The sequence below is a fragment of the Nyctereutes procyonoides genome, unplaced genomic scaffold (assembly GCF_905146905.1).
Source record: "Nyctereutes procyonoides isolate TBG_1078 unplaced genomic scaffold, NYPRO_anot_genome, whole genome shotgun sequence".
In the NCBI taxonomy this organism is placed as follows: Eukaryota; Metazoa; Chordata; class Mammalia; order Carnivora; family Canidae; genus Nyctereutes; species Nyctereutes procyonoides.
In genome coordinates, this window is record NW_026575160.1 from 8,318,548 (window position 1) to 8,606,905 (window position 288,358).

At 36.9% G+C, this 288,358-nt stretch overlaps 2 protein-coding genes and 1 pseudogene across 2 annotated transcripts; 2 read left to right on the plus strand and 1 right to left on the minus strand.

Moving 5' to 3' along the window:
* Positions 1-17,613: 17,613 nt before the first annotated feature.
* LOC129502980 (alcohol dehydrogenase class-3-like) lies at positions 17,614-18,891 on the plus strand (annotated as a pseudogene).
* Positions 18,892-107,490: 88,599 nt separating this feature from the next.
* Positions 107,491-232,398, plus strand: ABCB5 (ATP binding cassette subfamily B member 5). Its single transcript, XM_055314751.1, has 27 exons — positions 107,491-107,543; positions 111,344-111,398; positions 113,225-113,375; positions 118,024-118,078; positions 123,226-123,417; positions 123,503-123,674; positions 126,314-126,438; positions 126,519-126,696; positions 127,988-128,101; positions 128,391-128,501; positions 130,787-130,912; positions 132,324-132,527; positions 139,540-139,710; positions 164,523-164,684; positions 169,890-170,030; positions 183,068-183,211; positions 184,126-184,234; positions 184,403-184,479; positions 190,628-190,711; positions 200,227-200,430; positions 203,662-203,762; positions 205,133-205,273; positions 217,689-217,845; positions 220,457-220,654; positions 224,445-224,651; positions 230,569-230,715; positions 232,201-232,398. The coding sequence occupies exons 1-27, from the start codon at positions 107,491-107,493 to the stop codon at positions 232,396-232,398; spliced, it is 3,777 nt and encodes a 1,258-aa protein (XP_055170726.1).
* A 28,999-nt stretch (positions 232,399-261,397) lies between these two features.
* SP8 (Sp8 transcription factor) lies at positions 261,398-263,931 on the minus strand. Its single transcript, XM_055314482.1, has 2 exons — positions 263,911-263,931; positions 261,398-262,900 (listed from the first exon to the last, which is right to left on the minus strand). Exons 1-2 carry the CDS (start codon positions 263,929-263,931, stop codon positions 261,398-261,400), a joined length of 1,524 nt encoding a protein of 507 aa, XP_055170457.1.
* Between the last annotated feature and the right edge of the window lie 24,427 nt (positions 263,932-288,358).

Consider the following 288,358-nt stretch of genomic DNA (forward strand, 5'->3'; position numbering starts at 1 on the left):
ATTAATTATTTATAAGGAATTTAACTCTTTTATTCTGAGTCTTAGCCTTTTTATTTTATCATTTAAATAAGGTATCTTGGGAAGGCATAAAACATACTAAACAGAAACCACCAATATATGAGCTATTCATGTATTCAAGTAAAAATAATCAAGGGCACTAGAACTTTTCAGAGCATAAACAGTAAAAAATATTAAAAAATCTTTCAACAATATATGCCATCTAAACTATTATACAACATCCCAGAATTTTCCTGGAGTAGTTCAGAATTGCTTCACTAATTCTAGCAAATGAAATTTCTCCTTCGAAGGGTTATGGGCTGAACTGTGCTCCCTCAAAATCCATATAATGAGGTCCCAACTCCCAGTAATTCAGAATTTGATAGGATCTTAAAAGAGGCAATTAAGGTTAAATGGGGTCATTTGGGTGAGCCATAATCTAGTCTGACTGGTGTCTTTATAAGAACAGGGTATTTGAACACACAAAGAGACACCAGCAGTACACATTCACAGAGGAAGGACCTTGTGAAAAACACAGCAAGCAGACAGTCTTCCGTAAGTTAAGGAGAAAGAACTCAGAAGAAACTACCATGCCAACACCTTAATCTTGGATTTTTAGCCTCCAGAACTGTGAGAAAATACAATTATGTTGTTTAAGCCACCCAGTCCATAGTATTTTGTTATGGCAGCCATAGAAAATTAAAACACAGTGTTTTCAGAGGTAACTCTCCAGTCATTTTATTTCTCCAAGAAAATAAAACATTTGGTACAACTGACTGCCTAGATCATCCCTTCCTCTGTCCAACTCAAGCAACTTAACATCCCCAATTCATTTCCAGGTGAAATTTTTAAATTTATGCCATGATGATAACCCCATATAGGATGCATAAATATATAAATACATCAAATAAAACCTAATGTATATCTAAAATGAAAGTAATTTTAGGCCTGCCCAGATACAATAATAACTTGGAGGATATAAGACATAGAGATATCCAGAAAATCTTTGTACTTAAAACATTAACCTAGTTTAATTATTTTATTCCATTAGAGATCTGTGTGCTGACATTTTAATAGAAGACAAAGCTAATTATAGACAATTCAGAAATATAACATTGAGAATACAGAAATACAAAGAAATAGCATAGAATATATTTTCATAAACAATTGGTTAGATCTTTGTCATTCAAAATTAATTTACTCAGATGCAGCCAATTTGAGATCACCTGTTTATTGATCATCTTTTATATGAATTATTTATAGACTCTCAAAAACACCCTCCACTCCCTCGTGTTACAATCAGGAATAAGTCCCAAGCCGGAAAATATCAGACCTCTTCAAGAAAAGGAATAGAGGGACACCTGGGTGGCTCAATGGTTGAGCATCTGCCTTTGGCTCAGGTCATGATCCTAGGGTCCTGGGATCAAGTCCTGCATCAGGCTCCTCAGAGGGAGCCTGCTTCTCCTTCTGCCTATGTCTCTACCTCTCTCTCTCTCTCTCTCTCTGCCTCTCATGAATAAATAAAATTAAAAAAAAAGGAATAGATGTGTGATTTTTACTAATTTCAAAATGTAGCTGTAAATGCTTTCATACTGCTTCATGCTAACTACTTCCTTATCCTCTCATTATTGCAGTTGACCTAAAGTTTATCATATAGACCAACCATGTATCAATCTAGGATATTTTGAGTATGAAAAAGTTCAAATAATAATTATGATAGAACTGCATGTAAAAATCAGATCTATCCTCAGAGAATTAGGATACACAGTCACATTTACATATATATATATATATAGAATATATAGTGCCATAATAACCATTTAACACTTAAGCAAGGGCTAAAAATTTGATTTTTTTGTTCAGGATAAGAATAGAATAAATTTGAGGACTGTGTTCTCAAAGTGGAAAGTGAACATATAGTGACCAAATGGCAGTCATCCCTCAACTTCATCAACAAAATAGATATGTATATATGTATGTATACATATAATCATCTACAGGTAAAGGAGTCATGGATAAAAAAACAAATGCTTTCATCTTTTGCCAGGAGTAAATATGAATTTCTCAAATCAAAAGGCTGCTTATGGACAATGCCACAACACAAATCAAGGTTTCATTTGTTTGTTTAAGTACACACGAAACTAAATTTGCAGTTCTTACTTGTATTATGCCTTTTTTTTTTACACTGCATAAACATACAAATTTCTTAAATATGGCATCAAGTCACTACAGGTGCTTCAACTGCTTTAGTAGCCTAAGGCCTCCATTGGCTACCCCTTTCTGAATGCTCACACTAACCTACTTAGCATTCCAGACTGCATTGCCTCCTTCCTAGGTCGTCCTAACCAGATGGCTAGCTCCTGCAGGTCAGAGCGTCCTTCTTGTTTAGCACTGCCCTTTTAACACCCAGAATACTGGCTTGGAATGAAATGCATGCTCAATAGATTTTTGCCAAATGAACTGGAAGGAAGAAGGCTGTTCTTCTTGACTTTGCTTCAGAGAAATATCTTCAGATTTTCTTTTAGTATTTTAAATTATGATGGAACTTAAAAGAGACCCCCCCCCCAAAAAAAAAGAAATAGGAAAACAGGTTCTATAAGATAAGTGTAGTAGAGAAGTGTTTGGTTTTGTTTTTTCCCTCTTTTTTTATTGTTGCAAAGAGAAGACCAAAAGGTTATATAAACGCTTTCAAGTTAATGAAAGATAGTGTGACCAATAAGCACCTACCAAAAACTAAAAAGAAATTTGGCTTAATTTTCAATGAAGGGGCCGAATAGTGTTCACACTCTAAGAAAGAACATCATATCCATTCTAAGGATGATTAAGCACTTCATTCAGGCAAGGCTGTGGCCCCTTTCTTCATAGGAGATTCAAGTAAGAATGTCAATTTAGGTAAGTTTGTCTCATGCGTGTCTAGGCAATAGTAGAAACAATGAACCCCATAAAGTCCCTTCAAGCTTTCTGATTCATAACTTACCCTTAGAGAATAAATTTGAAACCACAAACTAAACATTGAAAAATTACAGCAATTTTGAACTGGACAGTACATTTAGATTCTTACTTTATTGAAATCATGGCTCTAGTTAATGAAAGTATCTCAAAAAATTATTCACAAAAAGATATGTAACCCTACTAAGTGTCCAAAGCTGCCTATCCAAGTTGTAATCATAATGAAAAAATCTGGGGTATGAAAAGCAAATGGTTGTAGAAAGAATTTGTCAGTATTTTTAGATACTATTTCCAAGAGAATAAAATTCTCTTTTTTTAAGAAATAAGTTCTAATAGAACTCATTATTTCTATAAACATACAGAACATCTTGTGTATATACACTTGAATGTGCCAGTTAATTATACTACCCATAAACAAATTTATATTTATAATATATGATATATAATAAACAGTATATATTTATATTTAAATAGTATATATTTATATTTATGAGTGAACAAAGAATGTGTTGGTTCTTATTTATTTTAGTCAGGATTTCTTTTGAAGTATAGTTAACAAACAATGTTACATTAGTTTCAGGTATACAATACAGTAATTTGACAAGTTTATTTATTATGCTATCCTCACTACAAGTACAGCTACCAACTGTCATCATATGATGATATTACAATACCAATGTCCATATGCCCTATGTTGTACCTTTTGTTCCCCTGACTTATTCATTCCATAACTGGAAACCTGTATCTTCCACTCCCCTTCACCCATTTTGTCCATCCCTCCATCTCTTTTTTGTCTGGCATCCATGAGTTTGTTCTTTGCATTTATAGGTCTGTTTCTGCTTTTTGTTTTTTTGTTTATTCATTTTTTTTTTAGATTTCACATATAAGTGAAATCATACGGTATTTGCCTTTCTCAGTCTGACTTATTTCACTTAGCATAATACTCTTAGCTCCATCCATGTTGTCATAGATGGCAAGATCTCATCTTTTTTTTTTTTCTGGCTGAGTAAGATGCCATTGTATATATACACCACATCTTCTTTATTTCTTCATCTATCAGTGGACACAATGGATATGCTTTCATATCTTAACTATTGCAAATAATGCCGCAAGGAACATAGGTGTGCATGTATCTTTTCAAATTAGTGTTGCTTTTTTCTTTGGGTAAATACCCAGTAGTGAAATTATTGGAACATATGGTATTTCTATTTTTAATTTTTTGAGGAACCTTCATACTGTTTTCGACAGTGGCGGTATCAATTTATATTCCCACCAATAGTACACCAGGATGCCCTTCTCTCTACATCCTTGTTATTTCTTATCTTTTTGATACTAGTCATCCTGACAGGTGTAAGGTGATATCTCATTTTGTTTTGCATTTACATTTGATAAGTGATGCTGAGCATCTTTTCATGTGTCCGTTGGCCATCTGTGTGTCTTCTTTGGGAAAATGTCTATATATCTGCCCATGTTTTAATTGGATTATTTGGGGGTTTTTTTGGTGTTGAGTTGTCAGTCAGTATTTTAATTGTTCAGTATCACCTATGCCAGGGAACACTCAGGAAAAAAAATAAACTATAAAACTTAACATTTAATACATCTCACTTGCGATTTCTAAATTGTTTTTGAGAACTTCTAAGACTATAAACAAAAAAGTTGAAATTTTAAAACACATTTTGAAAATGTAAGGGCCTGGACCAAAAAGAAATTCTTGAAATAGGCTTTCTTTTAAATAATAATTTTTTAAGGGCTGAAAAATTAGCAGCCATTTATATATTACTTATGAGAAGTCAGCCCTACTCATTTGCCATACATTTACAAACACTGTATCTTAGATTCAAAATAGGGTGATATCAAACCTCTAATAATTACTTACATATTCATCTCTTCTACTAGACTGTGTTCCTTGACGAAAAGGTCTTTAACTCTACATTCAGTGCCTGGCACATAGTAGGTGTTCAACAAAAGTTTAATGAATAATTGAATAAATGGTTAAACAAATGCCTTATAAAGAAGGAGACCACAGTATGAGTAATTTCAGCATAATTCTCATTAACACTAGTTCTTGAAATACCAAATGGTGGATGGGATAAAATGGGGCCTGGAATATGCCAAGAATTAGCCATTAAGCTGCCTTGTAAATAAGCACAGAAATGCAAGCTTTCAAAGGACTTTCTAGCTCTTCCATCACTAAACAAAAGTTACAGAAAACACATGGCAACTAATGTCATCAAAATGTCAAACAGAATTCTTGGGTGAGATAGTAGATGGTAAGTGATAAGCTAGAATAGATAGAATGGTAGAGAGGATTCAAATGGTTCATACTTCAAAGAACTTTTTATGTCAAACTGAGGAGTAAGCAAAAAGCTTAAGGTATGATAAATACTTCTGAGCAATAGTAATATAAATCTTGTTTTTGTAGGTGGCTATCTCTCCCCAGAAGACAGATCATGATGAAGAGAAAAAATGGGGCAAGAAGACTACAGATAAATATTACACTAAAATAGTGAGAAAATGACCCAATGAAACAGCAATGGGGAGACAATGTAGAAACTAGGTTATAAGAACATTTTGGAGTTAGAATTGAAAGGACTTGGTATCTGTTTAGATATGGAAAGAGAAGTTAAAAAAAAATGAGCCTAAGAAACAAGGTTTGAGAAGCTATTCATGTAGTGATCCACTGAGACTGAAAATACAATAAGTTTAGCAGGTGTGGTGTTGGGAGAGAAAGGAAAAGGTCACCTGAAAATATGAATCTGGAACCAAAGAGAAGACTTGGGGCTGGGATAAACAGAAGTCATTATATATATGTAATATATATGTAACTATGGCAAACAAGAAGAGAAAACATCCAAGAAAAGAAGTCTGAGGAGCCCCAATATTCAAGGGATTTAACAGACTCATCCTTTAGCTATTTTTTATGCAGTGTACGGATATTAATACATTCACTTTGTGGTAACATTGAGAGAATTATTTCACTATCATGCTTTATTTAAATGGCTATCAAATGGGACAATTATAATCTACAACGTATTTTTTAAAGATTCACTTATTTATTCGTGAGAAACAGGGAGAGAGAGGCAGAGACAAAGGCAGAGGGAGAAGCAGGCTCCTCACAGGATCACAACCTGAGCCAAAGGCAAGCACCTAACCACTGAGCCACCCAGGCATCCCTCTACAACAGATTTCGCAGGAGAACAATAACCATGCTTACTCTTTGTTCACCATAAGATATTAAAACTTTCTTGAGGAAGTGTCTTTTGACACTCTGAAAGATGATTAAATTTTAATGAAGCGAAATTGGGCCAGAACTCATCAGTTAGAGGAAACAGTTTGTGTAAAGACATTGAGGTGGGAGTAAGCACAGTACATTCAAGAAAACAAAAAATTCCAATATGGCTGAATCTCAATGACACAAGGAAAGTGGTTAAGGATGAGTTTGATGAGGTAGGAAAGGGTCAGATCTTACAAGGTTCTGCAGTCAGATTAAGGATTTGGTGCTAAGGTGCACTGCTTATTCTTTATGGTATCTGCTCAGCTCTGTTCTCCTTTAGGCTGACACCTGTAAAGTAAATTATACAAGGTTCTTGCACTCTGGTTTCTAGTTAAATTGGCCAATTGACAAAAGAGCTGAGACTGGAGAAGAAATGAAGATCAAGTTAATTCCTTCTTGTTTCACAACAGTATCATTGGTAATAGCTTGTCTCTCCACAATTATAGTCCTAGCTCTCTGAACCTTCTCAGCGAGTTCCGATAATACAACCTCCTCCCCTTGCTCCCTCAACCTGAAGGGATAGTAAGCAACTTCCACATTTGTCTACCTTCATGTTCCTCGGGATCTTCTACTAATTAACCATGACCATAACGCAAAGTGAATCTTTCATTATAATCTCTTCATTTAAACTATTTGAACTGAAGTCTGTTTCTTGTCTGAATTATGATTGATGCTCAAGAGAACAGCCAAAATCCATTTGCATTTTTCAATTGATCACTGTTGCTACTGTGAGGAAAATCACCATACTGGGATAAGCAAGAGTGATATGAGAATCTATTAGGAGGTTACCACTGAGGTCCAAGGATGTGATTCTGGGCAGTTTTAACTGGGGTATTGACAATAGAGATGGAGAGACATGAGATTTGAGAGCTATTTGAAAGACAAAAAGCAAGATTTGGCCATTGATGGGATTTAGAAACAAGAAAGAAGAGGGGTTCAATGATAACTCTATTCAATAACCAAAAGAAATAAAACACTGGTTGAAAGAAATCAAGCAATGCTGCATTAGCAAGCATGCCAAAAACTGCTTATGATACTGATAAGGATAACTGGAAACATCTTGAAACCCATATCTACCCATATTTGTAAACTATCCAAATACTGAATCCTACAAAAAAAATTTTAAAGCAAGACAGAAGCAAAAAAGCCAAGAATACATCAATCAACATTTATAGAGTATCTATGTGCAAAGCACTATCAAAGGTGCTAGAAAAAGTCATCATAGAAGAACAGCTTGGAAACTGGGCTCTGAAATTAGACTACACATGGTTTAATTCATAATCATGAATTTACAGGTCAGAAAGAGGGAAAGGGGAATGGAGAAAAGAATAAGTAATGAGAACAGAGGTGGTCAGTACATGTAATATATTCCTCTTCCCTTCCTGGCAACCTAACCCCTTGGGATATATTTATATGTAAAGTTGTAGTCCAAATGGTAAATTATCTGAAAGTATTTTTTATGTGATAGGATAAGAAGAAAGAACTTTTTGGACTTGAGGCTTATGTAGTGTTCTGAAATGGTTTTCTAATGGCTAATATTAATTAACTTATTGAGTTCTCTTTTTGCACTAAGCACTATGCTAAGAGTTTTATAGCTTTACAGTTGCTTCCAGTAACTCCACTTCCTTTCCCAGAAAGGGAATTCTACAGAAATCAACATATCTGAAGTGTTTTTGGTTTAGTCTTAATGAAGGCAAGATTTTTGCTACACTTTTACATGGACAAAACACTTTAAGACTTCTGTTAATCTAATGTGCCTTTTAAACCTTTAAAGTTGGGATGCCTGGGTGGCTCAGCAGTTGAGCATCTGCCTTTAGCTCAGGGTAGAATCCCAGAGTCCCAGGATCGAGTCGCACTTTGGGCTTCCTGCAAGGAGCCCGCTCCTTCCTCTGCCTGTGTCTCTGCCTATCTCTCTCTGTGTCTCTCATTAATGAAAAAATAAAATCTTTTTTAAAAAAATTTTTAAAAATAAACCTTTGGAGTTATAAAAGGTTTTAGAAATTTATTATTCCAAATTTTCAACCCCCTTCATATTTCACAGATATGGAAACCGAGTCCTAGAATACTAGGTAACTTATTCAAGGCTAAACAACTAGAAAGTGCAAGGTAGCTCTTGAATATACCATCATTTTCTTAAACATTCAGTAATATATTTAATATCTGCTTAGTAGTGTTGTGTTTTTAACCAATTTGCCGGCATCAGGCTTTGAAATTTTAATTACCTCTCGATTTAAGTCTAATTATTATATTTTGTTAAATAATTTTTGCTTCCATCAACATTCTTTTTTTAGATTACTTAGTTATGCCATTTGAACATTTAATATAAAATGGCTTAAAAAATAACATCTTATAAGCCACTGACCTACATAATTTGCTATGTCAACAACTGATAATATTCCACTTGGAAAAGTAAATGCAACTAAAGCTGACATTAAGAAAACTGTTAGGAAAACCAATGCATTTATTTTATATCAGAGTGACCACAGATAAATTCATAATCTTTTATAAACTTCAGTTATAACTGTTGTTTTAACTTCATTAAAGTTGTTCATCTTTGCTCTGAGGGTAGATTTGAAATAAATCATTTTTTAACCATATGTTACTTGTTTCTGTGTGGCAGAGACAGCTGTGTATTAATTAAATCACCTTTCTTCTTCCTTGTGGGTAGAGTTCCCAAAAATTTGTCCCAGCCTCCCTTGCAGCTGGGCTAAGGCACAAGTAACTCAGTTTTAAATAAAACAATGTGGGAATTTTTCAAACTTGAATCTTTTTCCTGCCTCCAAAATACATTTAGGCCATGGATAGAGTGTCTACACATAGGTCTATAGGTAGAAGGTCCTATTTTTTTAGGATAATTTGCTTGTCTTCTTTTCTCTTGGCTGTTGTAAACAGCTCCAAACACTCCTCTTTATATTCTCTCACACTCCTTTCCTTTTCCTTTCTCATCTCTTCCTCTCTTTTATCTTTTCTACTGTTCTTGAGCAACTTCAAAACTCATCTCCATGGTAACAGGCCTTAAGGCTGGCCCAGACCAAAGGAAGGAAGGAATAGCTTTTATCTTTTATCTTCCACTTTCTTCATCTCATCTACCTAGGTTATACCACCTTACTCCTCTCTCAAGTTATCAAGACTACTCCACACCTTTTTCCCCTACTCCCAGAGATCCCAATGTAGATCTTCCTTCTTTCTCAAGGAGACTTGAAATTTGGACTAAACTTTTAAAATTAGATTGTTTTCAAAATAAAATTTTATTGTCTGGTGTTTGGTTTAAGATTTTGATATGTGGTTCTCAGAAAGACAATGAAGTAAAACTTACCTCTGCCATAGCTTTAATGTTCGCTTATGTTTTTCCTCTCCTTAGAGAGGTTACCCTCTAAGATTAAACTCTTAGATTTTAACCCTAATAATGAATTTGTAATAGTAGAACTCCAGTGTGGTTGGCTGAGATGAGAATTTGTGCGATTTAATCATACTTCTATCAAATTCTTTTGACTAAATGTATGACAAATAAGCAGTATTACTTTGCTTTAATTACTGCTTAATTTTTACTTTTGATATATCCTGTATCAGTGCTTCTTACCTTTAGTATGCATTAAAATTTCATGGAAAACTAGTCAAAACCCAGATTCCTGGGTCAACTCCACAGATTCTGATTCAGTAGCTCTGGGGTGAATAATGTCCATTAATATGTACAGTAGTTCCCCCCATCTGCTGGGGATAAGATCCCAGACACTCAGTGGGTTCCTGAGACTGCAGATAGTACCAAACCCTGTATATACTATGGTTTTTCCTATACATACATACTTACAATAAAGTTTAATTTATAAATGAGGCACAGTAAGAGATTAACAGTAACTAATAATAAAATAGAACAATTACAACAATATGCTAAAATAAAAGTTATGGTCTCTCTCTCTCAAAATATCTTACTATACTGTATTCACCCTTCTTGTTCTTCTTGTTCTTGTGATGATATAAGATGATAAAATGCCTACATGATAAGGTGAATGATGTAGGCATTGTGGTGTAGCATTAGACTACTACTGACCATCTGACCATCCTCTTCCTTCAGAAAGAGGATCATTTGCTTCTGGATCATAATTGACTGCAAGTAATTGAAACCATAAAAGCAAAACCAAGGATAAAGGAGGATTACTTTATTTCTTAAAAAAAGATTCCAGAATATATTAATAATGGTGGTGTGAAGACCACACTTTGAGTACCACTAGTCTGCAAAGCTTCATGAAGCTCACAAGATACTTAAAAAGAAAGGTCTGATTTCAGTTGAAATAAAGACATGATAAAATCTGGTTCCATTTTCAATAATGAACCTTTTTAACAAAAACATTATTCTGTCATTTAGTCCTACAGCTCCAAGGAAATTTAGTATTATCAAATCCATACTATTATCATAAAGATGGGAAAACTGAAACCTATAAAATGTTTCACATCTAAGGGGAGATAGAAATAAAATAAAGATGTAGCAGAGAGTGATTTCAAAGATGGCAGCAACAGTATTTCCTATCTCTATTACAATGCAACTTTATTACTATACACTTAAGAGGTGATACCTATTTACCTTCACCCTGAATCTGGGCTGACCAGGGACTTGTTTTGATCAGTAAAGGGCAGTGGAAGCATGGTTGCATAACTTCCAAGACAGGGTCTTAAGAGATCATCAGTGTTTACCATCATCTTTTGCCCAGCTAAAATCCAACACCAAATGACAGGCATGAGTAAAGTTATTTTGGGTCTTCCAGCTATTCTACAGGCTCAAACAATAACAATGAAATAAAGAAACTGCACATCAATCTACATAATTAGGAAAATAATCAACTGTTGCTTAAAGTCATTAAATTGTGGGGTGCCTGGGTGGCTCTATTAAGTATCTGCCTTTGGCTCAGGTCATGATCCCAGGGTCCTGAGATCAAGACCTGCATTAGGTTCTTTGCTCAGTGGGGAACCTGCTCCCCTCCCCTCTGCCTGCCACTTTGCCTACTTATGCTGTCTCTCTCTCTCTGTCAAATAAAGAAAATCTTTTAAAAAATAAAGTCATTAAAAAATAAACAAATAAAAATAAATAAAGTCATTAAATTGTGAGGTGGTTTGTTTTACAGTGATAGATAATTGCAACAATAGGTCTCCACACTCCTCATCCATTAATCTCTGTAGCTCCCTAATGCTGTCCTCTTCACATTTCTCTTCCCCTATTGCCTTATCTGTTCAGTTCAGCCAACACTTTTTAAATATCCACAATATTCTAGATACTATGGATTCAGAGATTACAATAAAGCCCTCAATGACCTCATTATTAAGAATGGAAGACTGAATAAATAAATGTCACAAACTTTGATCAAAGTACTAATACAAATTACATACAGAATTGGTATACAGGAATGGTATATGTGTGCATGTGTGTTCACTGGGTAGAGAGGCAAGCATGAGAGGAGCAGAGAAGGCTTTACAAAGGAATTGGCATCTGAACATCATCATAAATTACATACTAAACAGATAAAGGCAATAATGATGTGATATAAATTCACTACCATACCTTATTTAAATGTATAATTTTTGGATTTGCAGCATTAATTTTCCCTAATATTACAGATAATGCACGATTCTAAGAATGTATGTATGTTTACCTCTACTGCGTCACTGAATAAAGTTATTTTCTATAAAAAGAGCATTTAAAGAAAAGAACACACATTTTCCCCTCATATCCTCAATAATTCTGTTGTCAAAAAACCTATTAGAAAGCATAACCTTGGGGGTACCTGGGTGGCTCAGTGGTTGAGCATCCGCCTTTGGCTCAGGTCATGATGCTGAGGTCCTGGTATTGAGTCCCACACTGGGCTCCCCATTGGGAGCCTGCCTCTCCCTCTGCCTATGTCTCTGCCTCTCTCTGTGTCTCTCATGAGTAAATAAATAAAATCTTTTAAAAAGAAAGAAAGCAGAACCTTATTTGCTAGCAAATTTCACCTAAATCATAGGTTAAATAACAAATGGAAATATGGAGCATCTATTCATCCCATCATCAGAAATGGGCTATCAAAATTCCCTTGAATAGCTTAAAATTGGAAGGTTCTTCAGTGTTAAGGGGTCCCTTACAGAACTACAGAACCCTGCTATACAGAAGGGGACATATTACTAGATACTCTGGTTTAAAAATTGTTGAGTGAAAAGGAGAAGTTCTAGGTATGATGTCTAAGAAAGTTCCCAGACCCAAGGATTGTTCCATTGCTACTTACTGTGTTTGGGGATGCTGCACCTGCCACTAACAAAAGTGGCTGCATCAGGAAGCTGGTGGCTTGGACCCATGCTGCCACTACCATCATCTGAACAGAATAATTATGGTCCCTATCCAAATAACTTAGTTCTAAATTCAAGTCTCTTGTGTGTGTACCAGACTGGAGGAACCCAAATCACACCTGGAAACTTAGCCAAGGATATATGTGGCAGTGTTTTGTTTTGTTTATTTTATCCTCTAGTTACTGCAATACTGGAAGTCATAAAATTAAGAAGCTGGAATGCATGTTTAAGAAAACAATCCATAGGATCTACCACAAATGCTTACTGTGATTTTCACCAAATAAATAAAGAAGTCAAATTGCAAATGGAAGAAGTTATACTTTCTTCACTCAATCATAAACATTAAGGTCAGAATGATTTATCTGCTGTGTTCGTGAAGATCATATTGGGACCCATATTCAAAACTAGTGAAACCAAAGGAAATACACTTTTAATTTATTTAAGGCAAAATTGTTAAAAAAGTATAAACATAATTCATGAAAATATTTATACACACCCATATTATACTTCTTTAAAGCTAATAACAATCTTCAATCATTTCCTCATCCATTTTTAACCAAATTTCCCTTGTTTATAAAATTTGAGTTCACTGTCATATGTTTGCTAGAGAAATATTACAACTTTCGCTTGCTGATGTTAATTTACAGTCCCTAATTTTAATTAAAGTATACATATTACATATGTATTACATATTTTGATAACATAAGCTTATTATTTTAAGATAGAATATTTCAGAGATATTAATCAGAGTATTTTAGGTTCCTTACTTCTTGGTTTGAACCAATTGTCAATTTCATATCATGTTCACATAACATAACAGCAAACTGGGTAGATGCAAGATGAAATAATATCCATAAATACTCCTATAATGGCAAAAGTCAATTTTGGTTTATGTAGAGCAAAAATTCTAGAATATAACATATTGGGGAAGTTTCTATTCTGCATTAAAAAAAACTGTTTTAAACATGAACATTTCTTTGGAAATGTGAAAAAAATATTTTTCCAGTGAAAGTATATAGTATTTCCTAAATGTGAATCCTAGCAAACATTAAAAACAATTAATTTTCTCAGTCTAACCTGCCCTAAATAATGATTTCTTCAAGTCAATGAATTTCATTAACTTTCACATGTTCATCCAGAAAACTGAAAAGTTGAAATTTTATCAAAAGATTACTTGAGAGGAAAGGAAGCTCTGTGGTTCAATGAAAAGTCAGATGTTATTAACGAGCGTGGACTGCAGCTGTAACACATGAATCATTATAAGGAGCTGAAAGTCTCACTGTTCAGTGCACAAAACTATTAGTCTAATTCAGCCTCAGTTAAGTGGTAAAAAGTTGGCAATGAACCAGGTGGATTACTGGATGTAGTCATAGTGATAAAATGAATTTTTCTTTTATAAAACATAGGCAGCTAAGTCTCATTCCCACAAGGACAGACGAATCATACTTAAGACCAAAGATATAGGATTAGAAATGTCTAGATTAAGGTTTTGCAGACATTTTTTATGGTCTTCAAAAAAGAGATACAAAAATTCAGATTTAAAAAATCTCAAAAAAAAACCTCCATAACGTTTACATGTCAGCAACATAGAGAATATGTTTCAAAGACCACAACCCCAATTACTACTTTAAGTAGAATCATGAGGTATTTCTGAATAATGGGGCTATGAGTAATTTTTAATAAAATTTTTATCTCTATTTTCCACAATGAACATTCATTTCTTTTACAAAGAATAGCCTATAAGATTGTTATTTGCAATCCTCTTCAAAAAAAAAGCAAGTTTTAAAATATCTGATAACATAGAACAAAGTTGTTTAAGAAATATTTTTTGCTTAAATTGTAAAAAAATATTTATATATAAATTCAAAATATTTGCCCTTAGAAATAAGATATAACAATCTATGGAGTACTTTTACTCTCAAGTATGTCATTTGGCCATCACAAAAATCCTGTCAAGTAGATGGAGTGTTACTTTTTTCATTTTACAAAGGAGATCATAAAAACTCCTAGAGAAAAGATATTTTGTCCAATGTTAAAACAACTTGTAAATGGCAAAAACAGAATTCCAAAGCCCCTGCTCTATGTCATTTATGTGCTTTCTAAACCAACTCTAAATAAAGAGTAGTCTCAATCACCTCTCCTACATCACAGTAAATAAAAAACCAAAAAAAAATATTTTTTTTGAAATCACATAATATAATGGAAAATGTTTTATCTTCTACCTGAAACACTTAATTGTTTTTACTCCCAAAAGATGATTTGACAATCTAGGCAATGATAATGGATTACCTCCATTACCAGGTAAACAATGAATTTATTTTATCAGGATGTTGGATACACATCATCTCTACTTTGTGTTCTACCCAAAGCAGTAACTCTAATGTAGGAAATCTGGCCAAGTAAGAGAAGATCTGAAGAGGTAGGGGGTGAGGCATTTTGGCAGACTGGCCTCTTCAATCCTCCTTAGAGCTCTGACCAGCCCTGATTAATGTGAAAAAGCAACTAAACACAGTACCATATGTTGTCTTAACCCTACCTGGTTAATAAAATCCAAAATACTAAAACCCTCAGGGAATATTTAGAATGAACAGATATGATTTTATACCAGACTTCCTAGTATAATCTGTAACTCCCTGAAAAAAGAATTAAAGGAAAGCACAAGATAGATGAAGTATTTTATTTTAAAGATTTTACTTATTTATGAGAGAGAGAGAGAGAGAGAGAGAGAATGAGCAGGGAGAGGGGTAGAGGGAGACAGGCAGAGAAGAAAGAAGAATCTCAAGTAGACTCCACAATGAACCTGAGCCCAAAGTGGGGCTTGACCCTACAGCCCTGGGATCATGATCTGAGCCAAAACCAAGAGTAAGACACTCAACCTAGTGAGCCTTCCATGCATCTGTAGATGAAGTATTTTAATGCTGGAAATTACAATATACATCTAAGTGAAGAAGTTGAATACTTAGTAAAGTATTACTACTTTACTCTCAAAAAACAACTTGTTGAATTATGCCACAACCTGCATTATACGATCCTATGCTCAATTGAAATTATAGATGAACTCTTTTTAGAGTTCATTTCTTTTTAGGCTATAGCTGCTTCTAACCTCAAGAGAAAACTGACTTTAAATTTTAAAATGAAAAATCCATTTCTACAATGGTGAAAAGGCTTCATATAAATAAAATATATCTTCTACCAACAACTAAGTACTGCCAAAAAGCAGCATATATGTTAAGAAGGCAAATTAAACATTTATTCTAGGAAAGAGCATATTTTATTTAGCTGTGTTTTTAATTATAAGTAATTGAAAATTCCAAATAATGTGTATTATATGTAGCTTCTGAAAACAGTTTTCTTCTTAATAAAATGAACAAGAACAAACAAAAGTTATTTAAAATGATTAATGCAATGGAAATACAAAGTGCTATGGGCAGATTGAAGTGAGATTGTTTTTTAAGATTTTATTTATTTACTTATTTGACAGAGAGAGCACAAGTAGGGGGAGCAGCAGGCAGAGGAAGAGGGAAGCAGGCTCACTGTGGAGCAGGGAGCCCAATGTGGGGATCGATCATAGCACCCTGGGATCATGACCCAAACCAAAGGCAGACACTTAACTGACCAAGCCAGGCACCCCAAAGTGAGATATTTTTAACTTCAAATTAGCAACAACATCAACAAAAAACAGGTAATTTCCAATCCTAGTTACAACATGACAAAACAACTGTTCTCATGTATACTGATGAGAATTCAATTTGGTCCAATCGTTATGTAAAATGAAATTAACAATGTTTTATTATTCTAAAATTTTATTTATTTATTTATTTATTTATTTATTTATTTATTTACTTACTTACTTACTTACTTATTTACTTAAAGCATGAGTGGAGGGGCAGAGGGAGAGATAGAGAGAGAGTGAGAGACAGAGAATCTCAAGCAGACACTACACTGAGCACAGAGTCCAGTGTGGGAATCAATCTCATGATTCTGAGATCATGAAGTGAGCTGAAACCAAGAGTCAGACACTCATCTGAGTGAGCCACTGAGGCACCTGAAAAATGACAGTATTTACCAAGAGTCTAAATAAGATTTACATGCACTGACCTTGAATTCTCCAAATGAGAAATAAAAGTTGGACCTTTTTTATACATGAAGATAGTCATTGGAGAATTATAGGATAGAAAGAGAGAAAGAGAGAGAGAGAGAAAGAAAGAAGAAAAAAAAGAAAGAAAGAAAGAAAGAAAGAAAGAAAGAAAGAAGAAGAAAAAAAAAAGAAAGAAAGAAAGAAAGAAAGAAAGAAAGAAAGAAAAGAGAGAAAGAAAAGAGAGAAAAGGAAAAAGGAAAGAAAGAGAGAAAGAGGGAGGAAGGAAGGAAGGAAGGAAGGAAGGAAGGAAGGAAGGAAGGAAGGAAGGGAGGGAGGGAGGAAGGGAGGGAAGAAAGAAACTACTGAGAATACATGATATGTATCTATTAAGGATATAATGGGTATGAAAACTATGATATAATATTGGGGAAAAAACTTACCAACAAACAATAAAGTTAAACATCAGGATCCTAAGTTACACACACACCCACAATTACAATTTTACTTTAAAAATACAGAAAAAATATGTCAGAATCTTAACAATGATTGGGCTTCAATAGCGGTAAGGCTATAGATAATTTTTATTTTATTATTGCTGTTTGTATTTTCTGCATTTTGTATGAAACATGTTAAAACCTTGACTTTAAAAAAATAAGAAACAAAAATAACATAAAGGAAGTAGAATTTTGCAACCTAAATTTCAGTGTAACTATAAATTCCATTTCTTTTCTCTTACAGAAACAATATCACTTTTGACTCTTAAGTCTTACATACCATAATTAAAACTCTTAACATTTGATCCACTTTATCGATTGATCAGTAATTAAACAGAAAGACAATACAAAATAAAAAGTCACACAAGATCTAATTTTGTTTTGCATTTCATGCATTACCTTGACAAATAATGAACATTTGATAAATTCAGTTGTTAAAATCCAACTCTGAAGAAAGTCAGTATATGATATCTCTAATAAGAATGTTTACTTTTTGACCCAAATCAGAGGACATGGCGAACCAGGTTATCAAGTGCAAGGCTGCAGTTGCCTGGGAGGCAAGAAAGCCTCTCTCTATAGAAGAGGTAGAGGTGGGGATCCCTGGGTGGCGCAGCGGTTTGGCACCTGCCTTTGGCCCAGGGCGTGATCCTGGAGATCCTGGAGATCGAATCCCACGTCGGGCCCCGGGTGCATGGAGCCTGCTTCTCCCTCTGCCTATGTCTCTGCCTCTCTCTCTCTCTCTCTCTCTCTCTCTCTCTCTGTGATGACTATCATAAATAAATAAAATTTTTTTTAAAAAAAGAGGTAGAGCACCCTCAAAGGCTCATGAAGTTCGAATTAAGATTATTGTCACTGCAGTCTGCCACACCGATGCCTATACCCTGAGTGGGGCTGATCCCGAAGGGAGTTTTCCAGTGATCCTGGGACATGAAGGTGCTGAAATTGTGGAAAGTGTTGGCGAAGGAGTTACTAAGACAGGTGACACTGTCATCCCACTTTACATCCCACAATGTGGAGAATGCAAATTTTGTCTCAATCCTAAAACAAACCTTTGCCAAAAGATAAGAGTTACACAAGGAAAAAGGATTAATGCCATATGGTACTAGCAGATTTACTTGCAAAGGAGAGACAATTTTACATTACATGGGAACCAGCACATTTTCTGAATATACAGTTGTGGCTGATATCTCTGTTGCTAAACTTGATCCTTTAGCACCTCTTGATAAAGTCTGACTTCTAGGTTGTGGCATTTCAACTGGTTATGGTGCTTGCTCTGAACACTGCCAAGGTGGATGGAGCCTGGCTCTACTTGTGCCGTCTTTGGCCTAGGAGGAGTTGGATGGGCGACTATCATGAGCTGTAAGGTGGCTGGAGCCTCTGAATGTATTAATCCATAGGACTTCAGTAAACCCATCCAGGAAGTGCTCATTGAAATGACTGACAGGGGAGTGGACTATTCCTTTGAGTGTATTGGTAATGTGAAAGTCATGAGAGCAGCGCTAGAGGACTGCCACAAAGGCTAGGGTGTCAGTGTCATAGTTGGAGTAACTGCTTCACGTGAAGAAATCACCACTTGCCCATTTCAGCTGGTAACGGGCCCTGTATGAAAAGGCACTGCCTTTGGAGGATGGAAGAGTGTGGAAAGTGTCCCAAAGTTGGTGTCTGACTATATATCCAAAAAGATAAAAAATTGATGAATTTGTGACTCACGTCTGCCTTTTGACCAAATTAATGAAGCCTTTGACCTGTTGCATGCAGGAAAGAGCATTCAAACTGTTGTAAAGCTTTAAATTTCAACAGAGAAAACATGTCCATCCTTGTACCGAAGTCTTGTGGTCCAACTGGAACAGTCAGACAAGCAGGGAGATGCTCTTCCAAGTTCACAGCCTCTTAGACCTTCTCTACTACTACTTCTAGAGTAACCTTCTCTAGAGAAAAATATTTTTTGTAGAATTCATAAATCTCTAATCAAGGACAAGGCTAATACAGTCATAAATCTGATTTCTGAACTCTCCTTCAGATGAATAATTGCCAACCCATTAAGGAATACTTTAACATAATAAAAGTAATTTCTGCATTAAAAAAAAAAGAATGTTTACTTTTGGGGCTCCTGAGTGGCTCAATTGGTTAAGCATCTGCCTTCAGCTCAGGTAACCATGTCAGGGTCCTAGGATTGAGCCCCTAGTCAGGCTCCCTGCTCAGCACAGAGTCTGCTTCTCCTTCTCCCTCTGCCTCTCCTCCTGCTCTCATTCTCTCTCTCTCTCTCTCTCTCTCTCTCTCTCTCAAATAAATAAAATCTTTAAAAAAAAAAAGAATGTTTACTTCTTACTCTTCAAATAGTGACCATGCCCTGTTCCTTCAATACTCTGAGAGCCTGCTTCTCCCTCTGCTTGTGTCTCTGCCTCTCTCTCTCTCTCTCTCTCTGATCTCTCATGAATAAATAAATAACATTTTAAAAAAAGATTCTCTTTCCAGAATTTGCTTGCTTATTATTAAGCAATCAATCTAATGTACATAATTCTTTATTGCAATCTTTATCTCTACCTCTATAACTGCCTCATACCCTAGTTTGGACTTTTTGTCACATTTTAAGACTTTTTGTAAGGACATTTTAGTAATATTTTAAGGCTGAATTTTCCTTTGTATAAAAAGAATAATTTTATTATTTGATTTGATTAAATGTTTATACCTTCTTAAGGTATCAATAGATTCCTCTGCCAGGTGGCATTTTTAATGTTTTGTATATGTAACCAGCATTTGGGGCTTATTTAATGCAAATGAAATAGTTTTAAGGATTAACCAACCATGATAATGAGGTTGGCAAGAATGATATCCAACTCTTAAGCAAATCACTGAAATCCTAAAGCCCAAAGGAGGAATAAAACACAGCTCTGGGAACAGGGGTAAGTTCCAAGAGTCAGGTCATGTTGAAATGGTAAGGGATAAGGCAAAGCAGGGATACTAGCAGGAGAGAAACTTCTGTGGGTTTTGAGAGGATGTTTTAGTGTAGTGTTGAAGGAACATGCTAGACTTGACACACAGGGGCAGTTGTGACACAACTGAGTGAATACTCCATTACCTGTGGTATTTATACTTCAAAACATAGTCTATGAGGCCCATGAAAGGAGGGGCTGTGGTACTTTTCAAATAACTTGAATCTAAACACTTGAATCACAGTATAAACCTCTATAGTGGCTCAATAATATTGCTGAGCATTTAATTCCACTTCATCTTTAATATTCTGCCACTGAATTTGCTTTAATATAGAATATAGGGGCATGTGGACAGCTCAGTTGGTTAAGCATCAGACTTGATTTTTGGCTTGGGTCATGATTTCAAGAGTCATGAGATTGAGACCCATGTCAGGTTCTGTGCTTAGCAGGAAGTCTGCTTGAGATTTTCTCCCTCTCCTTCTGACCTTTGCACTCTCTCTCTCTTTCTCAAATAAATCTTAAAAATAAAATAATAAAATAAAATAAAATATATAGAATGTTTACAATGGTTCATATCTATTAATGCATTAACATTCCCAAGATGGCTATATGTGGCATTCATCTGTAAGTGGCACCTGGAAACAAATACATCTATCTACCTCATCACACATACCTCTAAAATAGCCCTCTCAAACTCTAAGACCAATAAAGCAAATAAAATTAAAAATCATTTTAAGGGGTGCCTGGGCAGCTCAGTCAGTCAAGTGCCAACTCTTGATTTCAGGTCAGGTCATGATTTTAGGGTCATGAGATCAAGCCCCACCTCAGGCTCCACACTCATTGTGAAGTATGCATGAGATTCTCCCTCTCTCCCCCCCTTACTCTGCCCCTCCCCTTGCTTCTGCTCTCTCTCTCTCTCTTTCTAAAATTAATAAATAAATAAAATTTTTTAAAAAATCATTTTAAAAACTGCTAAAGGAAAATAGAAGGAATCTTGTTTTCTCAGGTTACTCAATCCTCTCTGTATTACATGGTCATGTACTTATGCTTTAATTTTACTTTTTATATGTAATAGTGATTTTAGATTGGTATAAATTCTTGATGAGGAATAATTTTTACCTATTCTCAATTTTCATGTACTAAGGTTTAACTCTGAGTGTCTAGAGGCAGTGAGAATTCATCCAAAAGTTAAGATCCTGGGATTGCTAAGCAGAGTATGGGCAAAGGCAACTGCAGTTTGCTTTATAATCTTTCATATAACTACACTTACCTCTTTCCAATTTGAATGTTAAATTTCTAAATATATATATAATATATATTATATTTATATATTTTTTATATATTTATATATATAAATTAAAATTTTAAATAGGATAGTGACTGTAATATGCAAAGGAATGATGAGACTGAGCAACACACTTACTTCAATGTTACTTTTAATGTAGGTTCACAACCAAAAAAGTGGTTTCATAAAAAGTACTGACCTAAGGAAAATTTATTTAAGGATAAATAATAAAAAGAAGTGTCTAAACCTAAATGCAAGAAAAGATCATTGGAGGCTGAAATAGCTAAAGTCTTACAGAACTGATTACATTAGTTGGGGTAGGCTAATGGTTATAACAAACAGCACCAGTATCTCTGAGGCTTAATGTAAGATTTATTTCTTGCTAATGTTACATTCTTTTACAGTCACTCAAGAACCCAGATTTCTTCTAGTTAGTGACTCCACAATTTCCAATTGCTTCTCCCACTCCTAAATGATCAAAGAGAGCAAATACGGAATAAGAAATATATACTATATCTACATATAATATACTAATTAATATTATATAAATATAGTAATTAGTATTATAAATATTAGTATTATATATTGCTTAATATATAATGTATGTTTATGTATATTCATTTTATGTAAATTTATATATTTATAGGTTATAAATAGATGTGTACTTTTTAGGGTCAGAAAGTATTTTTAACATACTATATTTTTCTTCAAATTTGTATTTAAATTCTAGTTAGTTAACATATGGTGTAATATTGCTTTCAGGAGTAGAATTCAGTAATTCATCACTTATGTACAATACCCAGTGCTCATCATAACAAGTGCCCTCCTTAATACCTATCACACATATAGCCCATCCCCCACACACCTCCCTCCATCAACCCTCAGTTTGTTCCCTACTTTTAAGAGTCTGTTATAGTTTAAACATATTTTTAATTCTAACTCAAAATACTTTTGTTTCTTTTAAAAATATATATTTTATTTATTTATTTGACAGAGAGAGACAGCATGAGCAGGGGGGGGGGGAGGAACAAGGAGAGAGGGAAAAGGAGACTCCCCACTGAGCAGGAAGCCTGATGCAAAACTTCATTCCAGGACACTGGGATCATGATCTGAGCCAAAGGCAGATGCTTAACTGACTGAGCCACCCAGGCACCCCAAAATACTTTTTTTCTAAGATATGGTTTAATCTGAAGGTTTTTTATAAAGCAAGTCAATATAAAGAGACATTAAATAACTAACAATGCAAGCATTGTATTTCACTGATATGGTAAAAACAAATCAGAAGAAGGTTTGTGAATCACCTTTGTGATATCAAAGGTCCCTTCCAAGTTAAAATTCTATTACTTTATTACATGAATCTGATTTCCCCCAAGTTCCTCATTTTCAGGTAAGCCATTTATAGTTTAGTAATGGTGCATGACCCATGTTTCTGCTGAGGAAAATGTTATGGGCACATTGAGATAAAGATCCCCTCAGGTTTCAACAGTCACAAGCACCTGTTACATTGATCCAGTGTTAAGGACCAATGTTGCCATTTTCTACAGATGCTCTGACCTGAAAATAGTGAGAAATACGAAGATCAGTATACAAACAATCCTTGGACCTGATTTTTTTTTTTTACAGTATCTTACATTGCAGCTCACAGTTCCCTTTTTTACAGATCATACGGTTTGCAAAAATTCACAGAAAAGCAAAGTGAGGCTTAAACATGATTTATAAATATCCATGGGCCATAAAATTTTGCAATATTTTTGCCAAGAAGTTTGGCTTCTCTCTGAGATGTTAATATGTTTGACCTAATGGAATATACTCAGAAGGTTGCTGGTCAAGGGCTATTCATTGTTATGGGCTAAACTGTCTCTCCCAATTCAAATGTTGAATTTGAATGTGACCTCACAATGTGACTATATTCAGAGAGAGGGTCTTTAAAGAGGTTAAATTAACTAATTAAGATTAAGTGAGGTCATTAGGTGGGCTCTAATTTCATATGACTGGACTGGTGTCCATATAAAAGATTAGGACATAGAAATGCACAGAGGGAAGATCATGTGAAGATACAAAGAGAAGATGGCCATCTACAAGCTAAAGAGAGAGATCTCAGAAGAAATCAACCCTGCTAAAACACTGATCTCAGACTTTTAGCCTTCACAACTGTGAGAAAATAAATCTCTATTGTTTAAGCCATCCAGTCTATGCTACTTCATTATAGCAGCCTTAGCAAACTAATACACACCATGTTTCTTAAAATCTTGTTCCTCAAGAGTTTTCAAACACATGTTCTCCCAATTCCTGAGACAATTCTTGTTTTCTCTAAAATGGATTGAGGAAGGTAGGTGGCTCAGTCAGCTAAGCATCCAACTCTTGGTTTCGGTTCAGGTCACAATTTCATGGGTGTGGGATAAGCTCAGCATCAGGCTCTGTGCTCAGCAAAGAGTCTGCTTGAGGATTCTCTTCCTCTCCCTCTGCCTCTCTATCCACTATCTCACTCTAAAATAAACAAATAAAATATTTTTTAAAAGTGGATTGAGGAAATTTATTGTGAACCCAGACTGTCAGTCTATCCGAGAGACTCTTTTCCCCCCAGTGGTTCAGAGATCACTCAGGATTATAAATAATTTATGGTGGGGCCCATAGTCTCCTAATAAAGATGACACTCTTCTAGCATCAGTGCAGAATCAGTCCTCTATGGCAGACTCTAAAACACAAGATGAAATTCTCAGTTGGAAAGCCTTTATACCATTAGCTACTTCTCTTGATAAGAATACCTCTGAGGGACTTGATATCAGAGTATACTTCGGTCCATGTGGTCTTTAGGTAGGACCTCACCAATTTGTGGAATTCTCTGAAGCTAAGAGGCTGCTTCTCAGAGAGACAAAAAAATTCCAAAGTACAATTTGGTAAACCACACTGTTCACTATGAGAAGAGAAAGAGGAGAAGCAGGTGGCTGGGAAAGTATGAATCTGTGTCCCTTAAGAAGGATCATTTGTCTTATTGCTATCCAAATATCATAAAAAAGGAATACGTCTTGAATGGGAGACATTTTAATATGTTCTTGAAGACCACAGCAGTGTTTCCCAGAGTGATCCTCTTGGAAAACTAGCTTCAGGAGATGTTCTTCCTTATAAGAACTTCATGACCAAATGGATTTTTAAAATACTTCACTCTTTATCATATACTCAGGGATTCAAAATTTATATAAACATACAAAAGGCCCTAAGAAACTCTATAGATTAAAAAAACAAGCCCCAAAAAGCACAACTATTTAACTCTGTCAAATCCACCATTTCTCAAACCTATCTGATCAAGAAACTCTTATTAGAATTATTAGCAAGCAGGGGATCCCTGGGTGGGTGGCTCAGCTGTTAAGTGCCTACGTTTGGCCCAGGGCGTGATCCTAGAGTCCCAGGATCGAGTCCCACATCGGGCTCCCTGCATGTAGCCTGCTTCTCCCTCTGCCTGTGTCTCTGTCTCTCTCTCTCTCTCTCTCTCTCTCTCTCTCTCTCTCTCTCTCTCTCCTCTCTCTCTGTGTGTGTCTATCATGAATAAATAAAATCTTTAAAAAAAAAAGAATTATTAGCAAGCATGCTATGATATAGTTTGGGACTATAGTTTTGAAAAGGTAGTCATGAAGAAACCCTGCTAGATAGTGATGAAACAGATATATATATCACAATTAGAATATGAAAGAAACTGAAATTCCCATCTCTTAATAATAGTATTTAGTTGTTAAAAGGAAAGCAATAGACTTATCTTAGTCATTCTAATATACCTCCTCTCCCTTCTTAGAATTTATTTGATTATATATTTCTCTAACTGCATGCACCATACTAAATGCTACAACACATATACAAATGCACAATTCAGCTTTACTGTTTATTTCCAAAGAATGTTTGGCATTTATCTGTAGTGGAGTAACGGCCCTTCTGAACTATGTTAAGAGGCAGCATGAAAAACAAAAAAGGAACTTCTATAAGTATGACTTGACTCTAATTACTCCTCACTGAGAAAGCTGAGTAGTTCTATGTAATATCTGTCAAAAAGATGACTGACTCAGAGAGATTTGGCCCCAATCCCTTGGCAACCATTTTAACTTTGTGACTGTTTATGCCAAAAACAATCAGCCCCAACTGTACACATGTCAGACACACACAAAATTTATCCAAAATGATATGAAGTCAAGTGCAGAGTTAATCTTTTCAAATAAGTTGATAGTTTTACAGTTTTATGTGGTATATTTACCTACCACTCTAAAGTGTAGAAGATATGTCTGAGATAGGAAATTAATACTGGGTTGATTTTGTTTAATTTAAAAATATTTAGCCTGCATTGTTAAAGATTTTATTTATTTATTTATTTATTTATTTATTTATTTATTTATTTGAGAGAGAGACATAGCACGAATGGTGGGAGGGGCAGAGAGAGGGAGAGAGTTTCAAGCAGACTGATTGAGCATGGAGCCTCCTGACATGGGGCTCAGTCTCACAAGCCTGAGATCATGACCTGAGCCTAAACCAAGAGTCAGATACTTAACTGACTGAGCCACCCAGGCACACCTAGCCTATAGTTTTTTTTTTTTAATAAATTAATTTTTATTGGTGTTCAATTTACCAACATACAGAATAACACCCAGTGCTCATCCCGTCAAGTGTCCCCCTCAGTGCCCATCACCCATTCACCCCCACCCCCTGCCCTCCTCCCCCTCCACCACCCCTAGTTCGTTTCCCAGAGTTAGGAGTCTTTATGTTCTGTCTCCCTTTCTGATATTTCCCACACATTTCTTCTCCCTTCCCTTATATTCCCTTTCACTATTATTCATATTCCCCAAATGAATGAGAACATACACTGTTTGTCTTTCTCCGATTGACTTACTTCACTCAGCATAATACCCTCCGGTTCCATCCACGTTGAAGCAAATGGTGGGTATTTGTCATTTCTAATGGCTGAGTAATATTCCATTGTATACATAAGCCACATCTTCTTTATCCATTCATCTTTCGATGGACACCGAGGCTCCTTCCACAGTTTGGCTATTGTGGACATGGCTGCTAGAAACTTTGGGGTGCAGGTGTCCCGGCGTTTCATTGCATCTGAATCTTTGGGGTAAATCCCTAACAGTGCAATTGCTGGGTCATAGGGCAGGTCTATTTTTAACTCTTTGAGGAACCTCCACACAGTTTTCCAGAGTGGCTGCACCAGTTCACATTCCCACCAACAGTGTAAGAGGGTTCCCTTTTCTCCGCATCCTCTCCAACATTTGTGGTTTCCTGCCTTGTTAATTTTCCCCATTCTCACTAGTGTGAGGTGGTATCTCATTGTGGTTTTGATTTGTATTTCTCTGATGGCAAGTGATGCAGAGCATTTTCTCATGTGCATGTTGGCCATGTCTATGTCTTCCTCTGTGAGATTTCTCTTCATGTCCTTTGCCCATTTCATGATTGGATTGTTTGTTTCTTTGCTGTTGAGTTTAATAAGTTCTTTATAGATCTTGGAAACTAGCCCTTTATCTGATACGTTATTTGCAAATATCTTCTCCCATTCTGTAGGATGTCTTTTAGTTCTGTTGACTGTATCCTTTGCTGTGCAAAAGATTCTTATCTTGATGAAGTCCCAATAGTTCATTTTTGCTTTTGTTTCTTTTGCTTTCGTGGATGTATCTTGCAAGAAGTTACTGTGGCCAAGTTCAAAAAGGGTGTTGCCTGTGTTCTCCTCTAGGATTTTGATGGAATCTTGTCTCACATTTAGATCTTTCATCCATTTTGAGTTTATCTTTGTGTATGGTGCAAGAGAGTGGTCTAGTTTCATTCTTCTGCATGTGGATGTCCAATTTTCCCAGCACCATTTATTGAAGAGACTGTCTTTCTTCCAGTGGATAGTCTTTCCTCCTTTATCGAATATTAGTTGACCATAAAGTTCAGGGTCCACTTCTGGGTTCTCTATTCTGTTCCATTGATCTATGTGTCTGTTTTTGTGTCAGTACCACACTGTCTTGATGACCACAGCTTTGTAGTACAACCTGAAATCTGGCATTGTGATGCCCCCATATATGGTTTTCTTTTTTAAAATTCCCCTGGCTATTCGGGGTCTTTTCTGATTCCACACAAATCTTAAAATAATTTGTTCTAACTCTCTGAAGAAAGTCCATGGTATTTTGATAGGGATTGCATTAAACGTGTAGATTTCCCTGGGTAACATTGACATTTTCACAATATTAATTCTGCCAATCCATGAGCATGGAATATTTTTCCATCTCTTTGTGTCTTCCTCAATTTCTTTCAGAAGTGTTCTATAGTTTTTAGGGTATAGATCCTTTACCTCTTTGGTTAGGTTTATTCCTAGGTATCTTATGCTTTTGGGTGCAATTGTAAATGGGATTGACTCCTTAATTTCTCTTTCTTCAGTCTCATTATTAGTGTATAGAAATGCCACTGATTTCTGGACATTGATTTTGTATCCTGCCATGCTACCAAATTGCTGTATGAGTTCTAGCAATCTTGGGGTGGAGGCTTATGGGTTTTCTATGTACAGTATCATGTCATCGGCGAAGAGGGAGAGTTTGACTTCTTCTTTGCCAATTTGAAGGCCTTTAATGTCTTTTTGTTGTCTGATTGCTGAGGCTAGGACTTCCAATACTATGTTGAATAGCAGTTAGCCTGTAGTTTTTAAAAGAACCTGTCCTTCAAATATTTATTCACATTTGTCAAAAAAAAAAATAGGTATTGTCAAAGCTAGAAAATATACCCAGGGTGATTCATCACAGTGGAGTAGGTGAATGCTAAAGGTTTCTGCCTGTCAAAGACCAAATTGCTTCATTGGCTCAATTAGCTCCAAAGATTCATAGGTAAATGAGACATCTACCATTGTTGTTTACATGAAGTTTTCAAAGTGTTCAACAACACACTGAATCTGGACTATTTCTTGATAAACATGTCCCAATGCCATCCTACCAAAAACAACCAAATCAAAGGAAATTCTCCCATATTTATTACTGCTGAGAACAAGTAATGTGATTAAAGGTCCAATTAATTCTAACTATTAAATACAACAGTATTATTTTTTTTACTCTTTTTTATAAATTCTTTCATTTATAAAATAAACATGAATATTTAATATATATTCCTTTTCTTGACCAGCAAATCTTATGACTGATGACATCTTAAAATCAAAGAAATAGGGTTTCATTAATATATTTTTCTTCTCTTTAGAAATATTTTGAATAGAATTGGATTAATGCAGGTTCATGACACAACGTCACTAATCTATATATATGCACCTAATAACAAAGTACCAAAATACATGAGACAAAATTGATAGCAATGAAGAGCAAAAATGACAGTCAACAATAATAGTCAGAGACTTTAATATCTCACTATTAATACTGGATAGAACAGCTAGACAGAAGATCAACAAGGAAACAGGAGACTTGAATGGAGCTATAAAATGACTAGGCCTAACAGACATCTATAGAACATCCAACATAACAATAAAATATATATATTCTTCTCAAGTATACATGGAACATTCTCCAGGATAGACTGTATGCTAAGCCAAAAAGCAAATCTTAGCAAATCTGAAAAGATAAAAATATAAAACACATTCTTTGACTACAATGGAATGAAATTAGAACCTTTTAGCAGGTAAGTATTTGGGAAAGTCACAAATATGTGGAAATTAAACACAGCACTCTTGAATAACCCATAGGTCAAATTAGAAATCAAAAATAAAATCAGGAAATATACTGAGATAAAACACACAACACACGCACACCCCAAAACTTATGGGATGCAGCTAAAGCAGAATTTAGAGGAAAATTTCTGTTTATGCCTATATTAAGAAATAATAAATAATTCAAATGAAAATCTAGCTTTCCTCAAGACATAAACTAAAACTAAAGCAAGCAGAAGGAAGGAAATAATAAAGAGTACAGCAGAAAAAAATGGAATAGAAAACAGGAAAACAATAAAGAGCATCAATGAAACCAAAAGCTGGTTCTTTGAAAAGACTGACAAAATTGGAAAATGTTTAGCTTAGTAAACTTGGAAAAAAGAAATAATACTCAAATTAGCAGAATGAGTAATGAAAGAGGGTACATTACTGCTGGCATTAGACAAATAGAAAAATAAAGGAGTACTACAAAGGTAAAAAGAAAACAGTTACATACAAGAGAAATCTCACAAGAGTACCAGCTGATTTTTCAGCAGGAACTTTGCAGGCCAGGAGAGAGTGGCATAATATATTCAAAGTGCTGAAAGAAAGAAAGAAAGAAAAAACTTGTGGCCAATAATACTCTATACAGCAAGGCTACCACTGAGAATAGAAGAAAAGATAGTTAACCAGACCAAAAAAAAAAATTAAAGGACTTTATCACCACTAAAACCAGACTTACAAGAATACAGATTCTTTTCAACAAGTGCATATGGAACATTCTCCAGAATAGATTACATATTAGACCACAAAACCAGTCTTAACAAATTGAAAAAGATCAAAATCATATCATGCATCTTTTCCAATGACAATACCATGAAACTAGAAATCAACCAAAAGAAAAAAACCTGGAAAGAACACCTTTCTAATACCTGGGGGTTAGATAACAATATATTAATCAATGAATGGGTCAACCAAGAAATCAAAGAGGAATTTTTTTAAAATGAAGACAAATGAAAAAAAAAAATAACACAACAGTCAAAAATCTTTGGGATGCAGCAAAAGCTGTTCTAAGCATGAAGTTTAGTGCAATTCAGGCCTACTTCAAGAAGCAAGAAAAATCTCAAACAAACAACTGAACCTTACACCCAAGGAGCTATAGAAAAAGAACATAACAAACCCAAAGCCAGCAGAAGCAAGGAATAAAAAAGATTAGAAAAAAAAATGGTATAGAAACAAACAAAAAATAGATCAATGAAAGCAGGAACTGGTTCTTTGAAAAGATTAACAAAATTGATAAACCTCTAGTCAGACTCATCAAAAAATAGAACGGACTCCAACACAATCAACAAGTGAAAGAGGAAAAATAACAACCAATGTGACAGAAAGACAAACAATTGTAAGAGAATATTATGGAAAAATTATATGGCAACAAATTGGACAACCTAGAAGAAAATGATAAAAATTTGGAAACATATAACTTACCAAAACTGAAGCACAAAGAAATGGAAAATTTGAAGGACTGATTACCAGCAATGAAATTGAATCAATAATCAAAAAACTCCCAACAAACAAAAGTCCAGACCCAGATGACTTTACAGATTAATTCTACCAAACATTTAAAGAAGAGTTAATACCTATTATTCTCCAACAATCCCAAAAAATACAAGAGGAAGGACAACTCCCAAATTCAATCACCAGCATTACCCAGATACCAAAACCAGATAAAGACACCACAAAAAAAGACAACTACAGGCCAAAATGCAAAATATTGAACAATATGATGAAAAAGGATGCAAAAATACTGAACAAAACTAGCAAACTGAATCCAAAAGTACATTAAAAAATCATTTATCATAATGAAGTGGAATTTATTTTCAGGATGCAAGGTAGTTCAATATTTGCAAATCAATCAATGTGATACATCTATCAATAAAAGAAAGGATAAAAACCATAGGATCATTTCAGTAGATGCAGAAAAAAAAATTGACAAAGTACAACATCCATTCATTATTTTAAAAATTCTCAAAAAGGTATATTTAGAAGAAACATCTCAAATAATAAAGGCCTTACATGAAAAATCCACAGTGAACATAAACTCAATGGAGAAAAAACTGAGAGCTTTTCCCCTAAGGTCAGAAATAAGACAAGGATATAAAAAAATAATAATAATAAGACAAGGAGGTCCACTCTCACCACTCTTACTTAACATAGTACTGTAAATCCTAGTCACAGCCAGCAGACAACAAAAAGAAATAAAAGGCATACAAATTTGTAAGGAAGAAGTAAAATTTTAACTATTTGCAGATGACATGATACTATATATATATATATATATATATATATATAAAACCATAAAGACTCCACCAAAAAAACTACTAGAACTGATCAATGAATTCAGTAACGTCACAGAATACAAAATCATGTACAGAGATCTGTTGCATTTCTATACACTGATAATGAAGCAGCAGAAAGAGAAATTAAGAAAATAATGTAAATAGAAAATACATTTACAATTGCACCAAAAATAATAAAATGCCTAGGAATAAACTTAAAGAGGTGAAAACCCTGCACTCTGAAAACTATAAAATACTGATAAAAGAAACTGAAGAATACAAAGAAATGGAAAAACATTCCATGTTCATGGATTGGAAAAATAAATATTATTAAAATGTCTGTCCTTACCCAAAACAATCTACATATTTAATGAACCCTATCAAAATACTAACAGCATTTTACATAGAACTAGAACAACAATCTTAAAATCTGTATGGAATCACAAAAGACCACAAATAATTAAAGCAATTTGAAAAAGAAAAACAAAACTGAGGGTTGATGGAGGGGAGGTGGGTGGGGGGGAATGGGCTAAATGTGTGATGGATATTAAGGAGGGCACTTCTTGTCATGAATACCCAGTGTTATATATAAGTAATGAATCACTAAATTCTACCCTTGAAACTAACATTACATGTTATAATTTTTTTTATTTTTTTTACATGCTATAATTTATATATAGCATTTAGCAACTTGAGGAATGCCTGGATGACTCAGCAGTTGAGCTTTTGTCTTCAGTTCAGAGCCTGATCCTGGAGTCCTAGGATGGAATCCCAAATCGGACTCCCTACATGAAGCCTGCTTCTCCCTCTGCCTGTGTCTCTGCCTCTCTCTCTGTGTCTCTCATGAATAAATAAATTTTTTTAAATTAACAACTTGAAACATTAAACAAATCAGTGGCAGCCACCATTTTAGTGTCTACTATATACCAGGAATTTTACATAAATTAGTTGGTATTTAAAAACCCCCCAAAATGGCCAATAAGCACATGAAAAGATGCTCAGCATCATTACTCATCAGAAAAATGCAAATAAAAACCAAAATGAGGTATCACTTCATACCTGGCTAAAATCAAAGTCATAGAATAACAAGAGTTGGTGAAGATTTTTTAAAAATTGAAATCCCCATATACTGATAGAAGACATGTAAAATGGTGCAACTATTTTGAAAACAGTCTGGCATTTGGTCAACTGATTAAACAAAGAGGCACCATATGAGTTAGCAATTCTACTCCTACCCACGAAATGAAGACATATATCCACACACAAAAAATGTACATTAATGTTTAAAACAGCATTATTCATAATAGCTAAAAAGCAGAAACAATCCAAATCTTCATCAGTGAACAAATGGATAAACAAAATGTAGTAATTCCATACAATGGAATGTTATCAATCCTTAAAAGGAATGAATACTGATATACGCTACCACATGCATAATAAACCTTGAAAATATACTAAGTCAAAGAAAGTAGTCATAGAAGTCCACATATTATATAATCATTTACACAAAAGTTCAGAACAGAATATCCCACAGAAATAGAAAGCAAATTAATGACAGCTTAGGACAGGATAGGGTAATGGAAGACAGGCAGGTGATAGCTAAAAAGTATGGGGTTTCTTTTTGAGAAGAAATATTCTAAAATTGACAGAGTTAATGGTTGTATTTATTTGTAAATATACTAAAGACCACTGAATTGTATACTTTAAATGGGTGGATTGTATATGTGAATTTGTGATTGTATATGTGAATTATATTTCAAGAAAGCTATTTAAAAACTGATAATGTAGCAAGAAAAAGTTGATAATTTAGCAATAATAGAAACTTTTCATATAGAAAAAAGTACCAATAGAAGAATTAGACCATTTTGCCAGTATAATGAGAGATTTTAACATACCTAATAAGGTTCTAGTTATTATTTCATTTTATAGATAACAAATCTGAGGCTGCAAAATGTAAATTAGGTCATGCATCCAGTAATCATTGGATGGCCAAGTCTGTAATTCTTGAAAATCCAAGATCTTTATTCTATTCCATGATTTCATTTGCATCTCCTTAATGATCAGCCAGTTACAAAACAAAATCCAAATAGATATGTATATACCCCAGTGTGTGAAAAATAGTCTTTCAGACAACAGAAATTATGTTGACCTTTAGCAAAAGATTTCCTGTCTGGCTTTTGGCTAACTGTACCTATCACCAAATATCCATGTATTCCCCCAGGCTTCCTTTATGGCATTGGGGCTGTTAGTTTATTTTCAAATTGTTTCCCATTTGCAGGAACCTGTGTATTACGCTTGGTTTTGAATAACTTTAAAAGATAAAATAGTTTTCAAGTATCATTTTCAATTTATATTTTTCCAGTCCTCCATACCCTCCTCTAGAGCAGCAGCTATCAAATTTTAATGTGCATAATAAAGCACACCATAGGACTTGTTATAATTACCACATCACAGGCCCTTCTCCAAAAATTCTGATTCCATAGATCTAGAAGGAGCCTGAGGATTTCCAAATAATTTTGAAACAGGTGATATTCAGATGACACTCTGAGAAAATAGAATGGATTTTATCCTTCTCCTTGATAAACTGAATATAATCATATTCTTGAGAGCGGCAGGATGAGTTCCAGGTTTGGATTAACATAGAGTTTTAGTCTACTTCTGCTGCTTTCTAGTTCTGACCTAGGACAAATATCCTAACTTCTCTGAGTGCCAGTATTGTGAGGATTTAACAAGAAAAAAATGTAAACACCCTTAACTCAGGAACGATTGCACACCAAAGTCTTAAAAAAAACCAAACAAACGTATCTTTCTTTTCTCTCTCCCCTTTGAAAGCTCTGATCTTCAAATCCAGTTTACTTTCTCTTATACAACATTACTAAAAAAAAAAACAAAATGCTGTCTGCTAGCAATGCTTATAGCTCAAAAAATGCTGCCTGTCTTCTTAAAGCCCTATGCATTAAACCAAGGCTACTCATTTCCTCGATGATTAATCTTCTATTCATCACTAGTTGAATTTTCCATTGGCACCAGTTCATTTTGGCATTTTAAGCCTTCTTTGGGCAATAATGCCATTTGTTTAGAGAAAATAGAATAAAGATAGAAATTCAACACTTTACTAAACAATTTATAAAGTACTGTGCTCCAGGGCAGCAAGAATTCACCTGAACTTTGTTGTGGAGACTTACTGATTCTCTGATTTCTTTGAATGTGGCTGGCAGGTAGCTTAAGTCATCCTGGCCTGATCAGCTTTTATTCTGGCTTCAAATAGAAGTAAATTACCTTCTATTACTGGACACACTTCAGGAGACATAAGTTCTTTGGAAGAGGCTAAAAGAGTACATTTTCTACACTGGGTAATAGCTGTGCCATGGAAGAAGACAGGAAAGAAATGTAAAAAGTTGGTAATTTATACTTTAATCTTCATATGTATAGATCCTTGATTTGATATAGGTTCAGGTTGGTGAAATACAAAAGAATATTCTCTCATTTATTAACTTCTTACAGCCTATGGACCTTTAATCTTAAAGGTGCTCTTAATTTAAAATGATTTTCTAATGGAAAACAAATGGTAGTAAACTTTAAGAAAGGATAGAATGGTATAGTCATTAAAACATTGTTGAAGGACTATGAAATACTTATTTGAACTGACTACTGGCATAGCTGGAAGGAATCTTTAACCTTTAAGTCTCTTTACAGCTCTGATTCTTGTTTCCAAATTTAGATTTCATCACACCAAAAAAAAAAAAAAAAATATATATATATATATATATATATATATATATATATATATATATGAACAGTAGCCTCAATGTAGGTTTGGTATACATTTAGGATTTATTTTACCATCTTTCACTTGCAGTTTTCTTACAAAAATAACCCAAATATATGGAAACAAAAATGAGATAAAATGATATTTATCAGTATTTTATTTTGTAGTTTATTCCTTTCAGATAGTAGCCTACTCTCAAGAATATAATTTGTAGTATTTATTTCATCCAGAACTAAGTCTAAAACTTAGCTTTGCTATTTCTAAGCTGTGTGACATTGGTGATGTTACTCAAATTCTTTGACCCTCCATTTTCTTACGTGTTAAATAGGAATAACATTAATTCCCTCATAGAATTATTGTGAGGATTATATTAAATAAGCATCTAGGACTGATCCTGGAACACAGCATGGACTCAACAAATAAAAAATTTAAATATACTATGAATATTTTAAAATAAATAACAATAACAATCAAATAGTCTATAAAGAAAAACAGGTAGGGCATTTCATAGGATAAACAGTTGTCTGAGGCATAAAATCATAAAAACTTAGTTGCCACAGGAAACTTAGGAAATCATAATATTTGCATTTCTTCAGAACCAAATGTTTGAGCTTTTGCTATTTTGAGGTTGGGATAATCACATTAATCTTTGGTTTTAATAAATTTATTAGTGTTTCTTATAACCACTGTGAAGCTCTTCTCTACGGGTTTATCTATGGAAAAATGGAAAGTAACTACTACCTTATTAAAATAGAAGTATTCAGATTTGAAATATAGACTACTGCACAAGGATACCTAAGATTTGAAGGACATTTCTTTAAGAAGAATTTATTATAATTGTAATAAATTAAGAATACCATTTTCAAAATTTAAATTGTATACAGGCAAAATGACTGAAGCCCTAAAATATGCAACAGCTTGGAGTTTAATTACAACTGGAAAACTATCCTTTGGAAAGTGTATGTGGATGGAAATATTTATGAGTTGGCAGAGAGAGCTGGCACAGTACATTTGCTATGGAATAATTTTAACTGTTACCTTATTTTACAAGCTGGATTTTATCTGGTACCTTTATGGGAAGGCTGAACAAGTCTGTACACTCACTATACATGCTGAGGTTGCTGTTTTAGCTTCAATTCCAGATATGCTTCAGAAGGTTTTAATAAACTTTTTATAGGAAATGATCAAATGAAACAAACTAGAAACATTTTCCATGTTAAGAACAATACATTTTATATGCTTTATTGTTTCATATATCATCAATTTTGCACCAGATTTTGGCCAAAGAAAAAAGATCCTGCCTCAAAAAAAGTTTATTTTTTGGACCATAAACAAACAAAAATCCAAAAGTAAACAAAGACCAAATCAAAGAAGGCATAAAACAAAAATCAGATTATCTGCATTATGTGTTAAGTGGAAAAAGAAACCTTATAAATTTTCTGCTCATTCTGATTACAATCACACTGTCAAAATAGAGTGGTCTTCCCCATAAAAGGTTTAAAATTCCTAAATTAACTGTGAAATATGAAAATAGCTACACTTTGGACCTATTGTTAATACTATGTATCCACCTCTGAATACTTAAATCAGAAATATTCAATTTTAGGAATATATCTTAAAGAAATATCTCAGGCCTATTAAATCTCTATATATAAAGATGTTCACACAATATTATTAAAATAGAAAACATATTTAAATATCTAAATCTGTCCAAAGTAGGGAAATAATTAACAAGTTATATTCACAGTGGTTTATTCCACAGCCACTTAAAAATGATATCGTAGGAAAATAAAAGTACATGGGGAAGTGGACATTTGATCATAAGAAAAAAATAAAGAATGTCATCTGACTTTTGTTTAAAAATTTGTGCTTATGTGCTGAAAAGCTGGTTTTTAGTTCTATTCATCAGTGTTTCTCCATGTAATATAGATTTATAAGTGTTTTTGCTTTAAAATTTAATGTATTTTCTAAAATTTCTAGCGATGTATATCTATTGTTTTTGCAATAAAAAATATTTATTATAATAATAATAAAACATGGAAAAACTATAAATAAGTAGTAGCAACTGCCTTTTTTACAAAAGAGTAGAATAAACAACAAAAAAATAGGTAGACTACTTCTCTATTGACATTTCTGCTTCCTAACCCATGTCAGAATTTTTATGTATGTCTAACCCAACCAAATCAACCAAAGAAGCCAAGGAAGTCCTTTGAGTCCAGAAAGAAACCTCAGCAAAGGCCAAAAGTAAATTAAGAACTAGAGAACGGGAGCAAAGTCAGAATACTGTGGACCCAGAAAACATTACACAGGTTATTCCAGGGATCAAAGGGCCAAAAACTGAAACCCAAGCTGTGAAAGGCAATTGTTTTCTTGCCCAGCTCCACCATTCATGTTAAAGTGTGTATGTGTGTGTGTGTGTGCGCACGCACATGCATGTGTATTAGATTTTAACAGAGTTCTAGGGAAATCTAATTTTCCTGAAATTATATTAGGAAAGGCAACTTTAAAATAAATACCCTAAATTCTGGAGAAAACTGATGGCCTAAACCTGAACTCTAAACTCTAAAGCAAAACTTCAGTCTCTAATTCCAGGATGGTTTTGGTGTGCATATTATGAAGAGCAGATGAGATTGTACAATGCTCAGGAATGTCCTTGCTAATGTGTTCCACAAATTATGAAGATTCTTCCAATATTACTATGGCTATAGTAAGAGATGATTACTTAATTCATTTTAAATCTTTAACTCTAAATTAAATTAAATTTTCTACATTGTCTGGCAATTAAATTTTCTGCATCGGCTGGCAATGCAGGGGTTATTTTTTTACCTCTGACTTTGCCAATGTTTCTGAAAATCAGATGTCCAAAAGTGAACTTAGCACTAATATATTCAGTATCACAAGGATTCCATTCCTAGCACTTTCATAATAATTAATCTCAGATTATGAATAGGCAAAAACTTCGTTTTTTTTTTCAAAGATTTATTTATTTTTTGTTAGAGAGATTGAGCAAGAGTGGTTGGAGGAGCAAAGAGAGAGAAACTTCAAAGTAGACTCCCTGCTGAGTGTGGCACCCAATACAGGAGTTCAATCTCACAACCCATGAGATCATGCATGACCTGAGTGGAAACCAAGAGTCAAATACTTAACAGACTGAGCCATCCAGGTGCCCCTACCTACACAAAACTTTTAGAACAACCTGGGTTGTAGTTATAAAGAGAACAAAGAACATGCAAATCAGATTATAATTTCAACTAATAATAATGTTATTTACTAAGCTGGTAATAGTAATAACAGTTTTATTTCATTACATCTGTGATTAAGATATGACCCCAGGGCTAGCTCTTCAAACTTAAGTTTTCAGGTTGGATTCCCAGATATTTCCACATTTCCAGAGTCCCATCATCTCCTACCGACAATACCAAGGGTCAGAACTATTTCTTCAAGCACTTTACTTCCAATCCTGAGTCTTTTCTTGCACTTCTTATGGGACCACTCCTTCATAGATCATTTCAGCAGAGCTAACCAAAACAGCTACTTAAGAGTACAGAAGCCACTCTCTCCGTGTATGGAGATCTCAGGATACAAAATACCTAAGTACAGGCTGGCTACTCAATTTACCTTAGCACAGCTTAACATATAAATACAGGGTTTACAGCATCTCCAACTCTACTTAACTAGTTCACCTAGAGCACTAGGTGTGTGTGCCTAACCACACATCTAATGAGTCAACCTGACATTTCAATAGTCCACTGGGTGGCAGAGATGTTTACAAGGAAGTAAAGATGAACAATGCCCAAGTCTTCTTAAATAGTTCAAAAAGCAGGAAACAAAAAGAGAACCTAATTAGAGGAAATACGGCATTTATAAATCACATAATAAATATATATTAAACTGTGAAACCACACATACATAAAAAGAAATTCAGATTTTTTTCCCAAAGATTTTATCTATTTATTAATGACAGACACAGAGAAAGAGGCAGAGACAGGCAGAGAGAAGCAGGCTCCCCACGAGGAGTCTGATGAGGGACTTGATCCCATGACCCTGGATCACAATCTGAGCTGAACACAGATGCTCAATCACTGAGCCACCCAGGCATCCCAGAAATTTTAAATTTTAACAAGATATAAAAGTCCACCACAAATAGTAACAGCTACCTGGTTCAGCCAGCTCTATTTATTTTAAATAATTTTTTAAACAAAACTTGCCTCTTTTTTTTTTTTTTCATTTTTAAGGGAGCTTGAACTTTAAAGGAAATCCAAGATTACTGGTATTTCACTGTCACAAGTAATTTATTTCAGTCTGTACACTTGCAAGCTCTGGGTCTCCTCCTATTGTCCATTCACTGCTATATGTCAAAATTTATTATTTAATCAGAGTTAATATATCTTTTTTTAGCCATGCAACTCAACTCTTGAGTTGACTTGCTGGGCAAAGTTTTCAGGAAGCTGTTTCTCCATTCTCATTCTACAATCTTTATTTAATCTACTTTAGAAATTATCCTCCTGACTTGAAAATAACTTCATCTCTCTATATGTTCTATCTGATAAAAAGAAATAAGGCCTTGTGGAAGAAACTGAGATTTTTAAATCAAAGATCCAGGGATGCCTGGAAGGCTCAGGGGTTGAGCATCTGCCTTCAGCCCAGATCCTGATATCAGGGTCCTAGGATTGAGTCCCACATCAGGCTCCCTACAGGGAGCCTACTTCTCCCTCTGCCTATGTCTTTGCCTCTCTCTGTGTATCTCTCATGAATGAATAAATTAATTAATTTTAAAGAAATCAAAGACTCAGATTTGAATCCTGGTTTTGCCACTTACTAACTACCTGATCCTGGACACATTTCCTGACATCTTCAAGCCTTAGTTTCCTTTTTAACAAAATGGGAGAAAATAGCTAAACTCACAAGATCATCATGAGCATCAAATTAGAGTATGTGGAAATCATTTTAAAGTATTATGCAAATATAAATGATTAAATATATATACATATATGTAAATAAGTATTATCATCATTTAGTATTAACAGGTCAAATTTGAAAGAAACATAGGACTGAAAAATATCAATATTATAAACCTAAAAAGACTTGCTGTAAAAGATATTCAGGCCCCAACCTTCAAGTTTCTAGAGAATAAACAATTGTGTTAGCAGAAAGCCATGATTCTGACATGGGCACATGGATTTACCTGATGAAGAAATTTTATGAACCTTGGCAGAACATAAGCAAACGAATGATTCAGATTCTCTTCTTTAGAAGTTAAAACTATTTATTAATAGAATGTATGCTATTTCTGTTTCTCTTGATGGAAATATAGTGTCATATTCTCTAGTACTTCAAATCTAATTACTATCTTTTGGATTCTTGTCATCTTAATTGAATCCTTTAAAATGCATGCTTAATTGGTTGATTCTCCATTACACATCTTCCTTTCTTTTAATCTGCACACTAAATCAGAGTATATTTGAAATTATTTAAAAAGTTTTCATATAAGGTCTTCATGTAAAAGGTATGTTTCCATGCAAAAAGATTAGGGTATTCTAAAACCATGCTACTCAAAGTGTGCCCATGGTCTAGCAGCAACCAGTATCACTTTAGAGCTTGTTAGAAAAGCAGAATCTTAGGCTCCACTCTCAACCCATTGACTCAGAATCTGAATTTTTAATAAGATTCTCAGGCCTGAAAGCATCATCTAATATTTATGTTTAATTCAATTGACGTGTCATTTGATCTATCCAAAATATTAACTTTCTCTATAATTCCATTATACATTATGAGGCTTCTCCTTTTAGTGCTTATATTTTTTTTAAAATCTCCACAGAACATAACATGCGAGGCTCTTTGTGATTCAGCCCCCCATACCTCATCAAGCTTCTGTTCCCTCTCTCTTCATTTTTCTCCCTCTCAAGCTGTTTCAGAAGTGTTGCAATACTTGAAACTGACATTAAGAGACTAAATGTGTCCTGCGTAGATTCCTAGTTGGGCATTCAACTTTGACTACAATATTTCTTGAAAAAATAAATATGGGGATTCTAGAAAGATTATTAGCCAGGAAAAGGTTGAAGAGTAAGAATAAAGCTGAAAATATTGATGATTTCATTGAGATTGGCCTGAGTCACCATCTCTCTCTTTTTTTTTTAAGATTTTATTTATTTATGCATGAGTGATACAGAGAGAGAGAAGCAAAGACATAGGCAGATGGAGAAGCAGGCTCCATACAGGGAGCCTGATGTGGCTAGATCCCAGGATTCCGGGATCATATCCTGAGTCAAAGGCAGATGCTCAACTGCTCAGGTGTCCCTTGTCCTCTCTTTCTAAACATTTTTCATTATATATCCGATTATGAAATTTCTAATACTGTGTGACCTGCCATTAGGGAGAAATATCCACAGTGAGTTGGGTTTTGCTTATGAAGGTGAAGATGGAAACCTATTTTAAAACCTATTTTAAAAGAAAAAGGATGAAATAAGGAGAATGAAGAGAAATAGGGTTCCATACAACAGAACAGTCGCAACTCAGAGGATACATACAGTAGGGTAGAGAATAGAAACTAAAGATTTCAACACTCAGAAGAAGGTTTGGAGTAGCCAAGAGTAAGCAAATAGTCACAAATATATGGCAAGATTGAATCCTGAGGACCTGCATCCAAAGAAATATGAGGAATCAAATCCTTTCTTAGCACACCAAGTAGGACTTCCAGCATTTCTTGCAACATGAGACAAGAGTACCAGTATTGTGTGATGCTTTGATTTTAGAAATAAGTTGATATTCAAAGTGATGATTTTTTAAACCACCATTTCTAAATGAGAAGATACTCAGAACCATATTGCTAAAAACATAACAAAAGGTATCACAACAATCAAAATAACACATATTTAAGCTCTACAATTTGACTTCAAAATATTTTGCCATTGGTAATTACAAAGCAGTGTGCATTCTGTAGGTTTCAATTGCAAAAAATACTGGATCCTTTAAATTGCAACTAATTATAAATAAACAGAAAGAATGACCAAAGAAGGCTATATAATGTCTAATTATAAACTGATTAAAATTAAGAGAATTTGTAAGCCTTACAAAGAATTCTACTGTTTGACACCATAAATTACAGCATAAACTCAAGTACAAATTATTTTACTTTGAAAAAGTTATTTCATCCTCTGCACCTCATTTTTCCCCATTTGTCTAACGCTGATTACTAACCCTCACACTACCTGGCTTAATTCATAGGAGCTAATGACACAATGGTTCTATTTTACAACATATAGTCTGATGGGGATTTTTTTTCCTAATTTTTGAAAGTCCTGTAAAGATATAAATATTAAATATATTCATCAAAGCATGTAAGAAATTATAATTATTGAAAAGTATAAAACTATATGAAAAGGTTAGGAAAAACTGAGATAGTTAATCACATTTAATCTTTGAAGTCAAATAACTGTATAACTGGATAAAAGTGTTTGATATCATTATGTGCAAAACCCTAACTTAAATGCAAAGCTTTCATATTTTATTAGAAAAAAAAAGATTTCTGAGTACTCAGAGTATAGCATGTTTAAGGCATTCTACTTATTTATTCCCTAAAACTACAATTGTATATGAAGGAATTTGATTAGCACATTCACATAATTGATTTCTTACTAGAAGGAAGAAAGTAGAAAAAAATAAAACCCCTACCTTCCCCACAGTGCTGAGGTAGAGTCAGCACTCCAGGGCTTCCTGTTTTCAGTCCTGACAGGAAGGAAGCGCTCATAGAATCTATTTCCTGCAGCAACTATCAGCAGTCTCCACAGTCATAAGGAAGTCTCTCACCCTCTTTACTTTCAGATGTCCTAAAATATCATAGATATGGTTTCTCATTATTTTAAAATATGAAAATGTAATTAATACACTGATTAGAAAGGAGTATGGCTTTGGTGGCCAGAAACATTCATTTTTGCTTAAATCTAAATTTGAAAACACATTTTATCTTTTAGTTCCAAAGTAATTTCAAACTTACAGAAACGTTGCAAGAATTACACAAGGTACTAGTGTACCCTTTACTTTATCAATTGTTAATTTTTTTGCCATATTTGCCTCATCTTTCTATTTACATGGATGTGTATATATATGAAAATTTTTCCAGAACCATTTGAGAGTGAATCATAGACCTTGTACCTATTACCCCTTTAATACCTCAATGTGTATCTCTTCAGAAAAGGGCATTCTCTTTCATAGGTCCAGTATAATAATTAATTCTAGGAAAGCTAACTCACCTATTGCCATTTTTCAAAATTTAACAGTGTGAACATCTGCCAGTAGCATAGCAAAAGCTAAAAAACAAGTGTTTTCTCAAAGTTTGAGTACAGTACTTGGGAGAGAAGAAGTCTTCTTCCTCCTGAAGCTTTCTTAGAGTTTAACCTAAAACTTAGTCTTCATGGTCTTCATAGTTTACAACGATATCATCAATGAAGGAGAAACAATTCAGTCAAGGGACTGGCTGGGTGCAATCTTAAAAACCACAATATTCTCCGCATGGCTGTATATACTGTTTAGAAAACTTTGGAATATGTCCCAAGAGATAAAAGTACTAATGTTAAGGCTGATTCCTGGACAACTATACAAAATGCAAATATCATAGCCACTTCTCTAAAGACTGGTAGAACAGGAAATTTCAACAGCTTTAAGTAAGGAGGGCACATGATGTGATGAGCATTGGGTGTTATACATAACTGATGAATTATTGAACTCTACATCTGAAACTAATGATGTACTACACATTAACTAATTGAATTTAAATTAAAAAAGAAAAAGGAAAGGATAAATTATGAAACAATGATGCTGTAACTGATCTAGAACAAAATACTGTACAAAAATTATAATTAAGTTAATGTAACTACAGAAGCAATTTATGAAACATTAAAATTTATCTTAACCTAAAAAAAGATAGTTAATATTTGACTTTGTAAATGCATAAATACCACATTGATAAAGTTAGAGCATTCTAGTCAAATAAAAATAATACGCTTTAAATAGTACAGAGAAGGGTATAGGCCTGTGAGGGCCAAAATGTGAGGGAAAATATCAGTTCTCTTCTTAATCTGGACAAAATCTTTCATTTCTGATTAAGCTTTCAGAATTTCAGCCACTATAATACCAAATTTTTTCATATTTGCAATGGAGTGTCATACATGTTGATAAAGAAAAATAATTGAGTCTGTATCTACTGATTGCATCACAAATGTATTCTATAATATGTAGATTGTATAGCTTAATAAGCTTTATGTACAATGAGCTCCCAGATATTTCCAAGAAAAAAAATTTAAAGGATATATGCACAGTAGAGATTTATATCTGTCCAAGGAACTTTCACTGCAACTTCTACTGTACTTTAAAATGGTTTATGTATTTAAACACTTCTCTACAATTCAAAATTTAAGAGTAATTTTTAAAAATAGATGCCATGCCCTCCTCCTAAAAATGAGCTTATGTGTGTATTTCAGCCAGTTTAAAAAATTTAATTTAAAAAAAAAATGTGATCTATTTCTGACTCAATTTAAACAATTACTTCAGTTTTTAGGAGTTTTTTTGTTTTTGTTTTCATTTAGAGACCTCTTTTTAAAACTACAACTTGGGAATTACTCAAATAATATTTATAATCATTTTAATTCCCCCTTTCTGGATATGTAAAGAAGTTTTCTACTTATTTTGTAATTACATTATATATATTTTATTGAAAATATTTTTTAATTAAAGTACATTAGCTGAGTTACAGATAAAGATAACAATTTAAAGGGACTTGGTAAATAATTTAATTAGAATGTTCTTCTTGCAGAAGAACAAAAAAAGCAAGACAGCAAAATGTCCAAACCAAATCAAATGGTGATATCTCATTTGTGTATCATATTCATATAAAAAAATGTGAAAGAAAAAATTTAAACACAGATCATAAATTTTAATGCTTCTTTCATTCTTATTTCATTTTTAAGGATAATTAAGTCAGGTTTCAATTCAAAAAAATTCTTCTTTTAAAATATATTGTCTGCTGATGCTGTTACGAACAACCCTGTATTAAAATATTCCTGGAGCCATCCTATCTTCCAACAGCTGAATCTACACCCTCCCTGCCTCATTCATTCAACCAATCCATATCATTAAATTGTAATATTTAATCCTCAAGTCAAAAGTTTTAAAAAGAATGGTCACCTAGAAGAAAAAAAAAAAGCAACTTCAAAGCTCCTTAGAATGTGAAATGGTATAAGTTATGTGAGAGCACGGTAACAGCTGCTAGGCACTGATGAAGGTCTGGTTTCGATCCAGAGTAGAAAACCATTAAAGCTCTAAGAGTCAGAAAAGGAAAGAAGAAGAAGAAGAAGAAAAGAAGAAGAAGAAGAAGAAGAAAAAGAAGAAGAAGAAGAAGAAGAAGAAGAAGAAGAAGAAGAAGAAGAAAAGAAGAAGAAGAAAGAAGAAGAAGAAAGAAGAAAAAGAAGAAGAAGAAAGAAGAAGAAGAAGAAGAAGAAGAAGAAGAAGAAGAAGAAGAAGAAGAAGAAGAGACATCTTTGATTTTCAGTGCTGTTTAAAAGCTTTACTGCATCTCCCACAAAGGGAGCAGCTGCCCTTAACATTTATTTGGTGGCTAATTACTTGGAGAAGAAATGGAGGGGACCTAACAAGCAGAATGAATTGAAAGTGCTACATTCACTGAGTTTCTTCTCATATTTCAAATCACCAGTTCTTTCAGCTTTTCAATCCTGTACCAACAGATGTATCTGAGGTAGGAGTTGACTTCGCTATAAACTAGAGTGACTTAGGGGCAAACAACCTAAATAAAACAGCATGTTTCCTACATCCCAAGCTATTCAAGCTGCTCTAACCAATTACTTCTCCAAAATGTACCTGAAATTTTAAGTAAACTCGTTGTTTGTTTTCTGACTCTTACATAAATTCCTTTTTTTTTAAGATTTTATTTATTTATTCATAGAGACCGAGAGAGAGAAAGAGGCAGACACACAGGCAGAGGGAGAAGCAGGCACCATACAGAGAGCCCGACGTAGGACTTGATCCGGGGTCTCCAGGATCACACCCTGGGCTGCAGGCAGCCCTAAACCGCTGCACCACCAGGGCTGCCCCTTACATAAATTCCTAATCAAGATCATCACCCCTCTGCTGTGCACTTAACCTGAAGACTGAGAGTCTTTATAATGTTTTCAAAAGTATAAATTTCATAAATTTGGGTAACTTTGTCATGGGGACTTTCAGAGAAGAAAACGCCAATGATAAAGGTTCAATTGCATTTATGCTCTAAAACCAGGCATAACTTAGTGCAAACTCCATCAGAGTATTTATTGGCATTATGTGCTAGAATCTGACAACTTGATTTTGAATTCCAACTCTAATTCGGGAAAGATCATAGAAGAGCAAGTAAACCTTTCCCCGTCTCTTTTACCTCATGTATATTTAATACTTAGGTCACAATGTTGTAAAGATGAAATTTAGAATAATATGTGTAACTTTCATGACATTTAATAGTACTCAACCATGCTTTTAGCTGCAAGTACCAGAATTCTCTGAGTAATATCATCTTTAACACATATACCAAATTGCTAAAGATGGGGAGAGGCATACATGGTTCAGTGACTCTGCATTATCAGGATCGCATCACTATTAGACTCTTAGCATTTTTCTCATGTTTGTAAACTCATGGTTACAAGATGGCTTCCTTAGTTTTGATCATTACATGAGTGTTCTCTAGCCAATCCTCACCTCCCCATTCCCAGGTTTCATTAACTTGAAATATGGTTCATGCTTAGCTTCAAGAGAAGCTAGAGAAATTAGTATTTAGTTTTTGCAGCTTCTATAGTGAAAGTGCCCAAGGGAGAAAGGGGTGGGAGCGGGTGTTGGAAATAATAATCAAGAGGATCTAAAAAAAATAAAAAATAAAAATATAATCAACAGGATCTACCATATTTCCTTTGAAGAACTTTAAACAGTATTTTAGTAATGTTATTAAATTCTCCTATAACAAAATATTTTATTTTTACCTACACAGTATACATTTATTTTTGTTCTGAGGCTGCTTATTTTATCAGCTCTCTTAAGCCCCCTTCACTCTGATCTCAGCAGTAAGTGATTGCATGTGTTTTTTCACAAAAGCTGATAAATCTGCCTTCTGTAAAACCTAGCACAGCCATCAAAACAACAGAGGAGACATGTCCCAGGATCACCCTAAGGCAGAAAAAACCCAAATATATTCAATTATTTTATCTTATAAATAAAATAATTATTTTATTTAAAGCAATTTCTCAAAACTTTAATTTTATTAACTTAATTATTAAATGAAGTAATTTACATCCAGTGTTTCCTTTAAATAACTATTTTGTAATTAGTTGAATGTGCTAAGATGTGCTGCCCAAGGCTGCAAAACCTGACTCTCTGCCTTCTATGTTACAGAGCTAGCCCACACATACTTAATCCCTATTGCCAATTTCTGGAGGACTTGCTTTTATATACTAATAGGTACTAGCAGGCCAATACAGCTCCTTTCTTAAAGAGATCTAAAGCCATAGGCCCTTTTCAGTATCTCAGATTTAAAGAAAATAGGTCACATGCCATTACCAGAGAGTACCTTAACCTGGGCCTTGGAAGCAAATACCTCCAAATGCATTTCAGAAATAACTGAACGCCACCTGCCCAGAATAACAAGTCCTATTTACAAGCAGAGGGCTGTATTTCCACTATCACAGTTCCATCTTAATGGTAGAGGACTGAAACATGTCAAAAGCCAAGTACCACTGAAAATAGTCATCTTTTAAAATGATATCAACTCAACTTTAAATAAATTTGGAGTACTTTCTTTTTTTTTCTTAAAGATTTTACTTATTTATCTGACAGAGAGAGAGAGAGAGAGAGAGAGAGAGAGAGGCACAAGCAGGCAGAGCGGCAGGCAGAGGCAGAGGCAGAGGGAGAAGTAGACTCCCTGCTAAGTAAAGAGCCTGATGTGGGGCTTGATCTCAGGATTCTGGGATCATGACATAAATGGAAGGCAGAATTTAACTAACTGAGCCACAGAGGTATACCTGGAATGTTTTCTTATTATGACAGATCATGAATGGGGTACAGGTTGAAGCATACATACAATACACGAGTAACACGAACGTCATGTCTGAACATCAATCTGCACGGCCCTGCTGCCCAAAAGGTAGACACAAGCAAACCATAATTTGAAGGTGATACTATCTAGGGGAAGGAGAGACAAGCTGTGAATACAAATAGAATAACTTGGCAGCCAAGGCATAGCAGCCAAGCAGATATGGCAACCACATAAGCAGCTCACATTCAAGAATCTGACCTCAATTTATTGGCCATCCCCTAAGACAGAATGAGCAGTCATGGGAAATCCAGTGATAGCAGTGGTCAAGCTTCAGACAGAGGGGCTGACAGCTAGTATTTGAAAAGTCTATCAGCAGAAAGTAGCACCCCAGCCACCTAACCAGGGCTCAAGAGTAGATGCCAGTCTCTGAGTCAGACCCACAGAAAGTAGCACAAATGTTCAAACTTAGAGTTACTGAGGTTTTGAAAGTTTATTATGACAGGAAACAGACTTAAGACAGTGCATTTCAACCTTCTTGCCTCTTGGTTTACAAAGAAAATGGGTGCAGCTGCTCACAGACTTGGCCCTGGGCATTCAGCACATCCGTAACACTCCACCTCCACAAACCAGATGGGACGCTCCAACAGAGAGAAAAGACCAAAGCCGGGTTCTCTGAATGCGGCCCAAGGTCAGAGCCAGAGGGAAGGAAGTAAGAAGGACTTAAAGCCCAGATTCAGAGAGTTAGGGAGGGACCCAGGGTTATGGATGAGCTCTAAATATAAGGCAGATGGCTCCTGTAATGCAAATAGAAGGTCCAATAGCTACAGGATCCTTTTTTTTTTTTTGAAAGAATATAATCATATTGTTCAAGGCATTTGTTGTCATGCAACAAATATGTATTGAACCTGCACCATATGATAAGCATTGAGTTCAGCATTATAGATATACCCACAAACTAAATAGACATGGTCTGGTCTCTAAAACTATCAGCTCAAGTCTACAGAGGAAGCCTGGCATTAAGTAACAACTCCAAATCTTTTCTTATATATTGCAGTAGGTACTACAAGGGAAAAGAATAGTTATAAGAGAGAATCATAGGGCCAGATAGCCAGCTACATTAAGTTAGGAGACCAAAAATGACCTTTCTAAGGAAGGTATTTCAAGAACATGTAACAGGGATCCCCAGGTGGCTCAGCGGTTTAGCGCCTGCCTTTGGCCCAGGGCGTGATCCTGGCAAGACCCGGGATCAAGTCCCACATCAGGCTCCCTGCATGGAGCCTGCTTCTCCCTCTGCCTATGTCTCTGCCTCTCTCTCTCTCTCTCTCTCTCTCTCTCTCTCTCATGAATAAATAAATAAAATCTTTAAAAAAAGAACATGTAACAGAAAAACACAAGCAAGGTACCTGGGTGGCTCAGTCATTTAAGCATCTGACTCTTGATTTCTGCTCAGGTCATGATCTCAGGATCAAGACTGAGCCCCAGTCAGGCTCTGCCCTCGGCACTCTCCACCTCTCTCTGTCTCTTACCCTTTGTGCATGCATGCTCTCTCTTTCTGTATATATACATATATATAATATAAAAGAAAAACACAAGCAATTCTTTTTAAACTTTTTAAATACAAATTTAAACTTCAATACTATATATTATATATATAGTTATACATAAACATGCACTACTATAGAGGGATGATTGTCCAATGACTAATGGTAAAACACTAAAATCAATTTTTTTAACTGATTTTACTATGAAATACAACACACTATTGCTGAATTCATAATGACCTTTCCTCCCATGTGATATAACAGTTAACTTTTCACAAAACCAAAAGGACCCAGAAGAAATAAGAAGGAAGAGAAGATCCCAGATATTATTTACATATAGGTGTATGTACTTCTAAGAAAGCAACATTTAATCTTGTTTACTATTCATGTAATCCAAATATAACAGCTGAAAACTGGAAAGACAAGCTCAAATAGGCACCTATGTTTAAGAGCAGAGGTTTCCAAAATGATAGAAGAATTCTGAACATTACTAGGTGCAACTAGCTCTGATAAAAATCAAAGTAATTTCAAGTATTTAGAGAATAAGCAAACTCATTGGGGTTTAATGTATAATCGTATTTGAAATGTCAATTCCCAAAGGAGGGTGAAAATTCTAAACTGTGAAATGACCCAACTGGAGGTTCGTGGGCCCCAAATTTTGCTTTTGTATACAAAAGTTTATAAGAATATAGAAGGGAATATTAAGGGGTCTCTGGGGTGTAGGTTATATGGTGTGACCTATTGTGAAAATTTCAATAAGCATGTACTTGTGACTTGTACAAACTTTACTATTTATATATAATATGCAAATTAATATGGTTTGTTTGAGTTTTTTCAGTTTAACAGAAAAAAGTCAAGTCTAGAAAAATACAGAGACCTTTTAGGAGGGACACTAGAACAAAATCTTAAAAAGTATAGCTTAGAGCAGTTTTTACAAAATTTTAGACATACAGCACATCCATAACACTCCACCTAGTAAGATATCTCCATACATGTTACTTATTTTAAATGAGAGGGGAGCATTCAAGAGGTGCACAAAAGTTAATGAAATCAGAGATCTTTGTATTCACTTAAAACAAAATTTGACCTTAACTGTACATTTTAAAAATCAATGTCATTGTTTAATCTGTATTCTAATCATAGTTTATCTTCACATATGGTTTTCATTTACACACACCTGGAAAGTTTTATTTTGCTTTTTCACAATATCAGTAACTGATGCCTGAGGCTCAAAAAACTATAAACACTGCACTTGCCTCTTTCAACTATTAAGTAAAAATAAAATAGGATGCTTACTCTATAAGAACAATGGAGGAAAATGAAAAGTTGCCCTTACTCCATATTTTTTAAAGAATTTATTTATTTATTTATTTATTTATTTATTTATTTATTTATTTATTTGCCAGAGATAGAGAGAGAGAGAGAGAGAGTGCACAAGCAAGGGGAGCAGAAGGCAGAGGGAGAAGCAGACTCCCTGCTGAGCAAGGATCAGTTATAGGACTGGATTTCAGGACTCTGGCTGGGAACATGACCTGAGCCGAAGGCAGACACTTAACCGACTGAGCCACCCAGGTATCCCACAATTACTCAATATTTATGAAACAATCCAAGTTAAAGAGTAATTTTCTTTCTTAGGACTTAATTTGCTGTTCTTTTCTCTTAATTTGTATTTTACAGATATTTTGAGACATAAAACAAGTTCTACAAGTGTTCATCCGAAATTTTTTGGATATTTCCCATTTATTACTGCATTTTTTAATCCCCTTGAAATTTTGTATTTTCAAATCACAGGTAATTATATAAGAATAAGGCTCTTCTCCATTTGGTCTTCCACCACCATTTGATACCATGGATTTTTCTTAGATAAGATTGATGATGATCACTCCTTTTAAATGCATAATAGCTGTTAAGCTCTTGACAAGAATCAGATCAAATTTATCTCCTATGTGATATAAGTCTTAGAGAGCTACCAAACAGTAACCTAGGACATAAATAATACAGATGCACAACAGACATTTATTTGTGAATAAAAAATAAAAGTAAAGAGCAGAGTTTGTGTTATGGAAAATTATGGTTTCACTATCCATTATTTTCTTCATGAATGGAGCCTTAATTTCACTGGAAAAAAAAAAACCTAAGCATTTGCTAATGCTGTGGTTTATCCCAAAAGTTGCTTAGATAAGATCATACAATCCTTCATTCATTTTATGAAACCAGTTACTCATGGTTACTCAATTTCTTTCTTATTGGACCCTAACAAAGGAGTCCAATAAGACCCCTACCATTCACTAGGCTCACTTTTCTCAAAGGTTAAAATACTCCATGAACCACTACATAATTGTGAAAGTATGTCCTGGTCATATGAATAAACCCAGCAACATGACCAAAAATTCCCAGGGAGGGATTGGGATTTTAATCCTAAATTTTAATCCGTTCATTGCAACTAACTAGCTGAGAAAAATTCAGCCAATTGTTCCATCTCAGATCTCTATTCCAAATAGAGAGACATAGATTAGATAGATAGATGATAGATAGATAGATAGATAGATAGATAGATAGATAGATGATAGATTTTTTAAAATAAAAGAGCAGTTTTCTAATGCAACTGTTCTTAAGACATGTTTCAAAGCACTAAGTTGCTTCACAAAAAGTTTGGGCAATTCTGAGTCTGGCAGTCCTGTACAATCATCTTGGAGACTCACAAGGAACATTAACAGAGTAAAGGTTCTGAGAATTCCTGCAGTTCTGCCTAACTTTGTACAACCCACACAGAATGTTTTACATTTTTTTGTAACCTAACACCCCTAAACATCTGTAGAGCCTGCATTGAGAAATGCTGCACTAGTGATTTTCAAACTATGTTTTGCAAAATCATCTTAGGGTTTGCCAAAAAACCACAGTGAGGGAAAGCAAGGACACAAAGAGGAAGCAGTCAGCAGGGAAGACTTGGGTTCCCCTCCCTCACTTCAATCTTTTTCACTTTTGGGCCTCAACATACATCACTCTGAAGAAAGGAATCCATGACTTTAAAAAATATATGTTGTTTCTAAAATTATCTGACTTAAAAATAATTTATTCTAAAATAAAAATAAAAAATAAAAAAATAATAATAATTTATTCTAGTCTGAATTGACATGTTGAATTAATTTATCATGAGAGTGTCCAGAGAGGGTCCACAGTATTTTTAAGACAGGTTCTTACGGTAGGTTGAATTATAGTTTATGTCATTCCCTCCACTCTTGCTGTGCCTTCTTGGAAGCAAAATTCACTTCCTGCCCCACTGATTAGGGCTGAACCATCTAACCTGCTTTGATAAAGGGGATGTAAGGGTCTAATGTATTTGTGTGGTTTACTTATACGCCGTCTCCCCTTGACTTCTCATCACCATGAGAAGAGTATGCCCTAGAAAATGGTTGCTTACCAGCCAAAGCCCAGAAATTAGAAGACACATGAAGCTCAGTTGATACCAACAAAGCTATGGCCAACTCAAAGCCCTCATGCAACATGAGAAAGAAATTAATGTTTATTTTTGTAAACCTCTCAAATTGAGGGATTATTTGTTGACATTCAAAAGATAAAGTTCTAAATCAAATCTATGCTAATCTAATTCCAAATCAAATGTCCGCAAAATTACCCTTGAATAGCATTAGGCTAGATAATTGGGTTTAAGATAAGAGTTGCTGAATTCACTAACAGTTTTGCAATTACTTTGTATAACTTTAAGAAAGTACAATAATGCTATATTTCCTCTCTTTATACTCAGATCCCATTCTTTACCCTCCAAAACTAAACATTTTACCCTCCATGATTTATAGAGCAATCAATAGTTAACAACAAGGCCAATAAAACTAAACTGTATACAGTTTTCCATGAGGGAAATTCAAAGGACATTCCCTTTGTTCATAAAATCAAATACTGCTTTGGGGCTGGCATTTAATAAGAAAAATTTGTAAATGCATTATCCATGCCTATAATTGTTTTCAGACAGCTTAATCAGGTCAAAAATTAAAAGTCAACTATGTTTAATCAACCTGTAAATCAAACAAGAGCCTTCCCAACAAACACAGGAAAAGCAGTCCAGAAAGGTAAAAAAAAGCAATATTCACTTCTATCCTAAAAATTGAAACCACATCTACTAAAAACAGGTTCACTGGGAGTTAATAGGTTTTCACTTGACTCAAGTTATTTAAATTTACAGGACAATTAAATGAAATCAGTATCCCACAGTATTTGGAATGACCATGGAATTACTCTACTTACTAGAAAATACAGTTGGAAAAATACTTACCTCAGATTAAAATTCTACAAATAAGGTATCCAGCTATGGTCGTGTATAAGGAAATTAGTAATGAAAGACTTCTGGAAGTAATACATTCTTACTGAGTTAAACATGTGCATAGAAGGGCCATACAAGCAAAAGGAGAATTGTGTAAGAATAATAAGAGACAATATAGCAGCAAGATTTCAAATTCCTAAGAAATAAAAGTCAATAATATATGCAAAGCTTAGAGTTCATGATCCTTTTGAAAAGAAATGAGAAAAGGATTTGTGATCTACAGAGAGGAATTTCTCTTACTTAAATAATGAAAAATAATACTATTTATTAAGCACCAACAATGTGACAATAAAAAGTTGAATACAATAACATTTAAGTAGGGAACAGCATCTGGCAAAGTATATAATATGCCCATTTTACAGATGAACAGATGAGAACTCCAAGAGCATTAAGTAACATGTTCTCACAACTATTAAAAAGTGGATTTTTTTTTTAAGTGAAAGAGAGGATATACCACACAAATAAAAGAGAATCTATCAGGAATAATTACACACCAACAAAGTGGAAAACCTAGAAGAAATGGATAAATTTCTAAAAACATTCCCAACTAAGACTAAAGCATGAAGAAACAAAAAATACAAACTGACCTATAACTAGAAAGGAGAATTAATCAGTAATATAAAACCTCCCAATAAGGAAAAACCGAGGACCTGATGCTTCACTGGTGATTTCTACCAAACATTTTAAAAAGAATTAATATCAATTCTTCTTAAACTCAAAAAAAAAAATAAAAGAAGGAATACTTCCAAATGTATTTTATAAGGTCAATTTCACCCTGATACCAAAGCCAGAAAATACACACTACAGAGAAAGAAAAGGAAAAACCAGTATCTTGGAATACTATTGACATAAAAATCCTCAGCAAAATACTAGCAAACCAAATTCAACAATACATTAAAAAGATAATATATCATCATAACCAAGCAGGATTTATTCTTGCAATGAAAAGAGGGTTCAACATACAAAAACCAATCAATATAACATACCACATTAACAGAATAAAGGACAAAAACCACATGATCTCACCTGATGCAGAAAAAGCATTTGAGAACATTCAACAGCCATTCGTGATTAAAAACATTCAACAAACTAAAAACAGAAAACAACCCCAACATAGCAAAGGTCATATATGAAAAGTTCTTCATCAGATTCATTGCACAAAAATGTAAATACACTTAACATTACTGAACTGGACACTTAAAAATGGTAAAGATGGTACATTTTATATTAGGTCTTTTTTACCACAATTTTTAAAAGGTGGAGAGAGAATTCAAATTCAGTTGTTTTTTTTTTCACTGATGTTTTCCTGCAACATACACCTGGAAGTGGATGAAAGGAACAGCAAGCAATCCAAGTGGAATGATGGAAATGGCTAGGTGGGTAAGTGTCAATAGTTATATGTGTTTTGTTTTTTGTTTTTTGTTTTTTTTTAGTTATATGTGTTAAATGAGAGTAACATAATAGGAAATCAGAATTGTTACATAAGTACCAAAACATATAGGAACCTATAGTTCAAATGTCAGGATAAGTACCTTTATTTATAAGTGACTTAAATGACTCAATCCTTTTTCTTCAAAGATTTAGTACCTACTTGATTATCACTGTATTAGTTTGCTAGGATTGCTGTAACAAAATAACCACAAACTGGTCATTTTCTCACAATTCTGGAGACTGAAAGCCCAAGATCAAGATGTCAACAGGTTTGATTTCTCTTAAGGTCTCTTTCCTTGGCTTGCAGATAGCCTTTCTCTGTGAACATGCATCCCCGATTTCTCTTTCTAAATGTCCACATATCCTCTTCTTATAAAGACACCAATCAGACTGCATTAGGGCTCACCCTAACAGCCTCATTTAACTATAATTACCTCTTTAAAAGACCTATCTCCAAATATAGTCATATTCTGAGGTAATGGGCATTAGAACTTAAACACATGAATATAGGAGGAACACAATTCAGTCCATACCAATTACACATTCGTTTTAATTTCCTAGTTTGTTGCACATGTGGTTTTTACAAAGGAAAAATGTTAACACTATGGACAAATAGTTCAGGGTCATATGCTAAAGCAGGGAAAATAAAAGAATGTAATTCTTTTATGTTCTCAGTATCACCAGCCACTTATGCTTCAAACCATATTTTCTGAGGCATTGACTATAGACAATTTCACAAATTATACATTTCTCCAGATCCAGCCTTTTTTGTTTGTTTGTTTGGTTGGTTGGTTAGCTGTTCTGCATTTTACTCAGTAGTAGGAAAAAACATCAAAAATCAGGCTGTCGGGGCCAAGTGAAAGTTTGGAAGAATATCTCTATAATTCTACAAGTTTGTTCCCAAGAGATTTTACAACGTCCTTGGGGAAGTCTGAAAGCAAGACTTTTCCTCAAAAGGTTTTAATATTCTGGCCTGCAGACTTACTCTGGACTGGTAAGTCCCTAAGTATTTTTAAATCAAATTTAAAAGAAATCTACAATATCTCAAAAGTTTTCTGTAATATTCTAAGTGAAAATGTGATTTAATTTTGTCTCCTGGAAACCAGATATGCTTTTCCCAGGTTCATTTCATAGTCATTTCTGTAATATATTCAACAGCCATTAACTTTATCTTCTGAATTTTTACCTGATTTAAATATTTATGAAAATTCTGTGCTTGCACATACTAATTTTCTCAGTTGTCACTATCAGTAAACATTTATAAAAGACCAGCTGGATAAACGTCATTAGCTAAATACATACAAATATTATATTCTTCACATAAAAACAGCTCAGGAGCTATTTTTAATTCAAGGACCTAATCAGTGTGTTTAAGTGCGTGCGTGCGTGCGTGTGTGTGTGTATCAGCTTAGGTTCTCCGTGCGGAAATTGACAGAATTGAGGAAAACAATCCAACTCACAGCTTTCAAACTTTGAAGAGTTATGTACTAAATACATTCACTTTTAAATAATATAAGATCTGGTACATCTTTTAATCCATAAAATAGAAAAATATAGGTCAATTTAGAACTGTTTTCTAAATGGATAAGAAAATTAGCTTGTTCAAATTTAAATAACATTTGAGAGACTAGTTCACCATACTAATAGAACATCTTTATATATATTTAAAGTTTCTATTATGGTTTTTAAAACATAATCAAATTCATAAACTTTATACCCCAAATTTTTTCTTCCTTGATTATAGCTTACAAATACTGACCTACTTTAAAAAGTTACATATTTCTATTTGTAAGTCAAAGTGTTGATTAAATATTTCATTTAATTTCCCTACTCTACCAATAGTATTCTTAAATACAGCTTCCTACATTAAAGGAAAAAGTTACTCTAGTTCAATGGGAGCATCAGAAAATTGAGTAATAATAGTCATACAATATTCAGATGAGATTATGAAAATGTTATTTTTCAAGTACATTGATGTCATGCCAGATTTCCCCCTATCAACTTGAAGATTCTGACACATTAATACTTTTCTACTTCCCTGAAAAGTCCAGAAAACAAACATTACCATGTTAGGAATTTAAGAGGATACATCAAGGAAATACTGATGATGACCCATATGTTGCTCTTTAAAAAAAAAAAAAAAAAAACTTTCCTGAAAACACAGAGGGACCAATATTTTATGACTTCCAGATTAGTCTGGGACCCTTGTGTACATTAAAGTAGCATAAAATAGGACAGAGGGTAAGTTGAAGATAAATTGTATTTAAATGTCAACTTCCATCTAACATTTGAAACAACATCTTTTCATTGATAGGGTCTTCCTAACAAAGTACTAGAGTACTAATACCAGGAAATATTCCTGCCAGACAGCCTAAAAAACTAAGCGAAGCTCAGGACAGACATTAGAATAAGCTTTCATTCTCTACATAAGACAAACATTTTCACCTCCTAATTGCTTCTCAGCCACGCAAGGTATTTCTGGACTCTTATCGTCAATTCTATGACTTTATGAAATGTAAATTAATATTAGCATCAGATTAGGATGAAAATATCAGAATGAGATGAAAATATGGAGCCAAATACAAAGTTCATAAAAGACTCAAATAAAAGTGCTTTTAGTGGTTTTTGCCATTGCTTTCCTTCTTGAGTTAACTGTATTTTATAACTTATTTCTGTGCTTCTAATTCTCCATTAAAACATGAACAATTCTGCTTTTGGTCAGAAAGTCTCTCCTGCTGATACTCCTATCTAATCTTATAATGAAAAAAATGACATGTTTATGTATAAAAGCTGGTGTTCTGACTGCATTTGATGGCTGGCAGGACCTGGAAAGGAAACACGCTATCCAACAACCACATTACCAAAAAAGCAAACTCCTTTTGCAAGATTTATTCTTAATTCTTTTGAGCTTAGAGAGCAAAATGTGATAAGAAGGAGGATAGCTTCTTACACCAGTTATGTTCCGCCTGCCTGTCTCAAGGCTCTCCTGTTATTTCAGCAATCACATTTATGTGGATGACTCTAGCTGAATCCTCCCCTGCCCTCCAGACCAACATATCAGTCTAATGTTTGACACTTCCACCTGGATGTTCAACTAACATGTCTGGCTCCAACTGTATTCAAAATGGAGCCTCTCAGCTCTGCCCTCCATGTACCTCCCTTCTCCCTACTCTGATAAATCTCCCTTCTCACTTTTCTATTTCCTATTTGCCCCCACTATCTGTCACCCATCTTTGAAATCATGTGTGGGTCCTTCCTTTGTCTCCCACCCAGATTCCACATCAGCCCATCTTTTCCAAGCTAAGCTCCTTAGTGTCTACTATTGTCAAAGCCTCTAGTCTTTCCTTGGAGCAACTGGTCTATCTTCTGCTTAAAGATGTGCCTACCTGTGGCACAGCTGACACAAGCTATTGCTCACCCATAAGGTGCTTTTATACAAATCAGAAAAGGCTCCACAGCTTCAAGACACTTGATATCCATCTGTCAGGGAATCTGTCATAATATAATATAATTAAACATTATCACAGTAATAAATATAGAAATATAAAAACAATACATATAGAAATACAGAGTTACCATTGAGTGACAACCTGTAAGCTTTGTAGTGCACAATCTTCACACAACATTGGGCAGCCCTGTGACCCTGCCATCCTTCAACTCCACACATTTTAATGACCCCTCATCACCTATGAAAAGAAAAATGCACACCCATCAATCTAATACAGGATATTCACCATGCTTGGCTTCAGCCTGCCCTTCCAGTATTATCTCCTATCTCTGAACTCTTCACATACCTATGCTCAACTCTAGCTGGCACACTTACTCAGAACTGACTATACTTGCCTATTATCTTGCCTTTAATCATTTGTCTGCCTGGTACACCCTTTCTCCTTTTTCCCCTGTAAATATCCCATCCATTTTTCATGTCATTTTTTTCCAAGAAGCCGTATCTTTTCCCCACCCCAAATAAGTGAACACTCATTCCTTTGAATGCCACTATATTTTGTTTACACCCGTTCTAATATGTGCAATATATGGTCTTTTATTAGCATTATTGGCTCATTTGATTGATCCTATACCAGATGGTAAATTTCTTAAAGTGGATATTTTGTCTCATTTTATATCTTCTGCAAAGCCAAATCTAGGGTTAATACAGAATAATTTTTTTTATTTTTATTTTTTTTCAGAATAATTTTTTAATTCACTTAATTGAACTAAATCAGTCAGTCTCATTCTAAATAAGGATGCATTAAATTTTTGTGATTAAAAGCTTTCCTTATTCCTTAAGAACCTTATCAATAAGAAATTTTCTTTTTTTTATATTTTATTTATTTATGAGAGAGAGAGAGAGAGAGAGAGAGAGAGAGGCAGAGACACAGGCAGAGGGAGAAGCCGGCTCCATGCAGGGAGCCTGATGTGGGACTCAATCCCGGGACTCCAGGATCACACCCTGGACCAAAGGCAGGCACTAAACCGCTGAGCCACCCAGGGATCCCCAATTAGAAATTTTCTATTTTCTAGCTACTTGCCAAAAAATTAGAGTAATTATATTTCCAGACTGCATGATATTCCACTTGCGTTACTTCTCTAAGAGCTAAATAACAATCCATTGCTATTAGACACATAACCCATAAGACATAACATTCACTGTTTCATTTTGCTCAACCAAGCAAGGTTAAATACGATTCCTTCTGTTTTTTTTGTCTTATAAAGTTAGCCTACCCCTTACTGTATAAGTCTTAATTTCCCCAACATATGCAATGTAAATAATAAGAAAAGTCTTGTGGAGAAAGTAGGGAGTGTTTTCTTATTTGAAATGAAGTGGGGCACCTGGGTGGTTCAGTTAGTTAAGCACCTACCTTTGGCTCAGGTCATGATCCCAGAATCTTGGGATCAAGCCCCATCTCAGGCTCCCCGCTAGCAGGGAATCTGCTTTTCCCTCTCCCTCTGCCCCTTCTAGACACTAGTGCTCACTCTCTCCTCTCAAATAAATAAGAAATCTTAATTTAAAACAAACAAACAAAACAGAGCAGGTCCAGTTCACAAATAATTGTAAGACAGGAAGCATCTTCGGTCTTCCATCTGCTGGGACTATTAGGCCACTGTGGATTTTATCACTTTGCTGTTAAGACTGTACTTAAACAGTGCTAATGAAAAGTTGCTACCGTATTTGATTCAATTTAGATAACTTATAAATATGTGACAAATACATGATTTTTAAAGATTATCCATGTGCGCTTCTCAGGCCCAAGAATCAAAGACATGTGTCAAACACTGGGTTCTGGATGTCAATTACAGATGGTGATGATCAATGATACAAAGAAACATATGCAAATGACACTGACAATATTTATAATTTAAAATCATTTTAAACTCCCTGCTCCATTGACTGAACCTAATAATCAAATACAGACACTTGAATTTGTTTGCCCCTGAGATGAAAGCAAAGGTTTATCTCTCAACACACCCAAATAAATTAATTTTCTATTTTTTTATTGAAATGAGATTACATTTCCCTTTTTGTTTTCACTCCTAGAAAGATTAGTTACCTGAGAACTGAATTGCTACTTTCTAGGCCCCAAAATACATATGAATGATGTTAAAAAAAACTCACAGGGTGGTAATTTTCAATTACAGGGACTTAAGGTTTTGCTGGTCTCCAATTTCTACTAAAATCTGAAATTCCTCGATAGCTTCTCTAACATGTGGCCATCTAATCTGCACCTTAATGTGTTTAATATTAGGAAGCACACCATTTCACAAAGGAGTCCTTTTCCCTAGAATTAATTCAAATTTCAGAAAGCCCTTTCTTATGATGTACTGAAATTTACCCCTTCTTTTAACTTCTCATTCATTTCTACTTCTTCCCTCTAGAGCTACAAATGATTTTTTTAATTGCTCTTTCACATTATAGCCTCCTTTGAATATTTGATTAAAATTGCCTTGCCCATCCTTAGTTTTTAATTGTAGCTCTATTACTTGCCAGCTTTATGAATCATTCTGGCTTTATTTTTAAGATTTTATTTATTTATTTGAGAGAGAGAGATTAAGAGAAAGAAAAGGAGCAGAGGGACAAGCAGACTCCACACTGAACCCAGAGCCCAATGTAAGACTTGATCTCACATGACCTGAGCTGAAATCAAGAGTCAGACACTTAACTGACTACGCCCCCCACCCCAGGGTATCCCTTATTCTGGCTTTAAATGCCTTTTAAAACATTAAATATCCTGGGAGGGGGTAGCCCCGGTGGCTCAGCGGTTTAGCGCCACCTTCAGCCCAGGGTGTGATCCTGGAGACCTGGAATCAAGTCCCACATCAGGCTTCCTGCATGGAGCCTGCTTCTCCCCCTGCCTGTGTCTCTGCCTCTCTCTTTATATGTTTCTCGATTAAATAAACAAAATCATAAATAAAATCATAAATAAAATAAATAAATAAATAAATAAATAAATAAATAAATAAATAAAATCCATCCTGGGAAAGTTACTATCTTTAAGCCTCAGAGTTTTCCCCCTGTAGAAATATCAGAAAGGGACACAGAACATAAAGACTCCTAACTCTGGGAAATGAACTAGGGGTGGTGGAAGGGGAGGAGGGCGGGGGGTGGGGGTGAATGGGTGACGGGCACTGAGGGAGACACTTGATAGGATGAGCACTGGGTGTTATTCTGTATGTTGGTAAATTGAACACCAATAAAAATTAATTTATTAAAAAAAAACATGGAGATGAAAACAGAATCTATCTCGTAGGGTTTACCTTAAGGATTTCATGAGAAAAAAACTAACAGAAGTACTTAGCACATTGTCACTGCCCCCTTGACTATTCTAAAAATCCCCTTTATTCAAATATCCTCTCAGTATCTTCTATGAGAAGCTGTCTTTCTCTCAGTCCATCACCATCCCTCCATTTTTGTTTTTGTTCAAATTGTTCTTTCACAATACCTTCTCCACCTGCCTGACAAAGAGAAAACAGCAGTGATGCTGCTATGGCCCCAAATAGTTCTACAACTTGTGATACCACACTCAAGTCCTACTAATCCCTTTATTGAGGTCTACCTTCTCTACAGGCCAGAGCTCAGGACACTATTAAAGAAGAACACAATGCTAACGAGAACTGTCCACTCCTCTCTTGGAATTTCTTTTCCAGTGTCCTCATCCCAGCCTTTAATCCCCTCTCAGAACTGCAAAATGTAGATTATCACAGATACTCTTTTCTCTCCCAGCTTCCCCTAAGACCCAACAGAAAATAGATAAATAAATGTACTTATTCCAGGGTGCCTGGGTGTTTCAATTGGTTAAGCATCCAACTCTTGATTTTGGCTCAGGTCATGATCTTGGAATCCTGGGATCAAGCCCCACCCTGGGCCCCACACTCAGCAGGGAGTCTGCTTGAGGATTCTTTCCCTCTCCCCCTGACCCTTCTGCTCACATACTTTCTCTCTCTCTCTCTCTCTCTCTCTCTCTCTCTCTCTCTCCCTCTTCCCTTCCTCCCTCCCTCCTTCTCTCAAATAAATAAATATTTTTCAAAATAAATAAAAAATAAATGCATGTACTTTTTTTGTCAGTGTCCTTGTCTGATCAGGTATTGGATAGTTGATCTGACAAAGCACTTTTGCTGTTGAGCGAAGAGGAATTAATGGTATTTTTTACCCTTTCAAGCAACAAAAAAAAATACTATATCTGAGACCAACTTTAGACCCGACACATGCTTGGAATGACTTTAACACTTTGAAAACACATGATTTTTCCTTTCAAGTATCTTAATAACTATGCTTATAAGTTTATTTCTCTTAGTTCTTCCAATTTTTCTTTCTTTTTATTTTAGAGACAGAGAATGGAAGGGGTGTGACAGAGAAAGAGAAAGAGACAATCTCAAGCAGACTCGCTGATGAATGTGGAGCCCAATGAGGGGCTAGTTATCATGACCATGAGATCAGGACTTGAGCCAAAATCAAGAGTCAGACACTCAAATGAATGAGCCATTCAGGCGACCCCTTTAAATTTGTCTTTAGTGGTGTGTGTGTGTGTGTGTGTGTGTGTGTGTGTGTGTGTGTGTGCAGGACATCAAAGGCTTCCATATCTGTTAATCAGAAGTGGTAACCTCCTTAGAATGACAACAATGGCAATCTCAGACTAAAGGATGTTGGTATGATAGGGGCTTCTCAATAAGAAATCCTGTGACGTATCTTAAGTAAAGGTATTTTCTCCCAAAAGCTCACAACATCTGTGGCTTAGTCCAGTTCTAAATACAAATCTATTCATGATCTCATGCTTTGAGCATACTTATACATAACAGATACATTTCACAAATGCTGTTGCTGCTTTTGGGGGGTGAGTGTTCACTGTCAATAGATGATTATCTAAAGATTAAAAAACTAACTTTAAAAGAGAGAAAAATAAAGAGATGTCAAATGTCCTAGGGCTACATATAGCAAGCCTCTCTTTCCTCGATATTTTCCTAATGCTTTCTTAAATGCTAGACTTCAAAATGGATCATTCAAAAAACTGAAAAGACCCTTTTAATCAAATAGATTTTTCAACCAACAGCAACAAAAGCACAACTTTCCTGTGTATTTTATGTATCCTCAAAACAGGAAATTACTTAAATTCCTCTAAAAGTTAGGCTATTCTCTAAACAGCATTGATTTCCTCAACCATTTCCATTTAGAAGTTGTCCATGCTATGAGATCACTCTTCAAAACAAATTTAAAGCAGTATGTTCAGATTGATTTTGCTCACATTAGTGGCTGGCTTTACTGAGAAACACATTCTATTGGCTTGTTTTCTACTTTGAAAGATGTGGCAAATTGCAGAAACGTTCTTACAGAAATTGAAATGGAAAAAAAAATAAAATCAATCAGTGACTCAAAGGACTGTTTCAGCTACTAAACAAGACATTTTGAGTCTTCTGTGCCACTCGTCATAAAGCAACCATTTTAAGTGGATCAAGTTGATAAAGAAGCTGATAAAACTAAGACATCAATAAAAGCCATCTTTTATTTTCACAAACATCCAAAATTCTCACTTAGAAAATGAGGCACATGATTATTATTATACATAAAAATTATAGAAACTGGGGCTCCTGGGTGGCTTGGTAAGTTAAGCATTTGCCTCTTGATTTGGGCTCGGGTCATGATCTCAGGATTGTGAGATCAAGCCCCAAGTCAGGCTTCTCACTGGGCATGGAGCCTGCTTAAGATTCGCCTCTCCCATTCCCTCTGCCTGTTCCCCTTCCCCCTCTCCAAAAAATCATCATCATCATCATCATCATCGAAACAACACAGACACATCAAGAACAAAAGACATTAAAGAGTCCTCTTTTGTGGACCTTAGTGTGTGGTTAAGAGTTAAGAGAAATAAGAATATGTAACAGGGCTGATATCAGAGATGTTTCTAAAAATAATGTTAAAAGAAAACAATGATTTCACATTCTTAATTACTTTATGTTTAAGATTAAACCACTTTTTGAATCAATATTCTACATATTCTAAATGTGTCAATTTTTTGAGGCAAATAACAGTTTCCTATGTATTATCTTACTCTGTAGAAGCCTCTCTCAACCTGAAGATTCCTTTCCCTTTCCTTTCCCCTTTGTGACCCATATCACAGGTCTTTACACAGTTACACTCTATCCTCATGGTCAGTCCTGAGCTGCTGAGACTTTAAAAAGGGATCACACATTATCAGTGGCTTATTCTGCAGCTCCTCATTTTATCCCTGACATGTAATGTATTGAAAAAATTTTTGGACAGGTAGTCAGCAGCCTTGAGTGTCATATCAACTATACCACTTATTTACTGTTTGACTTTGGGCAAATCACTGAACTTCATATAACTTCAGGTTTCTTGACTGCTTAATGAGAATAATACTTCACTCATTTGCTCATTCAAGTATTTACTAAGGGTCTATAAGCTACGGCCAGATATGGCTTTAAACTAGACCTTGTCTCTGCCTTTGAAAAATTTATAGTTTAAAGGAGATTGACACATTTGAATTGACATGTAGAATACAGTGTAATAAATGTCAAGCAAAGGGGAGGACCCAATGACCTCTCTAAAAAGTAAACATTTCTCAGCATTACTGATAAAAGAATCCCTGGTACTTAAACTTGTAGCAAAACATATAGAAATATGAGTCAGCTAACATAGCAGTCAAAATGAATACAACCCAAAAAATGAATTGGAAATTATTTGTTTATGGCTGCAAGAAGGGTATCATGTGACTATATGGCTGCACTTCAGAAGATGACTAAAAATGCATGCAAAATTTGGTGGGTACATTCATTTTTAGAAATAGGGCCCTTAGTTTTTTAGATTCTCAAAGAGTTCAATGACTCCCAAATCCTAAGAACCAAGCTTTCTAAGGTAGATTCATTTTGAACAAGCTGCAAGTTAAATGCTTGGAATCAACAATAAATAATAAATAAATCCAATATATAAACATAAAATATGTGGAGATGTCTAGCAACTTTATCTCTTACAAGGACATGTGTAAAGAAAAGGTAGACTCATTTGCTATATAACTAATTTGATGTTCTCAAGCTATACACTGCTAGTTACCAAGAGAAAAAAAAAACATTAATCTTTCCAAATAAAAGTGTGAAATTCCTTCTGGCCTAAAGGAATAGTTATACAAGTTACACATGCACACACACACACACACACACAGCACACACTAACACAGAATTCACAAGGATTCTTTCATACCCCCCATTCCCTCCAAATCCCTTGCATGTCAGTGTAAATCATAAAGAACTAGGAGTTTTTAACTCAGTTCATATATCTAGAATCTCCTCCACTAATGTTGCATTTTAGTTCTGAATCAGGATATGTAACTCTGAGGTAAATGTGTAGAGTACCCTACAGGGGTACAGCAGGCTACCAGCCCAGATATCTTTCCAAATTTCATTATAGTCATCTGAATGTTACTATAGCATCCCTCATCCCCATGCCACTGCCACAATATTCCCCAAGAAAAGAAAAGGCAAAGACACTGCCCTTTGCTTCATTTCAAATCATTTTCTGAAAAAAAAATTATATTATCTAAATTAAATTCTAAATATGGAAATCACAGAATCAAACTGGCCCAACTACATGACTTTAAATAAGTCAGAATCATAACCTCGATGAAAAAGTAACATCAGGACTTTAGGTCTTCCACTTGCAAGTTCATCATTCTTTCTATGATGCTTCTTGTCTTCTTAATTATGTCTTTGACACTTCATGAATTAGATTGCAATCCATATTTTAAAAACACTGGAGTTGAAGGTTAGTCACAGAGTACTTTCCATATAATAGTCATACGCACAATAAATAATCCATACTACAGTCAAAATGATACTTTTAAAATATCTTAATTCACATAGTAAACATTTCCACATTTTGTATACATCAGGAACTACTCAAAGCATGTCACAAATATTAATTATTTTGATCCTTTCTCTAATCTCACATTCCAGATGCCATGATCATGCCATTTTATGGTAAGAGAGCACAGACAGACAGAGAGAAAAAATAATTTGCCCAAAGTCACCCAGCTAACAGGTCAGGGAGCCAAGATTCCTCTGAGGCAGTCTAGTTCCATGGTCCACAAGCTCATGCCTGAAAACATCCATTATCTTCCCATCTTACACAAAAGTCAAAGTCCCTACAATGTCTTACTATCCCACATATCTCTGGTTTACCTCAGACAAACCAAGCAGTCTCCCACCTCAGGGTCTTTGAGCTGTCCCTCCGTCTAGAGCACTCTTCCTCCATACACACCTTTAGCTTGCTCTCTTGCCTTCCCTATTTCATACCTTGATATTGCCCACCTTCCTTATTCTGTCTTTCCTCTGGAGCACTTATTATCGCCTAAATATGTATTTGTTTGCTTTTGTCTATTCTTCCTACCCCCATTTAAAATGTAAGCTCCATGAAGCAAAGGCTTCATGTATCTCCAATGCTGTATCTCCAGTGCCTGGACAGTTAGTTGCTGGCTTGCAGTGGGCATTCAATTACCATCTGTTGGACAACCAAATAATGATTTATGAATGTGTAGAAGATTCATACATATGTGAAACAAAAGGAAGTAAGAAATGTTGATTCTAGGGGCACCTGGGTAGCTCAGTTGGTTAAGTGTCGTCTTTGGCTCAGGTCATGATCTCAGGGTTCTGGGACTGAGCCCCACATTGGGTTCTCTGCTCAACAGGGAATCTGCTTCTCCCTTACATTCTCCCTCTGTGCTTTCTCTCTCCCAAGTAAATAAATAAAATCTTTAAAAAAATGTTGACTCTACTCTGTCTAGCCTGCCTTTTAAGCTTTAGTGCTATGTGTCCTGAAATTTTTACTCTGTTGTTTGCATTTTCTTCAAAAGGATCCAGACTACAAAGTGATTCAAAGTATATAGAAAATTATACTTGTAATACAATAGGCCAATGTTAGACATAAGATAATCCTAAAGTATTTGTGGAGAATTATTCAGCTTTCTCATAGTTTAGCTAAAACTTAAGTGTAACTTTAAATAATTTATGATAAATATTACTAGTAAAAATCATCAACATAAATATTCTATTGTCAGTGAATTATAGAATAAAAACTGACAAAAACTTATATGTTGCTGATAGAATTTATAGTCGCAAGAACAGAGCAAGAATTATATTTTGTACAAATAAAAAAAGTAACAAAATTGACAGTAGTTAAGTCTGTACATTTTTTTCACTTAAAGATATTTAGATAGCCTTTTAAGCTTAGCACCATTCTAAGAACTTTTTAAAAAGGAATTTATTAACCCTTATCAGAGAATTAATCATAGAATTATAATAGGATATTATAAGATGCCCTGTGAGTTATATGCTAATTTTTTATAGATGAGAGCAGTAATGCACAAGGAAGTTAAGTAATTTATCCCAAACAACACAGAAGGCAGTGGCAGAGGCAGGTTTGGAACCTATCAATTTAGTCCTAAAGTCCTTTCCATATACATCTCCCTTTCTAATAAGTCTTTATTATTAATTAGAAAATTATAGAATATTTACTTCTTCTTATTGGAATTTAGATCTGAAAATTCTGACACAAGCATATTGAGCTTGTTAAAAATAATAGCCACAAAACAAAACTCACAATGACCAAAGCTGAAATCAGTGCAATATAATATGAACGAAACAACTAAATTTGTATACATTTCTGGGAATTTATACAAAAAAGCAGTTGATTGTAGTAAAAATAATTTCTGAAAAATAAATCAAAGGATGCTGTACAAAATGATTACCAAAAATAAGTTTTATGAAATTTGCTCTTCTATACCAGCAAGGGTGGGTTAAGAAAAGGTATGGTAAGTTAATAGATGACAATTACAATCATTTCAGTTGTTTGATGCTGAAAAGTTTATTTTTCATTCATGTCTATCATATTCTGACAGAGCTTTGGGCACTAATTGTCCTCTCTCAGGACCTTCATCACCTAGAGTGCTATTGGTTGAGGTCATAAGCATCATCTCTCTTATTTCATTGGCTACAGCAAGTTACATGGCTGTATCCACCTTCAAGCAGGTGGGGAAGTGCCATTTCCTGGTGTGCCCAGAAATAGAGGGGAATCACTTGTTACTAAACAAGTTTTCAGTCAAGATTTAGTAGTTTGTAGCTCCCGGATAAATACACAAATCAATACTCAGTTTACAAGGAAACAGGCAGCAGGAAATGGCTGTAGGGTAGGCAACCAACATTTTCCATCACCATCAAGGCTGGAAATAATAATAAGCATGACAATTGTAGTTAATGTTCAATGAGAACTCACAAAATGCCCAGGACTGTGCTTTGTATTTATCATTTAATTCCAAATCACACAAGATAATTGGTTTTTTGTCTATCTTATAAAAGAAAAAACTGAAGAACAGGGAAATAAGATACCTTTCTGAGCTTTAGAGCTAGTAACTATTGGAGTTATATCAAGAACTTAGACAATCTGATAAATATTTTCTTTTAGAACTGCTCCTCCGTACTGTTTTTCCTACTGTGCCTCTCTTCTGAATAGCTCATGATTCAAGTTTAGAGCACTTTATCTCTGGATATTACAGGTTTTGCAACAGTATTCATCAGTGGATTTTGTGTGCAAAATAGAATTTGACCCTGGTGGTTTAGCTATAACTGGAAAAGACAACTTCCACAAAATTTTCTCATAAAGCCTGTTGCCAAGATTGTTGAGAACAGCATGTGCTTTTCCAGATTACAGTGATAAGAAGGTCGATGTTGCTGAGAGCTGCAAGTCTTGACGAGGCAGCACATCTCAAGGAGAGGGGATATTTTTGCTGGCCTCCACAAAAGCCTGTGCATCAGCTTCTTGGTGGGGGAAGCTGGCTGAGAGTACTAGGAAACCACACTGATGAGATTCATGATGTTGGAAGGGCCATCAACAGGAAATGGTCAATAGATGGCCCTAAATCCACTGAGTTTGCAGAGGGGTGCTGCTGCAATAGTCTGGACATCATCATGCTGTCAATTCACTTGAATGCCAAAGGGGGAATAACTGAAGGAAAAGGAGTCTCTGCCTAAATGAGCTGTATTCAAATTACCCACAGCTTGGAGTTTATACATCATACCAGGAAAAAAAATGTAACTATTACAGTGTCCGGTATCTGCTGAGCTATACATCTCTTTAACAGGTGCTTATTGTCACGGGCTGGTAGGCCCTGATGATAATGGCCTCCAGTCACTGTCCCCACCACACAGACTCTTTATCTTTCCTGTCTTGCATCAGGTTCCTTCAAGTCCACTTGATCTCTTTCAACACAGTGTATACTCATTGGATCCTTTCTCTCACTCATAGAGTGCAAAGAACTCTGTGAAGAGGTCCTCAGAAATATTTGCTCAGGTTATTCATCATGCAAAAGCTGGTCTGCTAATCATCCCCATGATAACCAAGGGGCTTCAAAAGGCTTCCTCACCTATCCTGGAAGCCTGGGCTAGGATGCACCAAATTCCCTTCTTCTTGGGAGGTGGGGGTGAAGGAATACAAAGCAGGATTTGGATCTCTGTCATTTTTATATAACCATACATTTTGGTGATTTTGGCAGGCCTGCAGGACTTTGGATTTTGATATCCAAAGCCAAGCTTTTGAATTTTAAAGTACCTTATTTGTTTCAAGAACTTGGTTTTCAAGACTTTTACTTCTGCACTGAGTTTCAAAAATCCATTTATCAGTCCAACTGACATCCCCTTTCTAAGCTATATACCATGCCCTCTCTCCATGAGCAGCCTATAAAGTTATATTGTAGAGAAAAGCTAATAGGTTCCAAGTTGCTCAGTGGAAAAGAAGAAAAGTGGGGTCAAGAACTCTCACTAATGTTTCTCAGAATATTATTTGTTGCATATGCTTTCTAGAATGCTGAGTGTTTCACCCTATTTTGAAGTTAGTCTAATAATTATAATAGCCATATTTATGTAGCACTTACTCAGTACTAGCACCTTAGATGACTTTATCTTCTAATGCCCAAAAAACTCTATGAGTTAGTTTTTATCTCCTTTCACAGATAATAAAAGGGAGTCTTGGATACATTTAATAACTTAGCCAAGTTCACACAGGTAGTAGATGGTGGAGCCAGGCACTATGTTAGACTCTGGATGTACAAAGATTAATGATGCAAGGATGAATAATACAAAGATGAATGTACCATCTAATGTAGACATAAGACTTTTCAACGGATCCTGACAGTCCATGTGGCCAGGACTGTTACTAAGGTTTACACACATAGAAGAGGTATTTGACCAAGGATTTTGGAAGACTTACTAAAAAAAAAATTACTAAAAAGAAAAATAAGTAGAAAGTTTAGAAAAGTGCAAGGAATGAGAGAGGAAGAAAAGGAAAGGGTATTTCAGTTACAAAAATAGCATCAACCAAAGTTCAGAGGCAAGCTGAAATAGAATGGTTTGCTCCTTGCTTAGGACTATTTCTCCACTTATCAACTATTGTGTAATAAGCCACCTGAAAACTTTGTGTCTTGTAACAGTAGTTATTTTGCTTATGAACTTGTATTGTGTACAGGGCTTTGTGGAGACACCTCATCCCTGCTCTGCATGGCATCATCTGGAACAGCTCAAAGGCTGGGCTAGAATCAGGTGAAAATTCACTCTTAGGTGAACTGATAATGGCAGTGAGCTGAGACCTTAGCTTGGTCCATGAACTGATAAACCTACCCCTGTTCTGTCCCTGTGGCTTGAGCTTTCTCACAACATGGTCACCAGGTTGCAAGGGTGGGCATCCTGAGAGACACTAAAGAAGGTGGAAGCCATATCACATTTTTTGACTGAGTCTGATAAATCAGGCAGTTGTCACTTCTACCACATGCTCTCTGTCAGAACAGCCACAAAATGCCACCCAATTTCTTTTTTTTATATATATATAAATTTTTATTGGTGTTCAATTTACCAACATACAGAATAACACCCAGTGCTCATCCCGTCAAGTGTCCCCCTCCGTGCCCGTCACCCATTCACCCCCACCCCCCGCCCTCCTCCCCTTCCACCACCCCTAGTTCATTTCCCAGAGTTAGAAGTCTTTATGTTCTGTCTCCCTTTCTGATATCTCCCACACATTTCTTCTCCCTTCCCTTATATTCCCCTTCACTATTATTCATATTCCCCAAATGAATGAGAACATACACTGTTTGTCCTTCTCCGATTGACTTACTTCACTCAGCATAATACCCTCCGGTTCCATCCACGTTGAAGCAAATGGTGGGTATTTGTCGTTTCTAATGGCTGAGTAATATTCCATTGTATACATAAACCACATCTTCTTTATCCATTCATCTTTCGATGGGCACCGAGGCTCCTTCCACAGTTTGGCTATTGTGGACATGGCTGCTAGAAACATCGGGGTGCAGGTGCCCTGGCGTTTCATTGCATCTGAATCTTCGGGGTAAATCCCTAACAGTGCAATTGCTGGGTCATAGGGCAGGTCTATTTTTAACTCTTTGAGGAACCTCCACACAGTTTTCCAGAGTGGCTGCACCAGTTCACATTCCCACCAACAGTGTAAGAGTGTTCCCTTTTCTCCGCATCCTCTCCAACATTTGTTGTTTCCTGCCTTATTAATTTTCCCCATTCTCACTGGTGTGAGGTGCCACCCAATTTCAAAGAGAGAAGCAAAGACCTCATCGTCCCTTGAGGGAGTATGGCAAGGTTTTGGAAAAGCACATGGAACCATAAATATGGTTGTAATCTTTTTTAAAATATACAATCCAACACAACTCTAAACATAAAACACTATAAAATGCAGATAGTCATCCCCTGTAACAGTGCTCTTTCCTGATCTAATCACACCATTAGCTGTATGAGGTCATCAATCTACTCATTGCTTACTAGGAAGGGATTATCGGCATAAAGTCAAGAAAATAATTTAAGTCATTCACAAGGCATCAACATGGCTTATCCATACAGTAGACTGGGCACAGGGAAACACTGTCTTCCTACACAAAATGTTTGTGTTACCTTGGCTACATGGCAAAAAATATATTCATGAACTCTGTGCAAAAAGGATTTAACTAAAACTTGTGTCCAAAGGTTTTTTCATTCTTGCAATTGAACAAAGATTTTGAGGTACTTTTCCTGGGTTGCTACAGATAACTCTACTTCTCTAGACGGTTATCTGTTAAGTCTTGACCAAGAATCCCTAATGATTTTTCAGAATCATTTCAGTAAAGGTTTTATTGTTTGTGGAAATGTTCTCAGAATGGCTTGAATGCTTTTAGCTTCATCTCACTTACTGGATACAACTATCACAGCTCCAGGCCATTGAATTTTAACAGTCACATGTTAAGACCATGTCCCATAGTGCCCCGAGTCCAGGTGGCTCAGCAATGAAAGGTAACTTGGGACAAAGATAAAAAGAATAGAGCCCTCTTATCTAGAAAAATGTAACTGCGTTTTCAGGTTCTTAACCACCTCCCCTCCCCTCCCCTCTCCATGGGATCATCGGAGACCCGAAACAGAGAAGCAATGATTTTTACTGTCTTCCACCGTGATGAGAATCAAGTAATGGTGAGCAAATCCAGACGCGGACTCTGTTACCAAGCAATTTACATCTTGGGAGGAAGGACAAAGGTTAATCAAGGAGTCACCGAAAAAAGGAATGTGACTGAGAAGACGAGAAGAGGAAAAGCACCTAGGAGCGCATATTATAAAGAAGCTGGTGCAGGAAGGCCTCCACCGTGGAAGTGACAAGTTGAGCCGCAGCTGAAGCATGGGTATGAGCTAACCTGCAGTCAGAGGTGAGAGGGGCAAAAGGAGGGAGGGAGGGAGGAGGGAGGGAGGGAGGGAGGGAGGGTTCCAGAAATAACAAACGGCCTCGTAGGATGGAGCACGGTGAGCTCAAGGGCTTGGAAGAGGGACAGAACGCCCGGGACACAGGATGCTTGGAGGTGTGGGACCAGGAGGGCCCTTTGTCCTGGGAACAAGGAGAAGCCATTCACAGGTTCTAAGCCTCCATATTTTTAAGCTCATCCCATTCAAAATCACCTGGTAATTGTCACCTGAGGGAAACCAAGCGAAAGTAATGCAGTTTTTGTGACGCCGTACGAGTTTGCTGCCACAGCTTGGCACTCGGACACGACCGCCGCCAATCACGTGTCTTAGCAATGTCTGTCTTCTCCTTACCGTCAACTCCTCTCCCAGGCGCCGCCAGCCTCCACGCCACCGCGCGGGAAGCCAGCTCCTCCCAGGCTGCGGCCGCCGCGTCCGCTGTGGCGGGAAAGCAGGCACCGCGGGAAATGACGAGACCCAGTGAGAGGACCCGGATGTAGAGGGCGCCAACCTCTGCGACCGGAACCGGATATGGCCAGGACCCTGTTTGTGGACCTCCGGAAGTGGCGGGGCGTCGTGGTCCTTGGCTTCTTCACGGTCTTGGTCCCTGGCAGCACCTTTCTGGCAGATCTGTTGGATGCAGGATGCAGGGGTGGGGCCCCCAGGAGGCTGAGAGTCTTGTGAGATACCGAGAGACCCGTGGCCTCCAGACTGTGGAATCTAACTGCTTGGACCCCAGGAAGATCCAGCTGCCAGACGGAGGACGTGGGGCCGACCCTCGAGAAGTGCCAGGCAGTATCCCCCAACCTCAGCCCGCCGTTCAGCCCTATTCAGATCATCTCATTAAAGGGACTGAAAATCTGAAAGGTTTGTTTCCCATGTGCTCAGGACTTTATAAAGTGGAGTCTGGGACAAAAGAGAAAAGCTGCGAAACAGTCAGCCACCTGTTTTAGGACAGTTGGAATAGAGCCCTTGCTTGGAGACGTGCTCTCACTGAGGTGAAGGCCTATGTTTGATGTTTTGAGTTGACTGGCTGAACGTCTCCAAGAGCAATTACAGATTATCTTGTAAGTGCTCAACCAGAGAAAGGTAAGTCTCTGGGGATAAGACCAGGCCTGAAGCAGAGCCCCTGCTCTATGTGAAGACAAGAAGGTGTCAGTTTTGTGTTGGGGGCCTGTCATGGGGGTGATATCTCCAATTCCCAGATCAAGATTTGGTGAGAGGGAACCACAACAAATGACAAAGGGACCCAGATGATGTAATTACACAGTGAGGACAATTCAAATAACCGTTTACAAGGAACTGAGATAATGATTCTCCCTGGCCCTAATTAATACTCAAACGGTTAATCTTCCTACTATGATACATTTTTTTCACATCACTCCTCTGTTCAGAAACTTGTAGAGGCAAATTCAGGAGGGAGGGTAAGTTACAATGTTCCTCCTTGTTATTTCTGGTCCTATACAATCTGTCTCCTCCACAACTGACTCCCACTCTTCCCCAATGAGTCTTCAACTTCAGCACAGCTCTATATTTATTTCCACCTCCGTGCTTGTGCTCATGTCATTCCTCCTCCTTGGAATGATCTTCTTACCTAGGCCCATCCGTTAGAACATCACGGAGGTCCCATCTGCAGAACCTTCCACGCCACCCCTGTTTACATTTATTTCTCTGAGATCTTACACCTCCTGCTGCTTCTACCCGGCATATGTGCAACTAGTCACAAATGAATGCCAGTTTTATAATACTCTAATCACATAGGTTTGTGTTGTCTCTTCCAAGGAAAACACAAGTTTCTTGTCTTGAGCCATGTGTTTGATCTTTTATGTCTCTAATAGCTTAGCTGAAGGGTAAACTTGGGGAAAGACAAAAGGAGGCATTCAACAAACTACTCTTAAAACTTGAATCCACACGAGTGGGAAATCTATTTCATAAGCAACAATGACATCTAGTGGTTAGAAGGTTGCATGGCTTCTTCTGACTTTTTAATAGTTGGACAAGGCATTTATAAAGAAAATGTTGCAGATTATTTAATGAATCCAGATTATTCCCATCACTTCTTGTTTATGAAGGGATTTCAAATTCATATTTATTTTTTCTGCCTTTCCGGTGCCTTCCCCCATCCTTCTGTGGCCCAGTGGTCACAAACTGCTGGTAAGGGGTCCCTGTTTGTGCTTCTTACAAACCACAACTTCCGTTTCCCGTAGGAAGAACCAGAAGCTTTTATGGCGGTTATGTGATTTTTAATTCTCTGCTTCCTGTTAGGATAAAGATTTATATGCATAAATATTTATTTTGGAAATAAGATATGTAATTGAGAAAGAAACTTGAGATGATAAATATGATAGCCAGAGTAGAAAGTCATTTCAAAGCCAAATGGGAGAAAGGCAGTGTGGTGTAAGAAAAGCTTGTGGACTTTGGCTTCGGAGAGACTTGGGATCAGATGCCAATTTTTCTCTCATTAAAGCTGCATAGTAGTTATGACAGACTAACATCCTTGGGACTCAATTTTCTCATCCCAAACAATGAGAGTGGCATGTATTTTGCCACACTGCTTTGGGGAGTATTAGAATCATGTACAGTAAATAATTCTGGTCCAGGGACACCTGAGTGGCTCAGTCAGTTAAGTTACGAGTCTTGATTTTGGTTCTTGTCATGATCTCAGGGTTGTGGAATTAAACCCTGTATCAGGCTCCCTGCTTAAGGAGTCTCTCTCCCTCAGCCCTTCCCCCAACTGGTGCTCATTTGCACATTTGTACATTCTCCCTCTCTCTCTCTCTCTCTCTCTCTCTCTCAAATAAATAAAAATTAATCTTAAAAAAATTCTAGCCCAAAGTATATAGTCAATAAATTATAGCTATTATTTTATTTACATTTTACTAAGAATAATTATCCTCCCATTTCCAACCCGATAATTTTAAAAATATATATTCTGGTTTTTAAATTTTGAATTGTCAATAATAACTTAGATTCTGACTAAAATTACCTCATCTCTCTTAGTTTCAGATGCTTAAATTGCAGAACAATGCATTTTGTGAAAATTCTTTAAGTCTCTGAAAATGAAATAGGAATTCTAATCTACATAGACATCAAAACTTGAATGGTAATGAAGGGTTTAAAAGAACTGAAACAGACTGAAATTATCTTTTTATAAAGAACTTGAAAATTTTTAATTCAAATTATAAATTGTAAAGAGAAAAAAAGCTCTAGGAATAAATATGTAAAACAATTTATCACAAAAATATTATGAGATACTGATTTGTATGGCCCTCCGGTGGGCAGAATGTGAATCACAATCACCCTGTTAAAATGTATATATTTAGTTAGAAAACATCATTTGAGTATTCTCAGTTTTATCTGAAGCCTGAAGTAAAAAACAAGAACTTGTTTCAAAAATTGGCCTTTTTTGCCTATTATTTGGAACTTGTACAAACTTTATTCAATAAAAGAATGTTATATACCATGTTTTATTTCTCAGTCAATCCCACAGATTAATGCCACAGTTAGGCCTCAACTATATAACTCCACAAATAGTACTAGTCCAAGTAACAACAGTGGGCATTGATGTTTCTTTGGAATGTCAAAGAACAATAGAATTTCTGGGTTGGAAGAAATTTGAGAGCTCTATTCTAAATTCTACTTGAATATACCAAAAACATACCTTTCCCCGTTTCAGCTCTAGCAATGAAAACAAATAATCCCCTCCCTATCTAGGACAGATACAGCTATTTTCTACTATGAGTATTATACAAATAGAAAGGCAAGAGCAGAAGACTTGGGTTCTAATCCTCACTCTTCCATCTGTTATGGAAGAGGGAATAGAAAGTGGAGGTTAGTCATTCCAGAACCTCAGGGGCATAAACAAGGCCTGTTATGTACTCAAATTAACAACCATTGCAGGGGGATCCCTGGGTGGTTCAGTGGTTTGGCACCTGCCTTTGGCCCAGGGCAAGATCCTGGAGTCCCGGATCGAGTCCCGCATCAGGCTCCCAGCTTGGAGCCTGCTTCTTCCTCCTCCTGTGTCTCTGCCTCTCTCTCTCTCTGTGTGTGTGTCTATCATAAATAAATAAATACATAAATAAATAAATCTTAAAAAAAAAAAACAACCATTGCAGGTTGGCCGCAACTCTGTTTCAAGTCTTTATTCTGTGATGCAGGCAAAAATAGCAGCCACTAACAGACATGCTAGTCTGATGGCAGAGGGAAAAAAATAAACTGGTAATTAAAATGGCTCAAAGTTTCCTCTTAGAAGAGACAAAGGCCTCTTCCACTCGTAATTCTCAGTCAAAGCAAATTTTAAGACGAAGGTTGACGTTGGTAGAACAGTACATATACTCTTCTGTATTTCTCTGGAGGGGTTCCAGAGAAAGACTTAGTATGGAGGGACAGCAAATATTTTGAACAAATAATGAAATATACCCCCTTTGCGAGCATGAATAAACCATTATGGTCTCAGAGTCCTAAAATTCAATCCAAAAATTGGAGATAATAATTTTCTCCAGACAAAGCTCAGGATTACAGTAGAAATAAAACAAGACTGTTATTATGTGTGTGTGTATGTGTATGTGTGTGCATATATAATATATACACATGTTAATATATACGTTAATATATATGTAATATATATGTATATGTGTAAATATATTTATGTTGTTATGTCTTTTTCCAGAGATCCTGTCCAGTAGATCTCATGTGAAATTCTGATGTCCATTTTTTTTAAATGCTCCAGTACTAGGGGATCCCTGGGTAAGTCAACAGTTTGGCGCCTGCCTTCAGCCCAGGGCATGATCCTGGGGTGTCCGGATCAAGTCCCACGTCAGGCTCTCTGCATGGAGCCTGCTTCTCCCTCGGCCTGTGTCTCTGCTTCTGTGTGTGTGTGTGCATGTGTGTGTGTGTGTGTGTGTGTGTGTGTGTCTCATGAATAAATAAATAAAATCTTAAAAAATAAACAAACAAATAAATAAATAAATAAATAACATGCTCCAGTACTGAGAGGAATTGTGGTAATAAAGTTCTGATCAGTCATCTCCAAACCCAGCCACACATCTTAAAACCTGGAGAGCTATTAGAAAATACATACTTCTGGGCCTTATGCCAAAGATTCTGATTCAGTAGAGCCAGATGGAGTTCCAGATTCTGTATTTTTAAAGCTCCCCAGGAAATACTCTGATGTAAAATTAGGCAGGGAACCCTTGAGCTATAGGATCCATTTTAGCATCAAAATTCTGCAAATTATAGTCAATAACTTGCCCTTTTATTGTAGGGAGAGGCAATTTTTGTTGTATTGTTTATGTAACTCTGTTTAAACTTTATTATTTGTATCTCAATCTAATACAGATTTAGTTGGCTGATTTTAACCTCTCAAGAAGAACAGGTACTGATTTGCTCATAAGAAAACAGAATGAAAGTTGCTCAGCTGGAGAAGAGATGTGTGACAGAAGAAAAGTAAAAGGAAAGATGTTTGAAGTGACCATTATAGCACTGAGGCAGAAAATAGTGATGATTAGGGCTCACATTTATTCTGTGATCATAGTCTCTGGCTTAACATACAGTATTCTTTTTGAAGCCTCAGGATTAGCCTTATGAAGTAGGAAATATACCCATCTTAATCTGGGTGCCAGAAAAGTGAAGTCACACAGACCAGAAATGGTAAAGTAGGATTCACACTCAAGTCTGTCAAACTTTCAAGTGCAGTATTTCAGCCACAATTACCCAGATGACAGTGTCCCAAAACCTTCCAGAAAATTACATCAGAGGCCGCAAAAGAAAGGGGGAAAGTCAATAGTAACAGCAAAGTCAAGGAAGCAGTTTTTTCTATTTTGTAACACCTTCCCAGATGGCAAAATTTCACTGATCTCCCTCATTATTGTGTCCCAGATACCTTTGCTCCACTTGCAGACCTCCCTCTCTGTTGTCACTGTGGAGGCAACACTCAGATTAATGACCATAATATAGCCACACTCTGTCGTTTACTGAGTGCCTTCACAACTATTTCATTTACAGTCATCAAAAAATAGTATTCAAGAAATGCAGACACCAAGGATCATAGGGATGCCTGGGTGGCTCAGTGGTTGAGCATCTGCCTGCAGCTCAGGGTGTAATCCCAGGGTCCTGGGATAAATCCCACATAGAGTTTCTGCAAGGGAGCCTGCTTCTCCCTCTGCCTATGTCTCTACCTCTCTCTCTCTCTCTCTCGCTCATGAATAAACAAAATCTTAAAAAAAAAAAAAAGAAAACTAAGGATCGTAAAGCTTGAGGTGATTTGTCTAAAACAGGGTTTCCAAACCTAAGTATTATTGGACTGGATAATTTTTGTTATGGGGCCCTCTCCTGTGCATTGCATGATAGTTAGCAACATTTGTGGATTCTACCCACTTGATGCACCACCACTCCCAATTCTAACAACCAAAAGTATCTTCAGACATTAGTAAATGTCCCCCCAGAGAGCAAAATCATTCCTGGTTCTGAATCACCGGCCCAAAGTAATGCAGCAAACAGGTAGAAGTACTCCCTGACCCACGTCTTGTGACTACATCCCTGAAGCCTCCCAAGAAACATAGAATTTTGGAGCCTAAATGTTTTAATGACATCTAGGAAACTCCTTTATTTTACTATAAGCAAGTGAAAGCATAAAGATGTGAGATGACTATCACAATTTTATGGCTTAAAACCATTTAATAATTATAAGCATTGCTGAAATTCCTGTGAAGTCAATTACTGATATACATCATATGATGAGGGTACATCTTGTCCTGTATCCACATCTATTAGCTATCACTTATCTCACGAGAGTGTTTGTCATGCCAATCTTTAGATCATGAACCTTCTTCACCCTCTATGCCAAACCTCCCACAGGGTCTAGCAGTGCTGATTGAATTATCAAATTAGAATAGTGACTAAACGGCATAGATTCCCATGGATGAGCAATTTTCCCCCCATGGATGAGCTTTTCTAAATGAAGATTTCTGTTTAATCAGCTGATAAGCAGACTATTTAATAGCAAACAAAACAAGAAAACTAGCTAAAGAATCTTTCTTTGCAAAATCAAGGCATCTCTATCAGGCACAAGAGCACTTTCACAATGGAGAGATCAAGGTCATTCCCAGAGAGAGACCATTTCTTTTTTTTTTTATTTATTTTTATTTTTTTTCCTTTTTTTTTCTATTTTATAATAATAAATTTATTTTTTATTGGTGTTCAATTTGCCAACATACAGAATAACACCCAGTGCTCATCCCGTCAAGTGCCCCCCTCAGTGCCCATCACCCATTCACCCTCACCCCCCGCCCTCCTCCCCTTCCACCACCCCTAGTTTGTTTCCCAGTGTTAGGAGTCTTCATTTTCTGTTTCCCTTTCTGATATTTCCTACCCATTTCTTCTCCCTTCCCCTCTATTCCCTTTCACTATTATTTTTTAACATAAAATATTTGGTTTTTTTAATAAGTTTATTTTTTATTGGTGTTCAATTTGCCAACATACAGAATAACACCCAGTGCTCATCCCATCAAGTGCCCCCCTCAGTGCCTGACACCCATTCACCCCCACCCCCTGCCCTCCTCCCCTTCCACCACCCCTAGTTCATTTCCCAGAGTTAGGAGTCTTTATGTTCTGTGTCCCTTTCTGATATCTCCCATACATTTCTTCTCCCTTCCCTTCTGTTCCCTTTCACTATTATTTATATTCCCCAAATGAATGAGAACATATAATGTTTGTCCTTCTCCGATTGACTTATTTCACTCAGCATAATACCCTCCAGTTCCATCCACGTTGAAGCAAATGGTGGGTATTTGTCATTTCTAATGGCTGAGTAATATTCCATTGTATACATAAACCACATCTTCTTGATCCATTCATCTTTCGATGGACACCGAGGCTCCTTCCACAGTTTGGCTATTGTGGACATTGCTGCTAGAAACATTGGGATGCAGGTGTCCCAGCGTTTCATTGCATCTGTATCTTTGGGGTAAATCCCCAGCAGTGCAATTGCTGGGTTGTAGGGCAGGTCTATTTTTAACTCTTTGAGGAACCTCCACACAGTTTTCCAGAGTGGCTGCGCCAGTTCACATTCCCACCAACAGCGTAAGAGGGTTCCCTTTTCTCCGCATCCTCTTCAACATTTGTGGTTTCCTGTCTTGTTAATTTTCACCATTCTCACTGGTGTGAGGTGGTATCTCATTGTGGTTTTGATTTGTATTTCCCTGATGGCAAGTGATGTGGAACATTTTCTCATGTGCATGTTGGCCATGTCTATATTTTCCTCTGTGAGATTTCTGTTCATGTCTTTTGCCCATTTCATGATTGGATTGTTTGTTTCTTTGCTGTTGAGTTTAATAAGTTCTTTATAGATCTTGGAAACTAGCCCTTTATCTGATAGGTCATTTGCAAATATCTTCTCCCATTCTGTAGGTTGTCTTTTAGTTTTGTTGACTGTATCCTTTGCTGTGCAAAAGCTTCTTATCTTAATGGAGTCCCAATAGTCCATTTTTGCTTTTGTTTCTCTTGCCTTCATGGATGTATCTTGCAAGAAGCTACTGTGGCCAAGTTCAAAAGGGTGTTGCCTGTGTTCTTCTCTAGGATTTTGATGGAATCTTGTCTCACATTTAGATCTTTCATCCATTTTGAGTTTATCTTTGTGTATGGTGAAAGAGAGTGGTCTAGTTTCATTCTTCTGCATGTGGCTGTCCAATATTCCCAACACCATTTATTGAAGAGACTGTCTTTCTTCCAGTGGATAGTCTTTCCTCCTTTATTGAATATTAGTTGACCATAAAGTTGAGGGTCCACTTCTGGATTCTCTATTCTGTTCCATTGATCTATGTGTCTGTTTTTGTGTCAGTACCACACTGTCTTGATGATTACAGCTTTGTAGTACAACCTGAAATCTGGCATTGTGATGCCCCCAGATATGGTTTTCTTTTTTAAAATTCCCCTGGCTATTTGGGGTCTTTTCATTGAAAGAGCAGACTCATTCAAGAGATGTTATCCTGTCCCCCACTGCCGTTGCATTGCGAGGCTCAGAGAAAGCCTCCAGCTAAAGGTCATCTAGCCACTCCATTTCCCGACAATCACTTTTGGCTCATTGCTAAGATCAAGGAGAATATTCATTCTTAACATATAAAACTAGCTTTAAAGCAACTTAAAGAAAAATTTTCTCCTTGATTTATTCTGTCCTCAGTAGGTAACACAAAGTAGGTGGCCAATAAATATTTATTAGACAACTTAAAAAGGAAAAATTAGAGCTTCCTGATTGACTTTCACCATCTCAGTGTCCACTTACTTCTCCAGTCCACTTTCAGAAGTCTGCCTCTCTGTCCTCACCCAGGAGAACCTACAAGAGAAATCATCCTAATCCAGGGAGTATTTTGAAGTTTCCAGCATAGGTGTGTTGGCTCACCAAAAGTTTTATCTTCTGGTAGGATGAGATTTGGGGGATGGGGGGGTATTTATTTATGAGAGACACACAGAGAGAGAGAGAGAGAGAGGCAGAAACACAGGCAGAGGGAGAAGCAGGCTCCATGCAGGGAGCCTGATGGTGGGACCTGATCCCGGGTCTCCAGGATCACGCCCTGGGCTGAAGGCAGCGCTAAACCGCTGAGCCACCCGGACTGGACTGCCTTAGGATGAGATTGAAGCATAATCTGTTCCCAGAGTCTGGCTGTGCCTGAAGCTGACAAACTCCCAGGGCTGTTTTTCATTTACCTATTTGGTGTTGGATTTCTGCCACTTGCAACCTAAAGAGTCCTAATTAATGTACTTCCCTCAGAAATAATCAATTTTGTTGTTATTATTGTTTGATACATAAAATTTGAGGAAAAAAAACAAGGAGGTAACCCAGTTCAGACTATCGTTGCTAAAGCAATTCATGCCATAACACTGTTGCTCCTCATGCTGACGCCTTTCAGTTACCTACAAAAGTTTCTGTGGACTAGAAGCCAGTCTTCCAAGAAACATAAAATCTGTCATAGGTATTCCAGTACAATAAAAGGAAAGCCACCTTTCTGGCCAGATGAGGACATTTGGAAAATAGGGTAATGCTGTAATCAAAGAGCCTTCCTTTCTAAACTTTCTCTAATTCCTCCCTTCTGTTTCTTTTGTCTACATTCTGATCACTTCTACTCCACATTTGGGCCCTTTACCCAGCTCTACTTTTCTCAAATGTTCTTCAGATAGAGTGAGTTCTGTATCCTTTTCATCAGAAAACCAATGGAATCTTAGCTAATGCCCTGCCTCCATGCCTATAGTAGCTACTGTTGAGATGTAGCAGTTCCTCAGATTTATAAGTTTTCTCAAGCCAACTCCATCCCTAATTATGATATTCAAGTGTTTGATGTTGCAAGGAAGAAATCCAATTAGTACTTCTCTTTGGCCACACACAAAATTTCAGAACAGATAGACTTAGATGCCAAATATTGCTGTAGAGTTTATTTTTTTTCTTGCTCTAAATTTAAAATGCCATTATAAAACTGTTTATTAAGAATTTAAAGCGGGATCCCTGGGTGGCGCAGTGGTTTAGCGCCTGCCTTCAGCCCAGGGCGCGATCCTGGAGACCCGGGATCGAGTCCCGCGTCGGGCTCCCTGCATGGAGCCTGCTTCTCCCTCTGCCTGTATCTCTGCCTCTCTCTCTCTCTCCCTCTCTCTGTGTGTGACTATCATGAATAAATAAATAAAAATCTTAAAAAGAATTTAAAGCTAAGTTTTAAAAAGTGTCTTTTCACTCTTTGAGAGTTGATAGAACATTAACACATGACCTCAGAATAAAGCTGGTATGTAGGAAACCACCTACCCACACACCTACAAGTACATCTAACATTTGAATTCAATAATTTGTCCTGTTTTATATCATATTTTCTGATGCTTTGACATCTTGGGGCCTTGCTGACCCTGGAGAGACTGCCCCTCCCAGAGTTAGCTAATTCCTAGAGATAGCAAACAATTCATCCTGTAGTGCACCTTTCATATATAAACCAATCCAGAGCCCATACCTTCAAACATCTCCTTTATTAGGCTTTCACATTCTGAGTAAGCCACTATCCCCCTGTCCTAATCACCTCAAGGCCACTACCAAACAACTAGAGAGAGCCCCTATACCCCAAAATCTGATGAAATTATTCAAACTAGCCAATTCTAAGCCTGCTTATCAACTGTATTGCTATGCCTTTCCTGTGAATACCACAGTAAAGGTATTCTTGTGCACAGTTTCCCCAGATTCTCTGCCTCCTGGCAAGTTTTGGTACCTCCCTGTGTGGCCCTGAGTAGAGTGGCATGCCTCATGTTTCTAGGATCTATGAGTTTACACTTTATTTATGACCAACATTTCCATATCTGGGCATTTTACCATACCTGATTAAAACAAATCCTGGATACATTTTAAACTGCACCCCCCCCCAATCTTATCAATTGTTTGGCAAAATAAGTTATGTTAGTAAATATATTACCAATCTACTAATTTTTTGACAGTATTCAGAGGTTTCCTTAAGATACATTTTCCTTTTAAGCAAAACTTTAGGAGAGAGGAAAATCCAGCTCCATTGAGACTGTTTGGGAATGAATCCCTTCTATATTTCTTAGAAAAAATTCAGTAAAAATCATAGTCCATTAAGTTGGATTTGTGGTATATAAAAGTCTCTATAATCTGTTTTTGAAATGAATAAAATACTGTGAATTATCTAAGGAAAAGTAATTTTCCCCCTGTGAACTAAAAATGATTTCAGAAACGTTTATAAAACTCAGAGGGGAAAGCGTTGCTTCTGACAACTTGTCTAATTGTTCATTTAGATCCTGTGATTTAATTTTGTAATTTATTTTCAGAAGGAACTATTAACAAGCAAGTGGCCCTCACATGTGACTAGCTGGTGTTTCTTTGCCTAGAGGAAATTAATCTCGTGGTCAATTATACCTTTTCTTTTATATAATGTTTAAATGAGAATGGAGTCGATGGCCTTGGTAGACAAAATACATTTATTTTTTATTTATAATTTATTTATAAAAAAATCATGAAAAATAATTACTGCATGACTCAAAAGACAGAAAACAATAGAAATGAAGTAGCATTATTCTTTTAATCTTTATAGAATTAGTGTATGCTGACATTTATTATAATATTAAACAATGTTATCATTATAAGACATTTAATTTTTAACCTTTAAACTGTATTTGAGATGTGAATTCTCTCAAGAAAAAGTCTACTGGAAGTTCTTGCAAATTATGAGCAAGAATTAAAAGCAGAATATTAGTTTGCCATCTCAAATATTCCTGAGGATGAAAGTTCCAAAATCACATACAGTTTTCTGACATAATAAATAACATAAAAACTATGGAGGAAAGACTATTATGAGAAAATATTTTTGTCTTTCACTTATCTCAGATAAATTTTTACTTAGTGAGACAAATATGCTATATGGTCATCGTAGGACCTATTAGCAGCTGACAGTGGAAAATTATGTTTTTTTCATGTCATGTTTTTTTCAGCATTTACTGTCATGACTTTAACATTTCCATTATCATTTTTTTAAAGATTTTATTCATTTATTCATGAGAGATACACTGAGAGAGAGAGAGTGAGAGAGAGGCAGAGACACAGGCAGAGGGAGAAGCGGGCTTCATGCAGGGAGCCTAACGTGGGACTCGATCCTGGATCTCCAGGATCACACCCTGGACCCAAGGCAGTGCTAAACTGCTGAGCCACCGGGGCTGCCCTCATTACCATTTTTAAAAAGATTTTATTAACTTATTCATGAGAGACACACAGAGAGAGGCAGAGACATATGCATGCAGAGGGAGAAGTAGGCTCCTTGCAGGGAGTCTGATATTGGACTTGATCCCAGTATTCCAGGATGATGACCTGAGCTGAAGACAGATGCTCAACCACTGAGCCACCCAGACATCCCTTCATTTCTATTTTTTAAAAAATTTTTACTTATTCTTTTATACTAGAAATTCATTTTATGATTTGATGATATTCAGCAAAGTTATAAATTTTTATCACTGAACTTTTGTTCAGTGATATTAGTGTAACAAATATATATGTCTTTAAGTATATATATATATATAGATTTTTTTTTCAAAACACTTCTAGTGTGATGGGACATAACTTAGTTGAAAGTAAAAAAAAAAAAAAAAAAAAGCCTTTGTGAGAAAGTTGCTTTTAATGACACCATGGTCTTGCTTCTGCTTTATAGTATCAACCCACAGTATCAACTAAATTCTCAGTAGTTTTGCTTACCACATTTTTCCCCTGAATTCTAACCCTTGTTCCTCTAAAATTCATGGGAATGGACTGGTCAGTTTACTTTGGTTTGAGCCTGAGTGAACAATTTAAAGCGACTCTTTAAACCCATTAAAAAATCCTCCTACTCTGGAAGTGTTCTGCCAAGACTAACTCAAAGCCACAAAAGATTTAGGGTTGGTGCCAAATTGGAACCTGTAAGAACTGTGTGGGCCTTTAACTCAGCAAAAATTCCATCTTTTACAGAAACTCAGAATATTAAATAGAAGAATACAAAGTAATTTTCCAGACCAAGAGCATTTAGGATAAAACCATGGAACTCTACAAGGGAATTCCCCAAGAGAAAAGTCTTTCCTTGGAGTAAAATGGAAGGATCACAGCGTTCTCTAGAGAAGAGACATGGTCTTGCACGGGGCAGAAATCCAACTTTGCCATGGAGTCATTTTGTAATCTGGGCTTATCAACATAGTCTCTTCATGTTTCCTAATAAAGTAAGTACTTATAATGGTAATTAATTATTTGTCCATTAGCTAGTACTGCACATTAAAATAAATTTATTGTTTTATTCTTTGAGTTGGCAATAGTAATAAGAGCTCCCAAACATCAGTAGTACTTGTATCATGCCTGAGTGGGTCGCTTATATACCAGCTCTATTTTGAGCATTACTCTGCTATGCACTGTGAAAAGTACTTTATGCAAGTTTCAATAAATATTATATATTATTACCATTATACAAATGATCTAATTTAGTCATTGCTTTATTAGCCTTATTTTTACAAGAGGAAATTGAAGCTTAGAAGACTTAAATAACATTGTTAACCACAGCTATTTTTTTAAAGATTTTTTTTTTTTTACTTATTTATGAGAGAGAGAGAGAGAGAGATAGAAAGACAGATTGAAGAGAGAGCCAATAGGGAGAGGGGCAGAGGGGAAGGAGGAAGAGAGAGAAAGACATGGGTTCCTTGCTGAGTGCAGAGCCTGATGTCAGGCTTAATCTCACAACCCTGAGATCATGACCTGACTGTAATCAAGAGTTGACCTTAGGTAGGGGAGGGGCAAGATGGCGGAAGACAGGTCCCCAATCGCCTGTACCCCCACCAAATTAACCTAAAACCTTCAAACCCTCCTTGAAAATTTTACGAATCGGCCTGAAAGATGGTAAAGAGAGACCATCTGGAAACGCTACAGTGAGAAATAGTCCGCGCTTCTATCAAGGTAGGAAGACGGGGAAAAAGAAATAAAGGAACAAAAGGCCCTCAAGGGGAGGGGCTGCGAGGAGAGCCGGGCTGAGGCCGGGCGAGTGTCCCCCAGGACATGATATCCCCGACCCGTAGGCGCAGGAGCTGCACCAACCTTCCCGGCGGAAAGGGGCTCGCAGGGAGTTGGAGCAGACCCAGGAGAGCGGGGATGCCCTCGGGCATCCCGGGACACAACAGACAACCTTCGAGCGCAGGAAGAGTGCTCCGAGCTCCCTAAGGCTGCAGCGCGCACTGGCGTGACCGACCGAGCAGCTCGAGGGCTCGGCGGCGGCTCCGCGGAGGGGCTGTCGGGCGGGAGCCGCGAATCCCACAGCGCAGGCCCCGGAGCACATGGGCGCCGGACACATCCCCCCCCAGGCTCCGGCCTCCCCCGGGACAGGCAGAGCCGGGAGGCCCAGACAGCAAGGAATCACCTGCCCCCGCGCTGAGCAGATCAGCGGCACCACCCCGGAGCCTCCAGGCCCTGCGGACAGAGAACCGAGAGCCCGAGCCCCGTAGTTCCAGCGGAGGCTAAATCCAGGCTTCCAGAGTTCCATAGCAACTGCTGCTGTTCCCATCCTGGGGCCCCCACGGGGTAAACAACCCCGCTGAGCCCTGCAGCAGGCCAGGTCTGAGCAGCTCCCCCCAAAGGCTAACCACCTGAAAATCAGCACAGCAGGCCTCCCCCAAAGACCAGCTGGACAGACCAGTGATACTCCCCCGGTTCCAATACAACTGTTTTGGCCACCAGCACTGAAGCAAAATACTAGAAGGTAAAACTTAACCTCAAAAGAAAGAAAGCAGAAACAGCCCTCTCTCCACAGAGTTACAAAATCTGGATTACACGTCAATGTCAGAAAGCCAATTCAGAAGCACTTATCCTTACAGCTACCTGGTGGCTCTAGAAAAAAGCATTAAGGAACTCACGAGACTTCATGACGGCAGAATTTAGATCCAATCAGGCAGAATTAAAAATCAATTGAATGAGATGCAATCCAAACTAGAATCCTACACGAGGGTTTTAACGAGTGAAGAACGAGTGAGTGACATAGAAGACAAGTTAACTGGCAAAGAGGGAAACTGAGGAAAAAAGAGACAGTCAATTAACGGACCCATGAAGACAGATTAAGGCAAATAAATGACAGTCCTAAGGAAGAAAACCGACTTTTAATTGGGGTTCCCGAGGGCGCCGAAGGCCAGAGGCCAGAATATGTATTTGAAACAAATCCTAGCTGAAAACTTACCCAATCTGGGAAGGGAAACAGGCATTCAGATCCAGGAAATAGAGAGATCCCCCCTAAAATCAATAAAAACCGTTCAACACTCGACATTTAAATGTGAACTTGCATATTCCAAACGATAAAGATAAGATCCTTAAAGCAGCTAGAGACAAGAAGTCCCTGGAACTTCATGGGGAGGAATATTAGGGTAACAGCAGACCACTCCACAGAGACCTGGCAGGCCAGAAAGGGCTGGCAGGATATATTCAGGTCCTAAATGAAAGAACATGCACCAAGAAATACTTTTATCCAGCAAGGCTCTCATTTCAAAAAGGAAGGAGAAGATAAATAGCTTCCGAGACAGGCAAGGCACTGAAAGAATATGTGACCTCCAAACCAAGCTCTGCAAGAAAATTTTAAGGTGGAATCCCTTAAAACTCCCTTTAAGAAGAAGTTCAGTGGAACAATCCACAAAACAAGGACAAAATAGATATCATGATGACACTAGACTCATATCTGTCAATAGTAACTCTGAAACGTGAAGGGCTTAATGACCCCATTCAAAAAGGCGCAGGTTTTCAACTGGATAAAAAAGCAGACCCTCTATTGGCTGTCTACAAGAACTCATTTTAGACAGAAGACACCTACAACCTGAAAATAAAAGGTGGAGAACCATCACCATTCAAATGGCTCTCAAAATATTACCCTAAAAACTACAGAACACTCTGAAGAAATTGAGGAAGACACAAAGAGATGGAAAAATATTCCTGCTCATGATGGCAGAATTAATATTGTAAAATGTCAATGTTTACCCGGGCAATTTACACTATAATGCAATCCCTATCAAAATACCATGGACTTTCTTCCAGAGACTTAAACGAAATTATTTTAAAAGATTTGTGTGAATCAGAAAAGACCCCAAACAGCCAGGGGAAAAATTAAAAAAAAGAAAACCATATCTGGGGCATCACAATGCAATTTCAGGTTGTACTACAAAGCTGTGTTCATCAAGACAGTGTGGTACTGGCACAAAAACAGACATACAGATCCAATGGAAACAGAACAGAGAACCCAGAAGTGGACCTGAACTTTAATGGTCAACTAATATACGATAAAGGATGAAAGACGATCCACTGGAAGAAAGACACTCTCTCAATAAATGGTGCTGGAAAAATTGGACATCCACATGCAGAAGAATGAAACTGGACCACTCTCTTGCACCATACACAACGATAAACTCAAAATAGATGAAAGATCTAATGTGTAGACAGATTCCATCAAAATCCCAGAGGAGATCACAGGCAACAACCCTTTTTGAACTTGCCACAGTAATCCGAGAAGGACAAAATGTATGTTCTCATTCATTTTGGAAGTTGAAATAATAGTGAAAGGAATATAAGGTAAGGAGAAGAAATGTGTGATAAAAAATCAGAAAGGGAGACGAACATAAAAGACTTTCTAACTCTGGGAAATGAACTAGGGTGGTGAGGGGGAGGAGGGCGGGGGTGGGTGAATGGAGACGGACACTGAGGGTACACTTAACGGGAATGAGCAACTGGAGTTATTCTGTAAGTTGGAAATGAACACCAATAAAAATTAATTATAAAATTAAAAAAAAAAAGAGTTGGACACTTAACTGACTGAGCTACCCAGGCACCCAAAACAATGATTAAAGTGGTGGAACCAAATTTGTCTACTCTAAAGCCTAAGTTCTTAACCACTGAGCTACTCTGCCATTCTATATATTTCAAACTCATTATCAGCTCTGAAGTTTACAGGGGCATTCTGGAGCACACTAATTTTTTGACTTCAAAAGGCAAACGAAATTCCTACCCTTTTCCTTTTCAGCTCCTTTGAGGATTATTTTTTTCCCACTAAATCTGTGAGGAAATGCTCATGGCAGCCTTCTGAATTTGAATCTCACTTGTAAATTGGAACAAAATCCTATACCCTCTATTTCACATACAGATTGTGAGAATATAATGACATGATGTGTGTCAAAGGGCTCTGGAAACCATAAAGCAATTTCTTTACAAATGTAAGGCATCACTGAGTTATCTTGTCTTTGCCCCTATGCTTTAATAGTAATACCTACTATTTACTGGACCCTTTACTCTTTGCTAGTTATTGTGCTAAATGGTTCTTGAGAGAATTCGCATCTCAAATACAGTTTAAAGGTTAAAAATTAAATGTCTTATAATGATAACATTGTTTAATATAATAAATGTCAGCATACACTAATTCTATAAAGATTAAAAGAATAATGCTACTTCATTTCTATTGTTTTCTGTCTTTTGAGTCATGTAGTAATTATTTTTCATAATCTCAAATCTAACTAGAGTATCTTTTCTACTGTTAACACTTCAATCAAATTTCTTATTTTGTTAACTATTTTTATTGAAATATAATTAACATATAGCATTGTGTAAATTTAAGGTGTTGATCTGATACATTTATATCCTGCAACATGATTACCCTATAGCATTAGCTAATACCTCCATCATATCACAAAACTATAATTTCAATTTTGTGTTGAGAACATTTAAGATCTAGTCCCAAGTTTAATAAGTATACCTTGTTATATTCACTTATTAAATATTTACTATAATTTTTTTTAAAAAAGCTAATTATCCCATCTGGACTTCAAATAAAGTGATTTTAGGGGGACCTGGGTGGCTCAGTTAGTTGAGTCTGTCTGTCTTTGGCTAAGGTCATGGTCCCAGGGTCCTAGGATCGAGACCTACATCAAGACCTGAGCAGGGAGCCTAATTCTCCCTCTTCCTCTATCTGTTTGTACTTTCTTGCATGCACTCTCTCCCTCACACACATTTTTTTATAATATTTTCACATTTATTTATAATACTAAAGATTTAAAAAATAAAAAATAAAGTGATTTTAGTAAGTAAAAAAAAATCGTTCAGCAACTTTAAAGTATATAATACAGTATTGTTGACTATAATCACATGCTGTGTTAAATCTCAAGAATTTATTCATCTTCTAACTGCAGGTTTATACCTTTTGACTAACATCTCCCTGATTCCTCCACCTCCCAGCCACTGGGAGCAACTATTCTATTGTGTTTCTATAAGTTTGGGTTTTTTAGGTTCCATATGTTAATGAGACCATGCAGTAGTTGTCTTTCTTTGTCTGACTTCTCTTTTTAGCATAATGCCCTCAAGGACCATCCATGTTGTCCCAAATGGCAGGATTTCCTTCTTTATCATGGTTGAATATTATTTTATTGTATACATTTACCATATCTTCTTTATGGAGACAGATTGTCTCCATTCTTGGCTCTTGTGAGTAATACTGCAATAAACATAAGAGCACAGATATCTTTTCAATATACTGGTTTTGCCTTTGGATATATACCCAGAACTGAATTGCTGGATCATATGGAAGTTCTGTTTTTAATATTTTGGGGAAATTTCATAATGTTTTCTATTCTGACTGAACCAGTTTACATCCCCACCCTTGTCTTTTTCCTGACTTTAGAGGAAAAGCTTTTAAATTGTGACCACGGAGTATATTAGCTGTGGGCTTAACATACATGGATTTTGCTATGTTGAAATAATTCCTCTATACCCATTTTGTTGAGTACTTTAATCAGGAAAAGGGTTGAATTTTGTTTTTTCTATTATGCATCTATTGAGCTAATCGTATTATTTTTATCATATGCTCTATTAATGTGATGTAGCACATTTATTGATTGGGATATACTGAACCATCATCCTTGCATCCCAGGGATGGATCCTACCTGACCATGGTGTATGATCCTTTTAATGTACTGTTGAATTTGGTTTGCTACTATTTTGTTGAGAATTTTTGCAACTCTATTCAAAAGAGATATTGAGGGCCACCCTGGTGGCCCAGCAGTTTAGTTCTGCCTTCAGCCCAGGGTGTGATCCTGAAGACCTGGGATCGAGTCCTGCGTCAGGCTCCCGGCATAGAGCCTGCTTCTCCCTCTGCCTTTGTCTCTGCCTCTCTCTCTCTGTGAGTTTCTCATGAATAAATAAATAAAATCTTAAAAAGAGAGAGAGAGAGAGATTGATGTGTAGTTTTCTTTCTTGTAGTATCCTCATCTAGCTTTGGTATCAGGGTAATGCTGTTCTATAAAATGAGTTAGGAAGAGTTCCCTCCTATTAAGTTTTTTGAAATAGTTTGAGAAGGGGTGCCATTAATTCTTCTTAAGTGTTTGGCAGAAGTTACAGTGAAACCATCGGATCCTAAGCCTGCCTTTGTTGAGAGGTTTTTGGTTATTGATTCAATCCCTTTGCTCATTATTGAATAGATTGTATTGTTTCCTAGGAATTTATTCATTTCTTCTAGGTTATCTAGTTTGTTGGTGTATAATTATTCATTATGTCATAATTGTCTCTTTTGATCTTTTATATTTCTGTGATAGCAGTTGTATATCTTCTTATGTATCTCATATATATTTGAGTCTTCTCTCTTTTTTTCTTAGTCTAGCTATTGGTTTGTCGATTTTGTTTACCTTTTAAAGAAACCAGCTCTTAGTTTCCTTTGTCTTTTTCTGTTGTCTTTATTGTCTCAATTTCACTTATTTTCTTTTTTTTAAGATTTTATTTATTTATTCATGAGACACAGAGAGAGAGAGAGTGGCAGAGACACAGGCAGAGGGAGAGGCAGGCTCCATGCAGGGAGCCCGATGTGGGACTCAATCCCAGGTCCCTGGGATCACTCAACCGCTGAGCCACCCAGGTGTCCCAATTTCACTTATTTTCATTCTGATCATTGTTATTTCCTTTTTCTGCTAACTTCAGGCTTAGTTCTTTTTCTAGTTGTAAAGGTATACAGTTAGGTGGTTCATTTGAGATCTTTCATTTTCTTAATATAGGCATTTATCACTTTAAACTTTTCTCATAAAACTGATTTTGCTGCATCCCATAAGTTTTGGTATATTGTGTTTGCATTTAATTTGTTTCAAGATATCCTCTGATTTCTCTTTTGATCTCTTCTTTGATCCATTTGTTGTTTAGAAGTATGTTTTTTAATTTCCACACATTCATGAATTTTCTAGTTTTTCCAAATTACTAATTTCTAGTTTTATACCACACTGTGGTCAGAAAATATAGTTGTTATCATTTCAGTCTTCTTAAATTTGATAAGATGTGTTTTGTGATCTAACATATGATGCATCTTAGAAAATATTTTATGTGCACTTGAGAAGATTATATATTCCACTGCTGTTGTGTGGAATGTAATGTAAATCTGTTAGGTCCATTAGGTTTAAAGTTCTAGTACAAAAACTAACTAAATAAACGAATATTTTATTATTTATTTTTTTGTATATATTTTTATTGGAATTCAATTTGCCAACATATAGCATAACACCCATTGTTCATCCCGTCAAGTGCCCCTCCAGTGCCTGTCACCCAGTCACCCCATCCCCCCTGCCCACTTCCCTTTCCACTACCCCTTGCTCGTTTCCCAGAGTTAGGTGTCTCTCATGTTGTCACCCTCACTGATATTTCCCACTCATTTTCTCTCCTTTCCCCTTTATTCCCTCTCACTATTTTTTATATTCCCCAAATGAATGAGAACATACACTGTTTGTCCTTCTCCGATTGACTTACTTCACTCAGCATAATACCCTCCAGTTCCATCCACATTGAAGCAAATGGTGGGTATTTGTCATTTCTGATGGCTGAGTAATATTCCATTGTATACATAGACCACATCTTCTTGATCCATTCATCTTTCGATGGATACCAAGGCTCCTTCTACAGTTTGGCTATTGTGGACATTGCTGCTAAAAACATTGGGATGCAGGTGTCCTGCCATTTCACTGCATTTATATCTTTGGGGTAAATCCCCAGCAGTGCAATTGCTGGGTTGTAGGGCAGGTCTATTTTTAACTCTTTGAGGAACCTCCACACAGTTTTCCAGAGTGGCTGTGCCAGTTCACATTCCCACCAACAGTGCAGGAGGGTTCCCCTTTCTCCACATCCTCTCCAACATTTGTGGTTTCCTGTCTTGTTAATTTTCACCATTCTCACTGGTGTGAGGTGGTATCTCATTGTGGTTTTGATTTGTATTTCCCTGATGGCAAGTGATGCAGAGCATTTTCTCATGTGCTTGTTGGCCATGTCTGTGTCTTCTTCTGTGAGATTTCTGTTCCTGTCTTTTGCCCATTTCATGATTGGATTGTTTGTTTCTTGGGTATTGACTTTAATAAGTTCCTTATAGATCTTGGATACTACCCCCTTTATCTGATAGGTCATTTGCAACTATCTTCTCTCATTCTGTAGGTTGTCTTTTAGTTTTGTTGGCTGTTTCTTTTGCTGTGCAGAAGCTTTTTATCTTGATAAAGTCCCAATAGTCCATTTTTGCTTTTTGTTTCTCTTGCCTTCGTGGATGTATCTTGCAAGAAGTTGCTGTGGCCAAGTTCAAAAAGGGTGTTGCCTGTGTTCTCCTCCAGGATTTTGATGGATTCTTGTCTCACATTTAGATCTTTCATCCATTTTGACTTTATCTTTGTGTATGGTGTAAGAGAATGGTCTAGTTTCATTCTTCTGCATGTTGCTGTCCAATTTTCCCAGCACCATTTATTGAAGAGACTTTCCTTTTTCCAGTGGATAGTCTTTCCTGCTTTGTCAAATATTAGTTGACCATAGAGTTGAGGGCCCATCTCTGGATTCTCTATTCTGTTCCATTGATCTATGTGTCTGTTTTTGTGCCAGTACCACACTGTCTTGATGATCACAGCTTTGTAGTACAACCTGAAATTGAGCATTGTGATGCCCCCGGCTCAGTTTTCTTTTTCAAAGTTCTAGTCCAGTGTTTCTTAATTGATTTTCTGTCTGAATAATGTATCCTTTGTTGAAAGTAGAGTATTAAAGCCTCCAATTATTATTGTGTCATTGTCTATTTTTCCCTTCATATCTATTGATACTTAGTATATTTAGGAGTTCAATGTTGGGTGCATATCTACATTTGTTATGCCTTCTTAATGAAGTGATCCTTTTATCATTATATAATGATCTTCTTTATCTCTTATTACAGTTTTTGACTTAAAGTTTCTTTTGTCTGATGCAAGTATAGCCACCTCTAATTTCCATATGCCTGGAGTATCTTTTTCCATCACTTCACTTTGAGCATATATGTGTCCTTAGGGGTAAAGTGAATCTCTTGTAGGCAACATGTAGTGAGGTCTTGTGTTTTTTGTTATTGTTTTTCATTCAGCAACTCTTGACCTTTTGGTTAGAGTTTACCCATTTACATTTTATTAATTATTGATAGGTACTGACTAATGCCATCTTTTTCAATGGAATTAAAAGTGTTGTAGTTGCTTTTTCCTTTCTTCCTCTCTGATGCCTTCCTTTGTGCATTAATGATTTTCTATAGTGGTATTCTTTCATTGCCTTCTTTTTATCTTTTTAGAAAATATTTATTTTTATCTATGTATTTTAGAGACAGAGTGTGCATACAAATGGGGAGAGGAGAAGAAAGAGAGGGAGAGAGAATCTGAAGCAGACTCTTTGCTATCACAGAGCCCACCATAGGGCTCAATTGCACCACCATAAGATTATGACCTAAATTATTACCAAGAGTCTGACACTAAACCAACTGATGCCCTACCTTCTCTTTATCTTTTGTAGGTTTTTGCTTTTGTGGGTTTTGCTTTGTTGTTACCATGTTTTTCAATTAGGCAAAATCAGTGTAAAACATCTTATGGATATAACAGTCTGTTTTAAACTGGTAACAGCTTTGACAACATACAGAAACTCCTTTCCTCGACGTTTTATGTTTTAATGTCATAATTTATCTCTTTTATATTGTATATCCAATTAATTGTTATAGCTATAATTATTTTTACTACTTCTGACCTTAAACTTTACACTACAGGTAAGTGATTAACACACCATCATATTACAGTATTGGAGTATTCTGAATTTGACTATATGCTTATTTTATCAGTGTGTTTCATATTTTTAAGTTACTTTTATATATTTGCATTCTTTAATTTCAACTTTAAGAACTCCTGTCAGCATTTCTTTTTTTTTTTTTAAAGATTTATTTATTCATGATAGACACAGAGAGAGAGAGAGAGGCAGAGACACAGGCAGAGGGAGAAGCAGACTCCATGCTGGGAGCCCGACACGGGACTCAATCCCGGGACTCCAGGATCACACCCTGGGCCAAAGGCAGGTGCTAAACTGCTGAGCCACCCAGGGATCCCCTTATCAGCATTTCTTGAAAGGCACATCTAGTACTGAAAAATTCCCTAAGCTTTTGCTTGTCTGAGAAAGGCTAACTCTCCTTAATTTCTGAAGAACACTTTTGCCAACTCAAGTATCCTTGTTTGGCAGATTATTTTTTCTTCCAGTACTTTGAACATATTATCCCACTATTCTGACCTACAAGATTTCTGCTGAGAATCCACTATGGATGTTATTTTGTATGTGAAGAATTTGAGCTTCCTCACTTCATGAACTTGGATGTCTAGATGTCTCCCTATGTGGGAAGTTCTCAGTCATTACTTCTTTAAGTTAGCTTTCTTCCCTTTTCTCCCTCTCTTCTCCTTCTAAAGCTCCAATAATGTATATACTATTGTTCTTAGTATTCTGTTGTTCATATAGGCTTTCTTCCTTCTTTTTATTTTTATTTTTTTCTTTGTTCTCCCCTGGCTGGTAATTTCAAATGACCTGTCTTCTAATTCATAGATTCTTTCTTCTGCTTCATCCAGTGGTCTATTGATGCTTTCTTTTGCATTTTTCATTATATTCACTGTATTCTGCAGAATTTCTATTCTTTTTTTATGATTTCTATCTCTGTTATACTTATCATTTTGTAAATGTATTGTTTTCATGATTTTATTGAATTGTCTACTTTCCAATAATTGCTTGCTGAGCTTTCTTAAAACAATTATTTTGAATTCTTTATCAGGCAAATTGCAGATCTCCATTTCGTTGGGAAATGGAAAATCATGTGTCCCTTTGGTGGTGTAATGTTTCCTTGCTTTTCCATGCAACTTAAAGTCTTACAATACTGTCTTTGCATTTAAAGAAACAATCACCTCCTCCTTTATACTGACTGGTTTAGGGATAAAAATACCTCAATGAGGAGTATTAGGGATTCTGAGGCATTTTCAGGCTTTTTATATGGATATACCTCACCCCACTTCTTGTTTCCTTGGAAATTCTTAAGATTATATGCCTTCTCTTGATCTTGCAAAGCCAAGCCAAGTGCTGACAGCTTGTTTGCTTTCTTTCCATAGAATGGTACTGTTTTGTGTGTTGTCTCCTAGTTCCACAGAGCAGGCTAGCTCTGTATGCATGTGTGTGCTCACTAACTAACTAGAGATGCTTGCTTCCACCACCCCCAGTGGTTGGATGTGGGGAGAGTGAAGCAAGCAGAATTTTGGAGTGTCCATGGGCCAACTTGAGGCAGGAGGATCTTTAGGCAAGATGTTCCCAGCAGCTCATGAGCTGGCTTCCTCCCATGCAGTTAATAGGGTCTGCATTCCTTTTATGTGTTCCATTCCAAACCCTGGCTGCTATCCTCCAAACCGTTCCCTGCCCTACAGTCAAATAGCATGCCTCAATATTGTAGATGGGGTGAGAAAAAAATAGGTATCTTTAGCAGCTTCCCACCCAGCTTGGAAAGTGAAACTGTTTCTCTTACTTCTTCAGTCTATCCTGTCGTATAATTTTTTGCTCTAACAGTATGCTGGAACTTTTCCACTGGACTTCTGGACCTCCACAAAGACACTCTTATCTATAAACAATTGTCTAAATTGTTGTACTTTGGGAAGAAGATGGTAGAAAGCTCCTATTTCATCATTTTGATCCCTGCCTAACCCTGACTTTGCTTTCTTTTTTTGTAATAGTGATGTTACAATCACATCTTGTATTAATTGATAAGGCTTGTTTGCCCAGAAGTGACAAATTGAAGTAGTTATGTAATTCAAAAAAAGGAGGACAAATATTGTTGAGATGTAGACACTTTTGCTGTTCAATAAGGATTGAATGGCTTACTCAAAATTACAGATGTAATGTGAGTGGGAATCCAGAATTTGAGTCTAGGCAGTTTGACTCTAGAACTGTGCTTTGTAGTATGATAGCCTTTGGTCACATGTAACTATTTAAATTAAATTATATAAAAATAGAAATTCAATTCCCTCGCTAGCTTCATTGAAAGTACTCAATAGCTACATATGTCTAATGGCATATTGGACAGTAAAGTGAATATTTCCATTATTACAGAAAGTTCTATTGGATGGTATCACTATAGAACCAAAATTCTTGGCCTCTATACTGTACCACTTCACCTGTGCTTTTTTATACCATTGTCCGATTATTAAAACAAATTATTCTCAAAGTTTTAATTATTCCTGCAGTGCAGATGACCATTACAAGCATATCTCTAGGTTGGCAATTTTCCTTATTGTCAATGCCACATTTCTATCTGTATTCCAGATATGTTCACTTGAACACTCTGATACCATTCCAGACATATTTTTTTTAAGATTTTATTTATTTATTCATGAGAGACACAGAGAGAGAGAGAGGCAGAGACACAGGCAGAGGAAGAACCAGGCTCCATGCAGGAAGCCCGACATGGGATTCGATCCTGGGTCTCCAGGATCACACCCTGGGCTGAAGGCGGCGCTAAACGGCTGAGCCACCTGGGCTGCCCTCCAGACATATTTTTAAATTGAATACCACCTTTTTCCTTAAACCAGCTCCCTCTCTCGACTTCCCCCAAGTCCATTTTTGTTACTCTTTTATTTCCAGATAGTGAAGGTAGTCGCCGAACTTTTATTTTTTGTCCCTTCTTTCTTGTTCTCTGAATCTATATCTTATAATCCTTCCCTTAAAAATGTCTCTCAAGGTGCACTTGGGTGGCTTACTCGGATAAGTGTTTGACTCTTGGTTTGGTCTCAGGTCATGATCTCAGAGTCGTGAGATCAAGCCCCACATTGGGCTCTGCACTGAGCATGAAACCGGCTTAAAAGTCTCTCCCTTTCTCTTTGCCCCTTTCCCCCACTCACATGCTTTGTCTCTCTAAAACTTTAAAGAAAAAATGTCTCTCAAATCTGACTTTTCTCCTGCTATGACGCTGGACCATAATGGGTATAGTTGAATCTTGTTTTCCCCAAGTTCTTCCAGTCTACCCAAGATATCAGGTTAATTCCAAATACCAGAGGCTTATCACTCTAATTATCAGGAAATTACAATATTTGCCCTTAAAAATTGGTTGAATGCTTTCTACAATCTTATCTACCTTATCTGGTTCTCCATTTCTACAGGAACTATTCATTCTAACCAGACTGGTCTCATTCCTCCATTGTGATATAATTCACTGTTGCATTCCCAAAATTATGTTCTTGTTCCTCCTCCACACATCTTCACTTATTCAAATCTTAACCATCCTCTAAGGACTAACCTCAGGGCCCCCCTCATCTGTGGAATGAAACCATTTTAGGTCATAATGTTCTTTTCAGTTGCTAGAGTAGTCACACTAGACTAGTCCTCACATAACTTCCTGTCTTGCTAAATTTATCCTATTGGGTTTATCTGTGTATTTATGCATCTGTGTAAGGGTATGTGTATATATGTGTGTGTGTGTGTGTGTGTGTGTGTGTGTGTGGAAAGAGAATGAGAAAGAACAGAGAGATTGATTTTAAGGAATTGGCTTACATGAGTATAGTAGCTGCCAAGTCTGAAATCCTCAGGACAAGCTAGAAGAATGGAAATTCTGGCAAGAAGCTACTGTCTTGTGTCTGAAGGCACTCTGGAGCCAGAATTCTTTCCTCTTGAGACCTCAGCCTTTTCTCTTAAGGCTTTCCACTGATTGGATGAGGCTTACCTACATTATGGAGAGTAATCTGCTTTACTCAGAATCTACTGATTTAAGTATTAATTACATCTAAAAAATAATACCTTCACAACAACATTTAGATGGGTATTTAATCAACTACTGGATGTCATTGACTAACCAAAATGATAGGTAAAATTAACCATCACTTTGAGTGGATATATTTTTAGAGCTCTTATATGTAATTCCTAATTCCATAATCCAACTACATATGTGGATAGGAGAAGGGAAAAGCATTAGAGGAATGCAGTAAGTCAAAGTGTAAATATTACAGGATACGAAAACAACTGGAACTTGTGAAGAGTATAAAACACTCCTCCCTTTCAGAAAGAATAGCTTTATGGAGAAAATGGAAACAAAAAATTTTGTGAAATGAGCCCATACATAACAATAATATTCCTACTACTAGTTTGTTCCTTTTGGAGCTTGTATAAAATTCGTATCTTATTTTATCTAATCAATCAGTCTTTCTATTGCTTTATATCAATCAGTCTCTTTTAGCTATGCATCAAATTATTCTTACCCAACACTCTTACTTGTCACTCAGAAAATTTCTTCCCACGGTGATATTTTGTCATGACTTTCCATTTTGCCATATGAAATTAGTTTTATTTTTTTTTTAAACAAGAGCCCTGGGGCACCTGGCTGCCACAGTCAGTTGAGCATCTGACTCTAGATCTCACTTCAAGCCCCACACTGGGCATGGTGTCTACTTTAAAAAAAAAAAAAGGCAAGAACCCTTGTAAACCAAATATTTCTTTCTAATTTTCTATTTCTTTGTATCCTTTCTATTACATACCATGATAACTTCTACATAGTTATTAATAACTAAGGATTGGCTGACAGGGTCTGCTTTGGCTAAATAAGATGTTCTGAGTTCTATTCCCACATTACCTACTGATTTTTGGATATTATTACCTGATTATCTCACCAGTATCTTACACTTGACATGTTTCAAACTAATCTTTATCTTCCTTTTGAAACATTGTATGATATGGAGGAACAAAAGAGCAGCTGTCATGGCCAACCTCTCTCTTTCCATATAATGATGACCTCATCACTATCCTGTGATTTCCTTCATCTTGTGTCTCTTTGCCTCAATGCACTTTTTATTTCTACCACATAAATCATACTCCCTCTGCCTGAGATACTCTTCTTAATTTCTGTATGGTAATATCTTGTAATTCACTTTCAGTGTTACCTTCTATAAGAGGTAGAAGAATTTCTCTGACTAGACAATTTAACTACCACATTACTCTTTATAATACTGTCCTATTTTAATTCTATGCCTAAAACTTAACATTATCTCCTTTTTTTTTAGTGCACTCCATGAGATTCTGATACCAGAAGTCCTTTGTTCACACTTTAAAACCATGCTGTAGACAGTAGATAAGAACAATATATTGCCATTACACTGTATTTTGAACTTTATTTTTATATTCTTAGTTTTAACAAAAAAATAAAACTTCCTCTAGAGAATTAGTGCCTTCTATTTGCCAAGACTTTGCATCAAATGCTGTAGAATTGTGCTTCTCAAAATTTGATGTGCATACAAAACACTGAGAATCTCATTAAAATGTGGATTCTATTCAGTAGTTTTAGAGCAGAACCCCAAATTCTACATTTCTGGAATGGATTTTAAAAAGCATGATTCAGGGACGCCGGGGTTCTCAGCAGTTGAGCGTCTGCCTTCAGCCCAGAGCGTGATCCTGAGGTCCAGAGATCAAGTCCCACATTGGGCTCCTTGCATAGAGCCTGCTTCTCTCTCTGCCTGTCTCTGCCTCTCTCTCTCTCTCTCTCTCTCTCTCATGAATACATAAATAAAATCTTTAAAATAAATAACTAAAAAACAAAATAAAAAGCATGATTCAGTACAACCACTCTGGAAAACAATATGGAGATTTCCCAAAATATTAAAAATAGAACTACCATATGATCCATCAATTACATTTCTGGGCATATATCTGAAAGAAACCAAATCACTATTTTGGAGACATATCTGCACCCTCATATTCATTACAGCATTATTTACAATAGCCAAGACATGGAAACAACCTCCAAGGATCCATCAACAGATGAATGAATAAAGAAAATGTGGCGTGTACACAGACACACATACACACACATAATGGAATATTATTCCCATAAGAAAGGAGATCCTACCATTTGTGATGAGTCTTGAGATCACTATGATAGGTGAAATAAGTCAGAGAAAGACAAGTGTCATATGATCTCACTTATATGTGGAATTCTTAAAAAATGCTTTTCTACAAACTAATAATGATCAGGAAAGGAAATTAAGAAAACTATCCCATTACAATAGCATCATGAGAAATAAAATACTTAGGAATAAATTTAGTCAAGGAGATGAAATATATGTACACTAAACACTACAAAGCATTGATGAAAGAAGACACAAGTGGAAAGGCATCCTATGTTCATGGACTAGAAGACTTAATATTGTTAAGATAACAGTATTACAGAAAATGATCTACAGATTCCATGCAATCCTTATCAAAATCCCAATATTTTTTTCATAAATAGGAAAAACCATCCTAACATTCCTATGGAGTTTAAATAGCAAATAACAAAAACAATCTTGAAAAAGATAGCAAATAGCAAAAGTAAAAAATAGCAAAATAATAGCAAAGACAATCTTGAAAATAGTAAAAACAATCTTGAAAAAGAAGAACAAATTTGGAACATTCACACTTTCAGTTTCAAAACATTACAAAGCTATAGTAATCAAAATAGTTAATACTAGCATAAAGACATATAGGTCAGTTGAATAGAATAGAGAGCCCAGAAATTAAACCCTCACATATATGATAAAATGATATTCAACAAGGATGTCAAGACCACTCATCGGGGAAAAGACAGTGTTTTCAACAAATGAAACTGGCAAAATGAACAAAAATATAGTGTTTTCAAAATAAAACTGGTGCTGGCAAAACTGACTACATATAAAACAATAAAGGCAGACCCTTCATTTTACATCATATGGAAATATTAATTCAAATGGATTAAAGATCTAAATGTAAGTGCTAAAACTATCAAGCTTTTAGAAGAAAACATAAGGGGAAAGCTTTATGACATTGGACTTGACAATAATTTCTTACTATGACACCAAAATCCCTGGCAACAAATAAAAAATAAAAAAATAAAAGGGATCCCTGGGTGGTGCAGCGGTTTGGCGCCTGTCTTTGGCCCGGGGCGCGATCCTGGAGACCCGGGATCGAATCCCACATCGGGCTCCCAGTGCATGGAGCCTGCTTCTCCCTCTGCCTGTGTCTCTGCCTCTCTTTCTCTCTCTCTGTGACTATCATAAGTAAATAAAAAAAAATCCCTGGCAACAACAACAAAAAAAATAGATTAATTTGACTTCACTAAAATAAAAAACTTCAGGCATCAAAGGATACAATCACAAGACTAAAAAAGACCACCCACAGAAGAGAGTATTTGCATATCCTATATCTGATAAAGATTTAATATCCAGAATACATAAAGAACTACAACTTCACTATTTCACTTGACATATTATTAATGGTCAACTGACTTAAATAGACATTTCTGCAAAGAAGACATAAAAATGGACAATGAATACATTAAAAAATGCTCAATTTCAGTAGTCATTAGGAAAATACAAATCAAAACCACAATGAGAGCCTCTTCATACCTATCAGGATTACTATTATCAATAAACCAGAAAATAAAAGTATTGGTAAGGATATGGAAAAATTGGAACTCTTGTACATTGCTGATGGGAATGTAAAATGGTATAGCCACTATCACAAACAATATGATAGTTACTGGAAAAGATAAACATAGAATTGCTCTATGATCCACAATTTCCACTTCAGTTCCAAAAGAATTGAAAGAAGTACTCTGATACTTATATACCAATGTTCATAGTAGCACTATTCACAGTCACCAAGATGTGGAAACAGTCCAAATTGTCCACCAACAGATGAATGGATAAACAAAATGTGGTATATATAAATGATAAAATACTATTAGCCTGAAAAAGGAATGAAACTTTGATACATGAAGTATCATGGATGAACCTTGAAAACATGCTGAGTGAAAAGAAGCCTGGCACAAAAGGACAAATATTGTACCATTATACTTATCTAAGATACCTAGAATAGGCCAGTTCATAGAGACAGAAGTAGAATGGTAGTCACTAGGGACTGGGGAGAGGAAGGAATGGGAATCTATTGTTTAATGGGTACAGAGTTTCAATTTGGCATGATGAAAAAGTTTTATACTGGTGCTGCTTACACTAAGTTGTGTATGCACTTAATGGCACTGAATGGGAACTTAAACATGGTTAAAATGTTAAATTTTATTTTTTGTATATTCTGCCACAATTAAAAAAAATAATTCTGCACATCTAGTAAAGTCCCAGCTGTTGCTGATTCTGCCTGTCTTGGGACCACACTGAGTAGCAAGGCTGTAGTACAGAGAAAAAGAGTGGGGGTGGGAGGATTTGTGTGAGTTTCTCAGGAGAAGCGACCATAATCTTTCTATTTTTATGAACTAGCAGCTGATACATAATACAAGTCAATACTTTTTCAGAGAACTTATGAAGTAATAGATAAATATAATCAATTAGGGTAACTAAGAATTGTAATACAAGACAGAATGTGTCAGTGAACATGATATACATATGAGAGAAGCCCAAAAGAAAATCAGAGACACTACAGGCCTCAAAGTGCATTTTTTTGGTTCAGTGAGGTTTTTTTGTTCACTTTGTTTCCCATGCAGTATGGCATGAAGAACAGAGTGTGCTTTACCTGGAAATTCACCATTGTTGTAATCTGATGTTACAGCATGGTCAGAAATTAAGCTTGGTAAAGCACAGCATGAAAGTACAGTTAGTTATTTGTTGAGGAGAGAAACCACACATTATTTTGGTGTAAATGAGCATATCATGCAGTGACTGAGGTAAGCCATAATTGTTTTGATTTCTTTTGTTGAATTTCTGAGTTTCATTTATATAATTGTTAATTTCTTTCTATCTTACTACTTTCCTTACACATATGTCAAATAACTAGAGATAATGTAAAGTTAGTATGGCAATTGTAGAGTTTTTTTTTAACTAAACATATGACCATTGATTTCTGAAATAGAAATAATATGCCAGTGTATTTGTATCATGCTTTATTTCTCAGCCACTAAAAACTAACCCATTGAGACTAGTTCCTTCATGGAGAAGCTTACTCTTTAAAAATGTACTGTTTTTTCTGGATGCTTGGGTAGTATTTCATTAATCAGTAATTCTACTCTAGAGTTCAAACCCATATTATTTATAATCATCTCAATATAGGTAATAGGTTATATTGCCTAACAAGTGAGATTGAGTCAAAATATCTTTACATTTGCAATGATATAAACATTTATATACATAAATGCAATCTTACAACAGAATAAAATTCTAAAGTGTCATCCAAAGGGAGAATACATTATTCTTAATATAATTTTAATGATGAATGAGGTTTTTTAAAAGATTTTATTTATCTATTTATGAGAGTAGAGAAAGGCAGAGACATAGGCAGAGGGAGAAGCAGGCTCCCTGCAAGGAGAGCCCAATGTGGGACTCGATCCCAGATCCTAGGATCATGCCCTGAGCCAAAGGCAGATGTTCAACAGCTGAGTCACCCAGGCGTCCCTAATTTTAATGATGAGTGAGTTTCAAACTATTTTTGAAATATTTCAAAATATTTCAAAATTCAAAATTATTTTCAAAATAATTTTTGACAGCTATTTATACATGATAGAAGCTCTAGTTTGCTTATATTTGATGAATTAGAAAGCCCTACTCCCTCACACCACTGGCTACAGAAATTGTTGCATCAACTGTTTATAGAAAAAACTAAGCATGACATAGTTTAAAAGTTTCCTTAATTACAATCAAATCAGTGGCAAAATAGGAATAAAATCCAGTGTCCTGAATAAAGATGCATTGTCTGTGGAATCTGGATTTCCTTTTATTTCATTTCTAGAATTTTTATTAGCTCCAAATCTAAGCCAAGAATGAAGCAACAAAATCATAAAATCAATAATATCTTAAAAAATGAGCTTCCTAACCAGAAACTTCAGTTGAAGTGCAGAGTGGTGAGGCAGGGTGAAACTCAGTAGCACACTTTTTCTAAAGGAATGTAAAGAATGCTTTATTTATATCAACTACATGATGACATTTTACACAGTCATGATATATTTATTAATATTTCAGAAGAATTGAATTGTAAATAAGATGGCAAATTCTGAAAGAGCTGAAGAGATGCAAGAAAATTATCAGAGAAATAGGTAAGTTTTGCCTAAGTTCTACAAAAAATGTCCTGCAACTTCAAATGTACTTTATCCTTTCAATACTATAGCAAAAATGTTTAATTTTTTTTCTAAAAATAGCAGTGCTATTTGCTTTTTTCTGGACCTCAACTTAATCAATGTTACAGTTGGCTTAATTGGGACTTTAGGAAGTGTTAATAACTATGAGATTTATTGATTTAGTACTTTTATTTCTTCAGTTCTCTCTTTTGAATTTATGTTACCAGTGTAAGAAAAAAAATACCTCAATATTTTCAATTAATTCTCTATGGAACCTTCATCCCATGTGGCACAGTTAATGAAAGAAAGTACTGGATTCAGATTATTTTTTTCACTACATGGACATCTGTGTGTGCATGTTATAAAAATTTCCTATACCTATAATTCACTAACTTATAGATTTAAAATTGAAATGGCTTAAAGTCTATTTTAGTTTCACTTTTACCATAATAATTGTGTTACATTGAGAGAGATAGTCTGTAAAATTCAAGAGGACCCCTTTTGGTAGCCTGTTTCATTAATACAGGGCTGCAAATAGCCAGAAAGGGAGTTCCCACTATATCTTCCGTGTACACTTCTCCACTCTCAACTCTGATAGGAAAGAGTCTTTCGAAAGACTACCTGAACCCTCCTTCAGAGCTTTTTCATGAAGGTCAATGGGAGACAAAAATGTTTCCCTGAAACAAAATTTATCAAAAGATTACTGAGTCTTACTCTTTAAAGTCAGTGTTTGAGGGATACATGGCTGGCACAGCAGGAGAAGCATGTGTCTCTTGATCTCAGGGGTTGTGAGTTCAAGTGCCACACCAGGTAGAGATTACATAAATAATAAAATTTAAAAATCTTAAAATCAGCATCTGGAATAATGGAAGGGCTTCACATTCTTAGAGCACTTGTTGTCATCTATGAAACATCTCAGAGCAGATTGGCCCAGTACTTAATTATTAACCTCAGAGGGAATAAAAGTAAGTGACTTGTCATTTATCAAAGCTGATAGAACAATATGTTATAAAGCTGGAAGAGAAGACTCAGAAGTTCATCCTTCTGTGTGTTTTTTTTAGAAAACGTAATCTGATGCCCTTCAGTCTTCCACTAATGTTTAAGGATCTTTTGTGTGTGTGCTGTTGGTGAGAATGCACACTGGTGCAGGCACTGTGGAAAAGAGTATGGAGGCTCCTTAAAAAGTTAAAAATAGAGCTACCCTATAGCCCAGCAATTGCACTACTAGGTATTAATACAAAGGATACGAAAGTGCTGATTCAAAGAGGCATGTGCACCCCAGCATTTATAGCAGTAATATCCACAATAGCCAAACTATGGAAACAGCCCAGATGTCCATCAAAAGATGAATGGATAATGAAGAGGTGGTATACTTATACAATGGAATATTACTCAGCCATCAAAAAGAATGAAATCCTGCCATTTGCAACAACATGGATGGAACTAGAGGGTATTATGCCAAATGAAATAAGACTGTCAGAGAACAATAAAATACCATATGATTTTACTCATATGTGGAATTTAAGAAACAACATAGATGAACATAGGGGAAGGCAAGGAAAAATAAAATAAGACAAAAAAGAGGGAGGCAAACCATAGAGACTTAACTATAGAGAAGACACAGGGTTGCTGGAGGAGGGGTGGGGTAGGGTACTTGGGTGATGAGCATTAAGGAGGCCATTTGATATAATGACTGCTGAATGTTATATACAACTGATGAATCACTAAATTCTTCCCCTGAAGCTAATGATACACTATATGTTAACTAAATTGAATTTAAATTAAAAAAATTTTAATGTACACCATAGGATATAGAGGTAGCAAAATACAAAATAAAAAGGTAAAGAATCTATGTGTATGTGTATTTCATTGACAAATTTCCCTGAAACCAATGAATACAATTTACAGTTTTCATCTGGACCTTCTTTGTTTTAAGATTTATTTATTTATTCATGAGAAACACAGAGAGAGAGGCAGAGACATAGGCAGAGGGAGAAGCAGCCTCCATACAGGGAGCCCGATGTGGGACTGGATCTTGGATCCCGGGATCACGCACTGAGCCAGAGGCAGATGCTCAACCGCTGAACCACCCAGGCATCCCTCATCTGGACTTTCTTGAAATATGATCCAGTTGCTCTTGTGCAGTTTGTTGCAGAAGCTTAAAAACTCTTATCCAGGGGTACCTGGGTGGCTCAGTTGGTTGAGTGTCTGCCTTCAGTTCAGGTCATGATCTCAGGGTCCTGGGATCAAGCAGCCCCGCATCAGACTCACTACTCAGCAAGGAGTCTGCTTCTCTCTCTTCCTCTGCCCCTCCCCCTGCTCATTCTCTCTCTCTCTCTCTCTCAAATAAATAAATAAAATCTTAAAAAAAAACACTCTGATCCACCACCTTATACCCATTAAGATAGATGCTATTAAAATAAAATAGAAAATACCAACTGTTGATGAGGATGTAGAGAAACCATGTGCATGGTTGATAGGAATGTGAAATGATGCTATGGAAAACAATATGATGGTTTCTCAAAAAAATAAAAATGGAATTATCATGTGATTCAGCAATTCTAATCTTGGTTATATACCCAAAATAATTGAAAGCAGGGACTTGACTTGAAAATATATTTGTACTCCTGTATTCATAGCAGCATTATTCACAGTAGCCAAAAAGTGGCAGCACTCTGAAGTGTTCATTGACTGATGAATAGTTGGAAAAATAAACAAAATGCAGTACATACATACAATGGAATAATAATCAGCTTTAAAAAGGAGAAAACTTCTGACATGCCCTGCAACATAGCTGAACATTGAAGATACTATGCTAAGTGAAATAAACCCAACAGAAAAGAACAAAATACTATATGGTTCCACTTACAAAATACTATATGGTTCCACTTACAAGAACAAAATACTATATGGTTCCACCTAAAGTAGTCAGATTCACAGAAATAGAAAATAGAAGGATAGTTGCCAGAAGACGGAGGCAAGAGAGAAAAGGGATTACAGTTTAATTGGTACAGAGCCAGTTTTTCAAGATGAAGAGTTCTGTGGATGGATGGTGGTGATGGTAGCACAATATGAATGTACTTAATATTAAGGAACTGCACACTTAAAATTAATTCAGATGGTGTATGTATTTTACTACAATTTAAAGAACTCTATTCCAAAGGTATGCCTTCAGTTATTACCCTAACTAATGTAGAGATAGCCAGTGACAACTTAACTTTCCCAGTGATTATAATAAAAATCTTTGTACCGTGTATAATTAAAGGTGTTTTTTTTAAGATTTTATTTATTTATTCATAGAGACAGAGAGAGAGAGGCAGAGACACAGGCAGAGGGAGAGGCAGGCACCATACGTGGGACTCGATCCCGGGTCTCCAGAATCACACCCTTGGCTGCAGGCGGTGCTAAACCGCTGCGCCACCAGGGCTGCCCTCATTAAATGTGTTTTGAAAGTTTCAGTGTTGATACAAATTTCCTATCAAGAGTCAAATTTGAGGGGGATCCCTGGGTGGCTCGGGGGTTTAGCGCCTGCCTTTGGCCCAGGGCGCGATCCTGGAGTCCCAGGATCGAGTCCCGCGTCGGGCTACCGGCATGGAGCCTGCTTGTCCCTCCTCCGGTGTTTCTGACCCTCTCTCTCTCTCTATGTCCATCATAAATAAATAAATCTTTAAAAAAGAAAAAAAAAGTGAAATTTGATACTTCAGAACAATTTCAATTGGAAAATTTTGCAAATTATATTCACATTGTAAACCTTTTCATCTGGAAATTTTGTTTTCCAGAAAACCACAAGAACTACCCAAAGTAAGAAAACAAGCTGTTGGACCTATTGAGATAGTAAGTGAAATCACCTAGCAAGTATGTATATCTGAAAATTTTAGGGAACTTTCTGTAGTGCATAAAATGATTGATTACATCCGTTGGAGGGTAAAAGGGAATTTAAAAAATAATTAATCAAAATATTGTCTCCAATAGGAAAAAAAATATAATTAACCCAATATTTCCATAATAAGGATAAGAAAATAAACACAATATTTTTACAATATACAATATTGCAAAATTGATCCCAATTTTTCAAAAAAAAAACAAAAAAAAATGAATGTGTATATGTGCAATGCATAAATGTTACAGAGGCTATTTCTGAGTGGTGGGGAATTAAATTGTGAGTGATTTTTGCTACTTTATGTTTATGTTTCAATATTTTCTAATGAAAATGCATCGTTATAAGTTGCTTGTTATGTTTAAACTATGAATTCTTTTGAAATAAAAAATAGGGATCCCTGGGTGGCACAGTGGTTTGGCGCCTGCCTTTGGCCCAGGGCGCAATCCTGGAGACCCGGGATTGAATCCCTCGTCGGGCTCCCGGTGCATGGAGCCTGCTTCTCCCTCTGCCTATGTCTCTGCCTCTCTCTCTCTCTGTGACTATCATAAATAAAAAAAAATAAAATAAAATAAAAATAATTTGAAATAAAAAATAATTATATAAATATTTTGTCAAACTTATACATAAAAAAGTATATGAGCACATTTCTTTAGGATTATGTTCAAGGAAGATTTTCAGGAATATGTTCCCAAAACAACTCCTCTACCTACTCTAATCTCTGTGTCATTCTGGCTGTCAATGTCATTAGTAATTCACATAAAACAGTACCTACTTTTTCAGAAGTCAAATTCTAAAAACCCTGGGATGTTGCAGAATATGATAAACTTTATCAAGAAAATAACACACTATTCTGGAGGAAGGTGGAGGAGCAGATACCCTCATATCATCTGAAGTACCACCATAATACTGTAGCAGTTACTCCATAAATATTTATAGATATTTATTATCTATCATACGAAAAAATTTTCAATTTTTTCAGCCACCACTCATAAAATATGTAAAAGTTCTTCTTGCTATTATATAAATCTAATTTAATTTTAATATCACTAAATTTTATCTTGACTTCTCAGTAAGATAAATAATCCATATTTTCAAGTTTTGTTCATGGTTTTTTTTTGGAATAGCATTGTTGGAATCTTGCATAGAATAGAATACAAAGTATTCAATATTTGGCTTTCAGTTATTTCTTTCTTATTCTAAATAGCATTGTAAATTACTATACATCCTTATTTAAAGAATAGATGTTGTCCTAAGTAGAAAAAAAAATCCAAGGAATTTAAAATAAGAATGAAAAATATAATTTATTACATTTGATGAACTAATTTTTACTGCACGGTTACTGTTCACTGCACTTAGTTGTATCATTGCTATGATGTTGATAAGCCTAAGGAATTGAGAGTTTGAAGTTCACCTGTCTATAAACCAAGATACTGTCTTGCAGTGTTTCAACATATATTACCTTACTTCAGAATCAACCAAATGGAAGGAAGTTTCTGATTCCTACCCACATCTGGTCTGACCTGTATGATAGTTATTATTACAGATGTATAATTTACACTTATTTTGCTGCTTTATATTTTTCAACACTTCTTCAAAATACATTGTAAATCCTTAAGCTCAGAGATTTTTTTTACTTTGTTTACAAATACTTTTCCATGATTTTATACATTTATTTAGTCTTTTAGTTTATAAAATAGCATTTACTTGATGACAAAAACTATAGGCTCATTTTGTTTTTGTTTTTTATAGCTATAATGCTACTATGTTTTGTTTTCCTAAGTTCCGCTTTGCAAATGGACTGGACATCACACTAATGATCCTGGGATTACTGGCATCACTAGTAAATGGAGCCTGTCTTCCTGTAATGTCACTGATTTTAGGAAAAATGAGTGATAACCTTATTAGTGGATGTCTAGTCAAAACCAATACAAGTGAGTACAACATGTATTTTCCTGTATTTCTGGGAACCCAAAAGCTTCAAATAAAACATCTCATAATACAGATTTTTGTATTGTCAAACAGTATCTACAAAATATGTATGTAAGTCATTTATTCTTTTATATTGCCAGGGACTAAAGAACCAAAATTTGTATTAACATGTGTCAAAGAAACAGAATCAATAAGATGTGAATTTATGTGTGTATATATATATATGGAGAGAGGGACAGAGAGAAGGAAATTTATTTTAAGGAATTGATTCATGCCATTGTGGAAGCTGACATGTCCAAAAATCAGTAAGCTGGAGACCCAGGAGCTAACCAGTCATGGTATATAAAAATCATCTGAGACTTAGTTTACCTCAACTTTTCTCTCTAGGAAATTAAAAAATTTTCTATCAGAAGTAGTGATCATACACCATGATTTAACCAAAGGCTTGGGCTATTCCAGGGCACTTCTCTATAATACACCCTTTAAAAAGGAGAAATCAAAAATGACAAAATCTCTCTGCTGATTAGGGTTTCATTAATAGCATATAGACATGCATGGCATTGTAGAACACAATGCAGCAAGGAAGCCAAAATGAACTTGCAGAAAATGATGGTGTTAGAGACAAAAACCCTGAATAAAGATAGGAGGGAAATCTAACAATCATGTGTGGGGAAGAAAGGGGGGTTGTAGTTCCCATAACTGTAGATGTCCTTCATGTCATCATGTAATGATGTAATGATGTAATGATGTCATCATTACCTTTGTATTAACCTATTTCAGGGTCATATCCTTGAAGTAACATTCTTTAGATGTAAGTCCAGCAATTCTATGCACAGACATGCTGAGTATCTATAGTCTTTTTTTAATCTGATAGATATTATAAATATTAGTAATTCCCTGATTTTGTGTTTTTCCCCAAAATTACAAAGTAGGAAGCATCCTTATAGCTATTTATTTTAGCTGAGTGTGTCATTAAAGTGTGTCATTAAAACCTGTACTATCTTGATATGGTCCACTCTCACCACTGTTATTCAACATAGTACTGGAAGTCCTAGCTTCAGCAATCAGACAAAAAAAATAAAAATAAAATCAAACTTTAGTCTTCACAGACTACATGATACTCTTTGTAGAAAACCTGAAAGACTCCACCAAAAAATTTCTAGAACTCATAAGGAATTCAGCAAAGTCACAGGATATAAAATCAATGCACAGAAATCTGTTGCATTTCTATACACTAACAATGAAGTAGCAGAAAAAGAAATTATGGAATCAATCCAATTTACAATTGTACCAAAAACCATAAGATATTAGGAATAAACCTAACCAAAGAGGTAAAAGATCTAACTCTGAAAACTATAGAACACTAAAGAAATTGAGGAAGACACAAAGAATTGGAAAAATATTCCATTCTCATGGATTGGAAGAACAAATATTATTAAAATGTCTATGCTACCCAAATTTATCCACACATTCAATTCAATCTCTATCGAAATACCACCAGCATTTTTCACAGAGCTGGAACAAACAATCCTAAAATTTGCATGGAACTAGAAAAGACCTCAAATAGCCAAAGTAATGTTAAAAAGAAAACCAAAGCTGGAGGCATCACAATTCCAGACTTTAAGCTCTATTACAAAACTGTAATCATCAAGGCAGTATGGTACCGGCACAGAAACAGACACATCGATCAATGGAACACAATAGAGAACCCAGAAATGGACCCTCAACTCTATGATTAACTAATCTTCAACAAAGCAGGAAAGAATACCCAATGGAAGAAAGATAGATAGTCTCTTCAACAATGGTGTTGCGAAAATTGGACAGCCACATGCAGAAGAATGAAACTGGACCACTTTTCTAATACCATACACAAAAATAAACTCAAAATAGATGAAAGACCTAAACGTGAGACAGGAATCCATCAAAATCCTAGAGGAGAATACAGGCAGCAACCTCTTTGACCTTGGCCACAGCAACTTCTTGCTAGACACATCTTCAGAGGCAATGGAAACAAAAGCAAAAATGAACTTTTGGGACTTCATCAGGATAAAAAGCTTTGTATGGCAAAGGAAACAATCAACAAAACTAAACGGCAACCTACAGAATGGAAGAAGATACTCATAAATGACATATCAGATAAGGGGCTAGTATCCAAAATCTGTAAAGAACTTACCAAACTCAACACCCCCCCCCCAAAAAAGAAAATGCAGTCAGGATATAGGCAGAAGACATGAACAGACATTTCTCCAAAGAAGACATACAAATGGCCAACAGATACATGAAAAGATCCTCAATATCACTCAGCATCAGGGAAATACAAATCAAAACCACAGTGAGATACCAACACACACTAGTCAGAATGGCTAAAATGAACAACTCAGGAAATATCAGATGTTGGTGAGGATGGGGAGAAAAATGGAACACTCTTAAAATTACTGGTGGGAATGCAAACTAGTGCAGGCACTGTGAAAAAGAGTATGGAGGTTCCTCAACATGTTAAAAATAGAGCTATCCTATGGCCCAGCAATTGCACTGCTAGGTATTCATACAAAGGATACAAAAGTGCTGATTCGAAGGGGTGCGTGTACTCCAGTGTTTATAGCAATAATGTCCACAATAGCCAATGGAAAGAGTCCAGATGTCTAGCAACAGATGAATGGATAAAGAAGAGGTGGTATAAATGGAATATTACCCAGCCATCAGAAAGGATGAATACCTACCACTTACATTGACAAGGATGGAACTGGAGGGTATTATGTTGAGTGAAATAAGTCAATTGGAGTAAGACAATTATCATATGGTATCACTCATATGTGGAATAGAAGTAGTAGTGAAAGGGATGATAAGGAAAGGAGGGAAATGAGTGGAGAAAAATTAGAGAGGAAGACAAACCATGAGAGACTCCTAACTCTGGGAAATAAAGAGCTGCAGAAGGGGAGGTGGGTGGGGGATGGGGTAACTGGGTGATGGGCATTAAGGAGGGCATGTGATGAAATGAGCATGACTGCTGGATGTTATACTGTATGTTGGCAAATTAAATTTAAATTAAATTAAATAAAGTCACCTGGGTAGTTCAGTGATGGAGTGTCTGCCTTCAACTCAAGGGGTGATCCCAGGGTCCTGAGATCAAATTCCACATCAGGCTATCTGCAGGGAGCCTGCTTCTCCCTCTGCCTGTGCCTCTGCCTCTCTCTCTCTCTCTCTCCCTCCCTCTCTCTCTCTCTCTCTCTCTCTTTCTGTGTCTCTCATGAATAAATAAATAAAATCTTTAAAAAAATAAAAAGTTTTAAAAAATAAATAAATGTATTTATATTATCGGTATATCATGACATATTAAAAAAGAGAAGTGAGGTCATGAAACAATATACCTTCAACTTAACATTGATTGTCTGGAGGAATGTAAAGGAGGATTATATTGCTCCTACACATATTACCTCTATTAATATAATCACCAAAATAATAATATGCCATTTTTATGTAATTTAGGTACCATTTTTAGAAATAATGTATATTCTATTTATTAGCTCAGTTAATCTCATCAAAACTTTCCACTACAGTTTAGTACTTCCATTAACTCTAATATATGGAATAAACTGCTTTAAATTTTTTCCCTACCATAATTCTATAAATGGAATAATGGGAAAATTATTTTTTGCATATAAGTAAAGATTGTAGACATTATCATATGTGATGTCATTGTGGTTATGTAAAAGAATAGACAAGGTGTCTGGAATGGTTTTCAAATATTCATTATGGAGGTTTTGAAGGTACCTGGGGAGCTCAGTCAGTTAAGCACCCAACTCTTGATTTTGGTTCAGGTGGTGATCTCAGAGTTGTGAGATCCAGCCCCATGTCAGGCTCCGCCCTGAGCACAGAGTCTGCTTGAGATTCTCTCTGCCCCTCCCCATGCTTGTACTCATGATCTCTATCTAAAATAAATAAATTAAAAAATCTAGGATAAAAAAGTTATTATAGAGGTTTAAGAAAGAAAATTATGATAGTGGATATTGTCCTGTGTTTTGTGCTGTTTGTGAAATCATGACCATATTATTCATGTGTGATATATTTTCTACTAGAGGATACATAGAAAAGTTTACATATACATATATATAAAACTTTATATATATATATGTAAAACTTATAACCCAAAGGTGATTTAAATACTGTTTTATTGTGTTGCATCCTTATTATACCCAACATATTTCAATGAGCTTCACTTAAATTTTTGCTATGACTATTACTTCTAGAACTTTCACATATGTTCTTGCTTTTCTTGGACTTTCTAAATTATTCCCTGTGGTATCTCAAACTGGATTCTAAATGCATAATCTCAGCAGGAAATGTGAGTTCTATTACTATTACTTATACAACTGTTATCTGAAATCAGAGATGTCCTAAAGAATTTTTTCCAGGTTGGAGCTACATGGTTAATATTTCATTATAATTTTTCACATTGCATGAGTCCTTTTTGGGACCAGAGATAATAGTTTAAATTTTAAGCTTAAAGAATAGGAAGTTAAAATGATTATAAATCTAAGATTATTAGTCTATTCTTGAGAATGCATTATTTTTGTTTTGGAGGGCTATGTATGAAACAGTATAGTCAATTATAAATTAATTGCCCTCATAATTTAAAATACTGTTTTACAGCAAATTACCAGAATTGTACTCAGTTTCAAGAGAAGCTGAATGAAGATATTATTATGTAAGTCCAAATAAAATGTTGATATTATGTTTATTATGTGCTACTTAAAAGGAAAAAACTGAGGTTTGATCATTAATATTACATGTAAGTAATTAAACAAACATGTCTTTTTCTTTCATTAGATACAGAAAATATAACTATCACATAATTTTTTCCCTGATATGTAAGTTCATGTGCTTTATTTGACAGAATTGCCATCAACAGAAAATTTATTTTTGTATTTTCATTTTTAGACTAATTTTGCCTCCTAGAATTGAAGGTACATATCCTAAAGGCTAAAGGACTTGTTTTTCCTTTTTTTTCAAATTATATTCCTTACATACCTTATAGAAAAATGTTACTTGTATAAGCTTTAAAAACTAGAAAGTCATGTGCAACAAATAATAAAAATAATAAAATAATTTGATAAACAGAAACAGTAAAGTTTTATTGACTAATTTTGAAGACTAATTATTCAGACTATTATGGCAATGTATTCAAACTAAAAATTGTAAAATCCGAAGTAAATAATTTATAAGGACATTCAGTTTGTGTAGTTTATGTATTAAATACTATCGCTTCCTTTGTCATGTGTTGGGTTTGTTAGGTGCTGCTTTATTAAGTATATTCACTGCACTTCAGTAGTGTCTCACTAAAATTATGAGAGTTTTTGCTACAGACCTAAGTGATGCCTCATTTTTCTCCCAAAACTGAAGCCTGCATTTGCACAACCCAAGAGACATCTATCATATTGCAGTGAAACTCTCTGGGCCATAATTCTTGATCTGCACTGTCTAGTATGTTAGTCACAGCTACATATGGCTATCTAAATTTGAATTAATTAAAATTGCATAAAATCTAAGTAGTTTCTCATTCTCAGTCACATTTTAAGTGTTCAGTAGCCACATTTGGCTGATGCCATCTTGTATATCACAGATAAGGAACATTTTCTTCGTCACAGAAAGTTCTATTGTACACTGCTATTCTATGCAATGTGAATAGCACCCCCTCTAGTTGTATTTTGCTGCAACCTCAACTTTGGGAAACAGGTCTGGGTTTTAGCAACTTTTTTTGTTGTTGTTTGTTTGTTTTAGCAACTTTTACATAAAATTCCTTTATATTGGTTCTTTTGAAAATTCCTGATTGAAATCCAGTGTATTGCCTTCTACTAAATTCTTTTCCTACAGTGTTAAACCGAGGTTCTGAAGTATAATCATGAAATTTGAATTTATTACAAAGAAGTTTGGAACTTTTAAAAATAGGAGCATCCTTTTAAAGAACAGATAATAATAAATGAGAATAAAATGAAAAGATATGTCTGTGTACAATTATTAAAAGGTTACAAAATTTACAAAAAATTATTAACATTTATACTATAGTATTATGTTATTGTTGCTTAAACTGGTGTTCTATTTTAGAGTGTTTGGGATACATGACAAAAAAAGGTTCCATTGTCAAACTGGTTTTGAAAATGCTATATATAATAGCCACCTTTTAGATACACAGGACAGATAAGTGTAGTAAAACTCCTTTTACAACAAGTTATTAAAACCTATTTGACTATAAAACCAATTTTTTCCCCAAACACCTGGTAACATCCTGTGGAACTAATATTTTGATGAACATATTTCTGGGAATCATTGCTTTGTATCTTCTTTCTTCATGAGGACAAGGTAATATAATCAGGAACCAAAGAATTTTATTCCACCTATGCTATTTTCGAAAGTTTTTGTGTGTACATATGTTTTTATTTCTCTTGGGTAGTTATCTAGGAGTAGAAGTGCTGGGTCATATGATAAGTTATGTTTGTCCTTTTAAGAAACTGCCACACTGTTTTCCAAAGTGGCTACACCATTTTGCTTTCTTACCAGCAGTGTATGAGGGTTCTAGTTTCTCCACATTCTTGTCAACATTTAATTATTATATGTCTTTTTTATTGTAGTCATGGTAGTAGGAGTGAAGTGGTATCATATTGTGTCTTTAACTTGCATTTCTCCAGTGACTAATAATGAGCACTTTTTAAATTACTTTTTAGACATTCATATATTTTTGGTTAAATAATTTGTTCAAATATTCTGCCTATTTTTTAATTATGCCATTTGTCTCACTGAATTATGAAAATTCTATTTTATAAATTCTAGATACAAATTCTTTGTTATATGTGTGATTGGCAAATACTTTCTTCTAGTCTGTAGCTAGTCTTTTCATTTTATTAAAGGTTTCTTTTGAAGCACAAAACTTTTAAGTTTCTGTTCTCTCAGTTTTGTTGCATTTATTGATATACCTATTCTTATGCTAGTATCATACTATCTTGATTAGTGCAGTTTTAGAAAATAAACAAACAAATAAATAAAATCAGGAAATATAAGTTCCCCAACTTTGTTCTTTTTAAAAATTACCTTGGTTCTTCAGAGTTCTGTTCATATCTGTGTACATTTTAGGATCATCTTTCCAATTTCTGCCAAAAAGCCTACTGGAATTTTTGACAGGGATTGCACTGAACCTATATATCAATTTGAGGATATTTTCATCTTAACAACATTGAGTCTTCCATCCATGAGCATGGATTACCTCTCTGTTTATTTAGATCTTCTTTAATTTCACCCAACAGTGTTTTGTAGTTCCCAGTGTACAGATCGTGCATTTCTTCTTTTGATTTGCTTTTATAATCCATTCCTCTTGCAATATTATAAACATTTTCCCTAAAACATTAAAATAAATTCAGTAAGATTACTTTTATTAAATCTATAGTGTTTCATGCTGTCCTTATATAGTCTCACTTACTAGAAAGTAGTCAATTCTTGTTATTTGCAATAGTCTTATTTTATTAAAGTTGTTATGAATACTGAATTAGCAAATGTTAAACCATTATTTGTAGAGTAAATGCAAAGTTAAGTTCCTGTGAGCCTCTGGTCACATTTTCATCACTCAAAGCATAACCTCATTTTATGTATATTTATATTTAAAGACAACTTATTTAATATATATTGTTGATTCATCAACATTGAATTCATAGTCAATAGCACTATATAACTCATGCCCACATGACACCTATCTAACACATATATTTTCTCCATAGGACACATCACAGCTCTCTTACACTTAAGAATACTAGACAGACAGCACTTAAGCATGGTGCTTAAGAGTCATTTTAAATAGTGAAATCATCAAAAATAAGACAAAAATACAAAAATTAGAAAAATGTGGCACTACATAGACTATAATGTGAAAGCTGAAGCAAGAAAGCAGAATGTTGCCTTGTTTAACCTCAGCTGTGAACATCTTTGCTGGGCAACTCAGATTTTTTACACTCTGTGCATGTCCATGAGTAACAATGAAGACATCTGAGTATTGATTTGGGTGTTAAAAATAAGCTTTAGTGAGCAAGCAGATTTGCCAACACAGAATCTGGGAATAATGGAGACCAATTGTATGTTCCTTTGTGTTTTCCTTGATACTTCACTTTCCTGGCTTTCCACTTACCATGATGGCTACTCCTCAGCTTTCTTTGCAGACTCTTTCTCTTCATCCCACACTCTACCTTAGCTCATTCCTTGGACCTCTGTCTTTTTTATCTGCACTTAATTCTCTCTCTCTCTCTCTCTCTCTCTCTCTCTCTCTGGGAAGTCTAAGTCAATCCTTTATTTTAATTACCTGTAAGCTGATGACTTTTCAATTTTGCATCTCTAGCCTAGACTGCTCCAACAATTTCAGGCTCTCATTATCAGCTTCTTACTTGATCTCCACTTTGATGTTTAATAGGCATCTCAGTGTTAAAATATCTAAATCAAAACACTTGATATCTCCTACAAATCTATTTCCATTCCCAGTTGCCTGTGGCTGTACATGACACACCATTCACCCAGTTGCTCAAATCGAAACCTAAGGAGTTATCCTTAATTTCTCCTCTTCCTGCATTCCTCACATCCAGTACATTGGCAATTCCAGTTTGTTGTATTTCCAAAATATAACTAGAATCTGCCCATTTCTTTGTACATCAGCTGACACCATCTTCATCTAAGTCCCTATCCTTCTCACACTGACCAGTACAATAGCTTCCTAACTAAACTGCCTACTTCCATTGCTTTCACTTCCATTCATTCTCCATAGAGGAGTCAGAGTGATCTTTTTAGAAGTTGAACTGGTAAGGTCATCCTGAGCTTAGATTCTCTACATTTTTTCTTAAAATAAAACCTGTGCAATGCACTGTGGCTACCCTACAATATTTGCTAAATTCTCTGACCTAATCATTTCATGCCACTTTGGAATTTTTGTTCTGGAACATGCTGACTTTTTCCTGCCTCAGACCTTATTTTTCTCTCTCCCTAGAATATACTTTTCTTGCTTTTTTTATATCTGGCTCCATTTTGCCTTTTGGATCCGAGATTTAATATCACTTCCTCAAAAACATTTTTCTTAACCACTCTATCTGCACTAGCTCTCCCAACCTACCTCTACCTACTGGTTATTCTGTGACTTATCACCCTGTTTACTTGCCTCATAGAACAACTTGAAATTCTTTTTCTATGTGTATTGTCTGTCTCCTCCCACCAGAATGTAAACTCTTCATGAATAGGACCTTATCTTGTTCATGATTTTATCTCTAAAACCCCACACATAGTGAGTATCAAGTATACATTTTTTAAATGATTCAATTTATCTGGTCTCCTACTAGATTGTTTTCAGCTTTTCTTTATTATTGTTAACTACCCTGACCATCCAACTAGGTTAATCCTTTTACTTATTTCTTTAGGGGAAATTCCTTAAGTTGAATTTTCTATTTAATAATATATATACCTAAGTATTTTGTGCAGTGCTTTTTGACTATTATCATTTCTTTATCCACCTGCTCTATGTACACCTATCTTAATTACTTCAGTGTAACTTTTCAAATGAAAGTATTAAAAATTATTTAAAGAAGATATAAATAGCAAATGTTTTAAAATTGAAATTTCTACTAGTAATGTAAGAGAGACATATTCTAGACTAGGGAAAACTAGATTTTTATGTTTGATGTACTTTACTTCTCAAAGAGGTTTATTTTTAGTTATTTAATAGGTTCTAGCACAAATTCTCTCTATCAAATACTATGATAGATTTCATTTTTTGATAACAAAGGGAAAAACTGCACTTGAGTCTCACTAACATTTCCAATAATCTTTTTACAGGTTGACTCTGTATTATATTGGAATAGGAGTTACTGCCTTGGTTTTTGGCTACATCCAGATTTCCTCTTGGGTTATGACAGCAGCACGACAGACCAAAAGAATTAGAAAACAGTTTTTCCATTCAGTTTTGGCACAGGACATCAGCTGGTTTGATAGTTGTGACATTGGTGAACTTAACACTCGCATGACTGAGTAAGAGGATGGATATGTAGTATATTAACTTTGTTTTAATATAAGATATATCAGTGACTTAACTGCATTTATTTTCTTGTTTCAGTGACATCAACAAAATCAGTGATGGTATTGGAGACAAGATTGCTCTGTTGTTTCAAAACATATCTACTTTTTCTGTTGGCTTGGCAGTTGGTTTGGTCAAGGGCTGGAAACTTACCCTGGTGACTCTCTCCACATCACCTCTTATAATTGCTTCAGCAGCCATGTTTTCTAGGGTAGGCAAGATGGCTAATACAGTGTTAACTGGAAGCAGGATTGTGAACTAGATCTTTTACTAAATTTGTTTAAAAAAAAGGCATTTCTATTCATTTCCTATGTCTAAAAATGGAAAGGGATATTAAGTATCACCAATACTTTTGATTTTGTTCCCTATTAGTCACTTTTTTTGTTTTCAAGTTATTTGGCTTCAATGAGGTTAATTTTAATATCTTACTAACAATAAAAAACATTTCCCTTCATTTAGTAGCCTAGTACAACTTCAAACAATAGCATAGATATTATATATTGGATGTTGGGAGAGCCTTGTGTGTTCTAAATTTCCAGATAAATGTGTGCAGTTCATTTCACTAGGACAAAGTAAGAAAATCCTAAAACTGTAAACACTTTTTCATGTCAGCCATTTCAAGTTTATATTTTTATAAGGCTCTTGAATTGCATTGAAAATGTCTCCTAGTGTCTATTTTTGTGTACTAGGTAAATCTGTTTCAATTTTTTAAACAAATTATGTATCTTCATTTTAAATTATATTTCTAGCACTCTTTTAAGTATACCACAATCTATTATAAATAGATTAATGTTATAACCTGGATTTGAAAACAATGCTCTTTGTTAAATCCAAAAACCACCAATATATCCCAATACCTCTCTCCAAATCAAACCTGGCAATTCTACCAATGTATATATCCATCTCCTAGATTGGAGGCATAGTACAATCTTAGAAATGGATGAGGTTTTTAATTTTGCAAAGTTAATTGTTCTTTATGGAAATCAAAGCCATAAAATTCACTGAGTTTATTTGCTAGCATTATACAAGTTCAACCAAAAAAGAATTTGCCACAATAAAAATATTATATGGCTGAATAATTTAACAGGCTTCAATATTTAGACAAGAAATCTTTATTTAATGAGGCTTCTAGCATTGACTTTACAACCCTTGTAAAAATCTTCATCCCCACCATATTTGAAATGAGGATCCCCTCAATAGGAAGATTTCCCACTATGTGTTACTGAGATTAAAGCCTAAACTAAACTGCCTAGGAAAGTAAAATGGATAAGAAGTTTACAAGGAACAACAGTGAGAAATCTAAATTCAGGGGATCCCTGGGTGGCGCAGCGGTTTGGCGCCTGCCTTTGGCCCAGGGCGCGATCCTGGAGACCCGGGATCGAATCCCACGTCGGGCTCTCGGTGCATGGAGCCTGCTTCTCCCTCTGCCTGTGTCTCTGCCTCTCTCTCTCTCTCACTGTGTGCCTATCATAAATAAATAAATAAAAAATTTAAAAAAAAAAGAAATCTAAATTCAGCTATTATATTAGCTGGTTGTGAAAAAGAAGCAAATAAATATCAAAATTGTCCAAATGACTAAAGAAGCCAGGGTGGGTGGTATCTAGCTTCCTTTCATTCATTTATTAAATATTTGCTATGTACAGGGCTTTTTAATAGGTGCTGCTTCCTCTCCAGTGATACAGGAATAGTAATTTTACATGAATTCAGAAAATAATATTTATTACTCAGTATTTATTACTCACTCTATACTACCTTCAGATTTTTTAAAAGATTTATTTATTTATTTATTTATTTACTTACTTACTTACTTATTCATGAGAGACACAGAGAGAGAGGCAGAGACACAGGCAGAGGGAGAAGGAGGCTCCATGCAGGGAGCCCAATGCGGGACTCCGTCGCGGGACCCTGGGATCACGCCCTGGGCGGAAGGCAGGCGCCAAACTGCTGTGCCACCCAGGCTACCCCTACCTTCTGATTTCAACAACTGTCCAAGCACGTCTTATGTAAAATCATCTCCAATTATGTAGAATGTGTTTTGAAAATGAAATTTATTATATGGATAGACAATAGTTAACCACTCATAGTTCAGAGAACAATTTTTCTTCTATTCCATTTCATTGAACCATTGTGCTAATTACTAAATGAAATCCCTTGCTAATTAAAGGAGTAGGAAATGGGATGTATAATAGAGAAAAAGGCACATTCTGATTTTAAAATTTTGAAACCAGGTATAACTGCCTAATATCAATAAGTGTGATGTTCTCCTTCCTCTCTGTCTCTGAAATTTCACCTCTTAGTGTTGGAGATACAGCATTTACTAGGTAGGCTGCATTGTGTAGTAATAGCTTCAGGGGTCACACTCCAGACATATGCAAGATCATCTTCTTCTTCCTGCTGCTGTGACCCATAGCCTCTGGAAGACTTGCTTTGACATAATAACAAATCAAGTCAAATCAGGCTTACCAGTTTCCATAGTGCATCCAAAAAGGACTGTGTCTCTAATACCCATCTCTAAATAAAGTCTTTCCTAATTTTATTAATTTAAGTACCCTATTCTAAGGTTTTAAAAATATAGGGAGGAAACAGTGAAGCTCTACTTGTAGAAGGCAGAGTACAGATTTTGACTGAAGATTACATTAGACTAAGCTCTTTCACTACTGTGAGACTTTAAAAAGTCATTTAATTATTTCTGGCCATTGCTTTCCTCATTTGCAAACTGAGAAAGTTAGATTAAATGATATTAACTACTTTTTCAATAATAAAATCTGATGTTCTTGAATCTACCTGATTTAAATTCTGTGCACATTGTTGCTGCCTCAGAGCCCTCTTTTTGGTCATGGTTTATTACAGATAATCATCTCATTGACTACTAAGGAATTAAATGCCTATTCCAAAGCAGGGGCTGTAGCAGAAGAAGTCTTGTCATCAATCCGAACAGTTGTAGCCTTTGGAGCCCAGGAAAAAGAAATCCAAAGGTCTGTTCCTTTAATTATGACAATATTTGCTTGATTTTATTTTTCCCAAAGTCTATTACATTGCATTTTGTCTTTTTCAGGTATACACAGAATCTAAAAGATGCAAAGGATGTTGGCATAAAAAAGGCTATAGCTTCAAAACTTTCTCTTGGTGCAGTTTACTTTTTTATGATTGGAACCTATGGACTTGCTTTTTGGTATGGAACCTCCTTGATTCTTAGTGGAGAACCTGGTTATACCATCGGAACTGTTCTTGCTGTAAGTCTTGTTTGAGAGCAAAGGTAACTGGCCTATATAGTCTCTTATCTAGAATTTACTAAAAATTTGTCTTTGAATGATGATGAATATCCAAAGATGAATGTTTTTAACAAATATTTGTTTCCATCAAATGCTTTATATATACCTTTAAATTATAATTTTGAATTGACAGGATTTATTCATCCAATGTATCTTTAAAAGCACCATGCTTTTACAAGACTCATAAATGAATTCTCCACTAGGATATTGAGTTTTCTTAATCCAACAGTCAAAAAGGCCAATCTCTAGTGAGACTATTCCCTTTAAAACTTGCTGAGGTAAGATGGTACTCTAGATTCACCTTGCTGACTGTCTTCCCTCTGGAAATATTCTGTAGATTAAACTCCTTCCCTTCCTCTGTCCTTTTAGCATATAGTAATGTTAAAGACATACTATCTACAGCTCTGCCCAACATCACAATTAGAGATTTAAAAAAAAACTCTTAGGGTTTATGCATTAAATTTGAATTTATTCAATTATTCCCTCAAGTTTCAACAATAAAGAGTTAAGTTCAGGATTAAGAACAATTTGTCTTGCTGAACTGAATTGATCTGGTCTATATATTTCAGTTTCATTTGGTCTTCCCATTCTATGTAGATTTCTTTTGTGTCAACTAAAGTTATCTTTTGCATTTGAGACTTTCATAATTAAGACTTTTATGTAAATGAAACTTCAGCATAAGGAATTTGGGGCACATCTTTTCTTCTCAATTTATGTGTGACTTTGGGCAAATTACTTGCTAAACCTAAGCTTCCTCATTTGTAAGATAGAGAAAAAGCATCTGGCTTATGGGGTTCTTTCCTTATTTCACTTTTTGCAGAGATCTGTCTGTCTGAAAATGAAAGATGTCCAATAATACAAGAATTTAGAAACTGTTGGACAGAAATAGTGTAAGGTCTCTATGCTAGTGAAATGTATCACATCCTTTGTACAGTTTAAGGAATTGACCAGCAAGGAGAGAGTGCAATTCACCTCCTCAGTCAAACAGTAAGCACTCCTCAGTAAGCAGATTTTCCTACTCAGACTTCCCAGCAGATGATAAGAAGACTATGGGACAATCAAAAGTTGTTCCACATTAAGAAAAAGCTATCATACTTAAATTAACTTGTTTCCTTTATGTTTGACAGGAGGTTCCATTTCTTTCTACCTAATTCTCCTAATATCTCTCTGAATCTCAACAACATATACACTTCATTCTGTTGTCTCTCTTATATAACTGGAGAGAGTAAATATTATTTTCTTGTTCCTATAGGTTTTTTTTAGTGTAATCCACAGTAGTTACTGCATTGGAACAGCAGCCCCTAACTTTGAAACCTTCACGATAGCCAGAGGAGCTGCCTTTAATATTTTCCAGGTTATTGATAAGGTAAGACTTCAAATTGCTTTGAAAGATAACTACCATTACTGCAAGAAAGAAACAAAAAAATTGACACACTCATTTCACTAAACAAAAAGATGGGCAAAATCTATGTTGGGAAATTGGCTGTGGAAATAGATTGTTTTAACTCTTCCACAAGGACATTGTGTTTTATTGAAATCTTTATGTCTAACTCAATATACTTCTGAAACAGAAAATATTGTAAAAGTAAACCTTCTTTATTTTTAGGAGATACAGTGTTGTTGAATTTTTATAACATTTTCTTTGTTTTTCCAAGAAACCTGCTATAGATAACTTTTCAACAACAGGATATAAACCAGAATGCATAGAAGGAACAGTGGAATTTAAAAATGTTTCTTTCAGTTATCCATCAAGACCATCCGTCAAGGTACCTTAATTTAATTATAGAATTGTGCAGTTTTCCGCCATTATCTTATACTGGCTAAGATCTCCTCTTAAGAGATTATTTAGGATCATTTTGACCAAGATTTTGCTACTTTTCTTTAAGACTTCAGGAGAGAAAGAAGAGAGAGAGAGAGAGAAAGGGAGAAGGAGGAAAAGTAGGAGGGAAGGAAAGATCAGTAATGGATAAAAAAACTCTGGAAGAGCTAAGTTACATTTTGCAGCCTCTTTTCTGCATTCAACTGAAACATTTTCAACTCCCTGGAATTCCTATCCCCTGCATTTGGGAGCACACTAAAATGTCTTGGATTGATGGTATCACCTATTGATGGTCCCTGGATATTATCCTACACAGCAGAGACACTCATTTTAACCATCTAGTCTCTAACCCTGAGAAATTATGCACATGTTATGACTTTCCCTTCTCCCTTTCCTAAGAGCTTTACTGCACCAGCATTTGTGTTTCAGGTACTTTCTTTCTCACTTTTAGATATATACAAATACTCACATGTGTGCACAAACACACATGCAACAAAAAGTTTATCACCCTCCATCATTTAGTCTTTGACAAGTTCTTGTGAAAATATTTATCTGTCTCTTTTGTCTTATTTTTTTTCATTTTATTAGTGTATTTATCTAAAAAGGTAGTTATAGCCAAAAATTGCAAAGAACAATTACTAATAGAACATCCATTTCATAGAAAAAGAAGACCATGGGGCTCCTGAGTGGCTCAGTCAGCTAAGCATTGACTCTTGGTTTTGACTCAGGTCATGATCTCAGGGTTCTGAGATTAAACCCCATTGAGCTGCATGCTCAGGATGAAGTCTGCTTGTCTTTCTCCCTCTGCTCCTCCCCCTAATCTCTTGCTCTCTCTTGAATAAATAAATAAAATCTTAAAGAAAAAGGAAACCATGGTTTTAAGTAAAATTGATAAAAATTAATAATGCCATCAACCTTTAATGCCTTTTAAAGTGCCCAAATGCTCCCTGCATAATTTCTGTCCAGAATAGATCTATCTACTCCTACTTCCTTATTTTTCTCTACTCCTACTTCCTTATTTTTCTCTAAGTCTTTAATTGAAATCTCTTTCAAAGCTCTTATTTTTTTTAATTTTTATTACTTAATTACCATTATTGGAATAGTGTTATCTTCTGCCATTTTTCTTAACATAAATGCAGCATTTGCAACTACACTTGGGTTGGTTCTTGGAGACTTACATACCAATTTGCCATCATATTGCATGGTAAAGTGTTCTCTAGGTGTTAAACAACTATTTTTAAGTGAACTTTTGAAAAATGGCCCTTTTTTTTAAACTAAAGAATGAATAATTTTAAACAAAGAAAAAGTTTGCTACTTTAAATAAACAAAATTGATTCTGCCAAGGAAAGTATAGAAACCAACTCCAGAGTAAAAGCACAGATGAGAGAGGAGGTATTCCCACCAGGAGTCCCCAGTTTCTAACCTCCTTAACAGAATTCTTCTCTGCTTGGCCCTTTGAAAATTTTATGTTTAGCATATTTGAAGGGTCTGTTTCTTTATCAATGGGGAAATCAAAGTAAGAGTCCAAGGAGAGATTCCCATGTTTTAAGCCTGAATACGTATAAATGCAAGCAAAAATAGGTGAAGGTTTGATTACCATTGTCATTTTGGTAGGGTAATTTTTTTTTGATAGGGTAATTATTTGTCAGGCTTCTCTCACATTGCATGTCTCTGGGACACTGAAATCTGATAGCAACTCTCAGTTATTGAGAAAAATTTTAAAGTGCTACCTCAAGTTGAAATATCCCCATGAGATCTAGCACTAGTAAAGCTGGGTTTCTAATGGTGGAATCCCATTCATGGGAGCACTAAAGAGTCTTGCTGGTTGCTTTACTTGGCAATATATTTTGCAATAATGTTAAATATGTTTTTTAAGAGAAAGAATTTCCTTAAATAGCTCATGAAGATATCTGGCAAGATAGTTACTTTCACTAACTTGGTAGTCATGAAATTGATGTAAATTCAAAATGTGGACAGTTTGCTATGGCTAGTTAATATTCTAGGAGTACTCTTAATCTAGATCTCCTCTTTATATAGAGAGATGGCAAGAGATTTTTTAAACATCATTTTCTAAAATTATGTAGATTTTTATTATACATGTACATGAAACAAAATAAGATCTAAATTTGTTTTTAAGTGTCACAGAAGAATTCATTATACATTAAATTTCTGAAAATATATGAATCATATTCTCACCTACTTTTATAATATTTTTCCCCTATATCCCAATAGATTCTGAAAGATCTGAATCTCAAAATTAAGTCTGGAGAGACAGTAGCCTTGGTTGGCCCCAGTGGCAGTGGGAAGAGTACTACAGTCCAACTTCTACAAAGGTTATATGATCCTGACAACGGCTTTGTAAGTGCACCTAGCAAAATCATTCATAGCCTGCATGCTGAAATTAGGAAATATCACCTATTATAGAGAGCTTACAGCTATATCAACTTCTAATTTTTAACAGTGGAGCTGATAAAAGACATTTCATTTTATTTTCTGCATATCCATTCATTCACCAAATATTTATTGAATACCTACTGTGTGCTAGGCACTATTCTGAGTCCTGGGGTACATTAAGGAGCAAAGCATGAAAACCTCTGCCCTTATCAAGTTTACACTGTAATAAATAGAGACCAACAAATAAGTAAGTTATATAGTATATTAGAAGGTGATGAAAGCTGTGGAGAATAATAACATAATTGTAGTACCTAGAATTTACAAGATTTTCAGTTTCTCAAAACATCCCAGAAGAATACCTGTAGAAAATATACTCTCTCATTTTTTTCTACTATCCCTAATGCTGCACTTGACTTTTTTACCCTTGAAAATAGCATGGAGAATAAGATTATGATAGTCACAGAAGCATAATTCTTAATGCTTCTATTCAGACTTCCAGCTATTTAGAAGAAAATCTACCCTGCTAGAGCTTGGTTTCATTTAAATTTGACTTCGTAAGTCCTCATTTGGAGTATATTAGTCATTTATTCATGCTGTTAAATAAATAAATTATTAGATGTATGAAATATGCATTTCATATATAAAGTAGTTGCATAGAATACCTGTGCCCAGAGAGAATACCAGAGTTGGTAAGGAAGAAAGGCTCTATGAGTTATAATTATCAAACCCTGACTCTGTCATTGGAATATCTGGAGTAATGAGTAATGGCACTATCTATGAAGAAGCCTTTGTTCATTTACTATTATTTATGCAAATGAATAGAAGATACCTGTGCCTTTTGCTGTGAAATGGGGTGTTGAGAAGAGAGAATGTTTCCTAGGATCACCTGGCTGGCTCAATCAGAAGAGCATGGGACTCTTGATCTCAGGGTTGTGAGCTTGAGCCCCAGGGAGGGTGTAGAAATTACTTAAATAAATAAAAATTTAAAAAAAAAAAACAAATTTCCTAGAAAAATACAAAGGTCACATCAGTCTTAAAATAACAAAACTGAAGTTTGTTACATGTGTTGACATGATAATATTTATGGCTCCTGTCACATGTATCTACATAGTAACTAATTTGTGGGTCTTAGAATAAAGATATTCAGGTAGTTTGACAAGATTTTAAGCTAGTTTTTTTTGACATTTTTTTGGTTCCCATCAATCAGAAGAAGTCTGTTGACAATATACATATTATAAATATTTTATCAAAATAAGTCAGTCTTTGATCCCTGAAATACTCTGCTTCTCAGCTTATGGTTTGAACTAGTAAAAAAGACTCTAAGCCTAATGCAGTGTAAGGCATCACAGTATGATTCATTCCTTTGAATTGGCAGATCATGGTGGATGAAAATGACATCAGAACTTTAAATGTGCAGCATTATCGAGAACATATTGGAGTGGTCAGCCAAGAGCCTGTTTTGTTTGGGACCACCATTAATAACAATATTAAATATGGACGAGATGGAGTGACTGATGAAGAGATTAAGAAAGCAGCAAAGGAAGCAAATGCTTATGATTTTATAATGGCATTTCCCAATGTAAGTACACTATGTAGCCTGTGTCTTTAGCTTAGAACTAAAGCAGTGCAATATTCCAAAATAAGATAACAAAACAATAACTTCTACAGAGTAGGGGGGGTGTGAATAATTATTGGATTATCCTAGATGAAATATCTATGAATGAGAAAGCATGGCAGCAACCAAAAGTAGAAGTGCACTATTGAAAGGTCAAGTTTTAAAAATCATATTTAGTTCTTACTGGTTCTCACTGTATCTAGAAAAGAAAAATAAGTGAAAGATGTATTAAACTATAACAAAGAAATATGAGACAAAATCATTAGTCCAAGCTGAGAATTTTGCTGTCTGCAAAATGTTGATTTGTAAGGCCATCTTGTGGCTAACAGTGGGAATGTCACAGTGTAACTGAGACCCCAAAAAAGCCACATCTTAAATTAAGAGTAAAGACCAAAAAAAAAAAAAAAAGTGTAAAGACCGTACCTTAGAGTAGGCTGACTGTAGACCTGCTCTAACAAATTCTAAAACCAAACCATGACAAGATTCCCCAGAGGAGATAGAACCTATAGGTTGAGCCTTGCCAAGTTTGAGATTTTCTACAGACTCACCCCAACAAAGCATAAAACCAGGATTACACAAGTTCAAAATGATTGATCAGGGCTTGAATTGCTTACTAAAACAAAAACCAACTTTGTTTTCAGAAGGAAACAGAATTCAGAGTCTCCAACATGACATGCACAGAATTCAGTATATACTCTGCAACAATTAAATATACAAAGAAACAGGAAACTATGACCCATAAGCAAGAAATCTTAATCTAAATGTTTATTCGCTTAAGAAAAGCTTCAAAATGCATGAAGCAAAAACTGCTACACTTGAAAGGAGAAATAGGCAAACCCACAATTTTAGCTGAAGCCTTTAGCACTTGATAGAACAAGTAGGCAGAAAATCAGTAAGGCTATAGATGACCTGAACAATTCTATCAACCAATTAGATCTGACATTTATAGAACCCTCCACCCAGTAACAGCAGAATACCTTCTTTTCAAGTTTATAGGGAACATTCACTGAGATAAACAATATTCTGGGCCATTAAAAAAACAACTTTGCAATTTCAAAGAACATACAAAAAATGTTCTCGCACCATAATAAAATTATAGAAATCAGTAACAAATATATCTGGAAAATCCACAAATATTTGGCAAGATCAGGCATGTTCAGGGTGGCATGACTGTAGACTAGAAAATCCAAATATTTGAAAATTAAATAAGTCACTTCTAAATAATCTATGGCTGAAAGAGGAAGTTTCAAGGAAAATTAATGTCTATCCTAAACTAAATTAAAATAAAACTTCTGTGTATCAGTATTTGTGAAATACAGTTAAAGAACTACTTTAAGAGAAATACAGTTAAAGAACTACTTTAAGAGAAACTTACAGCATTAAATTCTTCTTTTGGAAAAGAAAAAAGATCAAAAATCTGTAAATGAAGTTTCCAGTTTGAGAAACTAGAGTAAGAAGAGCAATTTGAAAGCAAAGCAAGCAGAAGGGAAAATAAGATTCGAGCAAAAATCAGTGACAGCAGGGATCCCTGGGTGGCGCAGCGGTTTGGCGCCTGCCTTTGGCCCAGGGCGCGATCCTGGAGAACCGGGATCGAATCCCACATCGGGCTCCCGGTGCATGGAGCCTGCTTCTCCCTCTGCCTGTGTCTCTGCCTCTCTCTCTCTCTCTCTCTGTGACTATCGTAAATAAATAAATAAAAAACCTTTTTAAAAATAAAAAAAAATCAGTGACAGCAAAAACAGAAAAACACTAGAGTCATTAAAATCAAAAGCTGTTTGTTTGAAAAGATTAATGAAATCAATAAAATGATAACAAGGCTGATAAAAATCAAAAAAGAGAAGAGAAATTACCAATATCAGGAATAAAAGATAATACATCAATCACTATTGATCTCAAAGAGATTAAAAGGTTATAGGAATACTATGAGCAAAGTTATGCCTGTGAATTTGACAACTTAGTTGAGGGTCAATTCATTGAAAGACACAGACTACCAAAACTCACTCAAAATAAGTAGATAGGGGCGCCTGGATGGCTCAGTCCATTGGGTGTCTGCTTTTGGATGGTATTGGTTCCCACACTGGGCTCCCTGCTCTGTAGGGATCCTGCTTCTCCCTCTCCCTCTGCCTGCCACTCCCCCTGCTTATGTGCTCTTTCCCTCTCTTTCTTCTTTCTGTCAAATAAATAAAAAAATATATTTTTTAAAATATAACTAGATAATTTTAGAAAGACCTATAACTATAAAAAAAGTCAATTAGATATCTAAATAGTAGCAACAATTACAAATGAAATTAAAATTAAAAGTGGCGGGGTGCCTCGGTGGCTTCATCAGTTAAGAGTCTGCCTTTGACTCAGGTCATGATCCCAAGTTCCTGGGAGCACTGCATCAGCCTACCTGCTCAGTGGAGAGCCTGCTTCTCCCTCTCCCTCTTCCCCTGTCCCCTGCTTGTGCTCTCTCAAATAAGTAAATAAAATCTTTAAAATAAACAAGTAATAAAATTAAAAGTTCCATTCACAATAGCATCAAAAATATTAAAATAGAATAAATTTAGTGTAAGGTATAAATCTTCTATATGAAAAATATGAAACATTTCTGAGATAAACTCAAGATCTAAGTAAATAGAATATAACTTATTCATTGATTTAGATATTCAGTATTTTTAAAGATATGTGTCCTCCTAAAATTGATAAATTTGTTGCTATACCAATCAAAACCCCAGGAGTCTTTTTTGTGTGTGTCTAGAAACTGACCTGCTGATTCCAAAATTTATTTGAAAATTTAAAGGACCAAAAAATAAGCAAAACAATTATGGAAAAAAAAAACAGAAAAGCTGGAAGACATACAATATCTACTTTTAAGATAGCAATTAAGGCAGTGGGAATGGCATAACAATGGCACAACAATTTAGATCAATGGAATAGAATTAGAGTCCAGATATAGACCCACACATATTTAGTCAAATGATTTTTGACAAGGCCAGTATTAATTCATTGCAGGAAAGGAAAGCCTTTTCAACAAAAGGTTCTGGAAAAATTGGATATCCATATGGGAAAAACAAATGGAATGTGGCCCTTACCTCACCCCATACACGCATATTAATTTTCCTTGGATCTTAGATCAAATGTAAAAACAAACTATCAAAGGGTGTCTCAGTGGCCCAGTCAGTTGAGCGTGCAACTCTTGATTTCAACTCAGGTCATAATTGCAGTGCCGTATGATTAAGCTCCAAGTTGGGCTGCCCACTCAGCAAGGAGTCTGCTGAAGATTCTTGCCCCTCCTCTCACTTGTGCTCACGCTCTTGCTCTCTCTCTAAAAATACATATATATATATTTTTACAAAAAAGAAAAACTTAAACTATCAAACTTCAAAAATAAAAACTTAGTTGAAAAAGCTTTGGTGACTTTGAGTTAGCCAAAGCCAAAGATTTGAGAAATCTAGTTAGATTAAAAGCATTTACTCTCTAAAAAAATAATAAACTGAACTTTACTTAAATTAAAACCTTTTAAAATACACTACTTAGAAAGTAAAAAGACAGGACACAGAGGGAAAATATTCACAATACACAGATCTGACAAAGGACACGCACCCAGGATATATGTACAACTCTTACAATAATAAAACAAAAAAGTGAACAAAAACTTGAACAGATAATTCACACACAAAAAAAAGAAATAGGCAATATACACATGAAAAATATTCAACATTAGTCAATAGGGAAATCTGAAGTAAAACCACAATAAGATACCATTCCACACTTGTTAGAATGGTCATAATTAAAAAGAATAACAGTAATAACTTTTGATGAGGATAAAGAATCACATCTCTTATTCATTCTGAATAAAGTGAATTGTTACATTTTTTAAAAATATTTATTTGAGAGAGAGTAAGTGCACAAGAAGAAGGAGAGGGAAAGAGAGCAGCAGACTCTCTGCTGAGCAGGGAGCTTGGTGTAGGGCTCCATCCCAGGACCCTGAGATCGTGACCTGAGCTAAAGGCAGACACTTAACCAACTGAACCACCCAGGCACCCCCATACAGTCATTTTAGAAAGGAATTTGACACTTTATTACAATATTAAACATACACTTATGACTCAGCATTCTATTTCCACATATTTTTCTAAAAGAAATGAAAGTATGACCACAAGAACATTATGTACATGAATGTTCATAGCAGTGTTATTCATAATATTCAAAAGTTAGAAACAATCCAAATGTTCATCAGCAGCTGAATGGACAAATTTGATTGATATATGGTTGTTAGATGAAATACAAAGTTTTCAGTACATTTTGAATTTCAGATGAACAACGAATAATTTTAGCATAAGTTTTAGCATTAGTTTTAGCATAAATGAATAATATTAGCATATCCCAAATATTGTATGAGATATGCTAAAGAAGTAGTCACTGATAACTGAAAATCAAAATTAACTGAGCTCCGTATTTTTTTTGTTTTTATCTGTTTTTGTTGAATTTGGTAACCCAAGGTAGATTCACATTGTGTGAAGCACTACTCAGAAATAAATAGGGGTGAATTGCTGATACACACAATGTGGATGAATCTGCTAGGTAAGACAGACCAAAAAAGCACACACTGCAATTATGGCAAGGCTGCAGCATACAAGGTTAATATACAAAAGTCAGTCATTTTCCTATATATCAGCAATGAACAAGTGGAATCTGATATTAAAAGCACAATCCTTGGGGAAAAAAAGAAAAAATAAATAAAAGCACAATCCTAGGGGCACCTGGGTGGCTCAGTTGTTTGTGTCTGCCTTCAGCTTAGGTCATGATCCCAAGATCCTGGGATTGAGTCCTGCATTGAGCTCCTTGCCTAGTGGGGAGTCTGCTTTTCCCTCTCCCTCTACCCTTCCCCACTGCTCATGCTCTCTTGCATGTGCTCACTCTCTCTCACTGTCTCTCAAATAAATAAATAAAATCTTTAAAAAAAAGCACAATACCATTTACATTAGCATCCAAAAAATGAATTACTTAGGCATAAATCTAACAAAGTATGTACAAGATCTATATAAAGAAAACTACAAGACTGATGAATGAAATCAAAGAATTTTTTCAATGGAGTGATATTCCATGTTTGTAGAGAGAAAGACTCAATATTGCCAGATGTCAGTTCTTCCCAACTTGATCTATAGATTCAGTGCAATTCCAATCAAAATCCCAGCAGGTTATTTTGTGATTATCAACAAACCAATTCTTAAGTCTATAGGAACATTTGGGAAGACAGTTTGTTGGTTACTTATAAAACTAAATATATTTTTATCATATTATTAATAATCATGCTCCTTGGTATTCACCCAAAGGAGTTGAAAACTTAAATTCACATAAATACCTACACACAAATGTTTATAGGAGCTTTATTTGCATTGCCAAGGCTTGGAAGCAACCAAGATGTCCTTCAGTCAGTGAATGAATAAATAAATGAATAAATAAACAGTGGTATGTCCAGACAATGGGACATTCATTATTCAGAGCTAAAAAGAAATGATCGATCAAGCCATGAAAACATGGAAAAATCTTAAATGCATATTACTAAGTGGAAGAAACCAATCTGAAAAAGCTGGATCTGAAAAAGCTACATACTATGTAATTTCAACTCTATGACATTCTTGAAAAGGCAAAACTATAGAAACAGTAAAAAAGGTGTGTGGTTGTCAGAGTTTGAGGTGCAGGTGGGGATGAATAGGCAGAACCCAGAGGATTTTTAGGGTAGTGAAAATACTCTGTATGATACTGTAACAATGCAAATGTCATTACGCATTTGTCCAAACTCATTGAAAGTGCACCACCAAGAGTGAATCCTAATATAAACTATGGACTTGGGTGATTATGATGTGTCAATGTAGTAGGTTCATCAGTTATAACAAATGTACCACTCTGGTGGAGGATGTTGATAAAGGGGGACACTGTGCATGTGTGTGGAAAAGGTATACGGGAAATCTCTATACCTTCCTCTCAATTATACTATCAACCTAAAACTGCTTTAAAAAATAAATCAAAAAAAGGTATGCATTGTATGATTCTATTTATTTGAAGCTCTAGAACTAGTGAAATTAATTTATAGTGATAAAAATCAAATCAATGTGTGGATTTGGACTGGAAAGATTCATGAGGAAACTTTCTAGGGTGATAGAAATGTTCTATATCTGTATTGGGGTGGTGGTAACATGGCTATACTCATTTGTCAAAACTCATAAAACTATCCTTAAAATGTGTGCATTTTACTGTATATAAATTATTTCTCAATAAGGTTTATGTTTTTTTTAAATGTGAAGGTCAGACTGTAGAATAATCAAAGGTTTAGAAATACTATTTAAATTTATATCCTTGAAGAAATGAGTTTTGGACCATGGACCTAACCCAAGACAGTATTACTAACTATGTTTTGTTAGCTCTAGAAATTATCTCCGATCTCAAATATCTAATGATATCTACTCTGTTAAAAATATATATCCCCAAAAATAAAAAAATAAAATAATAAAAGGCCTAAAATTGTCCCAAGATGAAAAACTTTTTGAGAAGTTTGTTTTTGCATTTATGTTTTTCATACTTTTTTTCAGAATATCCAGGAAGGAAATTATGAGTAATATATTAAATGGCTAGTCAGCCTTTCAAATAATAGTTAAGAGTGTAGTTGTATTACTGAGGTTCTTTTAAAGATATCAATGCATTCTAAAACTGTCTTTAAAAACTTTGAAAATTGGTTCAAATTATTATTAATCTTCCTAAAAATCCTTGATTATCATATTTTTTTGTCCTAGCCAAATTTTTCTTAGGTCTCTTCTTTACTTGACTTTTCAAATAGTTGTTTGTTTTTACTAAGAATAAATCAAAGGTCAAAAGCAGACAGGCTGAAGTAGTGATTAAGCTGGTATTAAAACACAACTGTGATTGTCATTTCCTGTTCAAATGATTTGATCATGCTGCCTTCTGTTTCTGTGCTTTTCCTATTTTTCATTAGAAATTTAATACCTTAGTAGGAGAAAAAGGAGCACAAATGAGTGGAGGACAGAAACAGAGAATCGCAATTGCTCGAGCTTTAGTTCGAAAACCAAAAATCCTGATCTTAGATGAGGCTACATCTGCCCTAGACACAGAGAGTGAATCAGTTGTTCAAGCTGCACTGGAGAAGGTAAGTGAGCAGATCATTTCTTGTTTCCATATTTCTAGTTCAACACTGTTTTTAACACAAGTGAGTTTGGCTCTGCAGATTATTTCTTGAGTTCAGTCTCTTTAAGGTATTGATGCAGAGTATTCACCCTTGTAAAAATGTATATGTGTTGGCTATAGGAAGTGATTTGGATGAGAAAAAATGCTGTAATTGGTGCTATAAACATATAAGAGGCTGATATCCAAGCAATCATCCCATATATGCCTCCTTTTGAATAGGTATGCACTGTACACTTCCCATAGTAAACCCACATCACTACCACCATCGTAGCTATAACCATATCCACTCCTAGCCTCTTCTATACACACCTGTGGGGGTCTCTTCTGTGACCTATTTTTCCTCTTTAAACCCAAGAGGTTTTAACTTAATTTCACCTCCAGTGGGGAAGCAAATAGTGTTGTTTGTGCTGGCCCTGAACCAAGCTCCTCTAAGAGCCCTGGATCCTCTAACTTCACACTAACCCCCTGCTTACTACATGCTACTGATATGCTTTAGGACCACAATGCAGGGATGGTCCTTTACCAAATTGCATTGCATTTCAGAAAGTAGTTGGTGGCAATGATATGAAAAACCATCAAATACTTTTTTTAATGAGCAGCCCTTCTTTTACTTTTTTAAAAAAGATTTATTTATTTAAGAGAGAAGGAGCAGGGGGAGGTGCAGTGGGAGAGGAAGAGGGAGAATCTCAAGCAGGCTCCCGACTGAGGGTGAAGCCTGACACAAGGCTGAATCTCAAGAACCTGAGATCAAGAGTTGAGCTGAAATTAAGAGTAAACACTTAACTGACTGAGCCGCCCAGGCGACTCCCAACCCCTCTTTTAAATCATGGCCTTCAAACCCTTCAGAAGGCTTAATGGCACATATTACTTTGAGTCTGTTTGAAAATCTGTTGTGTTTTCCTGTCTAAGAAAATTACAGGCTTTTTCTTTTTAAATACGAACTTTGTGCAACCAGAAATGGATATTGGCAGCCAGAGTGCCCACTGCTTATTGAATAATCTATTACTTATTATTATCAACTTGTAAATCATATTGTGTAAGTTTTTTACCCTTGTTTCCATCATACAATAAGTGCCACATGATGCTCATGATATTTCTTATTTCTGTAAAGCAAACAAATGATATGAAAGTCCATGTTTATTGTAGACACTTTGCCAATTTGGTTCATTTTGGTGGAGAAGAAACAGTGATTCCCTCTAATGATAACTGATGCTTTATTCATTTTTTTATACTCAGTAACTAGGACTGGGCTCTATCTGTGGAATGCACTCAAATTGTGTTCAGTGGTGATGCTTAGTTGGTGATACTTAGGGCTTGAATGTACAAAAAAATTACACTTAACATTACTGTCTTTTAACTAAGATTTGCTTTTGTTTTATTGAGATATAATGAACATATATATAAGATTTTTAAAAACAGATTGTGAGAGGCGCCAGTGTTGTTTAGAGGTTAAGGGTCCATTGTCTTTTCATCCAATGTGTTAATCACTTCAGGCAGTCAGAACCTGTTCAGACTTTTAAAATAATAGCTGCGGAGGAGGGGCAAGATGGCGGAAGAGCAGGGTCCCCAAATCACCTGTCCCCACCAAATTACCTACATAACCTTCAAATCATCCTGAAAATCTATGAATTCGGCCTGAGATTTAAAGAGAGACCACCTGGAACGCTACAGTGAGAAGAGTCCGCGCTTCTATCAAGGTAGGAAGACGGGGAAAAAGAAATAAAGACACAAAAGGCCTCCGAGGGGGAGGGGCCCCGCGAGGAGCCGGGCTGAGGCCGGGGCGAGTGTCCCCAGGACAGGAGAGCCCCGTCCCGGAGGAGCAGGAGCTGCACCAACCTTCCCGGGCGGAAAGGGGCCCGCAGGGAGTTAGAGCAGGACCCAGGAGGGCGGGGATGCCCTCGGGCTCCCTGGGACACTAACAGGCACCTGCGCCCGGGGAGAGTGCTCCGAGCTCCCTAAGGGCTGCAGCGCGCACGGCGGGACCGACCGGAGCAGCTCGGAGGGGCTCGGGCGGCGGCTCCGCGGAGGGGGCTGCGGGGCGGGAGCGCGAATCCAAGCGCAGGCCCGAGCCAGGGCGCCGGGACACAGCCCAGGATCCGGCCTCCCCCGGGACAGGCACAGGGCCGGGAGGGCCCAGGACAGCAAGGACGCTCCTGCCCCGAGCTGAGCAGATCAGCGGCCCCGCCCCGGAGCCTCCAGGCCCTGCAGACCGAGAGCCAAGAGCCCGGAGCCCCGTAGTTCCTGCGGAGGCTGAATCCAGGCTTCCAGAGTTGCCATAGCAACTGCTGCTGTTCCTCCTGGGGCCCCACGGGGTAAACAACCCCCGCTGAGCCCTGCAGCAGGCAGGGGCAGAGCAGCTCCCCCAAGTGCTAACACCTGAGAATCAGCACAACAGGCCCCTCCCCCAGAAGACCAGCTGGACGGACCAGTGATACTCCCCCGTGTTCCAATACAACTTGTTTTTGGCCACTCTGCACTGAGCAAAATGACTAGAAGGAAAACCTCACCTCAAAAGAAAGAATCAGAAACAGCCCTCTCTCCCACAGAGTTACAAAATCTGGATTACACTTCAATGTCAGAAAGCCAATTCAGAAGCACTATTCTACAGCTACTGGTGGCTCTAGAAAAAAGCATTAAGGACTCACGAGACTTCATGACTGCAGAATTTAGATCCAATCAGGCAGAAATTAAAAATCAATTGAATGAGATGCAATCCAAACTAGAAGTCCTAACGACGAGGGTTAATGAGGTGGAAGAACGAGTGAGTGACATAGAAGACAAGTTGATGGCAAAGAGGGAAACTGAGAAAAAAAGAGATAAACAATTGAAGGACCATGAAGACAGATTAAGGGAAATAAACGACAGCCTGAGGAAGAAAAACCTACGTTTAATTGGGGTTCCCGAGGGCGCCGAAAGGGACAGAGGGCCAGAATATGTATTTGAACAAATCCTAGCTGAAAACTTTCCCAATCTGGGAAGGGAAACAGGCATTCAGATCCAGGAAATAGAGAGATCCCCCCTAAAATCAATAAAAACCGTTCAACACCTCGACATCTAATAGTGAAGCTTGCAAATTCCAAAGATAAAGAGAAGATCCTTAAAGCAGCAAGAGACAAGAAGTCCCTGACTTTCATGGGGAGGAATATTAGGGTAACAGCAGACCTCTCCACAGAGACCTGGCAGGCCAGAAAGGGCTGGCAGGATATATTCAGGGTCCTAAAAGAGAAGAACATGCAACCAAGAATACTCTATCCAGCAAGGCTCTCATTCAAAATGGAAGGAGAGGGATCCCTGGGTGGCGCAGTGGTTTAGCGCCTGCCTTTGGCCCAGGGCGTGATCCTGGAGACCCAGGATCGAATCCCACATCAGGCTCCCGGTGCATGGAGCCAGCTTCTCCCTCTGCCTATGTCTCTGCCTCTCTCCCTCTCTCTCTCTCTCTCTGTGACTATCATAAATAAATAAAAATTAAAAAAAAATTAAAAAAAAAATAAAAAATAAAAAAACAAAATGGAAGGAGAGATAAAGAGCTTCCGAGACAGGCAGGAACTGAAAGAATATGTGACCTCCAAACCAGCTCTGCAAGAAATTTTAAGGGGGACTCTTAAAATTCCCCTTTAAGAAGAAGTTCAGTGGAACAATCCACAAAAACAAGGACTAAATAGATATCATGATGACACTAAACTCATATCTGTCAATAGTAACTCTGAACGTGAATGGGCTTAATGACCCCATCAAAAGGCGCAGAGTTTCAGACTGGATAAAAAAGCAGGACCCATCTATTTGCTGTCTACAAGAGACTCATTTTAGACAGAAGGACACCTACAACCTGAAAATAAAAGGTTGGAGAACCATTTACCATTCAAATGGTTCTCAAAATATACCCTAAAAACTATAGAACACTTCTGAAAGAAATTGAGGAAGACACAAAGAGATGGAAAAATATTCCATGCTCATGGATTGGCAGAATTAATATTGTGAAAATGTCAATGTTACCCAGGGCAATTTACACGTTCATTGCAATCCCTATCAAAATACCATGGACTTTCTTCAGAGACTTAGAACAAATTATTTTAAGATTTGTGTGGAATCAGAAAAGACCCTGAACAGCCAGGGGAATTTTAAAAAAGAAAACCATATCTGGAGGCATCACAATGCCAGATTTCAGGTTGTACTACAAAGCTGTGGTCATCAAGACAGTGTGGTACTGGCACAAAAACAAACACATAGATCAATGGAACAGAATAGAGAACCCAGAAGTAGACCCTGAACTTTATGGTCAACTAATATTCGATAAAGGAGGAAAGACGATCCACTGGAAGAAAGGCAGTCTCTTCAATAAATGGTGCTGGGAAAATTGGACATCCATATGCAGAAGAATGAAACTGGACCACTCTCTTGCACCATACACAAAGATAAACTCAAAATGGATGAAAGATCTAAATGTGAGACAAGATTCCATCAAAATCCTAGAGGAGAACTCAGACAACACCCTTTTTGAACTTGGCCACAGTAACCGGAGAAGGACAAACAGTGTATGTTCTCATTCATTTGGGGAATATGAATAATAGTGAAAGGGAATATAAGGGAAGGGAGAAGAAATGTGTGAGAAATATCAGAAAGGGAGACAGAACATAAAGACTTCTAACTCTGGGAAATGAACTAGGGGTGGTGGAGGGGGAGGAGGGCGGGGGGTGGGGGTGAGTGGGTGACGGGCACTGAGGGGGGACACTTGACGGGATGAGCACTGGGTGTTATTCTGTATGTTGGTAAATTGAACACCAATAAAAATTAATTTATAAAAAATAAAAAAATAAAAAATAAATAAAAAATAAAATAAAATAATAGCTGCTTGGTAACATATTGAAGTAATAAAAGTCTTTTTTACTACTTGTTAAAATCTATACCATAATAAAAAGAGAACAACACAAAATGTAAACTATGATTACAATTATATACAATAGTTGTGCATGTGCACAAAATTGAGGACAACATATATGAAAATACCAACAGTTGTATGGCAGAACTATGAGGGAATTTAAGGTTTTTTAAATTCATTTACTATTATTGTTTTTCAGTTTTTAAAGATGAGGGGATTATTGACATGGTGGAGATATACAGGTGTGAAACTGCTTTAAGTAGGTTTTGCTGGTCTTTTGTGGGATGAAGGTAAATGGTAACCAATGACGTGACAAGTAGCACAATAAATTGAATAATTATATATGCCTAAGTTTATTGGAAAATGACTCATAGAAAAGAGGAGAATTAAAATACAGGCAAAGTAATGAAAGCTCCAGTGCCATGAGCGTCTTCTATACGTACCACACAGAGGGCAATTGTAGAATCACACCTGTGGAGAGGCCCCTACTTAGAAAGGAGGGCATGCAGCAGATCTCATTTCTGTTCATCTAAAAACTCTCAGACCTGCTGCATAAAATGGCCTAACTTAAAATAGTTAGCAGATTTTTACAGCTCAAAATATCTTAAAGCTACTAACCAAATAAAGAAGGAACGATAAATGTATTATTGCTGAATACTTGTGTCCACCTCCCTCCACACCCAGCCTTCATTTGTTCCTCCCAACCCCTCCTTTCCATTACCCCCATTGTCTTCCACATATATCAAGCTCTAGAATCAGTCAAACTAATACATAGTGATTTTTAAAAAGAAATCAAGGAGCATTTGGGGGGCTCAGTCAGTTAAGTGTCCAATTCTTGATTTTGGCTCAGGTAATAATCTCAGGGTCATGAGATCAAGCCCCATGTTGGGCTCCATGCTCAGTGGAGAGTCTGCTTAAGATTCTCTCTCTCTCAATCCCTGTGCCCCTCCCCCCAACTCATGCTGTCTCTCTCTAAAATAAAAACATATAAATCTTAAAAAGAAAGAGAAATCGAATCAGTAGTTTCCTGGAACAGAGGGTGGATTTTGACTAAAAAGAATATGAGGGATCTATCACTCTTATCGTCACTTGGATTACTGCACTAGCTAACTTCCTGCCTCAGCCCATGCCCATACAATATTTTTTTAACACAGCAGTCAGGTGATACTGGTAAAATGTAATTCTGATCGTGTCATGCTTCAGCTTCAAATCCTCCAATGGCTTCTTAACTCATTCTTCACAGTACAAACCAAATTCCTTATAATAAGCTACAAGGTTCTATGGAGTCAGGCTCCAAGCTCCTTCTGGAACGTCACATCCCACCATTACTTTCAACACTGGCTGCTCTTTAAACATGCTATATCACTTCTTATCAGCTAACATACTATGTGTGCATTTGTTTATTTTGTTGTCTCTGTTCCCCCACTGGTATGTAAACTCAGTGGTGGCAAAGGCTTTGATTGGTTAATTGCAGTGTCTCCAGCACTAGAATGATGCCTAGTCCTTAGTAGACAGCCAATAAGCATTTGTTAAATGCATTTTGGATGAAAACAGTTTCAAGGCCTGAAGTTTTATTTTCTGGATTTCTTAAGTTAGGCTTGCAACAAATTAGTTTTGCTTCACTTATCATGTTCATTAGAGGGACCTAGGGTAACTGGATAAGGATTTATGCTACAGGCTATGGGGTTCCACTCTGCTACTGGTTTGGACCCAGCATGCCAAAGCAGCAGGCTTCCATTCAGTCGCAGTAAAGGAGGAATGGCAGTAACCACTTGTAGGCCCCTGGGGAAGCAGAGGAAGCCCACACTGACTTTGGGATAAGGCCTGGAAAGCTCTTTGAAATGTTAAAAGTGGTATGCAAATCTAGAAATAATTATTACTAAGGAAGGGTCAGCTATACCACATCAATGGAGAACCTTTAAAAAGACCCCTTGTTAATTATGAGGGGTTTCTGTTATAGTTTTATTCTTTGAAGAGGCAGAGCTGCTCATAGGCTTTTCTTTATCATTACTGTTCTTTCTTACTGTGATGCACTCTGTTGATCTTCCTCAGAGGACCCTTAACATATTTATATTACTTGGAGAACTGAACAATAAGAAAATTGGTATACTGCATTAAGCTGTGGACTACTTTATTGAATTAACCCCAAAGAAACGATTATCCAAAGTTAAAGAAAAGTTAATTATTACACATTTGATGTCTCTTTGTCAATTACATATCTTGCTTTTATATGTAGAATTAGGAATGTATTCAATTTTTTCTTTTTTTTTTTTTTGACCATTTGTAGCAACATTATAATAGTTGAGAACAGAAAGGGAATTTCTACAAGGGGATTTCCTTGACTAGAATTTAGCTAAAAGAATAAAGGTAGCATAAAGACTATCTCATCCGAAAAGCATTAGGGAATATTTTATAAACCTGCCTAATCAAGCTCACATTTGTTAGGCTTGGTGTTAAACTATATAGATCACTAATTTATTTTAGGGTAGTGCTCCACCTTCTTTGATAGATCAGGTCCCCATTGAGAATCTGACTAAGAAAGGGAAAAATAAACCACTGTAACTCTTCAGAAAATCTACAAATGGACATGTATACAAATATTTACATATAATATATATTGAGGGGTTTATAGACCCCCTGAAGCCATTCTTGAGTCATTATTTCAGGTGTAATAAAGGAACAAATGGGTGATAATAGCTAATCATTGTAAGAACCCAATGAGGTAAGAACACTTCTTTTCCAATTTTACAGATTTGCACACTGAAGCACAGAGAGACTGAATAACAGACAATAGTGAAGCCAGAATGTGGACCCAGACACATTTCTTTAGCTCATTCACATAGCCACCATGCTATATTGCCCCAAGATTATATATTTGCTAGAGACTTAAGCTAAATCTTAATCCAGATCACTCTTCAAAACTAGCCTCTTATTAAAGATAGAATTACCATATATCCAGTAATGCCACTTCTGGGTATATATCCAATAAAATTGATAAAAGGAAGTCAAGCAGATGTTTGTATACTAGTGTTCATAATAGCATCATTCACGATAGGCAAAAGATAGAAACAACCCAAATGCTCATAGACAGATGAATGGATAAACAAAATGTATGTATATACAATGGAATAGTACTCAGTCTTAAAAAGGAAGGAAATTCTAGCATATGCTACAGCATGACCCTAGAAGATGTTACGCTAACTGAAAGAGACATGCAAAAAAAAAAAAATACTGTGATTGCATTTATAGGAGATACCTAGAATAGTCATGTTCATAGACAGTAAAATGGAGGTTACCAGGGCTAAGGGAAGGAGAGGAATGGGAAGTTATGGTTAAAAGGGGTATAGAGTTTCAGCGCGAAATGAAGAAAAAGTTCTGGAGTTAGTGATGATGGTTGTACAACAATGTGAGTGTACTTAATGCCACTAAGTTATATACTTTAAAATGGTTGAAACTGGCTAAAATTTCATGTTATGTATATTTTACTACTAAGAAAAAAAAAGAATGGCAATCTAAGCCTGAGTATAAAAGAATAGTGACATAAAAGGAATTGGCCTCTCTGCTCCCAGAGGACACTACCCTTAAAAATGGTTAGAATGGTAAATTTCATGTTATGTATACTTTACCAGAATTTTTTTTTAAAGACAGAAAAAAAAGCGCCACTAACCTCCTTCTAAAACTACATTGCCGGGATCCCTGGGTGGCGCAGCGGTTTGGCGCCTGCCTTTGGCTCAGGGCGCGATCCTGGAGACCCGGGATCGAATCCCATATCGGGCTCCCGGTGCATGGAGCCTGCTTCTCCCTCTGCCTATGTCTCTGCCTCTCTCTCTCTCTCTGTGACTATCATAAATAAATAAATTAAAAAAAAAAAAAAAGAATAAAACTACATTGCCTACTTGGGAAAGAAACAAACCATACCCCAAATTGAGGCTCCCGTGTCAGCTTATAATAGACTCACTTTTGTCCTCTTAAGCTGCTTATTTTGATCCTATTTTATACATAGCTAATGGTTTTTTCTTTCACAAATGGATTTAAATCATTATTACTTAGCAGGACATTTTAGAGTCTTAAAAACATACAATAAAAAGCCTTAAAATATAGCAAAATGTTTTTTCTATAAGTATCTTGATAATTTCTATAAATTTAAATTATTCCTAAGTCTCGTCCTCCCCCACAGATAAGAAAATTTTCTATATAAGATATTAATTTTTCTAATAGCTACCAAATAAAATATCTCTGATGTATTTTTTATTGGTCAGTATTCTGGGCTAGATAAGATATTATTCCCTCTTGGAAGTAAGATGAGCAAATTATTGTAGCATTTTCTCTTCTTAGCCACCATTTACTTCATCTTTTACTTTTTGTTGTAATTTCTTCACAGATATTTGCTTAATTAAGTTAGATGAAGGAGAAAGATATTAAATGGCTATAAATAATTTTATTATTATCAATTGCTAACTTATTTAGAAGGGAAGGTGGAGATATTTCAGATTATAAAAAGAAAACATTGTATTATAGAGTACTATTCCACATTGCTAATTAGGCAATACATGTGGCCTCATCTCAGCAAAGAGTTTAGATTTTGAATGTGTTTTACTCTCTAAAGAGTCTTAATGTAAGTATACATATTTTCACATGAGTAGATCTCTGCAAGCTGAAAAGAAGAAGTTGAGTAGGAGGTGAGTCACATTAAATATGGCTTCTAAGGGCCTAATATTTTACAACTTGTCACTCCATTTTATAAGAGAAAAAGCATTTTCAGACAGGTGAAGTGACCTGACAGTAATTCTACATCGTTCAGCTATGGAACCAGTGTTGACTCAGAAGAATGGCAAGCCAAGTGGCTTTCAGCATCATAATAAGGTAGTTAATACACCAAAAATCCTGTTTCCCATATAACTACCATAGAGACTTTCTTATAGCAGATGGTCAATTAAAATCCAGTAGCTGAAAGAGGTGGAAGTTTGTAAAACAGTAATGAGAGGTTTTTCAGACTGTATTCTTGGAGTACTAGGGTAACTAGGGTTTTCCAGGAGCCTCTTGAGGAAAAGTAGAGAGATAGGGTGGAGTAGAAGGTAGGGCCATGCACCACCATCTCCAAAAATTCAAATGGCAACTAACCATCAATCTGTATAGTTTATTTAAGTCTATTAAGTTTCCACATGTGCTTTCATTTAATAAAAGGATTTTGCAGCCTAAAAATAAAAAAAACTTGAAGACCACAGATTGCATTGCATCGTGGAGTATGTATCATCAGTGAGCCCCAAGTTCACCTGAGCCAACCTGCTAGGAGGCAGTCAGTGGGAACTTGCCTTCCATAGGTTTCTCACCTCTTGCTTGCTGTGGGACCTGAGAACTCTGTTTACAGGCTTCTTCAGAGAGTGTATTACTACCCCTATTAACTGACCCACCAGTCAAATTCAGGCCTTTCAAATGTTCAGAGCTTTGCATTGTTCTTCTTTTCCTTTTGCCTACCTTTATTCAAGGCACATGACCATCACTGATGAAAAGCTAGCTAACCTCCCTCAGGCCCTTATCTCTGCCCTAGCATTTCCATGAGGGATGTTTTAAAACATCGTCTATTTCAAAGTGCAAGCTAATTACCTGATGATTTATTATTGTGCGTGGGGGGAATTGCAAAGAATCTAAAGAAATGCCAAACAAAGTGTGAAGTAGAGACCTACCTTCCTGTTGACCTTCCTTTGGTTAAATACCTTAAAGTCTGGCTTTTAGCTTTGTTTAAACTATGAAGGAGGGGAGAAGATACTAGGAAGTTCTTTCAAATTGGTACACTTTAGAAGAACTAACAGCAACAAAGAGTTATTGAAAATCTACCACATCTTCTCTGAGGCATCTGAAAATTCAGTGGAATGGATTCCACTATCTCCCTTATTTTCACAGTAATTCTTGTTTTTTTTTTTTAAAAAAAAAGCATCAGCTCAGATTTCTTTGACTAGTTTTCTAGGAGGCCTTGACTCTCAAAATCTCTCCTCTATGTTTTAAGTCTGAAACAATTAATGTTGTTTGGCCAGTACATCAGTTTTAGGTCACATTCATGATGTAGTGGAGCTGTATTTTTGTAGTGTATTTTATAGCACCTTGAATTTATAATTGTAAACTCATTTTATAGGTTTATAGGTTTTTCAAAGCACAGTTTCCAACCCCCCCCCATTTTTAAAAGGATTTTATTTATTCATGAGAGAGAGAGAGAGAGAGAGAGGCAGAGATACAGGCAGAGGGAGAAGCAGGCTCCATGAGGGAGCCCAACATGGGACTCGATCCCGGGACTCCAGGATCAGCCCCCGGCTGAAGGCAGGCGCTAAACCGCTGAGCCACCCAGGGATCCCCAACAACCCCCCCTTTTTAAAAAAAATTAAGTGACCTCTACTACTAATATGGGCCTCAAACTTACAACCCAGGGAGATCAATAGTGACATGCTCTACTGACTGAACCAGCCAGGCATGCCTAGTTTTTTTCCCTTTTAAAGTATTAGGCATTTCTGTGATTTATTTGATACACTCAGACACTCATTCATGCTAAAATAGATTAAACTGTAATATAATATATACCTTAATCAAATATTTAGAGTTTAGACAGGAGCCTGGCAGAGTAAAGATAGTACAGATGGGTAAGTGCAGGCCATTCCAATCTGCAGGAACATCAGTGCTCACTAAGGCACAACTGCAGAAATGTCATCCCTTACTGTCATTTTTCAGATTCAGACAACAGCATGAACTTTTGCAAAATTAATAAAGTTGTTCCATATGTAATGCCTAATAAGTGAAGAAATATTAGAAGAGAGGCCTACAAAAATGCCTGTGAAGTAAGCCTGCCATGAAGAAAAGGTTTAGAATAATATAACCTGCATCAAGAAACTTCATAATTCTGATTATGTCATGAGGCTGCACACCATTCTCAAATCTTTTCTAATTACAACCTCCTGATTGATTTTACAACTTCTTTTCCCCTACATTCTCCTGAGAGTCTCTGTATTATATGTGCCCTTTTATATTTTTAAGTAAATTTCATACATATTAATTTGCTTTGAGAAATGTTTAGCAGTATTGTGAAATCATTGCGCCAATTGGTAATATCTTATAGCCTCATCAATTAGGTTTGAGAACTGGTTGCTTTCTGAAAATAACATTTGTCACCTCAAGGAAATGTAATTGAATAAATGATAGTGCTATGGACCAGGAGCCTGAGTGTCTCAGTGTTTTCACCTCTGCCCTGGTGGTCTTAATGCATACCCACTCAACAATAGCATTCTTAGATTCATTCCCCTTTAAGGTGCTGGAGGCAAGTCTCAGGTTCTCCAAGACCCAGAATACAATTAAATTTGAATGGGAAAAGTGGGATTAGAATAGGCTGAATGTCTTAACTCTAAAAACTAGGCACATTGGACAAACCCAAATTGAGAGATTCTACAAAGTATCTGACTGGTATTCCTCAAAACTATCATGTTCAAAAAAAATAAGAATATCTGAGAAATTGTCACAACCAACAGGAGCCTGAGGAGACATGATGGCTAAATGTATTCTGAAGGAGATCTGGGAGCAGAAAAAGGATAATAAGTAAAAATTAAGGAAATCTGAATAAAGTATGTTTAGTCAATAATGTATTGATACTGGTTCATTTGTTGTAACAAATGCACCGTAAGAATGTCAGATGTTGACACTGGGAGATAATGTGTGCAGGATACGTGAATATTGTAGTATCTTTGCAGATTTTCCCTAAATTTAAAATTATTCTAAAATAAAGTTTATTTTAGAAACTAAAGCCAAAAAAAATAACATTTTTACCAATTTTATTATACCATTCATTAGGATGCTTCTGTATAAGCCAGGCTTAGAATTACCACATACAAGTAAATAGGAAACTGTGGGAAACAAAAAGCAAACCATAAAAATTCTCTTCCCAATTATCATCACTCATTAGTTTTAAAAAATTCTATGTATTTGGCAATATGAAAAATAAAGGAAGCACTAAGAATTTTAGTGTTTAGACCTCTCTTCTGCAGATTATGTTACACATAAATACCATCTTGAGAAACACATATGCTAGTAAGTGCCAATTAACCACATAATTATGCGTACATTATCAGACCTTACAGAAACTAAGAAAAATCATCCTACCTACAATACAGTTAGTTGCTCCTCAATCCTCTTTATGATTACATTTGCATAATAGTCATTAAAATGCCTCAATCTCATTCAGTATTCTTATAGAACTCCAGAAATGGCCAACTTGGATGCTATAAATACAGATGATTCTTCTGTTTAACATTTTATTTAACAGCTTTTTTTTTTGAGATTTAATTGACTTAAACTGCCCATATGAAAGTACACAATTAGAAAAGTTTGGGCATATGTGTACACCTGTGAAATCACCACAGTCAACACAGTAGATCCATCACTCCCCAAAATTTTCACATGCTTTTTGTAAACACTCCATCTCAACCCTAACTCAGCACCCACTGCCGCATTCTTATCAACCACTGATTTGTTTACTGCTGGTATAGATTATCATGTATTTTCTAGAACTTTGTGTAAATGGAGTCACACATTATGTATTCTGTCCTGCCTGACTTCTTGCACTCAGCATAATTGTTTTCAGACCATCCATGTTGTGAAATGTATCAATAGTTCCTCTTTGTTGGTGAGTTATATTCCATTGTATGAATGTACCACTGTTTGAGCTCATTGGTATTGATGCCCATTTAAGTTATTTAGTTTGTTTACAGTTTTTGGATATGACATATAACGTTGCTCTGAACATTTATAGGTAAGTCTTCTGTGGATGTACACTTTTATTTCTCGGAGGTAAATATCTAGGATTTAAATGGGTAGACCTTATGGTAGGAGTATGTTTAAATTTTAAATGAACCACCAAATTATTTTCCTTTTACATCCTATAAATATGAGAATTATAGCAACTTCACATACTTGCCAACACTTGGTATAGCCAGGTATTTTAATGTTAGCCATTGGAATAAATGTGTAGTGGCATTTCATTATTGTTTTAATTTGCATTATCCTGATGACTAATGATGTTGAACATTTTTATATGCTTCTTGACCATCCATATCTCTTCTTTGTCAAAGTGTCTGTTCAGATGTTGTGCCCATTTTTTTAATTGGGTCATTTGTTTTCTTATCATTGAATTTTGAGAGTTCTTTATATATTCTTTGTATTTCTGGATATAAGAATTTTATCAGAAAAAAGATTGGAAAATATTTCTTCCCATCTTATACTTGTCCTTCCATTTCCCTATGAGTGTCATCCAAAGAACAGAACTTTTTAATTTTTACAAAGTTTAATTTATAATTATTTTCTTTTATAAATCAAGCTTTTAGTGTTCTGTTTAAGAAGGTTTTGCCAAATCCAAGATCACAAATTTTTTTTCCAACATTTTTCTAGAAGTATTATAGTTTTAGTTCTTACATTTAGATTTAGGATCAATTTTGTGTAAATTTCTGTCCAGAGTGCCAGATATGGTTTGAAGTTTGTTTTATTGTTGTTTGTTTTGTTTGCATATAGACTTGCAGTTGTTTCAGCACAATTTGCTGAAAAGATTGTCTTCACTGAATTGTTTTTGCACCTTTGTGAAAAAGCTAATTTTCCATTTATGTGTATGTCTTTTTCTGGACTCTCTGTTCTGTTACACTGATGTATTTATCTCTTTCTGGCTTATTTTCCTCTTTTATATTTAATTGGTTTCTACTCAGATCTTTATTATATCCTGTCTTCTGCTTATTTTGAGTTTAACTTGCTCTTGTTGTTTCTTAGGCTGGATCTGAGGCCATTTACTTGAGAATTACTATTTGGTTTCCAAGTATTTGGGGATTTTCCAGAGATCTTTCTATATTAATTTCTTTTTTTTCTATATTAATTTCTAATTTAATTCCAGTGTAGTCAGAGAACATACTTTGTATGACTTGAATTGTTTTAAATTTGTTAAGAGTTGTTTTATGGAATAACATAGACAGAATATGATCTATTGGGAAGTAGTTTATGTTTACTTGGAAGTAATGGCCATTTTGCTGTTGTTGGGTAGAGTGTTCTATAAACATCAATTATAACAAGTTGGTTAATAGTATTACTCAAGTCTTCCAGATTCTCTATCTACTTCTATAAATTGTTGGGAGAAGGGTATTGAATACTTGAATTATTCTTGTGTGATTTGTGGATTTGTATTTGGGGATTTGCAGTTGTATCTATTTTGGTGTCATGTATTTTGGAGCTCTATTATGTGCATAAACAGTCAAGATTCATGTCCTTTTGATGAATTGACCCCTTTATCATTATGAAATAAACCTCTCTAGCCTGGTTATATCCTTTGCTCTTTATTCTGTTTTATTTTTTAAATTTAATTCCAGTGTAGTTAACATACTTTGTGGTTCCATACAAATTTTAGCATTATTGGTTCTAGTTCTGTGAAAAATGCTATTGGTATTTTGGTAGTGATTGCATTAAATCTGTAGATTGCAGGGCACCTTTTACATTCTATAATATTTGAGAATATGGCTCAGTTCATAAAGCATGTGACTCTTGATCTCAGGGTCATGAGTTTAAGCCTCACATTGGTCATAGAACTTACTTTAAAAAAAAAGGAGGAGGAAGAGGAGGAAAAGAAAAGAAATCTGTAGATTTCTTTGTGTAGCATGAACATTTTAACAATATTTGTTCTTCTAATCCATGCTCATGGGTATCTTTCCATTTGTTTCTGTCATCGTTAGTTTCTTTCATCAGTGTTTTATAGTTTTCAGAGTACAGGTCCTTCACCTCTTTGGCTAAGTTTATTCCTACATATTTTATAATTTTGGGTACAATTGCAAATGGGATTGCTTTCTTATTTCTCTTTCTGCTACTTCATCATTAGCGTATACAAATGCAATGGATTTCTATATATTGGTTTTGTACCTTGTGACCTTACTAAATTCAGATATCAGTTCCAGTAGTTTTTTGGTAGAATCTTTATGGTTTTCTATACATATTATCATGTCATCTGCAGATAGTGAAAGTTTTATTTCTTCCTTACCATTGTGGATGCCTTTTATTCCTTCCGCATGTCTGATTGTTATGGTAAGGACTTCCAGTACCATGTTGAATAAAAGTGATAAGTGTGGACATCCTTATCTTGTTCCTGACCTTACGGGAAAAGTTCTGTTTTTCACCATTGTGCATGATGTTAACTGTAGTTTTTTCTTACATGGCCTTTATTATGTTGAGGTATGTTCCTTCTAAACCCACTTTGTTGAGGGTTTTTTATCATGACTGTATATTATACTTTGTCAAATGCTTTTTCTGAATCTACTGAAATGAGCATATGATTTTTTTTCAAATCTATTCCATCTTTGTTAATTTTATTATAATCTTTTGAAAATGCAGATTTCATATCTAATTACAATTATGCTTCTGTTTATTGTTTCATTTATTTTTTATTTTTTTATTGTTTCATTTATTTTTTTAATAATAAATTTATTTTTTATGGGTGTTCAATTTGCCAACATACAGAATAACACCCAGTGCTCATCCCGTCAAGTGCCCCCCTCAGTGCCCATCACCATTCACCCCCACCCCCCACCCTCCTCCCCTTCCACCACCCCTAGTTCGTTTCCCAGAGTTTGGAATCTTTATATTCTGTCTCCCTTTCTGATATTTCCCACACATTTCTTCTCCCTTCCCTTCCATTCCCTTTCACTATTATTTATATTCCCCAAATGAATGAGAACATATAATGTTTGTCCTTCTCTGATTGACTCATTTCACTCAGCATAATACCCTCCAGTTCCATCCACATTGAAGCAAATGGTGGGTATTTGTCATTTCTAATGGCTGAGTAATATTCCATTGTATACATAAACCACATCTTCTTTATCCATTCATCTTTTACTTAGTGTTAGCATGGTATATCTTTTCCATCCATTTATTGATGACCTATTTGTGTCTTTGTATTTAAAATGTGTTTCTTAAAAGTGGCATATAGCTGGATCTTGCCTGTTGTATTCAGTCTGACAATCCCTGACTTTTAGTTGGTGTATTTAGACATTTATATTTAATGTAATCATTGCCAAGGTGAAATATAAGTAGACCATCTTGCTATTTTTTTTCCTACTCTTGATTCCTGTTTTCCTTGTGTTCTGCCTTTATTTGGATGTTAATCCAAATGAGTACTTTTTATAATCCTCTTTTATCTCTTTTGTGAGTTTTAGCTATAATTCTTTGCTATTTCAGTGCTGGGTTTAGAGTTTATTGTTTACATCTTTAACTTATTACAATCACCCTCTAAATGATATTACAACACCTCACATACAGTAGACCTTACATTAGTATACTTCCATTCCTCCATTTCTGACCTTTGAGCTATTATTAGACATTTTACTTATTTATATATATATTTTATATATATACTTATCATATGTATAAACATGTTATAAGCCACATGCTACATTGTTTTTTGTTTTTTGATTAGTCAGTTATTCTTTATGAGATTTAAATAATCAGGAAAAATCATATAATTCTCCATATAGTTACCATTTCTAGTGCTCTTTATTTCTTTGTGTATATCCATGTTTCCATTTGGCATCCTTTCCTTTTACTTGAAGGACTTCCTTCAGTGTACCACAGTTCTACTGTTGATGAATAATTTCAGGTTTTGTATATCTGAAAAAGTCATTGCTTCACCTTCAGCTCTGAAAAATATACTTTTCTGGATACTTTTCTACAATATAGAAATTGAGGCTGAGAGCTGTTTGCTTTTTGTTTTCTTTCAGTATTCTAAAGACATTGCTCAGCTGTCTTTTTACATGCATTTGTTCTGATGAGAAATCTACTGTCATTTTTATCTTTGCTCCTTTCTATGTAATGTGTCTTTTTTTTTAACCTATGGCTGCTTTTAAAATTTTCTTCTTTATCTCTACTACTAAATAATTTGATTTTGATATACCTTGGAGTAGTTTCCTTAATGCTTTTGTGTTGAGCTTCTTGGATATGTGAAGTCAAAGCTCTCATCAAATGTGGAAACATTTTACCATTGTTCCTTCAAATTTTTTTTACCCCACCTCAGGAATACCAATTACACATACATTATGCTGATTGATTTTGTCTTACACCTTATTGATATCTTCTTAATATATTTTTATTGTCTTTTCTCTCTGTGTTTAATTTTGAATCATTTCAATTGCTGTCTTTGAGTTCACTTGCTTTTTCTTCTACAATATTTAATTCATCATTCCCATTTACTATGTTTTTTTTCATAGACATTGTATTTTTTATACCTAGAAAATGCTTATGGTCATTTTTATAGTTCAGATATGTCTACTTAATTTTTTGGATATATGAGATACAGTTACAATAATTGTTTTAATGTCCTTGTCTACTAATTCTTACACCTGTATTAGGTCTGGAGCAGTTTGTTTACTTGATTTTTCATCTCGTTGCTGGTTGTATTTTTCTTGCTATTTTGCTTGCCAGGTCATTTTTTATTGGGTGTCAAAAATTGTGAATTTTACGATACTGGGTCCTGTTTTATTTTTGTTTTTGTTTTTCTTAATATTTGCTGAGAGGGAATTTTAAGTTAGGAACAATTTAATTTTTTTTTCTTTTTTAATTTTTGTTAGGCTAGATTAGAGCCATGCTTAGTCTAGAGCAACTTATTCTCTACTATTGAGGCATGATTCTTTAATACTCTACTCAATACCTCTATATATTTTGAAATGTTATAGTCATGCTGTTTAGAATAGGCAATTTCCTGTTCTCTAGGAATGTTGGGTGTGGTACCCTCTATTCCTTTCAAAGAGCTCTCTCTCCAGCCTTGAATAGTTTCTTCACATTGTTCTGCAGTCAGTTATCTGCTGAATACTTTAAAGGGGTCCTCTAAAGATCTTCTAAGTTTTCTTTCAGCATTTCTTTCCTCTCCAGCACTCTTCTCTGTGTATTCTTCCTGCCTTCATCTTCCCAGACTCTTAGCTCCACCTTCTTAACCCAGTAAATCAAGTAAGTTCCACCTGTGTTCCTCCTCCCTGCAATACACCCTGGAAATTCTTTCAAGGCAATAATCTGAGACAATTGTAAGTTTTAAGTGATCTCAGGGATCACTGTGCTTCACTGCCTGATAATGTTGAGTCTTTTGAACACCAGTTTTCCATATATTTTTCTAATTGTTTTCTTGATTTCAGATGGGAGGATAAATCTTATTCCTGATAGTCCAGTTGAGTTGAAAACAGAAGTCTCTCTCTCACTCTCACTCAAATAAATAAATTTTAAAATCCTTAAAGAATAAAAGATAAAACTAATGTGAGTCACTTGCAATTAAAATTATACACACACATATATAATTTAATATATATTTAATATTTAAGGTATTTATATTCAGTTGTCTCAAGTAAAAAGAAAAAAGGTAGTAAAAACAATTCAAACTATCATGCCTATATTTATTCACTACAGCATCAGTCATTTTTACCTTGATCTTTTTACAATCTCTTAAATCTCAAAAACATGGTAGGATTGGGCTCTAGGAAAAAAATAGAATCTAAGGGTTGAGAAAGACCTTGAAAGTCCTGTATCCATATGTAGATATAGAATGATGACTTATTTGTAAAGAACAAATATCATTTATATAAACCATTCCCCCATTCAGAAATCTCCAATAAGTTGTATTCCCTACAGAAGAAACACTGTTTAGATTGCTTTATATGAACTAACCCCAAATTCTATTCCTAGTCCCATGACCTTCCATTCTTCATACACCTCTGCTAAATGTGAACTTATTTTTTTTATAAATTAATTTTTATTGGTGTTCAATTTACCAACATACAGAATAACACCCAGTGCTCATCCCGTCAAGTGTCCCCCTCCGTGCCCGTCACCCATTCACCCCCACCCCCCCGCCCTCCTCCCCTTCCACCACCCCTAGTTCATTTCCCAGAGTTAGAAGTCTTTATGTTCTGTGTCCCTTTCTGATATCTCCCACACATTTCTTCTCCCTTCCCTTATATTCCCCTTCACTATTATTCATATTCCCCAAATGAGTGAGAACATACACTGTTTGTCCTTCTCCGATTGACTTACTTCACTCAGCATAATACCCTCCAGTTCCATCCACGTTGAAGCAAATGGTGGGTATTTGTCGTTTCTAATGGCTGAGTAATATTCCATTGTATACATAAACCACATCTTCTTTATCCATTCATCTTTCGATGGGCACCGAGGCTCCTTCCACAGTTTGGCTATTGTGGACATGGCTGCTAGAAACATCGGGGTGCAGGTGTCCCGGCGTTTCATTGCATCTGAATCTTCGGGGTAAATCCCTAACAGTGCAATTGCTGGGTCCTAGGGCAGGTCTATTTTTAACTCTTTGAGGAACCTCCACACAGTTTTCCAGAGTGGCTGCACCAGTTCACATTCCCACCAACAGTGTAAGAGGGTTCCCTTTTCTCCACATCCTCTCCAACATTTGTTGTTTCCTGCCTTATTAATTTTCCCCATTCTCACTGGTGTGAGGTGGTATCTCATTGTGGTTTTGATTTGTATTTCCCTGATGGCAAGTGATGCAGAGCATTTTCTCATGTGCATGTTGGCCATGTCTATGTCTTCCTCTGTGAGATTTCTCTTCATGTCTTTTGCCCATTTCATGATTGGATTGTTTGTTTCTTTGGTGTTAAGTTTAATAAGTTCTTTATAGATTTTGGAAACTAGCCCTTTATCTGATATGTTATTGAACTTAAATATTTTTTAGAAACCCATGTTCTTTTAGGCCCAACTGTCTGGTCTTGCTGTGTAGCCTCTGTCATAATTGCCCCACCTTTTTCCCACTTGGCAAACTGCCGTCCATTCATTAAGACCCAACTCAAAAGTCATCTGTTTGGCAATCTCTCTATTCAACTAGACAGTTAATTACTTCTGTGCCCCTGTAGTATTTTTATGTAACTTCTGTTATACATTTATTACTTTATGTTGTAATTCTTTTTTGCTCCTCTTATTAGCTCTGCAAGGGCTTTGGAATTACCCTCAGTAAATACTCAAGGGTCTGCAGCTTGAAGATACTTGACTAATGATTTAAGATCAGTTATTTATGGGGTTCCTGGGTGGCTCAGTTCCTGGGTGGCTCAGTCAGTTAGATGTCTGACTCTTTATTTCAGCTTATGTCTTGATCTCAGAGTCTTGAGATTGAGCCCTAAGACTCAATAAGGCTCCACACACAGTGTGGAAATTCTCTCACTCTCCACCTCTTAAGATTCACTCCCTCCTTGCCCCTCCCACCAACACACATGTGCTCTCTCTTTCCTCCTTAAAAAAAAATCAGTTATTTCCTAAGAACTTCCCATGTGCAAGATATGGTACCAAGAACATTAATCTGCACAGTGACCCTAAAATATAGGTAGCATAAGTTTCCCCATTTAACAAATGAGGAAACTAAGAATCAGGGAAGTTAAGTATCTAGTCTGAGATCACAGATCCAGAAATTGGCAAAAAAAAAAAAAAATCAAACCTAGGATTCCAGAGAACATAAATAATGGGGAAATTATTGAAAATTATGTTTTCCTTTGTAAACACAATACACTATTTACACATGAGATTGTTTACTATTTGTACTTAACTAGTATGTAATAACTCCTGTAACATGAGTCTTCTTAGTCTATTGTTCATAAAATTTCGTTAGCTATTCATGCAATGTGATGATCTGCTTTCAACCTCAAAAAATCAAGGGAAATTTGGTGCTAGTCATATCTCATTATCTCATATTTTTAGAAAAGAAGTATGAAATAGGTAGGGCTGCTGGAGATAGAAACAACTCTCTGTATTATCTACTCTGTGTGACAGAAGAGTTAGGTTGAATATAATATGCATTTACTTGCTTTGAATAATAATTAGTCCAATTATTACAATGTTATTGAGGTCATAACAGGGAGAGACCCTACCTTGGATAGATGTTAAGGTATCCTTTTTTTTTCTCTTTTTTTATCTATCTGTTTTAAGGATTCTTAATATCTATGCTTGAAACAAACTAGCTAAGGTACATCTACATGGAAACCTTTTTACTTTTATCAGTGGTCAGGACCAGCTACATAGTCTGTGGAGCCTAGTGTTATAACATAGTTATAATACAAGATATGGGGATCTCTGGGTGGCGCAGCGGTTTGGCACCTGCCTTTGGCCCAGGGCGCGATCCTGGAGATCCGGGATCGAATCCCATTGGGCTCCTGGTGCATGGAGCCTACTTCTTCCTCTGCCTATGTCTCTGCCTCTCTCTCTTTCTCTCTCTGTGTGTGACTATCATAAATAAATAAAAAATTTTTTAAAAGACAAGATATGAACTTTTTCCATATAATATTTTATCATTAATCTGTTTCCACATTATTATTTAATCTTAATAATGTGTTCTGAGAAGTTTTCTTCTAAGCTTGGAATTGAATCTGACATACTCATCTGCTTTATCAAGTACATCTGCATGGAGCAACACTTTTCAGAACCTAGAGAACACCATACCAGATTCTAGTACAAGTCCTTCCAGTGACTGAATTCCAATTTCCTTTTCTGTAATAGATAAAAATGAAAATAAGAACTATAAAGGTAAATAGCAGTAATATAGCAGTATTTTTAATACTAATAATATTAGCTATCAGTTCTTGAGCACCAAAAATTTTTGCTGTGCCTATAGTATGCCAAAAGTATGTTATTATGCTAGGCACTTATAGAAAATACATTATTTCAAGAATAGTCATGACAGTCTTGTAGGGGAGCAATAAAGCTGAAAGACTGAGATTAGCAGTTATCAAAGCCTATTTTAAGTCTGTAGTAGTTAAGACATTGTAGCATTGATGCTACTGAATAGTAGAACATTATACAGAATACAAAAACAGACACAAAGTAATGGTCACCTGATTTAATGACAAAGACAACTCTGCAGTACATAAAGTAAAGATGGCCTTTTCAAAAATGCTGCTGGGACAATTGTATAACTATATGGGAAAATGTACATTGACTCCTACTTTACATCACATACAAAAGTCAATTCTAGATAAATTACAGATCTAAATAGGAAAGACAAAATGGCAAACATCATAAGATAAAAAAAATAGGAAAACATCTATGTGACATTAAAGATTTATGTAAAGATTTCCTAAAATAGAACACAAAAAACATAAATTATACAAAAAGTTGAAAAATTGCACTTCACTAATTTTTTAAAAGATTTTATTTATTTATTCATGAGAGACAGAGAGAGAGAGGCAGAGATATAGGTAGAGGGAGAGGCAGGCTCCATGCAGGGAGCCCAATGTGGGACGTAGTCCCGTGATTCCGGGATTATGCCCTGAGCCAAAGGCAGATGCTCAATCGATAAGCCACCCAGGCATCCCAAAATTTTTTAATTCTGTTCCTAAAGATATCATAAAGAGTAAAAAACAACCACTTGATGGGGCCGGGGGAAATCGCTGTAATACATCTTAGGTGACTAAGTCCTCATATATAGAATATCTAAACAAGTCCTGAAAACTGATAAGAATAAAACAGTTCCAACAGAAAACCAAGCAAAACCTGATAATTCACAACAGAGAATATCCGTATTGTCACCAACCATATGAAAATTGTTCAACTTAATGAGTCACCAGGGAAATACAAATAAAGCCACAATATGATAGTACCCATCTACCAAAGAAAGTACCAAGTATTAGTGAGAATATAGGGTAGTCATAACTCTCCTATACTTTGAGGGGTTTATAAATTGGAGCAATCACTTTAAAAAGCTATTTGGCAGAATCTAAAGCATATGACTCAGCAGTTCTTCTCCTCCTCTATGTACACTAGTAGAATTCTGTACATATGTTCATCAAATAAACATGTATAGGAATCTATTCATAATAGAAAAAAAACCCTGAAAGTATCCAAATGTCAATCAGCAATAGTATGGATAAATAAACTGTGGTATATACAATGGAATTTTATTCAGTAATAAGAACAAATGATCTACAACTATATACAACAAAATGGATGAATATCAAAAAACATAATGTTGAACAAAGATTCACAGACATAGAAGGGTATATACTGCATGGTTCCACTTATGTAAAATACAACAGAAAATCAAAACTAATCCATGCTGTTTAAAGTCAGGATAGTGATTACTGTTGGTGTAGATGAACAGTAACAATGATTGAAGAAGGTCTCAGGGTGCTAGTACGACCTTTCTAAAATCTGGATACTATGCATTGGATATATTTGGCTTGTGAAATGCATTGATCTATACATTTATGTGTATTTTTTCATATGTCTAAGATACTTGTGGAAAATGTTAAAGACATGTATTATTACCTTGAATTCATACCCAACCAGTTAAGTAATATCCTCATTTTAGAGATGAAGAAAACAGTGAGTTTAAATTATTGGATTACTTTTTAGTTACTAATAGCTACGCAGCTATCACATAGCTCAGATTAAATGATCTTTAGTTTCCTGTCAAGTTCAAGATACTATAATTTTATAAATCCACTAAATTATAATCTAATTAACTTTCTGACTTTCTTTTTATCCTAATTTTTATTGGCTTCCCTAATCTATTAAAGTCCAAATTTCTATATTAACAGATAAGTTCCCTTGATATTTAAAATAATACTACAGGGACACCTGGGTGGCTCCACTGGTTGAGCATCCAACTCTTGATTTTGGCTCAGGTCATGATCTCAGGTTGTGAGATAAAGCTCTGTGTTAGGCTTTGTGCTCCATGGGGAGTGTGCTTGAGATTCTTTCTCTCCCTCTTCCTCTGCTCCTTTGCAAGTGCACACTCTCTCTCAAATAAATCTTAAAAATAGTAAAATAATCCTACAGTAAGCTTTATCAAATATAGCAGTTTATTTCTATTAATTTCATATTTATTTTCTATACTTACTGTTTTGTAGGCAAGCAAAGGTCGGACTACAATTGTCATAGCACATCGTCTTTCCACTATTCGAAGTGCAGATCTGATCGTGACCATAAAAGACGGGATGGTGGTGGAAAAAGGAACACATGCTGAACTAATGGCAAAGCAAGGTCTATATTATTCGCTTGCAATGACACAGGTATGTTAATGTAACATAATGCTGTGTTAGCTGGTTTTTTTTTTTTAACTTTTCAGAGATCATACCACAGAAGTCCTGAATGATAATCTTGGGTTTCACAAAGCAACCAGGGTTTATTTATAATTCCTCAATAAAGAAACTCAATGTGACTAATATCCTCATCATGGATAATATGATGAAAATTAAAGAAATAATGGGTATATAACACCTAATAGTTGCCAGACACACTGCAAATAGGCTTCAAAGCTTGTACATGGCAAATCCAGAACAGAATCTATATACAGTGATCTTTTCATCAGAATACAAATTTAACATATAATCTCTGCTTAAATATTTAAAACTTAGCTACACAGGCAAAATACAGAATCCTGTCTATAAATGATACATATTTTAGAAATAACAACATTGGTGGGGAAAAGGGGAGCTAGATTACCCATGGAAGGTTTTACGAAGAGACCTTGAAGGCTAGAAGGTGGAAGTTAGAAGAAGAGGAGAATCTATGTAGGTAGAACAGCACCGCAGAGGTAAGGAGCTTGGTGTGCAACAAACAGAAAGGAGGCCAGCCTTCCTTCCATGAGTAAAGATGATTGTTGGTAGAATAATGAAAAATAGTTGTATTTTTTTAAAATAGTTGTATTTTTATATACAAATCCAAATCATGAAATTTCTTAGAAGCCATGCAGAGGGTTTGTTCTTTTTTTTTTATCCACGCTGATTTACTTTACTATGTAAATCACCTAACACAGTGCCTGACAGTGGGCACTCAATATATGCCTGTTTAATAAATGCCTGAAGGGCACTCAGTAAATGCTTGCTTAATAAATGCCTGAAGAGATGTGCACACAAATGTATGTGTATAAATGATATCATCTCAGGTAGACCAGAAAGCTTATGATAGCCAATCAATAGAAGACATGATAATGCTGGAAGCACTCTGGCAAATTCCTTGATTTTAGGGTCCATATTTCTGCATGCCCTGTGATCTCACATAGTTTTTTTCATTAGGACACATTAATATAAATGATAGGAATTAGGCTGTAGCTAACTTTGTCCTTCTGGCCCGGCCTTATTCTCTTGACCTGAAAGGTAGCCTTCTGTCCATGGAGTCATCTACAGACAACAAATCTCACCTCTTTGCAGTTTATTTCACTTCTTCAACGTTCTGATTATATTTTTATGTCAATATTATTATTTCAAATATAAAGGATTTATACAACTCAACACCAAAAAAGCAAATCCAATTAAAAATGGATAGAAGACATGAATAGGCATTTCTCCAAAGAAGATATTCAGATGCTCAGTGTGAAAAGATGCTCAACATCACTCATCGTCAGGGAAATTCAAATCAAAACTTCAATGAAATATCACCTCACACCCATCAGAATGACTAAAATAAGAAATCCAAGAAACAACAAGTGTTGGTGAAAATGTGAACAAAAAGGAACCCTCATACACTATTGGTGGGAATGCAAACTGTTGAAGTCACTGTAGAAAACAGTATGAAGGGTCCTCAAAAAGTTAAAAATAGAACTATCCTATTATCCAGTAATTACACTACTTGGTATTTACCCAAAAAAAATACAAAAATACTGATTCAAAGGGAAACATACACCCCTATTTTATTACAGTCTTTTATAATAGCTAAATTATGGAAGCAACCCAAGTGTTCATCAATTGATAAATGGGTAAAGAAGATGTGGTGTGTATATACAATAGAAAATTACTCAGCCATAAAAAACTAATGAAATCTTGCCATTTGCAACAACATGGATGGAGCTACAGAGTATAATACTCAGTGAAATAGGTCAGTGAGAGAAAGACAAATACCATTTTACTCGTATGTGGAATTTAAGAAACAAACAAAAAATAATAATAAGCAAGAGGGAAAAAAAGAAAGAGACTCTTTAACTATAGAGAACAAACTGATAGTTACCAAAGGGGAGGTAGATGGGAGGGACTGTAGATTAAATAGGTGATGCAGATTAAAGAGTACACTTATCATGACCAGCACTGAGCAATGTATAGAATTGTTAAATCTATACATCTATCACTATATCACTATATTGTACATGTGAAATTAATATAACACTGTATGTTAACTATGCTGGAATTAAAATTTAAAACTTAATAAATAATATTATTTCACAAATTAGGAAATTTAGAAAGTTATTATCCTCCATCTCTTCATCAAACTTAAAACTTCAAAAACCCTAGCTTTCTTTATAGCTTTATCCTGCTATAAAGCAGTGATAATTATTTAAAAGTTTGAAAATATAACTTATATTGACTCAAACACTTCGAATTCAGTTTATTTCACATTAGGCCATATTTTACTTTAAAAATAAAAGTTAGGGCAGCCCGGGTGGCTCAGCGGTTTAGCGCTGCCTTCAGCCCAGGGCCTAATCCTAGAGACCCAGGATTGAGTCCCACATCAGGCTCCCCCTGCATGGAGCCTGCTTCTCCCTATCCTGTGACTCTGCCTCTCTCTCTCTATCTCTCTCTATCTCTCTCTCTCTCTCTCTGTGTCTCTCAGGAATAAATAAATAAAATCATAAATAAATAAATAAATAAATAAATAAATAAATAAATAAGTTAGGTTTTATATGCTAAATTTGCATCATTTTCATTCCAGAGTAGACTTAATAATTTCTAAAATTATTAAGTTCAATATTGTCAAACTTATTTAAAATAAATATAGGGCAGCCCTGGTGGCTAAGTTGTTTAAGCGCCGCCTTCAACCCAGGGCCTGATCCTGGAGACTCAGGATCGAGTCCCACGTCGGGCTCCCTGCATGAAGCCTGCTTCTCCCTCTGCCTGTGTCTCTGCCTCTCTCTCTCTGTGTGTGTGTCTCTCATGCATAAATAAAAGTGTTTTAAAATAAATAAATAAATAAATAAAATAAATAAATAAATAAAATAATAATAAAATAGCTATGGTTAAACGAACCCTATTTTGAGATTTGTTTTTAAACTACTACACTGAGATCTTTCTTTGAAGTAATATGTCCTTATTTTTCATTAAAATTAAACAAAAACTCTATTATTAGGTCTTAAGTTAAAGAGTTTCACAATGTTAGGAAAATTAAAGTGGAGTATTTGTGGTATAAATATATAAATATTTAAAACACCTTATTCAAAATGGATTGGTAGTCTCCCAAAATAATGTTCATCCTGATAAAACAATACCATTAATATTAAATGAACAACTACAGTATTCTGGGTACTACATAGTAAATATAACATCCTTGATATCTACATATGCAGTAATTCATTTCTGAAACTCTAGAAGTGTTTATTTGCCACTATACGTATAGCGTCCAAATGAATCAGTTTATTAGACTCCATGATGATCATAAGTACTACAAAGTTAATGTTGATAATAGAATCATTTCCAAGAAGCAGCATAGCAGTGATTAGGGGTTATGGGCTCTGGAGACACTATTAATTTGAAATCCTGACTCTGCCACTTACTAGTTTTAGGACCTTAGGTGAGTTATTTAAATTTTCTGTGCCTCAGTTTTCTAATCTTTAACATGGGGAAAATAATAATAATTTATTTATGAATTACTGTGAAATTAAATGAATCATTCATGTAAAGTGCTTAGAATCATTGTTGGTATACTAAATTTTATTATATTACTAATACTAGCATTATCCAATCAAACTTTTTAGAAAAATTCAAACCAGAAAGATTAATGCTATAATTATTTATCTTGAACATACATGATTATTTTCAGACCTATTCCTTTAGTGATTTTTCACATGAAAATGAAGTAAAAACAAGTAAAGAGAGATACATACCAAAACTTCCTGTGATCATTATTTTGTTTAGCAGCCTTGTCAGGAAAATAACTTGTCTTTGACCTGTTAAAGAACATTCTTAGAAAAATTTATTTTGAGAAGAGGTTGAAATTTTATTTTAAACTTGCCACCAAAAAAAAAAAAACAATAAACAAAAAATTTGACACAAAGTAAATGGCTCCTGAAAAAAAAGCCAAATAAAAGATTTCTTTCTTCATAGAGAAATTTCTAGAAAAAAAAAGAGAAAGTGATAGCATAGAAGAATGTCTGATTAGGGATACTACAAGGCTGGCTAACGTTTATTGTACTTTGAGATGCCTGATTAACAGTTATTAAGTTTGTCAAATAATCACAGTCATGGAAAGCCTTCCATGTGCATATTCTCCTTTTCACCTAAATCCACCTAAGGCTTTCTACCTCTGTTCCCAACCCTGGTCTGGGACACCATCATCCAAACTGGGCTGCTCATTTCTGTCTTGTCTCCCTCCCCATGTCTTCATGGGGAAGTCACAGATTTACTCACACCACATTCAAATGAGCAGAGAATATGTAGCTCTTTTGTTTCACTAAATTTGGTCTCATTTCTCTGAGTAGCAAGAAAAGCAAAAACTAGATTTACAGCAGTCTGGTTTAGAATGTCATCCTATCCTAGGATTTAAACAGTCTTTTTAAAGTTAACTAATGTCTCTGGGATTTCTTGTCCTGTGGGAGCTGGTCCAATTGATTTTGCTTTCTGAACAGTTTGGAACGGGCAGCAGTTGCAGACCTGGAAAATGTTCTTGTCTCCTAAGATCTTCCTCAGGCCCAGGGCCAGCATCACATTTAAGTGCTTAGCTATGTTATTAGGCTTATAAGCTCCAGAAAAGATTAGATAGAAAGGAGGAGTCAGAAAGAGTATCTGTGTCATCTCCCTCACAAAGCTCTTTTTACTAAAATCTGTCCCTACTAATGGAATAATTCTTTTGAACTAAGGCATTGTTTTCTCCAGTTAATTATATAGGCCTTTGAAAAAAAAGACACAATAAGCTATCGTCATCCACCAACATTTTAGTATAAGTTGGAATTACCAGCTCCCTATTAAGCCTGAAAACTTCAACAAAAGCTGCACAGGAGGGAAGCCTAGGTGGCTCAGCGGTTGAGTGTCTGCCTTTGGCTCAGGGTGTGATCCTGGAGTCCTGGGATTGAGTCCCACAATGGGCTCCCTGCATGGAGCCTACTTCTTCCTTTGCCTATGTCTCTGCCTCTCTCATGAATAAATAAATAAAAATCATTAAAAAAAAAAGCTGCACAGGAATGTATCACTTTCAGTATCAGAGGCAATACAACTTTAAAGGAATGCTTACTAAAAGTCTTTTGAATTTTGAAAACATTATTCTAATGGTAACATGTATATTCTTCATTTAAGGATATTAAAAAAGCTGATGAACAGATAGAATCAATAGCATATTCTATTGAAAAACATATCAACTCAGTTCCTCTGTGCTCTATGAATAGCATCAAGTCAGACCTTCTTGACAAGTCTGAGGAATCCATCCAATATAAAGAGGTAATGGTTTAGCTATCAACAAGTTTTATCTACATGTTCTCCAATTATGTTTTATCTAACTCTTGTAATATTTAGAGTTTACAATAACATATTACTGTAGTGCTAATTGTACAAAACATGTCTTTCCCAAACTTCACTATAATGTCACTGTGATGCTCTAAGAAAGAGGCCCTCAGGGGTGCTTGGGTGGCTCAGTGGTTAAATGTCTGCCTTTGGCTCAGGTCATGATCCAGGGTCCTGGGATTGAGTTCCACATGAGGTCCCTTGTGGGGAACCTGCTTCTCTCTCTGCCTATGTCTCTGCCTCTCTCTCTGTGTCTCTCATTAATAAATAAATAAAATCTTAAAGAGAGAGAGAGAGATGCCCTCAAAAAAGACTGTATTTATGTCACAGGTCATTTGGGGGGCAAGAAATCTCTTAAGAATGGGCTTTGTTCTTCTTTTTCTAGTTCCTTTAGGCATAAGAGTAATTGGCTAGTGAAAACTAAGAGAACTCTAAAGAATGCAGAAGTAGCGGATAGAAGTAGCAACCACTACTGAAGTTGAACTAGAGACCCAAGGAAGAGCCCTCATTCTTCCTTCCAAGGCTGAGATTCATGCCTCACTTCAAAGAGTGCAGCTTTAGTTCATTGGATGGCAGAGAAGTTGCTAAGTTACCTCACTTGGTAGAGTTTGCCGGAAATCTGTCCTATTGCATGCCAGAGCCTACTTGGTACCAGGAGAAGCTCCGGCGCACTGTTGGAACCAGGAGCTGGGAAGGTTGCCCTCCTCAGGAGTTAAGCACAGTTCCATGTGTAGGAGGATGAGGGCATTAGTGACCTGGCTGAAACACAGCCCAGTGCTCTCTGAGTCCCACAGTTACACCTCTCCTGGCTAAGCAAAGAGCTGGAGAAAGCACTTGGTGGCCAAACATAGGATAAAACTGTACTCAGCAGGTACCTAATTCTTAACAAAACTGTGCAAGCAAAGCAGTAGAGAAAAAAAGCTTATCCTGGAGGAGCCTACCCGGTAAGCCAGTAGAAAGAGCAGGAAGAAAAATTCCCTCCTCCTGCAATGTTTTTCAAGTACCCTCAACAGACAGGGCTTGGCATCTTACTAGCTGGTAAATGGAAAATATGTATAAGGCAAAAGAGTGAATTTGAACCCAAGAGGTAATAAATCAGTAATCAGGACAAAGATGGTATTATTTTAAATAGGAAGAATAGTTAAATAAGGAGTTGGGGGCACAGTGAATAAGAAGAGAGGATGGGGAGAGTGTTGTGTGAGATACTCAGGAGCCAGATCATGTAGAACCTTGTAGATCATAGTAACAGTTTTAGATTCTTTACTTACTCTAACAAAAAGTCACCAGGGGTTTTTAACCAGTAGTCCATGATCCACAAGAAAAATCTGGATAGAATTCAGAGACAATGATCCTGAATGAAAAAAAAAAATCATAACTTTTTTCCACCTGTCATTGATAAAAAATTAATTTAATTATGAATATAAACAACAAACTACAATAGTATTACCAATGTCAATGATGTCACCAATGAAAATCACAGAATTGTTTTTTAAAAGATTTACTTATTTATTTGAGAAAGCGAGAGAGCACGTGAGCAGGGCAGGGGGTAGAACAGAGAAAGAAGAAGAGAGAGAATCTCAAGCAGACTTTACTGAGTTCAGAGCCAATGCTGGGCTGAGTCTCATGACCCTGAAATCATGACCTAAGCCAGTATCAAGAATCAGATGCTTAACCAACTGAGCCACCCAGGCACCCCTGAAAGTCACAGAAATTTTGATACCACATTACAGTTATTATAAATATGTTAAAATATCTTTACACTCATCACTATTCTATCTTGTTATTTAATGTGCTAATAATGAAGCACAACCATAACTGTATCATAACTTCGAATTTTTTTGTTAAATATTTTGAATACTATATTTCAGTTAATTGGCTTTCTTTGAGACCTATGGGTAATTTAGCACATTGTTATAAATTCTGGCAAGGAGTCCCCAGACTTCACCAGTCTGACACAGGGATCCATGATACAAAGCAGGTTAAGAACTGCTACATTAAAAGGGTCTTATTCAGAAGAGTGATGAAGTGATTTATTTGAGTTGGCTGCTGTGTGGAGAATGGTGTTTGGGAACCAGAGTGAGATCTGGGAGAACAGGGCATGGGAGAGATGATGATGGTTAATTAATGGACCTGATGGATTTGATTAAAGCTATCTAATGAGAGATAAATTGCAGGTGGAGAAGCAACTAGGACAGGAAATGGAAAAGCAGGATACCGCAAAATTTAAATTCCGGTAGAAAAGCAGTAGCCAACAAAGGAGCCTAAAGAATGGCTGGAAAATAATAGGAAAGCCAAGGGAGTATGGTATCATAGAAACTAACACAGAAAAGTTACAGCTATAGGAAACAAACTGAGGGTTGCTGGGGGAGGGGTGCTGGGGTAAATGGGTGATGGGCATTAAGGAGGGCACATGACATAATGAGCACTGGGTGTTATATGCAACTGAGGAGTCACTGAACTCTAACTCTGAAAGTAATAATACACTATATGTTAATTAATTTAATTTAAATAAAATAACATTTTTAAAAATAAATTTAATTTCCCCTTGTTTCCTAAAAAATAAAAATAAAAAAGTGTTACAAAAGAGGAAGAGATCATTTGTGTTGATTGCTGTGAAATCCAGATAAAATTAGATTTCTGCTTCCAGCCAAGGTAGGTTAACAGGAACTGGATTTACCTTTCTGCTTGAAACACCTAAGAAATGGAAGAAAACATGTAAGACAGTTTTCTAACATTGGACATCAGGCAGAACAAGATCATGGTCCTTGAGGAAAGGGAAACAAATGAGGTGAATCTTATCATTGGTCCAGATTACTGCCTGGGTTGTTTCCAAGCCTTGGAACTAGAAGGGGATATCCATGCAGAACCCAGGCAGCCATATTAAGGAGCATCCTCATTGTAAAGAATGAAAAAGAGAATTTTGAGAGCTCCTCAGAGTTCCAGAGATCTCCATCGGTTCTACATTGAGTTTTCATCCAAGTAATGATCAGAGCATTTATCGAGAAAACTGCCAAAGACGGAGGAAAGATCTACCAGAAAGGATGAAAGGAAGAACAATCTTTTCACAAAGGCTCACAAAGGGCCAGGAGTAGTTCTTATTATTTTTTAAGTTTTTATTTTAATTCCAGTTAGTTAACATACAATGTTATATTAGTTTCAGGTGTACAGTATAGTGATTCAACACTTCCATACATCAGCCAGTGCTCATCATGACAAGGGCACTCCATAATCCCTATCACCTATTTAACCCATCCCTCCCCTATGATAACCACCAGTTTAAGAGTAGTTCTTATTAAACCAGCTGGAATGAGCAGTTTCTAAATTCATGGGTCATTGAGTTAGATATTAAGGTAGATATTACCCTGGGAGGGGTGGGGGAAGGTTGGAAATAGCCCCATGCTAAATGCAGCTCTGAGCCCAACTAACAACACCTAAAAGCAAACCTCAAAAGGATCAAACTCTTTCCAATTAACCTAAATGTGTTCCTGTATAAAGCTCAATAATATATATAAGAATTCAAAAATACTGTGGCACCTGGCTCAATAAAGGTTGATAGAGCATACAACTCTTGATTTCAGGATTATAATTTGAGCCCCATATTGGGTATAGGGATTACTTAAAAAATAAAATCTTTGGGATACCTAGATGGTTCAGGTGGCTAAGCATCTAACTTGGTTCAGGTCATGATCTCAAGGTCCTGGGATAGAGCCCTACATCAGGCTCCCAAGCTCAGCAGGGAGTCTTCTTGCCCTCTGCCCCTCCCCCTGTTCCTGCATGCGCTCTCACTCTCTCTCTCAAGTAAATAAAATCTTTAAAAAAAAAAATCTTTTTAAAATTTTTCAAAAAATGGGCAGCCTGGATGGCTCAGCGGTTTAGCGCAGTCTTTAGCCCAGGGCGTGATCCTGGAGGCCCAGGATCGAGTCCCACAAGTCCCATGCCAGGCTCCCTGTATGGAGCCTTCTTCTCCCTCTGCCTGTGTCTCTGCCTCTCTCTGTCTCTGTGTCTCTCATTAATAAATAAATAAAATCTTGAAAATTCTTAGATAAATAAATAAAATTTTTCAAAAAAAAAAAAACCCAATGAGTAAAATTTAGTGTCTAGCATCCAATCAAAAATCACCAGTAAAGAAGCAGGAAGAGTTCCCAAAATGAAGAGAAACTAAATCAATAGAAACAGACCCAGAAATGACACACTTGGTAGAATTAGTAGGAACAATAAAGAGTTGTGGGTTTTTTCTTTCTGTTTTAAAGATTTTATTTACTTATTCATCAGAGATACACAGAGAAGCAGGGACATAGGCAGAGGGAAAAGCAGGCTCTCGGTAGGGAGCCTGATGCGGGACTCAATCCCAGGATCCCAGGATCACAACCAGAGCCAAAGGCAGATGCTCAACCACTGAGCCACCCAGGTGCCCCCAATAAGAAGTTACTATAACTATTTTTCACATGTCCCCAAAAGAAAGGCAAAAACTTTTGAATAAACAATGAAAAATTTTTTGATGAAAACTAAAAACTCACAGGTTCAAAAAGCTTAATAAATTCCAAATACAAGAAACTTAAGTTACACTACGCAAAGGCACATCATAATAAAATTACTTAAAACCTAAAATAAGGAGAAAATTTTAAAACAGCCAGAGAAAATCAGCATACTATGTATAGGGGAAAAAAAATAAAATCACAAACTTCTCATTAGAAACAAGGCAAACTAGAAGACAATAGAATAATATCTTAAAAGGGAAAAAAGCTCAAATTAAAATGCTACATGCAGAAAAATATTTCTCCAAATTGAAGGCAAAGTTCAGAAGTTTTCAGGAAAAAAAAAAGTCTAAAATAATTTATCACCTGCAGACCTACACTCCCAGAAATGTTAAAAGCAAGCCTTCAGTCAGAAGGAAGGTGATACCTTATGGAAATCTGAATCTACACAAAGGAATGAGAAATATCAAAAATAGTAAATAAATGTGTTAATATAATAATGATTAATAATTCTTTTAATTAGGCTCCATGCCCAACATGGGGATTGAACTCATGACCCTGAAATCACTTCTCATGTTCTACTGACTGAGACATCCAGGCACCCTAATAATGCTTTTTTAAGTACATTTTTTAAATAATTTACTTTTCTAAGAAAAAAATAACACTATACTATCAGGCTTATAACAGAATAAAGTATAAGCAAAAATTTATAAAAACAATAGCCAAAAGACTAGCAGGGAGAAATGGAAATATTCTATTTTTAAGGTTCCTAAATGATATACGATATTACTTAAAGGTAGACTGTGATGTAGATAGTAGTCAATGTCAATTTCAGAGAAAAAAAATACCAGAAATAAAAAGGCTATTTTCATAATTATAAAAGGATCAATTTATCAAGAACTGAAAAGAGAAATAAAAATTTACCATTTTAGGGCAGCCCGGGTGGCTTAGCGGTTTAGCACCGCCTTCAGCCTGGGGTGTGATCCTGGAGACCCAGGATTGAGTCCCATGTTAGGCTCCCTGCATGGGGCCTGCTTCTCCCTCTGCCTGTGTCTCTGCCTCTTTCTCTCTCTTTCTGTGTCTCTCATGAATAAACAAATAAAATCTTTTTTAAAAAGTTACCATTTTAGTCAGAGACTTCAATACCTCTCTTAAATATTGATAGAGCAAATGGACAAAAATTCACAGGGATAGAGATGACTTTATTTGTTTTTTTAATTTTTATTTATGATAGGCACACAGTGAGAGAGAGAGGCAGAGACATAGGCAGAGGGAGAAGCAGGCTCCATGCACCAGGAGCCCGACATGGGATTCGATCCCGGGTCCCCAGGATCGCACCCTGGGCCAAAGGCAGGCGCCAAACCGCTGCGCCACCCAGGGATCCCTAGAGATGACTTTAATAGCACTCTCAACCAGCTTAACCTAATAGACATTTACAGAAGACTCCACATATCAGAAGAAGAATACACATTCTTCTCAAATGCATCTGAAACATTTATCAAAATAGTCCATATTGTAAGCATACTACAGGTCTCAATATATTTTTTTAAATTCAAATAATGAAAATTATATTACCTAACCAAGGTAGAATTACATCAGAAATTAAAAACAGAGGAACACCTGGCTGGCTCAGTTAGTAGAGCATGCAACTCTTGATTTCAGAGTTGTAGTTTCAAGCCCCATGTTAGGTGTAGAGATTACTTAAAAATAAAATAATAAAATAAAATAAAATAAAATAAAATAAAATAAAATAAAATAAATAAAAAATAAAATAAAATAAAATAAAAAAATAAAATAAATCAAGACAGAAAGTGGCCTGAAAATCTTGAAATATTTGGAAGCTAGGCAACTCATTTCCAAATAATGCATGTATCAAAGAAGAAATCAAAAGAGAAATTCAAAAGTATTTTGAACTGAATGAAAGTAAAACCAAATATAATCAAAATGTACCCTACAATCCAGCCATTACACTACTAGGTATTTACCCAAAGAATACAAAAATACTAATTCAAAGGAATACATGCACCCAGATGTTTCTAGAAGCATTATCTACAATAGCCAAATTATGGAAACAGCCGAAGTGTTCATCTACTGATGAATGGATAAAGATGCAGTATATATACAACAGAATATTACTCGACCATAAAAAAATAATAAAATCTTGCTATTTGCAATGATATGGATGGAGCTAGAGAATATTATGCTAAGCGAAATAAGTCAGCCAGAGAAAGACAAATAACATGATTTCACTCATATGTGGAATTTAAGAAACAAAACAAACAGGCAAAGGGAAAGAGAGAGAGAGAGAGAGAGAGAGAGAGAGAGAGAGAGAGGAGCAAACCAAGAAACATACTCTTAACTATAGAGAACAAACTGATGGTTACCAGGGAAGAGGTGAATGAAGGGGTGGATTAAATAGGTGATGGGAATTAAGGATTGCACTTGTGATGACCGATGTATGGAAGTGTATAAACACTATATTGTACACCTGAAACTAAAAATTACACTATATGTTAACCAACTGGACTTTAAAATAAAACTTAAAAAAAATAACTCAAGTTTTTAAAAAATATGAAATTTAAGAAAAAAAACACAAATTACCAACATCAAGAATGAGAGCGGTGACATCACAACAGGCTCTACAGATATTAAAATTCTTTTAATAAGATAATCTTATGAAAACATTTATGCAAATAAATCATATAACTTAGATGAAATGGACAAATTCTTTGAAAGGCATGAACTACCAAAGCCCACTCAAAAGTAAATTAATTTTAAAAAGAATAAATTAATAGCTTAAAAAATCTTATATCTATTAAAAGGAAATTGAATTTTTAATGAAAACGTTTTCCTTAAAGAAAACCTCAACCCCAGTTGGCTTAACTGGTGAATTCTACCAATCAGAAAATTGAAGAGGAGAGCTCCTATTCTATGAGACCAACATTATTCTGGTATCAAAATTAGCAAAGATATTACAAGAAAATAACATTATAGATAAATACCCCTCATGAACATAGATGGAAAAATTCTTAACAAAATTTTAGTAAATCTAATAAGCAATATATAAAAAGAATAATATATCATCACCAAGTAGGACTTATCTAAGAAACACAAGTTTGATTTAACATTAAGAAATTAATGTAATTCTTCCTATTAAAAAAATTAAATGAAATAACTAGCTAATCATCTCAATCAATGCAGAAAATTCCTTTTACAAAATGTACTGTCTATTCCTAATAACTCTCAGCAAACTAGGAATTGAAAGAAATTGTCTCAGCCTGATAAAGGGCATCAACAAAAGATCTATGGCTAATATTCTCAGCGGTAAAAAACTTATATCAAGAACAAGGCAGTGATGTACACTTCCCACCATTTCTAGTCAACATTGTGCCAACTTCCAGCATGTTCAATAAGGCCAAAAAATAAAAGGCATCCAGACAGGAAAGAAAAATAGAAAACTGTCTTTATTCAAAAATAACACAATTACCTATCTAAACCATCCTATGGAATGCACACAAAAAAAGGTACTAAAAAGATAATTGAGCTTAGCAAGGTTGCAGAATACATGATCAATATATAAAAATCAAAAATAGGAATTGAAATTTAAAAAATAATGTCACATACAGTAGTATCAAAATTATGAAATACTTGGGGCTAAATTTGATAAAAGATTATAAGATCCACACACTGAAATATACAAAATATCACTAAGAAAAATAAAAAGAGACCTAAATAAATTGAGGGATATACCATGTACATGAATAAGAAGATTCCATATCATTGGGATTTGAGTTCTCCCCAAATTGATCTACAGGTTCAAGGCAATACCAATCAATATTTCAGCAGGCTTTTTGTAAAATTTTACAAACTGATTCTAAGTGGAAATTCAAAAGGATAAAATAAGCAAAACAACTTTGAAAAAGAACAAAGTTGGAGGATTTGTCATACCTAATTTCACTTCTTAGTATACAGCTATATTAATGGGAATAATGTGCTATTATTAGCACAAAAATAAGCAAATAGGTCAATAGAGCAACATAGAGTTAAGAAATAGACCCACACGTATATGGTTAATTGTATTTAAACAAAAGCCCAAAATCAATCCAATAGTGAATGTAGAGTCTTTTCAAGAAATGATGCTATACTTCTATACAACTATATACAAAATAATCATCCTCAATCCATACCTCAGATTATGGATAAAAAATTAACTCAAAATGGATTACAGACCTTACTATAAAACCTAAAATTAGAAAACTTCCATAAGAAAATCCAGTAGAAAATCTTTGTGGCTTTGAATATAGCAAAGATTTCCTAGATACAGCACCAAAGGCACAATTCATAAAAGAGAAAAAAATGATAAATTAGACTTCACAAAATCAAGATCTTTGCTATTTGTAAAATACTTTTAAGAAATGAAAAGATACACCAAAATCTGGGAGAAAATATTTGTAAGTTATATATAAAGGAACTGTGTCCAAAATAAACAAAGAACTCCCAAAGCACAATAATAAGAATACCAGCAACCCAATTGAAAAATGGGCAAAAGATTTGAATAGACATTTTGCCAAAGAAGATGTGCATATAGGAAACAAGCATACGAAAAGATGCCAGACATTGTTAGTCATCAGAGAAGTGCAAATTAAATTCATAATTGAGATATCATGACACATCTATTAGAATGGTGGTATCTAAAGAGACTGACTTTAGCAAAGTGTTGGCAATGATATGAAGCCACTATTACTCCATATTTTCCTGGTGGAAACATGAAATGGTAAACTCAATTTGGAAAACAGTTTGGCAATTTCTTAAAAAGCTGAACATACGACTATCTGATCCAGCTATTCCATCTCTAGGTATTTACCTGAGAGAAATGAAAACATATGTCCGGGGATCCCTGGGTGGCGCAGCGGTTTGGCGCCTGCCTTTGGCCCAGGGCGCGATCCTGGAGACCCGGGATCGAATCCCACGTCGGGCTCCCGGTGCATGGAGCCTGCTTCTCCCTCTGCCTGTGTCTCTGCCTCTCTCTCTCTCTCCCTGTCTGTGACTATCATAAATAAATAATAATAAAAAAAAGAAAACATATGTCCACACAAAGACCTGAGACTATTTATAGCAGTTTTATTTTTAATAGCCCAAAACCCAAATTTATGTCAATGGGTGAATGGATATATACATTTTGGCATATCCATACAATGGAGTACTACTCAGCAATAAAAATGAATGAAATGTTAATTTACACAATATTATGAATAAATCTCAAAGTAATTATGTTGTGCAAAAGAAGCCAGATGAAAAAGAATACGTACTGTATGATTTCATATATCAAATTTTAGAAAATGCAAAATAATCTGTAGTGACAGAAAGTATATCAGTGATGTAGGGGAAGAGGACTGGCAGCTGAGAGGTGTGGGAGGAGAGGATTACAAAATGCAGTAGAATCTGGAAGTAATGGATATGTTCAGTATCTTGACTGGGGTAATTGTTTCATGGATATGTAGTGATGTCTAAACTTATCAAGTTGTACATTTTAAATACATCCAACTTGCATGAAAATTATAATAACCCATCACAGCTCTAAAATATGAAATTTAAAATTATTTAGGAAGGGTTTTTTTTTAACAATTTTTTAAGATTTATTTATTTATTTTAGGTAGAGAGCAACAGGGGGGAGGGCCAGAGAGAAAGGATGAGGGAGAGAATCTCAAGCAGACTCACCACTAAGCATGGAGCCAGATACGGGGCTCCATTTCTTGAACCTGAGATCATGACTTGTGCCAAAATCAAGAGATGGACTATTAACTGACTGAGCCACCCAGCACCCTTTTTTTTTAACTTTTTAAAGCCCTTTTGTATATCATTATAAAATATTTATAATTTCATATACTTTTATATCAGATTCTCTTAAAACATGATATAATCTGAAATATATTTAGGTAGCACAAAAACTTTCATGCTCTTACTGCAATTTTTCGTTTTGTTTTTGTCTTATTCTATCTTTATAACATTATTTAAGTAATACCCATTTTTTTTACCTGTTATTGTATATTTTTCCAAAGTCAAAGGGATACATTATTCTGTAGGAGTGAGATAGCTTGCATACATTTGCTGTCTCTAACTTAACTGGTGTTAGGTACTAGAACACACTAAATCTTAGCTTCATTACAAAATGAGGTAATTTTATAAAGAATTTGATGGAAAATCTGTGCTCAGTGCTTGACAATGAGTTGGTATGCAACTTTTTAAATTTATTTTCTTTTTAAAGATTTTATTTATTTATTCATGAGAGACACAGAGAGAGAGAGAGAGAGAGAGAGAGAGAGAGAGGCAGAGACACAGGCAGAGAGAGAAGCAGGCTCCATGCAGGGAGCCCGATGTGGGACTTGATCCCGGGTCCCCAGGATCAGGCCCTGGGCCAAAGGCGGCGCTAAACCGCTAAGCCACCCGGGCTGTCCCACTTTTTAAATTTCTGTATATTCTTTTGAACAGTCACCTAACTGAAAATTGAGGCTTTTTGTAATGATGATATTCAGAAAACTTCAGAGGAAAGATAATAGTCAAATTATTAAGTAACCCAATATAACTGTGGTTAACCCATCCTGAAAATAGATCATAAAGGCTGTAGAATTTTAAAAGTTCTATTGTTCAAACAATACAGTTTACATTATAGTAATTTTAAAAGTTCTATTGTTCAAACAATACAGTTTACATTATAGTTGCCAGACTAAGATTAAAGCAAGAATTACAAACTATTTTAGAGTTGTTCCTGAAGAATTCTCTTATTAGGTTCATAAATGCCATGATTTCAAGAGTGAAGGCCAAGAGGAAGTTTTAATATCTGCTTTCTCATTCAAAATAATCACTCACAACAAAGTTATTTACAAGATTTTTTAGATTTCTGAAATAAATCTACTACACATGCTGGACAAGAGCAAGGAGAAATCTAATGATCATGACCGCTCCCTCCTCATTAACCCTCCACACATCCCATAAAGGGCTGACAGATATACTACCAGAAGGGTTACTTGCAGTGTTCTCTCTGCATAAGACCTGAGATTTTACATAATATAATCCTTCTTCTATAATAATACTGAATTAAACTCAATTCTAAAAATAATCCTAGAAGATAGGAACTGATATCATCACTCTCAGAAAGATGAAGAAACTGAAGCTTGGGGAGTTTAAGTAATATGCTCAGATACTGCAGCATTTTCCTTGTAAATGGGAACCCTAAAACAAGAAAAAAATGTTTCTGTAAATAAGCCATGAAACTGGAAAACTTTCAAGCCTGAAATTCTAGTAAAATTTTTACTTCCTATCTATGCTTATTTCCTTTTGTCTTATCCTAGGGTATAATATTCCATCTAGTCTAACAGAAATAAAGAAAATATGTCTGTCATTTCTTCTGTGAATCTTTGCTGTCAGAATTTGTAAATTAAACTGTACTTTTTAAATGACAGTAACAGTGAAATACCAAAAGGATAAATTGCACAAATAGTTTGGGGTAAGATTCTTCTACATATTGAGGACATCAAGTAATATGGGTGGCAAAATTTTTCTGAGAAATATTCTTTTTTTTTGTTTTTTTTTTTAATTGGAGTTCTATTTGGCAACATAGTATAACACCCAGTGCTCATCCCATCCAGTGCCCCCTCAGTGCCCATCACCCAGTCACCCCATCCCCCCACCCACCTCCCCTTCCATTACCCCTTGTTTGTTTCCCAGAGTTAGGAGTCTCTCATATTTTGTCACCCTCTCATATTTCCCACTCATTTTCTCTCCTTTCCCCTATAATCCCTTTCACTATTTTTTATATTCCCTGAATGAATGAAACCATATAATGTTTCTCCTTCTTCGACTGACTTACTTCACTCAGCGTAACACCCTCCAGTTCTATCCACCTTGAAGTAAATGGTGGGTATTTGTCATTTCCAATGACTGAATAATATTCCATTGTATACATAGACCACATCTTCTTTATCCTTTCTTCTTTTGATGGACACCGAGGCTCCTTCCACAGTTTGGCTATTGTGGACATTCCTGCTATAAACATTGGGGTGCAGGTGTCCCGGCGTTTCATTGCATCTGTATCTTTGGGGTAAATCCCCAGCAGTGCAATTGGTGGGTCATAAGGCAGATCTATTTTTAACTCTTTGAGGAACCTCCACACAGTTTTCCAGAGTGGCTGCACCAGTTCACATTCCCACCAACAGTACAAGAGTGTCCCCCTTTCTCCATATCCTCTCCAACATTTGTGGTTTCCTGTCTTGTTAATTTTCCCCATTCTCACTGGTGTGAGGTGGTATCTCATTGTGGTTTTGATTTGTATTTCCCTGATGGCAAGTGATGTGGAGCATTTTCTGAGAAATATTCTAATTTTAACTCTGCCACCTATTATTTATGATATTTTACATTATAAATCTGTTTAAGATTAACTAACTTCTGTAGGTTCCATTATGCTCTCAAACTGAAGTTTTAACTAAAGCATTTTATTCATAGCCAGGTCTTCCTGAAGTTTCTCTGTTTAAAATTTTTAAATTAATCAAGTCTGAATGGCTTTCTGTGTTTCTGGGGACACTGGCTGCTGTTCTAAATGGAGCTGTTCATCCAGTATTTGCCATCATCTTTGCTAAAATCATAACTGTAAGTAAAGCTAACTTGCTAATATTTTTAAGCATTTTAAGCAAAATAAAGCCTGAGAGAACAGACCTGTTGTACTCTGACCCAGCTCTGGGGAAATTGGGACTTGCGGTGGATCACCCATAGTGTTGTATCCACAATAGGAAGGTTAACTAATGTTCTCTCAGGGGATAAACCAGCCTCTATTGTGAAGTCTTGGCTGGGCCTTGTTGACTGGGCAATCAGTAAAGAAATTACTTTGTTTTCTAATTTTGACTCCAGTGCTGTATCAGCATTCCAAAGCACTGAAGCAATAAAATAGACAAATACAACTACTCTTCTCTCAACTAGTCCAAACAATGGCCATTTTTTATTACCAGCCAGCTCAAGGAGAGGAAATAACAAGAGCTTGGGATTGTGCCAAGGAACTCAGGAGGTTGATGAATTCAAGAACCCAGTCACGTTAAGTCTTCAGTCTCAGATTTGCACAGCTATGCTTTGTCAGTATAGATGCCAATATATGTATAATTACTAATTTTAGGAACAATGCCTAGGGACATGTTTTAAGGTCTCAGATTTCAAGGTAGTACCTTAAATAGAAGAATAGTAAGAAACCTAAGTTATTAGCAATTATTAGAAATAGTAATTCAAACAAACTGGAAGTTTCTTTGAAAATATACTATGATAATAATAACAGAAGACTCGTCTGATCTCATATTTACATAATTTAAGAGAGAAAGTTGACAGCAAATGATTTTTTATCATATGTAATGAATGTAGTGGATAGAATAATGATATACTTCTTTTCCCCAGAAATGTACATATAATCTTATTATGTTGAAATCTGTTCAAAAATTCCTGATGGATAGACATTTTAGTTTTTTCTTCCTCTTTTTGTTTTCTTCCAATCACCTGATAAAAAATCTATTTCTTTTCAGATGTTTGAAAATGCTGATAAAACCACATTAAAGCATGATGCTGAAATGTATTCCATGATATTTGTCATTTTGAGTGTTATTTCCTTTGTCAGTTATTTCTTTCAGGTAAGTTTTTAATGAATTAAACAAGTTTGAATATGATTATTTTTGTGTCATTCTCTCTGAGTTAAAAATAATAATATAATAAAATATAAATAAGTAAATGTAGTGACTAAATGTTACAAAGAAATAGAAAAGAGAATTAAGAATAAATATAGATTTTCTTTTTGTTTTCCAGGGTTATTTTATGGCAGAGCAGGGGAAATTTTAACCATGAGATTAAGACATTTGGCATTTAAAGCCATGTTATATCAGGTCAGTGTTGATTTTTTTTCTTATTTTATTTAAAATGTATTTTTAAGTATTCCAACTTGTAGTTTTCAAGTAGTTGTAGTTTTGTCAATTTCTTGACATAATCTTTCCTTTGATCCCTTAAAAGCATCCTTTTTGTTTCTAAGCAGCATCTAACATCAGAATTCTTACAGTATACTTTTCTAATAGAAGCAAGTCCAAAATTGTTATGTTTGAAAATACAACTTATAGAAAACAGGATTTAGAGTCTATTCCTTTTTCCTTGTGTTTATCTTGACAATTTTTTAATGTATAATGTACTGTTCTGGATCAGATTGAAAGACCATATAAAAACTGAGAAGAGTTATAATATCTCAGGGAACATATTTGAAAAGGAGGAGTTAATTCCTCTAGTCTCATCCATGTGCATAGCTTAAGTTTTTTCACTCTGCACTTTTGAAAACAGCCAGTCTCTCTGTCCTTCATCAGAAAAGAATTCAGGTAGCAGGCTCCCTGGCAGGTTGGCCTGCCATACACAGATGGTCAGTCACACCTAGGAAAGAACTAAAACTAGGTAGATCCAGTAGTAATCTTGAGAAGTGAAGGTTGGGGGCAAATGGCAGGAATGTCTCAGATTGGCACTTCTAAAATTCTTTCAGGAGGCTGAGGTATATATTGGGTTCCTTGAAAGCCAGTAATCATTTGGAGCCCTTCACCATACTTTCTGTCTCCAGAACTCCCTGGGCAGGAGCAAATAGCTTCCTGCTGAGGTCATTTCTTGTCAGAAATAGAATTACTGCCACTCTAGCTGAATCGTCAAAACCAGTTTTTACATCTTGTGACAGTTAGCAGTAGTGCTCAGGAGACTGCCATGTAACAAAATTCCTAGGTTTTTGTACTCTTGGGGAACTATAAGCTACAAAATTCAGTAAAGCCTGAGCAAGGTTTCCCATAGCAACTTGATGCTTTGAAGCAGCTGGTGCCTGACACTCACTGCTCAAAGATCTGTCAGAAATAATTGAAGACTCTCCTTAATCCAGAAAAACAAAAATCTCCTTGAGGGATCATAAAATCATGTAATGCCTGCACAACTGCTCAAGTTGAACTTGTACTTTAATTTTGCTTTTTATTTATGAATACTTTATATCCTTCCCTCATCTTTGATGAAATTAGGTGGGATTTTATTTTCTTAGGTGGGATTTTAATCACTAATACTATATTTTTCACTTATTGACAATTTTTGCCCATTTTTGTTTTTCTGTATGAATTTATGTTTTTCCACATTCAAGAAAATTTATTTTAAGTTTCCAGGAATTTTTTACAATGTTCCCTGAATGCCTGAATGTTTTGAACAAAAGGATGTATATAACTTTTTCAAACATTGCTTTGAACTTTGTAGCTAGACATTAATGGCATGTTTTTGGTGAAGTCTCAGGTCCAGGAGCCTGTTTAACCCAGTGGTTATTGTTAATCCAATATCCTGAAGGTTGATACTAGACATTAATACTCTGCCTACCATTAGCCATGTGTATAGCTAGCTGAACAGTAACATTCTTGGATAAAATAGCCTCTGCCCATAAGAATGCCCAATTTATAAACCAAAAACTCTGATCCTTCAAGAAACATACACATTCAAAGACACACACAGAGAAACTCTGGTCTATTCAGCAGATGTTATTAAATTCACCCATAAATTCAACCCAGCCCCTTTCAGCTCATTGTTTGTTTTCTCTCGTCATGTTGTACCATTCTTTTTGCTTCTTATCTTTGTTTTTTAAAATTGGAGGAAAAGAAGAGTCGTATATTTGGCCTTTTCTTTATAAATACCTTCCCAATTTCAGTTTTGTCTATAGTAAGGGACGTTCCTAATGTGCAGTTTTGCCTAACTCTTATTACCTGGTTTTTGTCCTAAAACTCTTTAAGGCTTAGAATGCATGCTGAGACTTGCACTGTTTTTTATAACTATTTTGAAACCTCATTTGAGGTAGAGGTATTTACAGAATCAGGTGTGGTCTTTTGTAGGTATAAAATCTGTTATTTTATTTGATTACTTGACATCCTTCCAGTTAAAAAGAATGTTCTAAGTGTTGCTGACTTCAATGGTTGTAAATAATTCATTGCTCAAAGCTAAATTTATATTTCTTAATGATAAATATTGACCTGTAGATCTGTTGGATTTCTGAAAAGATACATATTTTTGCCTATTTCTCTTTAAATTAGATTGGCTAGGGCTTCTTTAGGGATCTTTAAATCATGAGATGATAAAATTAATGGTGATCACTAAGGGATCTCAAAAAGCTACTTCCAAAAGATTTGAGGTAACAAGTCCTGAAGCAGGAGAAACAGGTAACTGAGACTCACCTGTAATGCTTCAGTTAAATGGGAGGTAAAACCTGATAGTTGACTAAAAACTCCAGCATCTGGCTGCCTAGGTTCAAATCCTGGCCTCACTTGCACCTGACAGCTATGTGGTCTTGGGCAAGTTATTCAATCGCTCGGTACCTTGGCTTCTTCATTTTTAAAACATGGATAGTCATACTATCTACCTCATACAGTTATGATGATTAATTGAGAAAATGCATACTAAAAATTTATACATCATGGTGTTATTGTAAAATTTTTTACTTGTAGTATAATTATTGACAGGAAAAATGGATTTACTAGTATCAAAAACTCAATTGTCTTTACTTACAATCATTTGACTATCAGAAGAAAAAAAAGCAAGTTAACTTTAACTCAACAACAGCTATGTTCCAGAAATTCTAAGTGTTTTAGCATATATTACCTATATTGGAATGCAGGACCTAGAGTACACATTGCTGACTTGTTGGAAAATAATTTTGGACATCTTGCAGATTAGACATCAGATAGTGACCGAGACTTGTCACATATATATCCTATGCCTAGTGTGTTATACAAGTTACTCTAGAATCAAGAATGTAATATTCCACAATAAATTATCCTTCCCAGATATTTACTTTACATTGTACCTAAAATTTCTTTGTGTATTCCTTGCCATGTTGAAATACAGAAATAATTAGAAAATGTAAAGTTTGTCTTAATTTTTTTGAGTATACAATTAAAAAACAGCTAATGTCTTCCAGTTCAAGAATGCTATAGTTATTATCGATGTTGATGTGTGTTCACAACGTGTTAGGCTCATGAGCGGGGTTGTTTTCAAAGTGATGATTGGTAGTGCAGACTCTGTAGGATGCCCTTTGGGTATCTTGTATCCTCAACTATTTGGAACACCTTCCCAACAAGGGCTTGCAGAACAGTGCTGTCATACTGGGGTAGTACCCACCCTTGCTCTTGCCATATTCCTCCATAGGAACTTTCTTCTCACATAACTGTGTGATTAATGCACAGCTCTCTTTCTGTTATGCTTCTGTTTACTTTGTTGGCAGAAACATGTAACCTGGGTGTCAGAGTCCTGGCTGAGTTATAAGCCAACAATTCTTTTGCTCTTCACTTACTAAAAATAAGTCATTTTTCAGAGCCAGGCTCCATATGATTTTAATCCACAAGAGATATAAGTGGTTTGAGTGAGTGGGAGGAAGCATTCAATAGCTAATAAAAGAAAATCAGAATTCCTCAGGCTGAGAAGTGCTGAGAAGTATTATCTCTATTTGCTGTTGAAAATGAAATTGGCTATAATATTATGCTTTTATTGCTTGTATTTTTGACCTATCTCCTTCAGATTGCATGCTTCCTGGCCACGGGGGTTTTACATTGGCCTTTTTGCCTTGTTAGCCTCTCACAAGGCCCAGTGCTTATACAATCTAGGGAGATTCACACAATATGAAGTGTCAGGGAAAATCTTGCCTATGTGTATCCTAAAGAGAAGGAGATAGACTTTTTATCATTAACCTTGCTTAAGACAGAAAGGTTTGGAAATATTTCTTTTTTTTTAATTTCAAGTTTTATTTAAATTCCAGCTAGTTAACATATATGGTAAAATTGGTTGTAGATGTAGTATTTAGTGATTCACCTACACATCCAGGGCTCATCATCAGTACCCTCCCCAATACCCATCACCCATTTAGCCCATCCTCCGCCCATGTCCCTCCATCAACCCTCAGTGTGTTCTCTCTACTTAAGAGTCTCTTATAATTTGCTTTCCTTTCTTTTTTCCTTCCCCCTATGTGTATATGCTTTGTTTCTTAAATTCCACATAAGAGTAAAATCATACAGGCTTTATCTTTCTCTGACTTATTTTGCTTTGCATAATACACTGTAGTTCTATCCTGTTGTAAATGGCAAGATTTCATTCTTTTTGACGACTAAGTAATATTCTATTACACAATATGTCTGTGTGTGTGTGTGTGTGTGTGTATCACCTCTTCTTTATCCATTCATCTGTCAGTGGACATTTGGGTTTTTTCCGTAATTTGGCTATTGTTGATAATGTTGCTATAAACATCAGGGTGGATGTGCCCCTTCAAATCAGCATTTTGGTATCCTTTGGGTAAATACCTAGTAGTGTGATTGCTGGGTAATAGGGCAGTTCCACTTTTAACTTTTTGAGGAATCTCCATACTATTTTCCACGGTGGCTGCATTCTCACCACCTGTATAAGAGGTTTCCCCTTTCTCCACATCCTTACCATCATCTGCTGTCTCCTATGTTGTTGATTTTAGCCTTTCTGACAGGTATAAGGTGGTATCTCATCATGGCTTTGATTTGTATTTCCCTGTTAATGAGTGATGTTGAGCATCTTTTCATGTGTCTGTTAGGGATCTATATGTCTTCTTTGGAAAAAAATGTTCATGACTTCTGCCCATTTCTTAAAAGGAATATTTATTTTGGGGTGTTGAGTTTGATAAATTTTTTATAGATTTTGGATACTAAGTCTTTATCAGATATGTCATTTACAGATAACTTATCCAGTTCCATAGGATGTCTTTTAGTTTTGTTGATTATTTCCTTCACTATGCAGCAGCTTTGTATCTTGATGAAGTTCCAATAATTCATTTTTGCTTTTGTTTTCCTTGTCTCCAGAGACATGTCTATCTAGTATGAAATTGCTACAGGTAATGTCAAAGAGGTTACTGCCTGTGTTCCTCTCTAAGATTTTGATGGCTTCCAGTCTCACATTTAGGCCTTTCATCCATTTTGTATTTGTTTTTGGGTATGGTATAAGAAAGTGGTCCAATTTCATTCTTCTGTATATCTCTGTCCAGTTTTCCCAACACCATTTGTTGAAGAGACTTTTTCCATTGAATACTCTTTCCTGCTTTGTCTAAAATTAGTTGACCATAGACTTGTGGGTCCATTTCTGGATTTTTCTGTTCTGTTCCAGTGATCTGTGTGTCTGTTCTTTGTGCCGGTACCATAACATCTTGATGCCAGTACAATTCTGTCTTCTAACACAGCTTGTAGTCTAGAATTGTAATGCCTCCAGCTTTGCTTTTATTTTTCAAGGCTGCTTTGGGGTCTTTGGGTGATTCCATACAAATTTTGGGATTGTTTGTTCTCGCTCTGTGAAAAATGCTGGTGGTATTTTGATAGGGATTGTATTAAATGTGTAAGTTGCTTTGGATAATGTAGGCATTTTAACAATATTTGTTCTTACTTGGAAATATTTCTAAATTGTTTTGTGCATTAACATTTGAAATAGTTTGGTGGCTCAGCGGTTTAGCGCCACCTTCAGCCCGGGCGTGATCCTGGAGACCCTGGATCGAGTCCCACGTCGGGCTCCCTGCATGGAGTCTGCTTCTCCCTCTGCCTGTGTCTCTGTCTGTCTGTCTGTCTGTCTCTGTGTGTGTGTGCCTCTCATGAATAAATAAAGAAAATCTTAAAAAAAAAACATTTGAAATAGTCTGCTCTTCACAAATTACTTATGGAGTATAATTACAACTTACTTGGTCATCCAAAATGACCATTTTTTATGTTAATTATTGTACAGTCTTGTAGTATTGGTGATGGTTCCAATAATACATTCTTCATTTTGTATCTAAATATAAATCTGTGTGAAGAAACAAAGGTCATTTGATCCATAGTATTTAAAAGAATTAAATCTGAGAGTGGGGGGGCAAGTAAATGTCTTCTGACTTATTACACCCGACTCACAAATCAGAAAAGAATCTTTTTAATAACCATGAAGTTTTTTATTTTGGTTTGGTTTGGGTTTTTTTTTTTATAACCAATGTTAATTCTCCTTTTTCTCTAGGATATTTCATGGTTTGATGATAAGGAAAACAGCACAGGAGCCTTGACATCAATATTAGCCATAGATATAGCACAGATCCAAGGAGTATGTATATCGCTTTTTTTGGTGGGAAGGGAGGGCTTCTTTTATTCTTAAAATGGTGTATATATGTAGTGTGTATGTATGCACACAAATGTATCTGTGCATATTTATAAGCTATACTAAGATGATCCACATCCTTAAAAAGACCAGTTAGGTTTCAGGGCTAACTGAGAGCTCTTAATGAAAGATATAAGGAAGCCTTTCAGTTCTGTATATTTTTTTTAATTTTTATTTATTTATGATAGAGAGAGAGAGAGAGAGGCAGAGACATAGGCAGAGGGAGAAGCAGGCTCCATGCACCGGGAGCCTGACGTGGGATTCGATCCCGGGTCTCCAGGATCGTGCCCTGGGCCAAAGGCAGGCGCTAAACCGCTGCGCCACCCAGGGATCCCAGTTCTGTATATTTTTAACAACAGCAACAAAAAAGTTATTGAATCACTACATTGTACACCTGGAACTAATATAACATTCTATGTCAACTATATAATCATATAAATAATAATTTAAAAAGGAAAAAAAAAAGATTTACCATATGTAATAGGATAGCCAGAGGACTAAAGAAGATACAAAGAATGAGTTAGAGAAAAGAGTTCAGAATTAAATAGTAAAACAAGAAAAGGTAGCCAAGTGAAAACATACACACAATTTAGAAGTCTTTTTTTTTTTAGAAGTTTTAATAAAAGAAGAAAGTGTAGTTTTTCCTTCTAAAGATAGATTTTTCAGAGAGGGTGACAGAACATGAGAGATTCCTAACTCTGGAAAACGAACAAGGGGTAATGGAAGGGGAGGTGGGCAGGGGGATGGGGTGACGGGGTGACTGGGTATGGGCACTGAGGGGGGCACTTGACAGGATGAGCACTGGGTATTATACTATATGTTGGCAAATCGAACTCCAATAAAAAATATAGAAAAGAAAGAAAGAAAAAAGAAAAGAAGAAAGAAAGAAAGAAAGAAAGAAAGAAAGAAAGAAAGAAAGAAAGAAAGAAGAAAGAAAGAAAGAAAGAAAGAAAGAAAGAAAGAAAGAAAGAAAGAAAGAAAGAAAGATTTTTTCTTACCAGAGAATAGAACAAGTTGGTTACAGTTGTGAATATTCACAAACATCCATAATGGCTTGCAAAACTAATTTTATGTTGTAGAAAAAGCTCAAGAGGAAAAGTGGCATCATCTTCATTTCTTCCTGAAACTCCTTTTCATTATTTGGAAGGCAAGGCTCTAAATTTATTAGACATAATTTATATTTTAAAATAAGGCTGAGGGCAGCCTGGGTGCCTCAGCGGTTTAGCGCTGCCTTCAGCCCAGGGCGTGATCCTGGAGACCCGGGATCGAGTCCCACATCAGGCTCCCTGCATGGAGCCTGCTTCTCCCTCTGCCTGTGTCTCTGCCTCCCTCTTTGTCTCTCATGAATAAATAAATAAAATATCTTTAAAAATAAAATAAAATAGGGCTGAGATCAATTTTATTGGCATAAGTGGGGAAAAATGATGGATAAAATTTCCTTAATAGTCAAGTAATAAGCATAGCATTAATCTTCCGTAGCACAATAGAATGATCTGAATGACAATTTCTGTTTAGGAATGACAGGGTTCACTCCTTTAGGGAGAAATATCCCTATAATTCCAGTTGAATCTCCACCCCACAAAATTTGCTATTTTTTTCTTTACCTTGCTGATATTTTTCTCTTCCTATCATTCAAATTTTTTAAAATTCCAGTGAAATATGCATCCCTACTAGCAACTATATTATACATGTATGACATCTCTTTTTAACAAGTATTTACTTCAGCCAAAAGAATGAATTAGAACTGAAAGATCAACATTACTCTCTTTACATTCATTAGCTGTTTTTGACAAATAGTGTTGTCTCTGGTTGAGAAAAATTAATGAAAACATTTGAAAACCTGATTATTAACAGGCATCTGACTAATACCATTTGATCACTGGAAAATTTCTTGTTGCAATTTGTAAATGTTGGTCTCATAATAATTTCTGAGCAAGTCAGATCATTTTCATTGAATGAAAACTAATAGCTAAAGATTAAATGGTTGAAATAATGATGGGAGATTTTAAAGCTGTCAAATTTAAAAAGTAGGACAAGCAAAGAAGTTTTCCAAGAATGAGACTATGTCTACTAGCATGTAATTCACATCAACCTTTGCTTTGCAATATAAAGGCAGATTCCTATATAACTTGAATGAATACTCTTTCTACTGAAGGAAGAATTATTTACCAGTTCAATTTGCTATTTATTTTTTCACAAAATACACTAGACTAGAGATGAATTAGGAAATAATAAGTCAAGGTCATATTTCCTATCTTACCAACTTAAGACATATTCCATCTCAGTTTCTTCATCATGTAATTTCAGTTAAATTTTATCAAATGATTTAGGGTAAATGTTCATAAAATAGCTCCTTCATAATAGTAAATATTACTTTGAAACCTTTACTAATGGCCAAAAAATATACACCAAAAAATACTTTTAACCATTTTTAGAAACTCTGCTACTTTGAAAGTCATGAGAAAAATATGTTAGTGAAATAAAGTCATAGAACAACATGATTCCTAAAATACCTAATTGAAAACAACCAATTTAACTGATACTATTTCAGCCTAAAGTAATGGCTTATTGCCATACATCTGTCAACAGACTATTTTTTGTGTAATATATAGTGTTATTAAAGGTACAAATCCATTTGAGATTCTTTGGGAAACTTGATTCCACCAAACTACAAGGTATTACTTCTATACTTTTTAAAAGATTTTATTTATTAGAGAGAGCATGAGCAGGGGACAAGGAACAGAGGGAGAGGAAGAAACAGACTCCCCATGGAGCAGGGAACCTGATGTGAGGCTCAGTCCCAGGACCCTGGGGATCAGGACCTGAATCAAAGGCAGATACTCAACCAGCTGAGCCACCCAGGCACCCTATTTCTGTATATTTTAGCAACCCCCTTTCATCACCCAAAAGTGTTATCTCATTTTCCTCCACAAGAAAGTGTGTTATTCATACCACGATATATACTTGATGTACCACTGACAGATACAGTGTTAGTTCCAAGAATTCTTCTCATCAGAAACTATAATTATATTGCCCCAAGAAATCATAAAAATTTCATTTAACTCCAAGTGCCAGATAAATTGATTGGATTCTAGCCAGAGCTAGGACCTCATTTCCTGATTTAACTTCTTGACATGAAAAGTGTATAAAACAGTTTGATGTTACTTGTGATTCAAACTATATTAGTCATCATTTTCATTTAACTTCTTTGAAAATATTATCACCTATAGGTGCTCCACACAGACCTTTTAGAACAGCACATTTTTTAATCACTTCAAACTCAACATTGATTCCTCAAAAACCAACAACTAAGCAGTATCAGTAACATATGTCAGACCATCAAGAGCCAGGAAAAACTATTTTAAAAAACTTCCCTGGTTTCTGATGGACTATTGGTGTTGCTGCAGTGTTGTCAACTTTTTGAGGAACTGTTCTCACCAAAGGACTAATCGTCTGATATAGGTTTATGCTCACTGAACACATTTCTTCCACAGCTGCAATTAAACATAATTTAATTAATTCACTACCCATAAATGATTTTCTTTGCTTAGCTAATGAATGAGCCACTCAGAAACTTACTTTGGTTTCAGCTTCATTTTCACTTTTAGTTTTATCAAGAAATTCTACCACGAGGTGGTTGGATGACTCAATCAGTTGTCTGCCTTCAGCTCAGATCATGATTTTGGAATCCTGTGTCAAGCTCCCCACTAAGCGGGGAGTCTGCTTCTCCCTCTGATTCTCCACTCTCTCATGCTCTCTGTCTCTCACTCTCTCTCTAAAATAAAGAAAATAAAATCTTTAAAAAAAGAAAACAAAATTCTACTAAAATGAGAAATTCCATTTTAAATTTTCTAAGTTTCTGAACAAATTAAGAATATTATGAGTGTTAGTCTGGAAATGTTGACCTATTTTGTATATTTTTAGTACTATATAGTGTCATAATAAACACAACACTGTGGCATCTGATTAAAAAAGTAATCCACAGTCCACTATGCCTTAAAAGCAGGACATTCAAAGTCTACTTATCTCTTCCTTTCTTATTTTTAGATGATGGACATACAATGAATTTTTAAAACTAAAATAAAATGTCATAGTACAGCAGTTCATGTGGCACAAAACATGCTGTCAAATTATAACTGCATCACAGATTTATAGCACACTGAGCAGCAGTACAAAGTTAGGATACTGCACAGTGAGGACAGTATGGTTACTCTAGCAAACACTCAACTCCATAATTCTAAGACAGCCACTCACAACAATAGGTAAAGAAAGGGCATGATTATACTCCAATAAAACTATGGACACTAAAATTTGCATTTGTAAAATTTTGGTGTGGGTCTTTTTTGTATGTCCCTTATCTCCTAAGTTTTTGAATATATGTTATCCAATAACTTTTAATGTCGTTATCTACTAAGTTTAACATTTGTGTCAGTTCTGGGTTAGTTTCAAAAGATTGATTTTTATATACATCATGGGTCCTGTTTTGCTTTTTTATATATGTAGTAAATTTTGACTAAATGTCACACTTTGTGAATATAACATTTTTGGGTGCTGGATATTTTTATATTTCCCTCTGCAGATATTCAGATGTCTCTTTCTGTGTGCCTTTCTCTTCTCTGGTATTTTGTGCTGCAAACCCTAGCTTTCTTAGATGGCCCAGGTTCTCAGTTTTGTCTACTTAATTTAGGGAGTCTGTTGGGTTCTGTCTCAGTACGCTCACTCTACAATCCAGCCTAGAAGCTCTTTCAAGGGCTAAACTAGGGCAGTCTTGGATTCACCTTGTTTCCCATCTCTGCCTTTTTTTCATATGGGAGAATAAATCCATTTCTTATTACCCCATGTTAACCAGAAGCAGAAATCCTGTCATATGGAATTTTATTTCTACAATTGCCTTCTGAGTTTTCTTCCATTTATTTTCTTATACTAGCCATTCCTCTTTGTATGTTATAAACATTCTTATAAAAGTTGTATTCTCGAGGTGCCCGGATGCCACACCTGGTTAAGCAGCCAACTCAGTTTCAGCTCAGGTAATGATCTCAAGGTCATGAGACTGAGGCCAGTGCCGGGCTTGGAGCTCAGCAGGGAATCTGCTTGATTCTCTCTCCCTCTTGCTCTGCCCTGCCACACACATGTGTGCTCTCTCTCAAATAAATAAAATCTTTTTTTAAAAGTTGTATTCTCTTGCATTTAGCAAATTCCCATAGATTGTTATCTAAAGAATTATTTAATCATGACTTCCTGTTCTTAATTTCCAAGAAAAACTTGTATCTTTATGCATGTTGCTAAAGAATCTAAGGAAGTTTAACTAAATTTCCTGGATTCCAGTCCTAAATTCTTTCTAGAGGTACACTCTCTTCTCGGTCTTTAAGCCTATTTTCTATTTTCCTTTGGTTCTTGTAGTATTTTTCAAGGCCAGATATCTATTATTTCCTGTTAATTCTTCCTGGAACAGAAAAATACATATTCAGATTTTTCTTTTTTTTTAATTAATTTTTATTGGTGTTCAATTTACCAACATACAGAATAACACCCAGTGCTCATCCCGTCAAGTGTCCCCCTCCGTGCCCGTCACCCATTCACCCCCACCCCCCGCCCTCCTCCCCTTCCACCACCCCTAGTTCATTTCCCAGAGTTAGAAGTCTTTATGTTCTGTCTCCCTTTCTGATATCTCCCACACATTTCTTCTCCCTTCCCTTATATTCCCCTTCACTATTATTCATATTCCCCAAATGAATGAGAACATACACTGTTTGTCCTTCTCCGATTGACTTACTTCACTCAGCATAATACCCTCCGGTTCCATCCACGTTGAAGCAAATGGTGGGTATTTGTCGTTTCTAATGGCTGAGTAATATTCCATTGTATACATAAACCACATCTTCTTTATCCATTCATCTTTCGATGGGCACCGAGGCTCCTTCCACAGTTTGGCTATTGTGGACATTGCTGCTAGAAACATCGGGGTGCAGGTGTCCCGGCGTTTCATTGCATCTGAATCTTTGGGGTAAATCCCTAACAGTGCAATTGCTGGGTCGTAGGGCAGGTCTATTTTTAATTCTTTGAGGAACCTCCACACAGTTTTCCAGAGTGGCTGCACCAGTTCACATTCCCACCAACAGTGTAAGAGGGTTCCCTTTTCTCCGCATCCTCTCCAACATTTGTGGTTTCCTGCCTTGTTAATTTTCCCCATTCTCACTGGTGTGAGGTGGTATCTCATTGTGGTTTTGATTTGTATTTTCCTGATGGCAAGTGATGCGGAGCATTTTCTCATGTGCATGTTAGCCATGTCTATGTCTTCCTCTGTGAGATTTCTCTTCATGTCTTTTGCCCATTTCATGATTGGATTGTTTGTTTCTTTGGTGTTGAGTTTAATAAGTTCTTTATAGATTTTGGAAACTAGCCCTTTATCTGATATGTTATTTGCAAATATCTTCTCCCATTCTGTAGGTTGTCTTTGAGTTTTGTTGACTGTATCCTTTGCTGTGCAAAAGCTTCTTATCTTGATGAAGTCCCAATAGTTCATTTTTGCTTTTGTTTCTCTTGCTTTCGTGGATGTATCTTGCAAGAAGTTACTGTGGCCAAGTTCAAAAAGGGTGTTGCCTGTGTTCTCCTCTAGGATTTTGATGGAGTCTTGTCTCACATTTAAATCTTTCATCCATTTTGAGTTTATCTTTGTATATTCAGATTTTTCTTATCCTACCACTATCACCAAAAGGCAGGGGATGGGAGGAAAGGAACAAGTAAGTGTATTCATTTGCTAGGGCTGCCATAACAAAGTACCACAAACTGGATGGCTTACACCACAGTAATTTATTTCCTCACAGTTCTGAAGGTTAGAAGCCCAAGAAAAAGGTGTCAGCAGGATTGGTTTCATTTTGAATCCTCTGTGCTTGACTTGTAGACAGCTATCTTATTGCTATTTCCTCATATGGTCTTTCCCATGTGTGTGCATGTGTGCATTCAAATTTCCTTTTCTTCTAAGAACATCAGTCACACTGAAGTAGGGCTCACACTAGAGACCTTGTTTTAACTTAATTACCTCTTTAAAGACCTCATTTCAAATACAGTGACATTCTGAAGTACTGGAAGTCAAGACTGCAACATACGAATTTGGGGGTGGGGAGTGACACAGTTCATCCCATAACACACAATATCATGTATGTCTAGCATCATCTTTCAACTCTCAAGAGACAGAGTATAAGTCAGCATTAAGAAGCAAATAACATTCGTATTTCAACCTCTTAGGTCTTAGAATATAATAGCCTAAGACACTTAAAATAGTTTATCTGTCTTAGTTTTCATCATTTCATGGTTTGTTTGGTGTTTGCTCTTGTTACTTGTTTTTGCTTTTTGAAGTTTTCTTTCATAGTCTAGTGAGAAATAGAGAAACAGCAGATTAGCAAATGCCATCTTGAACCTAAAGCCAGAAAAATATTTTAGGAATAAAGCAGAGCCTTGAGGAATGCAGGGCTTTTTCTTGTTGTTATTTTAATAATGACACTAATTTGAGGGTACCTTAGTGAAAACTGATATAGTCTCCTAGAGAAGCAATTTGATAATATCTATCAAGAATGTAAGAGTTTATACTCTTTAACTATAATTCTAGGTATTTAACATTAGGAAAGAAAAGATGAGCATAAACATTTTGCACAACGATGCTTATTACCTCTTTTTTTTAAAAGATTTTATTTATTTATTCATGAGAGACACAAAGAGAGGCAGAGACATACAGGGAGAAGCAGACACCCAGTGGGGAGCCTGATACAGGACTCAATTCCAGGATCCAGGACCATGACCGTTACCAAAGGCAGCCACTTAACTGACTGAGCCACCCAGGTGCCTTACATCTTTATTTTTAATAGTGAAAAGTTGGGGGCACCTGGGTGGCTTAGTCAGTCAAGCATCTGCCTTTGGTTCTGGTCATGATCCCGGGGTCCTGGGACCAAGCCCCGTGTCGGGCTCCCCATTCAGTTGTTGATTATAGCTACTTTTCTAGGCAAATGGAGTCTCATTTTTTTATCTGAGCATTAAAGGAATTTAACATTTTGGTTGATTACTTATCATGTGTCCCACTAAAAGTTGATTCATAAGACATACAGTTCTCATAAAATAGTTATAAAGATATTTCTACTTATTAGGGATTTTTTCATAATTTTTTTAAGTTACCTTATACCATGATGTCTCCAACTCCTTTTTGATATATCTTGATAATGCTGCTTTAGACCTTTGATCAATGAAAACCAATTATAAAATGCAGAAAATGGAATATAAGACATGATGTCCAAAGTGTAAACTTTAATGAATACTATAAATCACTAAATTTAGCACTACTACAGTATAGTGACCAAGAGTGCCAGCCCCTTGGTTGAAAAAAGAAGAAAGGGTTGGGTTTTGGAGGCCGCATATAGTGAGTTGCACATACATGTATGTGGCAGCCAGGTATGGGAAAGCCAAGCTGGAACAGAGGAAGAAAGGTGTCCATGCAGGGGAGGAACAGGGGCCATGATATCAAATTAGTTACATGCAAAGTATGATTACATAAATCTATTTTTAAAAATGGGAGCCAGGTTTCCCATTGTTGCAGAACAGGATAACAAATATAAGAAGGGAGAAAGTTGAAAATAACTTTGTGGTGCTGGATTGGAATTAGAAATATTGATGTGAATTCATGATTCATATAAAGAGAGAAATATAGATTTCAGCTTGTGCATACATCTTTACACACACATTCCTTAGTTCTTTCACAATATTAATGGCTATCACAACTAATACCATGTATTGACTTCTAAATAACATTATCCACCAAAAGGAACCAGGACTCCTTGGAGAAATGATAGATTCCAAGGGTAGAGCCTGGAGAATATTTTTGGTCAAAAAGTAAGGACATATTCAGAGAATGATAGGAACATCCAACATAAGATAGACAAAGCAGGGGCAGCTGGGTGGCTCAGTCCATCAAGCATCTGCTTCCAGCTTAGGTCATGATCCCAGGGTCCTGGGATCGAGCCCTATGTCTGACTCCCTGCTCAGTGGGGTGTCTGGTTCTCCCTTCCCCTGCTCTTGCCTTCCCCGTCTCTCCCACAAAGCATTGACTCCTTAGTAGTGGACAGTTTTTTAAGTATGGGTATTATTTAATTTCTAAGTACAAGTTCAAAGTAAAAATGTAAATATAAATCCTAAAAAAAAGCCTGCTTTGTTTTGTAAGAAACTATAAGAATTCTTTTTTTTTTAAGATTTTATTTATTTATTCATGAGAGACACACACAGAGAGGCAGAGACATAGGCAGAGGGAGAAGCAGGCTCCCCACAGAAAGCCCAATGTGGGAGTCCACCCCAGAACCCCGGGATCGCACCCTGAGCCAAAGGCAGATGCTCAACTACTAAGCCACCCAGGTGTCCCTATAATAAGATTTCTTGTAAATTTAAGATTAATTTTTTTCTCAAAATCTGTCTTATTATAGGCAACAGGTTCAAGGATTGGTGTCTTAACACAAAATGCAACTAACATGGGACTGTCAATTATCATTTCCTTCATATATGGATGGGAGATGACACTCTTGATTCTGTGTATTGCTCCAATACTTGCTCTGACAGGAATGATTGAAACCACAGCTATGACTGGATTTGCCAACAAGGATAAGCAAGAACTTAAGCATGCTGGGAAGGTAAAATAAAGACTTGTTACCGTCATAACATTTTAAGAGGAAAACAGTGAGAGTTCCCATTTTTACAGTATGCTAACTTCCTTTCTTAGGAATTTGTAAAGTGGTATATGTGTATTGAAATGCATACAGGGGCAGCCCGGGCGGCTCAGCAGTTTAGCACCGCCTTCAGCCCAGGGCCTGATCCTGGAGACCAGGGATCGAGTCCCACATCTGGCTCCCTGCATGGAGCCTGCTTCTCCCTCTGCCTGTGTCTCTGCCTCTCTCTTTCTCTCTGTGTCTCTCATGAATAAGTAAATGAAATCTTAAAAAAAAAATGCATAGTTAGGATGGGGTGTAGATAATGCTATAGTAATAGGATTAATTGAGCAAGTTATATCAACCTTTCTGGACTTCAATTTCTTCCTCTGCAAAGTGGGAATAATAATAATACCACTTGCAGATTTTTCTAAGTATTATACAAAACACTTAGCATTATTATATGCAAGATACTTAGAATAATGTCTGGAAGACAGTATGCACTCAATGCCAGCCATATTACCATATCATGGGAGAACTTGCTAACATCATGATTCCCCATTCTCTGTTGAATAATTAAATTTTCTTAAATAATTATAATTATTTTTCAAAATGTAGAGGAAATATAATAGTAACTGGATATAAGTCAATTTGCTGTTACTGACAGTGCATAAATAAGATTTTAGAAGCAAGGACTATCTTTATACTGACCAAAATGAACATTTTAATTACTGGGAAAATGCTTAGTTATCTTTAAGTTTCTCATGAACAATAGTATTAGAGGTTTCGGGGAAATTAGTACTGTAGTATCATAGCATCTAAGAATTGAAAGAAATGTCATTTGATCCGACCACTTACCCAAAGAAGGAATCCCTTGTACAACATCTCTAACAAGTGTCCATCTTTTACCCATCCTTTTCCTCCAGTGGCAAGCAGTGCATTACTTTCTCAGGCTGCCTACCTCTGAAAAGCCTTCGGATGACAGGCAGTTTTTGGTTTTGGTGTTTGTCTGCTTGTTTGTTGGTGGCCTTTTATCCTACCCTTCTTGGCTTTCATCTCAGCAGAGGTCCATGCCTGTTTCTCACGGCAGCCTTTAGGAAGCTGCAACATGTAAATGCCAAGTCGTCATCTCTTCTCTTCTCTCCATCCCCAGGTCTTTAAGCTGTTCCTCTCCTGGTATAGTTTCGAGGACTTTTATCACTTGGGTGAACATCCTCTGAATCTGAAAATGATTTTAATACAAGTCATGGTCTATATCACAGTGACTGTCATAGTTGGCACATTATAAGTAGCATGAACAATGAATAGGGATGCCAAGTATATGACTCATCAATATCTGGTTTGTGTGACCCTTGGACCTTTTCACCTTCCTTGGACTAAATAAGAACTTGGCCAGTACAGACTGAACCATTTAGGATATAGGATATATTTGCCTCAGAGACAGTGAGTTGTTTGGCCCTCCTTGTAGTGCAAATTATCACAAGTTCCAAATTAATGGAGCCCTAATTAAATATATTTGTTCATCTTAATTTTTATATCCTGAGCTTTAGTTGTATATGTGTCCTTCGATTTTTCCTTTCGGGATTATTTGAATATCCCTGATTATACATCAGTAAGTCTAATCAAACAAATAATCTGTGTCTTTCTCATTGGCTTTTAACGTATTTACTAAACACCAAAACTTAGAATAGGGACCAATAAAATATATTCATTCTTCTTCCGTTGCACATATAAATTTGAACAAATCGTCAAATGTTTCATTTTTCAGACTTAAAATAGCCATATTAGTTTTTTGATTTTTTACAGAAGACTATTTTCTAGGATTCTATGTTGATATTAGTCTTTTCTCCATTGTGAAAAATGATCACAAAGATTTTTTTGGTTCATTTTTTTCCCTCAAGTTTTCAGCATTTTTACCCATTTTTCTTGCATACTACAGCATATGTTACAAATGGAGGGTTCTTTGAGCTTACTTTGAAATTAATGAGAATTTAGAACAACTCAAAGTCAAAATTGAGAGCAGAATCCAGGTATCCTGCCCACTATCCAGAAATCTGGTTCTCTTCTGTAACACAAGTCATTTTTTAAATAACACTAGATGTCAACCTAGGTCTTCTTCTGTCCCACATTCTACTCTGCCATTATAGAAATAGAATGTGAAAGCAGCAAGTTTCTCTTTAAAGTCAACATGTGTTCTCATGTCCAACAAGTTACTCTAAGCCAAAACTCTCCTCTGTTTTGGATCCCATGTGATTGTTCCTTCTTTTTCAAAAATCATAGAAATATGGAAAAGCATCGGGGGGCCTTGATGGCTCAGTCAGTTAAGTGGCTGACTCCTGATTTCAGCTCAGGTGATGATATTGAGGTGTTGGGACTGAGTCCCAAGTCAGGCTCCATACTCAGTAGGGAATCTGCATAATGATTCTTTCTCTCCCTTTCCCTTTGCCCTTCCCTCTGCTCATGTACTCTCTCTTGCTCTCTCTCTCTCATTCTGTCTCTAAAATAAATTAATTAATTTTAAAGATTTTTTGTTGTTGTTGTTAGCGACAGAGAGACACAGAGACATAGGCAGAGGGAGAAGCAGGCTCTCTGCAGGAGCCTGATGTGGGACTCGATCCTGGACCCTGGGATCACGCTCTGAATCAAAGGCAGACGCTCAACCTCTGAGCCACCCAGGCATCCCTCATTAACCATATTTAAATTAAATATCTTCTTAAGTTCACAGATATCAAAAAGAAACAGCTATAACATATAGCATTTAATAGCCATACCCATTTTACTTTTCTGCAGTGTTCTGAGTTTTTTGGTTGCTATTTGCATTGTTGTGCTGAATCAAATAATTATTTATTCGATTCTGTCTACTGTTTTCTTGAATTATCTCATAATTTCTTTGCATAATTGCATATGAACATAATGCTAATGTTTGATCTCTCTGCCTATGGAACCAGTTTAACTAGAAATTCAGTGAAGACTCCAAGGGAACTGAATTTAGATCAGTGGGTTGAATCTTTTCAAAAGAAATTTTCCTTAAGCCTAGTATCCTAAAATGTTATTTTCCTATCTTGTTTTTGGGAAAGAAAAAAAGAAGCTAAGAAAACTTGTCAGAAAAAGTTAATACTATTCTTTATATGCCCCCAGTATAAGTGACTGGAATTCACAACCAGAGTTTAACTGTTACTAATTTTATTTCTTTATTTTATTGTCCTATTTTATAAGATAGCAACTGAAGCTGTGGAAAACATTCGGACTATAGTGTCATTAACAAGAGAAAAAGCCTTTGAACAAACATATGAGGAGACACTTCAGGCACAGCACAGGTGATTGTAAATTCATACTGACTTCATTAACTAACTATAGTTGTCCCTGTAACGGCAGTCTTCTTGGAGACTCCAGTGGTTTTTGACAAGACGATTTGTTTGCTCTGGAATCTTTCCTAATAATGGCACTTCATAATTTCTCATATGACTTCACCAAGAGGAGACTAGAAAAGGAACTGAGAGCAAGCACATGTAGAATATTTTAGTCCTTTCACATTGCTATGAATTACTACAAACTTTGCACATTTTCATTATTTTCCTTTTTTAATTTTTTTTATAAATTAATTTTTATTGGTGTTCAATTTACTAACATACAGAATAACACCCAGTGCTCATTCCGTCAAGTGTCCCCCTTAGTGCCCGTCACCCATTCACCCCCACCCCCGCCCTCCACCCTTCCACCACCCCTAGTTCATTTCCCAGAGTTAGAAGTCTTTATGTTCTGTCTCCCTTTCTGATATTTCCCACACATTTCTTCTCCCTTCCCTTATATTCCCTTTCACTATTATTCATATTCCCCAAATGAATGAGAACATACACTGTTTGTCTTTCTCCGATTGACTTACTTCACTCAGCATTATTTTCCTAAAACAAAATTGAGGAAATAACATATTCAAGAAAGAAAGTAAGTATATATATATATATATATATATATATATATATATACTTTATATATACAAATGCTGGGCAGCCCGGGTGGCTCAGCAGTGTTTAGTACCTCCCTTCAGTTCAGGGCGGGATCCTGGAGACCTGGAATCAAGTCCCACGTCGGGCTCCCTGCATGGAGCCTGCTTCTCCCTCCGCCTGTGTCTCTGCCTCTCTCTGTGTGTCTCTCATAAATAAAATCTTTAAATATATATATATAGATAGATATATAGATAGATATCATCACTCCTCTTAATTTTAAACTAGTCCTCATCACATTTACGTAGTGATACTATCTGTATTTATCAGAGAGATAGCTTTGTACTCTTTTACATTCATACTTGTGGTTGGTACCACCTTTTAATTTCCACTATTTATTATGTTAGTGAAAGGTTACAATAGAAAATATTTCTAAATACTTCAAAACCAAATCTCTTCAACTCTTTGATAAGCCGTTCATTCACAGACTTTGTCCATTCATTTGAAAGCAGAGGCAACTTTGTTACACTGAACTACAGAGTATATAACTATAGAGAGAATAATTATATTGCCTATTTTCTCTATAATAATTCTCATTTAAAAAAATTCACTTTCATTCTTAGAAAAACGTATATCCCTTAAATGATTCCATGTCTAGTCTTCTGTATTCATTACTCTACATATATTAAAATCAACTTGCTATACTAAATAACATCCCATTACTTAGTAAATTTTGTGCATTTCAGAAATACTTTGAAGAAAGCACACATCTTTGGAAGTTGCTATGCATTCAGCCATGCTTTTCTATATTTTGCCTATGCAATGGGGTTTCGATTTGGAGCCTATTTAATTCAAGCTGGACGAGTAACCCCAGAGGGCATATTCGTGTAAGTTGCACAAATATTTAAATCCTGTAAATGGGTTAAGTACTTAAATTAACCAGAAAGATGCCTACTTTATGCTTCATCTATCATTTAAATCACATATATGGAAAATACATGTTGGGAAAATTTTTAAATATTTTTTTATTTAATATCTCTTAGTGCAGTCTTACCTAGTAAACTGATACTAATATAGTATTAGGTAGTCTGAGTTAAACTTGCAAATGAATTTCTCCCTATTTCAGTTTACTATAATGTAGGAATGTAGGAATAAAATATGCCTTCTTGTCATCCATTCCTTCAAGAATTTGTAAGACTTCATGGAACTCTCAGGGTGGAGATGGCATTATCAACTAAGACTGTACATTAGTGAGGTTGAGTTCTTTACTAAGCAAAGAAAAGTCATATTTGAAATTGATCATGGCATCCCAATGAGGCTGCCTCTTCCCAAGTCACTTGTTTGAGTTTCCATTTTGGAATTTTGTTCACATAGTTACAAGTTGCTTTACTTTCTAGGAACACCTAACTTCAACTTCTGAAATTAGAAAAATTGATTTTGAGTGTTAATTCTGAACTTCCTAAGTCTCCCTAAAATGACAGAACGTTGCTAATCTGTATCATAAATGTCACTGCTAAATATTTAGAGCTAGAGAAATCTATACGATATTTGACTCCAAAAATAATGTTATGTTTTTTTACAAGCCCACCAAAACATATACATCAAAGCAAGGGTCAGCCTCTTCAGAATACTGACTTGGGAGATTACACCTGTTCCAAATATGCTGCCATTTGGCAAAATATGTTGGGAACTGCCCTTTGGGGTTTGCCTCCCAAGACTCGGGCACATTTTTTTAAATTCCTCCATGATGGTACATATTTATATTTTGAGGATATATTCAATTTGAGGAAATGAGAAATAGTCATTTGAAGCCAGGGCACCTGGGTGGCTCAGTCAGTTGAGCATCTGCTTTTGGTGCAGGTCATGACCCTGGATTTCTGGGAAATAGCCCCACATTGGGCTCCTTGCTCGGTAGAGAGTCTGCTCTCTCTCCCTTTGCCCTCTCCCCCATTTGTCCTCTCTCTCTCTCAGATAAATATAAATAAATATAATCTTGTTTTTTTAAAAAGTCATTTGAAGCCAAATAATTTCAGAATAATTTGCAATAATTTTTGGTTCCTATTCATGTGATTATGCATTTATTTATTTATCAAATATTAACTGAGTTCCTAGGAATTTTTTTTGCTAGGCACTCAGAAGTAAATAGTCTACAGTTCACCAACCCAGTATTCCTGAATCTTACCTGACTATAAGTCCCCTTAGCAGTTTTCTGGAAGCAGATTTCCAGAAATAAAATGGAATATCTGTATTCAAAATCACAACAGAAATTGTAAGCTCATTGTTCTGGGTTCTCCTACAGCTTAAAATAGTGTGCAATATTGCCTGTATGAACACATAAACCACAATATGACATTTAGTGGTGGGCCTCATTCTGATTACACAGACTAATTTACTTAGATTAACAAGAAACCAAATATAGAATCATTTATAGTAATTTATTCAGCTCATCAGCCTGCACTAAATTAGCAAGTTTTTCCCTTGGTCTTATGTGATACAAGCAATCACAAGCTTTAAAGTTGGTTGTATTCCAAAAGTTTGTTTGCAAGCCAAATGTTTGACTCAGAACATATTTTCCTCATTTTGCTCTGAACTTTCTGCAGCCATCTTTAAATCCCTAGGGTCTCAGTTCTTCAGGGTTATTGGTCTTTAGTATTAGTAGAAGGCAAGCCAATTAAATATATTCATATTAATGTAGGATGTCTGATGATTTTATCAATTCTCACAAAATAATTCTCATATTTAAAAACCATTGTTGGGACACCTGGGTGGCTCAGTTGGTTAAGTATCTGACTTGGTTTCAGCTCGGGTCCTGATCTCATGCCTTGTGAGATGGAGCCCTGTGTGGCGTGGGGCTCCACACCCAGTGGGAGTCTGCTTGGATATTTTCTCCCTCTGCCCCTTACTCCACTCAGATACTCACTCTCTCTCATATAATTAAATAAATCTTTAAAAAGATAATTAAAAAAATAAATACATTTTAAAAAGTTATAAACCAAATTAATTTCTAATGGGTTTACCTGAAAGTGGCATAACAAAGCAGTCAATAGGGAACTACCCTGGGGCACCTAAGTGACTCAGCCGTTAAACATCCGACTCTTGATTTTAGCTCAGGTTATTCAGGGTCTTGAGATCAAGCCCTGTGTCAGGCTCCAAGCTAAGCACGGAGTCTGCTTAAAATAATCCCTCTGTCCCTCCCTGCTCATGCTCTTGCTCTATCAAAAAGAGATAGAGAGAGAGAGAACCACCTCATCTTTCCATCATCAAACTCACCAGGACACCACATGGTCTACCATGCCTGCCATCTCTGTGGAAGAAATAATTGTCCCTATTTACGATGAGTTCCAGCAATTTCCAGCAATCATCTCTTCACACTAGTTTTTCTGTCACTATCTCTTTGCTTTATAATCATCTGTCCTAAGAAAGAAATCTGTCTCATGTCCCTGAGTCTCCTTCTACCTACTTTCAGTGGCTCTTCGCTCTCCTTTGCAGCAAAACAAATTCCAGAGTTGCCTCTTTTTGTTCTCTGGACCTTCTCATCTCCACAATCTCTCCTAAATTCATTCCATTTAAGTCTTGGTTCCTATCATTCCACTTCTTTTTTTATATATATATATATTTTTTTTAATTTTTACCTATTTATGACAGTCACACACAGAGAGAGAGAGAGAGGCAGAGACACAGGCAGAGGGAGAAGCAGGCTCCATGCACCGGGAGCCCGACGTGGGATTCGATCCCGGGTCTCCAGGATCGCGCCCTGGGCCAAAGGCATGTGCTAAACCGCTGCGCCACCCAGGGATCCCCCTATCATTCCACTTCTTAACAAAGTTTCCACTGTCCCCCATTTCACCCACCCAGAGAGTCATCCACTGCTCATTCTCCCATTTACCTAATCTGACCTCTCAGCAGCATTTGACACTCTCCTTCCTGAAACATTTTCTTCTCTAGATTTTTCTTCTTTGTCATTGGCTCTTCGTCCTCTGTTTCCTTGACTGGCTCCTATTTTTCTGCCAGACCTCCACATGTTGGAGTGCTTTATAGTGCTCAGCATTCTTCATCTACACATTGTCATTACTGATGTCATCCAGTCTGATAGTTTTAAATATCATCTGCATCCTGATAATCCTCTTCTGTGTATTTCCAACTCTGACATGTTTATCGAGCTGTCTGCTAGGCATCTCACTTGGATATCTAATAATATCTTAATATGTCCAAAACAGAACTCAAGGGTTTTTTCTTCCCAAAGCTTCTTTCTCTTCCCCAACATTTCCCTATCTTAGTAAATAGTACCACCATCCATTCATTTGCTCATCCCAAAAGTTGGGCTTTTCTTGCTTTCACCTACCACTTATGGTAAGTCCTGAGAGCTTTAACTCCAAAATACTTCTCACCATCTCCACCAAGTTACCCTCACCCTTACCTCCTTGCCTATCTTTTTTTTTCCCTTAAGATTTTATTTATTTATTTATGCATGAGAGACATACAGAGAGAGTGTGAGAGAGGCAGAGACATAGGCAGAAGGAGAAGCAGGCTTCCCACGGGAGCCCAATGTGGGACTCGACCCCAGGACCCTGGGATCATGACTGGAACCAAAGACAGATGCTCAACCACTGAGCCACCAGGGATTCTCCCCTTTTTTTTTCCTCCTTGCCTGTCTTAACTGGCCCACCAAAACAATCTGCTCACTGATGTCCCTGTGTTTATTCTTGCTTCCCTATAATCCATTCTCCACATAGTAGGTAGGCTTACCTTTTAAAACACAAATTTGATTCCATCAATTTATTGAAATATTGTAATGACTTCCCATTGAAATTTAAATAAAGCCAAATTCCCTACTTTAACCTGAAAGTCCTACAGATTGGGCCTCCACCTTCTTGTCTACCTTCACTCACCACTCATTTTTGTAAACTGCTTGTTAGCCCCACACTTGCCATTTCTGTCATTTGAAGCCCCCATGTCTGTGCCTTTACACTTGGCTTTTCCAAACTCTGCCCGAATTCTTACCATCCTGCCCTCTGCTGGTAAACCCACTCCTTAGAGAGATTTTTGCTAAAGCAGTCTCCTTACCCATCCTCCTTATCATTCTCTATCCCATTACCATGTTTTATTTAATGTATAGCACTTAGCACTACATGAGATCATCTTTTTTGTTGCCTTATTTATTGAGTGCATACACTCTAAGCTCCATAGGGGCAAGGTTTAGCCTGTTTTGGTCACTGATGTTTCCCTAGAGCCAAAATCAAAAGCTTGGAGCATAACAGGCACACCATAAATATTTATTGAATAAATGAATGAATGAATGAATGAATGAATGAATAAAAAATAAAGAGAAAGATTTGGATTGGTGCATAATTAGGCAGTCCAGTTTTTCCTGGAAATGTGCTTCCAGAATCAACACATTAGTTGGGTTTTTCACAAATTTCTATTTTTCTTTCCTTCTACATTCATACCTCTAATACCAGGTGTTCTGGCAGAAGGACTGGGTCTAAGTCCAGGACAACCATTTATATAAAAATAGGATGTTTGTAATTGGGAGCCTGCATCTCTACTGAGATTTGTTTAGTTTAAAACTAAGCAAAAAGGGCACCTGGGTGGCTCAGTGGTTGAGCATCTGCCTTCAGCTCAGGTCATGACCTAGGGCTCCTGGGATAGAGTCCCACATCAAGCTCCCCATAGGGAGCCTGCTTCTCCCTCTGCCTGTGTCTCTGCCTCTCTCTCTGCCTCTCTCGTGAATAAGTAAAATCGTTAAAAAAAAAAAAAACTAAGCAAAGAATTTTCTTAGTTAAAGAATGATGCAGCCTAAAAATCATGCTAATTACAATCATGCCTATAATTGACATCATTCTATTTCATACAATAATCACTATAACAGCAAAACTGGATTGAGTCCTTACTCAGTATTAGAGATTTGTAATGTATTATCTACTTAATACTCTCAACTACTATGTGCAACATGATTCCCATTTTACGGATGGGGAAAATTAAGACTCAAAACTCAGGGCGCCTGGATTACTCGGAAGAGCCTGCGACTCTCGGTCTCAGGATTGTGAGTTCAAGCCCCATGTTGGGTGTAGAGATTACTTAAATAAAAATTTAAAACAAGGGATGCCTGGGTGGCTCACTTGGTTGAGTGTCTGCCTTTGGCTCAGGGCATGATCCCTGGGTCCAGGATTGAGTCCCACATCAGGCTCCTTGCATGGAGCCTGCTTCCTATAGCTAGGTCTCTGCCTCTCTCTCTCTCTTTCTATGTCTCTCATGAATGAATGAATGAATAAATAAATAAATAAATAAAATCTTTTTAAAAATATAAAATTTAAAAACAAAGCAAAAAAACTCAAGACTCAAGTTACCTAACTTGCCCACAGTCCACAATTCAAGATGCCAGAGGCTTTAACAGATTTTTTTATTATTATTGTCATTATGGTTATTATTGTTACTAGTTCTGTAGAAAGTGTTTATAGAATCTTCTGTAAAATTATTTTTCTAATTCTTTCTTAAGAATTTCCATAAACAGAACAAGTAACTTGCTTAATGTTATTTTATGACCCTAAAATATAGGGGAATTGAAAGGCCCCAATACAAAACTCCTCCTACTACTAACCTATGACACTTCCTGAATCTCTTTTCATTAAATTCATTAAAAAAGGGTCATTTCTGAAGACATAAGCATTTTTAGCTGTCAGAACATATGTAGGACTATTAATATAAGGGCAGTGGTTAATGAACAGTATCACATGGGTATTTCCTAGTACCCTGAAAAAAGGAAGAAATAGGAAGCTGTCAGAGCTAGAGTCACTGGCATCATTTTTTATTTGAGTTTCAATCAACCAGACTACAGACAAAGTAGGGATACCCATACTTTTATAGTATGGACAAAGGAGAGTCTCTGGGAAATAGGAATACAGGGCTGTACAAAATGTGAATACGTGGGATTTGTTGCCAACACGACAGTCTCCAGCCTTCTTAGAGACCCACTGTAGCCCCCAGTTACCATTACTGTGTTACAGTTGTCCCTTAGACACTCTAAATTATATCTGGCCTTGTAGACACTGTGCCTTCCAGAATCCAGGGTGACAGACGGCTTTCTATCTAATCAACTAATTGAATGGAAGAAGTTTACAAAGAAAACCTCCTCTTATTAGAACCCTCCTCAGATAGAAAGAACTTTGTGCTATTCTCTCATCAGTGGTTTCCCAACTTAACAATCAAGGAGCTGGTTAAAAGTGCAGATACCCAGGTCTCACCTCACATATTTAGCCCAGAGATTTGTAGATTTGAGATAGGGCCAGGAATCTACATTTTAGCAAACATCTAGATTATTCTGAGGTACAGACTCTGAGGAACTTTGGGAACTATAAACATAGAGGCTAAATGTCAGGCAGCTCTCCATACCTGCTTGAAACCATAGAGTTTTCTTTTGGCCCCTACCAGAAACTTTCCTAGAATTATATAAAAATTGTTGAAATCTTATTTTAATTTATTGTTTAAAAAATATTTTATTCAGTCAAATAAATGTGAACATATTTTCATGATTTATAGCCACAGGAATGGGCAAGCTGTCTTCGTCAGAAATGACAGTGTGCCTTGGGAAAGGAAAATGCACAATTTTAACAGCAGAATCCTTTGATGTGCTCATAATATTAGTTTATCAGCAAGGCTACTATCAGCCTTAGCTTTTTCCTTTTTTAAAAACACATATATTTCTAATGGTAATAACTGTCTTCATCCTTCTCTGTTACTATAGGAGTTTCTCTGGGATAAGCATTTTAAAAAGGTGATAACATTTTCATTCTGCTGGCTTGCAGCACTGAATAGGCATTTATTATTATTATAATCTCTTGTTTAGGTTTTCACACACCTATGTGTAGTAAAACTCTCCCCCTCTGCCTCTGTTAGCCCTGACAACACTTTTGATGTATACTATAAATGTACAGATTTTGAAAAATACAAAATAAGTTTACTTTCTCCTGTATGATTTTCCATTAGCACTTTTAGGTTAGATTCTAGCTGACTTGCCTTTTGCAATATAGCTCAGAAACCATTAGTGTCCAAGTAGAGGTTTCTATAACTTTCCATACCTCCACTTCAAAACTTCCCTCTGTCTCTGTCTCTTCTTTGCCATACGTATTAGCAGGAAACAGATAGGTACAGCAACCTACAGTTCAGTAATCATAAACGCCATAATTTTGAAAACTTGCTGAAAAGCAGAATCAGGCATTTTATGTGTTGTGGCCTTGTCCTCCAATAATCCAAATAAAGTTCTGGACAAGAAATCCTTTGGACTTTGAATATTAAATGTGATTATCGAAAAAAATAATAAATAAATGTGATTATCGGCCATATGGTAATCAACATAAGTAGGTTTTCAATGAATATTAATAGTTCGTTGGTGTCTTCAAATAGTAAGGGATAGGAGACAAGCTAGGCCTCCACCACCATCTTTGCTGTGGAAGGCCAAGCAGCCGTGGAAGAACTGTGTGTGTCATTATTATAATTGGAAAAATAGCCTTAATTAGCCAAAACAAGGAAAACAGGAAAGTTTTCTTTCAGTGTTCACTGCCATGGCAGCCGCCCAACTTGTGCCCAGCTCCTCCTCAGGGATTATCCAGAAGAGAAGACAAGATAAGGAGAGTAGATAAGAGTAATCAATCACTGAAGGGATCTAAAGGAGACAAATCAAAGCAGATTTGATTATCTAGGGCCCTCTGAAGATTCTAAAATGGAAAACAAGTAGTAACAAGCCCCAACATGCAGGGAAAGACAGTTCAGGCCAGCGTTCCCCTGGAAGGAACAGCATATAAGGGAAAGTATAGTGAACAAGATTCAGGTCCCAGCCCTACAGGTTTATAACTGTGTAATCATGGACAGACTGCTTAATTTCTCAGAGCTAGAGTCTCTTCATTTGTTAAAAGGGTTGAGAGTTCCTGTCCTATATATCTCTTAGGTGATCTAGTGGTATCATGTGTATGAAAACATTCTCTAAAACCCAAACTGCCAAATAAATATAAGTTGTGTATTTTCTCTCTTCCGTGTATTGAGGAAGGGACTTAAGTGGGGAAGGAAAGAATCTTTAGAGTGTTATATGGATGTTAGGGGCAAAGAGTATGAGTATGGATATAATTATAATGACCACCTCTGTAAGAAAAAATATTCTGCTTTCCAGTCAAAAAGAAGAAACTTTCTGAGTACAGGCATCAGAAGTTGTGATTTGACCTGGTGTCCTAATGTGTCTCTACAGAAATGTGAAAGCTTATGTGTCAACAAAAAGTGTCTCATTAACTTTCAGTTCTATGAGAGTAATAACAATAACTTAAACATTTGTTGAGCAGTGTACTAAGACTTTATATTATTATATATTTTTAAAGATTTTATTTATTTATTCATGAGAGACAGAGAGAGAGAGATAGGCAGAGGGAGAAGCAGGCTCCATGCAGGGAGCCTGATGTGGGACTCGATCCCAGGTCTCCAGGATCAGGCCCTGGGCTGAAAGCAGTGCTAAACTGCTGAACCACCCGGGCTGCCCCAGCATTTTATATTATTAATGTATTTAATTCTCACAACAGTGCTGTAAGATGAAGATAGTCCTGTTATCTCTTGTTTGCCAATAAGGAAACAGAAGCACAGAGAACATGTCCAAGGTCACACAGCTAGTAAATAAATAGTGGAGTTTGGATGTAGTCCTGGTGATCTGGCTTTAGAGCCCAGACTCTGAAACCCCACCACATAGTATACTTACTCTTAGAGCAAGTCACCAAAGGTACACAAACTGGGTATGGAGGCAAGATTGTCATCATATCCTCACTACAATGATTCTTTCAAGCATGTCCAAGCGATGAGGAAATCCCCTTGCCCATCATTGCTGCTGAAATCAAACTGGAATTTTACAAAGATTAAGGGAAGACAAATAGATTTGAACCAGTAACTATGCAGGGTATTCCTATTTGGATAAATTGTGTTAAAATTAGGATTATTCATTCCTGTACTTTTTTGCGTTATTCCTAAACAAAGAATCTTTGTAAAATTCCAGTTTGATTTCAGCAGCAATGATGGGCAAGGGGATTTCCCCATTGCTTGGACATGCTTGAAAGAATCATTGTAGTGAGAATATGATGACAATGGCCCCATGAACCCATCGAGAAACCATAAGACTAGAGAAATAGAAGCCTAGCATCTGAAAATCCTCCCCAGACCTCTTCTTCAACCCTGGCCAACCCACAACGTGGCAATACTGTTTGTTGTGCAATAAACAGATTTTGAGTAAAGTTGAATTGCAGTTTAGTTTATTCTAGCTAATTGGGCCAGAGTCAGCTAGGGCACATTCTGTAGCAGACCAGCATTTGCCTGTCTTTATACAGAACCTGCCTGGGGAAAAAATATATAGGAGATTAAAGTCCCTGACTCAGGGCAGCCCTGGTGGCTCTGAGGTTTAGTGCCGCCTTCGGTCCAGGGCATGATCCTGGTGACCTGGGATTGAGTTCCACGTCGGGCTCCCTGCATGGAGCCTGCTTCTCCCTCTGCCTGTGCCTCTGCCTCTGTGTGTGTGTGTGTGTGTGTGTGTGTGTGTGTGTCATGAATAAATAAAATCTTTAAAAAAATAAATAAATAAAGTCCCTGACTCAACCTCCAGATAGTTCCTTCACCACAAAATTGGGTTCCTCAGGGATCCCTGGGTGGCGCAGCGGTTTGGCGCCTGCCTTTGGCCCAGGGCACGATCCTGGAGACCTGGGATCGAATCCCACGTCGGGCTCCCGGTGCATGGAGCCTGCTTCTCCCTGTGCCTGTGTCTCTGTCTCTCTCTGTGTGTGTGTGTGTGTCTCTCATGAATAAATAAATAAAATCTTAAAAAAAAATTAAAAAAAATTGGGTTCCTCAGTATAATCCTCATCAACATCAACCCCCTTCTGGACCTCCCCTCCCCTCAACACATACACAATAAAGACAGCCTCAGAGTTTTAGCTAGTACTCTCCCTTCTCTACTGAAATTTTCCTTCCTCTAATGTGCATCCTTCAGGTCACTTATCTCTCACAGATACAAATTCCAAATGGAAGATCCTTCTCCCCTTCTCAGTAAACTTCCATTTTAAGAGGATCTAACAGGGACACCTGGGTGGCTCAGTGGATTGAGTGTCCAACTCCTCATTTCAGCTCAGGTCACGATCTCAGGGTCATGGGATCAAGGTCTGAGATTGGGTTCCACGCTGAGCACAGAGTCAGCTTGAGATTCCTCTCTCCTCCCTCAGTTCCTCCCCCTGCGTGTTCTCTCTCTCTCTCTCTCTCTCTCTCTCTCTCTCTCTCTGAAATAAATAAAATCTTACAAGAAAAAAAAAAAGAGAGGGACCTAACAAAGACATTGCCCTCTGTATATTTATCCTTAATGCTTAAATTGACTTCTGTGGTGGAAATTTTAGGACAGATAGATATTTTGCATGTCTGAAATTAGAGGCAAAAGGTATTTTCTCTCTTGTTCTGAGAAGCCTCAATCCCTGTGGGACTAGAATCCAATCCCATCTCACCTGCTTACTCTTGGATCAGACTGAGGCTTAAGTCTGATTCAATCAGATTTTTTCCTTGAATTAAAAAAAAAGACCAAAAACTTTGATATGTTACCTAAACTCCATAATCACTTCTGATATATATAACTGAATGTTAAGTATTTTGAGTGGTGTTTTGAGGTTTAAACAATTTCCATAAATATGAGTACTAAAAATGCCTTGGCATTACAGAACTAATGGCTACTATAAGCATCAGACATCCAAGTAAACTAGTTTTTATATTTTATACTGTGCTTGACCTTTGAAAAGACAACAAGACTCAGGATCTGAGGTTTAGGTCACTGAAGAGATTGCATCAACATCCACCCATTGGTAGGTTACATCTCCAAAGAAATTCAGAAGGAGACCAGAACATGTTTATCTTGCTGTGATCCAGCACTGCAAGCAAGCAACTAGGTTCTGTGATGTCCTTTTACTCACCAGTGAGGAGAGAGGGGATAGCGGATGAGCAAAATAGGTGAAGGGGACTATGAGATACAAACTTCAAGTTATAAAAGAAATCAGCCACTGGGATATAAAGTACAACGTAGAGAATATAGTCATAATATTAAAATAACTTTATATGGAGACAGATGTAACTAGACTTAAAATGGTGATCATTTTATAATGTATTAAAAAATGTTGAATCACTATGCTGCACCCCTAAAACTAATGTAATATTGTAGGTCAATAATACTTCAATAATAAATAAATATTGCTCCTGGAACTTGTCCATTCTTAGCTGAATTTTACTTTTAGTTCTGCTGGGTGGATACATTTGTTATTCTATTAAAATATTTCCATGGCTAAAATGAAAATGAGAGAAAAATATTTGCCCATGGCCACATGATACGCCACATATCTGTGAATATTCTGTATCCTTCCAGACATCATTTTCATACTTGCTATTTTATAATTGAAACATGTTTTGAAACTGAGATTATAATTTGTAGAGCAAACCTAAAAGATCAAAGCTCTTCTTCCAGGCTTGCTAAGGCATATTTTAGTCAGATTTTGTTTCAAGGACCTTAACAAAGTACAATCTTTGTGCTTTGCTCTCTTTAAATCATGTAGCACTTCAGGCAGATAACCAATCATCTGGTATCAACTGTCTGTTCTAACTACATTATATGCAAAAAAAAGGGGAAAAAAACCCATTCACATCTCCTGTGTAAATTCAGATCTCACTCCTGGAGACTCATTCTTCCCATTGTCAGTTGAGTTCTCTGTCAAATCTCCAAGCAAGTGAGCCTTATATCAAGATGGCTAAGAAGTTTTATATTCACTAGTTAGGGCCTTTGATCTTTGTCTCTAATTGGAAGAGAAATGTTTAAGATTACCTGAGCTCCAAAGGTTATTTTGGTGTACAGCGCTAGGGATGATCACTGTGTGGTGGAAAATTACAAAAGAGCTATCACTGGGGCTCCTGGGTGGCTTAGTCAGTGTCCGACTCTTGATTTGGGCTCAGGTCATGATCTCAGGGTCATAGGATCAAGCCCCATGTCAGACTCTGCACTCACCAGGGAATCTGCTTGAGATTTCTCTCCCTCTGCCCCTCTCCCTGCTCACACTCACACTCACACTCACACTCTCTTTCTCTTTCTAAAATAAAGTAAAACCAAACAAAAGAGATATCATTATTGGGGCTTCAACATACTGGTGGCATCTGGAACAAAAGACTATTTATTTTCCTGTGCCTGCCTTTTCCTTTATGTTTTTAGAGTTCTGTTGTTTGAAAATGAACCTATGATTCAAATATTTTATCTTTTGGTAGAATTTTTACCGCAATTGCATATGGAGCCATGGCCATTGGAGAAACACTTGTTTTGGCACCTGAATATTCGAGAGCCAAATCTGGGGCTGCACATCTGTTTGCTTTGCTGGAAAAGAAACCAACTATAGACAGCTACAGTCAAGAAGGGAAAAAAACAGTAAGCATAACTATGATTTTAAAAGTCCACATTATTAATTATACATGTGCATGTTCTCTGTATAGAGACTTAAATGAAGGCATTACTTGATAACTTTGCAAAACATAGTGCTATAAAGAATTAAAAACTTGTATAAAATAACTGTTATGGCTACAAAGGGAGAAGAGGGTCTTGCCTTAAGCAAATTTTCACCTCTGCAACTAAAACATATATATATTTTATATTTAAAAATATACTTCAAGTTTATTTGCCTGATGCCTTGAAAATGTTCTTGAACAAAAAATTGATTTATATATTTAATTTTATTTAGACAGCCAAAACTTTATTTAGTCTTAAAGGAAGATTTGCATTAGAGTTAATTCATTTTTTTCTCTGATAATATATACAAAGTGAATAATGCTTGCTGTTGCATACAGCATATTTTATGGAAAATATATCTGCAATCATTAGAGGGAAAAAAAGAAACTGTATTTATTAAGTTCACACAGACACACATACTTAGCCAAAACTCTAAAAGACCATGAATAAGAGAAATAATAGTAAGATTGTATAATTTTCAAAACAAGCCTTTTAATACTATCTTATACATTAAATATATATTCAATTTTAAGACTTTCTAGACAGTTTAAATTTAAAAGTAAGAATAGCCAATAGGGGATCCCTGGGTGGCGCAGTGGTTTGGCGCCTGTCTTTGGCCCGGGGCACGATCCTGGAGACCCGGGATCAAATCCCACGTCAGGCTCCCGGTGCATGGAGCCTGCTTCTCCCTCTGACTGTGTCTCTGCCTCTCTCTCTCTCTCTCTCTCTCTCTGTGACTGTCATAAATAAAAAATAAAAATAAAAAAGAATAGCCAATAGGTATATACTTAAAAGAAATTTTTCAGTTAAAATTATTTCCCTGCTGATTTTAATAGTAGATTTATGATAGCTTAAAATAGTACATTATCTCTAAAGCTACATAATTATTAAAAGGAAGTCCATTCATTAGTTACAGAAATAAAAATATCTTGAAATCCTCAGAATACTCAAAGATGCATCAGAGTCAAAAATAAGATTTTGTACTTGTCTTTTAGAAAGTAAAGGATGTAGAAAACTTTTAAAAAAAAATCTTAGGATTAAAAAAAAATCTTAGGATTTAGATGTGTAATAACGTTGCTACTCATTTCTTTCAGAACAGTACAGTAGATGGATTGAGTATCTTTTATAAATGTCTTCATAGAATTACATTACATGGCATGGAATATGGAAATGTTTCTTATAAAGACTAAAATTAATTTGTCTTCATAGAATTACATTACATGGCATGGAATATGGAAATGTTTCTTATAAAGACTAAAATTAATTTATTTAATCATTTTATTTAACATACTAATACTTCTAAATGTCACTCCCTGTGCTTTTAAAAATCAAGATCTAGTAAAACAAAACTGGCAAATGTTGATCATTATTGAAGCTGGAAGATAATCCATTAAATTTTTCTCTCTACTTTTGTAGATGCTTGAAATTTTCCATAATAAAATGTCTAAAATAATAAAAATAGTTTTTAAAATGTATTAAAATCTAGAAGTATAAAATCTCTCTATGCCTTTCCCAAAGGCACAAGGTCTACTCAAAAATAATACACTCCTCATTATTCTGTAGTTTCCAGGTTTATTTTGTTAAACATTTCTGCATAAATAATATTCATTTCAAGGAAAAGCAGAAAGCACTGAAAAAGCTAAATGTAAGCAACTATGGCACTTAACATGTTGGCATATATTTTTAACATTTCTTTCTTTTGACAACAGAGTATCATTATCAAACATTTTTTTATGCTCTCGCTCTTGTCCCCTACTTCTACCTTCTGCCTGTATGCTTGGTTCAGAATATGCTGAGCATGACTATTGAAACTGCCTATTTAAAATACAACTGAATGAGAGCAAACAAACATGAAGTTCAAAAGAACCCAAAATTTTAGAACCATATATATAAAGGGAAAGTTAATCATTCAGTGATAGTTCTGGAAATCCTTTATAAACATCCCTGTTATAGATAAGTATTGATTTATGAATTATCAAAAGAGATTGAAAAATAGAAAAATAAACTTTTAGACATCACTGCCAAATAATGATCAACTGAAAACAAAGATAAGCCCAAATTCAAAGCATAATGTATATTCACTGTAAAACCTGGCCCAACTTACAAAAATAGTAATAAACTCTACATATGGTTTGTGAGGACCCCAGGTATTCTGAAGTAAGCAATAAAGGTCTGTAAAACAGAAACTAAAGGTTTAAAAATATATACAATTATTCAAAACATTTGGTCAAGTAGCTAATCTGCAGATTGGACTATGTCTCGGTAGTGAAGCCAGAGGAAACCAGTGCTTTTTAGGAATTTAGGAAACCAGTGCTTCTTTCATCCAGTAAGGAAGACAAGAAGTACAGATATAGAAATCTAAACAAAAGTGACAGAGATGATCATGCAGTCAGCAGCTCTATAGAGAGGAATACTGTTTAAAATAAAATGGTTGTGGAAACATGCATAATTTTCAGGAAGCATTCAGCCAATGTGCTATAATGTGCTATAATCTTTTTAAGTTATTCTAAACCCTGCCAACTTTCTTTCCCAGGATACATGTGAAGGGAATATAGAGTTTCGAGAGGTCTCTTTTTCCTATCCATGTCGCCAGGATGTTCTCATCCTTTGTGGCTTATCCCTCAATATTGAGAAAGGAAAGACAGTAGCGTTTGTTGGGAGCAGTGGCTGTGGAAAAAGCACTTCTATCCGACTTCTACAGAGATTTTATGACCCTGTGAAAGGACAAGTGGTAAGACTGATTTTAAATACAGCTTATCTAGGTTTTAGTGATGCTATTCTTAACATCATTCCCTTGGGCTTAATCATCCTTACTGGTTTGAATAGGGCAAACTGTGCAGTAGTTAAAAAAACAAAAAAACAAAAACAAAAAAACCTCTCCCCTTTAACTAAATGGACAAGCAAACCCATAACAAAAATGATGGATAGGACTTTGAGGCTAAATACAAAATACAAAGACTCAAAAATTCTTCAGTCATGATACTGGCAGTAATTTTTATCTCAAATTGAAGACAACACAAACAAATAGATACTCCATGTTCATGGATTGGAAGAACAAATACTGTTAAAATGTCTATACTACCAAAAACAATCTATGAATTTAATGCAATCTCTATCAAAATAGCAGCAACATTTTTCACAAAACTGTAATAAACAATCCTAAAATTTGTCTGGAACCACAAAAGACCCTGAATAGCCAAAACAGTCTTGAAAAAGAAAAGCAAAGCTGGAGGCATCACAATTCCAGACTTTAAATTATATTACAAAGCTGTAATAATCAAAACAGTATGGTACTGTCACAAAAACAGACACATAGATCAATAGAACATAATACAGAGTCCAGAAATAAAGCCACACTTATATGGACAACTAATCTTTGACAAAAGAGGAAAGAATATACAATAAGGAAAAGATAGTCTCTTCAATAAAGGTGCTAGGAAAACTGGACAGTTACATGCTAAAGGATGAAAGTGGACCACTCTCTGGCATCATAGATAAAACAATTGAAAATAGATTAAGTACATACATGTGAGACCTGAAACTATAACAGTCCTAGAAGAGAACACAGGCAGTAATTTCTCTGACATTGGCTATAGCAATATTTTTAGATATGTCTCCTAAGGTAAGGGAAATGAAAGCAAAAATAAACTATGGGGACTACATCAAGATGATGTTAGGAAAGAAAGGAAGGAAAACATCAACAAAATAAAAAGGCAACCTACTGAATGGGAGAAGATATTTGCAAATGATATATCCAATAAAGGGTTAATATCCAAAATAAATACTTTCTACAACTCAACACCAAAAAAAAAATTTTTTTTCAATAAAAATTCAATTTAAAAATGGGCAGAGGACCTGAAAGATACTTTTCCAAAGAATACATACAGATGGCCAACAGACACAGAGAAAATGGTCAACATCACTTATAATCATGGAAATGTAAATCAAAACCACAGTGAAATATCACCTTACACCTATCAGAATGATCAGAATAAAAAAGACAAGAAATAACAAATGTTGGCAAGAATGTGGAGGAAAAGGAACCCTCATGCACTCTTGGTAAGGATGTAAATTGATACAGGCACTGTGGAAAACAGTATGGAAGTTCTTCAAAAAACTATAAATAGAAATATCATATGATCCAATAATTCCACTACTGGACATTTACCTGAAGAAAACAAAAACACTAATTGAAAAGATACATGCACCACTATGTATATTGCCTCAGTACTTAGAATACCAAGATATGGAAGCAAACTATGTGTTCATTGATAGGTAAATGGATAAGGAAGATGTGGTATATATATGCAATGAAGTATTTACTCAGCCATTAAAAAGGATGACATCTTCCCATTTGTAACATGGATGGACCTAGAAGTTATTACACTAAGTGAAATAAGTCTGACTAAGAAAGACAAATACCATATGATTTCATTCTTATGTGGAATCTAAAAAACAAAACAAATGAATTAACAAGCAAAAAGCAGAATTAGACCTATAAACACAGAGGAACAAACTGATAGTAGGCAGAGGGAAAGGGGGAATGGGAAGAATGAATGAAGGGAGTGAGTAGAAGATAGAAGCTTCCAGTTATGGAATATTCGAGTAAGTCACAAGAATAAAGGGCACAGCATAGGGAATATGGCCTGTACTATTGTAATAGCCATGAAATGTGAGAGATGGTAGCTACATAGTGGTGTGCTTAGCATAATGAAACACTAGAACATAGTGTTATGGATACATAGCATAATGGATCACTATGTTGTACCTCTGAAACTAATGTAACATTGTGTGTCAACTACACTCAGATTGTTTTAAAAATGTAAAAAAAAAAATTAAAGTCTACAAATAAGAAACTTTAAAAAAGGAAAAAGAAATTTTGATCTTATAAGACATGGAATTATTTTAAAATACAGGTGTTGGAAGAGGGGTCTAATATCTGTATCTGGGCTCTTTATTTTGTTCTGTTTAAGGCGGAGATAAGTTTCCTCTGCCATCCTGATTCAGGCTTGCTACTATTCCTACTGGCTTTTTTTTTTTAATCCCCCAACTCTCAAAATTTTATGCATGGTTAAAACTTATCTGAATCAGCTACATCCTGATCTCAAAAAAAAAAAAAAAAAAGAAAAGAAAAAGAAAAGAAAAGAAAAGAAAAGAAAAGAAAAGAAAAAATGCAACCTCTCTCCTTAGAATTCCAAAGACTTTTTCTTACCTGGCGCCTTTCGTACTCTTCCTTATATTCAGGTTTTCAATTATTCTCTCCCTTCAACAAGCAGCACACACCTTCCTGTTCTGTCTCCCCCCTCCCCACAAAAAAATCCTTTTGAAAGTCAAACACTGTCATATCAGTCCTCATTCTTCTGCATTTTGCAAGGTTTCTTTCCCATCACCGATTCTCAATGACTATTTGCAAAATAAAATGGTCCAGAATGGCTCCCTTGTTACCAGTGATAGCACTGAGTTAACAATGAATCCAGAATTAGATAACAGTCATCTATTTGCACATAACATAGCACATCCCCTCCATTAAACCCTCCAATGATTTCCTACTGCAGTTAAAATAAAACAGAGTCCATACCATCAATCATGGTTGTTCATGATCTAGTCCCTGCCTCTCTCTCCTATTACTCCCCACCTGTATACTGTGTGTAAGACTCAGTGGCTTCTTTGTGTTCTTTAAACTCATTTGTGGCCTTTGTTCCTGCTGTTCCCCTACTTGGAATTTTCTTGCTCTATCCTCTTTGCTGACTCCTTTTTATCATTCAAGTCTCAATCTAAATGCTACTTCCTAAAGTAGGGCTTCTTAGATTACTCTGTATAACATAATGCATTCACTCACCTGCTTCCCACATTCTCCCTACATCCTCAGTCACTCTCTATCCCATTATCCTGACTTCATGGAATTTTCTTTTTTGAGTTGATTACTTGTTAGTGTGTTTATTGCCTGCCTGTCTCCGCTAGACTATAAGCTGCAGAAAGGCAAGAGCTTTGTTGTGCTTACCATTTCCCTGGTACCTGAAGAGTCCCCATCAGCTAGTAGGTATGCTCATCACATTGTCAGCTGAATGTTGTTGTATGTTCATGTAAATAAGTATGGCTATGTACAAAACGACTCTATATATGGACTATGACATCAGTCTATACCTTCTATCTCTGGACTTTAATAAGTAGGCTTCTAATACAGAGCAGTTGCTCATTCTCCTTCTGACTTCAGCACAGAGCACCAGGCTTTACTCTAGATTCCAGGCAAGTCTTTAGAATATGTAGTCATAAAAAAAAAAAAAAAGAATATGTAGTCATTCATAGATATGTCAAGTAAGTTTAGGAGTTGGCATTTTAATCACTTACACTCTGCTTCTATACAACATGATTTACAATCCATCCTTGGGTAGTATTTTACTGTGAGGAGGCTTGAATCCCTACTCTTCTTGTTATAATTTGTATAGGTTTGAATATAGTGAACTGTAACATGATACAGTTATTGGATCTTCACACACCATTCTCCATTCTGCTTTTGGCAGCTATTTGATGGTGTGGATGCAAAGGAATTGAATGTACAATGGCTCCGTTCCCAAATAGCAATCGTTTCTCAAGAGCCTGTACTCTTCAACTGTAGCATTGCCGACAACATTGCCTATGGTGATAACAGCCGTGTTGTGTCATTAGATGAAATAAAAGAAGTAGCAAAAGCAGCAAATATCCATTCTTTTATTGAGGATCTCCCTAAGGTAAGAAAAATATCTGAAATCTTGAATTACAAAGCTGCCAAGTAATCCTACATAGTTGTTTTTATCTGCTACTTGAATTATACAATTTATTTATTGCTAGCATCTAATATAGGTAAAAAGCGAAGACTGAGATTTTTTTTGTGACTAGTTTTTCCAAGACCAAACTGTATTAATATTTACTGAATTCACTTTCTGATTTTGATTCTTTACTTTTTATCCATATACACTCTACTCATGTCTACACCATCATCATCCCTCCACCCCTGTACCACTCCAGTAGCATTTTAGTCTATCTTCCTACTTCCAATCTGCCCCATTATAATCCTTCTTCTTCACAGTAACTAGGGGAATCTTTTAAAAACATAAATCATATTCTGTCCCTTCCTGCTTAAAACTTCCTAATGACATCCCTTCGTATTTACAACAAAGTCCAAATTTCCTGTGTGGCTGGCAAAGCTTTCTGTGATATGGTCCTGCTTGTTTCTCCTGCTCCTTCCTCATGATATGATCATTCTGCTCCAGCAACACTGTCCTCTATCTCTTGAGCACACGAAGCTTTTCCTTTCCTCAGAACATTTACACTTGCAAAAAAAAAAAAAAAAAGAACATTTACACTTGCTGTTTCTCCAGCCAAGACCTCCTTTCCTCTGGCTTTTTGCAGAGCCAGCTCCTTAATACTCAAGCTCCTTGAAATGCCATTTTGCAGAGACCCTCCTTGGCCACCTTACTTAGAAGAGTCCCTACCACTTTTGTCACCTACTACATAGTTTTCGATGTCCTTATCACAATCTAAAATTACTCCAAGGGATTATTGACTTGTTTAGTGTCTCCTTTCCCCACTAGAGTGTTAGGTCCTTGCCTGCCATTTTTGTCACTTCTCTGAAATTGCTGTGACAGCTGACACAGAAAAGTTAAAAGTCTTGGTTAACTGTAGAAAAGGCTTTAGCATAGCAAGCATTAATACAAATCCAGAAGTGGTGTACAGAGATGGGTAATCATAACTTAAAGCGCTTACAATATCTGAGTGTTTATACCTGCATACACTGTCACACAAATAAAATTAAAATATATCTACTTTTAACTAGAAACAAACTTTTATAATGTGATTTTCTAGCTCACTTTAAAAGGAAATGCCAAAGTTTAATAACCATTAAACAATTAACCTAGTATCCTATTCTTTTGGGGAGAGTAATGGTCACCATACTGTCTAACTTTTTTTTCATACTAACTTTTATACTAGTAGATCTCCCCTCACCATCTCCTGTCCACACAAAATGGTGCCTGTAACTAAAAAGGAACCATTAACAAAAAATTTACCCTACTCTAGTAAGATTCTACAGTACTAACCACAATGAAAGGATTGACATATTTTTTTATGAACATTGTGACCCTGTGAATGTCTTCCAGTGGTAAGTCCCCTTTTTAAGCAAGGCACTCATTGCATTATTGATTTGTGATCAGAGTGTTATCCACACAATCCTGGTAGGTTATTTTTTTCTTTAATTTATGTATGATAAAATGCTATCCATTTCATAGTTACACCATTTGACTCTTACTCTTAAATTGTTTATTATCTTTCATTATTTTTGTTGTATTATTTCCCAATTTACCCAAAACTACATATTGCAGAGACTCAATGTGCTTTTTACAATAAAATTTGAGAACCAGGATGATGTTATTTCCCAAAAAGAAAGAATAACTTGTTCTCAGTGTTTTTAAGTTTAACTTTAATTTGACTTCATGTCAGTTACCCAAAAAACTATATGTAGAACCATAAAGAAATCTGGTACCAAAATATCATTTGGGCATAGGACATTAGACATCACATCTAGCAGGAATGTCAATGACCATTTGCAATGAGGAAAAGACAAGGAGGCGGGAGAGAACTTAAAAGCTATTTCCAGTGTTATGAATGCCTGAATTAGTAATTATAAAGTGAAATAAAACAAGGAAAAGGATTTAAAAGATAATGGAAAAGTGGAATTGCCAACATGTGGCTCAAGATGTCTGTGAAAAGTGAGCAAGAAAGTATATGACACACTGGACAGCCTGCTGAAATAAAAACACACAGAGCATATGATAAGAATACAAAGGAAGGAATGACAAAAGTCTCTAGGAGCTCAGAGAAAATCACACAGAAGATGTTGTTTTAAACTGGATCTTTTTTTTTTTTTTTAGATTTTTATTTATTTATTAATGAGAGACAGAGAGAGAGAGGGAGGCAGAGACCCAGGCTAAGGGAGAAGCAGACTCCATGCAGGGAGCCTGACATGGGACTCAATTTGAGTCTCTAGGATCAGGCCCTGGGCCAAAGGCAGCGCTAAACTGCTGAGCCACCCGGGCTGCCCTTAAACTGGGTCTTAAAGAATGAGTGAGAGTTCCCCAGGCAGAGAGGGGGACAAATTCATACGTAGAAGACAGAATAAGCACATGGAAACATATACATGTAAAAGAGTTTCAGGTATTTGGAAGGAAATAAATTTAAAATCCTGATCATAAGGCATAAATTGGGGAAACTGAGAAGAGGCCAAAATATGAGCTAATTGTGACTAAATGTGAAGGTTCCAATACACTAGTCTAAGAAGCTTGGACTCTTATTGGAAATAGGAAACCTTCAGACATTTTTAGGCAAAGAAATAATGTGATTAGATTTTAAAGCAAAAAGTTGCTACTGAAACTTAGCCTTTTGTTTGCTCATCCAGGAAGCACTGTAGCCTTTGTGGTGATGGCAGAGATTGGCATTAAAAGGACAAGCCGTGATGCTTTACAATATTCTGGATGAGAGCAATGCAGGTCCACATTTTCTGTTCCCCAGTTCCAATTTCCAAAAGCTGTTAAACTCCATCCCTTACAGACAAATTTTGTATGTTTGGTGCAAATTTATTTGGTGTCCAAAATGATGTGAAGCTATTTGTAGTCTTTATTAATCCCACTTAGAATGAATAATCAAATATTTCTGCACAAATATTCATATATTTGGTTACCACTTACTTCCCCAGAATTTCTTTGGGGTGTTATTATAGATCACATATTAAGCATGTATAATATATAGTATATACAATTTATGGAATCTAAAGTCAAACAAGGGCACCTGGCTGGCTCAATTGGTAGAGCATGTGACTCAATGTCAGGGTTGTGAATTCAAGCCCCACGATGATGATAGAGAGCAGAAGAGAGGGGCAGAGCAGGAGAGAGAATCTTAAGCAGGCTCCATGCCAAGCACAGAATCCAACATGGTGCTCGATCTCCTGACCCTGAGACTATGACCTGAGCCAAAATCAAGAGTTAGATGCTTAACTAAGTTAGCCATCCAGGTGCCCCCCAAAACAGAATTCTTAAACAAATATAGCCCTAAGGATTTCTGGTAAGGTATTGTGGATCTGTCTGGCAACCCAAACTCAGAGGGTCAAAAGCAAGACATCAACTTGGAGTATGCTAAGGGAAACACATCTATACTGTATGCCATAGAGGTGACCCGCAGACATCAGGAATATCCACCTAGGAGAGGAGTTGAAGCAACACCACCATGGTCTTGAGGATCATACTAGGTGTAGATGCAGCTCTCAGGCAAGCCTTGACTTGAATAAGACTTCGACCACTGAAACCACCCTAAATTCCTCCCCAGGGACTGCAGGGGTTCTCTAGAATACAGTTGGTTTAGGATTAGACTCTTCTGATGTTCCCTCCAGAACCCAATTGGCTTTAGCCCCAGGTTCATATTGAGAAGCCATTGTTTCTTGAGCATCTCATAAACAGGTTGCATATTTCAGGACAGTCACCATTCATCCCAATGTTTGCCAGAAAATTGATTCAGATTTTCAGTTTAAACAGGAGAATGAGGGGCACCTGGGTGGCTCAGTCAGTTAAGCATCTGCCTTTGGCTCAGGTCATGATCTCAGGGTCCTGGGTTCAAGCCCTGCATTGGGCTCCCTGCTCAGTGGGTAGTCTGTTTCTCCCACTCTCTGCCCCTCCCCACTGCTCATGCTCTCTCTCTCAAATAAATAAACTCTTTAAACAGGAAAATAAAACTCTGGAGTTCTTCATTGAAAAATAAAAATCTTCGAGTATTTGAAAATGTTTTTAGGTTGGTATTGAGACAATGTATATATTCATACATTTATAATCTGTTCTGCTTAATGATGGACAAAAACATGAATTTAATTTTCATCCAATTCATTCTTGAGACTAATATCTTCCTGCAATCCAGAGAAGGCCAAGAAATGCAAAGTGATTTCTAAGCTAGTATTGTTATCTTCTTCAGCTACACTTGGACGATCCATGTACAATTTAAGCTAGACTGGCAGAAAGAGCTGCAGACCATTATCATTTCTACCTAATCCTCTCTCAATTTTTAGTTTAGGGTTGGATTCTCTAATTTGTTTTTTGTTTTGTTTGGTTTTTAAGATTTTATTTATTTATTTGTGAGAGAGAGAGAGAGAGGCAGAGACCCAGGCAGAGGGAGAAGCAGGCTCCCTGCAGGGAACCCGATGAGGGACTCGATCCCGGGACCCCAGGATCATGCCCTGAGCCAAAGGTAGCTGCTCAACCGCTGGGTCACCCAGGAGTCCCTAGGATTCAAGCCACCCAGGATTCTCTAATTTGGATGAGAACTTCGTGATGTGTGGAATATGAATGACATACTTTTATCTGATTATCCTGCCCTTTGATTCCAATTTTCATAAAATGCATTTTAGAAGGAAGGGGCCCAGCAGGCTGGCAGTCCTAGATAAAAGCACAGAGGGGATAAAGTCTGTTTTCTTTAGAGAACATTCACTTCAAAAAAGACACTTTTACTGGGTTTTAGTAATTCACACACCATTGTTTTATGTAAAGCAAACAACTGTGCGTTTTAAATTGAAAAACAAACTTTGAGGTGAAGTAGACACATTTATCATAAGGCTCTGTCACACGCTCTCTCGATACCCACTCTGCCTAAATGGTACCCCTTGAAGGCAGCCAAATGTGGAGGGAAAGGCAATTGATTGAAGCTTCTCTAAGGCAGTAAGACAAAATGAACAGGATATTAATCACATGCTGCATCTTCTCTATGATGCTACTACAGGATCCACCTTTAGCAGGTTGTAAAATTAGACTTGCTTTCCCAGTGGAGTCAGGCCATCCACACATTCTTGTCTGGATATCAATAGTATATATTTGTTAGACACATACTAGAAAGCAGTATGAAACCTTGGAGGGAAGTAGAGGCAATGGGATAATCTAGAAAGTAAGTGGTAGCTTGCTTGCACTAACCAAATGGACCAGTCATGATTTAGTAGTCTACAACAACATCAGGCTACCCCTCTAGCATTTTCTTTATCCTTCTGTGGAGGAAAACATTGGAGAAAAGGTCATTAGTAAGTAGGAGGGCTGTGGAAACATTGGGAGTGCTAAATGTCACTATTATGGCCTGAAAAGATGAACAGATGACCTAATTTACTGCCAGGAAGATACCTACAGGAATGAGAACAGGATCCCAGTCTCTGAAGAAATGTACCCCTAGAGGTTTGGTGAGAACCAGAGTGAGGAAACTCAGTGACTTCCTTGTTTTTATATACTTTCAACCATTCTGACCTGAAAATAGAAGGTAATGTAATTTAATGGAAAAAGATTTGTTTACCAGGAACTTTCTTTTGCCAATATTTTTTCTTATGCTTTAATTCAAACAATCCCTTTGTAGAAGCATAATGGCAAAGGTCTACTGCTTGTGATCAGTGTAGATATGTAAATAAGATGGTAGTGTTTACTGCTGGTTTAGCGTTGATATGCAACAAAGCCCAAGAATAGATTTCAGCACTTGTTGGGACACAAATTTTCGAGAGTAGAAAAATTTGAAATATTTAGATGGTTCTCGCCCACAGTTGCCATGCTAATTTAAATAACCGAGCCTTGCTTTCTTAATTGCATGTTCCCGTAATAGAAATACAACACACAAGTTGGACTGAAAGGAACACTGCTTTCTGGAGGCCAGAAACAAAGACTAGCTATTGCAAGGGCTCTTCTCCGGAAACCAAAAATTTTATTGTTGGATGAGGCCACTTCAGCCCTTGATAATGAGAGTGAAAAGGTAACATTCTCCTATTTCATCTCAGAATATAATATCAAATAAGAGAGTGGAGTATTATGGAAGGAACCAATGTTAGTTTGGGGCAAGAAAAACCTGGAGAGAATTGTAGTCATAGGGTCACAAGTTCTAATTAAGGTTTTGGCCTTTAAAAAACGTTAGAGACTGGTGGGGAGGTGAGAGGGAGTTGGGACACAGGGCATCTTATGATCTAGAAAGGTTTTCTCACTTGATTGGTTTATCAGAAAGGCCTAATTCTTGAAATGTTTCTCTTGTCAAAGAAAAAAGCCCAAGAAAAATAACTTATATTTCCTGTTTTGTTTGTATTCTTATGATACCAAACAAATGAATAAGGCAATCTGCATGCATAAAAGAGTAATCTACACTGCAGTGTCAGAGCCTGCTAGTTACTCCATCTTCTATAGACTATTAGCTCTGTTTGAGAAGAAGACAAGGAAGCAGATGTGCCAATAGACCTATACTGCAAGCTCCTTCAGATGTTTAATTTTGCTATGTCCTTGTGCTCTCATAGTTTCTTGCACATAGTAGGCCCTTGTTAAATGAACATTGGTTGAACAAATTATAATCTTTAATATTTACCAAGTGTCCAGTATATGCTATTATCTCAATCCTCACAACTTGTTGAATTAGCTTATTTTATTAGCATGTGCGTTTTATAGGTTAGCACACTAAGGCTTAGAAATGTTAAGTAACCTCTCTGAATTTTAATAGAGTATCTGATCTAAGAGCTTATGTGGTTAACCATCACATGATTGCTATTTATAGATGATTATCATTCTTGATTTCTAAGGAGACAGTCTGTTATGAAAGAAAAAACATGATTTTTGGAATCAGACATACCTGAGCTGTAATCCTGGATTCATCAGTTACTAGTAATATGACCATGGTCAAGTGACCTAGACTTTTTGAATCTCAGTTTATTCATCAGAAAAGTGAAAATACCCCTCCACCTTATGGGGTTATGGCAAAGATTTAAATAAGATATCCATCATTGGAATGAATATATTGTATATTCAACAAATATTGGTTTTCAGCCTCTATTCTCATTTCCTAGGTGCAGCATTATAACCCATCACAGCTGAGATTTTAGCCAGGACAATTTTATAGCTAATTCTACCAAGATAAATAAATATGAGAAGAAATGAAGTGAGAAAATTAGTCATTTTACTTAGGTGTGGAAATATTATTTTCTGAATCTGAGTTTGAAACCACCTATTTACATAGAAACAACCATCTCATTTTTATTCATTATCACAAAGCTTTTCTAATTAGAAGCCTAAATGTGTCTGTAATTACTTTTTCTAAATTTCTATTGAGTATAGTAGATATTTCACAAAGCAGGGCAGTTGCCTTTGGGGATAAGCAAATACACAAGTAATGTTATGAGATTACCTTTACCAATTTGATTTGGGTAACTTTATTAGCATCTAAGTCAAGTAAGCAATCACAGGTCCTTTTCTCTTCCAGGTGGTTCAGCATGCCCTCGAAAAGGCCAGGAAGGGGAAGACTTGCCTAGTGGTTGCTCACAGACTCTCCACAATACAGAATGCAGATTTGATAGTGGTCCTGCACAACGGGAAAATAAAGGAACAGGGAACTCATCAAGAACTCCTGAGAAATCGAGATATGTATTTTAAATTAGTAAATGCACAGTTGGTGCAGTGAGGCTGTTGATAAGTTAGCACATATTTTGATTTTTGTGTAATGCAAAGTACTTAGTAATTATCTGGCATGCTTTGAACTCTTTTATTACATGTATCAATACCTGGAATCATGCTATTCAAGTACAGACATGTTCTGTGTACACAACATTTTCTCTCCAGATTTTTTTAAAGGAAATAAAATTTGCTAAACTCATGTAAGTGAGATAATGCCTGCAGCCCTCCTTTGTAAAAATGTTCTGATGTGTGTTTGTAAAGGAGTTTTCTACAAAATGAATCTGTTTTCTTGTCAACTTCTGCTATAAAATTGGGAATATATTCCAAAAGAGAAAAATTTTCCAATTGACTAAATTGAAAGATTTTAGTAAAGAGAGAGACGTAGTTGGGCCTGACATTGTAGGGAGAATGATTTTACCTTGGAGCTTCCAGCATTTTGTAGCACATATTAAAACACTATGAGCAAGTCCCATTCTTCAGACCCTAGGATTTTCTGTCTTAACCTCTCTCAGTGTTTCTTTTAATGAATACCTGCTATTTCCCAAAATTCTATTATATCGCTTTGTTAAGGAGATAAGGAGAATTACAATGTAAAATTTCTGGCAGAATTAGATAATTATCTTACAATTTACCAGTAAGTAAACTGCCTCACATGATCCATCCTGAAGATTTCATTATTCCAAGCTTTAGGTTTTGCAGAATAAATTACAGGCATATTTGTGTATGAACACTTACTTATAAATAAAGTAATAATAAAACTAGGTTTATTACTGGTGAAACATTTAAAAACCCATCTTCTATTATTCAATCAAGTAACTTGTTTAAATTTTATATGTGCTTTATTTTATATAATATATTATCTAAAAGTTCAGCGTAAATAACAATATTGGTAAACTGAGTCTTATTTTCCATTTACTTAAATATGTAGTTTCATCTAGTGATATTATCTCTATTCTTAATTGTATTTTCTTCCATTTACAGTGACACTTCCAGCTTCTCTAAAGTATACTCTGCCAATAATCAGAAATATTGTGAAAAAAACTGAAACCATTTGTGCATTATTGCCACTTTTTTTTTAAGTGGAAAATAAAAATAGGAGTGGGGGGTTGAGAACACATCTGTTGTTTAGGAGCATTAGGACTGAAAGTCTGTGGCTACTTTTTATTTTTATTTTTGTGTGTGTGTGGCTACTTTTTAATTTAAATTCAATTTAACTAGTATATTCTGTATTATTAGTTTCAGGGGTAGAATTTAGTGATTCATCAGTTGCATATAACAATCAGTGCTCATTACTTCAAGGGTCCTCCTTAATGCCTGTCACCCAGTTACTCCACCCCCACCTCCCCTCTAGTAACTCTCATTTTGTTTCCTATGGTTAAGAGTCTCTTATGATTTGCCTCCCTCTCTGTTTTCATCCTATTTTATTTTTCCTTCCCTTCCTCTATGTTCATCTGCTTTGTTCCTTATATTCTACATATGAGCGAAATCATATGCTATTTGTCTTTCTCTGATTGATTTTTTTCACTTAGCATAATACCATCTAGTTCCATCCATGTTGTTTGAAATGGCAAGATTTCTTTCTTTCTGATGGCTGAATAATATTCCATTGTGTTTGTATATACACCACATCTTCTTTATCCATTCATCTGTTGATGGACATCTGGGCTCTTTCCATAGTTTGGCTATTGTGGACTTTGCTGCTATAAACATTGGGGTGCAGGTGCCCCTTCAGATCACTGTTTGTATCCTTCGGATAAATAACTAGTCGTGCAAATTGCTGGGCTGTAGGGTAGCTCTACTTTTAACTTTTTGAGGAACCTCCATACTATTTTCCAGAGTGGCTGTACCAGCTTGCATTCCCACCAATGGTGTAAGAGGGTTCCCCTTTCTCTGTATCCTCACCAACATCTATTGTTTCCTGAGTTGGTAATTTTAGCCATTCTGACTGGTGTGAGGTGGTATCTCACTATGACTTTGATTTGTATTCCCTGATGCTGAGTGATGTTGAGCATCTTTTCATGTGTTTGTTGTCAATTTGTATGTCTTCTTTGGACAAATACCTGTTCATGTCTTCTGTTGTGGGTACTTTGCTATTATACATGGATATAAAGCTATTGGTGGTTTCTGTTTCCAGAGTCAGGTGGGGAAAAGGAAAAGTACAGTACTGTATGGATATGCTTAAAAGCCCCAGAGCAGGAGAACTTCAGGCTCCAATTCTGTAATCCTTCCTAGATTAGCTAATACAGGCAAACCTCATTTTATGGAGTTTTGCTTTATTGCACTTCGATATTGTATTTGATTTTTCAACCAGACTCCACGCCCAATGTAAGCCTTGAACTCATAACCCTGAGATCAAGTCATATGCTTTACCAACTGAGCTAGCCAGGTTCCCCTCCATATTACATTTTTTACAAATGGAAGATTTGTGGCAACGCTGCATTTGGCCAGTCTATCAGTGCCATTTTTTAGTAGCATTTGCTCACTTCCTGTCTCTGAGTCACATTTTTATAATTCTCAAAACATTTCAAACTTTTTAATTATTATTATTATTATATTTGTTATGGTAATCTGTGATCAGTGATCTTTGATGTTGCTATTGTAATTGTTTGGGGTCACTACAAACCACACCCATTAAGATAGTAAATTTAATTGATAGATATATGTTTTCTAAATGCCTCACCTACTGGCTGCCGCTCCCCCATCTCTTTCCCTCTCCTCAAGCCTTCCTATTCCCTGAGACACAATATTGAAGTTAGGCCAGTAACCCTACAATGGCCATAAGTGTTCGAGTGAAAGGAAGAGTCAGTCACACATGGCTCACTCTAAATCAAAAGCTAGAAATGAATAAACTTATTGAAGAAGACATGTCGAAAGCTGAGATAGGCCAAAAGCTGGGCCTCTTGCACCAAACAGCCAAGTTGAGAATGCAAAGGACAAGTTCTTGAAGGAAATTAAATGTTCTACTCCAGTGAACACACAAATGATAATCAAAAAGTGAAACAGACTTATGGAGGAAATTTTAGTGTTCTGGATAGAAGATCACACCAGCTACAACATTTGTTAAACCAAAGCCTAATCCAGAGCAAGGTCCTAACTCTCTTCATTCCTATGAAGCCTGAGGAAACTGCAGAAGTTTGAAACTAGCAGAGGTTGGTTCATGAGGCTTAAGGAAAGGGGCCATCTCTATAACATAAAAGTGCAAGAGGAGGGGCACCTGGGTGGCTTAATCGGTTAAGAATCTGACTCTTGATTTTGATTCAGGTCACGATCTCAGGATTGTGACTCTGAGCCCTACATCGAGCTCCATGCTAAGTATAGAGCCTGCTTAAGATTCTTTCCTTCCCTCTTCCTCTGCCTTCCCCCTGCACTTGCTCGCTTGCTTGCTTATTCTCTCAAAAAAAAAAAAAATGCAAGATGAAGCAGCAAGTGCTGATATAGAATGTGCAGCAAATTATCCAGAAGATCTAGCTCCGATAATTAATGAAGGTGTCTACTAAACAACAGATTTTCTTTTTTTTTTTTTTTAATAGTCACACACACACAGAGAGAGAGAGAGAGAGGCAGAGACATAGGCAGAGGGAGAAGCAGGCTCCATGCACCGGGAGCCCGACGTGGGATTCGATCCCGGGTCTCCAGGATCGTGCCCAGGCGCCAAACCGCTGCGCCACCCAGGGATCCCTAAACAACAGATTTTCAATGTAAATGAAACAGTCTTATATCGGGAGAAGACACCATGTAGGACTTTCATGGCTAGAGAGAAGTCAATGCCTGGCTTCACAGACTGACTTTTGTTAGAGGCTAATGAAGCTAATGGATGACTTTAAGTTGAAGTCAGTGCTCCTTTGCCATTCTGAAAATCCCAGGGCCCTTAAGAATTATGCTAAATCTATTCTGCCTGTGTTCCATAAATGGAACAGCAAAGACTGAATAACAAAAATATCTGTCTATAACATGGTTTACTGAATATTTTAAGCCCACTGTTGAGACCTACTGTTCAGGAAAAAAAAAAATGTCTTCCAAAATATTACCACTCACTGACAATGCACCTGGTCACCCAAGAGCTCTGATGGAGATGTACAATAAGATGAATGTTGTTCTTATGTCTGTCAACACAGCACCTATTCTGTGGCCCCATGATTCAAGGAATAATTTCAACTTTCAAGTCTTATTATTTACGAAATACATTTCATAAGGCTGTAGCTGCCATACATAGCGATTCCTCTGATGGATCTAGGCAAAGGAATGGAAAATCCCCTGGAAAGGACTCATGATTCTAGATGCCAGTAAGAACATTTGTGATACATGGGAAGAAGTCAAAATATCAATATGAACAAGGGTTTGGAAAAAGTCAATTCTGGCCCTCATGGATGGCATGGAAGAGTTTAAGACTTCAGTGGAGGAAGTAACTGCAGATGTTGTAGAAATAACAAGATGTGGAGGCTGAAGATGGAACTGAATTGATGCAATCTCATGATCAAACTTGAATGGTTGAAGAATCACTTCAAATGGATGGGAAAAGAAAGTGGTTTCTTGAGATGGAAACTACTCCTGGTGAAGGCGCTCTAAAGATTGTTGAAATGACAAGAAAGGGCACCCCTGGTGGCGCAGCGGTTTAGCACCGCCTGCAGCCCAGGGTGTGATCCTGGGGACCCAGGATCGAGTCCTACGTCGGGCTCCTTGCGTGGAGCCTGTTTCTCCCTCTGCCTCTCTCTCTCTCTCTCTCTCTGTGTGTGTGTGTGTGTGTGTGTGTGTGTGTGTGTGTGTCTCATGAATAAATAAAATTTTTTAAAAATGACAAGAAAGATTTTAAAATATTGCATAAACTTATTTGATAAAGCAGCAAGGTTTAAGAGGATTAACTCCAGTTTTGAAAGAATTTCTACTTTGGGTAAAATGCTATCAAACAGCATCACATGATAGAAATCGTTCATAAAAGAGAGTCCATTAGGGGATCCCTGGGTGGCGCACCGGTTTAGCGCCTGCGTTTAGCCCAGGGCGTAATCCTGGAGTCCTGGAATCGAGTCCCATGTCCAGCTCCCTGCGTGGAGCCTGCTTCTCCCTCTGCCTGGTCTCTGCGTCTATCATGAATAAATAAAATAACAATAATACATATATATAAAAAAAGAGAGTCCATTGATTCAGCAAACTTCAGTATTGTCTTATTTTAAGAAATTGCCACAGCCACCCCAACTTGAGTAACCACAGCCTGATCAGTCAGCAGCCAAGCAAGACCTTCAACGAGTAAAGTGATTATTAATCCTTGCTGAAAACTCAGATGATGGCTAACATTTTTTAGGAATAATGTATTTTTTAAATTAAGGTATGTACACTTGTGAGTTTTTAAAAAAATAATGCTACTGCACATTTAATAGACTATAGTGTAGTGTAAACATAATTTTTGTATGTACTGGGAAACCAAAAAAATCATTTGACCCACGTTATTGTGATATTTGCTTTATTGCGGTGATCTGGAACCAAACTCAGAATATCTCCAAGATATTTTTGTAACTGCAGTGCCTACTTTCCCCTTGAACCTGTCAACACCAATCCCATAGTCATACTTACAGATGCCAATAAAACACCTTCTTTTCCAATTAATAGCCCCACCTAATTTTTATTCACATTTTATTACAAAATATTTATTTATTTATTTTTTATGAATTTATTTTTTATTGGTGTTCAATTTGCCAACATATAGAATAACACCCAGTGCTCATCCCATCAAGTGCCCACCTCAGTGCCCGTCACCCAGTCACCCCCACTCCCCACCCACCTCCGCTTGCACTACCCCTAGTTCATTTCCCAGAGTTAGGACTCTCTCATGTTCTGTCTCCCTTTCTGATATTTCCCACTCATTTTTTCTCCTTTCCCCTTTATTCCCTTTCACTATTTTATTACAAAATATTTTAAAGAATGCTCCATGAGTAGCATTCTCTTAAATTCACTTCTCTCACCAGAACAAGCAACCATGCTGAGAACTGGTGTCCCAAACCGTTTATAAGGACCTGTGGGGTTATCAGCTAATAAAGGTGGAAAGTAAGTGGAGACTAGGTGCTCCTATTGTGGGGATGCCACAATATAAAGGTTTAAAATTGCTATACTGTTCTTAAAATTGTTTTAAAATATATCCTTTTAATTAAGACACTAATTTTAAAGTAATCAAAGCATCTTGTCCCCAAAATTATTTCAGTCAGCTATGGAATTTTTTACTTTGATGAGCTCAGGATTTTGAGGACAGTTGTAATAATTTTTTCAAAATGAACAATCATTTATACACACATTATCAATTTTATAAGTGTATTTAATCCCTATACTTTTTCTTAAAGCAAGTGTTCTACAACTGAAAAAGAAGCTAAATCATGGATTGAGATTTTTATCTTTAAAGAAAGGAAGAAACGAGAAGGTACTTCAGCAGATTCAAATCTAATTTTTAAATTTTAAATCACTCATTAAACTCTTATAATTATCAAACAATAATATGTTTAGGTTTATAGTTCACAACTTGATATTTATTTGAGGACTTTGAGTAATGAACACCACATTATTCATGGCACCAAATCAGCAAATTTAAGATGCATTATCTTCTTACAGTGCCTCAGATATAGAAGATATTCAATAAACTCTAGATGATTCAGTTTTTGAAGACAGTTATAGTAGCAGGTTGCATTACTGATACTAAAATGAGGCACACACATTTACTGAAAAGATGACCTGGTAGGCTGCAAATTATTTTTATTTCAACAACCACATGTCATGAGTATTTTCACGCATTAGTGATCTGTTGGATAGCTTACTTCTATTCTAAGCCAGCATAAGTCCAGAAAAACATTTTATTTCCATTCACATGACAATTTTAATTTTAATTTAATTAACTTTAATTAATTTTAGCCTTTTATTATGGCACATGAATTGGTTTAATTTTGAAATAATTTGGTAATTATTATTAATGGTAGAGAAATTAATAAAGGCTTGAAAACTACTGTGTCTTCCAATGCCTCTATCCTCATTCTTTCCCTTTCAAGTTTCCCAATTTCCTTCCTTGACTAGTTCTTATGAGTGAATTTTTTCTTTTTTTAATGAGTGAACTTTCTAATCAACCAATGATTTCACCTCATAAACCTTTTGGAATAAGAGCTCAGAATTAAAACAATGAATACATAGGTGGACACTAATGGGAAATAATTATCATGCAGTAGGTCATATCAAAAGCACTCTGTGTATACTATTTAACCCATTGAGTAGGCTAACAGCAAGGTTATTAAGTATGACCTAATTTGACTTAATATAAAGCTAAGTTGACTTAACATAAAAACACACTACAGCTTATTTTAAGGAGTGGCAAGATATAAAGTAGATTGGATGGGTTAGTTATAGAACAGATGTGACATTGGTGTTTTTTTTCTTTTCACTAACATCTGTGCTATACCTTATCCTTGCTGAACTGTTTATATTCCATGGGTACTCTCATTAGTGTTTCAATTATTTTAAGACTCCATGAACAGCTAGCTTTATCTCCTAGGAAGGAAAGGTAGTACAAAGGATAAAATGTGATGAGGGCTGAGGACTACTGTAAAATATTAACATTTAGAGAATGACTCTTTGATGGATCCTGACCTCTGGTCAGATGCCTTCACTGTATTTAGGTCTTTCTAAGCCAGGGATTTACAGGTACTCTCCCCACCCCTTTTAAAACTAGTGCTTCATTCTTGTCTCTTATAACTGTATCCAATCCCAAAGGTAAAAGACAAGTAGAGGGCAAGGATGCTTAGCCAGGTTTAGATTGAGGTCAGTCTAAGTTTAGGCTATGAATCACAGCTGGCAGAAATCAGTGTTCTCCTAAGACCAGGAAGTCCTCAAGACCAGGCAATGTAGATAAAAGACTTCTATAGACATTTTAAATGTAGATAAAAGATATTTTTAAAAGATAAAAGACTCTTTGTAAACTTTTACAGATACAAGTATTGTGGGAAATTTGGCCCACAAGGAGAAGCAATTTGGCAATTGTACACTTAAGTACCAAATTATTAGGGTGCCTGAGTGGCTCAGTCAGTTAAGCATCTGCCTTTGGCTCAGATTATGATTTTGGAGTCTTTGAATCAAGACCTACATCTGGCTCCCTGTTCAGTAGTCTGTGTCTCCCTCTCTCTCTTTCCCTCTACCTCTCCCACCCTGCTCATGCTCTCTCTCAAATAAAATCTTTAAAAACAAACAAATTATTTCAAAATTAAACCAAGTTCATTTAAAAGCCATAATTACATATATAAAAAAAAGCATAGATCACGAAATATCTCTACATAGTCCCTCAAGTAACACAATTTGCCTCCTTTTAGCAAAACCACATTGATAAAGCTTATATTACTTTTCTATTGCTTGTTTCCTATTGCTGCTATAACAAACTACCATAAACTTGGTGAGTTAAAACAACAAAGGGGGCCCCTGGGTGGCCCAGTCAGTTAAGGGTCTGCCTTCAGCTCAGGTCATGATCCCAGGGTCCTAGGATTCAGCCCCACATCGGCTTAACAGGGAGCCTGCTTTTCCCTCACACTCTCCCTCCCACGCCCCCTGCTTGTGCTCTCTCGCCAGTCAAATAAATAAAATCTTTAAAAAACAACAACAACACAGATTTACTATCTTATAGTTCTGGAGTCAAAAGCCTAAAATCAGTCTCTATGGGCTCTGGGGACAAATACGCCCCTTGTTCTTTTCCAACTTCTAGAAGCTTCCCATGTTCTTTGGCCTACATCTCTCTGATCTCTGCCTTCCTTTGTCACATTTCTCTCTGCCTTTGACCTTCCCTCTCTTATTCTTATAAGGTCCCTTGTGATTATGTTAGGCTCACATAGAAAATCCAGGATAATGTATCCATCTCAAGATTCCTAATCACATGAGCAAAGTCCTTTTGACATGTAAGGTAATGTCTGTTACCTTCACAGGTCCCAGGAATGAGGATGTGGACACCTTTAGGAGGCCATTAATCAGCTCACTATTTAAACTATCTGTTTAAACATTTGAATAACCTATTGAAACATTTATTCCATGTAGAAGACAATTTTTCAGATTTACATTAAGTTACAGCTCAAAGAAAACCCTGAAAACATCCAGTCCAACATCATCATTATATATTGATAAGAGAGCAGAAACATTATCTTGCCTCCAAGCACTGTGCTTTTTCTATCACAGCATGCCACCTATCCTCATCGCTAGTCCAGGATTTGGAATGTATTTATCTTTCTCTCTTTACTTTTGCTTCTGGATTCTGCTATTGCTATTCCTTTACCCTAAGACTAGACTTACTAAATAGAAATTTATACTAAGTTCTACTTTCTTAACCATATTCTCTTTCCACTAAATAGCTTTATGTGCTAGCAAGTAAAAACAGCATCTTTCATACTGCAAATATATGAGCTTTCACACACTTATGACCCAGTGCACTTTTGAATTTTCCTAAAACCATTTTAAACTACTGCTTCTAATGAGCTAATATTTTTTGAAATTTTTCACATAGGTATAGGACAAGCACTATATGTACATTATCTCATTAGTCCTCATATCAATTTTATAACGGCATTTATTATCAATATTATCTTTCTTTAAAGAGAAGAAAATTGAAGCTTAAAGAAATTAAGTAACTTGTTGAGGCTTGGACTTTAGGATTCATACCCTTGCTAACTCCAGAGCCTACAGTCCCAGTCACAACCCCAAGGACTTTTGTCTACAGTTAATTGGGGAAGATGGCTAGCTGAATGGAGTGTGGTCATTGCTCACATTGGGAGTACATGAAGTCATTGGGAGGGAGAAGCAGGCTCTCTGCAGGGAGCCTGATGTGGGACTCAATCCCAGGATTCCAAGATCATGACCTGAGCCAAAGGCAGATGCTCTACCACTGAGCCACAAGGGGGGCACTTGACAGGATGAGCACTGAGTCTTATGCTGTATGTTGGCAAATTGAACTCCAATAAAAAAAAAAAAGGTCATTGGGAGGATTCAACCAAAGTCAGGGCAGCAGTTAAATGGCCAAATAAAACTGACTAACCATGCCCTAAAAATACTCTGTACATCCATCCACACCCCTGGAAGAACACTGAATTCAGCCCAAGGTATGAGATCTGTTTTTCTTTTAGTATTTGTTTATATGTCTAAGTATTGTGGATTTGGACACTTCTTACATGGGAAAAATTGCAGAAATATTAGAATTCCAAGCAAAAAAAACAAATTTAAAGAGACACACTTTTTGGACAAAAGCATAGTATCTTTGATGAAAATGTCTGTGGAAATACACTAAAAATCATTGCTAATGTAACTGAAATTGTTGGGCATGTTTTCTTAATGATTTATACTTAATTATCAAGGTTCAGCTTAATCATACTAAAATGTTTTTCTTTTTAACTGCTTGAGCATCTATTTAGAGAAGAAGTTTATTTAAATTTCAGAAAAGCAAAAGTTGGACAATTAGGTGTGAAAAATTATAATGAATTCAATTACTGTTACATTATTAGACTGCGGGAAAGAATGGTCTCGTAAACTGATCTGTGTTTTTGTAGGTATAAATGATGGAATGCTATTCTTTATGAGCCAAGTAAAGTTTGTTATTGAATGGAGGTATTTTGTTTGATCATCAACTTTACTACATCACAGTAATATAATACATGGCTAAAATATTTTCTGCCCAGTTGAAAGTCAAGAAAAGAGTCTCAGAAAAGGATTGAAGTTGTTAAATTAACCACATTCTGGACAATTATGAAGCAAAAATGAAAAGAAAAAGAGTGAGAAAGAAGAAGAAAAACTAAAGAAAGAAAAAAAAATTTCAAGACACTCAAATGATAAAAAAAAAAAATGAAGAAATGTAGTATGTTCTAGCAACCAGCTTAGTAATGGAAGGGGAAAATATTCCACCATCATATCCTCAGAAAACCCACAAAAAAGAGGTACAAATTCCAATTAAATTCCTAGTTCCACAGCTCCAATTCAGGCAGAATTACACCTTTGCCTACATCAGTTTCATGAATTCCTTTAGTTCCTGATTTCCTGGAGCCCTGAGAAGAGAAGGATTAATAAGTGACATATTAGCCAGAGAAAAAGAAAAAAAGAAGAAAAAAAAGGCTTGGCTTTCACAGATGGTTTGTACAAGGACACCAAAGGAAGGCAGGAGCAAGAGTGGAATTATCAAGAATAACAGCAAGGTCAGCAGGATTCCCAAGTATAGAGAAAGGAGAAACTCTCCAAAATTACAAAAAGAAGGTAAATGTCTTCCATTATAAAATGGAATGCTCCTGTTATTAGTAGTAACAATAATAGATCAATAATACAGAGTAAGTAACTACTAAGAGAAGTTTGCTTTCATTGAGCACTGATCTGCCGGGCACTGCAGTTGAGCCTTGTAGGTCTTAGCTTAGACACTTGATACATTCTATTATTATTCAAATTTTACTGAGTAAGGAAATTGAGGCACAGAGTAATTAAGGACACTTCCCAAGGTCAAACACCAAGTAAGTGACAGAATGAGGATTCAACCCAGGAAATCTGATTCCATTGCCCATGCTCAGCTAACCCACTATCCCACTAGGATGGAACTGGAAATGGTAAGGTACTTCTGAGCTATTCACATAGGAAACGACTTGCTATTTGCCTCCTCCTTACACTACAAAAATACAAAGGTACATGGTTCCTCTTTGGTTAACATTCTGATGTGAAGCTGGATTTTTTTCTGCCCACCCACACTCTGAAAAATTCTTGTACACAACCCAATTACAATTTGGAAGAGTTAGAAATACAGCTGTTCCAGCAATAGCACATCTTCCCCACGAGGCTTCAGTCTTCCCCTGCACACACCATACACACACATACACACACACACACACACACACACAGAGTGTATGGGAAGATTAGACCCTGGTATCTACATAGATTGTCTCTCATTGTTGAATCATCCCTGCTATCTTTATTTTCAGGGTGTTTATCATAACTCTTTTGTTCCACTTGCAACCCACTTGCTGATGCATCGTTCCTTTCTTTGGTTAAGATAAAAAAAGATCTTGACAGCTGTATCATGGAGAAACCAAGACAGATTTACAAATGTAACTGAAAAAAGCAGTAACCTATGCACTGAGTAGTGTTGGCTAAGGTGGAGTCATCAAAAGTGGTTCAAGGTTTGCTTAACTAAACTGAGGCTACTACTCATACAAATGACTTTCCAAATATTCTAAAACAAATGCTGCCTCAAGTAATGAAATTGTTTTAAAGCTGAAGTTTTGAAATTTAATGATGAACTATAAAATTCTACATATTTCTATATTGGCAGAAGGCATTATGATATCAACTTAGAGAAAATTAAAACATTTGGAGAAGCCACTACTAAATTATATCACAAATCCAGCATATACATAACAAACAAGGGAAGTACAAACATCATAAAATTTTGATTATATACTTCGAAATATGAAGGACAACACCCCACCCCTCATCTTATATGTTTCAAATTGCTCCTTAGGTAAAATTGTAATCTTCACATTGTAAAACTGAAAACTCTACATTCTGAAAGGGAACAGTTAACCCTTCTCCTTTCTTCATGTTAATTTTTATCAATCTAGATGACAGAACCAAAGATAAAAGACACTTTCTTTGATTTATTCAAGTGAAAATCTTCTAAAATGTGTAACATTTTTTTTAAGATTTTATTTTTTTAAGATTTTATTTATTCATTCATGATAGACACAGCAGGAGGCAGAGGGAAAAGCAGGCTCCCCACAGGCAGCCGGACATGGAACTCAATCCCGGAATTCCGGGATCACGACCCGAGCCAAAGGCAAATGCCCAACCACTGAACCATCCAGGTGCCCCTAAAATGTGTAACATTTTAGTAGCGCATACAAACGAAGGACTCAAGAGTACACTTCCAACTCTAAATTTAAGGTCCATTTATCGGCATCAAAGAAGTGTTGAGATGAGCATATTTTTAAGATAAGATATATAGCCTGCATCAGAGTCTCAAAGGAATTTGTTAACCAAAAACAACAGCCAAAAAAAAAAAAAAAAAGTTGAAAAACCTTGTTCTAGATTTTAAAGGAAAAAAAAATCTCTTTTACTATAGAATTCATGAAAAAAAGTTATAAGCTTGAGCATGGATAGAACAATTAAGTCCAGTAAATGTTCACTTATTTCCTCTGTTGCACTACAGTTTTAAAAAGGCACAGGCTCTAGTCCTCATTGTTTTGGTCTCTTTTTAGTGTGTTTGGAAATTTCTGTATATAGTTAAAAGAAAGAACTGTTACTTTTCTAAATCAATTCAGCACCATCAGTGAGCTCTCTTAGTTTGTTATACACAACAGAATATTTAAATTTACTTAAAAAGTAATTGTATTTGGATGACAAACTAAATTAATCTCTGTCCCCATGTAACAATTTGAGATGCAAATACATTGGGCTTAATTCCTGGTAAATACATATATACTCCATACCAAGGTGAAAGTTATTTTAACACACTCTGAGCATTTTAAAATTATAATACTATTGCCTACATGTTGTTAAATTATTAAAAAGTTAATTTTAAAGTCATAAGGGCAGGGTGAAGGGTAATTATTATTTTCAAATCATAATTTTTCTCTTAAAAAAAGAATTCAAAGAATATTTTTCTTTTGTTTTACAATTTTAAGTAAGTTCTCAAATTATGACTGTGTTTCATGATCATACTTAAGGCTCATTTTTTAACCCAAAGTACTGAACACAAAGTAGGCATCCAGTATTTGATTTGATTTTTTTACTTTTTGAGCAAAAGTAAATATATCATTTAGAATACCACGATAAGATACTGTTGTCTAGGGATCCCTGGGTGGCGCAGCAGTTTGGCGCCTGCCTTTGGCCCAGGGCGTGATCCTCGAGACCCAGGATCGAATCCCACATCGGGCTCCCGGTGCATGGAGCCTGCTTCTCCCTCTGCCTGTGTCTCTGCCTCTCTCTCTCTCTCTCTCTCTCTCTCTCTCTCTCTCTATCATAAATAAAAAAATTAAAAAAAAGATACTGTTGTCTATAGTACAAATTGAAGCTATATTAGAGATATGATGTATGACCAATCTACTCACCCTCTTCTTCCCTTCCACCCTCCAACAACTCAAGAGTTTAAGACTATTTTTTTTAAGATTTTATTTTTAAGTAATCTCTACACCCAATGTGAGGCTTGAACTCACAACCCCCAGATCAAGAGTCATGTGTTCTACCAACTGAGCCAGCCAGGTGCCTCAAGAGTCTAAGACTCATTAGTGGTTGTATTTAAGCATTTCTTTCAAGTGTGAATGTGTATGTCACCTAGGTATGACAAAACTTTAAGCCTTCTAAAGAATAATTCTCATATAGAATTATGTAAGAAGCTTAAAAAATGTAGAATTAATTAGTAATTGAAAATAGACTTTATGCTTAGACACTATTTCTCCAATGTCCATAAAATATTAAAATTTTAAAATAGATCTTTTTGTCCAGCTATCGCAGCTTATTCAAATCAGAGTTCTCTATGATGACTATGAATGTGTGAATTCTCTTTAATGGTCAGTTCTGTGGCTTCATGTAGCCAGCAGCCAAACATCTGGCTAATTCAGTTAATAAACTATAAATATTTTTTTTGGTTATCCTATAAAATTATTTGTTTAAAGATTTTATTTATTTAGAAAGAGAGTGCACATGCACACAAACAGGGTGAAGGGGCAAAGGAGGAAAAGAGAGAGAATCTCCATCAGACTCCTCCCCAACTGAGGCAGGGCTCCATTTTTGCGACCCTGAGATCATGACCTGAGCTGAAATCAAGAGTCCGACTCAAGCAAATGAGCCACCCAGGGGCCCCTATCCTATAAACTCAGTGATTGATCATTTTTACTTATCAACCCGTTGCAGCTAACACGTTGAAATGAATCTATATTTTTGTACCATGTGACAGTGCAAAACAATGTCCATTCTTAGTTGGGAAACAGAACTGTTTGTTTTCCCAAAATTCTTCTGTAAAAGGATAGCATAAATAAGGTTCCATTCTGCCTACTTCCTGTTGTTAATCCAGTACTAATAAAAGGAAACTGATTTTCCAATCCCAGTTTAAGGAAACTATGTGGTTTGAAGAGACTTCCTGCTTCCAGAGCCAGCATTTTCTCCCAGAATATTCTCCATTGGCCCAGACCATCTGGTTCATTTTGCCATCAAGTGGACTCATTCAAAAAAGGGTATAACCACAGGTGGTGCCTGGGCAGCTCAGTCGTTAAGTGGCTGACTTCAGCTTAGGTCATGATCATGAAGTCCTAGGATAGAGCCCCAGGGAGGGCTCTGTGCTTAATGGGGTCTGCCTGTCCCTCTCCCTCTCCCTCTGCTCTTCCCCCATTTGTGCTCACTCTCAAATAAATAAAAAATTTTTAAACAAACAAAAAAGGGGGCGCCTGGATGGCTCAGTGGTTGAGCATCTACCTTTGGCTCAGGTCGTGATCTCGGGGTCCTGGGATCGAGTCCTGCAACAGGCTTCCCACATGAAGCCTGCTTCTCCCTCTGCCTCTGTATTGCTCATGAATAAATAAATAAAATATCAAAAAAATAAAATAATAAAATAATACAAACAAAAAAGGATATAACCATAGAAGGACAATTCACAACCAAAAATTATAATGGCAAAAAAACACGTTGAAAAAATTTTAGAAATCTAAAATTTTCAACTCAAAGCGATACTGAGATTTATTATTTCCTCGTTAATTGAACAAAGGTTAAGAATTCAGTGCATTTAAAGCTGGTTCTTTCAACTACCATTTCCTGGAGTATAAACTGAAGTATAAATTGGAGTATAAACTGCTATATACTTCCAGGACAGTAACCTGGTAATCGCTATCTAGAGCCTTTATTTATTTATTTATTTATTTATTTATTTATTTATTTAAGTTTTTTATGTATAGGGATCCCTGGGTGGCTCAGCAGCTTAGTGCCTGCCTTCGGCCCAGGATGTGATCCTAGAGACCCGGGATTGAGTCCCACATCAGGCTCCCTACACAGAGCCTGCTTCTCCCTCTGCCTGTGTCTCTGCCTCTCTCTTTGTGTGTGTCTCTCATGAATAAATAAAATCTTTTTTTAAAAAAGTTTTTATTTATTTAAGTAATTGCTACATCCCGGTGGGGTTTGAGCTCACAATCCCCAGATAAGAGTTGTATGTTCTGACTGAGCCAGCCAGCCACCCCTCTATGCAAAGCCTTCAAAGTGTTCTTATTCCTCAAAAATTCCTTTCTCCTCTAGTATCCTAAGGAAATAATCAGAAATTAGAACAAAATATGCATAAGGATGTTCGACTATTTGGAAACAACTAAATACCCAGTATTAGGGAAGTAGGTAAAATTTTGATATATGTGGCCCATATAGTATTTTACAACACATAATTTTTAATAGTAAGGGAGATTTATTTTAATGTTAGTGGGGCAAAAAAACACATTATACTCTTATATAGAGAGGTAAGAAAAAATCATCATCGGACAAAAGATTATAAATAAAGACACAATTGTTACATCTCAGAAATAGGATTAAGATAATTTTTTCCCTCTGCTTCACAATTTCTTGTACTTTCTAAAATATCTCCCATGAGCATCTAATTGCCTCCAAAGAAATGAATTTTAAAACTTTAATTGGGGGATCCCTGGGTGGCTCAGTGGTTTAGCACCTGCCTTGGGCTCAGGACGTAATCCTGGAGTCCCGGGATCAAGTCTCACATCGGGCTCCCTACATGGAGCCTGCTTCTCCCTCTGCCTGTGTCTCTGCCTCTGTGTATGTGTGTGTGTCTCTCATGAATAAATAAAATCTTTAAAAAAATGTAATTGTAATGGAAAGTATTTGGATTAAAATGCAGGTAATATGATGCGACAAAGTTGCACTTGTTTGTGAATGCCTCTCTTAGAATTCAGAGGGGTAGCTATGTTTTCAAAAATATTTTATATTTTAAAACATCAATTGGTTTTAGAAAACAAAATGAAGGACAAAAATGTAGAATGGTTTGTGGGAACCTACTAACAATTTTTCAGGGAATGCTCATCAAGCCAGCCTCCAAAATAAGTTTTCCTAAACTTCTCACTTACCAGTTTCTCTGAACTCTCACAGTAATAACCGTAATGGCTAGTGAAAGCAGAATCTAAGAAGTGGCTACTTTTTAAGCGTTGGGTCCTTGATAAGTTATCTGCTTATGGACAAAAGACTTTATATATTATTTTTAATGATAGATCTGACTGGTATGCATGGCCTGTTAATATTATTTCTATTTTATGAGCTGTGTGGAGACAAGATGGATAAACCTTGAATGCCAGGTTCATTCTCCCCCTCAACCTCTTATTAGCCTGTATGGTATATAAGCTACACAGAATTTTACCTATTATTTCTGGGGATAATCACAAACAATAATTATGAGAAGATAAGAAATTATTAGGAAAACTAACAACAAAATGAACCACAAGAAGAACTATTATAGTAAGAGAAAATGTCATGAATAACTGAGTGGATATTACCTCTATTTCTTATAGCAGTGTTTCCACAAAAAGAAAAACAAACTCTCCCAGGATGGAGAACTTTAACATTTGGGGATCCCTGGGTGGCTCAGCGGTTTAACGCCTGTCTTCGGCTCAGGGCATGATCCTGAGGTCCCAGGATCGAGTCCCACACTGGGCTCCCTGCATGGAGCCTGCTTCTCCCACTGCCTGTGTCTCTGCCTCTCTCTCTGTGTGTCTCTCATGAATAAATAAATAAAATCTTAAAAAAAAGAGAGAGAACTTTAACTTTTGATTCTTTAAAGTTTATGAAATACCTAGCAAGGGAATTTGATACACAGTAATGCTGCTACAACTTTCTAGACATTTCTAGAAATAATAGATGTCCATGTTTGTGCAGGTTAATTAAGAGTTAAGCCAGGAGAGGGGTGTAAAGTACCTAGGAAATAGAATTTACATGAGCAAAATTTAGCATAGGGTCTCAAATGCAAGAATCTAATGAGTAGAAATTAGGATTTTTTTAAAGATATCTCCTTTTTAACAGCATTAATATTATAAAGAAGTGTGGAGATAATGACCAGCAAACATCAGCATAATAATGCTTTCTTGACAGCTAGCTAATATAGTATCTTAAAATGCAGGACAGAACTAGTATTGTAAATGTGTAAGGATAACTCAGAATGAAGCCAAATGAGCTGAAAAATAAGAAACACAAGAGAGTCACAGGAAAATCAATTTTATATTTTCACCCTGCAGGTAACAAGTAAATCCTAATTTCATTATGTTCTTAGCATTTTCATGAATAGGCATGAGTTATTTTTTTATATTGTCTTTTTTCTTATGCTTTGCCTTTATGGATACATAAATTTCATTTGAAAAGAAGAAAAATTAAAAATCAGAACTTCCAGTTAAATTTGAATTTCAAAAAAACAACAAATCATGTGTTGTAAATGTTGCATGGGGCATACTTCTATTAAAAAGTCATTTGTTGTTTATCTAAAATTCAAATTTAACTGTGTATCCTATATTTCATCCAGCAACCCTAGGTATGGTAAAAATATATTCTAAATAAAGAATACTTTCCTTTTTTTTAAATGAAACTCCTTATAATCTTACTTAGGACAAAAACCCATGCAAATGTATTGCTCCTATAGGAGATACCTGTGTTTAAAACAAGAAAAAAGACAAACCATTAGGTTTTAAAGCTTTTTATACTCTCACAAACTAGTTCCTTAGCAAAAAATAATCCTAAAATCTAACTTGAAAAACTATGGTGGGAATAAATAGAGTCACTGGATTACTTGTATTTTGTAGTTACTACATTAAGGACAATAACAATGATTAAATAAATCACCTTAAATTGTAGAATAAAAAATAGGTCCAGGCTACAAATAAAACATTGCTAAGAATAAATTTTTGATAACTTGAGGTGAAACTGTCAAACATTCAAAATTTAATCTGATGCTTCCATACATGGGGGAAAAAAAACTTAGCTAGTTATGTTTTCTGATATTTTAATTAACTATGAAAGAAATAAAAAATTTCATTCTAAGTAACTATACATCAAAGGCATATCCCTGAGGAATAGCTCTCTATGTAACTTACTCTAATGTAGTCTCTGCATAGGCAAGCTGACCAAAGAAGTTCAGCATCTTTCTAAACTATATTTTGCCACTGACTGACGTGCCATGCAACATCTGTTGCCTTTCATTCTCTATTTTTTAAAAATTATATACCAATATTGATTCTTAGGTTTGACAGATATTACCATAGTAATGTAAAATAATAACAATAGGGAAAACCCCAGAACTCGCGGTACTGTTTTTACAATTTTTCTATAAATCTAAAGTTATTTCAAAATGAAAAGTTTACTTTAAAAAATGAAGTAAATAGAACCATGCCACTGCTTTTGGACTATAAAATAAGGAGTACTAAAACAACTTCACAGATAAAAACACCATTTCTTTGCAACAGGGGCCACTATTATACTCCTCTTATGAAACTAAAATTTTCTCTGCAAAACAACAGATGGAATTTTAGGAACGGAACACTTCGCCGATTCTGATTTTCCTGGATATACATATTAAAACACTCAAGTAAACATATCACTAAGCAAAGTATGTTCACATTTAATAATTATACCATATGCTAAATAAATTATATCATATGCTCTCTACAAAGTATACGCAACTGAAGAATATATGATGTTTTTTTTCCAAAATATTTACAAGGTTGTTTTACTGCTCTCTGTTGATTACTATTACAACATTCAGTTGTGATAATGAACTAAAATATGTCACTATTGAAGGCATAGAAAATAAAATATATGAGTACCTTACCCAAACTTAATTACTTCATTTTTAAGCCAAATAGTTATTTAATAAGAGAAAAAGCAAAATTTAATTTGCCTCACAGTATAAAAGCTACTGAATTGTTGCCTACAAGAACCTTATCAAAGTTGGGAGCAATATAAGTTAATGTTATTAAAGTGATGATTTTTCTCTAAATAGAAACTTGGTGTTTTTTTTAAATAGAAACTTTATGCATCCATAGACAAATTATGTTAAAGAGCATTTTCATAACATAATATTTTTAAAATATCACTAAATCAATGTGAATCTCTTTTAAATACGTTTCCACCTGCCACCAGGTACCCACTCCCTCACAAGGACCATTGTTGGTTAAATTGAAAGGAGAAAGAAACTGCTTATGAAAAAAAAAAAGCAAAAATAAGGGATAGGCATGTAGGAGAGAAATGAAGCATTGATCACTGTAGAAGAATGAGCACAAAACTTCCTGAAATGATAGGAAACCTGATGATAGGGTACCTGCATAATTAGGGACATTAAATTGGGTGCAAAATTGCACAGTACAAATCCTTTACTTTCAGTTGAACTACACAATCATCTGAACTCTAGGGGGGGAAAACATCTACTTTCTTTCTTCTATTTCATTGCTTAAAATGGAGTGACTAAAAACTTAAAGCTGGAAGGATCAGTTCTCTCAAAGATGTAAAGATAACCCTAGGTGAATTAGTGAGGTTTTTTTTTTTTCAACATTCACATAGAGTACAAAGTGAAATGAGCATAATGTAAATCAACTCATTGTTTAGGCCCTTTCAAATTAGTTGCCAAAAGAAAAGTGAAAACTTGATAAGCAGGCTCCAATTTCTATGTGTTGATTTAGAAATCTTAAAGCTTGTGGGAGCTTAATTCATTTAAAGAAAGAAATTTAAAGAGAAGAAAAGTAAACAAGGAAAATGCTATGCAATGAAACACTGATGTGAATGGGGTAGAAAGGATTTCTTGTAAAAAACAAAACAATAAAGAGTTCCATTGTGCCTTTAAATTACAAATTTAGATTTCTTATAGTTTGAGTCTGATTTCCTTTTGAGCATCAAAATGTCATCATCCATTTAAATATTCAAACTTTTGATGTTGTTTCTTAGTATCTTGGGGGGAAATTAAATAAAAACCAAAATCTTAAAAAAATTCGTTCACATTTTCTAACAGGTAGATGACTATTTTGAATAAAGCCACAAAGGCATTTTTTTTTCTTTTAACTTGCCCCCCATGAAAAGTCCATTTCCAAACTTGCAATTAGTTCAGAGCTCTGATTGCAGCAGCTCCCAGTCTTGACCCTTTTTCTCAGGATTCAAGCAAAAAATAAGTGAAGAGAAATGGCAAGACTAAGTTCAGATATTCAGAGACAAGTCCTAGGTCGCTCCTCTTTCCAGGAAACTATGGTCCCAGGTTTCATCAGTGTGTACTTTGTCTTAATAGGAATGCTATTTAATCATCAAAGCAAATATTTTCTAACCTTCAGATAGAAGATCTTTAGTAGATCTATTTTTTAAGTATTTTTAGATCACAGATAAATTTAAATGGAAAAAAAAATGTGAGGACAAACTGCTTTGCAGGAGTGAGAAAGGTGAGAGCAGGAGAGGACTATCATTTGCACCGAGATCTGAAAGACACTTGTAGCTTACTTGAGAAGCTTCATTTAGCATTGAGCCAACGGGGAAATTCTGTTCCTGGTGACAGCGCAGTGGGAATTCCCACTCCAACAACCCATGAAATGTTACTGCATAATTATTCACCTTCTGAGACCCATTAGAACTTATCAGTAAAGAAAGAAATTTAATTTAAACTCACCCCTCTGTGCTAAAGAATGACTGGGACATGAGATCAAAGCGCAAAGCTCTGTCCTCCAGTGGTTTGCAACACCTAGGCACAATAGGGTGAGAGAACGAGGCATTCCAGCGCTTCCCGGCTTTCCGGACCCCGGAGAGAGGGGTGGGAACAGGGGCTCGAGTCACCGGCTAGGTGGAGGGAGGAGGGTGGCGGCGGCTCCAGAGGTGGTCGCGTCAAGTATATCCTGGAGCTTCTGGCGGCCAGAATGCTTCTATCCGAGGCTGCAGGGGCTGGGCTGGGCACCCGAGGCCCTCACTGCCCCTGCCTTACCCGCTACTGGGAGAGGCGTCAACTGAGCTCTGGATTTAACCACAGGCGCGACGAGCCTGCAGCCGCCGTATCATTCGCAGGTGTGGGGCTCTGCGAACACCCTGGATGTAAGCGACGAGGAAGATGCTTGCGGCGCAGCAGCAGCACAGGCTGGCTTAAGCACATAGAGACGGTGCATGCATAACTTTCGCTTGCAGCGTACAAAGCGCAAGCCAAGGATCCAAACCTGTACGATGAGGTCCTAGAGGCGCCTAAGAGAGGAGGGGTAAAGAGGCTTCCTGGGAACCGGCTCCCGTCCTCAGGCCGCCTTGGAGCTGCAGGTACCTTCTCCAAGGAAAGCCCTTTAAATAAAGGGCGTTCTTGTTCTCCCTTTCCTTCAGTTGCCACCACAATATGGGGCCTGGAGGATGTTGCTAGCACTCCCCAAATACCTAGCTGCCCGAGGGGTCAAGAAGCAAAGAGGGAGAAGAACGCTTGAGAGAAGTTGCTGGGGTTTAGGTACAACACAGTAAAGAAAAGTTCAACAGGTACAACGATTCTCCTGTCTCTCGATCTATTTCTAAATCTATAGCTACCGACGCATCTTTATCTATCTATCTATCTATCTATCTATCTATCTATCTATCTATCTATCATCTATCTAAGGCTGCTCTAAGGAGTCAGTGAGGGGGCTCTACTGTTCTTTGATTCCCGAAATCAAAAAGGGCAGTTTTTGCACAGCCAATCAGACTTGTCTTTGCTTCCTTTATGATAACAGCGTGGGTAAAGGTGCGGGAGTTCCTTGGTGTGCGTCTGGCAAACCAGAAGCTCAAGGACCAGGCTAAAGCTTCCCGCGGAAGGAGGACGCCGCCCTTTGCTGAACCCCGCGAGGGGTGAGGGCGGGCGCGAGTGAAAGCGGCGGTTCGGCCCAGAAAAGAGCACGGAAGGTGACGAAGGGCAGGCAGTCGTCGCTAAGGCAGTCGTTGCTAAGAGAAGTCCAAACACGTTTGGGGAGGACGACCTGGGCCCGTCCTCGCCGCGGGAGGCCCGGGTGGCACAGGCGGGACGGAGAGCCAGCCCCCCCCCCCCAGCCCCCGGGGTAGGGGGAGGCAAGCCACGAGGTGCAGGCGCTCGCGGATGCTGAGAACCGGGAGAGCCAGGGAAAGGCAGGCCGTGCTCCGCCCCTACTCTGGCCTACTCGAGCGTCTTTTTGGAGCGGGGAGGTGGGCTCGGGACGGGGGGGGGGGCTCACCGCCGCGATTCCCACGGTCGGCTCGCGCGGGCCGGGTCGCGGCGGCCGGGCGGGCGCTGGGCGGCTGCAGAGCGAGCGCGGGGCGCACGGGGGCGCTCGTCGTCCGCGCAGCCAGTGGAGGCGCCCGCCACGTCTTTGTGTGCACGGGCGCTCGGCGGGCGGCTGCGGCCGGCAGCTCGGCGGGGGGCGGCCGGGGGGCGGCCGGGGGGCGGGGCGGGGGCTCCCAGGCTCGGCCCCACCCTTCGCTGCAACCCCCCGAGCGGACGCGGTGGCTCGCCGGACCGGGACTCTTCCCGGGGCTGGGGGTGGGGTGGGCTGCGGGTGGGGGGTGCTCCGAGGGTCCTTCTGAGAGCAGCCGGCAGGACAGGGAAGCGGAGGCAGCGTTCAGGCAGGCTGGGAAATCCTCCGGGGTTCAGAACCTCCCCCCTGAATTCACAGAAGAAGAGCCGCAGGGAAACTTCGGGCAGCCCAGGCCCCGGCTAAGAGCGCTGCCAGGGGAGCCGAGGACGCCTCTCGCGTGGCTCCCGCGCTGCAAGAACTGGTGGCCTGAGAAGCAAAGTTAGGGAGGGGGCTTAAAGGAGCACCCCCACCCCCACCCACCCCACCCCACCCCACCCCCGCCAGGGCCTGCCAAGAACAGCAGGGAAAAGCCGCAGCCCTGAGCGGGCGCTGCCTGCCCGGCTCTCGATCGCCCCAGGCTCTCCTCGCTGTCCCTAGAGCTCTGGAAGCCCCGACAGTCCTGGGAACCACAGCGAAGCGCAGAAGGCTGCTTCCTCGCCGCCCGGGAGACTCGGCAGAAAATTAAATTAAATTAAACACGCGCCCAGGGACCAAAGGAAATAGGTTCCCCCCTCCCCCACGCTACAGCAAATCAACACCTCTGCTCCCCGGGAATGCGGCGAACCTAAGGAGAGGCCACTGACGCGCATCCCCTACAGCCGCGGCGGCCGCAGCCCAGGATGGCAAGGAATTACCGGCTTTCCTTTAATCCGGAAGCAGGGAATAAATAGGGCCGCGAGCAAATTCTGGACCTCATTTTCAAACCACAGCCACAATTGTATAACAAGCAAAGTCCTCAAAAGATGCCCTAAGAGACAGTCCTAACTTGAAAAATGAGTACACCATTACTCTACAGAACGTCACTCCTTTTGATTCCTTACTTAACACGATTTTCTTTTTTCCAAATACAGTGATAGAAATAATCTGCTGGGCTACTTTTTTTTTTTAAATAAAGAAAGGCAGGCAACTGTAGAAATCATATTTTTAAAAAAAGAAAGCGTTAATCCTACCTGAGTTTTTCTTACGGGTGTCTGTCGGGAGAAATAAGAACGCCTGTCTGGACAGAAATAACATAAAACAGCAAGAATACAAAAACCCCAGTTTGTTCAAAATACCTACATCAAATTAATCCCTTTGAGGCTATTCATATGAAAAAGTGAGCAAAATGTAGAACTTCTTTCATTAAAATGTCTGTCTCCACCACCTTAAGCAGCCAGAGAACAATCACAGCTACAATTTTGTTCCTCTGAATTTCCTGCCTTAATTTACCAACCTAAAAGATCATCTGACCTTTGAGCTCATCGTACAAAATGAAATATTTAATCTAAAGAAATTCCTCCACAGGCCTTCTGTAACATTCCATTCAGTAATCTCACCAAAAGATCCGCAGGGAGATGAAACTTGATGGCAGGAATATCGATCTGCCCACTCAGGAGTCCAGTCTCATCACCCGCTTGTCTTTAATTTTTAATTTCAGCATTCTCTCCCCTAGGGAAGCCCAGTTGGGAAGTTATACCAAGACTAGGGTAAGAATAAAGTTGAAGGAAGGCAAAACCATCCAAGAACTTTTTCTAAGATCGGTTGATTAGGGAGAGTAACTCATCACATTGCCTTAAATGAAGTTTCTAGCATAAAATAATTTTGTTCATAGTCCAATGTCAACAAGTCACAGTCATGTCCCCAAGATGAAGGAGATCACCCAGAGAGAGAAAGAGAGGGAAACTACTGAACCAAGGTAGGATAAAGCAAGGTAGGGAAGAAAGTTTGGGGAAGAGATGAGGCGGATCAACAGAAAAGGCTAGACTGAGCCATGGCCCTGTTCCAGTCTCTGGAGGGAGCACTGATAAAGCTGGCCTGACCTCTGGGTCAACAACTCGTTTAACTCTACCTTGATCTGAAGACTGGAAGCTCGTCTCTTGGTTCAAAGTGAGATCCAGCCTTTGGCTTCATTTGTGTGAGCCTTCAGGCACTGTTAAGAGGTTCTTTACCACAGACAAAGCAGAGAGAAAAATCACAACTTTGCACCTTATCTTCTGTCCTCCGACCCCAAAAGAGAACCCTGCCCACCCTCCACGAAGTGAATCTAGAAAAACTGCTCAATAACCATCAAAACAAACTAAACCAGAGCTAGAAGAGGGAGGAGGAGGGGAAGGAGAAAAGTGAAAGTTTGCAATCTGTTCCCCTCAACTACCCCCAAAGAAATCCTCCACACAATCTCTCTCCTTGTCATTACCCACTTCTTAAATCAAATGGGGTGCTGTATGTAATGCAACTTATATTATAAATGTACCAAGCAGCTTTCCTCTTACCTGCCACTACATTTAACTCCTTCAGAGCAGCTTTCTCGGAATCCCTCAGCATTTCAACTTTCAATAAAAAAGAAACAACACTTAAACTGTGTTCTGCGTGTTATTCCTAGGAAGAAAGTGACAGAAAGAGACTATTTTACTTTTAAAAACCATTTCTTAGAGCTATAGTATACCAAAGAACCAGGGCTAACCTTGCTTGCAAAACCATAGGGATTGGAGGTCTCGAGTACCTGCATAGACAACCGGATAAAAGCAGTCTGCTACTTGGGTACAAACTGTATTATTCTAAATTTTTTTTATCCCTAATTGTTCTTTTCTCCTGAATTTACAATATTCATAGCATTCTGGATTTTCAACTTCTATGGATAATAATGACTTTATAGAAATTGCAATGGAAAATTTTCAGGTCAAGAAATACACCAAGACTAAACTTGGGGTGGAGAGAATGCAAACAGAAAGAAAGAAGCTAAACTTAGAAGAATCTGAACACACTAACTTTTTATTCAATTTGATTCAAAATAATATTAATCTAATAGTGAAATAGTTTGATATAACATCAATCAACATTTAAAGTATTTTATGCTTCAAAGTATGGCTCAAGGAACACTCATTGCTTAAATGCACTTAGACATAACAAGACAATATTTTTTTATTGGCATCATTGACACCTATGAACAATAGCCTAGTAAATAGATTAAGGTTTAACCTTCCTTTTCTTTGGTGGCTGTTTAGAGACTTTAAAAGAACAGATAACTCATTTCAACAGGAATCTACTACTGATATTTACCTCTACATAATCTTTAGCTAAGACATGGAATGCCAAAAACAAGCTTTTGTTAGCTTGACCTCCTCCACCCCCTAACAACAAAAGTTATCCCCAAACTCATGTTTTTATTTTAGATGTACTGATCTTCCAATGTAAGGCTTGGCCTTTTAAATACCAAATACAATCAATGGCCAACAACCTGAATCCTTCTGGAGAGAAGGAAGCAGAACAGGGAGATTTCTTTGAATTGTTTGGTGACTTAGTACAAATTTGAAGAGGTCAGTAAATCCTGATGCTTTGAGCTAAATCTACTGGTAAATAATTAATTACATTTCTTAGACACTATAATCTTAATCTTGGTAAATAGAGAAACACAGCTTTGCCAAATAGATCATTCCATCTAAGTAATATCTTAAAGGCAATTATTTAAATATTACCACAAAAAAACAGGGTTATATTTTGCTTAAATTAGACATTTAACTGAAGATAAAATGCAAATGTCCATAGTTTAAAAAGGAAAAAAAAATACAAATTAACTGGCCTAGTCTTTTATCTGAGTTTATTAATACCATTTAAAATATTACAAATAAATCAATTACATCTCATGCATTTAAAATGCAAGTCTAAAATGTTCCAGAGAAAGGCTTTTCATTTCAATGTGAAATATCCAAATTATTTCAACATTACAATGAGCAATTAGTTTGCAGAATCTGCAAACATTTAAATGTAGTGTCAGGAGTGTTTATTAACAGTTAACAATATTACCTTCAGGAAATACACAAAGGCCAAAGTTAGTTGAGTTTCACTTGGACAATTTATTTAATACATGGGTTTTAGCAGACCCAGTTATTATGAAATATAGGAGAACTCTCACTTTAACTATGCCTGAACTGCCAGCAAATGCAAAGAAGTACATGCTCCATTAAATTAAATGTCATCCCACATTTATCAAATATTGTCTTAGTTACAGTTTGATACCTATCTAAATTCATATTCGAGCAAAACTAAGCCCCGAAAGTGCGTTTGTGGCTCTGCACCTCCAGAAGTGAGTTCAAAATACCTGCAGCTCATCAGAACTGCAACAATAACTCTTAATATTTTTTGTGACCAAAAAAAAAAAAATCAACTTTACTTCAATATATTTTCAAATATTTACTGGAAGTAATGTACAAGAAAAATACTATACAAAATCGTCTCCTGGACAGCTGCACCTCGCACCCATACACTGGTGGAGTTATAATTGGTAACTAATCTAGAACGATTCTCCAGTTGTACAAACCATTAGGTTCAGATATATTTTACAAAGTTTTTTTTTTGTCGTTTCCTATTTTCCCTCTTTTGGCATTTAAACTACAGCCTCGTCTCAATTAAACGATAGCTTCTTCACTTGTTTATAAGTTTAAATCACACAAAAAAAAGTTTAACCCTAAGAATCTTCAATGAATTCCAAGAATTTACAGAAATGGGTACAATACAAATTGGTGGCTGGACTAGCAAAAAAAAAAAAAAAAGATTGGGAGATTATGCTCGGGAGTGGTGGAAAAAACGAGGTAGAAAAGGACAAACACGGAGATAGTTAATCTGGTCTCACCGGAAAGGGGGTATTTTTGCATAAGAAAAAGACACCTAACCCTCACCCCCACCCCCACCCCATAAGTTAAGTTAATGCAATCAAAATAACTTTGGGATCGCTGTTAGCAGTTTGGAAAGAAAGATTTGTTCACTGCTAGAGGAAAAACTATAGAAGGGAAACCAAGTGGAAGGATGCTGTATTTTTTTCTTTAGTTTTTTTTTTTTTTTTTTTAGTTAAAAAAAAAATGTCATAAAGATGAAAGAAGGCTGCTGCAGCGATCCGCCAGGACTGCCCTTAGCTGAAACTTGAATCGGTTCCACCTCAGGGAACAAAGGAAAAGAGGCAGAGCTGGCGGCGTTGGGAGGGCTAACTCCGCAAACTCCGGGGCTCGGGGCCGCCCGCGAGGGGCACCCCCACGCAGCTGCGGCAGCTCTGCGCAGTGACGGCCCTCAGCAGCCGCGGTTCTCCGAGCTGGTGGGCGGCTGCCCCGGCGGGGATCGCCCTCCCCACCGCGCCGCTCGACCCGGACGGAGGCCCCCGGTCCCGCGACCGCTTCCCTCTAAAAGACGCGCTCGTTACAACGCGGGGATGGCAGAGAGCGGCCGAGCAGAACTAAAGAGCCGGCCAGGCGCCGGCTGGGGCTGCGCGGAGCTCCGAGCGGCGCGTTACCTGGGGCAGGTGGGAAAGCCAGCGCCCAGGAGAGCGGCGGGTGTTACTTACATGTCCACATCCCCTTTACAAAGTAAAGTCACAGAGTGAGCTAAGAGAGAGAGAGACAGAGACCGAAAGAGACAGAAAGTGCGAGCAGGATGCCGTGGAAAGAGGCTGGAGCAGAGGCCAGGGCGGACGGGGCCCAAGTGGACCGGGGTGGGAGGGGGCCGAGCGGAAGGGCAGCCGAGGGAGGCGCGTCACTCCAGGCCGTTGCGGTGCCCGGGCTCCGGCGGCTGCAGCAACTCCGGGGAGTGGCAGGGCGGGCTGCCCGCCGCGCTGTGCTCGCTGTCGGTGTCGCTGCCCTTCTTGCCGCCGCTGCCCGAGCCCGCCGAGCCGCCGCCGCCGCCGCCGCTGTGCGTCTTCACGTGCTTGCTGAGGTGGTCGCTGCGCATGAAGCGTTTGTTGCAGACAGGGCAGGCGAAGCGCTTCTCGCCCGTGTGGGTCCGCAGGTGCCGCTGCAGCTCGTCGGAGCGCGTGAAGCGCTTGCCGCAGAAGAGCCAGTTGCACACGAAGGGCCGCTCGCCCGTGTGCCAGCGCAGGTGCGCCTTGAGGTGCGACGTCTTGCCGTACACCTTGCCGCAGCCCGGGATGTGGCAGCTGTGCAGGCCCTTGCGCCGCAGGCTGGCCCCGGCCGGGCCCAGCCGCTCCGCCTCCTGGCAGTTGGGGCAGTCGCAGGTGGCGCGACCCGAGTAGCGGCGTGCGGAGGAGCGCGGGGAGCCCCCCAGCGGCGCCGACGGCCCGGCGCTCAGCATGGAGCCGCCAGCGCCGGCCAGCGGCGACGGGGCCGAGTCCGGGTAGGAGCCGGGCAGCACTGGCTTGAAGCCGTCCATGAGGTGCTGCCCGGCGGGGCTGAGCAGGTGCGAGGAGGCGCCGCTGCTGAAGGCGGAGTGGCTCAGGCCCGAGTAATCCGAGTTGTAGCCTCCGAGCGGCGAGTGCAGCGAGGTTTGGAGCCCCCCGGCGGCGGGGTGCAGCGAGCCGGGCAGCGCCGCCGCGCCATTCGGGTTCTGCACGTCGATCCAGCCGGCGCCCACGTCCCACCAGCTGGAGGCGCCGGCCGAGCCCACGTCGCCCGCCGCGCCCAGGCCCGGGTGCGAGGGCTTGAACCAGGACTCGTACGGGTGCGCCATGCCCACGCGCGGGTAGATGCCCTGCAGCCCGTCCACCGAGGTGTGCACCTTGGAAATGAACACCGGCTGGTGGGAGCCGTCCTGAGAGTGCGCGGAGGAGCCGCCGCCGCCGCCGCCGCCCCCTCCGCCGCTACCCCCCGACACACCAGGGGCCTGGAACACGGAATAGTCGTTGGCGAAGGGCGAGCTGGAGGCGGCGGCCGCGGCGGCCGCGGCGGCGGCGGCGGCGCTGCTGGAGGTTAGGGAGAAGGCGCTGGAGCCCGGCGAGCCGCCGCAGCTGAACGAGTCGGACACCAGGGCCGCCGCCGCCGCCGCGGCCGCCGCCGCCGCCGCCGCCGCCGAGGACGTACCGCCGTTCCTGGAGGCCCCCGACACGCCGAAGCTCGAGAGACTGGAACCCACCACGTTGCAGCTGCCGGAGGAGGAGGACGAGGAGCGTTTCCAGGGGTGGAAGCCTTTGCCGAAGGAAGAAGAGCTGTCCGAGAGGGAGGAGGGAGACGGGCTGGGGCTGCCGATCTTATTACAGGTAGCAGCAAGCATGGCCAGAGGAGTGGATCCCAACCTCGGTTCTTCCTGCGGGAAGGAGGAGAGGGAAGGGGTGGGGGAGGGGGGGGCAAAAGGCCGGTGGGGGAGGGAGCAAAGAGACGTGCATCAGTCCTCCGGTAGCCTCCAAAACGCCCCACGGCACCCCATCTCTCGTTGCGGCGCGCCGCCACCAACTCACCTGGCTCCCCCAACAGCCCTGGCACCCGGCTGCTTCCTACTCTACGGGAGGGGACAAGTTTGGCTGTCGGCGTCTGATTCGGGAGCAAAGCGCCATGCTAAAGAAGAGTTTGACAAGTAATCTCACCTAAAACAACACTCTCGTGCACACAAGGCCCCAGGCACTTCGAAACAAACAAGCAAGCAAAAAAAGTCCAGATTGGGGAGGAAGGAAGTTTCCTTTGCCGAGAAGCCTGGGGAAAAAACCATTGGATTGCTTTTAAGAGCGCTTCCCCTGTAATCCAGAGAGAGCTTTGAAAATCCTGTTCCGGTCCCCAGAAACCCATGCTGGGTTGTTTCTCCCAGGCCAAAAGAGGTCAAACTAGAGGGCTCGCTCGCTCTTCCTGCTTTTCTTTTTATTTTCTTTAAAAAAAAAAAAAAAACTACAATAGTAAAGAGAGAGAGAGACGGTTCAACGTACCTGCAAGGCAAGGCGGGCTGCGATATTTTTTAAGGGGAAGAGGGAAAATCTGCAGTTTGCTCAGGAGGAAAAACTTGCTCTCTTTACCCCCGAAATCGTCGCATATAAAAAGGACTGGGCGCAAGTCTCCCGGGCAGGGAGCAGCCGGGCGCTGCGAGGTGGCTTGTCTAAATGCCCTTCGAACCTTTTCCTGCGCTGAAAAAAAAGTGACTCTGCCCCCCTCTCCCCCTCTTTCTTTTCTCCAAACTCACTTGTATTTAAAGGAAAAAAAAAAAAAAAAAAAAAAAAAGCTCTCAATAGAGACTGATAGCCCGTGGCCTGGCCGGGGCGACTTTAACCCCCTCCGATCGGCAATAAAAGGAAACTAATTAAACCAGCAAGAGAAAATCCTGAGACTCACCCCTAGAAGTGAAGTTGCCATCACACAAAAGTGCCCTCCTCCTCTCAGAGGATCTTTTTTATATTGATAAATCAGAGGCAGTGTTTTTTTTAGAGGTGTGCAATACAATGATCAGTTCCGCCCATTCCACCACAATTGTAGCTCCCTCTCCGGCTTTGAAGTGCCGCGGAGGCGCGGCCAGCCAATCTGCGGCCTCGCCGGGCCGCGCCGCGCGCGCGCCGTGAGGTCATCGGCGCCGCCGCGGGCCGCCGCGGGGGGGCCGGGGGGGGGAGCCGGCGCGGGAGCGGGAGGGGCGCGAGTGACTGCGCGTGTGTTACAAAGCGGTGTGCGGGTGTGTAACAATGTAACTGCGTGCTTGTGTGACCCAGCTGCGAAGGAGACGACGGTGCAGCCCGGGGGCGGGTGTGTGTGTGTGTGTGTGTGTGTGTGTGTGTGTGTAGCGGTAGTGCATGTGGCAGAGTGTAGCAGTGACAGTGTGGCGGAGGGGGAGGGGGGAGGCCGCGCAGCGGAGGGAGAGGGTGTTATGGGTGACAATATAACCATGTGTGACAGGAGGGTAGAGGGGCAGATCAGTAAAGTGTTGGGGGAAGGGTGTGAATGTACTACAGTGCGGCTGCGAGTGACAAACCTGGGGAGAGAAGGCCAGGGCAGTAAAGCGTGGCGGTGGGGGGAGGCGGTGTGGGTGTGTTGTTTGGTGTGGGGGGAGAGGGAAGAATGTGTGTGTGTGTGTGTGTGTGTGTGTGTGTGTGTGTGTGTGTGAGGGGAGAGGGAAGGACATTACCGTGTGTGTGTGTGTGTGTGTGTGTTGTGGTGTGGGGGGAGAGGGAAGGACATTGTGTATGTGGGGGGAGAGGGAAGAATGTGGGGGGGGGAGAGGGAAGAATGTGTGTGTGTGTGTGTGTGTGTGTTGTGGTGTGGGGGGAGAGGGAAGGACATTGTGTATGTGAGGGGAGAGGGAAGAATGTGGGGGGGGGAGGGGGAGAGGGAAGAACATTACCGTGTGTGTGTGTTGTGGTGTGGGGGGAGAGGGAAGGACATTGTGTATGTGAGGGGAGAGGGAAGAACATTACCGTGTGTGTGTGTGTGTTGTGGTGTGGGGGGAGAGGGAAGGACATTAATAGGCGCGTGTGTGAGAGAGGAAGGCTGTGTGAAGGTGTGTGAGAGAGGAGCGTGTGGTGTGTGCGTCTTTGTGTGTGTGCGCGCGCGTGGGCCGCGAAGCTGGGGGTGGAGAACACAACCGGGCAGTGAAGTGTCCCTACACAGAAAAGAAATGGACAATCTGCGGAGTGAAACACGCTGCGAAGTGGACTGAGGCTGAGTAAACAAACACTCGCGAACGCCATCTCGGTCGCCAACTTCCTCGGGTTCCTCGTACCTGAAAATCTTTGAGTGATTTTTTTCTCGACTTCTTGACTTCTTGGACACTCTCGCTACCTGTTCGAAGGAAGCCGTGCTCGTACCTGCCTACACTTTTGCAGCTCTACCGCGGAAGGGCAGAAACCTGAGGCGGCTGAGGGGCGTCCTGAGGGGCGCCTTAGGGCGCCTGTGCGCCTGCGTCCACGAGTTGTTACTTCGATTCGGTGGCTTCTCCCCCCCCCCCATCCCCCGCCCCCTTCTCGGTCCCGAGGTGGGATTCCGCTTTGGAAGTGCGAGTCTCACTCGGGGGCGGGGGCGGGGGGGGGGGACGGGCGGGTTCGTCCCGCGACGCTGAGTAAATTTCAATACAAAAGGATTAGATAGAGATGGGGAGGTGAGAGGGTATTGGGCTTTTTTTTTTTCCCCTTAGGTGATAAAAAATGAGGAACGTCTTATGGAATTTAACGTCTTCACAGGAAACCTCACAGACACTTTCTGAGGAAAAAAATAAAGATTTTGACTGAAATCTGTGGGTTTTATTTATCAGAGAACAGAGGGCCCTTTGGCAAATCTTGGACCACATGTGTGGAAGCGTCTGAGGGTGTGTGGGCCAGATAGCGGAGTACGGGTGCCTGCTAATATATACACTTTAGTTCAAATTTGGTGGGTTTTGGAACTTGCCTCCCATTTGGGTTATTAGTTGCTTTCAGAAATGTCATTACAAGAAAAAAATGTCATTACGATTTTACTGTCACCACAAGGGAACATCTTAAACCACAGTAAAAACCACACCAGTGTAGCAGAGAAGTCCACAGCCTTTCCAGTACCATTGAATACTGCGTGTGTGTGTGTGTGTGTTTTAAAGTAATTCATAGTTTTAAGCAGTTGCCAATGCTCTCAGAAATATGATTTTTAATGTAGCATTGATTAAAATGTTACGAGCTGGGCAAGGTGTCTTGTTTTGACTGGGGAAACATTTTATTGTTTTTGAGCCCTCCTCAAGTGCGTGAAGAGCTTCTGTAGCTGTTAGAGAGAGAGGAGAGAGAGAGAGAGAGAGAGAGAGAGAGAGAGAGAGAGAAAATCCTCCTTGGATTTACCAAACTCCAAAGTCAGGTTGTATCATTTGTGTAAGTTTCACTGAGCATAGTTGAGGCTGATGTTTGTGCTGTGAGTGTGTTTCTGACCCCTTTTTTACCAGTGTTGGGATATTGACTGTACATCATATCTATTGATTAAGGGGGTAAGGTGCATTCTCATACTTTGAAGTAAGGGTGAAGTAAATTAATGAACTGCTTTCTTTCTCTGAAGGCTGACGCTTACCATAAATGTCGTGTTTCTCCCTGCAAGCCACTCTGAATGATTTTAGCGTGTTGAGAAGGCGTGACAGGCCAGCCCAGAAGGAGGAAGGGGTGGGGGAAGGAGGGAACTCCGTTTAACAAATAAAAGAGAATTAACTTCATTGCTTTGGTCTCTTTCTATAATGATATTCATTTTAAGGATCTAATGCACAGTTGTTCAAATTTGGGGTTTAATTCTAATCAATACCGTCATCCTTAAAGGTGGAGGGGGAAAAAAAGGCTTCGAAAGAAGACTCCCTTCTTTGAGGAGTTATTTATTTTATCTTTTTATCTTCCTATCTTCTGGAAGGAAGTGAGGCAAGAGTATTTTAAAAAGTTAAATGCTGATTCTGAGAGTAAATCTGAGAAGCATTAACCACCGTTTCCTCAAAAAAGGCTGGAATCAGAAAAAGCATCATGCGATTACAGTTATGAGCTCCCTCCTTCTAAGATTTTTATTGGTATAAATTCACTTCAGAATAATATGTAAGTCTTCCTATGACAATGGGTGACAACTTTGGTGTGGATTTAGTGAACATACTGGATTCCTCAATTTGTATAAGGTTGTCTTGCATTTGGGTATTTTCACAAAGGTTTGTATGCGCGTCTTTCTTCATTAGAAGATATATAGAGATATGGATGGAGATATATACGTACATATGTACATATTCCATTCACCCCACTTTAAAAAGTTAGGTGTTGGTTTCATGTTAGGATTAGTCAAAGGCACTTTTTTCCTTATACGATGCCCCCTCCCCAAAATAAGTGGTTAGTGTTTGTCATAAGGCATAGACAACAGTGTCAAAAAGGAAAAACAAATCCATAATTGACCAAAAGTTAACACAGCAATAATCTTGCTTCTGGTTTGAATGAAACTGGTCTTCCTGGCACCTCTTTCTCCACTTGGGAGAAGTGACTCAATCATTTTTGGATCCCCCCCCCCACACACACACAGGTCAAGAAACATCTGTAAACCATTGAGGATACAACCTGTCCAGCAAAGCATTTTCGAACACATACAGTTCAGTTTACCTTTTGTGATATTGATCATTACTCTTGAGTATTGTGGTGTGACAATATGGAGGCTTTGAAAGGAAAGAGGAAGGAAGATGGGGAGTGCACACTTTCTCACATTGGAAGTTTCCCCCACCCCATATCAAGTTTAACGTGCTGGCAGAGGAGTAGTCAGTAGACAGATACTGTGCTGTTTCTTGCAAACCTGTGGGATCCACTTTCAATAAAGCTAAAATCTATTAGCATTCTGTATGCATCTGCAGCATAAATTTCATTTGAATTTCAAATTTAATAAACCAGGAGGTTTTTAATCATCCCTGGTTTTATTTGTTTGATATTAACATGCTTATTGACCGGGTCTGGTGACCAGTTTGATCATTACAGGACAGCAAAAAGTTAATTAAAACGACCACAGCCCCTTAATCATATCATCTGTCTCATCCATGTCGCTCTCTTTATTACCGGTGATGATGGATAGTCTCCCAGATTAATTTCTCTGTTTCTTCGATTTGGACAACAGCTTTTGGGACCTAATTTACATCCTGGGAACAACTTGCTCAAGTATATCTAACACCTTGCAGCTACAATATACATCAACATCTCCTTAGATGGAGAGAAGAACGGGGGCTTTTTTTTTTTTTTTTTTGCAGGCGGGTTTGAAGACTAATCAATGCTGCGATTTGGAGCGCTTCTGCTTTCACAACCAAAGAAATAAAAGGTCCTAAAAGCAAATTAGAGGCCTCGATCCTTGCTTTTCCTTTTCAGGGCGTGGGGAGTGAAATATGCCTCCGCTGTTTGGTTAAGTAGATTAAAATGTGTAGATACAACGACAAGTAAATAAAACCATTTGTAACCATTAAGTACAATTAGGGATTTATAGTGGACAACATCAAAGTTATCCAGTCTTTCAAGTGTCCGGCAACACATCTACACCAAATACGGTTCTTGGTTTAAAGCGTGGGCCGGTGTATACACAACACTGAAAAAGCCTGAAAGAAAAGAAAACGCAAAAAAAGAATGCACGGGGACTACTGCCTGTTACAGGCGCGTACCCCCGCCGGGTACGTGTAAGCCGGGCTCTGCGCGCCCCGGTTCCCGAGCGAGGGCTGGGACGCGCGAGCTCCGCAGGCGGATCGGCCGGGGCCGCGGCGCACCCAGGGAACGCGGACCGGCCGCCAGGCCCTGGCAGGCGCCTCTTCCGAAACGGGAAGACAGCCCTCAATCCCGGCCACCGTGAGGGGACCTTGCGCGGACGTGCTGCTACTAAATAAAGCGCGAAGCGGGCCGGCTGGGCGGCCGAGCGCCGCCGCCGGCCGCAGGGAGGAGCGGGCTGGGCCAGGTTGGGGACCATCTCGCGGTCGGGAGCTCTGGTCCAAGTTACTTTCCTGCTGAACAGGAAACCTGGCCGGGCGTGAACCTGTGGATTCCTGAGGGGTGCCCTTTTGCTGTCCACTCCCGCTTTGGGGCGGCTTTTCTAGGAAGTTGCCTAACATTTCCTGGGAAGGGAGGTAATAAAAGCTCCTCGCTGGTGGCAGATTGTTGAACCGTAGGTGGGAAGGGATCTGTCGTCCAGAGCCCAGAGAGGGCTGTATTTTCCTGATTGGAAAATGGGAACTTCCACGCTCAACAATAGCCCCTATTAGTGAGGTTATTCGGTTTCAAACCGTCCGGCCACATTTACAGCCGAGTCCTTACTTCTCCTGGTACTGCTTAATTGGATGTATTGGTTGACCACAGTGAAGCAATAGTGACTCTTCATCTACTTGTATGGGATCTCCTGGTGGACGCAAAGCATTGCCTTGGTGACTCTCTTTGAATAAATGGGACCACTTGAGAAAACATTCCATATTTTTTTCTTAATTGACTCGATATTTTTCTTCTGTGTCACACTGCCTGATCATTTTTTTTTCTTCTCTGCCACTTCAAAACATTCAAAAGTTAGGAACGGTTTAGTTAAAAGAGATTTACTCATCTGACTGAGGATATTATATACTTTGATCCACTTTAGCTAGGGCATTCAAATTGCATATGTTCAGAAGACAAGGAGGGCTTTTCCCCTGTATCAATCATATGAATACGTAGATAAGTTCACTGGCTGGAAAATATGAAGATATTTACCCAAATAGGTATTTCTTCCTATATTAAGGGAATAAAAAAAACCTTATTTCCTTATCTGTTGTCTGCATGTATAGTGTTCAGTTTCTCATAGTATGCTGATATGATTGTGTGCTAGTTTTACAGGCAGGCGTGTACTCTATGGTATATTTCATAGTCATCTCTCTGCCAGCCCACAGATGAAATTGATAATTAATTCTACAGCACTTCGTATTCCTCCTTCATCATGTAAATGAAGGGTATACACATAGGGAAAAGAGTTTGTTCATTTCGGGTGAATGGGGTGTGTGTGTGTGTGTGTGTGTGTGTGTGTGTATTTTTGTTGTGCAAGGCAAAAGAGAGACAGGCTTAGACATTCAAACGAGTTTTCCTTGATTTTTCCCTGGAATGGATTTGTTTCAGCTGTTTTCTCTTTTGGTATTATATATCACTTTCTCAGAGCTAACATGCAGAGTTAAAAACTACTAAATTCTTATCCTCAACATTATTGATTTCTTTTCATTCTGTTCTGTTACTAGAGGAGGTAATGCTCCCAGATTACCTCGTGGTCTCCTCCAGACGGTTGACAATTGCAATCGTAGTTTCGGGAAGATAAATGTTACTTTGGGAATTGTGCTTAATTACAAATAATCTAGGAGCTGCTCTGGTCTCTGGGTTTAACTACACATGTGTTCAAACCATTGTACAAGGTTTACAACTGGGTGATATTTATGAAAGGGGATACAGTTCGTTTTTCTAGAATCATGGGATAAACTAGGATGCTCCCATTTGGGGTTTGTCAACAGACCTTCAGAGATAACACAGACCCGAATAACACCAACAACAAAAAGTGCAGAATCTCAGAGCACTTGAAAGCTTAAGGGGAAAAAAATCCACTGGAGTTTACCTTCAGGTCAGTTTTATTAAAGTGAAAACCTGAAAATAAACCATTCTTTGTTGAATTCCTAAAATCTCTTAGGTAAAGCCATTTTTCTGTAGAGAGCATTTTTGAGCTAACATATTCTGATTTCCCTTTCTTTTCTTTTTTCTGACAGAAGTCTTGTAGATTTCCCTGAAATAGCCCAATGGTTATTTTTACAGTTCCTCTTGTAACTCAGCTGCTACCTTTGTGTGTCTGATTCTTTGCTTATATGGCAGCTCAATTAGTGTTGTTTGTGTGTGTGTGCTCGCTTTTTTTTCTAATAGTCTTATTAACAAGAAAAAAGGTGGCGAACAGGTTATTCTCTTAACCTGACCTGGCTGTAAGAGTAAGATGAGCAGCACTGAACAGATGTCCCCATTTAAGCCGTTCTTTTCCCACATGCCTGCTGGATATTGCAGGCGCGCAGGAAGCTCGCTTCAAACCTGGCCCATTTCAGGCCATAATGGCCACGTTATTTCGGCCCAGTGAACACGAACAAAATCGCGTGCTTTAGAATCATTCGACTCTGAGTCCAGGAAAAGCAGGGGGTGTGGTGGCAGTGGGGGTGGCTAGGGAGGGGTGTGTATGGGGGGGGTGCCGATTTCATCTCGGATCGCAGGAAGAGAACTTGCTCAAAAGAATTTTTCCCCAGCAAATATGGTATAATTTACAGCGCAACTTAATAATCCAAGGGGCAATGCAAAAGCCCTTTGCGTTGTAAACCGCTTCTAATTACCTGCCAGAGCAATTAGCTGACTATCACGAAGAAATTAGATCGCTCAATGTAGCATAAATAATGCGAATAATTTTGTAAGAAGAATGGAAAGCGAGACCTGGTGTTTCTTTATAAGGAAATAACACCTCGTACTGTACGAGCCCTCCATGAACACATATTAATGTCTAGGCATGCATGGCAATGAGTCCGAGCAGGAGCCCTCTGGCTGCGGTTCAGCACTTTTTCCGTTTACGTATGCGGGGTGAAAGTCGGCTTCCAGGCATTCGATCTCCAGCCTTCCAGCTCACAGTAATTAACACATAGAGACTTCAATGGGAAAACCTGTTTTCCAGATGATTTTTACAATGCAGCTTTATGTCTCATTTGGCAGTTTAAATAGCTGGAGTTGTTTTCTGGCTTCATCTCTACTATCATCTGTTGAGCATATTTTGCTTAGAATATTGAATCCCACCCAAAACTTGGGTGCAGGCTTTTGCTAACTTTTTTTTTTTTTCCTTAAGAAGTGGAAATATCAGAAGCCACTTTGAGGACACTAGGGTAAAGAATTCTTGTGCGGATATGAAAGGTACGTTTTCCTGAAAGAGGCTGCACAATATCTCCCTCAGTTATATATTTAAATTATTTCCCTTGACAAGTGTTTCTTAGGCGGGATTCAGATAGTCCACGCATTTCTTAGCAAAGGGTTTTAAGAGTAAAGGGAAAACCCAATTACCGAGAAAAACTGACAGTGCATTTAAGTATCTGATAACACTATCAGGCTCTTTGAAATTTACTGGGTTTGTAAATTACAAATGAGAAGACAGCCTCAAAAGATGTTTGGAAATCGAATATGTGCGGCCGACACCCATTCACACACCCATCCACACTTTGTCGCCCACAGCTCCACGTTTTCAGGTGCCGCCAAAGTGAAGGGAGTCACGCCCTCCCCCATCCCTAGTAAACGAGATGGGTCACATATTTGGGTCAAGTTGAATTAGCCGGGAGATTTTCCGTGGTAATCGAACTGGACGTCTCTATTGGTCACAGCAAAAGGGCGTCGTGTGAATCCGGCATTTGCCTGGTCCAGCACAATCGCTGAGGTGAGCACCGTCCCCGCAGCCCTAGGAGTTTAGGGTTAGCGCCCTCACATCCCCACAACCGGCTCATCCCTGCACATCAAAAGCTTCGCGCCGGGTCATTTTTGAACATCTTTCACGCCTGATTTCAGTGAGTCTTGCAGGACTTCGCAATGGTCTTGGCCCGACCCGCCGCTCACGCCCAGTTTCCTCCACCTGCGCAGACAGAGACGATTTTACTGGTGCCTGGAGAGTTCTAGATGGAAACGGAAGGAATAGGAGTGATTAATTTCACCAACCCAGGCTACAGATTGGATTAGTACTCTTCGTGGCGTCACGTCTATGCAGTTCCTTCTCCCCTATTAAACCTTAGTCATCGCCCCCCATCCCCTCCCTCCCCAATCCCCCCCCCCCCCCCCGCCCCGTAGCTCAGGAGCTCAGGGCTGCTGGGTTAGGCAACAGGGTGTAAACATACATACTGGAGGACCCACTTAGCAGATTCTGCTCCCACTTCAGAATGTGTTAGAAATACAATATCTACATCAGCTCAAGGAAATTCATGACATGATGCGCTAATCACTGGCTTCAAGGGCATATACCTTACCCAGAGCGTAGACCCCTGCCAAGCCCATCTCCACGGAACAGGGAACTCGTTTTTAAGGCTAGACAAGCATTGACTCATGTACTCCGCAGAGGTTACTTTTTGGGAGGAAATAAAAAAATCCTTCTTCTTGCTTATGGGTTCTGGAAAAGTAAGAAAGGCTGCTCAGAAGCCGAGAACGCAAATTTCCTCGGTCGTCCCGCGGGAACATCCCAATTTACTGCATGGTTTCGCAGTTCCATTTCTTCTGAACACTTAGCATCACCCTTCCCCTCCCCCCAACCCCTGGCCTTGATGATTTTCCGTCTTAAATAACAAGGACCCTGCTGGCCACCAAAGAAGGCTGCCACATTTTAATTCAAAACAAGGGCCAAAATCCGCAGCATTGAAAGTGAGATCAAACTCTTTCCTCTGGAAGTGTCTGCACTTAACCTGCAGTAGCCCTCCATACTCCTTCTTTCCCTCTCGGTCTTAAAGGTTTCTTTCCTCATTTTTTGCACCGTTTCTTAAGATAAAAGGAGCTGAACTCATTATTTGTCATGTCTGTAATTGTTCTAAAAACATTTTCCAATGTGTCTTCCTAAGACAAACATACTGGACTCTGGTCAATACTGAAGACAGCAAACATTGGAAGAACCCAAGCCCACGAGTTTGGAGTCTACACCCAGCACTCAGCATTTACCTCCCTGACATGGAATGCCCATTGCCTTCAAAAGGGCAGCTATCAACAACAGAAAGTTCTCATTTTTCTGTAGAGGGTGCTTCAAGTAGTTTTCTAGATTATACCTATTCTAACATAGGCAACATCCCCACTTCCCATACACCCCTTGAAGCCAGGAAAAACAGTTGTTGCAAACCCAGAGATTTGACTAGTACTGTCCAAGGTCAGTTTATATAAAAGTTTCTGGATAAAAATGTTAGAAGGACTAATGAACCCAACTCAAACCTTTTCCTGCTTTGGTTCAGGAAGTCCTCTAAACTTAGAGAACAAAAGGAAGACAAAAAGAGATTTCTGCCATTTTGGCATACTTACCAAATGGGACTCTAAGAAGGGGTGTGTAGCAAACTAATAAGAGGCGATGTTAAAGCAAAATAAGTATAATTTGTTGTTGCTGAAAGAGACCTGCACTACTGATTTTATTGACTGAGTGGTATTAGGGCATTAAAGAGTGTTTTGCTTAATTTGTGTTTTAATAAATCTTATCAGATTTAACTGAAAATTGGCCGATTTAAATACGGTATTTAAAAATTCAAAACAAGCCTTAGGGATTCACAACCAGTTTTATTAGGTGAGCTTGTTGTTGATTTACCAAGGAAAGCAAACTACTTTTTCCCCTTAACTTAAGCTTCGGTGATTTGAATTTCCTCTCCTTTAGTTACCTAAGACTTAACAAATTCCAAAGACGGTTAGAAATAAGTGGAAAACATGTAGGTTTACAAGTCTGTGGGAGGAAATTACAACCCGATGTTGACTTTTGGAAGGCCTGTGTGTGCCAGTCCACAGCTCAGTTGGAGGGGAGAACCTTGCGGGCCGAACGTCCCAAACAGGGGATGGGTTCGCTGAGACCGCAGTGGGCGCAGGAAGCCGCGAAGATGCGCGCGTTTCCGCGATTAATCATCCCGGCAACTCTGGAGGTGCTCCTCGTTCGGTTTCACGTCTCCCGGGGTGGTTTGCCCTGCACAGTTTACCAGGGGTCTTGGGGCTCTTTTCTGAGCAATGGCTGTCTAGGGGATCAGGTCAGGAGACTGGCAACGAAAGACCCCAGGCTACAGCCGAAGGGTGGGGTGGGGGCGTAGAAGAAAGGCTCCCCCCGCTTACATCAGTCTGCAACAGGGGCAACCGCCCAGAGGCCGACGCTCCCCAATAACTCAGTTTAATTAATACCCTCTTTTTGGGAAAACTAGAATAAAAGGAGAGTAGTGGACAACTTTGGCCACCCGTCGCGGGACCGGGAAGGAATGAGCGACGGTTGTCCTGTGCAGCAGCCGTCGGCAGGTCCTTCCAAAACGGGGGAGTGGGGGGGGGGCGTCGGGTTTCCAGGCAGTCTCCCGCGAGCCCGGAGCGGGGATCTCCGACAGCTCCCCAGATAATTTCCGTACCCAGCAGTCACAATATTTGCACTCCCCTTTCCGCCGGCTCGCCACTCCCTCCCTCTCCTCCCGCGCCCCCAGCGCCCCCAGCGCCCCCAGCGCCCCCAGCGCCTTCGGCCGTCCCGGGGCCCGCGCGCCCTCCGCCTGCCGCCCCCGCCGCGCCCCGGCGCAGGCCGCCCGCAGCTGGGGGTGCACACGCGTCCCCGCCCGTCCGCGCGGCCCGGGGCTGCAGCGGGCGCGGGCGCGGGCGCGGGCGCGGGAGGCGGGGGCGCGGGCGCTCGCTCCGCCGCGGCCCGGCCCAGCCCCGCCCCGCCCCACCCTCCGGCCCTCCCCTCCGCTTAGCCGCGCTCTCCCGCCGGGCGCCGCCGCCGCCGGCTCCGCTCTCCGCGCTCCGCGCTCCGCTCTCCGGGGCCGGGCCGGGCGCGTCGGCTCCCGCCAAGGGGGAGGCGCCACCCCGCCCCGGGGCGGTGGCTCCGCGCGGACTCCCGGGCGGCCACAAAAGCCCCTTCCCGGAGGCCGGCCGGGCCGCTAGCCGGGTGTGCGCCGCGGCTCCCCACCCCTGCGCTCAGCAGCCCGCCCCGCTCCTCCTCCTCCCCTCCCCGCCCCTCCTCCTCTCCCACCCCCCGAGGGTTCGCACACCCCGCGGGCGGGAAGGTGCCGCCCTCGGGGCGGACAAAGGGGCAGTCCGGGCGGGAGGGGGCTGCGGCCGGCACGCGCGGCCGCGGGAGGGGCCCGCCGCGCCCCGGGCCCCCGACCTCACTCTCGCTGGGCGGCCGCGGGGCGGAGGGAGGCGGCGGCTGCGACCCCGGGGGGCGTGTGTGCGGGAGTGGGTCGCGGACGGGTCAGGCGGCCTGGGACCCCCCGGCCCGGGAGATAGCTGAGTCCCCCGTTGTGCTGGGCACCCCCTCCAGGGCTTAACTTGAAAGCTCTTTTCAAAAATTTATATTCTTGTTTGTCAGCCGGGGAATAGAGCAGAATCACCCAAAGGGCTAGTTAAAACGCCTATTGGCAGGGCCCCCATCCCCAGAGTTTGTGCTTAAGTCAGTCAGGGGGTGGGAACTGGTTCTTTGCATTTCTAACTAGTTCCCACGTGATGCTGAAGCTGCAGATCCCGGTACCTCCGTCAAGAGCCTTTGCTACACAGTTCCTGCCTCACCACTCCTCCCTCCCTTACTATACAAGTGGGGAGAAGGTCTCCCACAAAGATCCCAAATGCACTGCTTGTGCTCTCATTGCCAAGGTAGTTTCACCTCTTTTGAAGGTAAGCTCTCTATTGAGTGTGGACTAGATTTTCTTGCCTGAAACTCTAAATTGGAAACTCACCAAATACTGGAGTGTAATCCCAGGGCCCGCGGTGCTTGAGAAAGTGACGCTGCATAGATGTCGACCAGAGAAAGCCACAGTTCAGCTGGCCATTTCCCCTCATTCAGAGTGGGAGCCAGGGACGTGGGTCTCAAAGCTCTAGCACAAATTCAAAAGGGAATCAAGTAATTTTCTTCCGATGTAATAATGACAATGTACTGCCTTCTCTTCTTTATAAGTTTATAATTTTTTTGTTCAGTCCTTTGTTCTGCACATTTTTATTGTTTTATATTTTTTACTGAGGGACCTAATTTAAAAAAAAAAAGAACTGGATGACAAGCAGAGACTTGAGACTTTTTTTTTTAAAAAAAGCCACATTACAGTTGAAAAATCCTGTTTTAAAACATACCTATGTATTTTAAAGGAACATGATTAATAGTACCACTTTAAACTCACCCCCCTGCCCTCTCAAATCTGTTTCTTCCAAAAAATTATTTGAAAATCTAGTGTGAAATATATTTTGACATTCAAATCCAGTGAGAGTTAGTTGAGGAAAACTATTCCAAAAGAGAAGGGCTAAACTTTTCTTATCCCCAGTGGGCGGTGTTAATCATCTGGCTTGAGCCTTGTAGTTTTCACTGTCAAATACTTGGGTTTGCTCAAAGGGAAGAAAGTTGGAGACTTGCATTCACTGTTTTTCAAGAGGAGATTAAACACAAAATCGATTTAATGGAGCATCTGTAATCTTAAATACAAGAAGTCAAGAGCTGAGGCTATAATAGAAAGGTTAGCTTTCTTCCATTGTTCACACAATCTAACTCATATTTTTGGAACTTAATTATCAATGAAAGCTACTACATCAATGCAATACAGTATAGGCAAATTACAAGAACCTTTTACTTCTCCCAACTGGGTTTAAATTGCAAATCTTAACACTGAACAGTGTGCTTTTGGCATTGAATATTCAATACAGTGAAATGTGTTTTAAGTGAACCACCCAAGGGCCCAGGAACATTTGCTTAATAATGATACTTTGCAATTCTATAGGGCCTTTCAGGCAAGGATCTCAAGTGGAATGCTCTTTAACTATACCCTGCATGGGAAACCTTGGGAATATTTTAAAGTGCTCACTTAAGGCCTATTGGAAAGCATCTTTAGTATAGATTTCACAGTATGGTTTTAAGAAATGAGGTACTGTAGAATTTTCAATCTCAGGGGTATCATATTCATGGGGGTTTGATGGGTATTCAATATTTATTAGTTATTTCATGTGAGGTTTAAAATGTATATTTCCCCCAACTTTTTATTTTGAAAAATTTCAAGCCTACAGAAAAGTTGAAATAATAGTAAAAGAAACATTTAATTTCAGTGAACACCCATATTCCTCTCATCTAAACTAACATTGTTAACATTTTGTGACAATTGCTTACATGTTGTCTCTCTCTCTTTAGGTAGGTAGATAGATATTGACACACTACATCTGGATAGGTAGATATAGCTAGCTATAAGATATCTAATTATTTCCTTGTTTGTTTATTCGTGCACATGCATATACTTCTGTTCCAACCATTTAAAGTACATTATGAACGTCATCGTACTTCTAGATGCTCCAGCACCTTTCTGATAAAAGAGCAGTCTACCTAACTGTAATGCCAATCCAATATAAAGAATATATTCTTGTTGTTGATTTTTAAAAAGCATTCCAATGACCTTATTTTTGAATAAATAAATTCAATAATATAAAATTATTATTAAAGTTACTAAAATCATTCGATAATAATAAATTATTATTTTTGAATAATAAATTTTGTCAGTATTGTCTATTAACTTAGAAAATGACATTTAAGCCAATCCTTGTATAAACAATTCTAAAATACTTGTCTTACCTAGGAATCTTGGGAACTTAAGATTTGAATTAAGGAATTGCTGTAGGAACATATATACTAAGTGTTTTGAAATCTGATTTCAAAAACAATTCAGAGAAACAGAAGAGCTTTTGGACATGCTTATGGAACACAAAAGGAACATTTATATTCCAATCCAAGCTCCCCCCCCCAAAATTAATCTGCTTTTACCTTAATTAATGTTTGATCTAAATTTTCAGAATAATTATCTTAATTATCCACTTCGTTTTGCTAGCTAGTGTAGACTTGACCAAAGTGAAAATAGCATTAGCAGTTGTGTACTTTGAGAAGTGTATATAGACCATTTACATAATTTACTCAAAATGGCCAATTAATTGGTATAATTATGAATGTCTAGTCTTAGCTTTTATGGGTAGGCCGAAGTAGTAAAACCTCTCCTCTTTCCAATGGTTGCCCTCCTCTAGCTTTAAATATCCATATTTTTCCCGTATTGAATATTTTTACATTCCTAATTTGAAATATTCTCATATTTTTATAATATAGGCATGTTAATTGAAAGTAATTATCTGAAGACTATCAAGTATATCTTTTTGCCTCTTACAAGTCCTTGAAATATGACATAACTTAATGTGTGATTTATCCCACTTTTGGAAATGTATGTAATTACATATTTATGCCTTATACTTAATTTTCACTCATTAGCATTATTCTCTCCTCTATAGAAAGTCAACTTCAAACTGCATGAAATTCCTGGAGCTTAAAGCCATTTTACAAATAAATGTTGATGAATTTATGCAAGTTTTTAGGTGTGAAATTCATACGGCTTTAGGTAAAAATTAGTAGGAACATTAAGTTTTATACATACAATTACCTCCTTGGGTCAGAATCACTGTTACTTTGATTATTTAAATGTAATTTAATGTTTTCTTTTATTCTTATGCAGTTCACCTTTTTAACATGTTTTTCTACTGTATTTTAATAAAGTCTTCATCTTCTAAAGCTATTTGTCAAGGCAAAGCAAAAGTATTCATGGTTGTGTTAAACCTATTAAACAAAGAACTGCAGTATGAATAGTTTTAATCAGAATTTAAGCTTCAGAAATGTAAGACCTAAATTATAATACATGGTTTTGACAACTACTAATGGTTATTGTCTCTGTCCCTGGTAAATTTGTTTTTATTGATCAACTGAAAGAAATTAAGAATAAAAATAATTCCACAATAGATATACTTTTCCATACATTTGGAGAAGCTATAAATATAATAAATATTGAGTTATACATGGAAAAAACTGGTTTCTATTTCCAATTTCACTGGTTCTCTAGGTTAGATTAGATGACATATCACTTAAACTACTAGAGCCTCAGTTAGTTAATTTCTTTAAAAAGGATATTATTTGCCCTACCAAGTCCACAAGATGACTCTGAGGATCCAATGAGATAAGGTATTTGAATTGTCCTATTTATCAAGTACCTACTCCAGACAAACATAAGCAATAGATGCCTAATTTCAAGATATTTACAGTCCCTGAGTCAGAGAAGCAAAAGTGCAGGAAGTCACCAACACAACATATGGTAGAGAATTGAATATGTGTTTAATGAGTTGTACAAATCATTACTTTGGGTCAATAGGGAGTAACAAGAAGACAAAAGTAGGAGTCTTTGGTGGATTATAAAAAGATACATGTAACACTTGATCTTAGCAAAAAGGCCAGAGAAGCAATGTAACAAATGTGTAAAACATTTTGAAGATAAAAATTTTTACTTCTCAGATTTTTGATGAATTAATCTAAGACAAAGCTAGAGCAGCCTTTATTTGACACATAGGATAAAGCTATAGATAGAGCAATAGCATACAATTTAGTAAAATATAGATAGAATTAAAGAGTAATAATAGCGAGTTAAGGAAAACTAATTGTTGGTGTTTTGCTTGCATTATCTGGTAAAATGGTGTTCTGAGACCTAATCAGTAAGTACTGCCTTGTACCAGTACTTCAGATATATTAAAAAAAAGGAGAGAGAGAGAGAGAGAGAGAAGACAGCTGGCTTAAAAAGAAAATTTTATTGAAGTAAATGGGGCTCTAAGACTGTCATCCTCTTTTGTCTGTCAGGGATGAGGTCCTGCCCACTTTGGGGCACTGGCTCTACATCTGTCATTCCATTCACCAGTAAGTCTCAAAGTCAGGACACTACAGCTGTCCTGTTCTTTTCACTCTTTTCTGGGATAGAAGAGATGAGACAACTGGCTGGCTGGTCTGGGCTTCATCGCATATTCAGCAAGTCTGTACAAGCACTATCGTGTAATTGTATTGTTCTTCCCTTTATTTGTAGAGCAGAACTTTTCAGTCTAAAATGTCATTGGAATGTTTATTTTACTATATGTCCTTATTTAATTATTTTTCTTTGAGTTACATTTGTTAATAAAACAATGGTGTCAAACTGTTAGCCAAATTTATGTTCTCCCATGTACATCTGTGCATTTGCATGCCCAGAAGTAGTGAAGGGAAGAGGAAAGGCAAATCCAGTTGGAAGGTTCTGGTTAGGTTTCCTTCCATATAAGGACTAATCTGTTGACTTCCCAAATAAGACATGTGGACATAAGTAAAGAGTCTTTTGTGTTTGGAAGTAGCAAATTCTACTAATTCGGTATTAATGGCTTGGATCTGTCACAGGAACTTGAATGTAGAGAATCAAATGACTTTTCTATTGGTTGGTGACTGAGCTGGTTCTGTTTCAACTCTGAAGCTTTGAGTAGTATTGAATTGGTAGAGACAAGATCAAAGTTCGTTTGGGTTTTCGTTTTGCTGGCTGTTGAGTATGTATACATATGTGTGTATGTTTACATTAGTCTTTAATTATCCTAATAATAGTAATGGAAAAGTACTAATTCTAATTTCCAGCACCAGAAATTTCGATCATTCCACAGGTAGGTTTGGAGCAGTTCTGGTGAAACAGATTTTAGAGCCAATGAACAGAAAACCAAGTTCCTAGGCAGATACTCCACATACAAATTATGGGAGAAACACATGAATTCTGAAGATAATTTCCATTTGGAAATTCACATTTATTTTCAGATATAATGGTATTTTGCCATAGAATACTATGCCTAGCTACTTACCATAGGAAAGTTAGTAATATAAATAACCAACAATATAAGACTTCTGCACAACAAATACAGATACAGAAGTTTGAGCAGAGTAGTCAGAACTAAAACTAAATAAGGCATTAAAAAAGAAAAAAATGTGAAGACTTTTTTTTGCTGGTTCTTTTTAATTGTTGAGAAAAAGAAGTTCTTTTGTTATTTGGAAGATTAGTCTGTCAGCTATTAGTACTGTACTGTAGATTTTAGCAACATGGGAGTTATTAACCCTAAAAATCCAGCTGTGTCTACATCAGAACTTCAGCGTCAAGTAAATCTTAAGTTTGCTCATTTCTTTTCTTTCAGCTTTGTTCCCATTCTAAACTGTTAGTGGTCAACAGCAGAGGAAATTTAAAAAATGCCTCAATTACTCCATAATTCTGCCTAGATACCCAGGAAGCATAGTTATGAGGCACCTCCAAGGGAGCTCTCTGGTAGGTAGTCCTTGTGCAGCTGCCATGAATTTAACTGCCTAATCCTAATGCATGGCCATCATACCCTTTGGATTTTCCTTGAATCTCAGCTGTTTTAATGTTGGCTATACTTTCATACTCTCTTGAGAAGGTTTCAGAAATCCTGGTGCCTGGGCCCAACCCTTAGAAGTTGACTTACTTGGTCTGGAATGTAGCCTGTGCACTGGGATTTTGAAAGCTCCCCAAAAGAGTTTTGATTCTAAACTGCAGTTGAGGTAGAGAACCATTGACTTAAGGATGCACTCCTTAGAGGGTGCTCAAGAGCTTACAGTTGAGCAGCTCATCTCTAGGTCTCTTTTGCAAGGTCTTCAGTAAAGGATGATAATCTCAAATATCTACAGGGGAGAAGCAGGTAGAGTGTTGCATAAATTCAGAATGAGAACAAAGTACACAGTATTCAGAGCCACATGGAATGTCTCTTTTCATTTAATTAATACGATATCCCATAATAAATGACTTCATTTTGTTATAATTGTTGCCTTAGATTTTAAATTCTTAAAGAACATTATTGCTTCCTTATACCATGTACCTAGAAGCACTTGATAGATTTATTTAAATAATAGTTATTTCATTTCCCTTGTTTTATACTCCTCCTCTGACTCATGTACAGTAGACTCAACCTAGTATTATTATTAGGGAACAAAAAGACAGAAGTTGAATATTTCTCCACTGATAGTTACAGGGAAGGAATCCCTTCTTAAAACTGTATCTGTAGAAGCTAAAAGCCTCCTCTTTTTTTCTTTTTTAAAGATTTTATTTATTTATTTGAGAGAGAGAGAGAGAGAGAGAGCACCAGCAGGGGAAGAGGCAAGTAGAAGGAGGGGGAGAAGCAGGTTCCCCATTGAGCGGGGGATGCCTGGGACCATGACCTGAGCCAAAGGCAGACACATAACTCATTGAGCCACCAGGCAGCCCTAAAAGCTTCCTCTTATACTAGTGATTCTTATCTTTTGTTTTATCTTTTTAAAGTCACCTTTATAAATTCCTAATATAATTTTCTAGTTAATCCCTTGAGGTTTTATAGGCAGATAGTCTACTGGAAATAATAATTTGGTCTGTCCTTTAATCACAGTTCATAATCTCTTAATCACATTTCCTTTTGAAAAATGGTAGTTTCTAAGTTTGGCACTAAAACCTAACTTGAATGGATATGAGGCTGCTTACAGTCTTTATGTTTCCATTTTGCGTTACTATTCATACATTTTAATGTAGAAATATTGCTGATTATAGAATGCTGCATCAATTTCTGTTATTACATGATATCTAGTAAACTTTTCTAAATTATGAAAACTTCTGAGTTCTAGAATGTATACAAACCCCAAATCAAAGAAGGAAAGTAGACTATATTTATTCCTTTATCTTGTGTTTTATTTTTGGGCTATGTTTCATTTATATACCTATTGAATGTCTAAATCCCTATTCATTTGATCAAAAATCTTTTTTTTTAGATTTTTAATTTATTTATTCATGAGAGACACAGAGAGAGAGAGGCAGAAACATAGGCAGAGGGAGAAGCAGGCTCCATGCAGGGAGCCCCACGTGGGACTTGATCCCGGGTCTCCAGGATCACGCCCTGGACTGAAGGCAGCGCTAAACCGCTGAGCCATCCGGGCTGCCCCTCATTTGATCAAAAATCTAATGTGAAATTTTAACTATTTTGTGAGTGAATATGGCACTAAGTTCTCTTTTAGTGATGAGGAAGTTGATTTTGATACTTTTAGTGATAATTACGTTGATTCTGCCACATTTCTTCAGCAGGAAACAGCCACTGATTGCGACAAAAGCTTTATGTGTTGGAGGGAAAAAATTGTATTGGCAAGAATACTGTAGACTAGTGTTTGCTTTTACCCAAACATTGAAATCCCTTATATAGATCCTGAAAAGTAGCATGGAACACTTTGTCTTCACTTCAGCTAACCAAAGGCCACTGGGAAGTTATATAAGTGTATGTGGCAAGTAGCCAAAATGATCATATTATATGCATAATCTATTCAGTTAGGTGTTTACTGCTGATGGTGATTATTTTAAGTACAGTTATACTCCTATTTTTTAAATATATAAAGATAAATAAATCTAATTCTGTTATAAAAAGCTAACTCCCTGTCAATAGTCTCTGAATAAAATGTGATTTAGGGAATTCTAGTTAAATTTAACAGATTGAACATGTAGGTGTTTTCCCGTCCTTTCTCCAGAAACCCATCAAAATAACGAAAGCATATGAGAGAGCAAAGTAGAACCAGAAAATAAACCAAGAGAGGGTCATAGAATCCAGAAAACAATCCAATCAAAGAGAAGAGATGAAGGAAAGAGTGACAGATATTAGGTTTGGAAACAAGAACCAGTACAGTTTGAATCAGGAAGTTGTGGGAGGGAAGACTTCAAAAAAAAAATTGTGAAAGTAGCGGATTATTTGATGTGCATAGATCTCTACAAAAAATTTAATGAACAAAAAATAAAAAAAAATAAAAAAATAAAAAAAATTTGATGAGGGATCCCTGGGTGGCGCAGTGGTTTGGCACCTGCCTTTGGCCCAGGGCGCGATCCTGGAGACCCGGGATCGAATCCCACATCGGGCTCCCGGTGCATGGAGCCTGCTTCTCCCTCTGCCTGTGTCTCTGCCTCTCTCTCTCTCTCTCTCTCTGTGTGACTATCATAAATAAATAATAATAAAAAAATTTGATGAACATTTGAAAAAGCTATTATAGTTTTTGGAGAAAAAAATAGCCATAAGTATGTAGAAAACTAAAGCAATGTGAAATCAATGAAATTAATAACTCCAGGAAAAACAAAAAGGTTAATGAGAGAGAAAACATTTGGAACATACCACTCGGCTTAATAGTAAACAATGTGGAATCATAATATAGTAAATACTGATTAGTCATCTAAATAAAATTTTTGATATAACTGTTGGTTGAATGGGGAAGATAAATGTGTGTGTGTGTGTGTGTGTGTGTGTGTGTGTGTTTGCAAGGGAGGTGAGGTGCTATAAGGGAGCTAATCATCATACATATCATCCATAATAAGAAATCAGTGGGTAATACTAAAAAAGTTTATATTTATAATTTGAAAATATGTGCTTAATTACTAAAAGTGGTTGCTTTGGGCTATAGGACTGGAGGGGATGGCGGAGGGAAGTGGGAATGGGAACAGGGAAGTCTTTTTAATAGTATTTGATTTTTTTTTTTTAGATTTTATTTATTTATTCACAAAAGACACACATAGAGAGGCAGAGACATAGGCAGAGGGAAAAGCAGGCTCCATGCAGGGAGCCTGATGTGGGACTCAATCCCTGGTCTCCAGGATCATGCCCTGGGCCAAAGGTGGCACTAAGCCTCTGAGCCACCCAGGCTGCCCAAATAGTATTTGATTTTTATACCATGTGTATGTATTACATAGATAAAAATTAAAAATTAATTTAAAGAAATACTTTTAAAGAAAATAAACTTGTGGTTTGAGGAAATATCCTCAAACTATTCTTTCACTTCCAAAACAGTCAACATATACATATATGATTTATTTTAAGGCTTCCAGATCAAAATATTTTTTTCAGGTTGTTATTTGAGGGAAATGCTAAAATTAAAGTCCTCAGAAACTCAGTTCTCTGGGCTCAGAATTCCAGTCAAACTATTAAAAAAATACAAGTTATAACAATAAAGGAAATAATTTAAATGTTTTATTTTTATTCAATCTCTTTGATTTCTTCGTGCAAAGTGCAATGGAGTCAACATTCCTGGGTTTGAGAAAACTCTCACTCATTATGTGATCTTGGGCCAGTAGCTTAATTTCTCTAAAGATTGGTTTCTTCTTTAAAATCAGATGATAAGGGCATCTATTTCACAGGATAGTTGTGAGATCTAAATAAAATGAGATTATATTAGTTAGCAAAGTGTTTGGAACATCACAAGATTTCTTAAATGCTTCACTATTATTTTTCCTTTCCTTTCCCTCCTTCCTGGAAAACAGGATATTCTCCAACAGCTCTATTAACATGCATTGTGTTCTACCACTGGATAACTAGATGCTTTTTAACTTGCCTTATTAGATGGTTATCTCATTATCTCTAGCTACATCTGTTTTTATGAACCAATGAATTATGGGCTATCGTATGCTCTACAACTGAACTAATTTCTTAATAAGTATCTATTATATATTATGCAAGAACAGGGAACTAGTTTCTGATGTTCTGAGGGAGTATATTTAATATTAATTTAATTATAGAGAGTTTTCATTTGTCAAGCTTAAATTGCTATATGTAAAATCTGATTAAGCCTTTGATGAATTATGAGTAATTTATTATCCCCACTTAGCAGATGAGAAAACTGAGATTTGAAAAGGGTTTTTATAGATTATATAGTTTATGTTTTTAAAATGGATTTCATTCTGTTCTATTGTAATATATGATATGCCTCAATTCATTTTAACTTTATCATTTTAGTACTATCATAAGTGCTGCTGAAAAGGTAATAAAATATTTCAAAATTTGAATATATAGTCAGTGATAACTTTGTGACACAAATTAGAAGGCATTTTTGAATCCTAAGTGGCTATAGAGTTACTCTTGGTTGCCACAGGGTCAGTAAGACTTTTCTTCACTGAATGCTTTGATTGTGCATTTGTTCATTAAATTACTACAGAATGGTCACAATCATTTTCCATCCACTCACTTTCAATCTTGAGGTGTCTTTGGGTCTAAAACGAGTCTCCTGCAGACATATATCGATGGCTCTTGATTTTTTATCCAATCTGATACCCTGTGTGTTTTCATTGAGTCATTTAACCCATTTACACTCAGAGTAACTATTGAAAGATATGATTTTGGTGCTTTACCCATAAAGTCACTGTTTTCTGTATATTGTCTCTATTCCTTTCTGGTCTATATTACTTCTGGGTTCTCTCTTTGCTTAAAGGATCCCTTTAATATTACTTGCAGGGCTCGTTTAGTGATTACAGATTCTTTTAGTTTCTGTTTGTCCTGGAAGCTTTTTATCTCTCCTTCTATTTTGAATGAAAGCCTTGCTGTTTTAAGTGTTCTTGGCAGCATATTTTTCTCATTTAGCACCCTGATTATATCTTGCCAGTCCTTTCTGGCCTGCCAGGTAGATAGGTCTGTGGATAAGTCTGCTGCTAGTGTAATATTTCTACCCTTGTAGGTTATGTACCTCTTGTCCTGAGCTACTTTCAGGATTTTCTCTTTGTCTCTGAGATTTGCAAGTTTCACTATTATATATTGAGGTGTTGACCTATTGTTGATTTTGAGGGGGGTTCTCTGTGCCTCCTGGACTTGAATGCATGTATCCTCTCCCAGATTAATGAAATTTTCCACTATAATTTGCTCCAATATGCCTTCTACACCCCCTTTCCTCTTCTTCTGGGACCCCAGTTATTCTAATATTGTTTCACTTTATGATATCACTTTCCTCTCAAATTCCCCTCTTGTGATCCAGTAGTTGTTTATCTCTCTTTTTCTCAGCTTATTGTCCATCATTTTGTCTTCTATGTCGCTAATTCTCTCTTCTGTCTCATTTATCATAGCAGTTAGAGCCTCCATTCTTTTATTGCATCTCATTAATAGCCTTTTTTATTTTGACTTGGTTAGACTTTAGTTCTTTTATTTCTCCAGAAAGGGACAAAGGGACTCTTTAGTTTTTCTATGCTTTTTTGAAGCCCAGCTAGTATCTTTATAATCATTATTCTGAACTCTAGTTCTGACATCTTACTTATGTCCATACCAATTAGGTCCCTGGCAGTCAGTACTGCCTCTTGTTGTCTTTTTTGAGATGAGTTTGTCTGTCTTGTCATTCTGTACAGAGAAGAATAGATAAACAAGAGAATAAAAATACTAAAATGGCAATAACAAAGCCAGAGAAATAATACACTAAAATCAGAAGATATCCAAAAGTGAAAAAAATTAACGAAAAAACAAAAAAGAATATAATCAGACAGGTGAACAGAGCAGAGCAATACACTGGATCCTGTGTGTATTTTGGTCTGTTTGTCAGAAAACTAGATCCCAAAATTTTAAAGAAAGAAAAACATATATATGTACAAAAATAAATACAATGAAAGGATAGAATGTAACTATAAAAATGAAAATTAAAAAATACTTTTTAAAGTTGATAAAATAAGAAATTGGTTGAAAAAGGGAAGAGAAAAGAATTAAAATGGAAAGGATAAAGAAAAAACAAAAGAAAAGGTTTGGTCCTTACCCTCAAGCAATTCAGTGGGGAGATCTATTCTCACTTATTTTTAACACTGTGTTATTAAGGACATAATGCAAAAGTAAACAGAGCTCTCAGAAGAAAAAGCACCTACATTATACAGAGAAAGTCAGGCTTGGTGTAGGTTAGTTCATCCTAGACTATGCAGGAGAAAAGGACCTCTCATCTGGAATTTGCCTTCTTCTCTCGAGTGATGACCCTAAGCAGATTGCTTTGACATTAACCTTTAAAAAAAAAAAACTTTCTC

Coding starts and splice junctions, on each gene's coding strand:
- ABCB5 (XM_055314751.1), top strand. CDS start 107,491: ATGGCAAATTCTGAAAGAGCTGAAGAGATGCAAGAAAATTATCAGAGA. Junction 113,376..118,023: donor TCTAGTCAAAACCAATACAA/GTGAGTACAACA, acceptor ACTGTTTTACAG/CAAATTACCAGAATTGTACT. Junction 184,480..190,627: donor TTAAAGCCATGTTATATCAG/GTCAGTGTTGAT, acceptor CTTTTTCTCTAG/GATATTTCATGGTTTGATGA.
- SP8 (XM_055314482.1), bottom strand. CDS start 263,931: ATGGCAACTTCACTTCTAGGG. Junction 262,901..263,910: donor TGGCAACTTCACTTCTAGGG/GTGAGTCTCAGG, acceptor TCCTTCCCGCAG/GAAGAACCGAGGTTGGGATC.